Source organism: Myotis myotis, unplaced genomic scaffold (assembly GCF_014108235.1).
Source record: "Myotis myotis isolate mMyoMyo1 unplaced genomic scaffold, mMyoMyo1.p scaffold_m19_p_2, whole genome shotgun sequence".
NCBI lineage: Eukaryota > Metazoa > Chordata > Mammalia > Chiroptera > Vespertilionidae > Myotis > Myotis myotis.
Genome location: NW_023416324.1, coordinates 60,894,028 through 61,182,385, shown reverse-complemented (window position 1 = coordinate 61,182,385; position 288,358 = coordinate 60,894,028). Strand labels below are relative to the sequence as shown.

The 288,358-nt window shown below is 39.5% G+C and overlaps 1 pseudogene; it reads left to right on the top strand.

The window, feature by feature from the left end:
- The first annotated feature begins 100,153 nt into the window (after window positions 1–100,153).
- LOC118675540 lies at window positions 100,154–230,395 on the top strand (annotated as a pseudogene).
- The last annotated feature ends 57,963 nt before the right edge of the window (window positions 230,396–288,358 follow it).

Genomic DNA, 288,358 nt, shown 5'->3' with positions numbered 1-288,358 from the left:
TTTAAGCATAATCAAATAGTATTAAGTTTATACCAACAAATTTGATTTATAAGCATCTTTTCAAACAGGGATTTCCGAGCCTTTTATTGTCCTGGTGGAAAAAAGACAGGAGGCAGATGGCTGAGAACACACAAACCAATGTAGGGTGTTCAGGGCACACAAACTCAAAAGAGAAACAGACTATTTGTTAACATCCTGTAAGAGTGCTGGGAAATGATTGTGATTGTTTTCTGTAAATATAGAAGACCTTTTTCTCCCATTTATCTCCCTAAAATAATTTTGTACAAACCACTTTCTTCTTCAATCTGGCATACACTAAGCTTACTCTGGGAGTAATTCAACTGAGATTTTTAAAAAATAGTTGCTGGGTTGCTGTGCCTGAAAATTTGTGTAATGTCAGTGATGGCAACAACTTTTGTAGAAGGATTTCAGATGACAGAGGGACAATGAAAACTGCCTTTATGGGGCATGCACACTGTGCCAAGCTTGAGACTAGAAGATTTGAAAATATTATAGAATTCTGTCCCTGTTTGGTAGATGTACATACCTGCTAGCAATAATAAGTTTCTCCTAGTCCTCTCCTCCATTTTCAGCAGTGACTTCAGATCTTTTCTGCACTGCTCAGAATTCTGACCTTGTCATTTTCCCTACTCTTAAGAAATAACTGTGCCTTTTACACTACAAAGAAAACAGAAATAATAAAAGGAAATTGTCTCAGTTCCCTTACACTAAACTAATTTGGACACACCAAACTGTCCTTTTCCTTATTCTATTTATATTGACAGAAATGCTCTCCTATCTTTACTGATTCTAAAACATCAGTATTAAAACATGCTTGGGGGACTTTCCACTTTAAAACAACAAATGAGTAAGTAAATAGTCAAAAACTCCTATTTCTCATCTGGATCTTTTTACTTCCCTTGAGAGCCAAACTTTTCTACTCGTTGTCTCGAATTCTTCACCCTTCTTCTGTGGTCACAATGCTGCCTTCCCCAAGGTCTCACTCCTTTGACCTCTCAATTGCTAAGTCCAGTGGATTCTTTCCTGTCCTTATCGCCCTGTCCTCTCAGTGTTATTTGGCTCCTTACTTCTTTTTTAAAAATTTATATATTTAAATAATAATGTTTCTTAGATTCCACACATAAGTGAGATCATGTGATATTTGTATTTCTCTGAGGGGCTTATTTCACTTAGCATTATATATATTAACTTTATATATATTAACTAGAGGCTCAGTGCATGAAATCATGCGGGTAGGGTCCCTAGACCTAGCCTGCAATCAGGGTCATCTTCTGCTCGTTCGCCAGTCCCCAGGCTGAAGGCCACCTCCGCTGCCAGGGAGGGTAGGTTGCAGGCTCGCCCCGCAGCTTCCATCAGCGCCATAAGCCCCAGCAGCAGCGGCAGCAGCAGCAGTGGCAGCGGTGATGGTGGCATCCACGTAAGCACCCTGAGGGGGCAGCACGTTCCATCAGCGGCCAGCCCATCGCATGCGCATGGAGGTGAAGTTGCCAGTACCCACTTTCCCTCCAGCCTGAGCCCCCAATCAGCCATGCACACATGGAGGTGAAGTCGCCAGCACCCACTTTCCCGCCAGCCTGAGCCCCCAATCAGCCATGCACACATGGAGGTGAAGTCACCAGCGCTTGCTTTCCCACTGGCCTGAGCCCCGGTGCAGCTGGGGATGAGCTGGGGATCCCAATAGCCTGACAGCCAGCCTGGTCCTCTTGCCACCCACCCTGGATCCCCTGTTCACTATCACTGATCCATCAGAGGCGGTGGGCCAGAGGCAGGGACCAGGAGGTCAGCCGTTCAGCCCGCTGGCCAGTCCCCAGTCCTGCCCCGCCACTGCTCGCAGCCTCTCCCGCTGTGCTCATGGGCATCACAGGCCGGGGTGAGGGGAGGGACCTAGAGGTAGTCAATGCATCTCATGGCAACTGGTTGAGTGGTCATTCCGGTCATTCTGCTTATGGTCCCTGGCCTTTTATTATATAGTATGTTGACAGTATTACAGATTTCCCCCATTTCCCCTTACATTGCCCACCCCCCACCCAACCCCTACCCCCCACACCACACTACTTACCACACTATTGTCTGTGTCCATGGGCTATGCATATAAGTATATAAGTTTTTTGGTTTATCTCTTCCTGTTCCCCACCCCACCTTTGAGATATATTAGTCTGTTCATGCCTCAATGTCTCTGGACTTACTTTGTTGGTCAATTTATCTTGTTAATTAGATTCCACACATAATTGAGATCATGTGATATTTGTCTTTCTCTGACTGACTTATTTCACTAAGCATAAAGAGTTTTCTTGTGTTGACTTCTGTAACTATATGTTCTCCTGATTTTCCTATGGATAGCCCTTCTTATTCTCTTAGTGGAACTCTTTTTCTCTGCCCAGTTTGATGTTGTATTAATATTTCTTAGGGCTCTGGCCTACAGCTTCTCTTTTTACTCTATGTATTCCCTGGTAGTGTCACTTCAGCAATTGAATTTATAATATTGTTTTTAACCTTTTGCCTTTTGTTACACTACAAATTTATGTTCAGGGAGCTTGATTCTTCTATACATTTTGTAAGTGTTTTTGGATGCCTTTTTTGTAATATGTGGGATTAACATTCCTTTCTGATTATGAGAACAAAAGCAGCATTTTTTTTTTTTTTAGATGAGTCCTCTGGTTTGGAGGACTCTCCTCAATTTAAATCATTTTTCTTTAGTCTTATTTCAGCTTCAGGATTCACATCTCCTCTTTCCTTGGGGCAGGTTAAGCATCAATAATTTAGCACTTTATCTCTCTCTTGCACTCTGTGTCGAATACTACAGCAACAAGTAGGTTTCAGCCACAGATCTACCATGTAACATAGCAGACAACTTGTATTGATGAATTTTTAGAAGCATGAAATGAGTTTCTCTTTAAGGAAGATGTACTCAGATGTTCAACACAATAGACACGAGGATCCTGTTTGGTCAGAGGCGGTGGGATGGGAGTATTGAGAGTGGGTCTATAGTTTGAAATGAGTTGTAACTTAATCTGTAAACACAAATACATACACAGGTGTAAATCTTGAAAGATGAGTGAACTTTGTGGTGCAATTTTACCTGTGGATAATAGCTTTGTAATGCAAATACTAAATTGGCAAAATTTATTAGTGGATCTCAATATATCTACCTGGTGTGAAGAATTTCAATAGGTTTCACTAAGCAGAGAACTCACTCGAGTTTCCTTTTTTCAAAACATTGTCACAAGGGGCACCTTGATATGGATTAAAAAGCTATTGAAATAGAAATAAATGACCTTTTGAGCACATAATAAACACATGGGTCAGGTCTTCCATATACAGGCTTACATTTTCACACATTACCATATGTTTTTCACACATTGTACACCTCTTATTTAGAATCTTGGCCCCCACTCAGTTCCTCTCACACCTGCCTTAAACTACACAAATATATGCTTTATATTTTTTATGTACAGTGTATAAGTCAGGCAAGCCAATATCCCCCTTTTCAAAAGATTTATTCACATGGGGGAGGTCTACCTTCCATCCACTGTGCATGTATAACTCAAATGCAAGCTAAGGTAGACTATGTTTTCATGTCTTGGGAGGAATAAACTTCTTAAATGCTTTACAAGGCTTTTATTTTGGCACCGGGACAGGACCACCTTGTGTTCTCCAAGTCTCTAAAATATGAAATCGTTGATTCATTTTGGTTTCTGAGAGCAATTTTTTTTAAAGCAGCAGACAGAGGTAATCTCAGCATTCTGATGTACTACCTGCCACAGTATATTCAATGTAATGAGCATATTGGAAATAGAGGCCACTAGCAATAAGGAGATTCTTAAATTGAGAAGAATATGGCGAGTTCAGAGCCAAAAGCTGTCAACTTGTTAGGAACCAACACCATCTATTGTTTCAAAAAATATGTTCACAATGATAATCTGTGAGGGAAGTAGCTGAGTTTTGTGAAAGATGAGGTTTAAAGTGCCTCTCTTGTGCAGCGAGTGAACCTTAGATGAAAAGGCCCACTGGGCTGGAGAGAACAGTACGTTTTCCACATGGCTGTACATATTTTTAACAAATAAACTAAGATCATTTATTCTTCCTGCATTCCAGTAGTCACCTCTCTGTCACCTCACAGTTCAATTTGCAGAGGCTCTGTGTCCTGTTATTTTTATCTTCGTAGTGCAAACATATAGGAGCAAAAGGCAGCAACAGAAATGCAAAATCACAGCTGTTCTAATCCAGATACATGAAGTGAAAACGTGTCTGGGGCTTGCTATTATCAGAGCCACACTACATTTTCTGGCCAGCAAGCAGGAGGCATTACTGCGTCAGAGCCAGGAGTGACTGGAAGTCTGACTTAGAAGTCCCTTTCATCTGAGCCAAATAATTTCTCCCCTCCCCTCCTCTCCCTCTGGCATCATATTTGTCTGCACAAAGAGAGTAGAATGAGGCTCACACTAGAAGGTATATTAACTCCCCCTCTTAAAACACCTGCACAGAGAATAAACAGGTTCCAAGTTCTTTGTTAGTTTGAAACAGATATAAACCGGGTTTATAACATCAGTATAACCTTTAAATTGGTAGAACAAATCAATAGAGTAGAGGAATAAAAAGCAAAACAGACAGATAAAGAAAGGGGGGTTGAGTTTACCATCAATTCTTCATTTTCAACAACCAGAAGAATCAAATCTCAGCATCCAGTGATCTATGCAAACAGGTCCACTGCATCTTTAATATTGACCTGGAATCTGCCACTCTCAGGAGAAAGGGCTCATGTGACATTCTTATACATCAGCATAGTCCAACTCTATGTCACTCAGAGACAACCCTGTGTGGGCTGCATCATTCATGTCATCCTGCACAGATATCAAATAGCATTTTTCAGTGCACAAATTTCACTACAAGTCCAACTAAGTTAATCTTGTAAATGACACCATCTATGGCTGTGAAGCCCGTTTCTTATGGACTGCAGGAGGTGGGTATCCAGGGAAAATGAGGAGAAATTAGTTTATTTACTTACTGCAAAGATTGGAAAATACTCTTTTTTTTTTAAAAAAAATGATCTAAGTGTATGTGTGTCATGATTCCTGGCTACATGAACATTAAATTCCTTTATAAGTATGCTTTCTATGTAATCATGTTGGGGCATAGCTCAAAATATTTGGATTCATACATCATGTACAAAGAAGAACTTTCCATGTTTAAAAAAATTATCTAATTATATATGATGGCTGTCTCAGATAGGGGGCACGCACAGTGGTGAAAAGAAGCTATTGCTTGCTATCTCAAGATTTATTATTTCCATTGGTCTATTCTGTCATGAAACTTCATTGTGCCCAATTCATTAGGGTAAAGAAAAATGTCACATATTTCAGAACATGTATGCCAGCCAGTAAAAAGGCATCCTCCACCAGATAAATCTTAGATCAAAACTATCATGCAGTCCCTTGTGAAGGCTGGACTCCTAGTACTGTGCTTTTCATTTGGGCCAAAGGGTTTCTATTCCTCTAAATTAATGAGAGGGCCAATGAGGATGGATTCAGACTGCCAGGTTCCCATCTAGCACTTGGCTGTGTCATTTTTGTCTTCCTTTGGCTGACTTTGACCTCATGCTCAGCAAAGTACATTAGATTCAGACTTGCCCCTGCAAGGATTGGAGGACACATTTTGCTACTCTTATGCCTTTCTTTGGCCACACTCTGAAATACTATTTTTTGTCGTTGTTGCAGAAACTTGCCTATTCCAATCTTTTTTTTTTGTCTGATACTTTGATTACATAACAAATATTTACTAAGTGCCTATTATAAGCCAGGTATTAACTGCTGAGAGTATAATGATGGACAAGATACATTCTCTACTTTAATAAAAATGATTGTTCTACTGAGAATGTGAATATGTCTATATTTTTCTGTATGTCTACTAATTTTTACTTTATACATTTTGTGGCTAATTTATCAACCAAATACAATTTATGATTATAATACCTTTCTAGTGAATTCAAGCTTTCAATGTATGTTGTCATCTTCTTTTTCCTTAAAATGCTATTGTCTTAAAATCTATTTGTCTCACATTACTATAGCTATCCCATGAGCTTTCTTTTGTTCTTCATATACCTGATATATATATAAATATATAATATTTTTTAACTTTGTCTCTTTGTATCCTTACATATTAGGTATGTCTCTTGTTTATAGTTAATGGGTTGGTTATTTTTATTTTTAAAAATTAAAAATCCAAACTAATAATCTCTGTCCTTTAATTGTTGTTTGTTAAAAATATATATATATATTTTATTGATTTTTTTACAGAGGGGAAGGGAGAGGGATAAAGAGCCAGAGACATCGATGAGAGAGAAACATCGATCAGCTGCCTCCTGCACTCCCTACTGGGGATGTGCCCGCAACCAAGGCACATGCCCCCGATCAGAATCGAACCCAGGACCCCTGAGTCCACAGGCTGACGCTCCATCCACTAAGCCAAACTGGCCAGGGAGATTGTTATTTATTTTGAATTATTTCTACCAATTTAGTTCACACTTTTAATCTTCCGTCTTTTTGTATTTTTATTTTCTTGCTTTTTTTTATAGATAATATTTTTGTTTTTATTCTGTTATCTACTGACTTTGAAGTTGTCAATTCTCATTATTAATCACAGGCTTATTATTTGATAGCTAAACTTTGAAGTTTTAGCATGCACACCTAAAACATGACAAGATCTAAAGTCACTGACATAACATATCAACTTGAACATATAGAATTTATAATACTGTCATTTCAATCAACTCTCTCCTCACTTATATACTAAAAAGTCTCAATATTGTAAATATCTCATTTTTTTTCAATCCTACACACTAGACATTATTATAATTGTGTACAGATATGGATTTAAAAAAAAAGATTTCTTACATTTTTACCAAATTTTTTGCTTATGTCCTCCCTTATTTTAGACCTTTCTGGAATCACATTCCTTTCACTTGAAGTATTATTAAAGCTTAAAATTTCTTTTAATGGTTTTACTTTTTATAAACTCAATTTTTGTTCATCGAAAATGTCATTTTCATCTTTATTCTTGAAAGATAATTTTGTTGCACACAATTCTAAGTTGACAGTTATTTCTCTGCACCTTGAAAATGTTATTATGCTGACTTTTGCTTTCTATTATGAATTTTGAGATATTTGCCTATCACATTTTTTCCTTTTGTATAAATTTATCTTTTTCTCTTTGCCAGCTTTTAGGATCTTTTGGGTTTTGGTAGTGGTTTCACTAAGTTATGTTTAGCAGTATGTGTTTCTTTTTATGTATTTGGCTGCATCAGTGGGGCAATACAGATCTGGGTCTGTATTATCTTCCCTTACTAGTAATTGTCCGGGCTCAGTGGATGAGTTTCAGGTTCACTTCCCATTTTGAGGTGGTTTGCATTGTGTTAAGAATAATCCTGGGTTTCTCATTATTAATCACAGGCTGAGTTCAGTTCACTGTTCTTGAGATTTTGAAAAAGATACTTAATTCATTAAGTTTGTTTTGGAAATTTCCCTTTCTCAGAATTCTAGCAATGCATTAAGAAGCATGTTTGTTTTCATAGATCCATGATCTATTTTCTTGTATCAGGGGGATCTTCAAAGCACAGAGGTCACTGTGATTTGAAGCAGAGATCCTTATTAATTTGCTTTACAGCTTCTCTTTTTAGTGTTTTATTTTTTTCAGAACCATTCAATCCCTTTTTCTAAATGCACTTACTGACTATAAAGTAATCATAATCCTCTCACTCTGGCATGTCAGTGTTTCCTTCCTTTATGTCTAGCTCTTTCCATGCTTTCAGCTTATAAAGAAATAGAATATGTCTATATCTGTGTGTGTGAGTATGTGCTGTCACAAAAGTCTGTGCCATAGTTATAATCAACTTTATCTAAAAGGAAGATAACCTAACATTCTATGCCCCTAGTAAGATGCAATATGTAGCAAAGTTCTGCCTCCCATCACCCTTCCCAAAATATTCTGAATTTAATAAATCCTTTAATATAATTTTGATAGAAACTCAAGGAGCACAGAAAAAACTTTATGAATATCACCATAAAAATAGATCAGCCTATGGAAAATTTGTGATATTCTGCAGGTGAATTGGTTTCTTCAATAAGATAATGGAATAGGGAAATAAAAAAGAACTGAGGAAGGGGATGGTTTTGGATTAGAAGAGAGTTAAAAAAAGAAAATCAAGGGGCATAACAATAAAATATATTAAATAGAGACTTGGCTGGTGTGGCTCAGTTGGTTGGAGCATCATCTTATGCACCAGAAAGTCATGAGTTTTATCCCTGTCAGGGCACATATCTAAGTTGGAGGTTCTATCCTGGTTGCCTGATTGGGTGTGTACAGGAGGCAACTGATGGATGTGTCTCTCTCACATTCTTCTTTCTTTCTTTCTTTCTTTCTTTCTTTCTTTCTTTCTTTCTTTCTTTCTTTCTTTCTTTCTTTCTTTCTTTCTTCTTCCTCTAGAATCAATAACAAATAAATAATAAATAATATATATTATATATAAAATAGAAATTGTTTGTATCCTCATTTAAATGAACTAAAATAAAAAGACATTTTGAGATAATGGGGGAAATTTGGATATGGATTGGGCATTAAATATTAAGAAATATTAAATATTAAGAAATGATTGCTAATCAGTTAGGTATAATAATGACACTGGGGTTATAAAAGAAAGCACCCTTTGTTTGAAAATAGTTTTACTGAAGTATATCAGGGCAAAATGATATTATGTCTGAGATTTATTATAAAATAAATATCTTCAAGATAAAAAAAGATTATTTAAATGGGACAGTTCTGGCAAAATGACATTGGGTTTTGATGCTGAAGTACATAGTGGTTTATTGTGTACTTGCAAGTTTTCATTGAAAGTTAGAGATGTTAAATCCACTGACAAACATATATTTCAAATTATTTTGTGACAACAATTAAGCATAAATAATGCCCTAAAATATGCAGTGTTTAATAGCCTGCTTTGAGTCACCATTAGGAACTGCAAGGTTAAAAAGAGTTTTTATGCAACTACAGCTTTGAGAGTCCAGGGCTTTAACTAGACATTTTGTAAGTTGTCTGACCCTATTTGTTGTTGTTGTTGTTGCAGTTAGCAAGATATGTAAAAGATCATGCTTGTCTAGTACAAGCTCTAACTCTAGTTTCTGGTTCCTGGTTGCTTTAGTCACTGATTTTACTTTGACTTTATTTTTTGAATTGCTTGTCCTTCTATGTTTGGGAAGGCCTTTGCTTTAGATTTTTGCCACCAGTGAGTCACCACTTTACCAGAAGTAGACTAATAAGAGTCAAGAGCTCCGGCTTCTAGTGCTGCCAATGCTCAGCACGATGGTCTTAGGTCTAGATATGATTGTATTTTTTTTTTTATTACAGTTGTAACAAATTTCCACAAACTTAGCAGCTCAAAACAACACCAAGTATTACTTTATAGTTGAGTAAGTCGGAAGTCCAGCATGGGTCTCACTGAGCTGATATGAAGGAACGAACAGAGATGCATTTGTTTCAGGAGGCTCTCGTGGAGGATCCCACTCCAGGCCTATGTGGGCTTTTGGAAGAATCCAGTTTCTTCTGGTTGTAGAACTAAGAGTCCTGTTGTTGCTGGCTGTTAGCTAAGGGCTGGCCCAGCTTCTAGAGGTCATGTGCATTCCTTGGCTCATGTCTCTCTTTCCTCCATCTTCAGTACCAGCAGTAATGGGTCCAGTCCTTCCCATGTTTCCAATTTCCCCTCTTTTTTCTTCTGCTTTATCTCTCAAAAACCCTCCTTAGCTAAAAGAATCACTCTCCGCTTTTAAGGATTCACATGATTAAATTAGGCCCACTTGGAAAATCCAGAATAATTTCTCTGTCTTAAAGCCTGTAACCTTGATCACATCTGCAGAATCCCTTTTACCATGTAAGGTTTTGGGGCTTAAAGACTGGACATAATAGGGGTCATTATCCTGCCACCCACACACATTTTTACATCTCTGTCTTAGTTTCTTCATCTGTGCAGTGGGGCTAATAGCTCTCAGTTATATTGTTGAGGAGATCCACTCACTGGCTTGTAGTGAGGAGCAAATGACAAGGTGTATGTACTTTGTGTACTGAAAATAATATACAAACATGATAGAGGAATAAAATTATTAATAAGTAATATGCTTGATAGACTCTCTTATTAACTTTGAGTCTCCAGTGATTAGCAAAGGACTTAACACTCAATACATGTTTATGGAGTGACAGAATGAATAACTTACTATTATTATCTTTTAATAGAGGAGATCCTATTTTTGTGAGACTGTAATGTTATACAATCTGTAGGATCCTCTTTAAGAAACAGATCTAAAATTATACATGTACAATTAGGTACAGGAATTAGAAGGAGGGGCTTTGATTTCAATTTCATTAGTTTTCTCAAAAAATCTACCTCTGCCTCTATCTTTACTGTTTTTACCTTTTTCCATTCTTGCTGCATACTGCTCCCCTTGCCTTGTACCTATAGTTGATTCCTTAATTCCTGTCCTTTTGTTCGTTTGTTTGGTATTGCTTATCCCAGCTTGAAACCCCATTTCACTGATTTCCTATTGCCTCTTGTTCAGTGTGACAGTAGCTATGTACAAGAGGAGTACACAATGTAAAATATATATATATTACCCTCAATACGCCAGACATTGGGCACAGAGCTATGGACACTATGATGACACCATAGGTTGCATTTCACAAGCTGCCTGCTCTGACTGAACAAAAGATAAATCCTGAGGACAGACATTCCCATGCAGAGGATTTACTCAATGTAGCCTAAGGAAAACAAGCTGGAACAGAATCAGATCTGCTATAAGAAGTTATATCTCAAAAACCAACTGGCAGATGAATAAACAAAAATGGGAAAGAGGAGTGCATTTGAAAAACCAAGATAATTGGAAGCAAGACAGGCCTTGTGCATGTGAGGAGAGGGGAGAGGAGCCCAAGTCAGAATTCCACTGCTGAGTCCCCTGGGACCCCAGGTGAACTGAGGCCACATAGTGTATCGGGTGTGGTGCCTAAAGAACTTTGCAGGGCAACCTGCCAATTCTGAAGTTGCTCTTTATCAGTTCACCTTGAAATCCTAATTTGGCATCAAATTCTCTTTCCAGAGCTTTTCTTTTTTCATCAATCTTTTCTTTTCTCATGTCAAGACAAACTTAGGTTATTAATCTCTCATAGACATTGTGATGTTTGACACATATTGTATTACTGGGATAAATGGAATTATTAATAGAAATTCCAGGGAAACTGAAGACTCTTGGGAAACATTTAAAATGAAAGAGACAAGACTTTTTATTTTATTTTTTAGCAACCTTTTAACAGAGTCACAGGGAGCACCCACGATATAGCCTTGGTTATGTCTGATAGTGCCTAGGTTGTGCTTAGTTTATGTTGTGGGATTTTGCATATTTTTGGCACTTATAAAGCTCTCAGAGTGAGGGCGGTGGCTGGCCTTATTTTACTTGGAGTCTGTACTTACCCATAAGTGACTTCATCTCTAAACTCCTGATACTATATTGTTCCAGAAACTGTGCTGAGGATGCTGAGACAAGACATCCTCTAGCTCAGTGTGGGGAAAGACCAAATAGAGCAGTGATTTTCAACCTTCTTCATCGCATGGCATATATAAACTAATTACCAAAATTCTGTGGCCCATCAAAAAGTATATTTTTGTCAATATGACAAAAAGTAGATATAATTGCAATTCATTCACACCAGTCAGCTTATTGTGTCTATAGTCATTTTTTTTTAATTTGACAATCTAAGGAAAATCAGGGATTGCCAATTTTTAAAACTGTTGCAGCACACAAGTTGAAAATCACTGAAATAGAGGGATATTACATGACTGGTGAAACAGACCATAAATAAGAAAAAAGACACCCTGCTTAAAAAGTGAGGAGAAAACTTCCCAAAGGCTGATGTTTTCGATTTTTGTCCTAAAAGATGAGTGGGAATTTATTAGGCAGCTATAATTCATGAAAGGAAATAGTTATTAAGGTGAGGGGAAATGGGTTTGGGGAATGTGAAAGGGCAGAGAGATGAGGATTTTTAAGCAGTTCAGGTGTTTGGAAGGACCAGAAAGAGGTGCTGTTTAATAGGTGAGGTGATAAGGTTACAGAACCCAAGGCCTCGAGGTTTCATCAGCTCTATTGGCACTGGATTCAAGTCTTTTCTCTCCTGCCACTAGTCTGCTTCCCTCCTGGCTTCTTAGGCACATGCCCCTTGAGCCTCAGGGTCTGGCATATCATGGGCACTTAAATATTACTGTGGAAGGACAAGGAAGTAAGTGGATGATTACCATCTGCATCTTAACTGACCTGTAGTTTCTTTTTTTACTTTTGGGCACTGTGGACAGGTCCACTCTACTTCTCTGTCTAATTTTCTCTATTATTGCATTCTCTCTTTTCTACCCACTTTCATGCTCTCTCTTACACACACACACACACACACACACACACACACACACACACACACAAGTTACCCAATAGTGTCCACTATTCTGATTGACAAATCATTTACACTTCTCAAGTATAAGCACAGTCAGGAACTTAGAAGCTGGTTAGTCAACACCCTCATTATGAGCTTTGGATATGTGGAAAATTTAGAACAGGAAATCCCAGTTACAACTTCTAACAATTTCAAGCCATACATAAAAAAAAAAAAAAAAAAATGACTACACTTCAACAATCATCTCTTGTCTGATTCTTCTCAACTAAAGTAGAAATGGTGAGGAAGAAGCATAATACCTTTTCTTTGAATTCCACTTTTTAGAACTATTGTTCACGTGGCCAAAGAAAGAAAGAAATTCTATGAATTAGACATGATAGTCCCTTTGACTGCGTTGACTTTGATTAAAAGCAGGACATTTTTCTACTGTTTTTAAGAAAACATGAAATTACACTCTCTTTCCTTGTAATTTTTCTGGTTGTGACTCATTTAATGAAATATTTAATTGGCCAACTGGCTTTCCAGTAAGTTGTTTTAGCTGCCATGAGGAACAGCCAAGGTTTAAAGTCTATGCATCCTTTGTATAGAAAGAAGACACTCTGCCTATCATTTGAGAAAATATTTTGAGTGTAGATTTGAATAAGTTGTATGGCTCTTTTCTCCTGTCACCCTACTTTTTCTACTCTACTTTTTGATCTGCCTTTTCCAGATAGTGTCCCCCTTTTACAGATCTTTCTCTGCCTTCCTACAGTCATACTTTATTGTATTACATTCCACTCCCTCATATTTTTGCTTTCAGTGAAGCGATGAAATTCGATCTGTAAACCAAAGCATGTTATTGACTGGGATCATGTGTATGTGTTGGCTGTCCATCCGAAAACCCAGAGTCATGGCTTTCCTCGTGGGGATTTCAGGTACTACTTGGACAGAGAGGAGTACATTTTCTGTTCATCTGCAGAGGAAGTTCTTGTCTCCAGCTAATGCAGGAATGAAAAGAGGAGAAGTTGAATATGGCTATGGCTTCTGGTTTTAGAAACAGATGAGGATGCCTGGACCATTTTCATATTCTGGAGCTTAAAATGAAATGTTCTTCTTTTTACTCTACTGAGTGCAAATTTCTTTTCCTTTCTCTGGAAGACTCTTTAGACCTTAGAAAATACTCATGACCCTGAGAAATTGCCACATCTTTGATGACATTTTAGTTTTTACAGACAGTCTGAAAAGAGTCCTTTAAGATGATCTTTCCAGCTGCTTCAGCTGCACACATAAACATAGATAAGTCACTTTACTAACAAAGGTATTTCCTTAACAGCATGGAGTGAGTGGGAAGGGTGGTGGCAATGAAAAAAGAAACTTGATTGCTTCTGTTTGAAAGAGCTATCTGATTAGAACCATAGCAACAATAACAACACCAACAAAGAGGAAAATACCACCAAAACAAAACAAAACAAAACAAAAAAACCCCACAATGTTCACTTTGGATGGGCAATTTCCTTTGAAATAAAAAGAAAAAAAATGAGGCAGTTACACCATGGGAGTCCCTAGCACAAGATGAATCCAACCTATAACTTCTGATTACTCAGAAATTCACCGAAAGTAAATCCAGATAAGATTAAGAAAGCCCCCAGGGACTAACAAGTGGGAGAATATTTATTTTTTGTACCAAATAATTAACTGAATAACGAATAACTATTAGCTTATGTTGCAATAAACACAGTTATTTAACTGAGACCTAACAGTGTGCATTTTTTCCTTTTTCTCCTCAGCAGCCTCTGAACATCTGAACAACATCTTCAGAGCATCTCACAGAGGAAGACTATGACCTCTATATAATGGAATAGCAGCATTGTTTTTCAGCAATTTTCTGATCTTTCCTTTTGTTCTCCAAAGAGATGCTTGTTAGACTATAAGAACAGACACTCACAAAAATATATTCACCCGTTTGGACAAGGGTAAAGGTTTGCTTTATCTAGAAATATTTAAGTCTGTTATAACAAGGTGATGTTTTTAGAAACAGAAGACTAGGTTCTAATACACAATTATGGTTCTCAATCACTTGTTATCTTCACTATCCCCTCTACCCATGTCCTTTGGGAGTGAATTTATTAATATTAAGGTTTATCAAGTTATAGCAATTGAACACATTTTCATTTTTCCTTATTTGATACTTTTTGTGGATATTTCACTAGGAAATACATTTGTAGCCAGAAAATCAGTTGGACATTTAGGGAGAAGTTCCTCTTTAAAAGAGGGAGATAGTCTGGCCAGTGTTGTTCATTGGTTGAGCATCAACCTATGAGCCAGGAGGTCACAGTTTGATTCCTGGTCAGGGCATGTGCCTGGGTTGTGGGCTTGATCCCCAGTAGGGGGTGTACAGGGGGCGGCCAATCAATGATTTTCTCTCATCATTCATGTTTCTATTTCTTTCTCCTTCTCCCTTCCTGTCTGAAATTAATAAACATATATTTTAAAAGAGGGAGATATACAGGGCTTTCTAGTATCCTTAAAATATTTTATATATAGTACAAGGTAGGAGTACGACAAGAGGACCTATTTCAGAGGTGAAAAAAATGGAATATAAAGGGGATATTTATGCACAAGGGCTTAGTCAGTGGTTCTCAACCTTCTGGCCCTTTAAATACAGTTCCTCATTTTGTGACCCAACAATAAAATTATTTTTGTTGCTACTTCATAACTGTAATGTTGCTACTGCTATGAATCGTAATGTAAATATCTGATATGCAGGATGGTCTTAGGTGACCCCTGTGAAAGGGTCATTTGACCGCCAAAGGGGTCGTGACCCACAGGTGGAGAACTGCTGGCTTAGGTTATAGCTTTATGTAGAATAAGGACAATGCTTGTAGTTCCAATGTGATGAAGAGGTTGTAGTTATATCTTTATGTTTCCAGATGTATCTAGGGTAATAATTTGCAATATTTATCTGGATTCTTTCTCTCTCTAAATCACTCCTTCTATTCCTGCCAGGGAAGAGGTGTATAAAGGCAGAAAGTAGAAATATCTTGTTAATCTTTGGGGCTTTTTATTTGTTAGATTATTTGTTTGTTTTCCAGAAAAATCCCAGAGAAGAGAGAGAATTGGCCGGTTGGCTTGCAATAGCAGGTAGAGCTGGACTCAATCCCTTAAGACTAGAGAGATGTGTCTTAGCCTGGAAGGTGAAAACAAGATAGCATGTACAAGCCTGTGTGTGATAGGGACTGAGGCCTGGGCCATCAATAGCAATAGTGAGCAGTGGCAAAACTCTGAGAGGAAATGACTGTGTGGGGTGTTGGAGAAATAGGATCCAGGGGTGAACTCAGAGAAGAGTTCTCTGTACCAAGCGTTCCTGAAAGCTTGAGTGAGCCAGCAAGTTAGAATGGATCATACAGATGGAAGCTGAGTGTGTCTCAGCTGCTCTTGGTATGGATGAATGCTTGAACATCAGAGGTTCCACTACCAAATCCCAGATCACTCTCCAAGGCTCCACAAGGAGACAAATTATGAATGGGTTTGAGTTAAAGTTGCCTACCACTTCTGTGGGAAAGGTACATCTCAAAATAAAAACTGAGTTTTAAAAAGTAAAGGACTGTATATTTATTGCTCAATTGAAATTGTAGTCTGAGCTTTACACCTGTTAATAGAATTAAAAAGAACAAGCACTCTAATATTAAATTGATGATCCAGGAGGTAGGGTTGAGAAGGGAAAACAGAAAAGATCCTTATTCATGTTAGGTAGCAGGTACCTGAACCATCCTGTCCTGGTATTCTGGACTGCTGGCTTAGGTTATAGCAAACACACTGAGTTTAATGTTTAGAAGACCGTAAGGATAGAGCACCAATTGCTTCAATTAATACTGGAAGCCCAAGGGTAGCCCTGAGGGCAAAGATCAGTGGAATTTCTTGAAAGTCAGCTGGTTAGCATTTAGACCAGTGAGATCATCACAGAAAGAGACTACCTTGACTAGTGGATGGGGTAGGGCCTCTTTCCATTGTCCACTGTGCTGCTGCAGGATCCAATGAAGGCAATTATTTGAGACACTGAGTCTCTGCAGGTTTAGGTGTGGAAGTCTGTAATCCTCTTTTTAGTTTGTGTAAGCCACCATGAAAAATGAAGAGCACCTGGAGGGAGAAACTGGACTTCTTTTTTTTATAAGGGAGGTAACCCTTGAGCTATTGTTTGAAAATATAGATGTGTTCATATCTGCACTCAGATTTTGCGCAGCATTTCATATAGGAGTAATCCATATAAAGTGTGTGTGTGTGTGTGTGTGTGTGTGTGTGTGTGTACTTTTTTTCTCCTCCAATGAATCTGTTCCACACTGCACTACTGATTCTCTCAATGCCAGAAGATTTATTTCAGCCGGTTGGTGTTCTCAATAATTCAATATAGCAGAAACAAATTCAGTTTATGTGAAGGGTTTCTAAGCCAGGTAGAAAATTCTGGATTAAGGGTACCAGGTTGGAGTCTGGGCTCTCACTTTTAGGAGTCAGACCATCTTGGGCATGCCTTGTCTATTTCCTCATTAGTAAAATAGAGATGACAGCACTGTATGGTGATGCAGAGAACAGGCTGACATTCTGCTCTCCAATGAAGTATGATGAAAGTACAAGGAAAAAATCATTAATTATTCCTCAGGGATGGAATCAGAGTAAGTGACAATTAACTTTGAGATTAAAGGTCCACTAGAATTTCATCACACCTAACAGTTTAAGCATAGCCATAGAGGTAAAAGTGAAAATGTGTGCCATGTGCACTAAATTGGTGCCCACCCATTATGGCTTTGGCATTCACCATTCTGGCAACTTGCATTCTACTGGAAGCACCTGTAACCTCTGCTGGAGACTTCCTATCGCCCATGCACAGGGCAGGCTAAAAGTCTGAGGGAGTGAATGCACTCAGAGCAATTCTTGTCCAGTGGCAAATAGATTGGAGAATAAATATTCCTTGGAGGCAAGTGGGATTGGGGTTTGGATAACAGAGATGGGGTTTTCTTGCTGTCCCCCAGGATTTTCCAGTGACAATGAATCTAAATTTCTCTAGCTCTAAAACCTCCTTGATGATAAACACTTTATTGGTCTTTTTTCTTCCCTGTCTCCCTTTCCCAAATGTTTAAGGTACTTTTGGGGGACATCTCCCAAATTATAAAACCATTATATTCAAAGCCTTGTCTCTGCATCTGCTTCTGGGGAAACTAACTCAACACAGAGACATACAATATAGGGAATATGAAGAGGGTAGGCAGGTGTTGATGGGGGAACTGTTGTTAGGAGGCAGATAGTGAAATCTAATAGGACATGCTTAGTATTTGGATAATATAGGAAATAGGAAGACAATGAGAGTCTAAACAGAGGGAAAGCAGGGAAGGAAGCAGAAGCAATATTTCATAGCTACTTTTTTTAAAAGATGATTTTTCAAGAGCAGTTTTAATTTACAAAAAACATTAAGAGGAATGTATAGGGATTCCTGATATATGCTCTGCCCCCTCCTCTTATCAATATCATTCATCAGAATGGTTCATTTATTACTAAGGATGAAAATATATTGACACATCATAATCATGCAAAGTCCACAGATTACATTAGAGTTCATTCTTGATTTGTATACTATATACATTTGGACAAATGTAAAATAACATATCTTCATCATTATAATAGCATACAGAGTACTAAAAAGGCCTAAAGTTCTCTGTGTTCTGCATATTCATCCCTCTCCCCAAATCTTAGCCACCACTGATCTTTTTACTGTCTCTATAGTTTTGCATTTTTCTAGAACATTCTATAGTTCTAGAATTATACAGCATGGAGCCTTTTTGGATTGACATCATTCACTTAATAATATACATTTATATTTATATTTCTCCCATGTCTGTTCCATTTCTGTTGAAGTCTCCAATTATAATAGTGCAGTCATATGTATTTCCATGAAGTTCTATCAGTTTTTGTCTTATGTAGTTTGACACTCTGTTATTAGGTGCTCTTGTGTTAAGAGTTATATTGTGTTCTTGAAGAATTGACCCATTTATCATTGTGCAATGCCCTTCATCCTTGAAAACTTCCCTTACTTAATGTCTGCTCAATCTAAAATTAATATAGCTACTGATTTCTTTTCATTATTATTAGGGTGGTATACTTTCTCCATCTATTTACTTTTAAATAATATGTGTCTTTAGATTCAAGTAATTTTAAATAGGCAATAGTTTGGGGGCTTTTTTTCTTTTTGCTTTATTCTGACAATTTCTGGCTTTTAGTTGGTGCATTTCAACCATTGATGTTCAAATTGATTATTGATATAGCTTGATTAAAGTCTAAGATATTTGTTAGTTTCTGTTTTTTGACCTTGCTCTTTGTTCCTATTTTTGCCTTCCACTATTTTTCTGCCTTTTCTGGTTTTAACTGAGCATCTATTTTCTCTCCTTTCTTAGCATATCAAATATACTTCTTTTTCTACGTTTTAGAAAACAAATACTACCAACTTTATCACAAAATAGGTTGGAGAAAGCATTATACTAGGCAAAATACATGAGTCGAAATATTATTTTGGTAAGTAATAATGAAACCAAAATTTGTGTTCTAATAGTGAATTTGAAGAGAGTCTGTAGAACTTGGTAATTATTTGAATATGAAGTTTAAAAGAGGGAAAAATACATGGACTAATTTCTTTGAGTAGGCAACAGGGCTTTGTATCCAGTGCACGTGTGTTGGGATTGGCTCTAGAAAGACTGGAGGGAATTCATCTTTCAAAACAGCCAGGACTGCCGAGCGAGTACAGATGCCAGTGGGTGAGTGAGGAGATGTAGCAGTGGGAGTGTGAGCAAGTTCTCTTCTAATTGTTTTACTTTTCCTGGTGAAGGAGGAAGAGAGATGATCATGAGCTGAGAGTGAAGATGGGCAAGCAGGCATTGGAGGCTTAAAGGAAAATTAGGTGTGCGACAGTCACCTAGGAGAGTGGACTGGAAATGAATTATAACAGTGGTTCTCAAAGGGTAGTTCCCAGACCAACAGTATTAATATCACCTGGAAACTTGTTAGAAATGTAAATTCACAGTCCTTACCTCAGAACTATTGAATGAGGAACTGGAGGGTAGGGTTGGGGTGAACTCAGCAAGTCCTCCAGGGATTCTGATGCACAATGAAATTTGCAAGTCACTGGATGGATAGTTACTGTATGATTTTGGGGTCGCCTCAACTACCTTGAATGTCAAGAAAATGTAAAGTGAGACCAGTCAGTCAGTGCATTGTAGGTTTTTCTCCAATTGCAATCAGGTATAGTTTTTTATGGGATAGACTAAGAGTCAGATTTACAAGTTATGGTCATCTAATCTAATAATAGACAAAGATTGAAATTGACCGTACCTTTGCTACACCTCCCATTAGCTAATCAGCAAGATATGCAAATTAACTACCAACAAAGATGGCGACTAATTTGCATAATGTGGGCAGATCCCGCTGCGCCACCCAAGACGAGATCCTGGCCTGCCGTGTCTTGGGTGGGGCGGGCAGGGTGGGCGGCAGCACATCTGAGCGGCTGCTCACCCCAGCTCTGGATCCGGGCCTGCCTCATCTTGGGCGGGGTGGGTGCAGCGGGCGTAGTGGGTGGCAGGGTGCTCCAAGCTACTGTCCACCCCAGCACGGGATCTGGGCCTGCCATGTTCTGGGCGGGGTGGGTGGGGCGGGCAGGGCGAGCAGCAGTGTGATCCGTGAGAGGGCACAGGTTGGGCTGAGGGACCCCCTTTCCTGCCAGTGCACAAATTTTTGTGCATAGGCCTTCTAGTCCTATATAATAAAAGCCTATATGCTAAGTGTCCGGTCTTTCGTTCAACCAATCAAAGCATAATATGCTAATGATATGCTAAGGCCACTCAACCGCTTGCTATAATGTGCACTGACCACCGGGGGCAGACACTCCTGCCCGTAGGTTAGCTTGCTGCTGGGGGGCAGACATGCCCTGGAGCCCTCCCACGGTTTCTCTCTTGCTGGCCAACCTCCCGCGCCCCTCCCCGGCCCTGATCGTGCACTGGTGGGGCCCGTCAGCCTGGCCTGCACCCTCTCGCAATCTGTAACCCCTTGGGGGATGTCGGAGAGCCAGTTTCAGCCGATCCCACAGGCCAGGCCAAAGGACCCCACTGGTGCACGAATTCATGTACTGGGCCTCTAGTTGTTTTATAAAAGATGTAATGAGCGGACTGTAAAAATTATAATAATGAAGACTCTTATGGGTTTAGTTGTGTCCCTCCCAACATTCACATGTTAAAAGTCCTAACTCCAGTACCTCAGAAAGTGACTATATTTGAACATACAGCCTTCAAAAAGGAAATTAGGACTCAGAGACACAGGCAAGGAAGACATGTGAAAACACTGGGACTATGTGGCCATCTGTAAGTCAAAGAGAGGCCTCAAAAGAAACCCATCCTGCCAACACCTTGATCTTAGACTTCCAACCTCCAAAACTTGAGAAGAAAAAAAATTTGTTTTTGTTTAATCCACCAATTTGTGGAACTGTGTCAGGGCCTGATAAACTAATACAAAGAGACTAGGAAAATATTTTATTTTCTAAGCATTTAAGATAAAAAGGGATGACTTCACTTACTAGGTCAGTACTTGGGCTAACTGACTTGTATCGTTATTCCTTTCTGTCTAGGAGAATTATAATAGCATCTACCTCATAGGGCTAGTGTGGAGATTAAATGAGATAATTTATGTAAAGCCTTAGCTCAGTACCCAATCCACCAAGTCCTCAAAAATGTCAGTGTGAATAAAATGGCTCACCTCGAAAGAGCGAGTATGCCTTACCAGAACAGTTCTTCCTCTCGAACCCACAGTTAGAACTCTAATTGCCAAGTCCCCAAGGAATCAGGCTCTGCAGCTGGCAATTTGAGGTCTGTGCTCCCAAGCCTCTGGCACTGCCCTTTTCTTCCTCTGCTTACCGAAGCAGCCCTGAAGGCCACAAGCAGGGTTGGGATTCCTGGATTGATTTTCTATTTGACACAACGGGCACCCTGTCTGGTTTATAAATTGATCCTATGCTATTTCCAGGTCTCTAATAAAAATGAGCCAGAAAATTCTTTCTTACAGGATTGCTGGATTTTCTCTTGTGTCATTGAGTGGGTTTGTGGAAGCAGAGATAGGGGGCAGGGAAGTGACAGAGAGACATCCTTTTTCTCCTCCCAATTTGTGTGTACCTGTTTCAAAGTGTCATTACTCTGAGAAAATACTGTTTAATTGCAATGTGATAATTTCTTACAGAAGGCCCAGTCTAGGCTCAGGATGGCATTTACTCTGATTATCATTTCCAAGTGCGATGGATGCTTTGTTGTATTTTTCCTCCACGAGCAGTTATTTGTTTGTAATGGATTTCTGTAAGCCAAATTACATCCTTCCTTTAAGGACCATTTTGACAGTGTATCTACAACACCCCTTTCAGAAAGGGCTAATTATTATTGACAGGGGTGACAGAGAGACAGATTCTCAGAGCTCTGGGCAGTTAAATCACCTCTTGTACCAATTTACTTTGCACAGATCTGTTGTTGAACGGACATTCATGATTCGTGTTTAAACTACAATAAAAATAAATGTGGGATGTCTCAATTTATATAAAGACCAGCACTTCTATGATCTTAAAGCCCTTTTAAAATTCTGCTAGTAGATGTTTGTGGATTCCAGACTACTTTTAGGGTCACTGAGTATAAAGTAATCATTTTGCAAGTGCCTTATTTTCCCATTAAGTCTGAGAAACAAACTGGTGGCTTAGGGTTAAATCAGTCCTACATAGCTAAGATCTTTGTTCACTTACCAGAGTCAGAGTGTTTTTCTTTTGGTTTCATGTGACCTTGATTTAATAGGGATCTCAATCCAATATCTTATATAGTTGTTCAAAAATTTTCCAAGGTAGTATTGGACTTTAATTTTACTTATGGTGTTTTCTATGGTGAATAGTATAATGTTTTTATGTTCACAAACCTATTTATATTTTCTCTTTTGATGTAAAGTAAAAATGTGCATTATTTTTACCCCTTTCCCCTAACTCATTAATTATCCCCACACTTTTCTATTCTTCCCTGATTTTAAGTGCCTCTTTTGTGACACATTCTCATTTATAGTATACCAAGTAATCTATATAAGATATCTGCCTAGTTCCATGACTTGTAAGTCTAGTATCCATAGAATATATTTTCATGTATGGTAAAATTGGTCATCTATTACTCCTCTTTATCAAAGAATTTTATTTATTCTGACATTCTTGTCAATTCAAATATACTTTTAACATTGTAATTACATACATGAAACTATCAAGTGTGGAAGGATATCTGGTAAAATACAAAAATATCTCTTTGATTTTTCAATCCCACCCTAGAATTAAACACTTAATTTCATGAGTGTACTTCTGGATCTTTTTCTATACATTTGTATATTATGTGTTTTCAAAGTACTTTCAAACTTTGTTTTTACATAATTATAATAATATGCATATGCATAATATATATATATATTGAACATTCACAGATAGGCACTGGGATACATGTGACTAAGACAAGCAGAAATCAGTGGGGCTTGTGGAGCTTACAGCTTAGTGGAGAAAAGCAGACAATTCACAATAAACATAATTAAATCATTAACATCATAGACTATGATAAATTCTATAAGAAAGCAAAGTAGGATATGGGGGTGAGACGTTCTTATGTGTGTAGTGGGAACTGTCATATTTTTAAGTAGGGTGGTTAAGCATCCCCACTGAACAGGTAACATTTTAGACTTGTAGGAGATATCCCAAAACTTGGTTTTAACACTTAAACTATCTTCAAGTTCTTTTTTTGTGTGTGTGTGTGTCAACATATAAAGAGCCCTTTGTTCTTTCAATTCCTCTTTAATATTCTATAGCACTTTTGTTCTTCTTTCTTGGAAACCAACTAGTTTACTAAGAGTTTAAGAGATTGAAGAAACACAATAAATAACATTTATTTTCTAGACATAGAGGTATGTAATCTCAGTTAAGAATATACATTATTTTCTAACATTATTAAAATATATACAACAAAACTCACCATGCATTAGGCAATAATTACTGTCTCCATAGTGATATTAGAAACTATTAATAGCACTGTAAATATTATTAATCAATTCCTATGGGATACAATGAAAGAAATATTCAGAGTTATTATGGAAACCTTAAACATTTATTTGAAAATCACATAGTTTAAAATAAAATCTAGTTCTACAGTAACACAAAATGTTGAGTCGTTTGAAGCAATGACCGTAACCTCTAAAGTAAAGGGAATGTGATCTCTAAAGTTTTCACCCAGAAAATATCTCATTCAAGTATAAAAGGCAATTAAAACTACACCCATATACAATTTTTTGCCTATCAGATTAGCAAAGACCAAGAAGCTTAATAACACACTTTATATTTGCAAGAGTGTGGGAACACAAGGGTTCTCTTACACAGCAGGTGGGATGATCCAATGCTATAACTTCTATGGTCATTCCACTTCTAGTTTTTTTTTTCTTCAGAAATAATTGCACAAAAATATCAGGATATAACACAAGATTTTCATGTAATATATTTGTTATAGAAAATTATTGGAAGCAAACTACATAACCATCAATAGGGAAGTGTTAAAATATATTGTTATATAACAAAAAGAATAAACAAGGTAAGTAACTTTCTATTGTAAAAGGCCAGATGGCAACATATTTTATCAACGAAGGAGCCTTTCTAGCTGCTTACTCTACAGTCAAAATTCTATAAAGATTGTTTTAATAATTAGAAATACAGCTACCATAAGCATTCTCTTCACCTTATCCAATAACCTGTGGATACCTTCCCCTAAGTGCCCTCATATTTTCCCTACCTTTTGACTCATCAAGACACTATCTTAAGAAAACTATGATAATTTATTCTCTTTTTTATTGATAAGAGAATAAGAGAGAGAGAGAGAGAGAGAGAGAGAGAGAGAGAGAGAGAGAGAGAGATTGATTGCCTCACACACACACACCCTGACTGGAGATCCAACCCTCAACCTGGGTATGTGCCCTGACAGGTAATCGAACGCCACCTTCTGGTGAATGGGACGATGCTCTAATCAACTGAGCCACACCACCAGCCAGGAAACATCTTTTTTTTTTTTTTAATTTTTTTTATTGATTAAGTTATTACATATGTGTCCTTATTCCCACATTACCCCCTACCCCCACTCATGCCCTCACCCACCCCTGTTGTCTGTGTCCATTGGTTAGGCCTATATGCTAGCATATAAATCAGCAGTTCTCAACCTGTGGGTCACGACCCCTTTGGGGGTCGAACAACCCTTTCACATGGGTCGCCTAAGACCATCGAAAAACACATATATAATTACATATTGTTTTTGTGATTAATTGCTATGCTTTAATTATGTTCAATTTGTAACAATGAAAATACACCCTGCATATCAGATATTTACATTACGATTCATAACAGTAGCAAAATGACAGTTATGAAGTAGCAACGAAAATAATTTTATGGTTGGGGGTCACCACAACATGAGGAACTGTATTAAAGGGTCGCGGCATTAGGAAGGTTGAGAACCACTGATATAAGTCCTTTGGTTGATCTCTCCCCTTTACCCCCACCCTCCCCTACCTTCCCTCTGAGGTTTGACGGTCTGATTGATTCTTCTCTGACTCTGGATCTGTTTTTGTTCATCTTTTCTCTTTAAAGCATAAATGTCTCAGGAGATATACTGCCTAATTTGGGGGGGGGGGTGATTTGCTGTTTAAGAGAGCGCAACACTCTTTAGCCAAATGAATAAATACATTATTGTAGAGTCTCTGTGCCAGCTTGCCTGGTGATGAGCCCGGGGAGGTTGGTGATGGTGGGAATGTAACCATTCCATTGTTACTCAAATCTTATACTTGGCCTAGGTATAATCCTGGCCTTGTCCAGAAAATACATGTTTGCATGTACTGGTAGAAAAAGTTTTTCTATTTTTGATATTTTGTGAGCTTTTTATCATCTCCCTTGGGCACTTGCGTAGAGAGTTTGTTTATTTGTTTGTTTTATGTCCCTCTGTCACATTCACATGTCACACTGCATTCAACTAATGGCTGGGGAATGCGATATAAGATCTTTTCAAATTCAATATTTTATGTGCAAATAATGCATAAGCATTCTCCTGAGAATTATGAAGAACATTGGAGATTTTGCCTGAGCTGTTTCCTCAGTTTAAGATTCACTGAACCCCTCCCCTCCATATTCTCTCAAAATTTCTCTTTCGCTTTCTAGATGTCTGTTTTTGAATAGACCAGCTAAGTATTGCCTTAGCCACAAAGCCTTAATTACCTTTCCAAACCCAGAAATCTCTTTTCTGAACTCATGGCCCAGACTGAATAGATCTACAATGTGATAGTTTACCAGAAAGTAGCACTTCTGTTATCTCTCTCTCTGGCCTTGCTGGTGTGAATTTTCAGGGTTAACAGATTCAGGGACATGCTTCTTTGGTTACACTGTGTTGTATTCAGAAATATTTATTTCATTGAACTAAGCGATGTCTCTTCCAGTTACAATTTTTTTTTAAGCACTCTTGGTACAAAAATACATTAACATTCTTAATTAATTCATTTAGAAAATAGATAATTAGCAACCCACTCACTACTTGCTAATAGGAAACTACACTGCCTCATCATGTCAACATTGGGAAAGTACTGGCTGTGGGGGCGTTTATTAAGTTGTTAATAAATTTAAGATGGACCAAGGTGGGGAAATTTCACTTGTGCTTCCTTGCCATGGAAGCAACCATCACGGATTCCCAGATTAGAGTCAGTGCCATTTCTATCACGATTCCACAGTCGTTTCCCGTCTTCCTGGCTGTTGCCTTCAGCAGTAGATTGGCCTCATTCATTCACTTTCAAAATCAGGAATTCATGTTCAAAACACTCCCAGTTTATAAGAGATGGAATAGACCATATATTTTGCTTTTAGTGACCCCTTCTAGAGTGCCATTCCCTGGTTATGTATTCAGGGTTTACTATTTTTTCCTGGTGGTTCTCTAACCGGATCCTAAGCATTTCCATGCAGCTAACATTTCTTTGTATCCTTGGCCCCCTTACCCAAACCTACTGAACCTACAACAGAGATGTTGCTAGACCATTAGTATGTGTTACTGAGGGGATGAGACACAGCCCATGCTTTCAGGGAAGGGTAGGCAGGATGGCTTGTGTTCTGCTGCAGATAACAGGTGAGTTCCTGCTCTCTTCTGATTTTCCACTGTCCCACTACTGGGTTGTTAAAGTGATGTTGTCAAATGTCATAGCTGGTGGCTGGTCAGTTCATGGTGAACGTATCTCTCCTGCTATAACATAAGCATTTCTGAGGAGAAAATATACTGGTGGGCAGCCAGATTCTTCTCTCCTCTGCTCAGGTCTCTTTCAGGAGGGAACAGAGTTCTTATTCTGGAAAAGAAGGTGACACTAAATCTGTTTTTACAATATCCAGAACACTCACCAATCCAGGACCCTTACCACTTTCCTAAATCAAATTTGCTAATAAATCATTCTCTTCTGATATATCAATTAGGGTGATTTCCAAAATTCATATTAGGCATGTTTTATCAGATGGGTTCTATGTCATGAAAGAGCTAAGTAGATCTATATTTGGTAAAACAAATATGTAGAAATAGCATTTTTTGACCATACATTTTAAAATCATGGTTTCATCCTATAGATCAATAGGTCAAGCATGTTAAGTCAATAGTTACTTTGTAATAACACTCAAGTATTTTTACTAAAATTTAAACAAAATTATTTGTGGCCATCATCCAGGTTGCCCAAGATGTAGTGCCTTCAATATTTTTCTGAAGTAAGACTTTTTATTTTCTTGCTCTTGGATGATTTGATATAAAACATATATCCTATATAATAAAAGCCTAATATGCAAATTGTATGACTGGGAGTTCAACCGCTCGCTATGACATGTGCTGACCACAAGGGGCAGTGCGGAACATGGCAGGCATTGGCAGTTGGTGGCAGTGGAGGCATTGCTGGCCATGATGGGCCCAATGAGAGTGGGACGACGGCGGGATGGTGGAGCAGGTGAGTGGGTTGTACCAGGCCAAGGCAGGTGTGAACAGGGGCCCAATCACCCTGCTGATTGCCTCTCAGACAGTGACCAGCAGCGGCAGCAGGGGACAGGGTCACAGCCCGGCTCCCAGGTGCTGAGGGAGCTGGTCAGGGTATCAGGTGGGGCTGTGGGGCTGTGAGACTGAGGGTACTAGCTGGGGCTGCAAGGCTGGGGGCATGAGTTGGGGCCTGATTCCCGCAGGTGCAAATTTGTGCACCGGGCCTCTAGTCCTTTAATATGTATTTCCCAGGGAAAGTGAAATCTCATTGGATTTGAAATTTATGGCTGAGCCTTTTTTTCAGCTTATAGACAATTTGGTAAAATCAGATGAAAATAAGATACACAGGAATGAATTCTGAGCACAGTTCTCAAGCTTGTTTAATACTATATATATATATATATATATATATATATATATATATATATATACAGTTCTTATTCTCAGGGGCTAGCTTACATGTAAGGGAGACCTTCAAACCTCCTTTTAAAAGGTTACTATACCTGCCTTAGAATTGTATCCTCCTAGAGAAAGATTATGTATTGAAATAATTGTAAAAGTAGACTTTTTTCCCCAAGAAAGTTAGAAAATTTTTCTTTGTGTTTTATTCATAGTAGAGGCAGTCTGAGAAAAACGTCTCCATTGACCTAGATTTGCTGTTTTCCTGTATGCCAATAATTCAAAGAGCTCAGATTTATGCATTTGACACTATCTCGTCATAAGTAATGATGTTCCTGCATATATAGGTAGAAAGTGCTCTTTAAGAAGTGCAAATCATTTTTCACAAATTTTCTCATTAAACCTTCTATGCTATTAATCCCCAAATTTCAGGAATATGGAAATTAAGATCCAGAGAAGTGGTTATTTACCAAAAAATTTATACTATGCTAAGTAAAGAGTTTAGGAATGAATTCCCAGAGTTCTGTTCTTTCCCATAGCATCTTTGGAATGTGTTCCTGCATAAAGTACCACATACTTTGAAATAAACAGGGATATATATTTTAGGCCAATTAAATACTTTTCTAATTTATTTACAGTGGACACAATGTTTCATTTGGGAGATCAATACCTCACCAATACTAAGCCATGAAATATAAATTATTTTGCTTAAGAGAAAGTTGCCTCCCTTATCAATTTATGGAAGTTGGCTATTAGCATCATGACCCTCCTATCTTTCACATTGGCATAGGCTTTGAGAATTTATTTTGCTAAGGGCAAGATTTATACAGATGGACCATTTTTATTCCAATAATGAATGCATTAGCTTCCCTCAAATGTATAGTGAAAAATTAATCTGCAATCATTACTCTGGCTCAGTAGATGGGGCTAAGGATGAGGAAATAGTCCTGTGAAGACTTTTTAAAAAACTATCTTTAAGCCATCATTCTTCTACAGGTGTGCATCATGTATGTGCAAACCATTCTGAAGAGAAGTCTCATTCAATCTTTACTTCATGTCCACTTTTCCCTACTCTTTGAAGTGATTAAAAAGTTATAAAGTATACTTCCCAGACTCCTTTGCAGCTAGGTCTATCACTTAGATGGACTTGAATGAGATCCAGAAACCAGAAGTGAAGCAGGGGCCATTTAATTGCTGTTGCAGCAGTTGACAGATATTCTCTAAGAGTTGTGAGGGATCATAGTGGCTCAACATGACATAGTTGTAGAATAGTCATCAGTGACAGTGCCATCGATGTGAGGAGGCTGTGATCCTGAAGTGACAGAAATCAGTAGCAGTAGCTGTTGCTTGTCTCTAGGGTTTCATGTATACTGGTATGACCTTAAAACTGAAAGTTCAAGAGCAGACCACTGACATCCATCTCTCCAGCCCTTCCAAAGATTTGGTAAACACAACTTCCCTGAATAAAATAACTTTCTGCTTGTTATGTTTTCTGTGGTTTTGTAACCTAGTGAAGCTATAGCTGCTCTCCTACTTTTAAGTGCTGAGGAATACATAACTGAGGGTTGTGTCATCACAAAGTGGAAGATCAGCATATTTGGGTCCAAATCCTGGTTTTGACTATTAATAACTCTGAAATTTTGGTTCTATCTTTTCATCTTAAAAATGAGTCTAAAAGTACCAACTTTATTGGAGTTTATGTAAGTAATAATATGCATAAAGTGCTAAATCAATTAGGTGGACTTGGCTTTAGTAATAATATTTTTGAAAATACTCTTTTACTAAAACTGGTTTAAATAATAAGAAAATTTAGCATCTCAAATAATTGCCAGTTACAATGCAGGATAAACTCCAGGAATTATTTAACCTGTGGTGTCGGAAGCTGGTCGATCCTTGCTGCTTGACACAGTCGCTTCAGGGAAGAAACATCTGCACAGCATATGTTTCAAGGGACCTGGCATATATGGCATATTGTTCTTAATATGTTTGCTCATCTTCTTGGCACTATGTGTTTTAACCAAGGTCACCTCTTTGAGAAAGGTTGTTTCCCCAGGTAGGGATTTTCCCCTGAAGTTAAGGAGAAAATAAAACCCCTTAACTAAATGCCAGGTGGGTAGTTAATCACTTTAACTATGAACAATCACCCTTAAGCTAAATGATCTTTACTCCCTGGAATGGAGATAAGAAACGCCCTAGCCTTTGGAATAGAAATTGACAGGATTAAAATCAACTGGTATAAATACAGATGTAACAAGACAATAAAACACAGAACTTGGCTGGAGATCCTGGCTAGAGAACCTGGCTAGGCTGCTGATCAACTGAATGCTGTCTCTGTGTCATTCCTTCTTCGCCCACTCCATCCACACCTTTGGGAACCCCTGGACCTGCTGGGGTTGGACCTCAACACTGTGGCTCAACGATATCAAAATGGTTCAATGATATTAACTGGCCAATGGCTGTTTTTAAAAATGAAATTTTATTTAACTGGGTTATATCCTTCTGGTGACTTTTGCATTACAATGGTTAAGTTAAATAGTTACCACAGGAACCACAGACCATCATGTTAGCAAAGCTAAAGTATTTACTATCTGGCTCTTTGCAGTAAATTTGTTGACCCTTAATATAAATAGTGACACTACTGTCCTCAGCAATCTTATCCTAAGGATGGATCCCTCCATGCCCACAAAATGCTGCCAGCATCAATCAGAGGGAGAGAGAGAAGGAGGAAGGGATGGAGGGAGGGAAGCAGGGAGAGAAGGAGGAAGGGAGGGAGAGAGGATAAGAATAAGAACTATTTCCTCCAGGCATGGCACATTTTGTTTCCTTCAGCTTTATTGGACCAGATTATATCACACACTCACTCCTGGACAAATAACTGTTGTTAGGAGACCTGCTAAGCATACATTAGTTTAGAATTCTACTTTGGAGCTTATCATGGGCCACTTACCTGAAAAAATCGGGGGTTTTATAGGGCTGAAAAAATGCTCAGCAAAAAACATTATTTACCATAAGCACCTAACAGAGTGCTCAGAGCCTGATAGGTACTCAATAACTTTTCATTCCTTTGCCCAGCAATGATGGTCTCTACTTGGGTAGGTTAAAATAAGTACTGGGCTAGATGTTGAGTGACCTGGCATTTGATCTTGACTTAAGCTAAGAGTAGCTTGTGACCTTAGAAAAAAATCATTTAATTTTAATTTTTGCATTGAAATATAAAGGGTTATGGATTAGACCCTATCTAGAAACCATTCTGGTTATTAAATAAAAGTATTCATTAATGGACCCATATTTGTGTAGTGCCTTAGCATTTTCAAACTGATTTCCATATACATTACAGGGAATCTTGTTGGCAGTAGTCAAGGAGAAAATGTCTCTAAGGTGCAAGATCAGAGTGTATGTTTACTTCTTGATAGATTCAAATCCTCACTGGGGCTGAGTGTCAAGCAGAGGTGAGACATGACCAATGTGGCAGAACATGTTCATTCATTCATTTATTCGTTCAACACATATGATTCAGTGTCTGCTACGGGCCAGGCACTGAGCTAAATAGAAGAGGGGCCATGATCTCATAGAGTCTACATTCAAAGGGCAGTAGAAGAATAGTCAGAGACCTCACAAAAAACAACACACTTTTATATAGTGACAATGTTTATGATGATAACCAATGACTGTGGGGTTACATCATGTGACAGGGTCAGGATAGACTTCGGTGACAGGATCTTTCATCTATGAATGTGTAAATCTGGAGGAAGAACATCCCTTTCCTTTTAATATATTTTGCCTGAGTTTTAGGTTCCATTGATATAGCTATAATTTTCCATTTCTCTCCTAACGCTTTTCTCTGTTGAGAAGTTCTTACAAGTCTTCCCTTGGGAAAAAGATATGTGTTAGAAAAAGGAAGGTTTGGGAAGGGGAAATGTTTAAATAGTTTTTGAGTTATTTCAGAATGACAGAGTTTCAGCCATTATAAAAGTTAAGCTCATGTTTTCTAATTTTGGAAGCATATTTTAGGCAATAGAAACAAAAGTACCCAGAGATCTATAGCAATATCTTTATATGCCAATCAAATCACATGAAGAGGCACAGAAAAAGCACCCCAGATTGGCCCACTCCTGAGGAACGTGATTTCTTAAGCTTCAGAGAAAAGGAAAAACATACTTCAAGAGGTAGCAGTAGTATCTTTCTGCCTAGACTGAAAATGGATTCCTCACGTGCACAGGGTACAGCACTTACTGTATTGCAACCTCTCCACACAACAGTAATTGATGATGTTACTGCTAAGTTAATCCTTTTGCTATTGCAGCAAGCGTGTGATGTTACATTTAGTGAACCCTCATTCATGCTTCCTGCTCTTGAATCTCTAAAACCCTGTTTCTCCTTTTGAATGCATTTTTCAAAGCAGCTTATAAGCATTTATACATTTGAATATATTGTTAATGTGACACTTGCAGAGAAAAAAATTGTGTTAATCTGGGAAATACAAAAGCAGCTTGGAAAAGCATAAGCCTGCCTCCAGGCAAAATGGACCCAGTTAATGTTTGTAATGATTGGTTTGCAGGGTTTTTATAAAAGAAAGTTTGTCTTATCTGAGGCTGAGTCTACATAGTGCAGAAACAAAATATTAATGCAATTACTTTGGTGACTCCCTCCCCAGCCTCAGAAAAAAAATAAACCTATTTTGTATCATTGTCCCCATAGCAAAATTCTGAATATATCACTTCATTCATAGTATATGATTAAATTTTTTGAGATCATAACAGCCAAACTATTTTGAAGATAAAAATATAAAAAATGTAATTGTTTGGGAAATCATATAAATATAGCTATATATCCTATCTAATAAAAGATAAACATGGTAATTAGCTGTAAATCCGCTACCCTTCCCATTGGCTAATCAGGGCTATATGCAAATTAACTGCCAACCAAGATGGTGGCCAGCAGCCAGGCAGCTGAAGTGAACAGGAGGCTTGCTTGCTCCAGTGATGGAGGAAGCCAAGGTTCCCTGTCTGCCACTGCCGGCCTCTGAGCTGCACTCTAAGCAACTATGTTGCAATTATAGAAGCTAAACAATCCCCAGAAACCTGCTTTCAGTCAGCCGGGCCTCAGAGCTGGAGTTGCAATAGTGTTACAATTATAGAACCCAAACAAACCCAGATACCTGCTTTCAGCAGCCGAGGTCTCAGAGCTGGAGCCGAGCCTCAGAGCTAAAGCCAGCTCTTAGCTACAGTGACAGCCATAGAAGGTAAATAAAACCCAGAATAAAAAAAAAGAAAAGAAAAAAAGGAGATGTTGGGAGCTTCAGTCACCCACCCAGCCTGAAAATGGCCCTCAGCCCCTCACCCAGGCTGGCCAGGCACCCCAGTGGGGATGCCCACCCTGAAGGGGGTGTGACCAGCTGCAAACAGACATCATCCCCTCACCCAGGCTGGCCAGGCACCCAAGCGGGACCCCCACCCTGATCCAGAACACCCTTCAGGGCAAACCAGCGGGCCCCCAACCATGCACCAGGCCTCTATCCTATATAGTAAAAGGGTAATATGAAAACTGACCCTAACAGCAGAAAGACTGGGAATGACTGGTCACTATAACACACACTGACCACCAGGGGGCAGACTCTCAATGCAGGAGCTGCCCTCTGGTGGTAAGTGTGCTCCCACAGGGTGAGCTCTGCTCAGCCACAAGCCAGGCTGATGGCTGCCAGTATAGCAGTGGTGCTGGGAGCCCCTCCTGCCTCCTCAGCAGTGCTAAGGATGTCCAACTGCAGTTTAGGCCTGCTCCCCGCTGGCAAGTGGACATCCCCCAAGGGCTTCCGGGCTGCCAGAGGAATGTCTGATTGCCAGCGTAGGCCCAATCCCCCTGGGGAGTGGGCCTAAGCCAGCAGGTGGTCATCCCCTGAGGGGTCCCAGACTGCGAGAGGGCACAGGCCAGGCTGAGGGACCCTCCCTCACCCCGAGTGCACAAATATTTGTCCACTGGGCCTCTAGTATATATATAAAAGCCTAAGCAATCTTTACAACCGAATGACTGGTCGCTATGACATGCAATGACCACCAGGGGGCAGACACTCAATGCAGGAACTGCCCCCTGGTGGTCAGTGTGCTCCCACAGCCAACCTCCCCTGGCCGGCCAACCTCACATGGTTCCTCCCCCCAAGCAGCAGGCTCCGATTACCTGATAGGGGTTGGGACCTGGGCTGGGATGGGGAACCAGGGGTGGGTGGCGGTGGGGCTGGTGGCCAACTTCCCCCCAGCTGGCAGGCCCCAGTGATGGTGTGGCGGTGAGAGGAGGAGGAGGGGGTGAGGCGGGGAACCACATGGTGGCAGGGGTGCCAAAAGCGGTGTCGGTGTCTGGCATCCGTTCCTTCTGTGTCAGCCCAGTGACTGTTGCCTTTACTCCCAAGCCCACCAGGGCCTTCAGGCCCCAATCGGCCTTGCCCCAATCACCCTGGCCCCAATTGGCCCTGATCACTGGCCAGGCCTAGGGACCCCACCAGTGCATGAATTTTGTGCACCGGGACTCTAGTACATATATAAATAAGTGACAATGATCGCACTAAGATAGTTCATATGCTTACAATACATCAGACTCCACCTGATGCTGCAAAGCATCATTCAGGTAGATAGATTCTTTGGAAATTCTAAACCCAGACCCTAAATAGCACCCTCTTGCCTTGGTGGCTACAACAATGTCCAAGTTGGCCAGGATAAAGGAAAAGAGATATTGGATATATATACATGTAGAGAATGATCAGGATTGCCTCCATTTTAGAAGTCAGAAATCGAGGTTTAAATAAATTTTAAGTAATTCTCCCAAAGTCACATAATTCATGAAAGTTGGGTTTTAAGCTCAGGTCTTCATAATACTAAGTTCTCTCTACTACAGCAGGACACCTGCTCTAATACGTTCTTGCATTTACCATCATGCCCACTACATATGAAACCCGGGCAACAATTTGCTAATAGAATAAAATAATGGCAATACTCTACATGTTAAAAATAATTGAAATTATTAAAGTATCCTTCCAACTTCCAATGCTTATTTTTACTCAAAGAGTTCAATAGATTGTTGCAGGCAAACTTATTTTTAAAAGGGCCAGGTATTAAATATTTTAGGTTTTGCAGGCCATATAGTCTGTGTCATAATTCCTCAACCTTGTTCTTATAGTGCAAAGGGGGCCACAGATGATAGTAAGCAAATGAGCATAGTTGTGTTATAATAAAACTGTATTTATAAACACAGGGCCAGCTTTAGTTTACTGACCCCTGGTTTAGATAGTAAAGCTATTCCACTTTCTGTTAATAATGAGTATTTTATGATTTTACACCTGTGACTTATAGCATTTGCTTCCTGTATCCATGTAGACAGAGCTCAGTTTGACTTGCATTGCCCTTGTACATATCCTCTTTTTGGTATTTGTGACTGTCCCTCTCATAGCCTGTTAACTGAAATTATGAGCAGCTATAACAAATTACAAACTAGAAAGGATTTCAGGGCAATTTACTTTGTGTAATAGTCTTTTGAACAAAGCACAGACTGGGGCAGTGATGGCAAACCTTTTGAGTTCGGTGTGTCAGCATTTTGAAAAACCCTAACTTAACTCTGGTGCTGTGTCACATATAGAAATTTTTTGATATTTGCAACCATAGTAAAACAAAGACTTAGATTTTTGATATTTATTTTATATATTTAAATGCCATTTAACAAAGAAAAATCAACCAAAAAAAAATGAGTTTGTGTGTCACCTCTGACACGAGTGTCATAGGTTCCCCATCACTGGACTAGTGTAAGTCCTTCTCTTCGTTTTAAGATAATAGCCTTTGCCTGACTGGTGTGGCTCAGTGGTTGAATGTCAATTTATGAACCAGTAGGTCATGGTTTGATTCCCAGTCAGAGCACATGCCTTGGTTTGGGGCTCAATCCCTGGTAGGGGACATGCAGGAGATAGTCAATCAATGAATCCTTCTCTTCATTAATGTTTTCATCTCTCTCCCTCTCCCTTCAACTCTGAAATAAATAATATGTATAATGGACTTTTATTAACTACTTTTCCAAGCAGTTCTGAGTTCACTGATTCCTCTATAGTTTCTTCATAAGAATCTCCTCTGCTGCATTCAGCATCCTAGTTGGGATGGCTTTATTACTGTTATTTTTTAAAATATATACTTCTCTGTATGACTCCTTGAAAGCAATGCCCAGGTAAGTGTCACCCTGGCAACTGGTCCACTTAAATTACTTTCTCTCTTGCCCTGAGCCTGTCTTCAGAAGAAAGAATGCATGGCCAAAAACCTCATTTAAAACTTTCAGACAGAAAGCCAGGCATTTGAGGAATTGCTTTGGACTCTTTGGACAGTTTCAAACACAGTCAAAGATGAGAAAGTGATATGAATAGGAGGAAGAAAGGGAAGGTAACATATTGGTGGGCATACCTTGTTTTTGATAGCATTTTTATAGTCCATAAAACAATTTTAATGTCTTATTTCATTTGTCTCATACAGCTTCCTGAAGTTTGAGACCTTTGATATTTTGAAAACTCAGACTCAGATAAGAAAAGTGAGATGTCAGCATATTTGATAAACAGAATTTTTTCATATCAAAATCCATCGTGTTTTCTACATTTTTCCCATGGAAGTTTTATTTATTTTTTATTGATTTCAAAGAGGAAGGGAGAGGGAGATAGAATCATCAATGATGAGAGAGAATCACTGAGCAGCTGACTTCTTCATGCCCCAAACTGGGGATCAAACCCGCAACCCAGATATATTCCCTGACTGGTAATCAAACCATGACCTTCATAGGTAGATGCTCAACCACTGAGCCACACCAGCTGACTTCCCATGGGAGTTTTAATATTAAACCTGAAACCATCAAAAAGCTTATTACTAAAATTAAATATATTATAATTTAAATATAATAACATAATTATATATAATCCTAACTATAGTGCATTGTCTCCATATTTGTTGAACAAATATGTATACTTGTATATACTTATATACAATTGTCATGCACAATCTTATTTCTATAGAAAAATGGTTTTCATTTTCACTCTAGATACAAAATATGTTTTGCTATATCAGTGGTGGTAGCACCTTCCCTAGTGAAATTGGAACAGAACCTCCACAGGGCTATAGAGGGGTGCAGACAGCATAACCATGGCAAATCATAAGGACAGAACCTCTGTATTTCTGCATAACACAAAACATCTTTCAAATACTCTCTGTACCATGGTACTCAGTTTACATCATCTCCTTCTCTGCACATGGCAGGGATTATCATACCAGCTGCCTGCTGTGGGCAAAAAAGGAGAAGCTGGGACAGGAGTACCATTTTGCTCTTATAGATTTTAATAACAGAGAAGTTTTGGAGGAGTCATTTACCTAGTGGGCTGACAGTATTCTTTCTCATTTACCACAGAAGTCACCTCAGAATCTGTAACACAGCACTCTGGGCCTGCAAAGCCAATCAGTAGGATTTTGCACTAAAATCAAAAACTCTTGCTGTAGACATTCTGTATTGGATATTAAGGTCAATTGTCTCTTTTTTTGGATAGATTTTAGAAGTGATTCATTCTTGCAAACACATGAGTTGGGGCCTATCTCTATGGTGAAAAATGGTGTTATACAGAGATTTTGTTATATTGACCTTGAGTTAATATAGGAGCTATACTTAATACATTTTTACTTCATTTAACCATCTGTTTTTCATATTTCACTTCAGTCTTTTTGACCACATAGAAATAAAAATAACAATAATGAACTTCAGTCTAGTGTATTATGCTTGATGCGACATTTAAAGATAGAGTGAAAGTAAAATTTTTCTATTAATTTTATTAATAGTTCTTTCAAACTATTCTCTTATTTTTGCAACTGATTTAACTTTAAAGAAGTATTTCTGTTAAAATCATATTCTACATTTATTTTAGAATTATCAGGTACTTCTCAGGTATATTTTCTATTTATTTCATGTTTGGGACTTTGTTTTTACTTTCAAAGTATTCTATTTTGATATAGTCATTAGAGATAACAACTATGAAGAGTAGTGTAGCAAAAATAGAAAGTATCTTGATACTGAAATAAAATAATTTGGCCCTAGCTGGTTTGTCTCAGTGGATAGAGTGTTGGCCTGTGGATTGAAGTGTCCTGGGTTTGATTCCTGTCAAGGGCACATACCCAGGTTGCAGGCTTAATCCCTAGTAGGGGTTGTGCCGAGACAACTGATCAATGATTCTCTCTCATCATTGATGTTTCTATCTTGCTCTCTCTCTCTCTTCCTTCCTCTCTGAAATCAATAAAAATATATTTTAAAAAATTTGAAAACTAGACTTGAAATTTAATACTGTTAGTTATAAGTTCTAAACTTGGAAATTAGTTCTTTTCTTAAAATTTCCTAGTAAATCAGTTGTTCAACCACTATAGTTAGATTTCTAGACTAACTCCTAAAATCTAATTAAAACACAGTAGAGCTTAAGGTTTTAGATGTAATGAGTAAAAAGGTAAATAGATAGCAATATGAATAACACAACTGGATAAAATGATGTTTAATTTATTTTGAATATATATATATATATATAGTTTAATACAAAAATTTATTCACTTAAAGAAAAAGAAAGATATAGATGAGATATTTTATAAGACTTACAAAATAAAATTAAGGACATTTTTAGAAATGTTTGAGCAAGAAGGCATTGATATTTTTTAAATTGCATATAATTCTGAAAACGTTTTTTTATTTGCATTATTGTATTTTCTGCTCAAATTAGAAACATTTCTGGAATCTATAGAAAGAAAAGGAAATAGGACAAAAATTTCAGTCAGGTAAGGGGGGAATAATTGAAAGAGAGAAGAAAATATGAAAGATGGTTAAATATATTTGTGAGTTTGCCTCAGGTGAAATCAACAAAGTTTTAAATGATGAGAGTAAGAGAAAAAAGCAGAACATCTATGGGTTCTACCTTTTATTGGGTGGAGAGAGAATGTTGAGAGAAAGATACAGTCATGGTTGATAATGTTGGCCTAGGGCAGTGGTCAGCAGACTGCAGGTCAGCAAACCACGGCTCGCGAGCCACATGCGGCTCTTTGGTCCCTTGAGTGTGGCTATTCCACAAAATACCGGCTCTTCCACAAAATACCGACTTCTGCGCATGGGCTGTGAAGTTTCAATCGCACTGTACGTACGCACCCCCACGTGGTATTTTGTGGAAGAGCCACACTCAAGGGGCCAAAGAGCCACATGTGGCTCGCTAGTCGTGGTTTGCCGACCACAGGCCTAGGATAAGTTGCTGTATGTCTCCAGTGAGCAGTGAAGATGGCATAGATTCCACAGCCACTTTAGAAGAAAGTTTAGCAGGTTCTTATAAAACTGAACATGCTTTTGGCATATCATCCAGCAGTCACATTCCTTGGTATTTACCCAAAGGAGTTTAAAACTTTTGCCCACACAAAAACCTGTACACAAATATTTACAGTAGCTTTATTTATAATTGGCAAAATTTGGAAGCAACCAAATATCTTTCAGTAAGTGAATGGATAAATAAACTGTTGTATATTAAGAAAATGGAGTATTACTGAGTGAAAGAAAAAAGCCATCAAGCCACAAAAAGACCTGGAGTGACCTTAAATGTAATTTTCTAAGGGAAAGAAGTCAATCTGAAAAGGCTACATACTGCATGATTACAACTCTAGGATATTCTGGAAAAAGTAAAACTGTGCAGACAATAAAAAGACCAGTAGTTGTCAGAGTTTGGAGGAAGGAGATGGATGAATAGGTGGAGCAAAGAGGATTTTTATAGCAGTGAAAATAATCTGTATTATATCATAATAATGATACATGCCATTAAACATTTATTCAAAGCCATAGAATGAATAACACCAAAAGGGAACCTTAATGTAATCTATGGACTCTGGGCAATAATGATGTGACTATGTACATTTATCATCCTATATAATAAAAGCCCAGGGACCAAAATGGTAGAATGACCAGAACAACCAGAGGCCAGAATGACCATGGCCCCTCACCCTGGCCAGCACCCCCCCCCCCCCATTGAGAGGTTAGGGGTGATCAGGTAGGCAGGCGAGCAGTTAGGGGCGATCAGGGAGGCAGCAGAGTGATTAGGAATGATCAGGCAAGCAGAGGCGGTTAGGGGCAATCAGGCAGGCAAGTGCTTAGGAGCAATCAGGTGGGCAGGCAGAGGTGGTTAGGGGTAATCATACAGGTAGACAGGAGTATTTAGGGTTGATCAGGCAGGCAGGTGGGTAGTTAGGGGTGATCAGGCAGGCAGAGGCAGTTAGGGGTGATCAGGCAGGCAGGGACAGTTAGGGGTGATCAGGCAGGCAGAAGCAGTTAGGGGCAACCAGGCAGGCAGAGGCAGTTAGGGGCAACCAGGCAGGCAGAAGCAGTTAGGGGTGATCAGGTAGGCAGAGGTGGTTAGGGGCAATCAGGAAGGCAGAGGGGGGTTAGGGGTGCTCAGGCAGGCAGGCAAGCAGTTAGGGGCCAGCAGTCCTGGATTGTGAGAGGGATCCCGGATTTTGAGAGGGTGCAGGCCGAATTTCGTGCACCAGGTCTCTTGTTTCTAATAAAAGTACCACTCTGCTGAGTGCTGTTGGTAATGGGAGGGGCTACACATGTGTGCATACAGGGGAATATAGGAAATCTCTGTACATTTCCCTCAGTTTTGCCGTGAAACTTAAAGTACTTGAATTTTTATTTAAAGTTGGTATAGAGGCTAAGGGAAATGATTCATTTATTAGTTCTTCACAGCTAAGGGGTATCTAGTGGTTAAGTTTTCATAACCCCCTAACTGTATTTGTAACAAAAGATGCACACACACATAATTAATAGATTGGTCAGTACTTTTGTGTATGTGTGGAAGAGTTGGGGAATGGATCATTTTACCCCTTGTATGGCCTTACAATGGGAAGTTTGCTGGCATATAGAGAAATTCAATCAGTACAACACCCGCTTCCAGGTTAGTATGATTTACTGCAATGTTCTCTGCATTTCTGTCTTCTTATAAATATGTTACTCAACCACAATTTCCTTGGTAGTGAGCACTACCTCTCCGTAGTTTTCATCTTGTCCTACAGATTGAAAATCTCGATTTTGTTCATACATTTGTAATCCTTGGTCCAATGCAAACATACTGAGATGATCCCAAGTCGTCCCTATGTTTCTTTGGAGAACCAGAGTGGCTGCATCTTTCATGTGTGATTAGCAGGGACATCTCTTCTGAAATATCAGAGATTGTTACACATCCCCATTCTGAGATCAATTTTCATAGATTTCACTGCCAACACTGAGCTACTGTGAATAATCTGATCACTTGGATACACATATTATTAAATTGCTCTTGATTACATTCATTTTGCTTCATTTTCTCTGTTTCTGACAAAAATATGTAGAAAGAACCAGGAGTTAAGTGCAAGAGATTCTAAAGAAGATAGTAACTTATTTCTGAATTAATTTTTAAAAGAATTTAGACCTGCTATGTGGGCACGTAGGTCCCTTCTTGTAATATCTACTTCCTTTTTAGAGGAAAAAGAAAGTAACTAAAGTGATTTTATTCAAGTATAATTATTTTGAGCCTATTTTCTGGCTCTGAAGGCTCCATCGTGAAATATTTTTGACATGCAGAACATAGCTCCCATATAATATTTTATTTAAAAATTTTAGAGTAGTCAAAAACACCAAAGTCTGGAGATAGACTATTTCTTCCCCATTTTCTGAGCAGAGGCTTTCTTTAAAAAAATGACAGACACAGCTGTAACTAAAGAAACTTGAGGAACCATGCCTTCTTATATCAACTAAAAGTTGCTAATTTAGAGATGTGATTGTATTTTCAGTATATTATAAACAAATGTTCTAAAATAGTGTGGTAAAGGGGAAATTTTCCTGGACATAGCTGGAAGACATAGAAATTATTTCTCAGTTTTTAATGAAATAAATATTATTGGATTCAAGTAGAGTTTGCATGTGCAAACAAAAATATGGATTGACCTACTTCTCAAGCAGCAATGTCCTGGTGCTAACGACATGCTGCTGCTTCCAGATTTTCTGTGGATGGACAGGAGAATGTGTGTGCTGTGTGTGCCTGATGCTTACATCATAGCAACTGGTAGACTTCTCTTTGAATAACATTTGCACGGGAAAGGGTTCTAGAAGAGAGATGGCCGCATTGGGGGCAGCAGCCAGTGCTCAATCCTGAAGCATGTACAGCAGCAGGATAAGGCCACCAGTGAGATGAGGATTAGCATGCCTTCTCCTAATTCCTCTGGCTGACACATTGTCAGAGCTACAAAACAGAAGGGGGCTTGACAATGCCCCACGGGGTCTCAGCATTTGCTTGAAAACTTCTGAGATTCCCTTCCTTTTTATTTAGCAGAGAAGTGGGAAAAATTGAACATACCTTTCAAAATCACTTGGGAAAATTTGGTGTCACAGTCTTAAGGATACTGGCTAGTAAAGAAGATAGAGGGTCTATTGCAGCCATGGGCAAACTACTGCCCACGGGCTGGATCCGGCACGTTAGGCTGTTCTATCCGGCCCGCGGAGCCGAAAGAGCGGAGGGTTCTCTTGCTCTCCCCTCCGCTCCTTCACCAGCAGCAGTGTTAACATGTATTAGTTCACACAAACACTCCATCCATGCTTTTGTACCGGCCCTCCGGTCCAGTTTAAGAACCCATTGTGGCCCTCGAGTCAAAAAGTTTGCCCACCCCTGGTTGTCTTCATATTCTGTGTTTATTTAGAAACCCTAAGAACCATATTGCTATCACTGGGAATAATAATTTTAAAGCCTCATGACCCAAACCATATGTAGATGGAATGTCCTAGACAACAGCATAATGTCTTGGAGCTGCAACCCTCTCTGTGGCAATGTGAACGCCAGTGAGTGAGCAAGGAGTGCGAGACTTTGGAATACGTAGCCAACTACATCTTGTGACTTGGAAGATGCTGGAATGGTTTCTTGTTTAAAAATGTCTCCTATATCCTTTTCAACCAGGTACCATTTAAAATCCTATAAAAATTAAATATTTTTAGTTGAAAAAACTTTGCTTTAAATTTCCTCTTCTTGATTTTGTGGAGAAATAATTATTTTATTATATTTTTAATCTTCACCCTAGGAGGATATGTTTTTGTTAAGACAAAAAAAGAGGAGAGAGAGAGAGATTGTCTCCCATACATGCCAATGACCTGGGGATTAAACCAGAAACCTAGGTATGTACCCTGACCAAAAATCGAACCCACAACTTTTTGGTGTATGGGAGGATGCTCCAACAAACCAAGCCACCCAGCCAGGGCAAGAGATAATTGTTTTTATAAATTCTATATAATTATTATTGATAGAAGTAATAATAACTTAAAAAAACATTAAAATCACTTAGTGAGTGCTTGATATGTGTCAGTCGCTGGAAGAATGTTGCTAAAGGAAAATCAGACACTTAGCTTTTTATATAACTATAAAGAATGCACCCATGGAGGAAGTGTGCTTGTCCTCACTGCATAGCTGGTGATTTTATATAACAGAGTTAATCCCTTTAGTCCAGGTCACATTGTTAATGATTGAAGGCAGAACATTCACTCCCAGAACATGTTCTCTTGATCACCATAAACTTTGTTTATGACCTTGTGTACCCTTTTTTACATTGCTATAGATAATGTCATGTGACAGTATAAAAAGCTAAGAATATAAGACTGTTTCTGCATTGGCTTATGCAGTTTCCTCCCCCTGTGCTTTCTTTCACTTGAAATTCTTTATAATCCTTCTTCCAAATCAGGTCAAATGCTAAAGGGTCCAAGAAGTTTGTTTCAGTACCTCCCGTCCATTTTCATCCCATATGCTGGAATTATTTCTTCCTCTCTGCCCGAAAATCGTGTTCTCTGTGCCTAAATTATGGCAAATAACACTGGGATTATTTGATTATCTCTGACCCATCCTGAGATTGCAAATTTGCTCAAGTGCATGAACTGTGTTTGTCATATTTCAATTCCCCGTCCCTAGCTCTCTTACCCATTACAGGTACACAATAAACAACTTGTGTGGGTTTGAATTTATTCCACAATCCTGGGGGTAGAAATGGAATGCTTCTTCACTTTCTCTGAGTCATACTCGCTGATAAGTAGAAAATTAGTTCGGAGTGCATGGGAGAAAGAAAATCAGAAAAGGAAGCTGGCAACAAGTACACTGTATTCTGAATACTTTACATGTCTTCTAAGAGACAAACCAGAGAAAAACACCTGTTAGTCTTGTTCTAGAGACAAACAGCATATCAAAGAGACTAAATAACCAGATCTGGAGTGACTTTGGCCAGGAGACAGAATCTTTTTAAGTATAAATTCTCTTATTTGTTCTACTAGTTAGAATAACAAATACCTGATATTTAATAAGAGGTTTTAGCTGAAAAAGTCATTGGTATATTTTTACTGAACAAATGACTATAGACAACGTTCTTAGTTTGAGCCTGTTTCCTCATGTCTAACCACTTCTGGAAGATTCCAGTACTTAATATTTGGGGACACTAGATGTAACTGAAATACAATATTTATTTGATGAGGGATTTTTGCTTCCTTTTTCTATTGCCCCAAATGAATGTCCCTCAGAGACTATTCTGAACAGAGCTCAAACCAAATATCTTAGTAAAAAGCTGCCATTTTGAATAGGAATATTTTGCCTATACTAGATTGACAGGCCAACATTTGAGTTCTTATTTGTTAACATTTTCTCTGATTTTCAGTTTGTTTTTGTTTCTAAATGACAGCTAAACTAATTGTATTCAAGACAAAAGAGCTGTGTCTGTAGCACTGTTTCTATTGCCAAGGAATATATGAACCAATAAAACTTGAATAGTTTACACACTAAAATATGGGCCTTTCAGCCATAACATGCTCCCCACTCAAGCAGTCACAATTTCTAGCCTTTCCAGAAAAATTTAATTTTTTTTTTTAGCAACATTCTTCCAACTACTAAATAATAAGGTTCACAGATAATTGGTGAATGGAAGACACAATCCAATGTGATCATTTTCTTTAACAAATAATGGCAAAAACAAAAAAGAAACTATGAGTGTTCATCAGGTTCAAGCACGATTATTTGCCAATTGTGAAAGTCTTTGTGAACTTCTTTTTGGTGGTCCCTTTATTTGTGGAATTTAAGTAAAACACAGAACAAAGAAGATTTGGTGTTTGGCATAGAATAAAGATTATGAACAGGGTGGACATAGATTTGCTCACCAAGTCTCATGATATTTGAAAGTTTATATAAGCATATGGATTTCTAGCATGTTTGTAATGGGAACAGATGAAGATTGTGGTACATATCTGACTCTTTGAAGTTAACATGAAGATAAAGTCTGTCCTCCAACAAAACATAATCAATGGACACAAGACACTGGGGAGGTGGGGTGAGGGCATGTGCTGGGGTTAGGGGAGGCCAGAGGAAGGTCAATGGGGGGAAAAAAAAGAAGACATATGTACTACTATCTGTAATACTTTAAACAATAAAATAAAATTTTAAAAAAACAACAACAACATTCCAGACTGTCCCTGTCAAAGTAAAAAATGTACAGAGGAGCCCATTTGTGTCTGAAAAGAAATGCACACCTCTTTTCCTTAATAGAAATAAAATACTTTAAAAAATTAACAACAATTACAATGATTTGTTTTCAAATTTATCTCTTACATGCGTAATTTTTAATTCTTAAGCAGGGGCACTCAAAATTTGGATCATAGATGACTTTTAATGGAGGCTTGTTGAATGAATGGATAGATGAATTGAAGGGAACTTTAGAGATAGGAAAACAAGGTGATCTTGTGGGTTACCATGTAATATTCCTACTCATAAATTTTAACCAGTGACTGCAGCTCCAATTCGAACATTTGTAACTCCCATGTTCGTGCAAACTAGTATAAAAGTGTGAATAATGTCATTTGGATGGAAAGTTGGTGCTTCATGGCCTTTTGCTCTCATTACTTTTATTAATTTGTTTTATTCACAATTGCATTTATTTATTTCATTTACTTTATTGGCCATTGTCCTTATGTATGTTTTCTTCATTTGCCTTCTGACTGTCTCTATTGACTCCAGGTGTAGCCTACTGTGGCTTCACCAACCCTTCAGCTATTACGGTTGGTCTTGGTGCTGTGAGTAGGCTGCTGGTTGCAGCTGCTGGTGGAATGGGCCATCATCTAAGTCAGAGGCTATTTTCTATTTCAAATGAACACTATCTATATTTCACTGTCTTCTTATCTAAATAAAATGTTCAAACACCATAAAACTTGAGATTTTATGTTAAAATGTAAAAAAGAAAAGCTGTAGGATACATGATCTTAGATTTGGTGGTTACATATCATGCACCCAAATGTCTGCTTAATTATGAAGTAATTCAAAAGAACCAGTTGTGCCATTTCCCCTAAAAGAACATCTATCTATATATAAAACCTAATATTTTAAGTGTCTCCCAATGGTTTGATCTTTCGACCAGTCGCTATGATGTGCACTGACCACCAGGGGGAAGATGCTCTGACTGGTAGGTTAGCATGGGATCCAGCAGATTGGGACTGGGTGAGATGGGCAGAACATGACCTGGAGCCCTCCCACTTCCCTCCGCGGCCCTGATTTTGCACCAGGGGGGTCCCTTGGCCTAGCCTGCACCCTCTTGCAATCCAGGATCCCTCGGAGGATGTCGGAGAGCCAGTTTCGGCCTGATCCCCACAAGCCAGGCCGAGGGGCCCCATCAGTACATGAATCCGTGCACCAGACCCCTAGTTAGAAATAAATGTCAAAAGTCATCAATTATTGAATATAAATTCCATGTGTTATTCTTTTTAAGGAATAACATTCAAAAAAGAAATTCATCTTACATGCAGAGGGTTTAAAGGTCGGTGTTTGCTTTGTGTCTTTGGGGTTTATTCCCAAGTTTTCTTTGCTACATGTTCCTTTGCAGCATTATCATCAATCCAATCCAGACTCGGACCTGAGATCTATGTTTACAAAACACTAATGCTTTGATTTGGACTCTCAGTATTTCTTTCTGACCTTCATACCTACTGTTGCAGAAAGAGCCCAGCTCTTTAAACAATAGAGTCTGAGACAAACATCTGTCTCCTCTCAGAAGCATTTCTTCACAGGCTAGACAGCCAAGAAGACATTAAATACCAGAAGCAGGGTTTCAGGGCAGAATATGAAGCCAGAATAACAAATCTACAGTCTGTTCACGTTCTCAAACAAATAGGGTTACCTTTTTAGGAGAAGCTAGTGACCCCTTTTTTGGTTAAAAAGTAATTGCATCTATGAATAAAAAACCAGACTAGTCAACAAATAAATGTTGACCTTTTTCTTAGGCTCTAGGCAATCATTATTATAATGGACATTAAAAGACAAATACATCTATCAGCCTATTAAAATGAATATCATGCCCTGACCGGTTTGGCTCAGTGGATAGAGCATTGGCCTGTGGGCTGAGGGGTCCCAGGTTCTATTCGGGTCAAGGCCATGTACCTTGGTTGCAGGCACATTCCCAGTGGGGAGTGTGCAGGAGGCAGCTGATCAATTTTTCTCTCTCATTGATGTTTCTAACTCTCTATCCCTCTCCCTTCATCTCTGTAAAAAATCAATAAAATATATTTTAAAAATAAAATAAATATTATTATCTAAATGGATTTACAAACATTAAATACATCTTCCCATAAAATATAAATAATGCACCCTGGTTCTGACCTTTTTGGAAGTCTGTGTGAAGCAGAAGAAATGTTCTGGAAGAAATGGCTCATCCAGATCTGAGCCAAGAGAAGTTGGCTTCTTTATAAACAAAAGTTCTAATGACTTACCTTTGCAGGATCACACATTCCTACCATGAATCATTCTGTATTGTCTGATATATTTTCTAAATTTAGGATGCAATTAATTGTCTATATCCTTGAATATTTCAAGACTTTTACCCTTTTCTCTTCAATGTGTAAAAATAAAATAAAAATTCCCTAAATCCACAGCACAATTAACACAATAAAAAGCTCTTTGTTTTAGAAAATTACATGTCAGTACTGTGTAATCTATGGCACCAATTAACCAACAACAATAATTATAAGTTTTTTAAAGCCAGCAAATTTGTTGTGATATTTTAGAGATCATGTTGACTTTTTTCAAAAATTTTCCTCACCTCATTTTATAAGGCCCCACTTCTTGAGGGCACAGAGCTATTTATAACAATAGATGTTGTAGGAATTGGAAAACTGTGAAACCCTAGCTGGAATGGCAGAACAGCTCCTCAAGGAGAGAATGGACTTTATACTTAGGGAGTCCCAAATATCTATACTAATAATAGACAAACATGGTAATTGACCGTGCCTTTGCTATACCTGCCATTGGCTGATCAGAGAGATATGCAAATTAACCGCCAACAAAGATGGCGGCTAATTTGCATACTGCAGGCAGGGCGGGATAGTGCGAGCAGCCATCCAGGCCCCCGTGTGCGACCTAGGGGTGGGGGCTCAGGCGAAGCGATTGCTGATTGCTTCACCTGAGCCCCCGCCAGCCTGCTGGGGACGGGGCCCACTCCCGGGGGTGGGAAGGGGTTCAAGCGAAGGCAAGTGATGCCAATCGCCTTGCCTGAGCCCTTTCCCACGCGCCGGAGACACAGGGCCCACTCCTGTGTGTGACCCAGGGATGGACAGGGGCTCAGGTGAGGCATTTGGCATCACTTGCCTTTGCCTGAGCTCCCACCCGCCCGCCCACCAGGGACATGGGGCCCTCTCTGAGAGAGAGAAAGAGAAAGAGAGAGAGAGAGAGAGAGAGAGGCAGAATTTGGCATCCTGCATCCCTCCCTGATTGACCACTTGATTCCAAGCCAGTGAGGGCTGCCTTCAGGCCACAGCTCCAGGTCCCTCACCTCACCCTAGGCCAGAGAGTACAGTGCTGGGCAAGGGCACCCAGGGGTTCGGGAATGCAGTGTGAGGGGCCGGCACAACATGGGGGGGATGTGTTTATACCGCCAAGTTCCCCACTTCTGCCCTGACCCGCGCATCCCTCCTCCTTCCCCTCAGAGGCTCAGCTCCTGCCTACATGCTTGCTAGGCAGGCCCAACTGCACAGGGGAGTGAGCCATGGTGATCAGGATGGCCACTTCCTGGGATGGGACATCTGGACCACGGCGATTCATGAGGGCGATGAGGCCTGTGGGGCATGCGCAGCCCTTGGGCGGTGGGGGTGGCCAGCCAAGCCGAGTCTGACTTCAGTAGGGCCAGTGGGAGCCCGAGGCCACCTCAACCCCCACAGGTCCCAGGCAGACAGTGGCTCAGTGGAGAGAGGTGTCTCCATGCATGGTGCCCAGGGACGGCTGTGAGCTGCTGCAACCCCACCCCATGCTTCAGGGAGGGGGAGAAAGCTCGCAGACACCAGCACCCTAGGCTGCACCGCCTGCGCCTCAGCCTGCCAGGTTGGCAGGGTCCAGAGCAGGTGAGCTGCTCCCTTCCACCAGTGGTAGAACAGGGAGGAGAGCTCTGGGTGCAGGGAGGGGACCTCAGCTGGGATCCTCCTGGTGTGGGGAAGGGGTCCAGCCTGGGCCCGGTGGGGAGCTTATTCCTAAGCTAGTTCATACCAACTCTCACTCTGCCATCTTCCTCCAGCTCTTCAAGCTATTCCCCTTGCCCCACCTGTCTGGGGGAACGGGCTCTGGGTGACCTCCCTGAGCTCAAACCTCAAGGAAGAGTGCCTGGCAGGGCCTGGGCAGGGGCCAGTGCAGAACTACCAGGGCAGAGTTGCTTTGGTGTCTCGGTGAAGTTTGCAACTGACCCAAGGAGGAAACTCGAGAGGGAAAAGGCCGGGATGCATGAATTGCCAGCACTTTAGCCACTTGAAAACAGCTCCACTTGGAATGTGAGGCGGTTATATGTTCAGCTGAGAAGTGAGGGGGCTGAACTCCACCATCTCTGGGCTCCTGTCAGTCCAAGGCCCAAGAGTCCACCATGACAAGGAAAGAACAGAGCGAGGGGCCTGAAGGAAGGGAGGCCAATTGAAGAAAACCGTGTCTAGACTTTTCCTAGCCCTCTCCTTCTTTCTGCTGCCTACAAGAGCCCCAGGCCCGGCCACAGTTCTGTCTCCACCTTTTAGTCCCCTATTCTCCAACCACAGAGGAAAGAAATAAGGAAGGAGTCTGTGCTGCCTTCAGAAAGTATCTATATACCTGATCGGCCAGTTGCCTTCCATAGAGGGAGGACAGACTGTGGCTTACGCCTGCTCCCCACAGAGACATCAGTAGGACATCCTGTGAGGGCTCTCAGACTGTTAGAGGGGGCAGGCTGGGCTGAGGGATGCCCCCCAAGTGCACACATTTTTGTTCACCAGGCCTCTAGTATAAAAATAAAGGGCTCGCCAGTTGCCAGTGGGAAGTGAACATAATTATGACTTAACAACTGCTTCTAAAGAAAAAGACGAGAAAGAGAGAGGGAAAAAAAAGGAAGAGCAACACTTTTTCTTGTACTGCATCTAAAAAGAATATGCACAAAGGGAATATATTTATGCCAGATATAAGAAACCATAATCAAAGTAATACTGTAGGCCCAAACTGATGCCAAGAAATTCAGTAATCTTGACTTGGCAGACTACAAATCAAAGATATGCATCTACGTACTCTAGTAATTAGAGCAAACTATGGAAAATTGGGATCCTCAAATATGTTCCCACTAGCATGTTTCCCCTGACACTTGTAGAATGGTCTTTCAGCAAAATTCAATTTTCCAATTCCTACAACATCATTTACATTACTGGTTTGAAATATGCAAAGTGAGTCTGTGTAGGGAAGAATCAAAACTTGTGTCTGATTCCAAAGTGTGTGGTCTTAAGGAAGGACATTTGGAAAGTTTTGCTTGGGACCTTGGAAATTAAGCTTTATGATTTCAATGAGATAGTCAAGGTTACTATTCATACCTGCCAGGACTAGATTGTTTAATCTAGAAGAGTTGTTGCCAACTTTTTCAGTAAATGATTAGATTGTAAATATTTTAGATGTTGTAGGCCATAGTCTCTGTTCTAACTATTCAATTTTGAAAGCAGCTACAAATAATATGCAAATGAATGTGCAAGGAGGCTATATTCCAATAAAACTTTATTTACACAGACAGAAGTTGGATTTGGTCTTAGGGCCACAGTTTGCAGATCTCTCTGGTCTACAAAATTTCAGTTTAACACTGGAATTGCAATAGACAAATGACTATGTGAATCTTTATTAACACTGATGTTTACTTAATGCCATTAGTGTTTTATATGAATAATTTTAAGGTAGTGGTCATTTTTTAATACTTTTTTGTTCAGTTATTAGTGGAGAGATGTGTACTAGGAAAAAGGATTTCTTTATCAAAACACCATAAAAATACTTTGGTTATTTGCTTCCTTACAAAATCATTGTATCCAGAAATTGAATATAGGAACTTATATTGAACCCAAAAATTCAATATTTTTATCTTTATATTCTTGGCATCTGTAACAAATAGGAAGAAAAAAAATAAGCAGTCAATCTGATTTTAATATAGATATTTCAGGGCAGGGAGAAGGGAGATATTGGCTGAATCAGAGTTAATTGTGAATCCTCTTGAGAAAGCCTCATGAAAAAATAATCTTTTCAATCTGCTTCCTACTCTGCATTCTGAAGAAATGTCAAAATTCTGAGTGATAACTACAGGTGAGTTCAGGGTGATGTCTTTCCCTGGTTCTTCCGGTAATCTGCCATTGACCTCTATATGCCACTTAACATCTATTTGATCTACTTCCCAATTTATAAAATAAAGTTGAATAAAAAGATGTCTGAAAAGTGGTTTGAAAGGCCCTGTGAAACAGGATAGTTAAGCTTCAAAGAGTCAGGAGGACACTTTAACTATTGAGAATACATTTTAAATCATGTCAGCAGACACAGTGGTAATTGTGTGAATGTCATATTACTCAGCAGTATTCCAGAGGGTCAACTAGATAAGGATTGCATAAAAGTTTAATATATTCATGATATTTAACATTTTAATTAAAATAGATATAAGAAAAATATATAAAGGAATGAGTTTAAACTGAAAATTGTGATGTCAACATAGACATAAATTCACCTAGACCAGTGGTTCTCAACCTTTCTAATGCTGCAACCCTTTAATACAGAGTTCCTCATGTTATGGTGACCTCCAATTTCACTGTTACAAATTGAACATATTTAAAGCATAGTGATTAATCACAAAAATAATATGTAATTATATATGTGTTTTCCAATGGTTTTAGGCAACCCCTGTGAAAGGGTCGGTTGACCCCCAAAGGGGTCGTGACCACAGGTTGAGAACCGCTGAGCTAGACATTTTCAAAGGCATATATATATATATATATATATATACACACTAGAGGCCCAGTGCACAAATATTTGTGCACTCGGGGGGGTGGGGGGGAGGTCCCTCAGCCCGGCCTATGCCCTCTTGCAGTCTGGGACCCCTTGGGGGATGTCCACTTACTGGCTTAAGCCCGCTCCCCAGGGGATTGGGCCTAAGCTACAGTCGGACATCCTTAGCGCTGCTGAGGAGGCGGGAGAGGCTCCTGCCACCACCACTGTGCTGGCGGCCATCAGCCTGGCTTGTGGCTGAGCAGAGCTCCCCATGTGGGACCACACTGACCACCAGGAGGCAGCTTCTGCATTGAGCGTCTGCCCCCTGATGGTCGTCAGTGTGTGTCATAGTGACCAGTCATTCCCAGTCGTTCTTCTGTTAGGGTCAATTTTCATATTACCCTTTTATTATATAGGATAGAGGCCTGGTGCATGGGTGGGGGCCAGCTGGTTTGCCCTGAAGGGTGTTCCTGATCAGGTTGGGGGTCCCACTGGGGTGCCTGGCCAGCCTGGGTGAGGGGCTGATGGCTGTTTGCAGGCTGGCCACAGCCCCTTCAGGGTGGGGGTGTCCCCCTGGGGTGCCTGGCCAGTCTGGGTGAGGGGCTGAGGGCCATTTTCAGGCTGGCCATGCCTTCTGGTGGCCCAAGCTCCCAGTCTCTCCTTTTTTTCTTTTTTTTTTCTGGGATTTATTTATCTTCTATAATTGAAACTTTGTAGCCTTAAGCAGAGCCCAGGTCTGGCCAGGGCAAGCAGGAAGCTTGGCTTCCTCCATCGCCGGGAGCAACCCAAGCCTCCTGCTAGCTCCAGCTCTGTGGCCGCCACCACCTTAGTTGGGTTAATTTGTATACTCGCTCCTGATTGGCTGGTGGGCATGGCTGGTGGGCGTGGCTTGAGCATAGTGGAGGGACGGTTAATTTGCATGTTTTCTCTTTTATTATGTACCGTGTGTGTGTGTGTGTGTGTGTGTGTGTGTGTGTGTGTGTGTATGCACATTAGAGGCCCAGTGCACGAAATTCATGCACTCAGGGGGGTGTCCCTCAGCCTGGATTGTGAGAGAGCACAGGCCAGGCCCAGGAACCCCACCGATGGATCAGGGCCAGGGACTCGGGAGGGCTCTAGGCAGTGTCTGGCCTGTGTCGCTCAGTCCCGATCAGCGGGACCCCAGCAGCAAGCTCACCTACCCATTGGAGCATTTTCCCCCAGTGGTCAGTGCACATCATAGTGACTGGTCGACTGGTTGACTATCTGCCCCTTGGTGGTCAGTGTCAGTCATAGCAAGTGATTGAGTGGCCTTAGCATATCATTAGCATATTACACTTTGGTTGAATGGATGACTGGATGACCGGACACTTAGCATATTAGGCTTTTATTATATAGGATTCAGAATACTGATTAAGTGAGATACTCAGACTTGGTAATTTCTTTAATAGGAAAAAGAAAGGAAACAACTCATTTTACTTTTCTCAAAAAAAAAAAAATGTTGGCTTTGGGCATAAGGTTTTTATTGTCTTAATATTCTCATTGTAAAATATTTAACAACCCTTGTCCTCATCCAAAAATGCCAGTAGCACTCTGCCATGGTCATGGTGAAGATAACATACTTTCTAAAGGGTCAATACCAAATCTGGATGTTAATTTAAAACATCTGTGAATTCAAAAGGCATCAGATCATTTTGTCATTAAAGAAAGTTATAGGTACATTTGTGAATATACTGGCATATCTGAACTCCTCTCCTTAATGACCAGGCATCTTCTTAGAAGTAGGGCAGAGGTGAGAATGGCGAATTTTACATATTAAAATAATAAAAAATAACTGTGATGATGAAAAGGATGTGGCCCTGAGAGCATGTACACACACACACACGATTCAGTGAGGGAGCCTCAAAGGTAGAATGGCTCAAAGGTAGCATGGCTCAGGGCAGTTTAGAACAGACAGGACTGGTGAAAGGCCATCAGATAAGTTTCTACACATGTGAGTTATACATGGGAGGTTAGGGGGCAGAATCAAAAAGAAGTTCCTTTGCTCCATGCTTGAAGTGTGTTGTTTATAAAAGAAAGAGAGGAAGAGAGAAGCACACTTTAAAGATTATTTAAAGATATGATACTACTTTTGGAAAAGTACTAAATTTTTGTTCTCATTAAATATACGAAATAATAGAAAATGTGAAAAGGTCATTTTAGTGCTCATAACTGATTCAGGACAGACATAAGAGAAAGCTTAAAGAGTTTATGAATACTTTACTCCCTAATTATTTTTGTTTTATTCTGAATAAGATCAAAATTGCTTCTGAGAATTTATTCTAGCTGCCTTCAAACAGAAATGCAGAGTTAATAGTCTGGGGAAAATAATCCAGTTCTCTGTATTAATAACACCCATTCATTGGGGTCTTAGTGTGTGCAGTTATTGACCAAATAATTTTATATACTTAGTTCTTTTACTCTTCACAATATATCCATAAGGTTGGCACTAACAACGCTTTCCATTTTCAAATAAAAACATAAAACTTAGAAAGTCAAATTTCTTATTTGAAAGCAGATAGTCAGTAAGAGAAAGAATCTGGAATCAGAGCCAAGAATGCCTATCTCAGGGCTCACACTGACAGATGAAAATGCTGAGGCAGGAGTGAGGGATGGCAAGTCTGGGAAAAGCAGAGGGAAGTGATTACCAGATGGTGCCCACAGTACCTGTTAGGATGCTGGATGTATGGTTCTTAGAATGGGTAGATCCCAGACCCAGAAGAGATCTATTTAGTTTAATTAAACCCTCTCCCCCCCACCCCCACTGCCCCTAAAGAGAATGTGAGTCCTTTCCACCCACAAATCAGACCATGAGAGGATTATCTACGTGGCTCATCAAGGTACTGCTCCGCTCCCACTCTCTCATGCTCTGTCTGCAAGAAGAGACTTTCAAAGGAAGAATTCAAAGCATACAGTGTGGGCATGCATTTCCCCTTGACTCACAGAAAGGTAAAATAATGGACTCCTAGTCACCAGGAAACAGGAAGTCTCCTCCTTGGTCTTTTGATTTTTTTGTTGCTCTGAGGAGGCCCACATATCATTGCCTTTGCCATTTCAGGCCATTAAACCCATTTGCTCCTTTATATATCTGCTAAACATAGACACTGAAATGAAGAAATACAGCCTAAATAAAGACACCAATAACAGCTTGCAGGAAGCATTAAAAACAATTCTGCATGAGGTTAGGAGCCATGCCTTTTCCACTGTGAGCTTTAAAGGTGCTCTCTGTGATCAGCCGCAAGGTTAGGTCACAACAGGTATAAAGTCAGAAATGCTGAGGATTATTGAGCACTAAATTTTAACAATGGATCAACAAGAGGTTATCAAGCCCAGAGAACGCCGAAGCCACAATACACTGAGAAGGCAGAGGAAACTCATGAGTGTTCCTGCCTCCATGACCTGGCAGGCCACGTACAACTTCTTTTTATGTCTTCTCTGTCTCTTATTTCTGGGCTGTGCCTGAGTTCTGAAAGGAGGGGCCTACAGAATAGCTGTGAACTTGCAGGTTGACTGAGTCAAGTTTGCCAAACAGACCAGAACCACCGATGCAGGAAATTCTTTTCCAAAGGCAGGATGGACCCTGACATTACCAAATTACTCATTAATCAAAGTTTTAGGGAGTCAGTATTCGTGGTAGTTAAGCTCAAGAGTTTTGGAGATAAATAGAGATGGATTAAATTCCTGACTTTGCATGGGTTAATTATGTTGCTGTTGGAGAATCACTTCATCTCTGTATAAGGCACAGTCCTAGTTTGTAAACTGGAATTCATATTAGTACTTCCTACGCAGGATTACTATAAAGACCACATGTATTTTTTAGTTGATTTCAGAGTGAAGAAGGGAGAGGGAGAGAGGGATATAAATAACAATGAGAGAGAAGCATTGATTGGCTGCCTCTTGCATGGCCCACACCAGGGATAGAGCCTGCAACCAAGGCATGTGCCCTTACCAGGAACCACTGAGCAACACTGGCTGGGCAAGATCACATATTTAATGGACTGTCTATGTCAGGGGTGGGCAAACTTTTTGACTCGAGGGCCACAAGACCAGAGGGCCGGAACAAAAGCATGGATGGAGTGTTTGTGTGAACTAATATAAATTCTAAGTAAACATCATTACATAAAAGGGTACGGTCTTTTTTTTTTTTTTAATTTTATTCATTTCAAATGGGCCAGATCCGGCCCGCGGGCCGTACTTTGCCCACGGCTGGTCTAAGCCATAGCAAGTGCCTCATTCATAGAGGTTATAGCTACTGAGCAGCTGATAAACTTTTCAGAGCACTGGGTTAAATGAAGAAGTAAGAAGCATGTAGTTTGCTCTCTGAATACAGTCTATCTTGAGTGACAGAAAAAATACATATGCATAAAATTTAAATACTATAAAGTAGTATACAACAAAATTTTAATTGTTCAGGATTGATGATAAGTGTTTTATTCATTTATTAACTCATTCATAAAACACACACTAAATATTTCCTATGTTGAAGCACTGTGCTAAGCACAAAGAAGGGTAATGGGGTTTAATTTTCATAGTGCTCATTACACAGAAAGTACTAGTGTTATCTCTGTTAGAGACTTAGAGACAAAAAGAAAAATACTCAAGTTCTCACAGTTGCAAGGAAAGGAAGGGTATGAGTAAAATGGGTGAAGGTGACCTAAAGGTACAAACTTCCAGTTATTAAATAGTTCAGTCATGGGAATATAATGTACAGCATAGTGACTATGATTAACTAGAGGCCTGGTGCATGAAAATTCATGCACTGGAATGGGGGGTCCCTCAGCCCAGCCTGCCCCCTCTCATAGTTCGGGAGCCCTCAGAGGTGGGAGGCAACATGGTGATCAGGGGAAGGCGATGCCCCCTTCACACCTCTGTTGCTGCCACTGCCAACAGCATAAGCCTCAGCTAGTCCTGGTTACCTTAGCCTCAGGCAGCCTTGGGGGGCTGGGCAGCTGCCATCAGAGGTTTGCCTGTGCCTCGGGTTGGCCCTGGGTGGCTGGGGGGCTGAGGGGACTGGGGAACTCCAGAGGCAGGTGCCCCAGCGGAGCTGAGGGGACTGGGCACCACCATCTTTGAGGGCATGGCAGTCAATTAGCATATTCCCTCTTTATTGGCTGTGGCACCACCATCTTTGTGATGATGTGAGGGTCAATTAGCATATTCCCTCTTTATTAGATAGGATAATATTGTACTGTATATTTGAAAGTTCTTAGGAAAGCAGATCTTAAAAGTTCTCATCATGAGAAAGACAATATTTTCAACTATACATGGTGATGGATGTTAACTAGACTTATTCTGGTGACAATTTCACAATATATACTGTATATTGAATCATTATGTTGTATACCTGAAAGTAATATAATGTTATATGTCAGTTATATGTCAATAAAATATTTGTTTTGAACCCAGGCCTATGTGACCCCAAAGTTCATGATCTTATAGAGCTATTGTTAAAAGCATGGAGTCTAGAGCTAGAGAGACTGAGTTCAAATCTGGACTCTGCTACTCATGAGTATTGTGACATTGGGCAAGTCATCTCACTTCTATGGACCAGAGTTTCCTCATCTGTAAAGAGAAGATAAAATGTTACTATCTACTTCATGTGGTTTTATGAAAATTAAATGAGTTAAGACATTTAAAAAATTATCTCAGGGCCTTGCACACTATAAACTATGCATATATGCTCTATTATTTTTGAAATTGTGAACACTATAATTATTATCATAACTGAGTTATGGCATGTACATAGGACATTTCTTGGTAAATAGTAAGATAATAATAGCCACTAGCTGGCTATTATTATTATCATTATTATTATTATCTGATAAGTTATATTATATTTGAATAGTGTACCTGTATTCAATAAAGATTGTCATTCCCTTCCCCTAATCCTCCATACTACCTTAGCCTGTTAATGGTATCACAATACTCCATTACATTATTTTAAAAATTGATGTCTTTGTTGCCTTCAATAGATAATCACAGACATTCTGGGATCAAAATAGGCCTAGCTTTAATTATAAATCATAGTTTTTTATGAAAATTAATGCATGGTTATCTATAAACTACAATATCATATAGTACATACTTGTTGATTATTGTTAGAATGAGTTAATCTACTTTCATTTAACATATCGTAGTCAGTGAATCTTACAAATCTTTTGACCCTAGACTTTCCACTAGGTGTAACCCATTCTGCATATTGTTGTTGCCTTCAACACTTTTGCTAGATTCAAAACACCATCAGAGTTTACTACTTTTTAGTATGTCACACAATTCTACCTGGTGGCCAAGGTCTTCCTTAATTCAGATCTATTTTGTCTGACTCATTCTAGTCAAAATAGACTGGCCATTATCTTATCATAATTCCTATCTTATGTGGACTTTGCACTGAATTCATGTGATTTTCAGTTCCTCATCTGGGAGCTCTCCATCTCACTCTCTGCTGACTCAAGGCTGCCTACCCTTCAAGGCTCAGGTCATATACCACCTCTCACTTGAAGCCTGCCTTGATTGCACCCATCCTTATCAACCATTTCCTTCTCTGAAATCCTATAGCCTTGAATCCTCTTGCCTAATATAGTACATTATGCAGAGTGATATTACAAAGAGGTTAATTACATGACCTCTTAACACGTTATTTGAATTACAAACTTGACTCTACTTCATCCTATCTAGGGATCCTAGGCCTCAGATTATTCACCTGTAAAGTGAACACCACAACAATATCTATCTCAAAGTATAATTTTTGAGGCTTAAATGACATAGGCTATACGAGGCGCTTAGCATATATGTGTGGTAATTATTAAGTTATGATGTAGTTGTAATGGTAAAAAAAATACCACATGCTTGTTAAATTAAAGAAAAAACACACACCACAAACACTATTATTTTTATTTCTACCTAGCTTTAAAATGTCTGTGTTTAGACCAGATATTCAGATAATAGACAACATTCGATAATCCAATGAGGATGTATACTTATGTCTATTGCTAGAATGTTGTCGGAGTCCTCAATGTCATCATATGTGCATTTGGGTGGTTGAAAGGCTTTCTTTATCTTATTCTGGGTTTTCACTCTCCCATTTATCCTTGTTGCTGACCACCCCATACTCGATCAGTAGAGAATGAAAGAGGGTGATGGAAGGCTTTAGGTCACTGCAGATAAAATGCACACAGACCCAGGTTTCCCCATATTGAGTACAGAGAATGCTTTGGAGGAAACTTTTAAAGAAGGTTGAAGTTATTTTCCCTTTAAAAATCACAAAGCAGCCAGTGGTTTATAATCCAGAGGAATAATAGACAGAAAAGTTTCTCTACCTACCCATGAGAGCAATGGCTATCTCGTAAGGTTTTCTAATGTAGTCAGAGGTTAACAGCCCTTTCTCCTTAATGACCTGCTATGCTTTCTTCTAGAAGCACTTCTGCTCTTCTCTGATTCTTTTTTGGATTAAACAATTATTTTCCACCAACATTCTTATTTCTCCTCTCTAATACATCTTTCTCTCTAGTGGCCTGGCTTTGTTGCTGACCCGATGGACCCTCTCAAGGGCACTTAGCAGGGCTGTTGTCTCAGGCTCGGGCCTTCTCCCTGTCCTCTGACCAGTAATAGAACAAAGGACAAAAGGCCATCTCTCCAAGTAACAATATCTCTTTATTGAAGCTTTGTTCTGCTGCTTTGGGTCTTTTACTCTTTGATTCACTGGCCTCATATTTGAGCAACTTTCCCATTTCTCTTCTTTTTCTTACCCCAAAGTTCTGGAATGAGTAGGTTAGATGTATTGTTTCCTGTTTCTCACTTTCAATAAATCCTTCAACATAATTTACTAAAAATTTGGGGGAATATGGAAAGATGGAAAAATCAAACCAACATCAATCTTTATATCTAGGTCCCCTGCTTGGTGACCAGAGCTGAGGGTCCTGCACTTTCCCTCTTAAACCCCAAGATTGGCCAGACGTCTGAGCTTTTAGTGCTGAACTAGCTGGTGGGGAAACTGGAACTCCCTAAGGTCCTTTCTTCCTAAGAGTCCATTCCTAATGAGACATTGCCACAGTTTGGGAGGGCTACACAAATTCAAGGGCACATGGAATAGCATTTATGGGTTTCATTGTGGCTCCACCATTTTGTCCCTACTTCTTACTGCTTTGTTAGTCTTACAACAAGCCTAACCCTGTTGGAATATTCAAGCCCTTGTATATGTTATTACCCTTGCTCATCCAAGCTCCATTTCCCCCTAAAAATGAATTAATCCATCCAATTTTTTTCAGGACCCTTGTTTGTGCTGCTAGTATAGAAGTTGTCACATTGTGCCATTATCTTATTCAGTCTAAAATTCCTAGTACCTGGTACATATTACTTGTAAATAAATATTGATGAAAACATTATTACAGAGAAGAATAAACTATTTGGTAATTGATTTTGCATATCTTTTTTCTTTCTTGTGCTCCCTATGAGTTGTGGAAAATTGGTAGAAATTAATTAATATAACTATTCCATCCAGATATTTTTACCACAGTTGTTAAGAAGGCAGGTTTTGGAACCAACCTGCTTCAAATAGAAATTATATATGATGCTGATTCCTTTATTTAACTTCACTGTGTTTCAACATCTTTATCTATGAAGAATATGAGTTTCTAATTTATAGAATTATTGTGAAAATAATTTTTTTAAAAATCCTTACAGCATGTCTGATACAAATTATATGGTTAATATTTATTAGCTCTTACCTTTATAACTATTCTAACTATTATTCTTATTAGTCACATGTTTAATAGAATTATGTAATGTGTGTTTCTGAGGTTTAGTAAGTAACCTTGATTTTTTTTCTCACCAGAGAGTAAAACCAAAGACCAATATAATGATATGATAGACAAAATTAAACTTTTATTTCTGTTAAATTGTCAGAGAACATGGCTTAGGTGTTTGGCAAAAAGGGCTTCCCAATGCTTCAGCCCAAAACCAAACTTTTCTACCCAGTCCCTGACACAGCTGAGAACATGGCTTTTCTGCAGACATCTAGTTCCAAAGAAGAAAGCCACGTATGCCGACTTCCTTCCCAGCCCTTCAGTCAGATATGTCACTTCTCCCTCTGCTCTCAGCTCCCCTCTCTCCACTGACTCAAAGTATGAATGAGGGTGAAGAGCAAGGCCCAGGGAGCTGATCTACGTGGGAGTAATAGGAAAGTATCCCCCAATGTGTAACTGACCTCCTCATTCCATATGTTTTACATATATTATCTTTAATCTTCAAAACAAACCTGTGAGATAGGTCTAATTATCATCCTCATATTTAAGATGAAGAATCCATGGCCCTAAAAAGTCAATTAGTACCTAAAATAACCTCACGGTGAGTAGAAGAGGCATGAATAGAATCCAGAGTCCTCTATAATGGTATGTTACCTCTTCTCCCTCCAAAAACTAGCAATATTAAATTATCTCTTTATAGCTACACTAGTAGCCCTGCACATGAAATCGTGCTCCAGTAGCTCACTAGTACCTCACTGCTGGCCTCTTGTAGCTCCCCCACCCCCCTCATAGCTTACTGCCCTGCCCCCTCCTATAGCTCTCTGCTGCCCGCTTGTAGCTTGCTGCCCTACCCTCCTGCTGATCCGTGATCTTGTCATTACGCCGTCATAACGACCATTTGCATATTACATCTTTACTATATAGGATATGAAAGGATTTTATTTCTTTTACTTTTAAACTTTGGTTCTTTATAATGGCAACAAAAAGTATCACTTAAAAATGATTGCTCCTCACACCTTACACAGTATGTTAGTAGGTACATGCAAATGCATACAAAGATACACAATGGGCCACAGGTAATATCCAATGTAATTTTTAAAAAATACAATTGATTTTTAGAGAGAGAGGAAGGGAAAGGGAGAGAGAGAAACATCAATGTGAGAGGGAGCCTGTAACTCGGGCACGTGCCCTGACCAGGAATGGAACCAGCAACCTTTTGGTGCATGGGATGACGTCCAACCAACTGAGCCACACCGGCCAGGCCCACTGTGAATTTTTTAGCTTGCATGCCATCATAGCAAGTTGGGAAAACTGTATGTCTTTGTGGCTAAGGAAAATTTTCTCCTGAATCCTCTTTTATTATTCAGCTTGGTATTATAGATTGATCCTCACATGAATTTCAAAATATTCTCTATGCCATGGCAGTTCCTATTGGATCATTTCCTTACAGAACATTTTCTTTTCAGTTTTCATTTAAGAAGAAAATAACCATTTCTAGGTTTCTAGGCTTAGTTTTTCCTTTTTCAGATTCTAGTTGTCCTTGAGTTGATTAGCTATTGCTGCCTCATGGATAACTTTGGACCCCCTACCCTATGCTTTTGCACCCTAGTCCCCCAGTGTTTATTTTTGTTTTATTTTTTTCATTTTCTTTCTTGGATCAACTGTAAGTGAAATAGACATTAGACTTTTATCTGCCTTGTTTACTTCTATAACCCTTGTGCCTAAGTCAAGTGCATCACCTAAATTATTTATCAATAAGGATATGCTGAATGAGGATGAAATGATATTGATGATAATGAAATTATTTTTTAGCTTTTGGGTAATATAAGAATAACTTCCAGTCTGGAAAAAATCTTGTTGAAGCTATTAACATAACTGTCATTTTGTGTCACATGGTCAATTTTTTTCTCAGCTGTAATAGCCAAAAATTTTGCTTTTTAACTATTTTCCGACTCAATTATCTATGGGCTAGAGATACATTGTATATCATTATGCTCAATTATTGTTGGGGATGTAATATGTCATTGTCTCTCTCCAAACACTCCCAAAATTAAAGTGTTGAATTTATTTTACAATTCAGGTGAGACCCATGAGACAGAATTAAGATTATGGTGGCCTTTAAGTGAGGTGTTGGGTTTTGGTATAACAGCTGAAACTTGCTCCTTTCAACTGGGCTGTTCAGTAATTTCTCTTTAGTGATAGGAAATTAATAATAGCTACCCATATTATATTGTCTCACATCACTCTTGAAGATACTATACATATTCCAATAGAACACAATCTTTAAAAAAATGTTAAAGATATAATTTTTATTGATTTCAGAGAGAAAGGGACAGGGAGAGAGAGAGATAGAAACATAAATGATGAGAGAGAATCATTGGTCAGCTGCCTCTTGCACTGACAGGGAATTGAACTGTGACCTCCTGGTTCATAGGTTGATGCTCAATTACTGAGCCACATCAGATGGGCTAGAACATGTGTTCTTGACACGTGTTCTTATGTGATAGTGCTGCAAACGTTTATGGCTCCATCTGAGTGCCTGGTATAGAGTGGATTGCCAGGAAATGGTAAATCTATATAGTAATACAAATTATGAAAAGAATTTTATAACAGCAGTAGTAATGGTGACCCTCTTCCTGAATAGGTACATGTGCCTTCTGGGGCTCTGAATATAATTTATAAATATTACTGGAGAAATCTTTGGAAAAATTTTGCTTAACCATGTGTGAAATTCTAAAGATTAGATTTTTAAGAGAAAAAGTTGCATTCACATGGAAAGTAAGATGCAGAGTCTCATTTCGTCAGCACTTAGCATGGGCTCATTTAGGTTTTTCCCAAAGAAAGAAGAGGTGGCCAGTGAAAATTTGTTCTTACGGTTTCTTTCTCTCTCTTTCTCCTTTGATGTCCATTAGTTCCCATGGAAACTACACTGAAATGGCTTGAGAGAGTGACATCTACAAATGTAGTGTAAGGTCAGTTTTACCTAATGCTTTGAAATTTAAACCATGATTTGTGATATATAGTGAACTACGCTTAACATATTCTGAAGGACTATGAAAAGACAATATTTTGAATGCAAAAACTAGACACGTGACTGCATTATGCCAGTTCAACATTGTTCTATTCATAGACAATCAAAGGAGCCTTATTTCCCCTGTTTGCCTTCAGGAGATCCTGGTAAAGCAGCTGCCCTCCTTAACATCGAGTGGGGAGAAGCCCCTCCTTCTACCTCCTTCCTTATTAGTGCTGGGAGCTGGCGTGGCCACCAGGTAAGGGACACGTGTTCAAGGCTCTAATGATGCACTAAGTAACTGCATGTGCATGATAAAGCTGTAGGTGTTTTCTGTTTCTGCACAGTTTCTACCATGACCTTCTTAGGGCACTGGTGTGATTTCCTTTATTAATTTGCCAGTGCTTCTCCTATAAATCCCAGATGTATTTGAAGGGAGATATGTTTCTAAGGAGATAAATAGAGCCCTTGGATAAAAATGACTTGAGATTTAGTGGAATATGATTATTTTAGGCTTTTCAGGCACTTTTCAGGGAAGAAAAGTTGAGATGCCTAGTTAGGAGGTCTGGGTTCAAATCCTGCCCGATTCATGTCCTTTCTAGCTCTATGTCTTGAGCGAATCAAAACTTTTCTGAGCTTTGGCATCATGATCTGAAGAACTCGGTGACATTTTAAGTGGAGTAACCCTGAAAACAAGGTAATGTAAAAAAAAAAGATGTGTAGTTGTTAGTTACGTGTCAGGAACTCAATTTATTTGCATTGCATAAATGAATTAGTTATTCCATTAAACTATGTTTATACCTGTCTTTGTTCTCCTTACAGTCCTTTATGTAGAAATGACAGGTATCCCCTCCAGTCAGGCTACATCCGCCCCACCTAACTGTGGGGTTAGCCAGGGAGGTGTCAGCAGCAAGCATGTCCATCACTGGTGTGCACTATCTTGCGCATTAAAAAAATAGTTCAATAAATCTCATTGTTCAAAACTGACAATTGTCCTAAAAAAGAAAATTATAAAACAAGCACATTTCCAAGAAATGGCAAACACTGTGTTTCTGTGGACATTCTTGTTTGATCTGCTATTCTAACACCCCTAATTTTATCTACAAGGAGAAAAAGAACAATACATTCTTCATGGATATAGTCAGTCACATTGCTTTATGTCTCCTGCCCACAGACTTAAACTTTAGGAGGCGTATAAATAAGCAACTTAGCATATGTGACCTCCTGACCGTGAAGTGCTAAATTCCAGGAACTATATTACTCCACCGCTTTTATTTGTCTGTGAGAAATCACTTGATTTATGCCTGATCCCAGATACAATAAAACTGTGCAGGTATGCCAGCTAGCATGATTGGAGCTTGTCAAATAAAAATTTTAGTTGCCCTTAAAATCTACAAATAAAAGTAACCTTTGATTAAGGATAATGCAGTCTACTTCATACTTCTATCAGTATTCAGACACAAAGCATATCCAAACAATTTAATTTTAATACAGCACAATGCATCACGGCCTTCAGAGAGAAAGATCCTCTGCAGGATGAAAAGGAGAGTTTCTTCTTTGCAGAGGAATTACAACAGAAAAGAAGTTCGAGCCAGAAGGAGCTAAACCAGTATAGACAAGGCAGATTAACAGAAACATTCTGTGGAGCAAGGTCTGAAGTTTCTCAAGTTTGGCTTATTTACACTGACCATTCATTTGTCTTTTATAGGCTTCAGAATGTCAGATGGGGTCCAGCTAGGATTATAAACTAAAGTGCCCAAACAACCCACAAGATTCTTGGAAAGGAATTCCCAGCTATGCTTTTAGACTCTGGAGGTTGGGATCATTCCAAAATGATTCTCAGCTCTTAGACATTTTAGACAGGTCCACACTGAGGCAGAGCGAGACTCAAAAGCAACCTGGAGAATTTCCATCTCATCAGCACTTCATATATAGTGTACCTATGGCAAGCCTCAGCCTTGGAGTTCTGGAATTACCTTAGACATGAGGGAATTAAAATCGTAGTCAAGAGGAAGCTGAGTACAGATTCTGTTGTGCATAGCTGTAGTTAAAGCACGCTCACATCACCTTTGAACTCAGACCACTCTGAGTGCTCGGAGGATGAAATATTTCATTACAAATTTTATGCATTTATTATTTCTTTGTCAATTAAACATTATATATTTGTATCCTGCTTCATTTTTAAAATTGTCACTTTTTTAGATATAATTGACATATAATGTTATTTGAGTTTCAGTGTACAAAATAAAGATTCAATATATGTATACATTGAGAAATAATTGTAGTTAATACCCATTATCACACATAATAATTATTTTTTCTCTTGTGATGAAAACTTTTAAAATCTACTCTTTTTAAACATTTTTTTTTTTTATTGATTTCAGAGAAAAGGGAAGAGGGAAAGAGAGATAGAAACATCAATGATGAGAGAGAATCATTGATTGGCTGCCTTCTGCATGCACCACACTGGGGATCAAGCCTGCAACCCTGGCATATATATGACCTGACTGGGAATCTCCTGGTTCATAGGTTGATGCTCAACTACTGAGCTATGCTGACCAGGCAAGATCTACTCTCTTAACAACTTTCAAATATACAAAATAGTATTATTAACCATCATCACTATACTATATGTTACATCCCCATGACAATTATTTTATAACTAAAAGTTTGCATCTTTTGACCCTCTTCATCCATTTCACTCACCCTCACCCCCCACCTCTAGCAACTACCTATCTGTTTTCTGTATCTTTGAGTTCAGTATTCAATGTTTTATTATTTTTGGGGGGTATAGATTCCATATATAAGTGAGATCATATGATATTTGTTGTTTTCTGTTAGACTTATTTCACTTAGCATAATGCCCTCAAGGTCCATGCATGTTGTAGCAAATGTCAAGATATCATTCTTTTTCATGGCTGAATAATATTCTATTGTGTATGTGTGCATGTGTGCCTCATGCACACTTAGGCTGTTTACATATTTGACTGTTGTAAATAATGCTGCAATAAATATAGGGGTGCTGATATCATGATAGTGATTTCATTTCTTCTGGATATATAGCTCAACATTTAATTTATGGATCATATAGTAGTTCAACTTTTAATTTTTTGAAAAATGTTCATACTAATTTCCATAGTTATTGCATCAATTTTTTTTTAATATATTTTTTATTGATTAAGATATTACATATGTGTCCTTGTCCCCACGTTACCCTCTACCCCCCACCCCCCCACCCCCGCTCATGCCCTCACCCCCCCGTTGTCCATGTCCATTGGTTAGGCCTATATGCTTGCATATAAGTCCTTTGGTTGATCTTTCCCCCTTACCCCCACCCTCCCCTACCTTCCCTCCAAGTCCCGACAGTCCAATCAATGTCTCTCCGTCTCTGGATCAGTCCTTGTTCATCAGCTTATGTTGTTCATTATATTCCACAAATGAAGTGAGATCCTGTGGTATTTATCCGCTCTCAAGTTCCATCCATGCTGTGGCAAATGGTAAGAGTTCCTTTTTCTTCTTCCTCTTCTTAAAGAATACCTTTCAGCATTTCATATAATGCTGGTTTGGTGATGATGAACTCCTTTAGCTTTTTCTTATCCGTGAAGCTCTTTATCTGACCTTCTATTCTGAATGATAGCTTTGCTGGATAAAGTAATCTTGGTTGCAGGTTCTTGCTATTCATCACTTTGAATATTTCTTGCCAGTCTCTTCTGGCCTGCATGGTTTCTGTTGAGAAATCAGCTGACAGTCGTATGGGTACTCCCTTGTAGGTAACTGACTGTCTTTCTCTTGCTGCTTTTAAGATTCTCTCTTTATCTTTTGCTCTTGGCATTTTAATTATGATGTGTCTTGGTGTGGTCCTCCTTGGATTCCTTTTGTTTGGGGTTCTCTGCGCTTCCTGGACTTGTAAGTCCATTTCTTTCACCAGGTAGGGGAAGTTTTCTGTCATTATTTCTTCAAAAAGGTTTTCAATATCTTGCCCTCTCTCTCCTTCTGGTACCCCTATAATTCTGATGTTGGTACGCTTGAAGTTGTCCCAGAGGTTCCTTACACTATCTTCATATTTTTGGAATCTCTTTTCTTTTTTCTTTTTCGGTTGGGTATTTTTTGTTTCTTTGTATTTCAAATCTTTGACTTGATTCTTGGGATCCTCTTTTCTGCTGCTGGATCTCTGTAAATTATTCTTTATTTTAGTCAGTGTATGCTTAATTTCTAGTTGGTCCTTTTTCATGTCCTCCATGGTCTCCCTATACTTATTGAGGGATTCATTAAATTTATCGGCGGTTTCCATAAAATTCTTGAAAAACCTTATAACCGTGGCCTTAAACTCTATATCCAATCGTTTGCTTTCCTCCATTTCTGCCATTTGTGACCTGTTTCTTTGTCTCCGCATTTTGGCAGCTTCCCTGTGTTGATAGAGTGGCCCTGTGCGCCAGGTGTCCTGTAGGGCCCAGTAGCTCAGCCTCCCCAGTTACCTGGGGTGGACACTCTTGGTGCACTCTTGGTGCCTTGGTTGTTGTAGAATCACTGGGAGGAATTGACCTCCAGGCCAATTGGCTGTGAGAATCAGCTGTGTCTAAAGTGGGAGAACTTCTGTGCTGAAGACACCCTTCTGGGGCAAGACTTGCTTCAGTGGGGCTTTGGTGCTCACTGAGTCTGCTCCCTGAGTGTGTCCCTTATGGATCTGAGGAGTTGCAGTCTGGTACCCTCTGACCACTGGGTACAGTGGCTCCTGGATCTAAGGAGGTGCTAATTCAGCCTCTGCCTGAGGCCACACAGCAGGAGCCACGAAGAGGCTCAGCTGTGAAGCAATGCAAGCCGCTGCAGGGCCTTGGGCCTTCTCTTGGAAGTTCCGGGTCTGCCTGGCTGGGCTGCAGTTAGGTACATTCACATGCAAAAGCCTCTGCCGCAGCCTGGGTGGGGTGGGGTCTCAGGGAGTCAGAGGGCGGAGAAAGCGGCCATGGCCGATTCTCCGCCGGAGTCGCGCATCTCAGTGTTCCGGTAAAGGCTGCAAGCATCTCTGAGGGAAAGCCGCCCTCAAGTTCGCTCGCTGCCGGACAGACCAGCTTCTCCCTGTATGAGACCTGGGTCCCCAGAGACTTCCCGGAACCGGAGTTCAGAGCCGTTGGGAGTTTGTGATTCAAAAAGACAGCCGCGTCCTCAGGCGCCACCCCCTTTCCTCGCGCGCGCGCGCGCCGCACCTCTGCACTTCACCTCCGCAGCGCCTCTGGCTCTCAGCGTGTTTTTCTTTCCTTCTAGTTGTGGAATTTACACTCAGCCAGCCTTCCTGTTTTTCTGGATGATGTTTGCTCAGTCCTTTGCGGTAATTTTCAATTGTTGTATGAGGCGATAATTTCCCGGTGTTTTCCTATGCCGCCATCTTAGTTGCTCTCGCATCAATTTTTATTCCACCAACAGTGCAAAGGGTTCTCTTTTCCCCACATCTTTGCCAGCACTTGTTATTTCCTGTCTTTTTGATAATACCCATTTTAACAAGTATGAGGTCATATCTCACTGTCATTTTGATTTGCAGTTCCCTAATTATTACTTTTCATGTACCTGTTGACCATCTGTATGTCTTCTTTGGAAATATGTCTATTTAGATATTTATTGATTTTAGAGACAGGAAAAATGGAGGGAGAGAGAGAGGGAGAGAGAGAGAGAGAGAGAGAGAGAGAGAGAGAGGAAGAGAGGCATCAATGTAAGAGAGAAACATTGATCAGTTGCCTCTCATGCATGCTCCAGCCAGAGATCCAAGTATGTGTCCTGACCTTTTGGTGTATGGGACGATATTCCAACCAACTGAGCCTTTGAACTGGCCAGGTCCCCTCCTCCCATTTTTAATTGGATTTTTTCTATTTTGACTATTGAGTTGATGAGTTATTTATATATTTTGAATATTAACTTCTTATCAAATATGATTTGCAAATATTTTCTCTCATTTAGTTTGTAACATTTTCATTTTGTTGATTTTTTCTTTGCTATGCAAAGCTTTTTAGTTTGATTTACAAACTGGATTTTTTTATATGCACACAAATACTCATTTATTAAAACCCTTTTTGAGAGCAATCAACAGCTTTAGATTACCAACCCAAAAGTTAGTAAACATGAACTGGCTTGTTGTGGTGGTAGGACTGCAGAAGAGAGAGGGGAGAGAGGTTGGAGAGGAACCCAAGTGAGTTGATGAAAGAGGGACTGACTGTAAACTGGAAAAGTCAGGCAAATTAGCTAGAACTACATAAAGAAAGTAGGAAGAGAGCCCACGAAGAGTCCATGAATGCAGATATTACTTGATCTGCCAACCTACCTCACCAGGGTATTGTGAAGTCAAATGAAATTATTGATACAAAAGCCCTTTCTAAAAGAATAGGATAACATATAAATATTCAGGATAACCTCCTAAAACAAACTGGGGGATTCAATCTATTCTAGAGCTGAAAAGAAACTTTGGGGCAAAATCAAGACTCAAGGAAGACTCAGAAGTTGGCACATGTCACTCAGGTACTTAGCCTCAGAATAAGAGCTGGAATCCTGTTCTATGATTTCCTCCTCAAGTGATCATTTCATTATTCCATGCCAACTGGACTTTTGATGGTCAAAATTATTAAATCAAATCACTTGGGTTTTAGATCATTATACATTTTTTGAAACATGTACAACCCCACTCTGAAAGCACCCTATCAAATTAGGGCTGAAAAGAGTGCCACTGTGCAAACCTTGGCAGCTTAGAGTCTGTGCTTTCCTCACCTCTGTGCCTCCAGTGTTTCATGCAGTGCCCATCTAGTGCAGACGCAATGCAAACAGCACGTGACCACAAGAGCTTAATTTGCTTTGGAAGAACCAATATCATTACCAAAAAAGTATCAAATTCAAGAGCAGATGCAATGATAGAAACTAAAACTTGGAAGGAAGCTAACTCCTCCTTCCAAGTCCAAGCTCTTGTGGTCATGTGCTGTTTGCATTGGGCTTAAAAATTCCTCACCTTAATGTTTGAGGGTGAGGAAATGAATGAATGAATGAATAAATGAATGAGAATGAAATTGCATCCATAGTTTATTCCAGACAGATTTCATTCAACACTCCCCTGTGAATCCTAACAAGACCTTAGTCAAGCCACAGACCACATAAGATGGCACAATTAAATCATCACTGGGGCAGTGTCTGGTTGCAGGGCACTAGGACTCAGCCAGGGTCACTGTCCACATTATATCAGAAAGTGTTTTTAGGCAATTAATTGCCAGGTTGAAATTCTTGTTGTTTCAGGAGTGCATAGTTTGATCATAAGTTTCTAGTAACTTCCAATCATCTGTGATTCCAGGAGTGATCAGGCAATACAAAGTGGCAGGCACTTGCAAAATCATTTGTATTAGGTTTGCCATGTTATGCAGCAGATTCAATTGTGTCTCTCATAGGCCAAGACTAACATCAGTTATTCTCACTTTTTAAAAAAATATATATTTTATTGACTTTTTACACAGAGGAAGGGAGAGGGCCAGAGAGTTAGAAACATCGATGAGAGAGAAACATCGACCAGCCGCCTCCTGCACACCCCTCACTGGGGATGTGCCCGCAACCAAGGCACATGCCCCTGATTGGAATAGAACCGAGGACCCTTCAGTCCGCAGGCCGACGCTCCATCCACTGAGCCAAACCGGCCAGGGCTATTCTCACTTTTATAACACACACACTTTGACTAAAGCTTGCTTGATTTAAAAATAATGGATGAGAAGGATTCAAAGATCAAATGATTTTCATGCATAAAACACACGTATGCACATATTCATATGCTCATAATAGCAACACTCATATAATTCCATATTATATAATACTAGAGGCCCGGTGCACAAAAATTTGTGCACTCAGGGGGGAGGGGGCATCCCTCAGCCTGGCCTGTGCCCTCTCTCAGTCTGGGACCCCTCGGGAGATAACAACCTGCTGGCTTAGGCCTGCTCCCAGGTGGCAGAGGGCAGGCCCAATCCCTAGGTGCAGCCCCTGGTCGGGCTCAGAGCAGGGTCGATGGGGAGGTTGCGGCGCCACCCCCTGTCACGCACAGAGCAGGCCCAATCAGGGGGTTGGGGCGCTGCCCCCTGTTACGCACTGAGCAGGGCTGATCAGGGGGTTGGGGCACCGTACCTTGTCACACTCAAGGCAGGGTCAATGGGGAGGTTGCGGCGCCACTCCCTGTCACGCACAGAGCAGGGCCAATCAGGGGGTTGGGGTGCTGCCCCCTGTCACACACAGAGCAGGGCCCATCAGGGGATTGGGGTGCCGCCACTCTCACACTCAGGGCAGGGCCGATGGGGAGGTTATGGCTCTACCCCATTGAAAGGCGCACAGCCCGCCTCTCAGGGCGGTGCGGGAGGAGGAGTCTGGCCACTGGGCTCTGAAATCCCTCCGCGCCTGCCATAGGGCCTGGCCTCTCCGGAGCGGGTCCGAGTGTCCAGACCGGCTGCGTGGTGGCCGGCGTCGGGCCGAGGGGTGGGGCCGGGCGGCGACCGACCACGGGGGAGGTCATGGGAGCGGAAGGCCTCACCGCCTGGCTCTTTCCTCCCTTCCCCCGTGGTCAGCTCCCCGCTTGCCTGCGCTGCGGCCGGGGGTCCATGAGGCCCTTGGGGCACGGTTGGGGGGACCGGGGCCTGCGTGGGCCGACCGCCGGGCCCCATGGGGGGGGGGCATTGGCTCCCCGGCCCACGGCGGGAGCCCAACGTGGGCTGCCACCCGCCCGCTGCCCCCCAGACCGGGCCCAGTGCAGCAGCGGCGGCAGCGGAGTGGGGCGCGTGCCCTAGCTCAGGGAGGCCACCATGCTGCAGTGCACTGGCCCCATGGGCCGGGCCTGCTCCGAGCGGATGCCGCTCCTCCAGAGCTGGGCCACTCCACCGGCCGCACCCCGTTTGCTGGGCCTGTGCCGCCCAGACGCGCTGGAGTCCCAGTCTGCCCGCAGGCCAGCTGCGGGTGCTGTGCGGGGGGGCCATCCTGCCTTGTGGCGAGTTCAAGTGGCAGCAGCAGGAGCCGGACAAGGACTGCGCCCTCCATCTTGCCTTGGGTTCTCCATCTTGGGACAGAGCCATGTGCTTCCTCACGGGAAGAAGCCGCTGCTAGCCACACCCAGGATTTCTCTGGACTAACCAATAATAATCAAGGGAAGTGCACGCCATCACTATGACCACATCCTGTACCGACTCGCGCCTGGCCAATCGGCGGGGCCCACAGTCCCCTCTCCTGCTCTCACTCCACCCTCCTTTAAAACCCCCTGTCCCATCAGGCCTCTCTCTCTCTCGGCCACTGGAGCTTACCGTTGCATCGGTGAGTGTGGCAGGGGGGGCCAAACTTAGGTTTGAAATGAATGACTCTTTGTTTTTGCATCGGACTCACTGGCTCCCTGTGGGTTCTTGCGAATCATGAAATCTGGGCACAACACCATCACACACAGAGCAGGGCCTGTGGGGGGTGGGGGGGCTTTGGGGAGCTCCCCCCTATCAGGCACAGAGCAGGGCTGCTCAGGGGGTTGGGGCCCCACCCCCTGTCACACACAGAGCCGCAGGGCGATCAGGGGGTTTGGGCGCTGCCCCCTGTCACGCTGATCCCGGTGCCAGGAGGCATATTACCCTTTTACTATATAGGGTAGAGGCCTGGTGCATGGGTGGGGCTGGCTGGTTTGCCCTGAAGGGTGTCCTGGATCAGGGTGGGGGTCCCCACTGGGGTGCCTGGCCAGTCTGGGTGAGGGGCTGAGGGCTGTTTTCAGGCTGTGGGTGACTGAAGTTCCCATCTGCTCCTTTTTTCTTTTTTTTTTTATTCTGGGCCAGCTTTACCTTGAGGCTTGGCTCCAGCTCTTAGGCCGCTGAAAGTAGGTTTCTGGCCTTTGCATACAATGTTGCGAATCTGCTGGCTGAAGTCCGGCGGTATTTGTTACAATGTTTCTTAAACTCCCTGCTCAGAGGCCTGCAGCCACAGGCGGGGAACGTTGGTTTCCTCCGTCACTGAGGCAAGCAAGCCTCATGTTAGTTTCAAGCTGCCTGGCTGCTGGCCGCCATCTTGGCTGACAGTTAATTTGCATATCTTGCTGATTAGCCAATGAAAAGGGTAGCGGTCGTATGCCAATTACCATGTTTCTCTTTTATTAGTGTAGATATATTCTATAATATACACATATTGCATCTCTCTCTCTCTCTCTCTCTCTCTATATATATATATATATGTATATTTGCACATATAAAAATGAATCTTTCCCAGTCCCTGCCTTCGTGAAAATCACAATTTACTAAGGAAAAGAGACTCACACACGCATAAATGCAGTTTAGTGTGAAATATAGGTAAATTATTAACTGCTTAAGGAAAATATGTTTCAAGCATCACCAATGCCTTTTACTTGTCACCTGCAGTTCTTTTCTCTTTTATCTAATCCTATCAATCTTCTAAGTAATGAGTTTTCAGATAATTTTTACCTTAATAAAACCTGAAAATGGTTGCAAGTGTTGGTGGGAAAGTTTTTATTTATGCCTCAAAAAGCTATAATGCCTTTTGCTTTTACCGGCAACACATGACATTTTGTTGCTTGAATTTTAGAGAGTATTCTTCCCTTTTGAATTTTTTCCCTTTTATCATATTGCAATCTGTGAAATAGAATAATTTATAATGGTTTTCTTGGTTTGTTTTTAAACTTATCACATTTATAATTATCGTTGCAGTATTCAGAGGGTGTATGAGTTCTATATACATTGGAAGTAAATATACACAGAAACATTTGCATGTTCAGATGATAAAAATTATAGCACAGCTGTCTGTATCATGATCTATGAGTGCACATATGACTGTAGAATCTGAAATATTCTGAATATTCTGTCTCAGGGTTTTCATCTGTTACATAGGATTGTCATGAATGTCAAATAAGATAACATGAGTAAAATAGACTATACAGATAGTACACAAATGCCAGGATGTGAAGACCATTTGGTCACATGTCAGACTTTCACAGGTTTTTAAGTTACATGAACGGCAGCTATAGTTGACCACAAGAGAGCACAGGTATATATTTCATAGTCATCATTCTCTACCAAATTACTTTTCCAACCTCTTTCAAAAGCCTAAATCTGTTCCCTTTCTCAAATTGTTGTATCTCTTTTAGTTTCTATCATTGCTTCTGCTCTTGAATTTGATACTTTTTTGGTAACAATATTGGTTCTTCCAAAGCAACTAGTAGAGAGGAAATCCGATTGGGTTGCTCATGCTAGCAAACCGATCTAGGTTGCCTCTCCATCACCTTCCCCAATTTGATGCAGAATCCTTCTGCCTGGAAGTTAATGCCTCCTTCCAAGTCCAAGCTCTTGTGGTCACGTGCTGTTTGCATTGGGCTTGCCCCAGAGTTCTTAAAGGTACCAGATGGTACACATTTTAGAGTGACCCAATGCGATTTAATAAAGGCAGACATGCTGAACATTTATTTTACAAAATGGCTCAGGCCTCTGAAGAAGGGTAGGGATTTCCTAGGCATACTCAGTTTAAAAATATATTTAAAAATAAAACACAAAAAAACTTTAGACTCATGTGGGGTAGAAGCCTTGATGACTCTGCAGATAATTATGTAGCATTATTTCCTGTTCTCCATTACAATAAAAGGGAAATATTTGGTCTCACCGAAATCATATAGACAGCTAAAATATGGTCTTTTGGTCAAATGATCCTACAGTGTATATTTTAGTATAATGCTTAATATAATAGACTTTTATTTCATAAAAACTTGAGTTGGGTGTTTGGCCATGATATTTAATAGATTTATGATATTGGGCAAGTTACTTGGCTCCCCAAGGCTCAGTTTTCTCATATAAAATGAATCTGATTGGCTACTTTTTTGCTTAGAATGTAGAAAGATGCAAGAGAATGTCACTCCACCATAACAATAAGATTTTTAAAAAATCTATGAAAGCATTGTTTTTCTTTTTTTTTTTTTTTTTAAATATATTTTATTGATTTTTGACAGAGAGGAAGGGAGGGAGAGAGATAGAGAGTTAGAAACATTGATGAGAGAGAAACATCGATCAGCTGCCTCCTGCACATCCCCCACTGGGGATATGCCCACAACCTAGGCACATGCCCCTGACCGGAATCGAACCCGGGACCCTTCAGTCCGCAGGCCGACGCTCTATCCACTGAGCCAAACCGGTTTCGGCAAAGCATTGTTTTTCTTAAGAGCATTAGAGAAATGAGACTTCCACTCACATGAACTAGTTTCCAAAGCCTGGGAAACCCACTCCAAAGAGAAATGAAGCAAATAAACGGTTTCACCCTTGGAAGAACATGGAAGAAAGAGTGACTGCCAATAACAGCAGGTAAGGAGAAAATAACCAAAATTTTAACACATTTTTAAAGGCCAAGTACAAGTTAGTGTGACAGTAAAATCCCCAGGAGTTCCAGATACAAGTGGAGTCTGTACTTTCTCAAAAGTATTTTCCCAGGCTCCCACTGGTACTCACAAAAAAATATTCAGGGAAGGTAGAAGAACTAAGTGAACTCTCCTCAATGGGGCATCTTTTCGTTTCTCTAAAATAGAGTAAAAGTCATAAGCTCCCTGTGAAAGGACAGTTTACACTTCTTACCCCCCTTCCTTCAAAACCACAAAATGCTTAGGGATGTATCTAACAATATAACTGGAAAATGTGTATGATGTGTATGCTAAAAATGACAAAATGTTGCTGAGAGAAATTAAAGACCCAAATAAATAAGGATACATAATATGTTCATGGTTCAGAAGTCTCCATATTTTTAAAATATTAATTTTCCCCAAACTCAATGATAAAATCAATGCAACCCAATCAAAGTCCCAGAAGGCTTTTTATGAGAACATGTCAGGCTAATTTAAATGTTTATATGGAAAAGCCAAGGTTCAAGGCTAGCCAAACAATTTTGAAAAAGGAGTACAAAGTTGGACTTATACAACTTGATTGCAAGGTTTTATTTACTAAAAGGGTAAATAAATTATACTTTAATAAATCTGACTTTAAAAAATGGACATAATAAAGTTCTTACTTCAAAGACTTGTTTCACAAATTGAATGAGGTGGCAGTACCCACACAGGGAAGCGCTCAATAAACTGTAACCGTTAACATCGGCATTTGTTATTTGTTAGAGAGTCATAAAGAATAATTCCTATTTCCCTCCTGCCTCCCCTCCCATGCCATGTTCTGGCATCAAAATGGGTCTTTTTATGTGGGACATTAAGAGATATTTATTGGCCTGGGTATAGATTCAAATCATTACTAAGTCTTGGATATGTATTCTGATGTATCAGCCTCAAAACTGGGCACCCTTGATTATGCCCAGTGAGGCATACACCTGCAGTGTATACAATTGCATTATGATTTTATAATATTTTAAAGGGAACTGTGTAAAATAGAACTTATCAGAATTCTTTTAGGCATAAACCTGGAGCAGTATGAAAAAGGCTGGGTACACCAGATGAGTGATTTCCACTATATCTGATCATATTGAGCGTATCTGACATACCTCACCTTAACAGAGCCTCACAGTCCCTAAAAAAACAATGTGCAAAATTTCCACACACGTTGATGCAGCCTGAAGACACAAGTGTCCCAGTGACAAAGCATCTACACACATTAACCAGCAATTCCATGTAGGTAGTATATAAAAGCAATTTGATTACATAGTTCTCTAGCTAAATGCAATATAGAAGACATTTCAAAATGCATTTGAATTTCTCTTATGTATGCCATGATACCAATTTATTTACATATTTTCAAAATTATTGGTCATATTACTAAGCAATTTAAAGATTAAAGATAATGTATGTATACTGTACAGACTGATCTGGGCACATAATTCTTCATCAAAGCACCTAGCAATTATTATTTCAGTGCTGTAAGTTTGGTGAAATATTGGGTCATTAATATATAACGACTGCTTATTCTAGATAGTGCTGTCCAGTTGATTACTAAAGACGCCTTTGGGGAGTTCCAGTGGGAGGTGGAACACACTGACAAGGGCCTTTGAGCAGTAGACATTTGTTTCAGTGGAAAACTTTCATGGCGGTACCTTCTCAGACTTGTCTTGCTCCAAGTTTAGTCCAAAAACCATCCCTTCTGTCTTACTGATGCAGGTCAATCTACTTGCTCTTATCAAATCCTAAGAGAATTTTCAATTTCTTAGACATCTGCAAGAGTGTTGTTTATTACTTATTTGAAAAATAAAAGTAATGCCAGGTGCCAGTCATTAGTGAAAAGAAACACAAGAACAGACTCTCCCTCCCTGTTCTCCTTTGCTGGCAAGATACTAAGTCAGCAAATGAGTAATACTTAATTGTGCAGTCGTAGAAGTCTAGATATTTAGGCATAACAACATAATATAATTATTGTGGAATTAAATAGCTACTGGATGTATTATAATAAATGAAAATATTTCATATTCAATAACTGTTCAATTTCCTTTTTAGCTTGACTTTGAAATATCTGAACTTAGTACTTCCTACCCTCCACATGTCCTCTCCTGTAAATAAATACTTTGTTAAAGCACACCAGTTGTATAGATAGTGATGAAGATATTAATGTGTAATTTATTTTATATCTGTGTTGTGGCACTTCACATAGAGTAATTCTGAATTTGGCTACATGCAGCCATGTAGAAAACTTTACAATGAAATATGTGGGGGGTTATTTTCATCAACAAGAGATCAGAAGGATGTGCAAGGATCATATAGTAATGGCATTAGTGACTCAGGCTCCTATAAGCTTTCCATTCAACTATCCTAAACGTGTGGCTTTATCCTCATAGTCACCTCAGATTCAAAAGAAGGCTGCTTCACAACATCCCATTGTAAGGGGAAATACAAGGTACAGCTTTCTAGCTGCAAGGGAGGCTGAAAGTGGACTTCTATGTTTGTAGGTAGGTATGTATGCATGCATGTATGCTTATATTTTTAGGGAAAACACATACCTAAAACTAATTATAATTGAATGAAAGGGAGATTAGCTCTTGAGAAGGAAATAGGTAAGTTCTTCTATACATAGTAGTTTCACAAAAGTCTAGGGCAGTGGTTCTCAACCTTCCTAATGCCACGACCCTTTAATACAGTTCCTCATGTTGTGGTGACCCCCAATTTCACTGTTACAAATTGAACATAATTAAAGCATAGTGATTAAGCACAAAAACAATATGTAATTATATATGTGTTTTCCGATGGTCTTAGGCAACCCCTGTGAAAGGGTCGTTTGACCCCCAAAGGGGTCACGACACACAGGTTGAGAACCGCTGGTCTAGGGGATGGGTGTTATTCCTATGAAGAATAATAAAAAAGTTAAACAACCTTTCAAGTAAGTTGCAAGAATTAAGTTTGCATCCAAAAAGTCTCATTTGGTGGGTAATTATTACAAATAATTTGTCATTAATATGCTTAAAGAAATATAGGAGGATCATAAGGGTCTTCCACAGGCTTAAAACTGTCTGTGCTTCACAATTTTCTCCAATATATGAGCACTTTTTCACTTCCATCCTACGAGTCTCCTCTGGATTGCTTTAACACTCCTTGGGGCTCTGTTCTTATTGTCTCCTCTTTTGAAACCTTTTCATCTGGTGTCTAGGCTGTCCGGATTCTCCTTTTCCTTCATGTTTCAGCTGAAATGCCATCTGCTCAGAAAGGCCTTCCATGAGCTCCCCATCTGGTGTTGCCTGTCCCCAAGTCACATTCTATCACATCATCCTGGGGTTTCTTTCTCAACTTATTCCTACCCAAAGTTATCTTGCTCATTTACTTATTTACCTCTGCATTCGTCCCCACCAGAATGTCAGTTCATTGGAAGCATTCATTTTTGTCTTTCTTCTTATTTACCAACCTTGCCTGGTATCATCGCCAGAGCCTGATAAATGGTAGACTCTGAAGATTTGTTTAATTTCTGAGTGTAACTCTAATGGGAAGGGTAAGGTAGGGGAAAGAGAGGAGGTGACAAGCGTGTTTCTTCTAGGCTCTGGTCAGTATCTGTGCTCCTGTGGGAGCACGTGTGTGGGCAAGTGACGGGATTTGGCCCCAGATAGATGGTTCCACTGAGCACAATAAAGGCAGAGAGTGAGTGCAAACAATTAGCAGACTAAAGTCAAGCCATCAGAGCCTTTGGCATAAAAGAGGTCTGGTTATTAATGGTGTTTACATGGAATGGTGGGAAGAGAAAGCACAGAATGTGCTGTGTCTCTTTGAACTTTCCAAGTGCTTATTGCATAGACATCCGGTATGTCTGGGGGAAAATGCACAGCTGAGCAGAAGGCACCAGTTCTTAAGACATGTGGGTGACATGAAGTGTAATTCTGAGTAGGACCTAATTCAACCCAGAAAGCTCAGGAATGAACTCTTCAGAAATATTTAATTCCACGGATATGAAGCATTTACTTGAGTTGAATAATAACTAAAGGGTTTTCTCCTTGCATAAGAAAGGGAACACCCTTTATGTTCTTAGCAGCTTTTTCTTGCCTTGTTATGAATTGTGACCCAGCACCTTACATTTGCCTGTGGATGTTATTAGGAACAGCAGAAACCAGTGTGAAGCTCCTGAGCCAATTTAAAAAGTTAACGTTTTGAGTTAAGAATCAAGTTGGCAAAATGTTCTTTTGTCACTGATAAATATTTTATTTTCCACAAGTTTTTTTTTTCCAAAGTACTATTGAAAAACTGTCTCTTTGCTCTTAAATGATAGGAGACTATTTCAATGACATTATATGATATTTTATTGTCTAGAGTGAGGATTTTAGAAGGCAAAACCACCTGCTACTTTCCTCTGGCTGTGTTGACAGTAATCTCAAGGTAATTCTTTGAAATAAAAACCTATAAAAAAATGCTGTGACAGGACAAAGAGATAACATGTGTGGCAGAGGAAATAAAACTAAAGTGTTTATTTTTCTGATAAAATAGAAGTGCCTCTTCTTTCCCAGTTGTAACACAGTGACTCAGTTCAGTGAACTACATAATCTTCTCTGGAGCTTAATTAGAGACCTTGTAAACTGAGTGCAAGAGGCCAGAATATATGTTGGATGAACACACAAAAAAGGTTTTTGATAAAAACAGGAACTCCCCCTGAGTTATCTTACAATTGTGTCTAATGACTTTGTAATTGAATCACCCAATTTGGGTTCATAAAAGGGGTTCTTCTGTGCCTACAGGGTGATGCGAAATGTGGACTTCACAAGCTTATAACAAACACATTCTTGCATTGCTCCCAAATTTCAGAGGTATAAAATACATTGACCTCAATTCTCCTAGTTGCTGACTTGTAGGCTGTGAACTAAAGCATTGCAGTGATTTCCTAAATGGTACCTTAATGAGCTAGAAGGGTTAATGCTGGTTCTCCCAGGGTATAGAGAGACCCTGGTTCAATTAAAACAACAAGAAGAAAGAAAAATAAAGGGATATCAGGAAGGAATCTAAACTCACTGTTTCTTTGAGTAATTCCATGCTGTCTCCCCTCCATTGGGGGCGTTAAAAGGTGGGGGGCTCTCTTCAAAGGGGTCAGTTGATTTCCCATCTCTTGGAAAGATAGAATCCATTATTCTGCACTCAGATGATGAACTGTGGGTCCCTTCTAAATATCTTTTGCCATTTCCTTTTCTTTGCCCTTACATTTTGCTTTTCCCCTGTTTGCCGTGTCCCAATGTGAACTTTTACCACTTTCACTGTTAGTTTATAAGTTTCCATTTCGAAGGTTATTAAGATTTGATGAAGGCTGGTCTCCGTTTTGAAACTCAGTTTGATTTATTTTAAAAACCTATTTTTTTGGGAGTCAACTTTTGTTGAGCAAAACAGCCGTGTTCTTTGCCCTGGAGTTTATAGCCTAGTGTACCTAATGGAATTATTGAAGGACTGGGATGTCGGTTTTATAATTTCGGAGGTCCTAAGTACCAATAATGTGAAATTATTCTCTAAAGTGTATTTTGTTATTCTTTGTTTTTTTAATCAGTTATATCCAAAAGTTTATGTTCAACTTATATTAAATGAATAATAGTAAATAAATGGATGCATGCTTTTAAAGTGGCAGTTTGTGACCATAAAAACACAAAGGACTGATAATTAATCAAATTCCTTCAGTAAACTCATCTGTTCAACTCAGCACAACTCTCATCTTCTGAAATATGCTGGAAGATACATTTATTCAAACAAATGCACTTGGTAATTATTTTTCTACTTTTGAACTTTTTACAAAATCACATGATGATATGCAGATAATGCTATATGTTTTTCAGTGCTGGTTTGGTGCCGGAAGCCGGTCCATCCTTGCTGCTTGACACAGTCGCTGTAGGAAAGAAACATCTGCACAGCATATGTTTCAAGGGACCTGGCGTATATAGCATACTGTTCTTAATATGTTTGCTCCCCTTAGCGCTGTGTGTTTTAACCAAGGTCACCTCTCCAGGAAAGGTTGTTTCCCCAGGTAGGAATTTTTCCCTGAAGTCAGGGAGGGGATGAAACTCCTTAACTAAGTGCCAGGCGGGTAGTTAATCACTACAAACAATCATGCTTAAGCTACATAATCTTTACTCCCTGGAATGGAGATAAGAAACGCCCTAACCTTTGTAATAGAAATTGACAGGATTAAAATCAACTGGTATAAATACGGATGTAACAAGACAATAAACAGCAGAACTTCGCTGGAGATCCAGACCAGAACTTGGCTGGAGATCCTGGCTGGAGATCCTGGCTAGGCTGCTGATCAACTGAACACTGTCTCCGTGCCATTCCTTCTTCGCCGACTCCGTCTACGCCTTTGGGAACCCCTGGACCTGCTGGGGTTGGACCCCGGCAGTTTGGTGTTTTGGGTTGTATTTTAGGGTAATTAATTAGCATTTTTTCTCTAATACCTTCTTATAAAGGTGCTATACAAGAGATGAAGACATAATTCCTACCCTTAATTAAACAATAATTGAGGCAAAGTGAAAGGTGAGCTGTGGCCTGATGTGCAGGGCCTTATGTGATAGGGGAGAAATTTGACTTAATTTGGTTGATGATAGGAAGTCACTGAGGGTTTCAAAGTAAAGTGAATCGTACTATGACTTGTGCTTTAGAGAAATGTCCTGAAAACTGCTTGAAGAGATAACAGAGAAAAGGCCAGAAAGGTGATGTAGGTTAGTTGTATGAAAATACTAAAAATACTAATAATTATAATCTTTGCCATTTTTTAAAAATCTTTATTGTTGAAAGTATTACATATGCCCTTCCCCTCCCCCACTTGAGCCTTCCAGCCCACCCCCAGCCCCCTGCCCCAAGCCTTCACCACTCTATTGTCTGCATCCATGGGTTATGCATATATGCATACAAGTTCTTTGATTGATCTGTTCCCCGCTACACCTTCCCACTGAGAGTCCACAATTTGTTCCATGCTTCTGTGTCTCTGGATCTCTCTCTCTTTCTTTCTTTTATTTTTACCATTTCATTTAGTGACTATTTTAGATCTGAGTGTTTACATATGTAATGTCTAATTCTCTTAACCATCTTAGAAGATAGGTATACCCATTTATAATGATTAAGGATTTGAAGCTCAGTGCCTTACTCATAGCCTAGTTAAGCAGTATACTAGTATACCTTGACTTATACAAGGCATAGCATAAGTAGGGTATACAATGTTTAATACTACATTTCTCTGACCTCAGGATCCACAACAGAAAGTAGGACCACACTGTTCTTTTTTTTAAAAATATATTTTATTGATTTTTTTTTTTTTTTTACAGAGGGGAAGGGAGAGGGATAGAGAGTCAGAAAAATTGATGAGAAACATCAGTCAGCTGCCTCTTGTACACCCCTTACTGAGGATGTGCCCACAACCAAGGTACATGCCCTTGACTGGAATCTTACCCGGGACCCTTCAGTCCGCAGGCCTACGCTTTATCCACTGAACCAAACTGGTTAGGGCAACCACACTGTTCTTAATGAAATGTGTGACTTTGAATAGGTCCCTCAAGTTTCCCAGGACTCAATTTCTCCATATGAGGAGACAAATCAAACTTTTAAATTTTACAATCTATCTATACTCATACATCCAATTCTCATATGACCAATGCTATGCATTTTTATCCCACATGACAAGGGAATCAAATAGAATCTAATATGAGATTTTATCAGAACTTACTTGCTAGCTAACTCTTCAGGCTGAACTGTAATGAATTTGAGTAATTTCTAATAATACAATTTTTACAACTAAAATGTTATTATGGGGAATTTATGTTTACAAGTCATGCAAATTCTGCTGGAGTAAGATAATTTTAACCATGATTTTAAAAGATCTGCTCAATAATATTTTGCTTGCAGATATTCTGAGTTTAAAAAGACAAAGCTTGAGGAAACATATAAAGGCACTAAACCCCTTTTTACTTCAGGTCAGTGGGAATCAAGAGCAGGGTTCGTCAAAGAAATAATTGAAGACACCCTGGGATGAGGGGATGGAGGCTTTGCAGTTTATCATAAATCATTCAATGCCTTTGGCAAAGCCTTGTTGGAAATTACGAAGCTGAATATTGTAATGACATTTAAGTGCTCATTAAGGACTTAATTTTTATTCTGATGGAAATTTTACCCAAGAAAGGACTGCAGAACTGAATTCTAAGAGACAGATTCTGTTGATCATGGTAATGTTTTGCCTTTAGCAAGAAGGTGAGTCGCTGTTTTGAACACGAATGAGAAGCTTATTTTAGAAGCACTGCCTCTATTCCTTTTATACTGAGCAGGAGTAAATCAAGGAGAGGATGTGAAATCTATTCCTCTTCTAGAAAAAGAATAAATGAGAGCACCTTTATTTGTATAGGACTGAACTTAGAAAATGTCTCTGAAATCTGTATCAAGTGTGTCTAAATGGTATAGGCGTGTGCATCAGTGATGGCTCAGTAGATCTGAACCCGTCTGAAAATCAGAGCAATTGGAAAATGTTTGTGCTCACTCACGTGCTGACAAAGGAAACAATAACTAACACAGTAGGAAGCTACAGCTATCTCTGACACATTATGTTTTCAGCCCCAAATGTCACCTGAAGTCGATGAATGGAGATGAATGAAACACAGCAAGGGTCCTGAAACACGCAAAAGGAGAAAAAGGCCCAGCTACAAAAAAGGCCGAGGTTCTTCAAAGCCCAATAAGCTGTTGACTCAGACCTTTGCAGAGTCAAGAGCTTGTGTTCTCCAGTGAGGGGAAGGGTCTTATCATTGGCCAGGCAGGAAAACATATAATCACTAATTTGAGGTATTACTACAATAGGTGAATTCTTTGCAAAAAGCCCTTAGAGAGAAGAGCTACAGTAAAACTTAGAATAATTTGCCACTTCTCTATCATTTGAAAATGTAAAGAAAAAAGACTCCAAGCATATAATGTTTAAAGAAAAAGGGACCCAGAAGTTTCCAGAATTCAATTTTACCAGAGCTGATTTTATAAATTTTTGCATAAAGTATCATATGACAGTAACAAAAGAAGCCTTTCTAACTGGTGAATAAAATAGAATCAGAGGCATGGAAATGGAGCAGATTGACAATTCTCAGTGGAAAGGGGAGTAGTGGGGGGAAATATTAAACAAAGATCTTATATGCATATATGCATTACCTATGGTCACAGACTATAGAATGGCTAAGGCCTGGGGCGCTGTGGGAACTGGGTAGAGGAAGGCAATGGGGGGAAAAAAGAGGGACATTTGGAATACTCTCAATAATAAAGATTATTTTAAGAAAGAATCCTTTCTAACTTGTGAGAGTTGAAGATAGCTGATCACCGAAGATGTTATTAACTTAATAGTCGCATCCTCTCAGAGTGTTCCCAGATCACTATTTTTTGGAGTGACTAAGAACTTGTGAAAGCACAAACATTTCTTAATTAGATGAAGTTAGAAATGCACGCACATTTGGAACAGAAGGGGACCATAAGAAAATGGGAGTTATCCTTCAAAACTTCAAAAATTTATTTAGTTATTTGAGTCAACAGCACCTTTTGGGACCCCACTGAACAAAGTTACTTTGATTAGGCTAAGAAGTAGAATTGAGTTTAATGTGTGTGCTGGACCCCAGCATATCTCCATTCTTCCTAGTTTTCTGTCTTCATTGGTTATGTGCTTTGACGTAGTCTGGATTAGAAACTTGGCTATCTTTCGAATAGGTGAACAGAATAACACTAGTGTCATGCAAGAGCCAAGACAAATTAATCTTAATATTTTCATGAGATCAGTATGACCCTGAGTTCATCTAAAGCACCAAGTTTTGTAACTGTTTTTCTGTTTCAGAAAGGGAGTGTTAGTGCCTTAAATGATTATTTAATTAGTTATTACTATTTTTAAAATTATCCTTTAAATAATATTAATAGAATCATAGTCAAACTCAAGTCACATTTTGAAAATTGTGCAGATAGCTTCATTAACTGGGAAGACAGCACTCTAGTTAGATAACTGGTTTCAAATGAGACAAATTGGCAGGAGAGAAGGGAGGGCTTCACATTACCTACTTGGACTCCCCATGCTGCTCATTTGAAAGAAAGTAGAAAAAATGAAAACAAGTTTGGAATTTCTTATATTTGTGATAGATGTATTTTAGGAGAGGCTATTTTTATATTTGTATATGAAACTTAGATCTTTCTCTTCCAAGGATCTAAGATATCATAAAAAATTTTTTCAACCCCATAGAGTTTGGATGCTGGTGAAATAGCACAGAGACTAATAATATATGTCCACACTTAAGCTAAAATTAAGCTTTGACACTAGGGTAGGTAAATAGGTTCTATTGTTTTTCATCACCAATTTATAATTCATAAATAGACAAAAATGCTTCTTCTCTGATTTTTTTCAACACTTAGCTCAATAGCTGACCCATCTATATATATAAAAGCCTAAGCGACCTTATGACTGAATGACTGGAATGACCAGATGACTGGTTGACCAGTCACTATGATGCGCACTGACCACCAGGTGGCAGACGTTCAATGCAGGAGCTGCCCCCTGGTGGTCAGTGTGCTCCCACAGCCAACCTCTCACAGCTGGCTAACCCATGGCCCCTCACCCTGGTCAGCCAACCTCCCGTGGCCCTTTCCCCCAACAGTCCAGCCAATCTCCTGAGACCCCTCCCCCTAGCTGGCCTGCTCCCCAATAGGCCTTGATCACTGGCCAGGCCAAGGAACCCCACCTGTGCATGAATTTGTGCACCAGGCCTCTAGTAATCCTGTATAATAAAACTCAAATATGCAAATCGACCGAACGGCAGAACAACCAGTTGCTATGATGCACACTGACCACCAGGGGGTAGATGCTCAATGTAGGAGCTGCCCCCTGGTGGTCAATGTGATCCCACAGGAGGAGCGCTGCTCATCTAGAAGCCAGGCTCATGGCTGGCGAGCGCAGTGGCAGTGGCAGGAGCCTCTTCTGCTTCCGTGGCAGCACTAAGGATGTGGGGAGCAGGCCTAAAGTGGCAGTCGGACATCCCTCAAGGGGTCCTGGACTGTGAGAGGGCGCAAGCTGGGCTGAGGCACTCCCGCCCCCCCAGTGCACAAATGTCGTGTACCAGGCCTCTAGTTAATAATAAAGGGATTTCCTCAAAAATGAGATTATAATAACTTTATTTTCTCAAGCACTTGAAATCTCTCTGGGAGGAAACCCAATAAAACAAATCATGTGTTAAACTAAAATTAGTATAAAACATTACACATATTCAGCTTCTCCTTTAATTTTACAAAACTCCATTTTAGTTGTATAGGTATTATTATCTGATGTTTTAGCAGTAGTAGGCAAAATACAGGGGTGAGCAAAAGTAGTTTTATAGTTGTGAGTATGTGAAATAGAGTTTATTCTTATATTTTTTAAATTAATTATTATATTAATTATTTGTATTACAATTGTAAACCTACTTTTCCCCACCCATGTATATTATTGGATAAATATGCTACAAAAGTGCACAGCGCAAGGTTTAGGGCTATTAAATTATGTTAACAGCTTTCTCTAGCTTTACTTAAAAAATTGATACAATAAATGTAACTTTAAATATTTTATCATACATTTAATCTGGTAGAGTAAGGCTCTGGCAATTTATTCTTTAACGTAATGCTTCTTAATAAGGTTTTCATAAATGAAATTTATTAGTATTGAGGAAAAAGAAAAATAAGTGAATCTGTACTTCTATGTTGTTGTGTTTATGATTTGTCGGTATATAAATTAAATAAATATGGCATTTACACTAATAAGTTAATTGTACATATATTATAAAAGTGTGACATTTAATTTTTCAAATTTGATTTTTAACAGCATTTGTCCTAATTTTATGTATATATAATATATTATGTCCTATATAATAAAAGCCCAGCAACCAAATGGCAGAACAAACAGAATGACTGGTCGACCAGTCTCTATGATGCACACTGACCATTAGGGGGCAGGTGCTCAATGCAGGAGCTATCCCCTGGTGTCAGTGTACTACCACAGTGGGAATGCCGCTCAGCTGACCAGGATGAGCGGCTGCTCTGGCTGTGAACCCTGGGCCAATGGGCAGGAACCTGGGCTGCGATCGTCGCCTCCTCACCCCAGGCTCCTCCTCCTCCTCACTCCCCTTTGCCTCCTTTGGACTCTCCTAGGCCACGCAGCACTGCTGCCAGGTTGGCAGAGCTGACCCCAGAGGTTGGAAGGTGGGTGCATGGCCGCTGTGAGACTGAGGCCTACTCTGCCGCCTCTCAGTGCTATTATCCCTGGGCCAGGCCCAACTAGGTCCCCTGGAGAGGTGAGTGCTCCGGCTTCATGGAAGATGCTGGACCAGGAAGCAGCCTCTCAAAGGGCGGGTCCACAGCCACTTGCTGACTGGCCTGAGTGGCGCTCCCAAAGCGGGCTGATCCCCACAGGCTATGCCACCTACTAGTGCACAAATCTCATGCAGTGGGCCTCTAATATATATATTCATTCCTCATAATTTCATCATATGAAGCACCAGTTTATAATTATTTCAACCTCTTTGTTTTGTGATTTTGAATGTTCCCAGAGATTGATTGATTGATTGATTCATTCATTCATTCACTCATTTATTCAGAGATATATATTACATGCCTGATATGAGCCAGTTACTGATTTATGTTCTGGAAGTACAGTGGTGAAAGGCACAGATTTTACCCTTCAACAGTCTGGCTGCCTCAGAGAATGATGGAAAGGCATATTAAAAGCTTAGCTAATGCCTAATTTCAGGGACAACACCTTAGAGCAGTGGTCCTCAACCTTCCTAATGCCGTGACCCTTTAATGCAGTTCCTCATGTTGTGGTGACTCCCAACCATAAAATTATTTTCGTTGCTACTTCATAACTGTAATTTTGCTACTGTTATGAATTGTAATGTAAATATCTGATATGCAGGATGTATTTTCATTGTTACAAATTGAACATAATTAAAGCATAGGGATTAATCACAAAAACAATATGTAATTATATATGTGTTTTCCGATGGTCTTAGGCGACCCCTGTGAAAGGGTCATTCGACCCCCAAAGGGGTCGCGACCCACAGGTTGAGAACCACTGCCCTGGAGGATTGGAATGTAGTCCTACCAGATGTGTATATAAACCAAATTAATGATCAGTGTAGGGTACTGTGACCCCAAAAGCCAGAACACATGAGTCCAGGAACCAAGAAGTAGAATGGCCCTTTGTTATCCTGCACTCAGAGTGACTCAGGTGTGGAGTTTGTGCTTCCCATGTCAACAATCTGGGCTCTGCTATTCAGAAACCCGATTACCACAGGAGCAGAAAGACCCTTCATACAACCCTGAAACTATGACTACTGGTTGGTCATCCTGGGCTTTTTATGTAAGTGGCCCCAACGGCAGAGAAGAAATTCACTATGTTGGTGAGGATAATTGAACCTGATAACCATGAGCAGCTCTGATTGCTGCTGCATAATGTTGCCGTGGGAGGTCATATTTAGAACCCAGGCACTTCACTGGAGCCTTCCTAGTAGTAACAGAAAGTGGACCATTGTAAAGACAATGGCCTGACCAGGGTATAGTAATTAAGCACCCTAACCGCTTGGGGTGAAAATCTGGATCATCTCACCAGCCAAATGAATTTAAACCAACTGGAGTGGTAAGAATGGGGGAAACATTGAATGGGGATGAGTGGGTTCTGTCAGAAACCTCTATGCCCCTCCCATTTTCTCATTCAAACTTTTTAATACATCCACTGATGCAGGTGAACCAGCTAACACCTAGTCCCAACTTTTGCCCCAGGGCTATTTTGTGTGGACCACTTATGGGACTAGTTAATCACACTCAAATAAGAGCCTATATATCACTCAGGTAGACAATTCTGAACGATATTTACAAGGCTTTCCAGAGGATTTCTAATGATATTAAGCTTTAATTACCCACACTAGTCACCAAGTTGATAATGCATTAGTATACATTAGCTTTCCTTTCTTTCCCATGTTACTCTTCTCATTTTCCTACATCTGGTTCTTGCTTAACTTCCCAAAATAAGTTATCTACATGCAAGTTCCAGTCTTGAGCTCTTTTTTTTTTTTCCCCTGGGGGAGAGAGGTGATTGGAAATGATGTTTAAAAGACTTTTAAAGGAAAGTGTAGCAGGGAATGGTGTATAGGAGTATCAAGAAGAGAGGAATTGATGACACTTGAGGAGAGACATAAGAAAAAGGAATAGCCATGTGGATTTCAATGGCAGAACATTAAAGGCAGTGGAACTATAAGTGCAAAGACCCTGTGGAAGTTTGCCTGACACATTTGAGGAACAGCAGGGTGGCCAGTGTAGCTGGAGCAGAATGAATGAGGAAGCACATAATAGGAAGTAATTTTATAGAGGCAATTGGGCCAGATGGAATAGAGGCTTTTAGTGTATAATGTCAGCATATTTAGAATCTCTGGGCTCTCATTTATAAATGGGGATAATAATGCTGACATCCTGTGGTCTTAGGAAGAATTCAAGATAATATAATATCTGGAAGAAATTACCCTGCTTATCTATTTATCATCTATCTATTATCTATCTATCTACCTATCTATCTATCTATCTATCTATCTATCTATCTATCTATCTATCATTTATCATCATCTATCACCTATCCATCTAATTGATCTACATTTCACTTCTTAATTCTCTCATTCTCTTCCAGCTCCCCCTCTATCTAGTACAGAACCCATAGATAAGCCTATTATGGACTTTGGCTACACGGACAGCAATGGAAAGGCACTGAGAGCTGAGAGCCTCCAGGGAATGGAATTCTCATACCTACGTATAGGTCACATTACACCATTTGCCTCCTTTTCTTATTGTGTCTCCCCTGAGCCTCAAGAGCTCTGTCATCTCTTAGCCTAAAATTTTTTACTGCAAGGAAAACTGACATCCTGAACACTTAGAGGGCCAAAACCTTTCGGATGCACTTTCTTGAAAAGAGCCTATAAAACTTGAGGGGACCTTGACCCTATTATGTATTATTAATATCAGGAAGGTTCTTACTTTGTTGAATCTTGTTTCCTATTATTCTTTTCACTCTGGCGATGAATAAGATGTGAGTCACCATTATTGATAAAAGGTAAAGGTGAGTAAGTTGACTCTTGTCAGAACATGTGTAAATGATTTGACATTTTCTAGAGCAACTGACTATAATCTCTCTTGAAGCTACTTCCTGTTCCACACTTTGCCTACTCAAATATCTGTTCACTTTCCATCTAGTGATGTCACTTCTGCCGAGTACTGTGAAATCTACTGCTTATAGACTATAGGAGATCCATTCACTAATTTATTAATTTTGTAGGGTTGGAAAACTGTTATGATTGTGATTTGGGAAGTATTTATACCTGTCACTCTTCTCCACAAAATTTTACCTGATGCTTTCCACGGAGGTAGCTTGGGCTTCTCTTTCTTTCCTTTACCAAGTATTTGAGTGTGCCTGGTGTGGTATCAGGCACTGATGATATAATAGCATATAAGACTTGAGCTTTCATGGAGCTTGGAGTCTTGGGCAAGGCTATTAAAAGTAGTTGAGGAAAGGAGAAGTACACAGGTCAGAGGATCTAATAACAGAAGGACTGACTGGGCATAGTGATTCTGGAAGTCTCAGTTGTACTATGTTCCTCATTTGTCCACTTATCTTGCCATTTCAGGTCTGCTACCAATAATTGGAATTAGATAGTGACTCGAGCTGGAGGAAGATATGCCCTTAAGGACCTGGAGAGGAAGCTCAACAGAGGACTTCTGTAATGGGAGAAGCACCTTAAAGAACGGCTGCTCAGAGGCTCAACTTGGGTTCTAAATTATGCAGTTGATTTTAATCTGGAATTAAACTAATAGGAAAGTTGCCAAATTATTTCCTCCTACTTTATCTTCCTACTCACGTCAATGTCCTCAGTAAAACCAAAACCAGATTAAATATAAATGCTCTCTTAGATAAAATTGGCTCCAATTTGGTGGTATTTTGAGTTACAATGGTACTGATACAACTCCAAAATAGATGCATAGAATTATAGGCAGTAATAAAGCCAAAATTACAAAGTGTTTCTTGTGGCCTAAATATTGCAAAGCCCAGGCTCCCATAAACCATATCAGGAGTAGGAATTCCAAAGACGAGACCTTCAGCATGAGGGAATCTAAACCAAAAACAAACAAAAATCAAATAATTGACAAGAATAATAAAGATGAAAGGAATTTGAAAATAGAGTTTTGGAATCTTAACAAAATTGGGACAAACTTTTGAATGCTCATGACACTATTCTAAAGAGATTTCACTATTTCACTATAAGTTTTTGAATGTTTTAATTAGTGATTATACAAATAAGATGTTTTATTTTCCAAAGTGTATTTTCTGTTTAAATACATTTAACTATATTCACTGATATGTTAAAAAGCCACATTTAGGGGAATAAGTGAATGATTTTTTTAAAAAATAATAAATGCATGCCTTTAATCATCTCCTTTCTTTTTCTTCTTCTTGTAGATACTTCACTCTCCTGAATTATTTTCTTCCTAACTAACAACTTCTTCTCCGTCCCCTTTGTTGGATTCTCCTTATCTCCTTGAACTCTAATTGGTTAGTGCCCAAGAACTCAGTCTTTGGACTTCTCTGTCTGCATTCATGACCTCAGAGTTGCAAGCCTTAAGATATCTCTAGTGAGTACCCGCCTGACCACAGGCTCCTATATACAATTGCTTGCTCAACCCCTACTCCTAGGTGCCTAACATCCAAACTCCTGCCCAATCTGCCCCATCAAAACCTACTTCTCCCATTTTTTTTCTCCATTTAGTAAATGGCAACTCTCTCCTTTCATTTGCTCTGGTTAAAAACTTGGAATCATCTTTGACGTTCTCTCACATTATTTTAAATCCAGTTTATCAACAAATGCTCAAACTTCTGAATCTACTCAGAATCAGACTTCTTCATTCTACTTCTAGGAATGATACAGCCTGCATTATCTCTTACCTGGATTATTTCTAAAGCTTTTTAACTAGTGTCTTAACTCCCATTCTTACTCCCAATAGTCTACTCTCAAGTAGTTTGGGTGAACCTTTCTGAGTCATTATGGAGATCATGTCACTTTCCTACTTAAAATCATTTGGCAGCTCCCCATATAAATCAGGATAAAAGCCGTTCAATGGACCCCCACCTCTTTTACCCTACACACACACACACACACACACACACACACACACACACACACACGCTATTATCACCCCTACTATCACCATATATCTGACCTCATCAACTGCAGCCCTCCCTTCCTTTCTAATTCTACCTCAGGCACATTGACCTCTCCACTGTTCTTCAAACACTCCAAGGTGGCTCCTGTCTGGACCTTTTGCATTGGCTTTTCTCTCTGCCTAGAACATTCTCTCCCAACAACCAGCTGCATAGCTTGCTTTCTTACTCCTCCAGCTTTCTCACATGCTCACCAACCAGTCCCTCTTTTCTACTTTGCTTTGCTTCATAACACTTATCATCAACCAACATACTACGTGTTGACAAGTTGTATTGTATGGCCCTGCCACAATGTCAACTCCCCGGGGAGAGGTATTTGGTCAGTGTTGGTCACTGCTGTTTCTCCATAGTGAAATGGTGGTCTTATAGAAAAATTATGACTATGCACACACTAAGGAAGTATGCATATTACACACTCAATAGCTAACTGAGCCTGTGGCATGGTGAGGGCTCCATGTGGACTTGGCTCTGAAGCAAATTGTGTACAGTTAAGATTCCAAAAGTGCCTTCAAGAATAAGATTTCTACTTAGATAAAGTTTTTAAAGAACTTAAAGCATGATGTTTAAACAATCGTGAAAAAAGTCACAAATGTTACTTTAAAAATATCATTTACGTTTAATGTTTGCTATTTATGTTAACGTGATTATCAGCAGAATTCAAATGTGTTAATAAATCATCAAAAATAACCAAGTAGTGAAAGAACTTCCAGAGCCAAATCTGGTCTATGATAATCAGATAACTGACTATCACAGAACTCAAATCTATAATCCACAGTATGAGACAATTTCTCACAACCCTTAGAAATCTCTATAGGTCCCAAGGGACTCCAAATTGAAGCAAGCCAGACATGATGGCATCCATGCAAAATTAGGTGTGACAATTCATTAAAAGTATCTTTGAGGGAAACGGACGTTTCTCTTAAATTTGTGGCTGCAAAAAAAGAGATGATGTCCTAATATCATATTTAACTGACTGACATCTTTTCTTTTTTAATAATAAAAGGATTTTCAGTGTCACAATGCCATATTCATTGCCAAACATAAGAAGGGTGTGTGTGAATAGGAAATAAATGGCTATGAACACGGTGTGCACGATCATCCATGTGGATATCCTGAAGTTGTGCATATTTATAAATTCTCTTGGTCCTGCACTTTGCATTTCTGATATTAACAATCAGTGGGATATTAGACTGTTTGTTTACAATTGAGGAATATAGTGTTTCATTTTTCCTGATACTAATAGGACTTATTCATAATGGCATCATCTTATTGTGAGTACAAACATTTCTCAATAAATTCACAGCTTGGTGCTTTGGCAAAAAGGAAATGCCATTTAAAGGACAGAGCTTGCAAACTGAAATATGATGCAGAGAAACAGCCGTGAGGAAATTATTGAAAATGAAACTCATCTCCCCACTAGTTTAACAGCTTTATTGAGCCAATCACGATTGCAATTTGGGGGCTAATTTCACCTGCTAACAAGTAAGTCATTCACAACTGCTCGCGTCTTGAATTCAGCTTTTGTATGTTTTACAGACTTAACGCAGAGATTTGACTGCTTTTCCCTGTCCTAATCTGCGCCCTTCACCTTGTGAGGAAGGCTGGCTACAGTCTTAATCATTTTAATTCTCCATTCCAAGATAAAGTCAAAATGGTCATGGAGTGATAGTTGCTCAGAAATTGAAGGATGGGCAGCTCTGTCCAGACCGTGTATCCTCGCACAAACATTTCCAAAAGAGTATTGAAACTTAGCGAAGCACAAAGATTGTGGCTGTGGACGTCTTAGGAGTTCAACTCCAATAAAAGGGAATGGGACCTGCTTAAAAGTCGTCCTGCCCGCACACACTGCAGCCTGAATAGTCACTGACAGTCCCCGCCAAGTCAGTGTGAAGCGCCCCTTCAAGCAGGAATGCACGTGGCTCACAAGCCTGTACATTTGGATGATTTGCGGCCCAGGATCAGAAATCGCTTCCACTTGTTTGAAAGAAAAGAGCAACATATTAAAACAAAGCAAAACACAAAATCCCATGTGATGTTGATTCTTGGAAACACCTATTTTCCTTGTAAATGTACAACATAGAGGAGTGCATCTTGCATTATTTATTCCTGGCCTGGGGGTGTATGCCAGAGTGGAAGGGCTTTTTCTGTGCTGGCATACCGGGTTGGAATGAGACAAGCAGAGCAACACACATATTCCATTGTTTGCCTCTGTAGATGGAGGGGCTGGAGACAAAGGCGCTAGAATGCTGGAGAAGCACTTTTGTGGAAATGCTGATGCGAACCCCCAAATGCTATCTTCCCCTTCTGTCTAGCATGCTTTCATTTTTCTAGAGCTGAAACGAGATAATTTTAAAAACACAACTAATAATAATAATAATAATAATAATGATAATAGAAAGGTGATGTGCCAAGTCGCAGTTACGAATGAGCAGAGCAATCTTATAACATTTATAAAAAATGAAAACCTACTCAGAGCCCCCCTCATCGCCATGCATACACCCTCAATTAAAACAATGCCCCTGATAGCAGCCAGTATAATCTGCATTTTATTTCACTCATGAGCAAAATAACAAGTTACTCAGGCCTGCGGCACTCATGAGTGATATGGGGCGTGTAATATCCTTTCCATTGAGTTTCCTATTATTAAGCTTGAAATAAAGAGTTCAGAATTAACTGTGACAATGATTTTATCTAGTGTTGGCATCACCATTAGCTTTTGCAGTTTACTGCTAATAAAACTTTAAATTTGCTATTACTTCTAATAACCTTCTTGCCACCTTCGCTGTAGAAATTAGACAAAGAACCCTGCTGACATGTGGCTAGTGACATTTTCTGGAAGCTTAGAAAACTCCGATGACAACAGTGACTGTTATTTACCAAAGTACAATAAAGCCAGGTCCTGCTGGCCTTCGGCAGCCTAATTTAAAGCACCTGTTCCTGGGGCTTGATGAGGCCTGTAACAGAACAAAGCATAAAATGTTGGTTTCTGTTATTGTTTCAAGCATCAGATTTTTCTTTCATAGCAATCCAGTAGATTCTATAGTAGGAAAAATAACTGGTGACTAAGCCTACATGAGTGGAATGAAATATTAAAACAAGTCATTATCTGCTTAATTCAGAAACCAAAATGTATTCACCTGAAACATTAAAAACCAATGGAGTAATAGACACATCTGTGAGTTTGATCGCTTTTTATCAAATCTCTAATCTCATTCAGCCCTTCCTCTTTGTTGTTGGACATTATTCTTATTCAATAATTAGAGTTATGAGTGTCCTGATGTTTTCATACTGTCAGTAGAATTAACATCTATTTGGATGTTATGAGTTTGGTTATAGCTCATACCTATCTGGTAACCCTCTCCCAATGGAAGTCCTCTAAATATATAAATAAAATATAAATGAGGCAATGGGACTTGAGCATATAGAGAAAAACAGTTATGAATGTTATAAAATATTTTAAGGTAACCGCTTTTAATCACAGAGAAAAGAATTAGTCAGTCATTCACCAGACCTTTATTTGGGAATCTGTGTTACACCCAGTTTGGGTAAAAGCCTGGCATGTAACTTTCTTCTCTCACACATTTTCATCTCAGAGCATGCTGTGATATTGGAAAGTTTACTGTTTACCCTCATTGGGCAGTGTGGCTATTTTATGAGAAAATCTGCATTCTAGAAAATTGGGGGATCAAAGTGAAGCTTGTTGGTGAGTTAAAAACATGTTTTTGTGATGATTCCTTTCAGTGGTTCTCAACCTTCTGGCTCTTTAAATACAGCTCCTCATGTTGTGACCCAACCATAAAATTATTTTCGTTGCTACTTCATAACTGTAATGTTGTTACTGTTATGAATTGTAATGTAAATATCTGATATGCAGGATGGTCTTAGGCGACCCCTATGAAAGGGTCGTTCGACCCCCGGTTGATTAGGCCTTCTTAGTCAACTGTTTTCTCATTTTTAAATCATTGGATTTTATCGAGAAATGATAAAATGTTGTTTTCTGTTAAGTTTTTCTCTTAAGACACCCCATTGAGGATGTTCTTTTAGCCAGTAAGTGAGAAGTCAGCAGGTCAGTGATGCTCTGAGCAACACCAGCTGTAAGTGGCAATAGAGCAGCTAGCAAGCTCTTGAGATTTCCTGTGCTGGGAAGGAGTTGTTTATAATTGGAGAAACAAGCCCAGACCATTCTCAGCCGTTACAAAATTGATGATGGCTGCAGCATATGGTGGCACTTTCTTCCTCAAGTAACTTCTGGGTTAATCTCCTCCCCCCTTGAGGACCGTAACCAAGTCCTGAGAAGGTTAAGTGTGCACGCATTTTGCGTTCCGCCTAATCCTTAATCTCTCTTAGTCCAACACTCCTAGAAGATGTAGAGTTTCCAATACTGCTTTTTCTGTGCCAGCCTTTGTGAGGCCAACAGGAGGTCTAACTAAGTCTCGAAACAGATGATGCAGGAGATGACTAAGAGGAGGGTTTAAAACTGGGAAGGATATTAAATTGTATTCTCTTGTTATGACTTTTCCGATGACCCAGGAAGTTTCCTATGGCTTTTCTTAAAGTTCTAAATTCCCTCTCAATTCTAGAAAACACTATCTTGGCATTCTGAGTCAGGAAGGAACTGTATCTTTCTCTTAATGAGCCAGGACTTCATTCTCTGTGAATGTGAACTATTCTTTTCACATCTGGGACTCATCTGTTCAACCACAAAATGTCGGTTCAGAAAGAAAGAATTTAGTAAGAAAGTGTTATTCAAGGCCAACCTATTCTGTCTGAGTTGGCTGGGAATTTGGTTATAAGAGATCGAAAATGACTGAGAATCAGGTGAAAACTACTGATAGCTACAGAGTGAAAATGGAAGCACACAGCTCCCGACCTTCATTGCTAACCCCTCAACTTAATTTGATTCCTTCTCGTTTCAGAGCCCCACCCGAGGATCTTGTATTAATCTAAGCACTCTGCCCTTAGAAATTCCATTTTGTTTCTCTAAGTTACAGACCCAAGGCTCGGGGAAGAAGAAGAGAAGAGGATGTTCTCAGGGATGATGGCAAACTCCCAAAGTATCCTTGTTTGAAAATTGTGTTCAAACTCCAGTCAGAGCTTTTAGAAATTAAATTGTCACTATGTGTGACATTATTCATATGAAGTAATGCATTTTGGGTTTTCAAAGTACTTTCTTTCATCAGAGCTTTGAAAAAAATACAAATTGATTCCTAAATTGCTTTTGTAAAAATCTGCTGGTTGTGCTAATTTATCTAGATTGCTTTGGATTTTATTACCTATTGACAGTTATGAGTAATATGTGTTTGCTGAATTTTTTTCTTATTATTCAATTGGTAAAAAAACAACAATACCCAGACAAACAACAACAACAAAAAAAACTTAGGTAAACTCATTATTTTTCTCATAAAACATCACTGAACTTGTACATACTTGTACTCAAATTGGTTTTTCTTCTAAGTAGCAACTATACACTTAGACTATTCATTTCAGCAGCTAAACCCCCCAAATAGGTATCTATTGTTACATACAAACAGTTTGAATCTACTAATGAGGGCAAATTAGAGGATAATCGAACTTTCCTCTCCCTGTGTCTTTCTGTCTTTAAATTGTAGGCTGATGGTATTTTGCAGACTAATAGAATGGGCAGCCTTCCTGAGCCTCATACTCTTTTTATTATGCTACTGCTACTGTCCATTTTCTTGTCCATGTTGGGATTTAGAAACTCAAGGAGTGGAACAGAGCTTGTTTCACATGCTAAGAGAGGCTAATTTAACATGACTAGGTAGAGCTTGGATGGTTCTGAAGAAAATATTCAACATGGAGTGGGAGAAGGAGACTTGGCTAGGTAACCCTTAGAATTTGTGTATTCTCTCTGTTAAAGATAGATTTCTCCCTAAAAGTAAAGGTGCTAGACTTTTCTATTACTATGTTCCATATTATGTTCTGACATATTTTTCCTCCTTTCTTTTATGAACCCTGTGGAGTATATAGTTTGCTTTACCTCATTTCTTTGAGAAACGGAGGCCTGGAAAATTTCCTTAAGGGGGAAAATGGCATAAAAGAAAAATCATGGTCTTTGGAGTCAGATAGCCTATCATTCAATTTCTGCTGCACCTTTTCTAATTCTTACTTTGCCATGTTATGGGAAATACTGGAGTTTTACTTTACCTCGCTTATTTATGGAGTGATAGTAACCAAAGAGTTAAACTGATTGAGTTCAGGATTCACTCATTCACCGAACTCTCATTGAAATTCTACAATGTGCTGCATGTTATTAAGATGTTGAACATACAAAGCTAAATAAGATGATGCCCTTGTTCTCCAAGGGGTTTTGATCCAATGGAGAAGACAGGAAAGGCAACAGAAAATCACAAGACAATGGAATAAGGACTGTGGTATGTAAGGCGATGACAGGAGTTCAGGAAGAGATCCTGGAACTAGTGGAAATTAAGCTGAGTCTTGAAAGAAAGGCCATGTTAATTAAATCAAATGACAGGTGAGGTTAGGGCAACAATATTTAGGGAACAAATGAGTAATGATAGATGATCATAAAGGGAACTCAGGGAATTATAAACATACATTATGGATGAGAGCACAGAATTTGGGGGCGTGGCTAGAGAGATAGTGGGTGGAGTAAGGGGTAGGAGAGGTTTAAGGGGCTGATTCAGCATCTGAATGTAGATTTTCTGATTTCAAATCTTTTTTATCAAAATCCCCTCCAAGATCAGCACATATGTGTGTGTTTGCGTGTGTCTGTTTGTTTGCTTGTGTGTGTATAGTCATATGTTGAAATGAGTCCTTCACATTTACTACTCTAGAGATGGGCTTTTCTTTACAGCTCACATGTGGGTACACATTATTATACTGCTCTAATGGAACCAAAATGTCAACATACTTTGAGAGAAGCCTTTAGCTATATTTTTACTTATTATTATCTTTACAAAAAAAGAACAATTCAAGCCATTAAAAGCTGTTTATAAAATATCCAAGCTTTAAAAAGTCGTCTTTGATGAGATAGAGTACACGCAAAGAATGAAAGCAAAGCAAACTTGAGCAGCATATACTTATCATTTGATCTGAAGTGAGAACCAACCATCCTAATGGACTTAAAAACTATAAATATTTCTCCAGAGAATGGCAATATGTAGAGAGAATTCTGCAAATAGGCTATTTTTGCATTCAATTTTTATAAATTTAGATTCCTAGATAGGTGGATAATGGATAAATAGATAATTTATCTACATAGGGAAATAGCTATTACATTTTTCTTTTAAAACACAACCAATATGTGTAAACATAAGACCTGGATTCTGTGTAAAATGTAAATTTTCTGGCCCAGAATGTCACTCTCTTAATGAAAATAGATAACATTGTGTATTTGAAGTGAGATACTGTTTTTCTAATCTTCCAACCCCAGCCATTTGATTGCAGAAGGCACAATGAAAACATTTAAAAATGAAAAAAAATACACAAAACAAAAATAACCTAGCCCATAACTAAGAGCTAACAGATTCAAATATTTATAATAAATTATAAGAGTGTGATTTGGAAAAAATAGCCTAGAGTTCATATACATTTTAACCTTGTTCTGGCAAACATATGACACTGATATCTCTCTTTTAATGGCTACAATACATTTTTATAAAATATGGTTTATGATTAAATGTTTTTAAAGCAAAATTCTGTTTCCTGTTGCTTGTCTTGTAAACTAGGGGAATATTTCCATAGTCTGAATTAAAAGTATTTTATAAAAATATATTTTATTGATTTTTTACAGTGAGGAGGGAGAAGGGGAGTGATAGAGAGTTAGAAACCTCAATCAGCTGCCTCCTACACACCTCCTACTGGGGATGTGCCCGCAGCCAAGGTACATGCCCTTGACCAGAATCAAACCTGGGACCTTTCAGTCCACAGGTCGATGCTCTATCCACTGAGCCAAATCGGTTAGGGCTAAAAGTATTTTTAATGGGGATACTGGAGGAGATAAGAAAGAGGTCAGTCATTCCCATGGCTCCTGGAAACGTTATCACAGTATTTTTACTTGCCATAATGTTGTATTTGCTAAGAAGTAGAAGGTAGAGGTTAATGGACTCCTCTTTTGTACTGCTTTGTTTAGTTTTGTTTAACTTTTATTCCTCAAGATCTTAACAGTTTCTCCCATGCTTATATATATTATTTTGCACTCATAACTCTGGAAGCCACAGAGCCCTCTTAACTTGGTTGTAAGGAATGGTATAGGAGCTGCACTTTCCATGTCTAACGCAGCTGAAGAACTGCCAATTATATGGACAATTCTATGGCCTAGAATATATATCTAAAATAAAATATGACTCTATATTCCCCTCCAGGTCATTCTCCAGGTTTGTCTCCTTTTTCTATGTCCCAGGAGGCTGATGTGAAGGGACTGTGAAACTAAGTCTCTTTTCCTCTGGCTTTTCAGTGAGGCTCAGCCAGTGGTAGACCCCAGTAGGGAACCAGAGGACAGGAACAAAGAAAAAATAGAGTACTTGTTCACTTGATTCTCACTCCCATTGGTTCATTGATTGGCAGTGTCTGGGTTCCTCTCTTAATGGCCAGTTTATTCATTCAGGACAACCTTCCATACAGGTCTCACCCTACTTCCTAACATTCCCCTTTCTTGTCATTTCAATCCTGATGATGATAGGAGGCTCAGGAATGCCTGCTTCACCCTCTTCGATTGGTTTCTCTAAACCCTGCCCACCCTTCATGTCTTCATTAAACCTCTCTTAAATCACATCTTTTGCATGTGCCATCTATTTCTTGCCAGAATTCTGACCAACACAACTTCCTATGGCCAAAAATAAAGAACACAGTCGGGAAACTATCAAATTTTGGCATTGAATAAGCTGAAATTTGTTTCCCTGCATCACATTATACTGCATAGAACAAACACATCCTATATAATAAAAAGCCAATATGCAAATCGACTGAACAGAAGAAAGACTGGTCTCTATGATGTGCACTGACCACCAGGGGGCAGACACTAAATGCAGGAGCTTCCCCCTGGTGGTTAGTGTGCTCCCACAGGGGGAGCACTGCTCAGCCAGAAGCCCTGAGCAGGGCTCATGGCTGGCAAGAGCAGAAGCAGTGGCGGAAGCCTTGCCCGCCTATGCTGCAGGTGGATGGTAAGGAGCGAGGGGTCCAGGACTGCCAGACCCCCGGACTGTGAGAGCGATGTCTGACCGCCAGCTGAGGCCTGATCCTGCCTAAGCCAGCAGGTGGACATCTCCCAAGGGGTCCCAGACTGCGAGAGGGCACAGGCTTGGCGGAGGAATCTCGTGCACTGGGCCTCTAGTGTGAATATAAAATGCATGATTTCTGAAAAAAAAAAAAAAAAAAAAGAGGTCCAGTTAGAAATTTTAAAGTTTTAGTATTTAACTATGTTTAGCTTTTGCAATACATTAATAACATGTAAATGGTACCAATTTGTACTGAAAAGTGTACTGGTTTTCCTTTGTCCTAGAAAGCCAGCTTTCTATTCTTAATATGCTAATGTTTTCATGCAAAGAGATATACAAAATATGGAAGCCAACACCAGATGACTCCAAAGCCACAGTATTGATCATTTTAGAGGCTCTTCAATCTCTCCTTCAGAATACTCTGATTATGGGAAAACCCTGCCCTCCCATCAATGGGCCTGTACTTAAAAGGTAAGCTTCACTTACCACGAACTCCATTAATGCAATTTGGGGGGTTTGTTTTGTTTCATTTCATGGCTCATTTCCTGCTCCATACTGCCTCGGTCTCCAGTGCTGCTTTCTACCCTGAGTTAGAAATGAATTTTTAAAAATAAGCACTTGTACTTTGAACCATAAAACAAAATCTGAGGCTGAAATCAAAGAAGGAAGGTGAATTACTTTTAGTGCTCTGCAAAGAAACTTTCACTTGGCCATTTCCTGTTGTTTTGAAACTCTGAAAATCAATACGGAAACATATCAAATTCTGAAGGCAGGTCATCTGTGCACAAGGTGTTTTTAACAGTTGGCTTTGAAGGGGATACTTATGCCCCCTTGACATGAATCTACAGTTCTTTGCACTAAGTGTCCCCATGAAACTACACTTTTGCTTGGGCTATCCATCTCAATGGTTATTACTTTTTACTGTTCCAGGCTCCCATCTTCTATTATAGATTCACTGATAGATCAATATAACAGAGGCAAGATGATAAAAGTCAGTTAGCTGCACATGTCTATTATGAACGTGAAAATTCACACACATTTCTCCTGACAGAAGCCAGGCGCGTAACTGAGTCGTTACATGTCTGGGTGGTTTTCTAGTCTTTTCTCTACAAACTCACATTTCTGAACATCTTTCTTAATTTTGAGGTGCTCGTGGCCTGTCAGAGACTTAGGAGTGAGTGGTTCCCTAGGGGAGAGAGTGATTTTAAAATACAATCTTTATTTTTGAAAGGAGAGAACAAAACACATTTGCTGCTACAGAGGCAGTAAAAGGGAGTGCTGACATGCTCGGTTTCTAAACCACAGGCAAGTGGACTGTAAAACGAAGTGATGGCTCAAAGTCAGGGGAAAACCTTTGTAGTCCTCTAGTGGGTCGTGAGAATGAGGAAACTGGCCTCGGGTTGGTTGGGAACCTCGAGTTCTTTCTGGGGTTGATTACTTCAGCTATTAATCATCAAACATTGTGAGAAAGAAGTAGAAATCTTCCCAACATTTAAGCCACTGTCCACAAGATGATTTATAATACCAACTAGCATTAGTAGGGAGAGAGTGCTGAAGTCACACCGTGAAGAATGGAGAAATGGGCAGCAAAAGAGGCTGAGATCCAAATGGCTTCATATTTTACAATTTTAACTCTTCTTGTGAGTTATCAATAGGTTATTGACAAGAGATATGAAACTTGAAAAGTCCACCAAGGGTCACTAGAAATTCAATTTAAATGTAGGCCTTTTACATCACCAATTTATTTATTCAATACATGGGTTGAATAAACACATATTGCGTTCTTACTGTACATCAGACACTTTGCAAAGTGTCAGATTTGACAGTGGTTGTTTTCCAGCCATCAATTAAGTTATGATTCAGTGGCAGAGACAGACAGGTATGAAAAAGACACACAGACATGCCCATACATTATTTTCATAAAGACTTTTCTAAAATCAAGAATCCATAGACTTTTATGGATCCAGAGAGCATATTACAACAGATATCTATGGGGAGAGAAAGTGGCTGGAAAGCATGGTGACAAGGAAATGAATGAGTGGATGAATGAATGAATGAATGACAGTTTAAAAAGGCGTTGTGTGGGCTAGTAATACTTTGCTATAAACTGAGTTTGGGAAAAAAAGTAGAAATTATAATGCTGCGTTGTGTGTGCACACATCGCTTCTAGAAACACAGAAGGGGATGTTCAGCTGAGAGGTGGTTAGGAAAGTCCTCCTGCAGAGGTAGTGCTAAAGGAATTTCCAGAGGATGAGCAGGGGCTTATGAGGTGAAGAGAGGTCAATGAAGATATATCTGCACCTATATAAATATTGATATGTATATATCTATTTTTTATTGTGGTAAAACATGCATGAGATCTACCTTCTTAATACATTTTAAAGTGTGCAATTCAGTCCTGTCAATATAAACAGCAGATCACTTGGACTTTTCATCTTGCATGACCGAACTTTTATACCCATTGAACACCAACTCCCCATCCCCACCGGATATATTTGTGGATTGCCATTTTTTATTTCTGCCCCTCTACCACTCACAAGAACTAGGGAGCACGTATTGAAAGGCATGAGAGAGAGAGCAGCAAGTAGGTTACCACAACAAAGAGGAGAGCTAGCAATATTTCACGTGATTGTCAGATCATAAAGGACTTTTACAAATTACATTAAGATTTGATTTTCTCAGCAGCAAAAGGAAGCCAATGATATTTGTTGGGGGTGGGTGGGGCAGAGGGTGTTGATGGTCAAGATATCCACTTCACAACCATCACTCCTGAGTCAGTTAGGAGGGTGGACAAGAGGAGTGAAAAACCAGAAACCATTGAACCACTTTGGAGAAAGGGATAAATGGGACAAATGAAGGTCTGAGTAAAGGTAGTTATCTCTGTGGGTTTGAGGGAGGAGGCCATATGAAAGGCTGCCAGGGGAGAAGGAATGCCCAGGGCACAGGACATGTGACAGGTTGTAGACTGTCTATTTTCTCAGTTTCATGAGACAAAATGTGCTAAACCTCAAACCTGCTGCTGGAGGAGGGGGAGTGACCATTAATTCAGGAGCAGCTCTGGACCTGCCAACCTGGTGGCAGTTTACTCAGGACAGTTGGCCTCCATGTGCAAAGCCTAAGAAATGATGAGCCATACATATCCTTTCCTTTTCACAGATCAGTTTTAAGAGCAAGTGAAGCATGAGTATCACAGAACATGAGATATAAGGAAAGGCAGAGCTAAAGCTCTGTGAAAATTGGCATCTAGTACTGAATGTGGAAATGTCTCTATTACTTCATTTTTAAAAGATGTCAAATATGTAAATAAGCATGTACTTCTAAAGAAACAATATGAAAAGTTTATTTGAGAGGGATAGAAAAAGAGGCTAAAATAGAAAGCAAGCTATGCTTTGGTCAGAGGTGAGATAGTGTTTATAAATTTTTTAAACAGTTTTATTAAGATACTAGAGGCTCAGTGCAAGAATTCTCGGCCTGGCCTGCAGGGATTGGGCAAAAACTGGCTCTCTGACAACCCCTGAGGGGTCCAGGGGACAGTTCTCAGGTGATGCACCCCAGAATCTGGCTCCCTCCTCTCTGGTTCCCAGTGCATCATCTGAGAACCGCAGCTGCCAAGTCACCACAGCTCGGTAGCTCCTTCATTGAGTGTCTGCCCCCTGGTGGTCAGTGTGCATCATAGCTACCAGTCGACCAGTTGCTTAGGCTTTTATATATATTGATAATTCACATACAACAAAAATCAGCCATTTAAAGTTTACAATCAAATGGGTTTTAGTATATTCATAGAATTACGTGCAAACAATGCCACAACCTAATTTTACATTTTTATTGCCCCTGAAGAAACCTCTATTTCTCATTAGCATTACGTCCCATGCCTCCCCCCCAAAAAAAAAAAAAAAATCCCTCCCACCACACCTACCCCAGATCTAAGTACCCTCTAGATTTGCCCATTGTGGGCATTTTTATAAATGGAATTGTACAATATGTGGTCTCTTGTGACTGACTTCTTTTCCTTAGTATAATGTTTACAAGACTCATGTTGTCACATATATCAGTACTGAATTCCTATTGATGGTTAAATAATATTCCATTGTATGGATATGCCAAATTTTGTTTTTCAGTTATTAGTTGATATCCATTTGAATTGTGTCCATTTTTTGGTCATTTGTGTGCTTCTCTTATAAACATTTGAGTACTTTTGAAAACTGAACCTAGGTTTTCATTTCTTTTAGTAATATAACAAGAAGTGGAATTGCTATCATTTAAATTTCAGTGAACTACTCAATTGTTTTCCAAAGTGGCTGCATCATTTTACATACCTATTGGCAATGTATAAGGGCTCCAATTTGTCTACATCCTCTCTGTTGCTTATGTTTGATTATAGTCATCCTAGTGGGTTTAAAGTGGTATCTGATTGTTTTGTTGTGCATATTCCTATATGTTTATACTTTAAATCTGGAGAGTCAATAATCTCTTTTCTATTATTTATCCAATATAATAAAAGCCTAATATGCTAAGTATCTGGTCATCCGCTCGTCTGTTCAACCAATCAAAGCGTAATATGCTAATGATATGCAAAGGCCGCTCAACTGCTTGCTATGATGTGCACTGACCACCAGGGGGAAAACACTCCGACCAGTAGGTTAGCTTACTGCTGGGGTCTGGCCAATCAGGACTGAGTGAGATGGGCCAGACACTCCCTGGAGCCTTCCTGCAGTCCCTCCCCAGTTGGCTAACCTCCTATGTCCCTCCCCAGCTCCGATCATGCTCCAGTGGTGTCCCTTGGCCTGGCCTGTGCTTTCTCGCAATATGGGATCCCTCAGGAGATGTTGGAGAGCTGGTTTCAACCCAATCCTGTAGGCCAGGCTGAGGGACCCCACTGGTGCACAAATTTGTGCACTAGGCTTCTAGTCTAGTATATTTCTCTTGCATATATTTAATCTTGTAGAACTTTGAGAAAACTCACGTCATATATCAATGCAATGACACTGCTTAACAAATAGAAAAATATATAAATAAATCAGGGACTTGAAACTTTAAGCATCTATTAGTCTGTGAATCTGTGATTATGTTGGGCTCAGCTAGGTGGCTCTGGTCTGAGCTTACTCAACTGTCTGTGGTTGGCTGATTGTTGGCTGATCTAGGCTGGCCTTCACAGGACAACTTTTCCATGTTTCTCCTTCCCTCCAGCAAGCAAGACCAGATATGCTTTTTCCAGACAGAGGCTGAATAGCATAAGCAGATGTGTCAAAGTGCTTTTCTGTGCCTCTGCCAGAAGCTAATTCCAGCATGTCAGCAGGGCTGAGTCATCTGGGAATGGCTGAGGGAGGGCATTTCCCCAAAACCTGAAAAGGATGCATAAAATGATTGCTTGCTGCCAGATAGGTCAGGGCATTTCAATCTACATGTTATTGCCTCCTACTGGCCAAACACCTGAACAGCCGTAGGCAAATTCTTCCAATCTGACAATGGATTCTGTAACTACCCCTACCCTTTGATGTGTATATCTCCACCTTGCCTTAGGACAAATCGTGTTAATAAATAGCAAGGGCCCTAGCTGGCTTGGCTCAGTGGATAGAGCGTCAGCTTGCGGACTGAAGGGTCCCAGGTTCGATTCCAGCCAAGGGCACATGCCTGGGTTGTGGGCTCAATCTCCAGTGGGGTGCATGCAGGAGGCAGCCAATCAATTATTCTCTCTCACCATTGATGTTTCTATCTCTCTCTCCTTCTCCCTTCCTCTCTGAAACCAATAAAGAAATAAAATAAATAAATAAATAAATAAATAAATAAATAAATAAATAATAAATAGCAAGGGGTCCTGAGATGAAAGAACTTAGTTCCTTTAGCTAAGTCTTCTCTGACTCCCCATAATGCCTTTCAAAATTATGTTTCGTCTCTGGACTCTTGATTAATTTGCACACAGTGCTTCTCCAGATTTCTGAACTCTTCCAGATGTCGGATTAAGAACCTGGGATGATGCCTCTGCTTCTGGTACATCTGCTTGAATCTCATTGGCCAAAGCAAGTCACATGGCTAAACTCAGAACTGGTAGCAAGAAAATATGCTCACTTATTAATGAGAAGGACTGCACAGTCTCATCATGGATACCAAGATGGTGAAGAATCTAGGCCATTTATTGTATCAGACCACCACATATGTGATGTTGCCCTTCAGAAAAGATATGGATTAAATTGGTAGATCAGCAACCATTGCTCTACACCAGGGCCACATTTACTCTAGGTTTACCTCTGTGAACAACAGACCCATTATCTACTCTCTGGAGTTAAATATTCTCCTGGTCATAGTGATTCTGTTTTTGTTGTTGTTGTTTTTTTAAATAGGAAAAGTGTATATGTGACAAATGAACATTGTATTATTTGACAACATCTCTAGTACCATAATGAGAGCTCAGGACAACGTGGATCAAACAGCAGCAGGTCCTGTGAAATATTCTGGGAAGTATTTAAACAGTAATAGATGACATTATTTAAGTATTTATAAATGTCATATCATCTATGTTAGGAAAAGCTAGTAGAATGTCTTACATCTCAGATCCCCCACACCCCAAATTGCTTCTGTAATCTATTTCTACAGAATCGGCAAATATGGAACCAGACTTATTATGGGTCAATACCAGTGAAAGGACTCTCTGAACAGATATAGGATTCACAGCCCATTAAGCTTCAGGTCTTCCCTGATGTGGATCCCTCTGATGTATTATGATTATATCCTATTTTTGTTGACTCAGTTACTCTGTCAGCAAAACCAAACATTTTGGCTTGTGGCCCAGCCTCAAGCTGTCTATGGAGGATATGTTTTTTTGCCTTTACCACCATGACAGTAATGAGCAACTGGCATTAGTTTGATTTGCATAATTGTGTGCTTCCAACTTAGACTCTGTGTCAGTAGGAGACAACTTATTGTGATGATACCCACAGCATATTATCTGTTTTGGGCAATCAGCATTTCTTTATGTAAATTCCATCATTACAAGGGGTCATTTTCCAACCTTCTACCACGAAATCACATTCTGTGCCAATAAGTGAGAAGAAAATGTCATAGGAGAAGAGCTGGGCTTACTTTGTAATTCACAGTTGGGAAGGAGTCAGAAGCAGTATTTTGGTGGTTGCTTGCTTGTTTGTTTGTTTTTTAGGCTAGTTTGCTTTAAGGACTGTCAGATGACAATGACAATCTGAATGTCTGTCTATAACCATTCTGAACTAATGCCACCAAGCAGACACATTCTCTTGCTCTCTCATGTACACACACACATATACAACACAGAAAGTGGTCAACTCATCTAAGATTTTCTTTAAGAATAATTTATGGTCTAAAAAATATTTTGTGTTCCCTGAGTTGAGTGTTTCCAATTGATAAGAAGCAGAACTCTGTAATTTATTCATGAAAAAGATAAAAAGATTGAATAACTAACTAGGATACTCCACTTGGAAAAGTACCTGAAAGAATGAATAGGAACCATGTGGGACCTGAGATTTCATAAACCAAACTTCAGAACTCTTCATAAAAAAATAGTCAAGGTCAAGGGTGCATTTTGTCATTAGAGGTAGATGTGTCCCCTAAGCGACGGTGTAACTGGGACTGTAATTTATACATTTCTTTGATAGTTATTCCTAGTTAAGCACAAAGGGATGTCAGCACTTAACCCGACTTCAAGGAATGACAATGTAAGAAAAAAAAGGGGGAAAGAAAAAAATAATCATCAGCCAGCCATTTTAAATCTAGCTGACACCTGTCAAAAGAAAGCTGGATTAAAAGGAGGATAGTTAGAATATTGCTTTATTGTGAGCAAGCCGTTGGCTGCCAGGTCTGCATCATGCTTCAGGCTGGTCAGAGAAGAGAAAGAAGAGGGAAAACAATAAAAGTGAAAAAAAATCCACCTGAAATCACATCTCGCACTGCAGCAACCTTATATTTAACAGTTATTTTTGCAGAGGGCCTTCATGGGAACCCAGCTGATCATTCAGCTCAAAATAAATCTAGAAATTATTTTTTAAGCAGTGCAACATAAAAACCACATTTGAAAAGTTTATAAAGAAGAATAGATGGGATTTCTCTAAATACCTTTCCAAGCCTTAGTACTTAATTCAGAAACAACAGATACTTTGCCAGCCCCAAACTTCTTAGTATGATAATATTTTGGAAGAGTATCCTGTTAGTTGTGTGTGTGTGTGTGTTTTCACTTAACTTTTGACACTTTGGCAAGTAGGAGGGCACTGATCCACAGGTACACCATACCCAATAACATGGAACATTCTTTCCTTCAACTCATAACTAAAATACGTTTCTTATGACATTTCCCTTAATCTCTCCATTGCAATTGCCTTGCTCAATAATTCTGTTCTTTATTTTATGTTTTATGGGTGACATTTTTTCATATAAAACACGTAGAACCCCCTGGCACTTTGACTTCTATTTTGAAAACCTCTATCAAATGAAACTGGGTGCAGAACACAGTGATCAAATGACAGACACCATGATGCACTGCACAGGTACATGATGAGGAGTGACGAGGCAGAGTTTCATTCTCTGCCATTTGTACTATGTATGTAACATTTGTCAGCCTTTAAATATGTTGGCTTCTCCGTTTCCTCATTTGTAAAATAGAGTGGAGAGCTGTAAGGTTCTTTTTACTGTGATCTTTGAAACAGCACCAGGATTTATGTTATCATTTGCTCCACTTTGCATTTGGAATAGAACTAGGAATGAAAATGTTAGGTCTCTTGATGTTATTTTTCATGTGGACAAGTTCTCAAAGGGAGAAGAAAAGGTGCTCAAAGAAACACAAAGCCAGGCAAACAGAGCATACATTCTGTTAGGAATGTCCTCTTAAAAAGAGTTCAAATAAGTGACCAAGGAGAAAGGCAAAGCTGGTCATGGAAGAAAAGCTTGGAGAAGCAAAGGTCTGGCCACTGATTCATCTACAGCAGGGGAGCTATTCCCCACACATGTTAAAGGGAGAAAGCAGCCTTTCTGAAGAGCCCACCTTCTACTTAGGGACGTGTAAGTTGAAAGGCAGCATGAAATGTTACCTAAAGCCAGAGGGGCAGAGCAGTAAGACTGGGAAAAATAATACCAACCCCAAAATGGGACAAGACAACTGATAGATGTAGTTTAAGGAGCTGAGGGAGGGCCAGGTGGGGTGGTTGAGCAGGAAAGACTGAAGAAAATGACAGTAGCAGTAAGAAAAAACTTAATAAGTTTAGCCACAGGGATTGACAGAGGCATCTGGAAACAATGAAAGGCAGAATTTATTTTTTTTCTTTACAAGTTTTCTTTGTAAATAACTCTCCAGTGGAACAAAACCCATAATTACAATATCCTTAACATTTCACTTTTTGAAAACAGATCTAAGAAACAAACACAAAATTTTGGCTTTTTTAATTATGTGGATTATGATTTACAGAACGATCCCTTGTAACCTTTCTAATTTTATGAGGTTTTATTCCACTTAGGAGAATCTGGGGCCATCAGAAGAGAACCTAATGAGTACTTTTTTGGACATATGGAAACGTAACTGAAGGAAAGAACAAAGACTCAATGATGTCTTTTCTTGGCTAATGATAAAGGAAAAAACCCATGCATATCATTTATAATTTTAATATACTCATATCAAAGATAACATAATCAGAGGAGAATGGGTTACAAACTGCCCAATTGACTCAGCAGGTATCACCAAAATATTTGCAGGTTGCTTGGTAACCCAATTAAAAGTCTCTATTTAAATCCCAGATCATTAGTGACTGAAAATCACTATCATTTGATGGCTCATCTCAGTCCAGTTCTTAGGGGAGATTTTCTTACATTAAAAAAAAACACACACCAATGTATTTGGCACTAATTGGCTCCCTAGGTGGCAATCTCAGCCTATAGGCCAAGAATTGAATGGACATGGGAGGCTAATCTCTTCCCGTAGCTGAGAGTTGGTGCCTCTCAGCACAGGATGAAGGACATTTGTGGGTTAATATGAGATTTTTATACAGATACTATTTCTCTTTGGATAAATTGAGATGTTCTATATTTAAGGATATCATACTGGTGCCAAGTTCTTTTTTTAAATTAAGTTCTATTTGGAACTTTCTTATTAATATATATATCTTCTCTTCTTTCTCCAAATCTACAATAATTAACAGGAAGAATATTAAATTTTATCATCTCAAAATGAGAACCTGCTTTATAGACATTGATTGCTACCCAAAAGAAGGGCCTATCTTGAGGATACTAACTAGAGGATACTAGATTCACTACTAGAAATGATATTGTAACTACATATGTCTATCTTGGACATTTGACTGTGAAGAAAAGCAGATATTGTGAGATGATTTCATCACATTTATGGTACAATATTTGACATACACACCAAATATGATGAGCACCATGGATAATAGAACAAAGTAATGAAAATAAAATCTAATACAGAGAAGCAGACTAAGATCACGGATGGCTCCAGTGACATCAATGCTGCCTCCTTGGTCCTAATTCTCTTTCCTTGTGAAGCTGGAAATAAGGATAAGCAAGAACCTTTTTTAATCTCAGCAATTGTGAGATTCCTTCTTTAGAGAGAGTCCTCTACCATTTTCTTTCTACTGATGTCTGCTTTGGAGTACTGGGATATAAAAGGTCAGTTATATTTTCTCTTCAGGATTTTTAACGAAATTGTAAGATGACAACACCTGCTGAATTTATTGGACTATAGCATTTTCTAAAATGAATCTCTGGGGATTCACCATCAGAAATGTTTAACCAAATCTATGGATAGTTTAGAATCGTTTGGTCACCGTGTTATTTAGGAGAACGGACTTGTTGAGTGATCATAAATGAAACAGTGGGAGAAACCTTTAACATTTTGTAACAATGAATTTCCTTAACAGAGAAGTCAATATCACAAAGATGCAGTAAATGAACTGATAAAGTGCACTAGCTTCCAACCACTTACAAATCAGAAAGATTGAGATTTTTTTTCTCTCAATTATTGGCTGAGATTAGTGGATCACAATTTTTTATTTTCTACCTTTATTGTTAACAACTTCGGTTAAATTTGAAACTAGCCTTTCACAATTTATTTTGCACAGGTGGTCTTTCATTCAGTTTCTTGTAGCTTAGGCGTTGAGGAGGCAAGGTTCCAAGCACTGTTCTTCAACTGATTTCTATGAGAACATGTATAATCCAGCTGAGTCCCATAAGCATTTGAATAGACAGCTCTCATTTTCTACAGCTGCTGTGTATGTATACAGCTCACATTGGTAAAGATGGTCCAGTCTAGGAGTGCTCGAATGTGCCAGGAAGTTATGGAAGACACTGCAGTAGGTGGTAATTTCAAACTGCACTTTAGGGCATGAATTTTCTATCAAACACAGCAGTTTAGCAAGCAAGGTTAGAAAACACTAGTCCCAAGAGTGACTCAATGGAATAAAAAGCTTACTGTTCAATTAATTTAGGGAATGTAGCAGGATATACCCTTTCATTAGAGAGTCACAGGCCATGATAAAGCCTTTGAGAAATCCCAAAGTATTTGCTCAATTTAATTTTTCCTACAAAATATTCCCCCCCGCCCTTGAATTCTTATTTACTTGTATTCTGAAAAATAAAGTCTCCAATAAAGCAGATAGGCACCCTCTGTACAAAAACCCAGATATTTTTAAGAAAATGTGATTTTATTAGTAAGTTCTTTCTTTCTTTCTTTCTTTCTTTCTTTTCTTTCATTTTCTTTCTGGTTCGAGGGAGTCGGAAAGGCCTTACTTACGGCCAATGCCTTTATGCTTCCGTTCTTTCTTTCTTTCATTTTCTTTCTTCTTCTTATTCCTTCCTTCCTTCTTCTCTTCCCCTCCCTCCCTCCCTCCCTCCCTTTCTTTCTTTCTTTCTTTCTTTCTTTCTTTCTTTCTTTCTTTCTTTCTTTCTTTCTCTCTCTCTCTCTCTCTCTCTCTCTCTCTCTCTCTTTCTTTCTTTCTTTCTTTCTTTCTTTCTTTCTTTCTTTCTTTCTTCTTTCTTCTTTTTTATCTTCACCTGATGATACATTTATTGATTTTAGAAAGAGAAGAAGGGAGGGAGAAAAACATCAATGTGAGAGAGAAACATTCATCAGATGCCTCCCATATGTGCTCCAACAAGGGATAAAACCATATCCTAGGTATGTGCCCTGATTGGAAATTGAATTGGTAATGCGTGTGTGTGTGTGTGTGTGTGTGTGTGTGTGTGTGTGTGTGTGTGTGTGTGTATGGGACTCCATTCCAACCAATTGAGCCATCTGAACAGGATAGTAAGTTACTTCTTTTATTGAACCGAAATGCTTCCTTGGTGCTTTCACCTATTATTTGTTACTATGTATTGTAAAACACACACAGTGAATATTGATCTGTGGCAATATTCCAAATATTTTAAGTCAAAAAACAATCTTGTCTCTATGACTTCTCTCCTTCATGTTATACAGCCTCATTTGTTTACTCATTCATTCTATGCCACACTTTCAAAAACATTCCTCTTCTCTGAATATGCATCAGTTTGCTGCTACCACTTTTAAGGGCGGCACTGGAGTTGGATATAATATCCCAAGGGGCTAGAACAGAGCAGAGCAGAAGGAGACTGTTACCTCCTGTACAAAGAAGTCAGTAATTTATCATAGCCTCTGGATTTTTTTTTCTAAAAATGACTCCAACAGTTGGTTAGTGTGGTGGACAGAATTCTAAGATGGCCCCAGGACTTTCTGACTCTTCATGTTCATTCCATGAATAGTCCCTGGAACTATGAAGATGATGGATTTTATTCTCATAATTAGATGACCTATGACCCAGTTGACCTTAAGAAAGGGCAGGCCTGACATAATCACACAAGCTCTTAAAAAGTAGAGTTTTCTCTGACTGCTCCCAGACCAGCAAGTCAGAGATTCAAAGCAGGAGAAGAATTCAAAGAGCTGTTGCTGACTTGAAGCTGGAGGGGGGCCAGGTGGCATGAGATGTAGGTGACATTTTGAAATTGAGAACCTCATTGGCTGATAGCTAGCAATGAAACAGGACGTCAGTCCTAAAACCACAAGCTCCTAAATTTGGTCAGAAACATGAACGATCTTGGGAGTAGATCCTTTTTAAGTATCTTGAGATAAAAACTCAGACTAATACCTTGAATTTAGCATTGTAGAATCCTGAACAGAGAACAGAGTAACACTATGTCAGATTTCTTACTTACAGAAATACATGGATCCTTTTAAGCTACTAAGTTTGTAGTAATTCATTACATAGCAACAGAACACTAATAAGTCCAGATAGCTAAAGTTCAGCATCCTTACCATATTTTGCTTTTATATATGTTTTGTCATATGTCAATAATGCATTTTCTGTTTTCTCTGGCTTAATGGCTTTAAGTATCCTACACAAATAAATATTATTTGCATCTCTGCTTTTCTTTGCTTCCAATAAGATGCTTTCAGCTTTCAGTCATTCTCTGATTCATAGATTTCCCCACAAGTTTATATTTTATGGACATAAAAATCTATCTTGCTTTTTATACTTTCTGTGGACTTTTTCATTAAGATAGGCACTTCCAATTCTAGAGTCTAAGCAAGAGACATATGACATAACTGATTAAATATTTATAATAACTATTTACCTTTTTCTACTAAGATTGTAAGTTTACTCTGATGATTACCCCAACCTTAGTATAATTATACTAATTGATCTCAAGTATTGATTATGACCTTTTTTCCCATTTTCTTTCTTCTTATGAATTACCAAGTATCTTCTTCACTATTATCATTCTGACTCACATTATTTGTCTTTTATAATGACTAGATTTAAATATTTCTTCGCCTACATTTTATTTTCAGTTTAAACAGCTCTGTACCACTAATTCTTTGGCCAGCTATCTTAGTCTATCATTCTAATATCTTGAACAAAAGTCTTAAGACACACCTACCTGTTCTATGGTACCCTTTCATACAGAAGCTCTTTACTGCCCATAACCTCACTTCTCTTCCAGAATCCCACTCTTAACATAAATGAAATGGTGAAGTTGGTACCTGAGGCCCCATACCCTTTGGTATTAATTATATCTCTAAAGGAATTTGTTAACCCTCTTTTGTTGTTGTTTTTCTTATCCTGCCTGAGTAGGGAATTATAGATAATACAGAGTCTGGTAAGAGACATACACTATTGCACAAACCCTCTTCAAGAAATACCAAACCCATGAGTGGACAAGTCATTAGAGAGGGCTACTGACCCTCCTTCTCTTTTGAGTCTCTGTACCCACATCTCAGTGGGCTCAGTTTAAAATTTAGACTTAAATGTGAAGTGAAGGACAGTATACTTTGGATCCCATGTATCCAGGATTACTACTCACTGACTAACAGTAGCCCTAGAAAATATTCCCTTCCCATTTATATTTTTAATGGAAATTAAGGAGTTACACTTTGAAAACTATTTTAACTATGTGATTTGAAAATTTCTAGAGACTATGCTACTAAATTTCAAAGATTAATAACAGTTACAGGCTGAATGTTTGTGTCTCCTGCCCAAAATTTAAATGTTAAAACCTGATCCAAGGTATTTGGAAGTGGGAATTTGGGGAGGTGTTTAGGTCACGAAGCCCTCATTAGTGGATAAAGCCCTTATAAAAGAGACCCCAAAGAGCTCCCTCACACCTTTCCACCATGTGAGGATACAGCAAGAAGATGGCTGTCTATAAACTAGGAAGTCCATCCTCGCCAGACACCAAAGCTGCTGGCACCTTGATCTTGGCCTTCCTAGTCTACAGAGTTGTGAGAAATAAATCTGTTGTTTAATCCACCAAATCATGTAATTTCTGTTATAGCAGCCAGAAGGGGCTAAGACTATATTTAATGACATTTGCCATACATTGCAACGTGGTTCTCAGAAAAGCAAAAGGTTTCTCTGGTTATTCAGATAACAAACTTCAAGGGAAGGTCTATCTTTGGTCTTGATATCCCAAAGAGTGATTATTGAGTTCAAGCACCTCAATTAACCTTTGGTCTACTCCAATAATATTCTCTTTTGTCACTATTATTTATTTTTATTGTCTAGCTACTTTAGTTCTAAAAACTTGAGTAATGTGGCTATTTGGGTGTAGGGATGTGCATATGTATATAGGGGGTGATTTGTTTCGTTATCATATTTTTCAAGTATTTTTCTATGCTTTCCTCTTTAACCATTCATTTTGAAAGTCACACATATTATTTTGCTTTCCCATTCCCCTATAAATGTAAATACATCTGAATTTTGTTCCAGAAATTTCTCAGTTAATCAGCATCTTCCTAATTAAATTTAACATTTTTATGAATATTTACTTTCAATAACTACATTGTCCTTCAATTTTAATTCCAAACCCACAAATATAAAAAAAATACTTTTTTTTATTTTTTATTGAATTAAAAATATTTCTTTAACTGAACAAATTTGGCCACTCATCAGAAGAAATTCTCTTCCACACTTTTTATTCCATAACAATAAGTAAAATTTGTTTGAATGTATTTATACTACTTGCAAAGCATTTTTCCCTTTCTTATATGTTCCTTAACAATAACACAATGTTGTCTTCTGTTACATACTTTAATCTTATAGCAAAATGACAAATTAAATATGTTAAGCTCTAAAGACATTGAGAAGAAAATTATATATATATATATATATATATATATATATATATATATATATATAGTCATTAACATGAGAGAACATATTTGTCAATCTTATCTCTGATAAGGGTTTAATCTCCAAACACAGGGAACTCATACAACTTAACAAAAGGAAGATAAACAATCCAATCAAAAAATGGGCAAAGGACTTAAATAGACCCTTCTTGAAAGAGGTCATACAGAAGGCCAAGAGACATATGAAAACATGCTCAAAGTCACTAATCATCAGAGAGATGCACATCAAAATGACAATGCGGTAGTATCTCACACCTGTCAGACTGGCTATCATCAACAAATCAACAAAGGACAAGTGCTGGTGAGGATGCAGACTGATGCAGCCACTGTGGAAAATCGTATGGCGTTTCCTCAAAAAACTAAAACTTGAACTCCCATTTGACCCAGTGATCCCACTTCTAGGAATATATCCCAAGAAACTAGAAACACCAGTCAGAAAGGATATATGCACCCCTATGTTCATAGCAGCAAAATTTACCATAGCTAAGATTTGGAAACAGCCTAAGTGTTCATCAGCAGATGAGTGGATTAAAAAACAGTGGTACATCTACACAATGGAATCCTATGCTGCTGTAAAAAGGAAGGAACTTCTACCATTTGCAACAGTGTGGATGGACCTGGAGAGCATTATGCTAAGTGAAATAAGTCAGTCAGAGAAAGATAAATATCATGATCTCTCTCGTTTGTGGAATATATAATGAACAATGTAAACTGATAGACAAAAACAGATCCAGAGACAGAGAAGCATCAATCAAACTTTCAAACTTCAGAGGGAAGGAGGGTGGGGGGAAGGGGGAGAGATCAACCAAAGAACTTGGATGCATGCATATAAGCATAACCAATGGATACAGACACTAGGGGATGAGGGCACAAGCTGGGGGGTGAGGTGAAATGGAGGATAAGGACACATATGTAATACCTGAATCAATAAAGAATAAAATAAAATAAAAAGGAAGAAAAAAAAAACACATTAAATAAATAAATAAATAATAAAAGGCTGGTGTTGCTCAATTGATTGAGCATCTTTCCATGCACTGAAAAGTTGGTGGTAGGATTTCCAGTCGGGGCACATAGTCAGGTTGACGGTTTGATCCCCATTGGAGTGCCTACAGGAGGCAACAGATCAGTGTTTCTCTCTCACATCAATGTTTCTCTCTCCTCCCTTCCTAACTCTCTAAAATCAATGTAAAAATTTGATTTGGGACAGCCGGTCCAGGTTTCCAAGGTATTGTTAACACTCCATAAGCCAAATACAGCAATTTTTATCCCACTTGTAAGAAACAGGAAATTTCTTGCTGTGGTTCTGAATCATGCATGCCCACTCTCAAAGAGGTCTAATGTTTTATCAAGAGCTTTTGAACTGTAAGCCAGATGAGGGGCTTGCTTTTTTTTTTTTAGTTACTGGAAGTAAAATGTTGTTGATATAAACAACATAGAAGCACCTCAGACTATTGGATTAAAAACAAAACTGAATCCCTAAGTTTATACTAACAATGACGTGTCATAAATGTAGTAAAACATTTTAATGTTTATACTTTTGATTGCTTAAAATTAACATCATAAACACAAGTGTGTTTTTTCCCCTTAGTACTTACAGCAGTGTGTGTGTGTGTGTGTGTGTGTGTGTGTGTGTGTGTCTGAAGCTTTTATTTCCTCTCGATAATACATTGGTAGAGTATCTACTTTTTAAATACCAATATTTCTGAGAACTTTTTATGTAAGTCAGCATTGTATGTAAGTCCATGACTGAAGCTGTACTTGAATACACAATGCCACTGATTTCATGCAAAGTTAAATATGTTCATTTTTAAATCATAGAGAGTCTGGTAGTTCAGAATCATTAGCAATGAACTTCCTAATTCCCTTAAAATAGTTGAGATTGTGGAGGAAACAAAAATTGGTTGGACTTTAGTGAACTAAATAAATAAATCCCATCTGTATAGACTGACTTCCTGATGTCACAAGTCAATTTAGAAATTATGCACAAGAAAAATCGCTTTCTCGCACTGCACCAATGTATTTAGCTTAATCATGAGCATCAGTGGAGACAGAGATTGAAAAATAAATTGTTCACTGTCTCCAAGACAAACCCCAAATAGGAAACTTGATACTCTGCATAAACTCTATCTCTGAAATATGCTTTTGAAAGGCCTGGTATAATTATATGTAGCATTATAAAGACTCTTGTGTTTATAAATATTTTCAAAAGCCTTTGAAATTGTTTGTAAATCCAAAGTTTACAAATGACTTATGAAATCCACAAATTTGCTAAATATGTTTCTGCGTTTTTGTATTATGCTCTGTGATTTTTCTTTCTATGTGGTGTAAGTCAAAGAAAATGATATACAATATGGCTAGATGGAACTAAAATTTCCAAACAAAGAAGCATCTGTTTTTCTAATTTAGTTTTTGAATTATGTTGGTTTCACAATTGGTTATACTGAAAACAATGTGGTTCAAATGACAATGACATTGATTACAATTCTACTTTGCACTAAGAGCAATTTTTATTCGTGATTGTCAACTCTCTTAACTAGCAATAACTGAGCCTTTCACCACCTCTGTACCTTGGGTATTGTTTTACCCAATCTGAAGCATATTGAACTGTAACTTTGCAGTTGGCTGACACAGTTTTTATGAAGCCAAAGATGGGTAGAATTTTAAAGACTGGGTTGAAATAACTTATCTTTGGATGTGCATTTTAAAATTTTGAAGTAAGTTAGTTCATCTTCCCAGTACTTTGAAATGATTCCTAGCTCAGGGACCATTGTCCAAGTAAAGTTTGCCTCACCATTAATTCCTGCTTTCTTTATGTTTCTATGCAGTGTGTTCCTACTTCCTCTCTGAGCCAGTGGAACAGGCTATATTATAAGTAGATAACAAGCCTTCTGAGTATTATCCTGCCATACTGGTCTTTGATTCATGGGAGTTTCCAACAGTTGTTTTAGTCCAAAATTTCATTGTGCTGATCACCTAAGTATTTATATCTACACATTAATTTCTTACAAATCTTTTTATGTTGATGCTGTGTCTAAATAGACTATGAGTCCTTCAGAGTAGGGAGAAATTTGCATTCCCTGTATCTTTACCCATTTGTTCATTCAGCAAATACTTATGAGTAATGACTATGTTTCAAAACATATATAGTCAGGGCTGGCTCATAAGAACAACTGAACACAGCCTCCTGGTTAAAAATGCTTTTTGTTTCAACTGGTGGCCCAGTGCATGGATTCGTGCACATTGAAAGGAAATTAATTAGAAGAAATATTTTAATATCGCTATTCGCCCTTTTCTATAATAGAAGTATGAGAGATGAAAGAAAATTAGTAAGTAAAATGTATATGAAAATAATATATAAATTGATTAATAAATAAACAATAACAACATGATATAACAACAAATACATGATACAAAAACATGATATAAAAACAACATTGATAAAAACAATGACTGATAAATTGATTAAACATATTCTAATATCTCCCTGGATAGCACATTAAGAGTAAAAACCCTCCCAGAGTGCTTGACTAATTTCCCTTGTGATGAAGTATTTACAACTTTAGCTTTAATGTCACATGTTCTTCGAACTTGAAAGAAAGCAACATATAACTGACCATGTCCAAAAATGGGTTCAGGTAGGAATATTTCTACTCTGTCTAGAGTTTGTCCTTGTGATTTATTAGTAGTCATTGCAAATAGTCATCATAAAACTGTCTTTGAATTAATTTAAATGGGAGGCCGGTATCAGACAGGGACAAATATTGTGCATGTGCTAGTCAATATTTATTTTTAAATTGCCAGTGCACATTATATGTACTGGCCGATAGGTTGGTTGGATGGTCGGATGGACTTATGGTTGGTCACTTAGCCTTTTATATATATAGATAAGGTGAAAAATATAAGAAAAACACCATTAGAGATTGAGTTGACCAGTGTGCTCTACTGAAATACTTCCACATTGTAAAAGGTGACTGTACTATCAGAGCATTTACACTGTATAATTACTGTAGTTACAACATATTTATTCCTGGTGACTACTATTTTGTACTTTCTCTGTTAAGTGGCAATCTTCCTGCTCTATGAACTAGACATGGAAAACTATGAATCATCTCCCAAAGGTTTTGCTTTTACTATGATGCCTCCAGTGATTTTATTAGTTTTTAGTTGTATATTAACATACCACTTTTGCCTTATCCTATATAATAATAGCCTAATATGCTAAGTGTCAGGTTGTCCAGTTGGCCGTTCAACCAATCAAAGTGTAATATGCAAATGATATGCTAAGGCCACTCAACCACTAGCTATGATGTGCACTGACCACCAGGGTGCAGTTGACCGGCCGAACAGCTGCTATGACCAGTATGTTAGCTTGCTGCTGAGATCCAACCGATTGGGACTGAATGGATTGAGCAAGATGGGCTGGGCATGCCCTGGGGCCCTCCCTCAGTCCCTCTCTGGCTGGCCAACTTCCTGTGTCCCTCCCAGGCCCCAATCGTGCACCAGTGGGGTCCCTCGGCCTGGCCTGCACTCTCTTGCAATCCAGGACCCCTTGGGGGATGTTGGAAAGCCTATTTTGGCCCAACATGGAACGACCAGTCACTATGACACTCATTGACCACCATGGGGCAGACGCTCAATGTAGGAGCTTCCTCCTGGTGGTCAGTGCATTCCCACAGGGGGAGTGCTGCTCAGCCAGAAGCCGGGCTCATGGCAGGCGAGTGCAGCAGCGGTGGCAAGAGCCTCTCCCACTTCCACAGCAGCACTAAGGACATCCGACTGACAGCTTAAGCCTACTCCCTGTGGGCTCCCAGACTGCTAGAGGGTGCAGGTTGGGCTGAGGGGACCTTCCTTCCACTCCCCCAAGTGCATGATTTTTGTGCACCGAGCCCCTAGTAAGTAAGATAAATGTAATGGCCGTTTTTTAAAATGACAAGAACAAGATGTTATAATAAGGTTTTAAATGGAGATCATTTCTTGACAATGAAACCATGCTGGTTTTAATGTATGCTTTAACAAATTGTATTATGTAACTACAGCAAAAATAAGTTGTCAGCTAAACTGCTTAATTACTACCTGAGAAAGCTACAAATGGCCTATTACCTGGTTCCTTTTCATGCCATTTTGACATTACCCAGACATGTAAGCCTTAGTAGAATGTCCTTATAATACAATGGATAAGCAATTCAATTCTGGAATCAGGCAAACTTGGGTATAAAACCTGCTCTTGCCTCTCATGAACTGTACAATGAGATAATTTTGTCCTATGTAAAACTCAGTTTATCCATATTGGAAATGGAATAACAAAAAATAATATTTTCATGAGTTAATGCCTGGGATACTTAGGAGTCTAGCACAAAAGCAATTACTCAAAAAATGTTAGCTGGTGATAATATAATGAGTTTCAAATAAATCAAATTTGTGCAAAATGTATTGGAACAGATGAATCAAGTTATACAAGATCACAGATAAATTAATAAAATATTAACTGATTAGCAAACAACAGATACTTTTGGTGATTCTCAACCTAGTATTATTATTATACAGAGCCTCAGTATGTAGTGTTATTGAAGAGACCATGGAATCACTTAGTAACTATAAGAGATAGTCATCATATCATCATGACATCACTATGGCATAGGTTGTGTGGTATCCATTTTATAAGGGAGGAAACTGAGGGTAAGGATCAGAAAGTGATTTTTTAGGGTAAAACAAATGTGATAGGAGTAGGCTTTGACTCTATGAGCATAACTTCCATATGTTGTATGCTTTCCAATAGCCTGCCATTCTAATTAGCATTTCTTAAATATAATTAGCAGTTACTTTTGTCAAAAGAGTCAAATCATCACTCCTGATCTAATAATTAAATGTGTATTGCTTGCTAAATACTATGCAACATGCTTTATTACATATTTTATAACATAACTAGAGGCCCAGTTCACAAATTTGTGCACAGGTGGGGTTGGCCGGCCCCATCCCTGACTGGGGCCTGATCAGGTCTGGCTGGCGGGGAAGGGGGGGGGGGGCTCCAGCAGTTGGCTGGCCAGCCCTACCCCCGATCAGGTCGGAGTGGGTGGGCCTATCAGGGTTGGGGCCGGCCAGGCGGATGGGCCATGGGTGGTTGGCCAGCCGGTTCTGCCCCTGATCAGGGTGGAGGTGGTCAATCGAGGCCACAGTGCTTGTCAAAGCAATCGGTTGTTCCAGTTGTTCTGGTGTTAGGTTGCTTGGCTTTTATATACTAGTATATATATGCTTTAGTTATTAGCTATACTTGTTGGGCATCAGTTCTGCTGCTAAACAACTTACCAGGGCCATTCCAAAGAAGATATATATATTCCTCACTCTAATGAGCTTACAATTTTGTAAAGGAAAGGAACAAATAATCAGAAATTTATACAGCGCTGTAATGCATCACTAAAATGGATTTTTATCCTAGCATGCCCATCTTAAAGATAAAAAGACAAAGGTTTAGCAAACGTAAGAAACTGTCAGACAATGATTAATATGTGGAATAGCCTGCTTTTAAACTCAAATTTTTCTACTGATTATCCTTTAAAAATGTTCCTTATAGGATGCCCATAATCCTTAGCAGCAACAGATTTTTGATGCTTGGATACCCAACCCTTTTGGGTAGCTGCATCTTGATTGGTGTGGTTATAGACTTGTCTGGCTCTGACCTTAGAAACTGTTTTATAACATACTAGAGGCCTGGTGCATAAAATTCGTGCACAGGGGGAGGGGTTCCCTCAGCCCAGCCTGCACCCTCTCCAATTAGGGTCCCCTTGGGGGATGTCCGACTGTCAGTTTAGGCCCCATCCTGCCTGCCTGCCTGATCGATCCTAACTGTTTCTGCCTGCCAGCCTGATCACCCCTAACTGCCCTTCCCTGCCAGCCTGGTTGCTCCCTACTGCCCTCCTCTGCTGGCCAATTTGGTTCTGGTTGTTCGGTTTCTATGCTAGCATCAAAAGTTCCGCCTCCTAGGCAGCCATTGGTTCCCCACAGCATCCACATTTGGTTTTGATTGGCTGGTTCCTATGCCAGTCAGCATCTTTGGGTCTATCTCTGGGCCTGATCAGAGAGGTGGGGCTAAACAGCAGCCTCCCCCCATTCTCTGTCCCCCCCCCTCCCCCCCCGCCCCGCCACCCAGGCAGGAGAGAAAGAAAAGCCAGGCTGCTGGCGAAGCTCAGAAAGAAAGAGGAAGAGAAAGAGAGAGGCAAGTACTGCTAAACAGCTGGCACTGAGGCTGTGGATCAGACCCTGCCTCTCTCTGGGTCTCAGCCCCCTGGACAGTCAGTGCTGGGTCACCACGGCAACCAAGCACTGACTCAAGGACTTCAATGTCAGTCAGCCTTGGGTAGTGATCCCTCGTTACAACCCTGGCCTTTTATATATTAGGATAATGATTGTAAAATATGGAAGATACTGTTGTTTAGGATACTAACCACAATTTCCCACCTTTTCCTTTATTATAAATATCAAATTTGGATTTTTGGACTCTCCCTAACTCCAAAAAGTAAATCATAATTAGTTAAAAGAACCAGGGCAAACCCATTCTCCTTGACAGTATAAGCTTAGTCCTATCATACAGTTTTGGCAAGTAGATTGAGAAGAGACATCTGCTGGGAGCCATCTGGATAAAGTCCATTAAAGAGTTACACAGAAGGAAAGACTCCATTTTTATTTTATTTTTGGGAAAGACTCCATTTTATGCTCCTCTGCACTTTGCAGCTTTCTTGGGTCCATAAAATGCAAACCAACTTACTGAGAATGACAAATCATAGAGAGAAAGTTAGGTCATTGATTATGTCAGTATATTACAGAATTATTGAATTCTTAAACTACTTGATCTCCAGACTTCTAATTATGTGAAATAATGAATTTTTGTTTATTGTTTAAGTAAGTTTGTGTTGGATTTATGAATTTTGTAGAAAAGAAATGTAAAAATATATATTTGTAGCATTCCTCACATAAGGTCTTTAAAAATCTTTTCCTTTTTATCTTGTTTGAATTTTTCTCATGTTCCTCCTCCCTTCTTTTTCTTTTTTAATCCTCACCCGAGTACATTTTTCCATTGATTTTAGAGAGAGTGGAAGAGACAGGGAAAGACAAAGAGAAACATCAGTGTGAGAGAAACACATTGATTGGTTGCCTCCTGCACACACTCTGACCAAGGCCCGGGCCTGGAAGGACCCTGCAACCAAAGTATATGCTCTTGACCAGAATCAAACCCCGGGCCCTTCATTCTGCAGACCAATGCTCTAGCCCCTGAGCCAAACTGGCTAGGGCTCTCTTCCCTTCTAATATGCATTTTAATCACATGTACATATTACAGTCATATTGAAGGACCTAAGATAAAGTTTAAATTTTCTGATTGGGCCCAACTTCAGATATCTGATGTTGATTTGTGAAAAAGGCTATGGTTATGAGGCACTTAAGAGACACTTGAAGATACTTATGGATTATGTGGCTTCAAAAACAGTATGTCTGATAATTGGCTCAAAGATGGTGCTGAAGAAAGAGCTATGGCTGAAGAGAAAAGGGAAGTAGCCAGCTTGAGATAAAAATTATTGAAATTAAATCAAAAGATTGCAATGCTGCAAGAACCTGTATTGTAAAACTAATGCCAGGAAGACCCAACACACAAATGCCTGGATGGCACCTTTGGCCCATTGTCTGTGAGTGGCGGAGAGTGCTGCCCTTCATTGAAAGACCCACCCACGAGACCTCTTTCTGCTAAGCAGCTCAATCAAAGAGATGTGTCCAGAAGTGTGTTTAATCCAGAATCTGGTGCAGTTCCCATAATAAACAGCAGCCCAAGAAGCTCTTCCCTTTCTAAAATGATGGATGAGGGCAAGGTGAATAGACTTCAGAAGGGCCCTCTCTTTCTCCCACGAGCACTCCCCCTTTGGAGACCCTATACCACTACCCATTTGATGTGAACCACCTGCTCAACTCTGCAGACTATGGCCATTTCCTCCACCATTTAGTCCTGGTTTGTGGCCACCTCTCTCTTGAGCCAAGAGGATATGCCCCAGGCATTCCACCTGGAAAATGGGATGTGCCTTTAAATAGTCGAGAATTTGTACCAGGACATGTATTTTAGAAGGTTAATCTCTCTTGATCCTCAAAAACCATGTTTTTAAATGTCTAACCCAATTTTTGAATTAAAATAAACCTGGAATGCTTGACAAACTATATTTTACACTAAAATCATGTTTATTCATAATGCAATGGCATTTAATCTCTTTCATTGATTAAATTTGAAAATTTTAAGCAACAAAAAGTAAATCCACAATGTGTCTGAATTTCTAAAAGTAGATTAGAAGCAGGGCAATAAAACTATTTGCAATATATAGCTTTAGATTGCAAATAAATAGAAAAATGATTCTTGCTTACTAATTTTGTTGCAGGAATAAAAGGCAGATGTAATAGGATAAAAGAAAAATCCAAGAGAAATGAGTATTTTACTATGCAAATGTGCTAAGCTGTATTATTCTACTTTCAATCAAGGCATAGCAGTACTGCAGGTAAGCTTACAGAAAATAAATGTATTTGCTATCATTTTTTTTTTTTTTGCTTGACTGTATAGTAGATATTTATATACAAAAAAAAAGAGGGAGACAACATTAGCTTTGCCTACAGAGTGGCTACCACATGGAGATGGCAATTGGTGGACAGGTAACTGAACAGTTACAATTTATTGCCACAAGTGCTAAATGCAGAAGTGCCAAGCAGTACTTCCAGGGATGCCTAACTGTCTGAGAATTGATGGTGGAGGATTTCCAGTGGGTTAGAGAAAAGACATTCCACAGAGAAGGAAGCACTTCATCTGAATCTTAAAGAATATACCCAAGAGGCTATAAATAGTAGAGAGTAGTTAGAATGCATCCTTCATGTGGAAGTGTGGCAGGAAATTAAGCTGGAAAGGTAGGGAGAAACCAGATTGTAAACAGGGAAAAAATTGTGAGGAACTACATTAAGGTAGTGAGAAGTAACCTAGTCAGCTGACGAGGCTCAATGGTTGAGCATCAACTTACAAATCAGAAGGTCACTGATTTGATTCTGGTCAGGGCACATGCTCAGGTTGCGGGCTCTATCCTCAGTGTGAGACTGGTAGGAGGCAGCCAATCAATGATTCTCTCTCATTAATGATGTTTCTATCTCTATCTCTTCCTTCCTCTCTGAAATCAATAAAAGTATATTTTAAAAAAACATAGTGAGAAGTGAACAGTTGAATTAGTTAATTGGTAAGATGGCTATTTAACTTATTAAATGTGACCTCTAAACTAGAATGGTTTTTGAGTGAAAAGGGGCACAATTTATAATCATGATAGATAACAGATATAAATGGGGACTGTTTGGGGTAAACTAGGTTACATGGGCAGCCTTGTCAAACTGGAATATATTCAAGAGCTCTTCGACAGAATTAATGTACATAATGGCCAATTTCTTCCGAAGGTGGTGAGTGAAGACAAAGAGCATGGGATCACCTTCAGGCTTTTGATGAAGGCAAGGCTGATGGTAATTACTTTCAGTGTGGTAAGAAATAGGGGAAAAAGGATCAGGATTTCAGGGAAGGAAATATGTTGAGTTTGAGATACTTGTAGGAAATTTGCATAGTCATGTCTATAGGAACCTGAAATCAAGATTAGAAAATCAACAGAGAAATGTTCAGTTCTAAGATAAAAATTTGAAGAATTATTAAAATCAGATGGGATTTGAAGCTGTAATGAGAGTTACTTTTGTCTTCTTATCTCACTATATAGACTGAGGAAAGATAACCAAAGAATTCTCATTAAAAAAAAAAAAGTGTCGCCAAAACCGGTTTGGCTCAGTGGATAGAGCGTCGGCTTGCAGACTGAAAGGTCCCAGGTTCGATTCCGGTCAAGGGCATGTACCTGGGTTGCGGGCACATCCCCAGTAGGAGATGTGCAGGAGGCGGCTGATCGATGTTCCTCTCTCATCGATGTTTCTAGCTCTCTATCTCTCTCCCTTTCTCTCTGTAAAAAATCAATAAAATATATTAAAAAAAAAAAGTGTCATTAAAAAGCAGAGAAACCAGTGGAGGAAACTGAAAAAAGTAACTAAAGGGACTGGAAGAAAATAAAGATAGTGTAATGGAAGAAAAGATGAGAGTTATTTCAGGAAGAATGCTTATGTGCTGATTATTTTATCTGAAAACAGATCTCCCTTATCTGTGAAAACCCCATCTCCTGTAGTCCCTGTCCCCTAACACATACCTCCCCACCCACCCCACCTCCACGCTGCCCCCCCCCCCCCTACCACACACACACACACTTTAGCACCAAGGTTGATTATTTGATGCCTGTTATTATGGCCTATCCTTCTTGGGTAATGATGACTGATTCAAGGATAGTCACATTATTTAAATCTATTTCTCCCAAGTATTTTTATCTTGATTGAATTGGCACTTGGAGACATGGTGGTGCGAAGTGAAGCATTCCAATACCAGTTCAGAAGATACTGTCCATGAGATCCTGATTGAAATCTATGACTTAGCCCTGATTCCTGTACTTCATAAACCCTGGTTAGTATGTCTTTCCTTAGATTCTGTGAATCAAAATAAACTTTCCAAATGTTGTCTAGAATTGGTTTCTGTGGCTTGCAATGAAAGAACTCCAAATGATGCTCAAATTGGTAACCGGAGTATAGTGTTACATGTAATGTTATCTGACAAGTTGTTGGTTGAGTGGATGTGGGTGGAGGACAATTAAGTTCCTTTCCCGAAGACATTGGCAGACTCCTTAAAATACAGCAAAGCCTCCAATTAATCTACTATCTGTTGTGTTTTATGAACCAAACCATGTGTTAATGAAGTTGGGGTGTTTGCACATGATACAAAACATGTTGTCTTCAACATGGTTCTATGAAAAGACAATACTTTACCTGAGCTGTTTCATGGGGAAGTAAAGAAGTAAGGCTATTCAGCCTGCCAGAGGTCATTTCTGATTTTTGCTAGCAGTTAAATGCATGAGTTAGATTCTCTTCTCTTACTAAAATTAATGTGAAATTAAGCAGGAGCAATGAGGTGTGGTGGTAGATTAATTTGAAACAAATCAGACCCACAGAAGGTGAGGAAACAAATTGACACCCAGTCTTCTACCACACATCTCCTGATCTACATCTTCTGCTTGATAAATAAAAATTATTATTACTAATGTAAAATAAGAAATTAACTCCTGTATGGTAGTGGCAAGTGGGGATACTAGGTTAATAGTGCTATATAATTGCTGCCTTTTGCTTAGTATTTCCCCCCACCCCCTGAGGCAAATACAAGACATGACTTAGGTTCATAGATCTTGACTTATCAAAAATTCTGTTTGGTTACTAACTCAAACTAGTCACAGGTACAAACAACCCAGCAGTTGTCTAAAATCATAAGGAAGTTGTATAACCAAGAGATCCCCAAACCTCACAAAGGGAGGCTCATTGTTTGCTTAAGGCCTATATGGTCTCCTGGTTTCCAAACCCCAGCCACCAGATATTGATCTGCAAAAACAGAAAAGTCTCCCCACAAAACATAGAACTTCTACATTTTGCCTCTTTTACATGGCGATAGAGGGTAATGGATTTGCCTCTTTTACATGGCAATCAATAGAGGTCTCCTGCCCTAACTGGTTTGGCTCAGTGGATGGAGTGTCGGCCTGTGGACTGAAGGGTCCCAGGTTCGATTCCAGTCAAGGGCATGTACCTTGGTTGCGGGCACATCCCCAGTAGGAGGTGTGCAGGAGGCAGCTGATCGATGTTTCTCTCTCATTGATGTTTCTAACTCTCTGTCCCTCTCCCTTCCTCTCTGTAAAAAATCAATAAAATATATTTTAAAAAAATAGAGGTCTCCTGTGGAGCCAAACCACAGCCAGGTCAGTTGACCAAGGTGCTCATTCCTCTGCCATGCAGAGAGGCCTTGCTATCCTTGACTTTCATGGCATGCTCTATGTCCCTCACTCACTTTCTCTAATACCATACATCACAATCTCTTTTGCATCGATGCCTTTGTGTATTACATTCCTTTCCTTTTTCACATCTCATGTTCACTTTATTTTCCAAGACAATCCTATGTATTCTTCAAATCCCAGCATATGAATGAACATCCTAAAACCCAACTCGCCCTAATCCCCATCGCCTATCCGAATCTGATGCCCAACTCCATGCTCCTTCTGCAGCTAGTGCTTTTCTGTATTTCCATTAATTTTTTTTGCTATATGGTTCTTCTCTTCATTATGAAACTATGCATTGCTTTAAGTCAGAGTCGGTTTCATTGCCCTTTGTTTTTACAATGCTTAGCTTGGTCCAACATCTGCTTTCAAAATTACAAATTACAAATATTATTAAGTGCCCAACAAATTCTCTTTGAATGCATAAAGAAATCAATCAGTATAGACTATTCACTCAAGAAGATCTGCTGTGAAAGAATTTGCTGTGTAGATTAAGAACTCAATAATTAATGTGAGCATTAATTGAGTTCTTACCATGTCCCAGGTTTTCTTTTATGGGCTTTCTATTTTATAACTTATTGAATCTTCAAAATAATCTTTTTTAAAGTAGCTACAAATTATTACCCCAGTTTACTGATGAAGAAATAAAAAATAGAGAAGGTAAATAATTTACCCTAAATTATACAATGAATGGTGTCAGAGAAGAATTTTGTCCCAGATATTTTGCCTTGTTACTGACCTCTATTAACTATTACTTTATTCCAGGGGTCCTCAAACTTTTTAAACAGGGGTCCAGTTCACTGTCCCTCAGACGGTTGGAGGGCCGGACTATAGTTTTAAAAAAAACTATGAACAAATTCCTATGCACACTGCACATATCTTATTTTGAGATAAAAAACAAAACGGGAACAAATACAATATTTGTATTTACATGTGGCCCGCGGGCCATAGTTTGAGGACCCCTGCTTTATACTATCCTTCTTGAACATGAAGAAACTAGGTGGAAAGGCCATTTGTTTGATTTTTTTAAATTTAATGTTTACATGCTGCATCTACAAAAATCAAACGAGCAGGATAATTGAGTTTATCTGTTTGTTTGTTTTTGTTTTTTGTGTGTTATCGAGACAGAGTATTTGTAATACCCCAGTGATTATCTGTATATATAAAGAGCCAGAGGCCATCACATCCGCAACAACTGAATGGACGACTGAACAAGCTGAGTGGGGCGACCAGGCCAGCAGGGGGGTTAGTGAGGGATGACCAAACGACTGAGCAGCAGGCTGTGTGGGGCGACCAGGTGGCAGGAGGAGGGCAGTGAAGGGCGACCAAATGACCAAACAGCAGGCTGCATGGGGCGACTAGGCCGGCAGGGGGGTTAGTGAGGGACGGCCAAATGACTGAACAGCAGGCTGTGTGGGGTGAACAGGCCGGCAGAGGGGGGCAATGAGGGGTGACCAGGCCAGCAGGGGGAGCAGTTGGTGGCAACCAGGCCGGCAGGGGGGGCAGTGAGGGGCAATCATGTTGGCAGAGGGGGGCAGTGAGGGGTTACCAGGCCAGCAGGGGGGCAATTGGGGGCAACCAAGTTGGCAGGGGGGCAGTTGTGGGCAACCAGGCCTGTGAAGGGTGGGCAGTTGGGGGTGACTAAGCCAGCAGGGGAGCCAGTGAGGGGTGGCCAGGCTGGCAGGGAGGGCAGTTGGGGGCAATCAGACTGGGGGGGGGCAGTTAGGGGCAACCAGGCCAGCAGAGGGAGGCTGTTGTGGGCAACCAGGCTGGAGGGGGGGGGGGGGGCAGTAAGGGGCAATCATGCTGGCGGGGGGGGGGGGCAGTTAAGGGTGACCTGGCCAGCAGGGGGTTCAGTTGGATGCAATCAGGTCGGCGGGCAGAGGTGGTTAGGGGCGATCAGGCAGGCAGGCAGGCAGGTGAGCAGTTAGGAATCAGCAGTCCTGGGGATTGGGCCTAAACCGGCAGTCGGACATCCCCTGAGGGGGTCCCAGATTGGAGAGGGTGCAGGCTGGGCTGAGGGGACCCCTAACCCCATGCATGAATTTCTTGCACCGGGCCTCTAGTAGTCTATAAGACTAAACATGTCTTTTGTATTCTTTCTGACATATAAGAAAATGTCAAAATAAATCAGATTATAGGTCAGGCAAATATTGTTATAACACTTGTAAAAAGTTAATGATTTTGAACATGTCATAGAAATATTTCAAGTGGTCACATAGACATTTTTTCATGATTGTGCCACCAGTTGTTCTTTAGAATTAAGTAAACTTGGCTGTGTTAACTGGTTATTGGTTCTTTTGACTAAATTTTTTATTAAATAATAGAAAACCCTGAGTTTATATATTTTGAAAGTAAACCAAGTTAATTACTTCTAAATTAATTTGAATTTACTGGCTGGATTAAACTGGCCAGTAAATTACTATCATTTACTTTCTGACTTTATAATCCTCCAAAACTTATTTTCTATACTTTATTTTTTATTCATTTATGGTGTGTTTTTCATATTGATTTATGTATTTTTCTCATTGATATATGTAGTATTCATTAATTTTGTGATCACTATTTTTATGAATTATTATTTAATGTTATGTACATATTTAGGATTTCTTTTAATTGCTCTGTGCTAAATGTTTTGACTATTATGATATTTAATGAGATAGAGCCCCAGAGTTATGTTACTAAAATTGCATCAATAATACGCCCAAAGTTTAAACGTTGGCAAATAAATGAACAGCTGACTGAATTTTTCATTTTTATTATTAGTAATATCAGTTTCTAAGCCTCCATTTTAATATTTAGAATATAAGTGTTTGGAATGATTAAACATTTATAATGAAAGATACTGAGCAATAGTGCACTTCTCTAATTTTTGTATTGCAAACATTCTGCTGAGTACAGAGATGAAATAAGTCTGGCCTCCAGTTTTCTGCTCTAATCATTGGCTTTATTCAAGTAAAATTCTATGCAATTAAAAAGCTGTCAGTTGTGAGATCCCATATAGCCAAGTCCTGTGGCTCTGATTTATTTGCTGTTCACTAAAGGGTGTGATTTTGCTCTCAAAAAGCTTTACACTTGGCAGAACATTTGCAGATCTCTAATTTTCAATATATAGAAATTAGACTTTCAAATGTACAAAACATAGGTGTTCTTGAATATTAAAGAGAATTAAGTTTGGTTACATAAGCTATTAAAATTTTATTCTAAATTTGGCAATAATTTAATTAGTCCCTTATAGAGAGAATTTAATAAAGTAAATGACAAAACTAAATACATTATAATCTAACTAAAATATTACTTAACTTACCCCAAATTCATATTTGTTGTTCTTACATGTTATTTATCTTTATATGTTATATATATCCTGTCATTTTACAATTGAAATTTAAGACTTTAACCTGGTCTAATTTGAGGGCAAGGTATTTTTTACTAATTGCTCATTTTCAGTGTGTACAGGGATATTTGAATCCAAATATTATATTGTCCTTATCATCTCATTTTTCAGTTAGATTCATGTTACAACAATCTAGTATGGCTGTTTGAAGGGGAATATTGGAAGAAACTGTTAATAAGGCTTATGAATACTCTCAAATGTTTTTCACTGGAATATTAATTTAATGTAACCTAACATAACAGTAATACACTGTGGAATATGAGTTTAGGCCACACAAAATAATACTTTATGTCCTAACAATACAAATAATTTTCACACAGAATTTATAAGCACATAGTATTTATGAACTTATCATAACAAAATATTTTCCTGCAATTATATTTAGAACCAAATAAGCATAATCTCTAAAGCAAGAGAAATGCTCAAAGCATGTGCATTGCTGTGCCCAATATGCAGTTGGTGAACCAATAAATTACACAGTAATGTTATAAATGTTTCTGGAAAGTTTGGGCTACATTTGTTAGTAATGAACATTTCAGAGATGATGACAATAAGCTTGATCACTTCAAATATATTTTTCTTAACTAATCTGGCTGGCTGGGCAGGTACCTCCCTTGTCCTCACACCTTCATGAGCATTCCCAAAGCTGCACACTTGAAGGAAGCCAATGACCTTTTCTTATTCAGTAGAGTTGGTCTTCCTCTGAGCTTCATCCTCCCCATGACAGAGACCACCACTAGTATAGTCCAAGGTCTTAGTAGCTCTCACCTAGATTATTGCAGTAGCTTTCTAAATGGTCACTTATTTCCGGTCTCATTTTTAATAGCCACTAGATTTATTTATTTAAAGCACTAACTAACCCAGCCCCAACAACCCCATAATTTAAACTCTCCAGGAAGAGTTTGAACCATCATACATTGGTGGGAATTTAAAATAGAGTAGATATTTTGGAAAATGGCTTGGGAGTTTCTTTCTTTTTTTTTTCTATTATGATCACCAGATTATTTATTCACTTGATTCTTAGATTCACTTGTTGATAGATGCATGTTTGTTGTTCATAATTTGTATCTTTACCTTTTTCTTCTTCTTCCTCTTCTTAAAGGATACCTTTCAGTATTTCATATAATACTGGTTTGGTGGTGATGAACTCCTTTAGCTTTTCCTTATCTGTGAAGCTCTTTATCTGACCTTCACTTCTGAATGATAGCTTTGCTGGGTAAAGTAATCTTGGTTGTAGGTTCTTGGTATTCATCATTTTGAATATTTCTTGCCATCCCCTTCTGGCCTGCAAAGTTTCTGTTGAGAAATCAGCTGACAGTCGTATGGGTACTCCCTTGTAGGTAACTGAGTTTCTTTCTCTTCCTGCTCTTAAGAGTCTCTCTTTGTCGTTTGCTCTTGGCATTTTAATTATGATGTGTCTTGGTGTGGTCCTCTTTGGATTCCTTTTGTTTGGGGTTCTCCGTGCTTCCTGGACTTGTAAGTCTATTTCTTTCACCAGGTGGGGGAAGTTTTCTGTCATTATTTCTTCAAATAGGTTTTCAATATCTTGCTCTCTCTCATCTTCTGGCACCCCTATAATTCTGATGTTGGTGCGCTTGAAGCTGTCCCAGAGGCTCCTTACACTGTCTTCGTATTTTCGGATTCTTTTTTCATTTTGCTTTTCCGGTTGGGTGTTTTTAGCTTCTTCGCATTTCAAATCTTTGCCTTGATTCTTGCGGTCCTCTGGTCTGCTGTTGGGAGTCTGTATAATATTCGTTATTTCAGTCAATGTATGTTTAATTTCTAGTTGGTTCTTTATCATAACATCGAGGGTCTCATTAGATTTGTTGAGGATCTCATTAAGTTTATCAGTGGCTTCTAGACAGTTCTTGAGAGACCTTAAAAGTGTGGTTCTGAACTGAATATCCTCCATTGACAGTTTTGTCCTGTTTCTTTGTCTCCGCATTTTTTATGCTTTCTTGGTGCACCACCTAGTGGTTTTTGTGTGCAGTCCTCCTGTAGTTAAGCCTTGATTGTTGTAGTTAATACTAGGGGGATTTGACCTCCAGGCCAGCCGGCTGTGAGAATCAGCTGTGTCTGCAGTGGGAAAACTTCTGTCCTCTAGGGCGGTGCTAATCTAGCCTTTGCCTGAGGCTATCTGGCAAATGGCTCTGCGCAGGGCTTGGGCGGGGCGGGTGGGTCGCTTGGGCTCAGGATCAACAGGGTGGGCCAGAGAAAGCAGTTATGGCAGCTCTCAGTTCCGTCCCTAGGGGCTCTGCCTCACAGAGTCCCAGCAACCGCTGCAAACCTCGGAGAGAAAGCTGCCTTCGAGTTCCGACTGAAGCCAGACAGTACGGCTTCTCCCTTTTGAGTCTGGGTCCCTAGAGACTCGCCCGGATCTGGAGCTCAGAATCTGAGACTCCCTCCCGATTGAAAGCACCAACCGCGCCCTCCGCCGCCAGCCCGCTCTGCGCGCACTCCGTACCTGAGTGTTTCACTTCAGCACTGTGTCTCCTCTGAGTCTGGGTATGATATTCTCTTTCCTCCTAGTTGTAGAATTTCCACTCAGCCAGCCTTCCTGTGGTTCTGGATGATGTCCGTTCCGTCTTTTAGGTGTGTTTTGATTTGGTTGTTCAAGGCAGCAATCTCCGGCATTAACCTATGCCGCCATCTTGGTTCTCTCTCTGCCAGAGCCTGTGTGGGAGTTTCTTAAAAAGCTAAATATAAATCTACCATATGACCCAGGAAGTCTACCCTCAAGTATCTACCCAAGAGAAATGAAAACATTTGTGTGATCAAAGACTTGGATGTGAATGTTTATAGTAACATTATTCAAAATAAACAAAAAATGGTAACAATCCAAATGTTCATCTATGGTGAATAGATAAACAAATTATGGTATATCCATACTATGGAATACTATTTGACAATACAAAGGAGGAAACTACCAACACATGTTACAACAAGGGTAAACATAAAAAACCTTACGTAAAATGAAAGAAGCCAAATGCAAATGACTACATATTGTTTGATTCCATTTATGTGAAGGATTCATAAATAGAAACTCTATCAATACAGCGAGAAGATTAGTGTTTTCCTGGGCCTGGGTGCAGGAATGGGGAGTGACTACAAATGGGTATGAGGGGTATATTGGAATAATGAAAACATTCTAAAAGTAAAATTGTGTTGATAATTGTACAACTCTATAAATTTAATAAAAATCATTAAATAGTACAAGTGCATTTTTATCTATGTGAGTTATACCTTAATAAAACTATAAAAAACAAGGGGAAAGCTTGTGTGGGGATAGAGGACATATGAAAATTTTCTGTATCTTCCCTTCAATTTTGTTCTAAACCCAAACTGCTCTTAAAAATAGTCTTAATTTAAATTACAAAAATAAAATAAAAAGGAATATGGCAAAAAAATTTTTAAAAGACAGTAAAATCAGAGATTACTAGAGATAAATTAAAAATTGGAAAACTGCCTAAAAGAAACAAAATTCAGCAACAATAACAGCAAACTCTTCAGAAGCTCATGAACCCAAGATCCAGTTGGGTTCCTATATATTGTTCACAGGATGCTCCCCATTTTTGTCTCTTGCCTACCTCTCCATTCACATCTCATTGTCCGGTATCACTAAGTAAACTCTTGTAGTATTACTGGTAATTCCTTGCACATTCTGGGCTGTTTCTTGAGTCTATGAATTTGCTCATTAACCTGTACATGAAATGTTACTCCCATTATCCATCTACCCCAATTCTTTTACCAAGCATGTTTCTTACTTACCCTTTAAACTTCAGCTCATGCCATATCTCCAAAGAAACTTACCTTGGTCTTCATGTTACCCTGCCAACCACCAAACCTCAGAATGAAGTCCTCTCCCAAGTGCTTTCATAATACCTCCAAATACGAAACAATATATGTTTGTCTAGCTGTTTATTTCTGCACTAGAGGCCTGGTGCACGAAATTCGTGCACTCGGGGATGGGGTTCCCTCAGCCCAGCCTGCCCTTCTCACAGTCCGGGAGCCCTCAGTGGATGTCCTACTGATGGCCACAGTCTGGCAGCAGAGGCTCGGAGCAGGCATCCTGTGTGTGTGTGTGTGTCTGCTGGGGGCCTGCCACCAGCCACGTCATGGATGCTTAGAGCAGGCCCCCCTCCGTATTGATCTCTCAGGCTCCTGGCCTCCACTGCATGTTTTTCTCTCCCTTGAGCTGTGGCCAGGGTGAGGTGCTGCCTGCAGGCTGTGCTTTCCTGCTCATGGATCACCAGATCACTTCAGAGACTGGGGGCAGGCCCTGTTGGGTGCTGCCTGTGGGGAACTTTCCTGCTCTGGGATCGCCATGGCAATCCCAGGAGCAGGCCCACCTAGGGGCGGGCAGCCCTCCGCACTTGCTGCTCTGGGATCACCATCCCAGCAGCAGGCCCACCTGGAGGCCGTCCACCCTCTGCACTTGCCTGCTCTGGGATCACCATGGCATCCCAGGAGGAGGCCCACCCGGGGGCAGCCCGCCCTCCACACTTGCCTGTTCTGGGATCACAATGGGGTCCCAGCTGGCAGTGGGGCTTAGGCGGCACTCGGGGGTCCCGGCTGGGGGGGGGGGGGGCTTAGGTGATGCGATCGCACCGCCTAAGCCCACTGCCCAGGGCCGCACCCGGCCGGATGGCATCTGGCGCTGGCCAGCCCTGTCTGCAGTATGCAAATTAGCTGCCATCTTGGATGGCGGTTAATTTGCATATGGCGCTGATTAGCCAATGGGAAGCGTAGGAGAGGTATAGTTAATTACCCTTTTTGTCTTTTATTAGATAGGATTTGCCTCCTTATTTAGACTCTGAGTTTATCATTATTATGATATTTAGTTATTTTTAGAACCTAGCACAGTGCCTGGCACAAAATAGACACAAAAATGTAAACCTACTTTTGCCACATCCTGATATGTTTGTGTGTATGTGCATATATATATAAATCTGCTAGAGATTCAGAATCAGTATTTATGGAGCAGTCTCACCCAGCCTGATATGAATTATTTCTTCAACCTTTTTTTTGGCAGCTGAATTCTAGAAGAGATGACATAACGACATCTACATGAGAACACAGGTTAAAATCTTTCATTATGAACTCACATCCATTTCTGTTTTCGAAAATGTGAAATGGCAGTCTTTTGACCAAATCCATCACTTGCATACAGGATGGATCAAGTGTGTGTGTGTATATTGTGACTGGTGACTCACAATGATGACAGATCACACTGCCTCACAGGCTGTCATTTCCGGACATGATTTACAGTTCACAGTAGACACCACAAGGAGAGATGGAGGGCCACTTGGGGACCACCTGGTATAGGTGAGGGATGTAGTATCATTTCAGCTGTTATGAAATCACCTCATCAGGAGGGTTTGAGAGCTAGTCGATAGGCAGTAGGTAAACAGATAAGCCAGGCAAACCAAATACCACCAAATGATGGATTTCAGTCCTGGGAGCACTGATACATCTAGGGGTCTCACACTGCTTCATTTAGTAATTCTGTAACTACGTAGGGGATTGTGGCATTACTAAATTCAGCTGTACACTGAAATGAAGCCACAAACATGAACACTATTTCCTAGAGCAGTGTTAGCAAGCGGATATTCAATACAGTATAAGCGATTTGCTAGTTTCAAGGCCATAGGGATCATCATTGAAACCAAAATGCATAGCAAATGTTCTAGTACAAACTCTGAGGAGAAACATGTTATTTATTTATAACCATGAAAGAAAATATGATAAAAATCCCTTAGAAAAGGGTAGGAAGAGCAATGTGCAGGCCTGTGAATCACTGGTGTTGACTCACAGGTTGTTGAGCAGAATTCTACGCACCCCGCAGGGCTATCAGCTTTAGACTTGCAGAGAGGGCAGTGATGTCTTCCTAAAAGTGCATGGAACTTCCGAAAAAGGCAGAGGCTGTCTGGCTACACAATCAGCTACAGCTTTAGTGACAGCAGCATGGAAGTTTCATTGTCCTTGCTATGCTTTTAACTTTAAAATGTATTAAAGAATACAGGGGACAGTTAAGATGGTAGAGGAAAGACGTTTCTGCCCTGTTCTTTGAAACTGAACTTAAAACCAAATCACAGAAAAAAGAAGCAGAAAAGAAAACTTGGAGTCTGCAAAATGTTGTGAAATTTATCTGTAGGTGAAATGAGAAACGCAGCAAGAGGTGTGCCTTCATGTATGCAGGAGGCAGGCAGAATTATCCAAGGGTAAGTTTCACTTTCAGAAAGGTCAAGTTAGTGACCCCTTCGAACAGCAAGGGCTCAGTTGCTTTGTGGGATGTTGGGCCATCACTAACTCTGTTGGGCAGAAAAGACTGACAGGGAAGGTAGAGCTAAATGAAAAGAGAGAGAGAGAGAGAGAGAGAGAGAGAGAGAGAGAGAGAGAGAGAGAGAGAGCCTTCAGCCTGGTGGGTAGAAGAAAAAAGGTGGTAGCAAGCAATCTTTTAATTAATTATTTGGTCCACAAAATTAATATAAACTCCAAATCACTACTCAAAAGCTGGTGGCATACTTTACTGTGAAATATGGAAAGTATATGTAACCCAGAAAAAAAATCAAAACCCTAGGAGAGGCTTTCTTTGGGAGGTATTTCAAAACAAGGTATCTGAATTTAACCTCCTTGAATATACATCTGGCTACAGTGATGCTCTTTTTTTAACATTATCCCCTAATGCATAGTTGGCCTTGGGGAAAAAAAAATCAACAAGGATAAACAGAAAAGAAGCACGTGAGAGCTGCATAAAAATTCTGAAATAGAAAAAAGGTAAGAACATGTCAAAAATATCCTGTCATAAAAGACATGAAAATTATGAGAAAGCTCTTCCATCACAATTCAAAAATAACTTTATATATATATATATATATAGTCTATGAAATATATAGTCAAGGTAATTCCAAGAAAATCTAAAAACAGGGAACATGCTTACCAAATGACAAGATTAAAACATACACATACAAGAAACATAGACATATAGCAAAAATAAAATAAAATAAAACAAATAAATAACATTAAACTATGCAAAGTATAACATAAAAATAAAATGCCAGAGCTAATTATTATATGAGTAAATATTAGTGGGATAAAGTCATTTATTAAAAGTAAAAGACCCTCACCTATGATAAAAAAGTAATGCAGATGTTATATATGTTGCCTAAAACTAAAATAAGGGCTGGATATAAAATAGAGGATAACAAATTCAAACTAGAAATATCTAAGGGTTATTTTATTAAAATAATTCAAGGTTTAATTTTAGGGAAAACACCTTAAATTATCAAATAAAATTCACTTAATAAGAAAAATATCAAAACCTACAATTAAGATTTCATAAACTATATGCCATACCATCAACATTCAAAAGTTTTAAAATTTGGCAAATATAAGCAGTAGGCAGAAATATGATGATAGGACATGCAATTAGTCTCTCTCAGCCCTTGATAGGTATATTACACAAATGTTATATAATGTTTAAAGGAACTCAATAACATAATTAAAATAATTAATGTTAATAAACAACAAAATGTATACCTACAATTAGAATTCATCCTTTTTCCAATTTCCATTGAAAATGTGTGGGTTGGTCATGTTTCATGCCACAAACAAAACCTCAATAAATTTCACTAAGTAGGTATTATGCACACCACATTTTAAATCATAATAAAATAGTATCAGAAACCAGTTACAAAAATAAAAAACAAACCTCAAACCACATAAAAATTAAAATACATATGAAAGCAATACTTGGGTCAAGAAACCAAAATTCATGTTGCAGAATAAGTAGGAATATTAATTATAAAACTTTATAAGAGCTTATAAAACAGGTATAGTCCCAGTGCTTAAATTAGTAAAACATATTGCAATAAGTACTCATATTACTAAATTAACATGAGTAAATAAATGAGTTTTAATTTTAGTATAAGTACAATATACTAGTTCTATGAAAGTACTTAATAAGCAGAAGGGATAAGTAGATGAAGCTATATAGGTTATTGCCAAAAAAATATAATAAAATGTACATAAACTAAGAGCTGTGTCTTTGGTATGAAAACCTCATTTTAACAAAAAGTTATATACTAGATAAATTAATTATGAAAAAAAGGTGAAAGACAGGTAAAATACAAACTAAAAATGGGTATATAGTCACACATACAGAATTTTAAAATGGTAAATTTCTAAACTCTCTATAAATAATTTTAAAAACCTGAATGAAATAAATGAACTTCTGAGGAAATATAAATTACTAAATCTGATAACAGAGGATTTAGAATATATAAGACTTATTATTCCCTGAAAGAGACAAAACCTGAATGAAATAAATGAACTTCTGAGAAAATATAAATTACTAAATCTGATAACAGAGGATTTAGAATATATAAGACTTATTATTCCCTGAAAGAGACCCAAACCAGACAGCCTCACAGGCAATTTTTAGAAAAGCATCAAAGAGAAGGAAAATTATCAGAGGAGTCAGCGAGGATAAGACTGACAGCAAGAGCAAGAGGGAGCAAAAAACAAAGAGAAGTTTCCAAATTTCTTCTCTGAAACCACCATAACCTTGATGCTAAGGCCTGGCAACCAAAGTGTGTAAGCGCGCGCGCACACACACACACACACACAAACAAATAGCACATAAGAATAATGCCTCAAAAATCCTAAAAACAAATTGGCAAAGAGAATCCAAAAGCACTTTAGAAGAATAATATATTATGAAATACTTCTCCCAAAGAATGCAAAAAGATTCAATAATGGGAAATATTTATGTATAATTGAGGGATGATACCTGATTAGTAGTCTATAGAGTCGGAAAATATATATAATACAATCTATTCTCTATTAAAAGTTAATTTAAAAAAGAAACACACTATAATGCATGGAAATTTTCTTAACACCCAGACATGTATACACCCACAAAAACACAAGCCAGCATCATCCTTACTGATGAAACACTAGAAACATTCCCATTAAACTTAAGGTAAAGACAAAACCCAGAATCATGAAAAAACAGGTTAATAAGTACAAGTATTCAAATGCTATCTGATCATATCAAATGCTATCTGATCATATCAATTTATGTCATATTTGACAAAATGAAACACCCATTCATAATAAAAACTCAACAAGTTAGGAATTGAAGTGAATTATCTTGACTTGATAAAGAGCATCTACAAAATCCTTACAACTATTATAATTAGTAGTAAAAGACTGAGTGCTTGCCCTTATGATTAGAAGAATTAGATAAGGTTACTCACTCCCATCTTACTGCTCTTATTCAACACAGCACTGGAAGTTCTAACCAGCGCAATAAGGCAAGGAAAATAATCAAAAGGCATACAGACAGGAAAGTAAACTCTAAAACTATCCTTATTTGCATGATTATCTATGTGGAAGACCATAAGGAATCTATTTAAAAAATCTAAATATTTCTAGAACTAAAGTGAGTCCAGCAAGGCCTCAGGATACATGGCCAACATACAAAAATTAATGTTATTTTTATATATTAACAATACATTTATGTATGAAAAATTAAAAACATAATACTATTTACCCCAAATACCATAAGACCCCAAACATAATAAAATAATTATAAACTTAAGAAAACATCCTATATCTCTATTAATAAAAGGGTAATATGCTAATTAGACTGGACATCTTCTGGATGTCCTTCCGGACAAAGCCACAGTGGCGAGGGCCAAGGCAGAGGCTATTAGGGTCAATCAGGCTGGCAAGGGAGGGCAGTTAGGGGCGATCAGGCAGGCAGGGGAGGACAGTTAGGGGGTTATCAGGCTGGCAGGAGAGGGCAAGTAGGAGGCGATCAGACCGGCAGGGGAGCAGTTAGGGGCATCAGGCCAGCAGGCAGAGGAGGTTAGGGGTGACCAGGCAGGCAGGCAGGTGAGTGGTTAAGAGCCAGCAGTCCCAGATTGTGAGAGGGATGTCTAACTGCAGGGATCGGGCCTAAACCGGCAGTCAGACAACCCCAAGGAATCTCAGATTGAAGAGGGTGCAGGGTGGGCTGAGGGACCCCTCACCCCTATGTACAAATTTCATGCACTGGGCCTCTAGTACTAGTAATAAAAGCCTAATATGCAAATTGACCAAATGGTGGAACAACCACCAGAATGACCAATCACTATGATGTGTACTGACCACCAGGGGTCAGATGCTCAACACAGGAGCTGTCCCCTGGGGGTCAGTGCACTCCCACAGGTGAAACGCCGCTCACCCAGAAGCTGGGCTCACGGCTGGTGAGCACAGTGGCAGTGGCGGGAGCCTCTCCGGCCTCCATGGCAGAGGCAGCACTAAGGAGTAGCTTGCCGAGCTGTAAGGAGCAGTGAACAGGCGGGTGGTAAGGAGCAAGAAGTCCTGGATTATGAGAGGGCACAGGCTGGGCTGAGGGACTGCCCCCTCCCCAGTGTACAAATTTCATGCACCAGGCCTCTAGTGTACAGAATATGTATTCTGAAAAAAAATAAAATATTAATGAAAAAAATCTGAGGATATAGGGAGATATAATGTGTGGAAGGAAGGGAAAGCAGCATATTACAGATATCATTTCTCCCCAAAGTTATCTACAGTTTCGACTTAGAAAATCCCAGCAATGTTTTATAGATGGTGACCAGATCATTCTAAAATTTGTATGGAAATGCAAAGAAACTAAAATAGCCAAAACTGTTTTGAAAAAGAATACCATTAGAGAATTCAGTCTTAATGTGTAACTATGGTAATTAAGATGGTGTGCTATTGGCAGAGAGACAGATACATAGGTCAGTGGACTGAATAGATACCCACAATGGGAACATACATATATACCCAACTGATTTGTGACGAAGTTGCAAAAACAATTAAATGGAAGGAGGATAACTTTCTAATGGAGCAATTGGGCCTCTATAGGCAAAAATTAAACCTAGACCTCACACCTTATACAAAATTTAACTCAAAATGAATCAGAAACTTAAATGTATAACATAAAACCAATAAAACCTCCAATGCAGTGGATATGGCTAAGTGGTTGAGTGTTGACCATGAACCAGGAGGTCACAGTTTGATCTAAGTCAGAACACATGCCTGGGTGGCAGGCTGGATCACCAATAGGAGGCGTGCAGGAGGCAGCTGAATGATGGTGATTCTCGCTCCTTATTGATGTTCTTATGCTTCTCTTCCTCTCCCTTCATCCCTCTGAAATCAATGAAAACATTTAAAAAGTTTAACTTCCAGAAAGATTATAGAAGAAAAATTTTCAGCATTTATGGCTTGAAAAAGTGTTCTTAGATTTGATTCCAAAAGCATGATTTATAAAATAAAATTAGATAAATTGAATCAAAATTATAATTATTTGTTCTCTGAAAGTCCATGTGAAGAGTATGAAAAGACAGCTACTCATTGAAAGAAAATATTTCACTATCACATATTCAACAGAGTAGTATTTAGAACATAAAAAAAAAACCACTCAAAATGCCTCAAATAAAACAAATGAAAACATGCTCAAAAGTTATGAAGAAAATTTTACTGAAGAGGATATAGAAATGGCAATAAGCACATGAAAAGATGTTCAAGGTTGTTGGGTACTAGAGAGATGCAAATTAAAACCACAATGAGATATTACTAGAAACTTATTATGGAGCTAAAATAAAAATGTAACACCAAATGCTGGCAGGTATGCCAAGAAGTTGTACCAGGCATATGTTGCTGATAGGAATGAAAAATGGTGCAGCCACTCTGGAAAAGCATATGGTAGTTTCTTAGAAAACTGAACATGTGCTTACCATATGACTCAGCAATTTGCACTGTTGAGCATTTATCCTAGAAAAAAAAATGGAGGATTATGTTTGGGAAAAACCTGGACACAGATGCTCATATCAGCTTTATTTGTAATAGCTCCAAACTAAAAACAACCCGCATGTCCTTCAATGTTTAAAGAAAGCAACTTTCAAAGATCCATTCCATGGAATATTACTCAGCAATACAAAGTAATGAACTATTTAAACACACTTTAAAGGATCTCAAGAGAATTACACTGAGTGAGAAAAGAGGCATTCTTGAAAGTTTTCATACTTTATGGTTCCATTTATATAACATTTTGGAAATGGAGAACAGATTTGTGGTTTTCAGGGGTTAGAGAAGGGCAGAAGGAGAAAGGTGGCTATTAATAAAAAAGGTTAGCAGAAGAATCCTTGAGATAGAACTGTATTGTACTGTGCCTTGTCTAGTTGTGTTCACACAAATCTACATGTGATAAAATTATACAGAACTAAACACACACACACACACACACACACACACACACACACAGGTAAAACTGGTGAAATCTGAAAAAGGTTGATTAATTATATTAGTGTCAATTTCTTAGTTATTGTACTAAATTATGGACTATTCTAATAAGTTATGGAAAATGTTATCAGTGTGCTAAGTTATGGAAAACGTTACCAGAATTTAGTTAATGTACTAAGTTATGGAAAGTGTTACCAGTGAGGAAAACTGGGTGAAGGACATATGGGACATCTCTGTATTTTTTATATAACTGAATATGATCCTATAATATTCGCAAAATAAAAAGTTTTAAAAAATGTCACCATGGTTAATAAAACCAAAAATAAAAATTGAAAGAAAAATAAACTGAAAAATAAAAACGTGATAAGACATGTGACAATGGGCTCATCACTTCCAACATATGAATTTCTAAAACAGAAAATCAGGTTAAGATTATGGACAGATAATTCAGAGAAAGGAAGACACAAAAACCTTTTAAATATATGGGAATATACTCATAGTTGCTAATCAGAAGACCATTGCAAATCAAACTAGAATGAAATATATTTTTTGCTATTAGACTTGACAGTATCACAAAGTTTGATAATAAATGGCATTGGCAGGAGGTATGAGGATGAAAGCACTTCCTGCATTTTTGGTCAGAATATAAATGGAAATATCATTTTGAAAGCTATTTACATGTACTCAATTGTGTAAGATTAAAAATATGCATATATAGCCTGGCTGGCATGGCTCAGTGGTTGAGTGTTGACCTATGAACCAGAAGATCATGGCTCAATTCCTGGTCAGTGCACATGCCCAGGTTGAAGGCTTGATCCCCAGTGTGGGGTGTCCAAGAGGGAGCCAATCAATGATTCTCTCATCATTGATGATTCTATCTCTCTCTCTCCCTCTCCTTTACTCTCTGAAATCAATGCAAATATATATTTAAAATGATATACATATATGGATATGGGTATATATACATACCAGTATATGTGTAAATATATATTACATACACATACACACATATGCATAAACATACACATGTACCTCTGGAGAGTTCACAAGTTACTCAATGGTGGCTGTCTCCAGGAAGAAGAGGGTCTCAGTTTGGACAGCTGCAAACATTCTCCTTTAAGCCCATTGTCTGGTTTAAAATGGATAATGTTTATGTCAGTTTTCATTATTGATGTGTCCCCTCAAAGCCTAATATTTGCTTAGTATATTATAGTGACTAAATGGACCAGTATTTCTATGTTATTCACCCCGGAGAATGTAAGTCAACATTTGCAACATTGCACTTTTCATGAAACATTTGTAGTACATAATATTATTTGATCCTCAAATGTTTTTCAAATGATACAAATTATTTGTAAGTTTTATCTATGTGCATATTTCAATTCCATCCTGCAATTAAGTCATTTGTACCTCTACAACCATTACATTCTTTGTATAAACTCTGTATTCCCATTGTATTGTTTTTCCTATTTGCCTGACAGTTATCTCTTCTATAAAGTGTTTTTCATGCTTATGGCCAGTTTTTCTCTTTACTCTAACACTTTCATGACCTACCATACTCTTTCGTACCACATTAATAATTTATTATTCTTTTTTCTGCTTTCTTTTTATGTGCAAAACACTCATTTTTTACAAAAAAAGAAACTTAGCTAGTTCTCTTTGTGTCATTCAAGTATTCTTTTGAAATCTATTTGGAAACTGTATTTCGGTTTCTCCTTGCCATCCCCACATCCACTCAGTTTCATAGAGCAACAATTCCTTCTCCAGCTCACGAATTATTGGCTCCGGCCAGCAGTTTGTCATAAAATATTCTACATGACATCTATGCTTTGTCCTAGCTCTTCTATTTCCTGCAGACTCTTAAAGATCTTTTTTTAATATCCTTATTCTCAAATCCATCAATTTCCATGTTATATGGAGAAAAGGCCTTTGCAATTACTCTGTGTAATACTATTCTGACTTCTTTTTAAAGGACCTCATCCAATATTCCTCTCTGCTGCATTTAATGTGTTATTTTTTTAAAAAAATTAGCCTTTTCTGTTTTGCCCCATCTAATTTACTCCTTACATGTCTGTTTCCATTTTCTGGACCTTTTGTCTTTCTCCTAATTCTTTAAAAACTTGGGTGCCCCACACCTCAAAAATATGATCACATTGTGTTCATTTCCAGGGCAATTTATTTATTGCTTTTGACCTGTTTTATTATGGACATTAACAACTTTATACTTTTATCTTTTTAATTTCTTACTTTTGACATAGTTCCATTTAAAAGATCCCACAACAAAACCAAAAAGCTCTTTGATCATTTATGACTTCTTTTTAGATATCATCTTCATCTGACTGTTCATTTTTATTTCTTAGGTTCACTGTTCCAGTTATCCTGATCACTCCGGATAACTGACCACTTCTTCTCTCAGTTGTTCTTTGGGTTTTCAAGAGTTTGTTTACAGTGTACTCATTGTTTATTTTCTGTTTCTGTTGTCAACCTGTCTGTTAACAATGTAAAAATTTTCTCTTTTGAGCTGTAGCAGTTAGGATAGGTCTGGCTGCCTTACTGGCCATGGCACTGCATAACACACCACTTTGAAATGGAATGGCTTATAAAAATAAGCAATTATTTTTCTCAGTCATATGCCTGGAGGTCAGTGGGGACATTTCTGCTCTAGGCTGAGTGCTGGCTGGCCTTGGGCCCAACCTTGGGGATTGGCTTTGGGTCTGTTCCACATTCCTCATTCTCCTTGCACTGGTGTTCATCATATTTTTCTCATGTTGAGGTACAAAGGCTTCTGTAAGCATGTTCAAGCCTCCGCTCATGTACTGGCCTCTTGCTTTCTACTGGCCAAGGCAAATCACCGGGATGCTCTGTTTCTTCTGCTTCATTGCCAAGCAGAGAGTGAAGAATTGAGAACGAGTATGCAATCTACCACAGCTTTATACAGTTTGCTCCTTGGACACCCTACGTCTATGCACCCCTTCTCCCTCCTTAAGCAGAAAACCCCGATGTCTCCCCTGTAGTCACCATATCCTGCTCATAGTTCATCTCTCTGAATCATCTGCAGGCTGCTTCTTAGGGTCTTGATTGGGCTCTCCCTGGTTCTGTTAACTTTTATTAATATAAAGACATGAATAATCTCTCAGATGCACAACACTCATCGCTTGCTGAGCGGAAATGCTGATGGCTCTCTGTTCTGGCTGTGGAATGAGCTCATTACTAGTAGTTTGTCCATCAGGTAGCTCCAGGTTCTGCTTTTCAGCAAGAACTCCTTTGTCCATTTTATTTGGTGGTTTCTGACTTTGACCTTTGGCAGTTTCCTCCTTCTCCATTAACTTGTGGCCACATCTGAGGTAGACATTCAGGAGCATGTCTTCCCTAAGAATCACACATCTAGAGCAAATCACCTCCTGTTAGTATGGGTTCAGGATCCAATAGGTTGTTTTTGGACAGTAAATTACCCTAAAACATGAATTACTTTCAGCATAGTTGCTTTTTGGTCATTTCCGAGTGTGAGTAACCGCAGCCAGAGATCTTAGATAAAAGGAATTTTTAAGCTTGAGGACTATGGTCTTTTATTTATAGAGCCCTGTGCTCTGCTCATCCAAATAGCTCTCAGCTTGCTGTCTGCTACATTGGAGACAGGAAATAATGCACTGTCTTTGCCAGCGGGCTCGCAACTTTTGTATGGTGGGGCACCAGCCACATTTATTGCTAACACTGGACTTTGCAGGCAGTTCTTTTAACTGCTTCAGTTTGGGGTATAAGCAGTTGGCTTTTTTAAACCTGGAAGTTTTCAAATTACCAGACTCTCAGTCAATTGAGATTTCAGGTTATAGGCAGGGTGCCTCTTAGCAAAGATTCATGTCTTTCTATCTCAACTCACAGACTGGCCAACTAGTTCCATCTTGAATTCATCATTCTTTTAGGATTTTGCTGACAACCCATACCAACCTTCTGCACATATTGTACTGTTTCTCCTAATACTATATATAGCTGTTGTCAGCATATGGTTAGCCTTTCAATGTATGGGAGGTGATGATTTGACTAAATACTTCGTCAGAGTATAATAATGGTCCTGAGGTATTCAGCTTTCATTAGCACCTACCCAGCCCTGTCTCCAATCCAGTGCCACATTTTCATTTCTATTACTTGAAACATGTCACTTTCAGGTACTAAATCAACTAGACTAAGTTTTTAATGCATATAAGTGGAAAAAGAAGTAACAGTGGACATGACAGGGGTGTAATCTCTCATGTAAAAGAGAAATTGATAATAAATCATCTAAGGCTGCTTTGGTGGCCCCAAGACGTTACCAGGGACTAGTCTATTTTCTTTCTGCTACCCTGTTTATAGAATGGGGCTTCCTTCTTTGAGGTCAACTCATAGTCTAAAATGGCTGCTATACGAAAAAAAAGAGAATAAAATATGGACAAAGACGACAGTGTGGTGGTTGCCAAGGGGAGGGAAAGTCGTGGGGTGAGATGGAGGAGAGTATAAGGGAGATAAAGTGGTGAAAGAAGGAGACTTGACTTGGGATGGTGAACACCCAATACAGTGGGCATTTGATGTGTGGTGGAATTGTACACCCAAAACCTATATAATTTGTTAACCAGTGTTATTCCAATAAATTAAACAAAGAAAAATAAACAACCATGAAAATACATAAATAAACAAAATAAGATGGTTGCTGTAGCTCTAGCAGAAAGAGATAGAGAGGGATAAAGGAGTATTTCTCCATCTTGAATAGCTACCTTTAAGAAACTTTCTCAGAAGACCATCATAAAATCATAAGCTTATATCATACTAGAGGCCCAATGCACGAAATTCATGCAAGAAATTCCTTCCCCCAGCTGCCAGCATCAGCTTCCTTCTGGCACCTGGGACCTGGGCTTCCCTCTAGCCACCAGCAGGCACCCAGGACAAAGGCTTCCCTCCAGTCCTGGCTTTGTCCAGAAGGATATTCAGAATGATGTCGGGAATGACATCTGGTCTAATTAGCATATTGCCCTTTTATTATTATAGATTAGCAAAGACTTAGACACATAATCTCATCTTGCTACCAGGGATGATTGGAAGTATAATATTCTATTTTTTTTATCAAATGCAATTGAGATTTGGTTATTAAAAAAGAAGAGGATCTTGGCTATTGCAATTTTGAAATTAATAGTCTGTACCAGAGATTTTGCCTTGAAACTTTTATTTTTACTTTCTTAAACAGTTTTAGTTAAGCATTGACATCTTGAAAAGGCAGAAAATATTCCCTATATTTTTATCATCCTCGTATCATATTTGAAGTCATCCCTATTATAACACCAATTTACTTATCCACAATATATACATATGTCACATTTCCAAATTTTGTAAAATTAATTTCAGTCATTACTCTAGTCCAGGGATTTCCAACCCCTATGCCACAGAATTTATAAAACATGCAATACCTGACTATTTAGTCAGTTCACTGACCTCTTGTCCCTTAGATTGTCAAATCAAAAAATGACAACAGCCAACACAACAATAGCCATCAGGTGCAAATGCCCTGTCTTGAACAAAAAATATATAGGTCATATAATAGAGTTGTAACTGATTGGTTAATTCTTGGTATTAGAAATCCTTATATATAAGCATAAGCACCTGACTTTTTAAAAAGTCACTTTGGAGCAAAAAGAGTAAGAAATCACTATTATTTTTAAGCCAATCAAAATTTACCTATTTTTTGTCATATTGGCAAAAATATAGTATATTTTTGGTTGTGCCCCATAATTCCAGTGATTAGTTTAAGTGTGCCATGAGAATTAAAAAAGCTGAAAATCACTACTCTAGTCTTATTTAAAAAGTCAGAAAATTTCTTTTCTATATAGCACAAAAGTAATTCTCTTAGGTAGATCTTGTCAACCTGACTGGTCTGTTTCCTTTTCTTTTAAATACATTCTAGACTGCTACTCCATTTATCTAAAAATATTTTTTTTAGAGATCACCTAATGTTATCTTCTTTTATGCAGATGAGGACTCTGAGGCCTGGAATAAAAGCCCTGAACCAAATTCCTGTCTATACAAAGCAAATTGCCCTCTTGGTCCCTCTAAAATGAATCGCATTCATTTTATTTGTGATTAACATGTCCAGAATACCTTTGACATGCAGGAACCTATGAATTGGAGTGGAAGCATGCAGCACAAATAATGTGAAAACACATATTTTGCTCAAAACCCAGGAAGTTTCCTTTCAACTCCCAGCTCTCTTTCCTACTGTGATTTTCCTCTCCTGCTTCCTTCTATTGCCAGAACACAGCAGGCAGTAAGCAGCCATACTCATTGTGCTGAACCTGAGGCTCTGCTATGGCACTGTCCCTTTCTTTTTATCCGGAGCATCTCATTTGTAGCAGATAAACAACTTGCAGTGATTACTTGGTTGGGAGGGACAAGGGAATTTGGCTTGTGTGCATCACAGGGTGAAGTCAATACTTAACATGTAAACAGTTAGAGATTATTCTTTTGGTACTGTTGCTATTGCAATTTTTAAAAATTATTTATTGCTTAAAGCAGGGGTCCTCAAACTACGGCCCCACGGGCCACATGCGGCCTGCCAAAAACATTTATCCAGCCCGCTGGGTGTTTTTGCGGCCGCTGCCTGTTATTTAGCAGCCGACTAGTTTTTTTTTAAACTATAGTCCGGCCCTCCAACGGTCTGAGGGACAGTGAACTGGCCTCCTGTTTAAAAAGTTTGAGGACCCCTGGCTTAAAGTATTACATATGGTATTACATATGTCTCCTTTTTCCTCCACTGACCTCTCCCCAGACACCCCCACCCCTCCAGCATATGCCCTCCCCTACCCCGTGTCTGTATCCATTGGTTATGCTTATATGCATGCATGCAAGTCATTTGGTTGATCTCTTACCCGCCCACCCACCCCCCTCTGCCTTCCCTCTGAACTTTGAAGGTCTGTTCAGTGCTTCTCTGTCTCTGGATCTATTTTTGTTCATCAGTTTATGTTGTTCATTATATTCCACAAATGAGTGAGATCATGTGATATTTATCTTTCTCTGGCTTATTTTGCTTAGCATAATGCTCTCCATGTCCATCCATGCTGTTGTGAATGGTAAGAGTTCTTTCTTTTTTACAGCAGTGTAGTATTCCAATTTTGATTTTTTTAAATAATAAATTCCACTTGAACTTCTTTACACCATACTTTCACCTCTTCATCCATCTCTTGGAGGATATGCTTGGCCTTGAACCTCCCCTGCTGTGTTTACTTTCCTAATTCTTTCCCAAGCCCACACCACTCCCTCCCTATCCCTGATAGTAGCATTGAATTCCTTCCACACTGTGCTGTTGCTTTCCACAACAGAGATTATTATCAATATAGGGTGGGGCAAAATAGGTTTACAGTTGTATGTATTATTACTTATTAATTATTGTATTATTTTCCATATAAAAAACTGTAAACCTACTTTGCCTAACCCTGTGTAGATCGTGATATGATGGCCAACACTCAACAAATAGAAGTTGTACTTATCTTTATTAAGTGATCTTCACAGAATTTTTGCATGGTAGTCAGAACTGGCATGGAATGAGCTAACCAAAGTACAGTGGGGCCTTGACTTACGAGTTTAATTCGTTCCGAGACCGAGCTCATTAAGGAGCTCATTAAGGAGCTCATTAACTCAAATTACTCTGTCAACTCAATGCAAAAAATCGGCCGAGAGACAGCTGGTATCTCAAAAACCTCGTTATTCGGGACACTCATAAGTCAAGGCCCCACTGTATAAGATATTGATATGGCTAGTCAAACACTATACAGCAAATTATTATTAGACCCAATGGAAAAATAGATTTGAAACCACCCTCATTGACTTATACTAAACAAATGACTTTATTCTTGCAAATTACTCTCAGTTCACAAAACTCTATTCCTCTTTAATTTTCAGTTAATATGAGACAGAATAAGAGGCAAGGAGTTTGCATCAAGACACAATGTAATTTAAGATTAAGCTCTATCAGTAACCATTATGTGAAATTGGCAAGTTAGTTGAACTCTTTAGAGCTCAGTTTAATTTGGGTGTGAATTGGGGAATATAATATCTACCTTATTAGAATGATGTGAGTAAAATCCACATCCAACTTGCCTGGTGCATGGTAAAAGTACCACAAAAGTTAGCTCTCCTGTTTAATGGCAGTTATTGGATACTAAACCAGTGGCATTTACTGGATACTATTCTTAAGGTTTTTATATGTGCCTTCATTTTATTCTTTTCCATCTGCATCCATAAAAATCTTATTATTTTTCAATTATTTTTTAAGAGTCTATAAATGGAAGTATATTCTTTCCCATTAAAAAGACATCAAGGAAATAGAAGATAAACCAGAAATTTGGATAAAAATATATATTTTAGCCCAGATTAAACCTATTTCTGGGCATTCCTGTTTCCTTGAACATCTGAAGTAAATAGATACACTTCCCAGTGGTAAAGAATTGATATGATTTTATTTTGAATAAGCTTTGGGGGAGGAAAGATATATTTTTTCAGGATTTTCTCATCTTATCTATATACAACGGCAACTGATTTAGGCAAAAGCTCTTCAGGAGCTGGTCTTGTAAACTTAGCTCTAATAAGTTAAATGTCAATGGGATAAAAAATCCTTACTAAAGGAAAAATATACTTCATACCATTTTTATAAAATGTGCCCTGTTGCAGCTCTGAGAGGCTTTTTGATATAGTCTTGGATCCATTCACTTACTTTTCACACAGCACGAAATTCCAGGGAGAGGTTGAGTGAAATAGCCATAGTAATTCTCTCAGTATGTGATAGCAGTGAGGCACAAGGAAGTATATGTTGATTTTTCTCCTTCTCCTTCTCCTTCTCCTTCTCCTTCTCCTTCTCCTTCTCCTTCTCCTTCTCCTTCTCCTTCTCCTTCTCCTTCTCCTTCTCCTTCTTTCTCCTTCTTCTTCTAGATCCAGCTTGCACAAATCTGAGGAAGAATGGCTCCTGCTCATGACCTTTGGAGGTGATGAGAATTCAGGATCTACTTTTAACAAAGGGAGAACAATGGCCTAATTCCAATAAAATGATATTTTACTGAGAATATTGTAGGGTCATTTACTTAAATGTCAAAAAGTAACTGTACAGATACAGGATAGTTAAGATTTGTCTTAAAAGTAGAAAATACCAGGATAAAATACTTTTTTAAAATTTTGTCACTGTTCCAGTTCTTTCTCGAACCCTTCCATTGTTTAGCACAGCTGCTGACCTCTTCGCTAACTTGACTTGCCATTTTGTCCTCCATTTAGCTGTCACCATTCCAACTCCCATAACTTTCAACTTTCTTAGCTCCTGGAATACTTCCTGTGCTCACATTAGAAGTGGATCTTTATATATTATTTTCTCTTTCTGGAACTTTCTTCATCTTCCTTTTTGCATGGGTAAACTCTTCCTTATCCTTAGTCAGAGTTTCAGATTAAATGCCAGAGAACACTATCAGGCTTCCACACCCCACTGGATTATGTGCTTACTGAATATACCCAACTTCAGCTACTAGCAGGTCTGGCTACAGCATTTGCAGGTCCCAGGGCAAAATGGAAATCCAGGGCCTTAGTTTAGCAGGATAAATCAATCTCCCCCTACTCACAGGCCACCATCTAGAGTAGACACATGGTGGACAGCTAACCCAAACAAAAGTAACCTCTGTCCTGGGACCCTCTGGAGGGATGGTAGATGTGAGGCACCTATCAAGCCTCCAGCTACACCTGCTATGGCACTGTTAGCTAAAGGCAGAGACTCCTATTACTTACACACACACACACACACACACACACACACACACACACACACGCTTCTCCTGCCTAAAGGACCCTAGGGATGCATCAACTATCAATTCAATTCTTCTTTGGCTCACACACACAGGCACCCCCTGGAGGCAATAATGAACACAGGCCTTCATAGGCCATTGAGCCCTAGGTACTACCCAGATGCAGGGTAGCACTGATTGGAGCACCAGGGGGCAAGAAGCAGCGAGCTAAGAGCCCGTCTGTGGAGCTGGCATGAGCTGACATAATCTTCATTGTCCCATTGAATTTTATTTACAAAGCACAAATGCAAGCATAAAGTGTTAAACATTTGAAGACAGCCATTGGCAGGACTTTAAACTATAAGAGGTTGGGCCTCTTAAGCATATGACCTTGTGTGACTATACTGGCTGCATGCCTGTGAAGCTGGCTCTGTTTATAACTGATCCTACTTTATTGTTATTCTTATTAAATAGTACCCCCACTAAAATGCTAGCTGAATAAGAATAGGGACCATATCTATATTAAGTTCAATACATATTTGTTAAATGAGTATATGAATGGATTAATAAAGTTCTTCCATTATTTGGCGAGTGTTTCTAATCTATGCAGAAGGTTCATGTAGCATCTTAAATCTCTTGCTCTCCTCTTTGTTTATGCCAGTTACCTTTATGTCTGTCCCCCTTCAAGATGTCAATTCCCTTGTTCAGGTGTTCACAATTTTCTTCAGGACAACTGGAAAATACTTATAATTCCTTAGCCTGTTGGTGACTGCTGCTCTAAAGGTTTCCTTAAACCAGCAGTCGCCAGTCAGACCTCACGGCCACCAATTGGCGACCACTCTACAGATATGATTATGCAACATCACTGCTTAGAAATTTTCTGGCCACCATTGTTTAAAGGCTAACGTCCTGACCTCTTGTGATGTCCAAAACTTTTCATAATATGGTCTAAAGGTGAACTAATCTCTTACTACTTCTGCTTTATATGGAAGCATACTTATGTTTTCAATTCCAGATGAAATAACTGATGACCTGGCACTTCTTATGTAAAATTTTTTAGATCCTACCATCAGTTTTGGAGAGTCATGTCTCCCTCTCCTTTGCACATCAAGAACCTTAGCATTGACTGAATAAATGATCAAGTTGAACTGTACCCTGTTTTACTCTAGAATTCCTATGATAAATATCAACTTTGCGGATGCTACTTGATAGTGTTAAGGATTTTTATGTACCAAGATCCATGATCCGTGTCAAATTTCAGGGAAACAAACAAACAAAAGGGATTGAATTGTCATGAATATACTCCCCAGAAGTGCATAATCTAATATAAAAAATAGATAAGTAATCATAAAATCGAATGCAATATTATAAGAACTAGACATAAGAAAAAAGGTATCTTTGACAGTTAATGTACTTCCAGAGTTAGAAAAAATCTTAATGATGAGGAGACTAGGAACTAAAAACTGAGTATTTTGGAAAGAATTAGTTTCTACAAAACAGACAAGACTATGAAGTAACTTGAAGGTCATTCAGTTGAACAGAAATATATTTGGCATATTTTTGGAGAACAGAAATTGAAAAATAAGTTGAAATTATAAAGAAGTGGAGGTCACGGTTCCATTACTGGTCAGGGCACATGCCTGGGCCATAGGCTCGATCCCCAGTGGGGGGAATGCAAGCGGAAGCCAATCAGTGATTCTCTCTCATCATTCATGTTTCTATCGTTCTCTCCCTCTCCCTTCCTCTCTGAAATCAATAAAAATATATTTAAAAGAAAAAGAAATCAAATGAAATAAATACTCTGGAATACCACACAACTAGATGAAATTATAAATGATATAATTTTGGTGTTACTTATTATTCCCCATTACTTCAATGACTGACTGAAACATATCTCTGGTCTTGTCCTGTTTATCTACTACCTTGGTTCTGTAAGTTCTCTTATTTAAATGTTCTAGCTCTTGATCCCATCCCAAGGTGGCAATGTAATGAACCAATCATTTCTTTGTGACAATGGAGATATGGTCTCCACAGGATGTTCTCAGTCATGATTCAATGCTCAATCATATAAATACAGATGTGTTATGCCTAAACTAGTCACAATTTCATGTGTACTCCTAATTGCAGTTACATATATGTTTCAAAAGAGGAAATTTAGGAGATATGTTTCTCTTTGTTCTCTATAAAAACCCAATGTTCTTTGTGAAAATGTTTCTGGGTCTTCAATGACTATCACTTAAATGCTCTTTCTTCTTCTTCTTTTTTTGTTTGTTTGTTTTTGTTCTTTCCCCCCTCCCCATTTCTTTTCACCAATAGCTCCTCCACAACCTTCATTTACAGAATTTGGAATTAAAAGCTGTTTTGCTGCAACAAAATATTTTCTCAGTAGGAGATTGTTGTTTAACTGTTTTAACACCAACACACATGAGTTACACTTTTATGTTTAATCTTATAAGTATATACCAGAAAAAATGAGCAAGTATTTGTATACAACCAACCCTTTGAAAAAATGATGCCTTTGAATTTCTTTTCCTGTTAAAAGCTCATAATTTACTAGCTAAATAGTTTGTGAATATTTTTGTATTCATGCAGCAAAATGTACAATTTTAAAGGACTTTTGCATTTTTTTAAATAATGGAGTTTTTATGTCTACTGTCTGTGCTTGTATGCAGTAGCATAAGAAGTAGGTCAGTAATGAAGCTTTAGCTCCACCTATGATTAAAAAATCTCATTAACCTGAGAAAATGCCTCTTCCCAGGAAATCACATCAGGGTCCTTCATTCCTTTTATGTCTATTATGTATTTTAATATTATATAGTTTATAATGGAATTTATAAATCCATTGAAAAAGGAAATATACAGATATTTCTTAGCAATGAATCTAGTCATTGGCTTTGACTTTAGAGTATAAAAGAGGGGGGAAATCTTCTATTTCAATTAAACTGGAAGAAAATGAATGAAAATGGCACCAATTGCAAGGTCATTTCCCTTTTCTTTTCTGAAAGCATCTGGACATGCAGGAAAAGGCCCACTTCTCCCTCCAGGCGGCAGTGCTGTACACACCACGGTTTTTATTTTCATGCTTGGGGTCTATTCCAAGCACCATCCACTTATATTCCATTATAATTGATTGAATATTATACATCAAAAAGTGGAGAGAAAATGCTTAAGATTTTATGAATGGCAAGAGAAATGATTAGATCACACAAAAGCTTTGAATTCTGTGCTTGGCTTCTATCTTGCCCTTACATAAGCATCTTTGATCTTCTCTTCACCCAGATTTTTAGAAGACTTTTATGTGGTCTTATGATTGTTTTATTATTTTGAGAGAATTAGACACATCAATTTTTTCTATTCTGATAGAAGTTAATTTCAAAAAAGTTTGCATTCTATTACAAGTATGGGGATTTTGTAAACCAGATGGAATTAGTATTTACTCTTCTGTGTGTCACAAGGAATAAAGGTTGGAAGAGCTAGTGTCTAATCTTGGGTATTTCATAAAATAAAATTTTGGCCTTTGGCAAATCATTCATCTGATCTGCATAATTTTTTTTTTTCTCTTTTCGCAATGATCTTTGTTAAATTTTCCAGGATTAATGGAGCAAGTCAGTTTGGAAGAGAATTGAAACTTCTTTACAAATATAAGGCATCCTATCTAATAAAAGAGAAACATGGTAATTGGTGTACGACCGCTACCCTTCCCAATGGCTAAACAGCGAGATATGCAAATTGACTGCCAGCCAAGATGGTGGCCGGCAGCCAGGCAGCTTAAAGCAAACATGAATGAGGCTTGTTTGCTTCAGTGACAGCAGACTCCAACGTTCCCCGCCTGCCTTGCCAGCCTCTGAGCTGGCAGTTTGAAACATTGTAAAAAATATAGAAGCTAAACAAAACCCCAGAAACCTGCTTTCAGTGAGCCGGGATCTCAGAGTTGGAGTTGATACAGAGTTTCAATTATAGAACACAAACAAACCAGATATCTGCTTTCAGCAGCAGAGGCCTCAGAGCTGGAGCCAGAGCTAAAGTTGGCCCAGAATAAAAAGAAAAAAAGGAGCAGTTGGGAGCTTCAGTTACCTGACAGCCTGAAAACAGCCCTCAGCCCCTCACCCAGGCTGGCCAGGCACCCCACTGGGGACCCCCACCCTGATCCAGGACACCCTTCAGGGCAAACCAGCCGGCCCCCACCCGTGCACCAGGCCTCTATGCTATATAGTAAAAGGGTAATATGCCTCCCAACACTAGGATCAGCTGAGCCGCGAGGCCTCCTGGCACTGGATCAGCATGACAGGGGGCAGCGCTCAAACCCCCTGATCGGCCCTGCTCTGTGTGTGATGGGGTAGAGCCATAACCTCCCCATCGGCCCTGCACTGAGTATGAGAGTGGTGGCACCCCAACCCCCTGATTGGCCCTACTCTGTGGGTGATAGAGGGCGGCACCCCAAACCCCTGATCCGCCCTGCTCTGTGTGTGACAGGGGGCAGTGCCCCAACTCCCCTATCGGCCCTACTCTCTGAGTGACAAGGGGGAGCTCCTCAACCCCCTGATGGGCCCTGATCTGTGCGTGACAGGGGGGAGCTCCCCAACCCCTGATGGGCCCTGCTCTGTGCATGACAGGGTATGGAGCCCCAACCCCCCTGATGGGCCCTGCTCTGTGCGTGACAGGGGGTGGCGGTGCAACCTCCCCATCGACCCTGCCTTGAGTGTGACAGGGGGCGATACCCCAACCCCCAAATTGGCCCTACCCTGAGTGTGACTGAGGGTGGCATCGCAACTTCCTGATCCGCCCTGCTCTGTGCATGACAGGGGACGGTGCCCCAACTCCCCAATCAGCCCTGCTCTGAGCCCGACCAGGGGCTGCACCTAGGGATTGGGCCTGCCCTCTGCCACCCGGGAGCAGTCCTAAGCCAGTAGGTCGTTACCTCCCGAGGGCTCCCAGACTGCGAGAGGGCACAGGCCGGGCTGAGGGACCCGCCCTTCCCCCCCGAGTGCACCAATTTTTGTGCACCAGGCCTCCAGTCCTATATAATAAAAGGCTAATAAGCAAATTGACCAAATGGCGGAACAACCAGTCACTATGATGCACACTGACCACCATGGGGCAGACATTCAACCCAGGAGCTGCCCCCTGGTAGTCAGTAAGCTCCCACATGGGGAGTGCCGCTCAGCCAAAAGCTGGGCTCAGAGCTGGAGAGCACAGTGGCAGTGGCGGGAGCCTCTCCCACCTCTGGAAGCACTAAGAATGTCCAACTAAGGGCTTAGGCCCACTCCCGGCTGTCAGTCAGACATCCCCTGATGTCTCCTGGACTGCGAGAGGGCACTGGCTGGGCTGAGGGACCTCCCCCCTTTGAGTGCACAAATTTTGTGCACCAGGCCTCTAGTTATTAATATAAGTATTATGGTTAAGTTTATAATAAACATTCTTTAATAAGCAAGAAGACACTGCACAAAGGACAGTCAGCCTCCTTTCAAATTGTATTGTTTTCCCATTAATAATCACCCTCAGACTGTGCCTTCATGCGCAATTGCAGGTTGCTAAGGCTATGCAAAGTTTTCCTGTGGGGAACCCCTTACATGTAATCTCTTAGAATAGAGACAGGAGTAGGAAACACCTGGCCATCTTGGTTTCTGCATGTGGGCCAACCATTGGAAAGTCTCCAAATGATAAATTTTACTTATGATGGTTCTACTACCACTGGTTTACTATTTGTCTGTTTGATAAATAATTGTTCAGCATTTTCTCTGTGACAAACGCCATTTTATACACTGGAAATGCAATAGCAAACAAGAGACCAGTACCTTCTTCTACTTTGAAAGGATCATAGAAACCAAGAGGCATTTTAAAAGCAAGTTAGGATTTCCCAGAAAGTCAGAAATAGGCTCTATTTGCAACGCAGAAGAATGTTGTTCCTGCGGCACCCCCGAGCTAAGTTTTTTTTTAATATATTTTATTGATTTTTTTACAGAGAGGAATGGAGAGGGATAGAGAGTTAGAAACATCGATGAGAGAGAAGCATCGATCAGCTGCCTCCTGCACACCCTCTACTGGGGATGTGCCTGCAACCAAGGTACATGCCCTTGACCGGAATCGAACCTGGGACTCTTCAGTCCCCAGGCTGATGCGCTATCCAGTGAGCCAAACCAGCCAGGGCCCAAGCTAAGTTTTTATTTCATTGCAGCTTTTCAGTATTCCTGACTTGAGTGATGCATTCAGTCTCCAAATATGGCATTCCTTGCACATCTCCTGTTTTGTCACTTATATTTTCTGGCTCTGATAGTGCATTTAAGGTAGGTTTTCCCTAAAGTATTTGCCATGAAAACAAGTACATTAAGGCTCTGACAAGTCCTAGAGGGTAGACCTCTCTTTAATTTCATTTAACAAAGGATTTCCCAAACTTACTTTGACTACATACTATGCTACACCCCACTACTTCCCTAATACTATGCCTTGGTACTTATCTGAGTATCACATTCTAGGAACTGCTAATTAGGCAATCTTTAATACACCTGACAATGTCTTTTCTAATATTCTCTCTCAAAGGCTAGCTCTTAGTTAAAAGGTTGAAACAAGACCAATTTTTCCTCCCTGGGGAACCAATTTTCAAATTAAAATAATACATATAGAAAAATATAACCATTAGATTGTTTGAATTACTGAAATAATAAGAAATAGAACGAATATTTTTTCTTTTAAGATTGGCACATTTATTCAAAAATAAATTGAAAATAGAATTAAACAGATCAGTGATCACTATCTACACTAATAAAAGAGAAACATGGTAATTGGCGTACGACCGCTACCCTTTTCATTGGCTAATCAGCGAGATATGCAAATTAACTGTCAGCCAAGATGGCTGCCAGCAGCCAGGCAGCTTGAAACTAACATGAGGCTTGCTTGCCTCAGTGACCGAGGATCGTTGAAGGAAACCAACGTTCCCCGCCTGCGGCTACAGGCCTCTGAGCAGGCAGTTTAAGAAACATTGTAACAAATACCGCAGGACTTCAGCCAGCAGATTTGCAACATTGTAAGCAAAGGCCAGAAACCTAATTTCAGCCGCGGAGGCCTAAGAGCTGGAGCCAAGCCTCAAGATAAAGCTGGCCCAGAATAAAAAAAAAAAGAAAGACAGAAAGAAAAAAAGGAGCAGTTGGGAACTTCAGTCACTCCCAGCCTGAAAACAGCCCTCAGCCCCTCACCCAGACTGGCCAGGCACCCCAGTGGGGACCCCCACCCTGATCCAGGACACCCTTCTGGGCAAACCAGCCAGCCCCACCCAGGCACCAGGCCTCTACCCTATATAGTAAAAGGGTAATATGCCTCCCGGCACCGGGATCAGCGTGACAGGGGGCAGCGCCCAAACCCCCTGATCGCCCTGCGGCTCTGTGTGTGACAGGGGGCGGGTCCCCAACCCCCTGAGCATCCCTGCTCTGTGCCTGATAGGGGGGAGCTCCCCAACCCCCCCCCCCACGGGCCCTGCTCTGTGTGTGATGGGGTAGAGCCATAACCTCCCCATCGGCCCTGCCCTGAGTGTGAGAGTGGCGGCACCCCAACCCCCTGATCGGCCCTGCTCTGTGGGTGATAGAGGGCGGTGCCCCAACACCCTGATGGGCCCTGCTCTGTGTGTGATGGGGGCAGCGCCCCAACCCCCTGATTGGTCCTGCTCTGTGCGTGACAGGGGGTGGCTCCACAACCTCCCCATCGACCCTGCCTTGAGTGTGACAGGGGACGGTGCCCCAACCCCCCAATTGGCCCTACCCTGAGCGTGACTGAGGGTGGCATCACAATCTCCCAATCTGCCCTGCTCTGTGCATGACGGGGCTGTGCCCCAACTCCCCAATCGGCCCTACTCTGAGCCCGACCAGGGGCTGCACCTAGGGATTGGGCCTGCCCTCTGCACCCGGGAGCAGGCCTAAGCCAGCAGGTCGTTATCTCCTGAGGGGTCCCAGGCTGCGAGAGGGCACAGGCCGGGCTGAGGCGCCCCCCCCCCCCCGAGTGCACAAATTTTTGTGCACCCGGCCTCTAGTCTATATATATATATAAAAGGCTAAATGACCTTCCGACCAGTAGCTATGACACACGCTGACCACCAGGGGACAGACGCTCAAAGCAGAAGCTGCCAAGCTGCAGTGACTTGGCAGCAGTGGTTCTCGGTGATGCTCCCTGAAACCAGAGAGAAGGGAGCCCAATTCTGGGGTGTGTCACCCGAGAACTGCCCTCTCACAATCTGGGACCCCTTGGGGGATGTCAGAGAGCCAGTTCTGGCCCAATCCCCGTGGGCCAAGCCGAGGGACCCCTCCTGCCAGAAGGATGCCGCTAACTCTGCAGACACCCTTCAAGCCGTGGCACGGCCCCAGGTATGGCCAGCTAGGGAGGGACCATGGGAGGTTGTTTTCAGGGCATGCCCGGTCCATTTTGCCCAGTCCTGCCCCTCTGGCCACCTTCTAATTAATTTCCTGCCAATGTGCACAAATCCATGCACCAGAGTACTAGTATTACTACAATATGTGATAGTTTAAAAAAAAGTTTTATTGTATGAGAAAAGTGCTAAAATGATAACAGCTATAGAATTAAAAAGCTAAGTAAATATAATAATATTTCTGAAATGTTGAAAATACCACCTTCAGATAAAATATCACTGTTTAACACATAAACTAAGCTCTTATGGGGCATATGGATATGTGTTGAGGCATGGAATTTTAAATTTTATTTTACTTTCTTAAAAAATTTGAGAAATTATTGAAAATATAAGCATGTATATGTAAAATGTACAAAGTGATTATTTGATATACAAATACTAGTACATTGTGAAATAATTACCAAGATCAAGATAATTAACACATCTTTCACCCCACATACTTATCTCTCTCTTTTTGTGTGTGTGTTATGAATCCTTAAGGTCTACTTTCAAGTATACAATACTGTATTATGAATTACTAGAGGCCTGATGCACAAAATTCATGCAAGAGTGGGCCTTCCTTCCCCAGCTGCCAGCACTGGCTTCCCTCTGGCACCCAGGACCCGGGCTTCCCTCCTCTGGCTTCTGGCAGGCACCTGGGACCCGGGCTTCACTCCGGTCCCCACTTTGTCTGGAATGATGTCCAGTCTAATGAGCATAGTACCCTTTTATTATTATAGATATAGTTACTATGGTGTACATTAGATTATTGGAATTTACTATTATAACTGAAAATTTGTTCCCTTTGATCTAATCACTGATTATACCCCCTTATCCCTCAGTCTCTGATATTAGCTTTTAGTTTTTTTTAGTTCACATGCAGATGATACTATAAAGTATTTGCCTTTCTTTTTCTCACTTAACATATTGTCCTCAACACCCATTCATTTTGTCACAAATATCAGGATTTCCTTCTTTCTCTTGGCTGAATAATACTCCTGTGTGTGTGTGTGTGTGTGTGTGTGTGTGTGTGTGTGTGTGTAATATATGTCACATTTTCTTTATCCATTTACCATGAAGAATATTTTTTTTCATTCATCTATTCTTTTATCATTTGTTTTAATAAAATACTTGCAATTTTTAAAATTGAAATGCCAATTCAGTAATTTTTCTTAAGAGTATTGTGAAGAGATTTTATTCAAGTGTTTTCTGGCATGTGGTTCTGTTATGAAGCTGCTTGAAAGGATGTGATGATTTATAAAGTATGACTTCTCAATAGTAGATGAGGATGCCCTCTACCAGGATGGCATCTACATCTGTATTCATCCCTTCCTGTCCCTTAATTCTGCTCTTCCCCTAACTTCTGCCTTCCTTGGGCACTTTCCCTTTTCACTCAAGTTTCCCTTTTCACTCTGACATTCTCCATTCTCCCCGGGGGCAATCCAGCTTTCTATTGTTTCAAATGGTATCTATAAACATTTGAGATATATATATATATCTCAAATAGAATTAAACAGATCAGTGATCACTATCTACGTATATATAAAAGGCTAAATGACCTTTTATATATGCAAAATGCTTTTCCTGAGCTCAAGGTCTAAATATCCACCTGGGCATGACCCTTCCATGTGCCACATCAACTTAGTCACAACATGTTGAAACTCAACCCTTCATCTTTTACCTCAACCCACCCTGATACCAAGCAGATAATATAGACCAGGCATTATTTATATGCATAGCACTTCATCATTATAGACCTCTAGCCCAGCATCTGCAGTCTTTTCTTCTTATCTCTTCAATGACAATTTTCCCTTATTATATTCTAACCTCTCAAGAGCAGCACATTTTAAAAATACATTTATTATTATTTTTTATCCTTATGTATATATTTTATCCTCAGAGCATAGTATAAGGCCAGGCACATAGAAAGTTCTTGATGCCTGTTTGCATTGAGTGGATGAGACCAAGGAAAAAGATGAAACCAAGTGATGTGTTGTAGGGAGGGTATAGCACTGTGGTCTGGGGAGGTATATTATCCTGAGGAGATTCACCTCCAAATACCGGATAAGTCCCAGGAGAAACCAACAGGATCTGTGTTGTAGATCCTATAGTATAAGACTGAGTGAGAGTGAGGTTGATGGCTCGTTACTGAACATAAGCTCGTTCAGAAGCTAGTCCTGCCTTAAACAAGAACAACAAAGCAACAGCTTTGCTACAAAGCTGTAGCAAAAAGTGCCAGAGGGCTTTGGTTCTACTGACCTTGGCTAAGAGTATATGAATATTGTGTGTTGCCTTTTTCTCTTACCAGATGGGACTTCATAAAGAGTAGAAACCCTAGCACAGGCATTTTTGTGTCCATGGTCCTTAGCTTACTGCCTAGAGTATGGTAAATGCTCGGCAGATACTATAAGATAAATAAATGATCTAGTTACTAAAACTTTTTGAATCTCAGCTTTCTGATATGTAACAGAGAGATAATAACTACTTTAATGATTATTTTAATGATTAAATTAAAAGATGTCACTTTCCTCATATGTTTACTATTCTTAAGACCAGGATTGTTTCCAAAGTTTGGAAAAAGAAAAAAGGAAGAAAAAAAGAATGTGCTTTTACATATTTATTTCAGGGCCTCTTCTCCCCAGCACTATGAGGGAGGTAGGCCATTTTTCCAAGCAAGTGACCAGCCCAATCAAATACTTAAAAGTACCTGTGATGGGCTTGAAAACGATAGCTTTTGAATCTGACTCATGAGCATTTTTCCCTGGAAGGGTAGGAAATAAATACATTTCCTCAGTGGTAGTGGGTGGGTGGTTCGGACATGAGAGTCAGAGAGGAAGTTAATGTTTGGTTTTATGTAAGATGTACTGTTATGATAATTGTGCAAAGAGGCTGTTATAACCATAGCCAAGAATTTTAAAGAAACTAATTTTAATTAATACTTAACAAATGTCTTCTTCACAAATCACAAATTATCCTTAAATGTTCCTAAACTTACAAGAACCTCTCTGGGCTTTAAAACATATATATCTTTCTAATATTCAGTGGAAGGAAAGCTTGGCATTGGAAGTAGTTTCTTTTTTTTCTTTTTTTAAATATATTTTATTGATTTTTTACAGAGAGGAAGGGAGAGAGATAGAGAGTTAGAAACATCGATGAGAGAGAAACATCTATCAGCCGCCTCCTGCACATCTCCTACTGGGGATGTGCCCGCAACCCAGGTACATGCCCTTGACCGGAATCGAACCTGGGACCTTTCAGTCTGCAGGCCAACGCTCTATCCACTGAGCCAAACCGGTTTCGGCTGGAAGTAGTTTCATTATGTAGCAATCCCTCTTCTCTTGAGATCTAGCTTGATGTCTAGCATATTTTTTTTTTCCAATTTAAGGAGCATCTTTATTCTATTTCTTTGTACATGAGTCTCATCCACTCATTCCTTTGTCTCATCCACTCAATGCAAACAGGCATCAAGAACTTTCTATGTGCCAGGCCTTATACTATGCTCTGAGGATAAAATATATACATAAAGATAAATAATAATGACAATATACCTGTCTTTTCTTCTCCATGTCAGACTTTCTCTCAGGTCTTTTAAGTTTTTCTCCTTGACTTTAATCTTCTACATTATCAGATTTGGGAGCAGCTTTGAATCCCCTGGGAGCAGAAAACCAACATATTTAAATGTTTACTGCAACTGGGGAAATTAGAGTTACATCCTCTCTCAAGGCTGACAGGGATGTCATATTCAAAATGTCTGATGGGAAGCTTAATGGGTTTTAATGCATTGCCTTTCTTCACTCAGGTCCAAAAGACTTACACCTACATGATATCCTAGGTTAAATTGCATGATGGACTAGTCCTGCTAGCATAAGAAATAGAGTCATATTTGATATTTTACAGTCTATGCGCTCATCCTGTCACACATGGGGTTTTTCCAAATAATTTTATGGTTAATAATTTAGTCATGCATTATGTGGACCCAGGAAAGAATCTCCTCCTAACTGATGCTTAGAGGAAAATTAGGTCTTTGTGTGGTAAAAACTACTTCAAATGATGAAATATGAATAATGAAATATGAATGTTTTGGTAATTAAAATCTTAAATAACACATATCTCATTCTCCTAAAGTATAAACTTAGTAATGAATGATCTTAAGTTCCTTATAAATACTTCTTGTGGCATATGTTCTTTATTTTAATGTTATTTAAAAATCAAAAATGGTTTTGGGGAGAGTTCATGTAAAATTATATTGAATATGCAATCAATAAGAAGTCATCAACAGTAACAAAAATATTGATGAATGCATGACATGATATAGTCATGGTTTCCACTATATTGAAAAGTGGGAGAGGATACTCTTATTGCTGGGCTTTAAGAGAAAATGACAAACTGAAAGTGCATAAAAGCAAAATAATTTTTTCATCATCTCCTTCAATTTATAGCCCCACAATAACTCGGGGTTTTGGATAATGCCTAAAGCCCCAGCTGTGAGAGCCTTATGGTCAATTTAAAACCAGGCTCTTCCATTTAATGGCAGCATGACCTTGGAGAAGTCACTTAGCCTTCTTGTGCCTTGATTTCCTTGTCAGTAATTTTGGCAGACTAGTAAGTACCTACTTCATATGCAGTTTGAAGGAGGCAACACATCATGAATGCTTGTAATAGTGCTTAGCACATAGTAAGACCTATACAAATGCTCTTTAGTATTGTCAGTGTTCCTATTGTTGTTATTACAATGGTCATTTGGATTATTGAAATAATGTTTTAGAATTAACTGATGACAAATAATGTTGAGAAATAACGAATATAGTCCAAATTTTATTTCTTGTTTATTTTTTTATTATCTTCAAATAAAAAAAATAAAACAAACAAAAAGCTTTCATTATGATGTTGGGTAAGAGAGTGTTTATTGTTCTCTTGTTCACAACTATTCTGGTGAAGGGAGAAACACTGTCACTCTCTGTCCCATCCCAGCTCTACTCCAGCTTGAACCGGTGGGAGATGAGGCTGACAGCCCACCAGTAGCCTTCTCCCCATTGCTGTATAGAGACTGAAGTGTAAAATGAATGGATCCTCCTGCCTCTTTACAAAATCTGATCTTTTTTTTTTTTTTAAAAAAAAAAAAAAAGAAAAACCTGCCTGCTGTTTTCTTCCTCCTGTTGTCTGTATGTCTTAGACATTTCATCCATTAAGGTGCTTTCTGCGGTAAAAATAAATAAATAAATAAATAAATAAATAAATAAATAAATAAAGTAAGTAAGTAAGTAAGTAAGTAAGTAAGTAAGTAAGTCAAACTTAAACTGGCTAAATCTACAGAGATACTTATTGCATCCTAACTGGGAGTCTAAAGATGGTGTGATTCAGGGTTGGCCTCTGATGATGAGTTTTCTCTTCCCTTTAATTCCCTTGGCTCTGCCCTCCTTGGAATGCTGGCTTTACCCTAAGGTGGTAGGAGTTTCTAACCTCACATCTGCACACTGCAAAATCCAGAAGAAAAGCATTATCTCTTTTTAGGTTCCTCATTTACTAATCAGGAAACCTTTACCAGGATTCCCCAAAATTTCCACTTGCATTTGATTGGCCTGAATAAGGTAGCATGCTCTTGCTTTTAGCCAATCCCTATCGTGTAGATGTGAGAGCTTGAGGAAAGACCATTACTGGTTAGGCAAATGAGTATCTTCCATTGGAGCTGGACTCAACTCCAACTGCTGGACTGTGAGGACTGGGTATTGGTGAGTCCAGAACAGCATTCACCACAAACATTTTGAATTCCTCCATCGCCTTGGCACTTTCATGAACTTAAAACAGATCCCCATCTGGAGAGGGGAGACTTTTTCTATTCATGGTATTTCCTCAAAAGCATTCCCAGAGCCTCTCCCTAATTCTGATCTACCTTGATCTAAATTGAATGTACATCTTGGATTTAACAACCTGATTAAACTGATTTTGAACAGGATTGTTGGCATTATTTCAAAAGTTGTGTTTTATGTCCATCCTGAAACACTTAGTTTGATGTCCCAATATAGTAAAATATGCCCAAACCTAATTTTTCTGATTCCTGGGGTTTGATTTTCTGTGAATTGCTATATCTCCTTTATTTTCAGTTTAGTCCCCAGAGTTGCCCATATAACAGTTATTTCTTTTCTTTTCTACTTTCTCTCTCTGCTTTGATTTCCTCTTACTCTCAAATTACTCTATAATTTTTACCAGATATCCTAACTTAGCCTGTGACCTAACACTGGCTTATCATTCATACTCTGTATAGATTACCAGAGCTAGAACAACAGTTGGCCTATTCTTTTTTAATGATTTTGGAGGTAGGATCTATAAAATTTTTTTCCAGGTAAATTGTTAAGCACTAGTTTATTAACTAAACATGTGTGATTATTAAAATACAAACTCACACATGACACACAAACAAACAAAAAATCTAGATATGGACCCCACTCCTCATGTAGGTCACATTTCAGAAGCTAGTCCTGCCTTAAACAAGAACAACCGAACAACTGAACAACTGGTTACTATGACATGGGCTGACCACCAGGGGGTGTGAGCAGAATATGGTGGGCATCAGCAACAGGCGACAGAGTGCGGAACATGGCGGGTGTCAGCCGCGGGGGGGGGGGGGGGGTAGTGGAACAGGTGAGTGGGGGCGCCAGACCAAGGTGGGGGGTGTCAGTTGCTGTCATCAGGGCGAGCCTCTGGTGGTTACTGAAAATTCTTTGCTCCTGCATGCCACAGTCCCACCTGGCGCTTGCACCCACTGCTGACACTGGCCCCTCTGGCACCCACTGCTGGTGCCAGAGCTGCTGCTTGCACCCACTGCCGGTGCCTGGTACTGGCCTCGATCACTCGGCACCATCAGTGGGTGCAAGTGGTAGCTGCTGGCCCCTATCACCCCTGAGGGCTTCTCCACCTCCCCATGCTCCCGAGGGGCCATGGGGAGAGAAGCCACCACTTGCACCCACTGAGGGGACCAGCCCCACTCACACCCACTGTTGGCATACTCCCCAATCGCTCTGCACCATCAGCGGGTGTGAGCAGGGCCAGCGCCCTCATCATGTGTGAGTGGAGGCGGCGGGAGAGGGGCTGCCAGCAAACAGGGGATGGGGGCCACAATGGTAGGGTCCAGGTGGGGGTGCAGAGGATGGACTGAGACCCGCCCCTGTGCCCACCACAGCCTCTTGGCTCACAGTTCCTTTCAAGGTGCACAAATTCATGCACTGGGACCCTAGTACTGTGATAATTTCTATAGAGGAAAAGAATACAATAATGTGATGTAGACTAGATGGGCCTAGATGATAATCTAATTTAGATTGGATTGTCAGAAAAGGCCTCGCTGGAAAACTAACATTTGAAGAAGGTACCTGGAAGATGAGGAAAAGCCTGGATGTGAATAGTTGAATTAAGACAATTGTAGGTGGAAGAAATAGCATGTGTGAAGGTTAGAAAAAGGGTGTACTGGTGCTGAGTGTGAACCAAAAAATAAAAATAGAGAAGTCAGCCCTGTCCAGTGTGGCTCAGATGGTTGGAGTGTCATCCATGACCAGAAAGCATGGGTTCCATTCCCAGTCAGGGAATGTACAGGAGGCAACCAATTGATGTATCTCTCTCTCTCTCTCTCTCTCTCTCTCTCTCTCTAGATCAATGAAAAACAAAATGAGGGCCAGATTGCACAGGAACTTGGAGGCAAGTTAAGGAGAGTGCATTTTAATCCATATGCAATAGGAAATCTCTAAAGGATTATAAATCAGACAAGGACATTCTCAGGGCTTAATATTTAAAAACTTATTTGAATGCTTTCTAGAAAACAAAATATAACGGGTTTAGAATAAAAGGGACAACTTTAAAATTGCTGTCATATTTCAGGTCAGAGAAGATAGTACGCAGACTAGAGTGGTAACAGTGACTAATGAAAAAAAAAGTGAATTAATGATGTACATGGAGATGAAAGTGACCTACTATTGAAGCATTTCATATAGGGACTGAAGGAAAGTAAATCAAGAGAAATCCTACGCTTAGGATGTGCACAATTGTGGGGCAATGATTCTCCCAACATGAGAAAACCAAGTACGACAAAGGTGGTTAGGGTTGTTTGAGTTTGGTTTTAGTCAAGTTAAATCCAAGCAGAGCTGTTAAGAAATCAGTCCAATATAAAGTCTGGCGTTCAAAAAGAAGAATCTTAGCTAGAGCTAAAACTTTGAAAATTGTAAACAAATAACTGGTATTTAAAGCCATGAAGCTGAATAAGATGAATTAGAGCTAAGAGTATCTACAGAAGAAATGAGAGGTTAAAGCTCTGGGAAATACACGCATTTACAGGTCAGGTAGTGGCAATTCACTGCGGAAAGAGAATGAGAAGGTGTCCTTAGGGGTGGGTGGAATCCAAGAGAGTGTGAAGTCATGGGCGCCCTGTGATATTTTATGAAAAAAGTAGTGAATAGTCCTTTGAGACTTGAATGCCACTGACAAGTCTGGTCAAAGGAGAACTGAAGAATACTCTTCAGCCTGTTAAGTGAAGTCATTTGTGTTTTGCCAAAAACAGTTGTATCTGAGTAGTAAGGGAAGAGGCCAAATGGAGTTGGTCAGTGTTGACAGGTAAAAGAGACTTGGAGACATTGGTTGCAGACAACGTTTGTATTTGTGGAAATCGGTCGTATTTTTTAAGAAAATGTTTAATAGTAATGTGATGAGAACCACGCTGAAGAAAGCATTTATTCACCCATACACTCCTATGATTCCTGTTCTAAATCCTTTTTTACATTAGAGACTCTCATCTCTCTGGTTGTCTCGTATTTTCCCTCCAACAAAAAAGATATATATCAGAATTGCCATATGCTGAGAAGAAGCAGACAGATAGAAAGATGTTTATAAAAACAAAATAAAACCCTAGAGAGACAATGTAAGCCAAAAGAAGAGGGGCAGATGGATAAGCTTACCCAAAAGAATTAGCCCTTAGCCTCTGCACAATCAATAAATGTTGGCTGGCTATTGACAAGAGAGGGGACAGGAGAGCAAGAGAAGCACATTGTGGGGATAGGCATTTCTTCATAACAGCTGCTGTTGCCACCACGGAACAGCTGTTCAGGTCCACAGCTCAGAACTTTCTGCTCCCCTTACAACTCTCCTCGGGGGCCCAAACCCACACCCTGATGCTGCAGTCTTAGAAGAAATGTCATATGTGATTTATATTGTATAGAGCCAGAAATTGTTAAATCACTGAATAGGCCAGGAGCAAACTTTGCCTATGCAATGAATGAAAGAAGTTTGCATGACTCTTTCCACATCCTGGGCTTTGGTGATCCTCAAAGCTGAATGGTGATAGCCTTTCCAACTATACTGAGAAAACCATGTTTTAGAGATTTAGAAGGGGAACATTCTCTCAGCTCCTCAGTGGGAATAGGGTTAGGATGCTGAAGATAATACTAGTTTTAGGTTATTGTACCCTAATTCATGCATTCATGTCTATTACAAACTAGAGGCCCGGTGCCTGAAAATTTGTGTACTTGGGGAGAGGGGGGCAGTGTCCCTCTGCCAAGCCTATGCCCTCTCGCAGTCCGAGACCCCTGGGGGGATGTCCACCTGTCAGCCTAGGCTTGCTCCCCCAGGGAGAAGCCGTCAGACATCCCTCTGGTAGCCCAGGAGCCCTCAGGGGATGTCCTACTGCTACTTGGGCCCACGGGGAGCAGGCCTAAGCTACAGTCAGACATTCTTAGTGCTACTGAGGAGGCAGGAGAGGCTTTGGCCACCACCGCTGCATTCACAACTGTCAGCAAGGCTTGTGGCTGAGCAGAGCTTCCCCTGTGGGAGCACACTGACCATCAGGGGGCAGCTCCTACGTTGAGCATCTGCCCCCTGGTGATCAGTGCATGTCATAGTGACCAGTTGTTCCCAGCCATTCTGCTGTTAGGGTCAATTTGCATATTAGCCTTTTATTATATAGGATAATGTTCTTTTGTATGCACAGTCTTAGAGTATCTTCCTAATGCTTTTCTGTGTCCCATATGAAGAAGCCCCTGTATTGCCTGTTTATATAGTTCATGTGATAAAAATTGTTCCTTTCATATTAAACAAATTCCCTGCATTTTAAAAATAAGAATATTAAATTATTAACTTCTTAGAGATGTCTGGGATCAGGGCAAGAACATTTCCATAACTATGAAATCATATAGCTCAAAATCAAGTATCTCATCAACTGCATTAGCAAATATGGATATGGTGGGCTGCTTCTTTCTGGTTGTGAGAAAGAATGAGCCACAACTCAACTGCAAAATAGATATAATAATGATAACAATGACTGTCATTTGGGCAGGGTTCTCTGTTTCAATAACAGAGAAAAATAACCACGCTAAATATTTTAATTTTTATGCAATACCAAAATATCACTACCAATATTGGTATTTTGTCACAAACATGTTCAGAATTTATAACATTTTTAAAAGCAGTGGAAACAAATGTGTATTACACTTTCACACAACCATTCTGCCACATTAACCTGGCATTATTTGGTGGAGGAGAGGCAAAGGGAGATGGCCGCACATCAACTGCTTATAGGAGGTGAGTGAGAAAGAGAGGCTGGAAGAGGACCCGCTGAGCATACAGCCTTGTGCGGGGATGATTGGAAGACAGAGAAGGAGAAGGATGAGAACATAGAGGAGAGAGCCAAAAAACAGTGAACAAAACCACTGGTGAATGTCTGAAACCATAGTATTACACATGCAAAAATACTTCCAGTTCAATTATGAAAAGCAGCACAGAGTATCAGAAGGGCAGTGTTATATTTAATAAAGAAGTCAAGAGAAATACTGACAAACATTGGCTTTTTGCTTCCCATTCTTCAAGATTTACAGAAGACCACCCAGAAAACTCCTTTTTATTCACAGTCTATAATTACTAGGTTTCATCTTTACTTATTGCTTCTGACAAATAAAAACATATGTGAACATGCTCTAGTCTCAGTATCAGTCTTTGGCACTAATTATTTAATTACCATGGCATAAAATCTATGTACACATTTATTCTATTCATTTCCTGCATTAAGTAAATCTTCCATGACCCAGGTTTATTTGGAAAGTGACAGTGAAGTGTAGGAAACTAATCCAAAACATTGAATGTTTCATCTGGGAGAATCGGACCATGCATAAAACAAAAGCTGAAAGAGATGGGATTAATTTTCTCTGTGTATATTTATTGATTACTATACTAAACACTACCAAAGCAAACATAAATAAGTGCCATTAAAGAACTTACCCTTCAGTAAGGGGTAAGGAGGAGTGACTATCCTAAATAATTAAATCAAGTGTGACAGGTGTTAAGAAAAGGGTGAGAACAAGGTGCTATGGAAGCATTTCGAAGGGCTTTTATTCCAGACAAGAAGGGAGGAAGAAGGGAGAAGCCACAGAAGGGGCAGAAGGAATGAGTCCCAAGCTGAGGCTTGGACAATACGGAAGTGTGTTAATATTCCAGGCAGAGAGCCATGAGCAATGGCCTGAAGTTGAAGGTTCAGAGAAGCATTAGTTGTTCATGTGTCAAGGTCAGGCATGTAATCTATATCAGGAGAAAGCAGTTAGGAGTGAATGGAAAGGAGAGGAAGAGCTAAACCATTTAAAAGATGCTTTTGAGTTTGAACTTTGAAAAACCATGCAGAATCACTAGAAAAATTAAGAAGGGAGGGACATAAACATATTTTCACTCTAAAAAAATGTCTCTGACAATATTAAGGTTAATAGATCAGATGAAGTGAGGCCAGAGGAAATTGGGAGGCCATTACATACTATAACAAATAAATAAATAAAGTGAAACTAAGAAGTTAGAGTAAAAATAACTTGGTGTTGGGGGGAAGAAAGTAGACTCAGGCTTCTAGTATGCCAAGTGCTTGGGAGGTAGTTATTCCTTCAGCTAATACTTATTGATTCCTTTAATGAGTCAGAATTCACTCAGTGCCAACAATGTGCCAAGCACTATTCTGAGTGCTAGAGACAGAGCAATAATAATATGGACAAGGTCATTTTTCTCATGGACCTTTAGCTCTAGTGGTAAGAATAATTTCAAATTTGAGGTCAGGGAGAAAATTGATGAGTTTCCTCTTGGACACAATAAATATGAAGTATGTGGAAGAACAGTCAGATAAGATGTAGTAGGAAGGTGAAGATTGTGGCTGGAGATATTGACATAGAGTAAACAGCATGTAAGTGGTTCTTGAAAAAGTGAGAGTGAACTTGAACACTTGGGAGAACCATTTGTTAGTTTTCCTGGCATATGCTTGGCTTTTAACAGAATTGAAAAGTAATTATAAACCAATGGTTTAGAATTAGAAGAGAAAATGAGTTTAAGGACGGGAATTTCAGCCATAAAATCAAAGAGATAAGTATAGAGGGAGGGAAGCCAAATAGGAAACTGAGGAAGGTAGCAAGAGAATTATTAGAGTAAATATAATTACTTCATCAACTAGTCCAATGAGCAGAGTCTCAAGAAGGAGAAAATTGATTGATAATTCCAAATGGTGCAGAAGTCAAGAAAGATAAAGAATGAAATAGCTGGATTTCAGAGACCACTGATGGCCTTGGCAACAACAGTTTCATGGAGAGATGGACAAATGCTGCATCAGTGAGCTGAAGATAAATGGGAGCTAAGAAAATGGATAACTTATCTGCTTTAGAATAGGATAAGAGGTCAACCAAAGGACTTGTAAGCATGCATATAAGTATAACCAATGGACACAGACAGTAGGGAGGTGAAGGCCTGTGCTGGGGGGGTGGAAGTGGCCAAGAGAGGTCAATGGGGGGGAAAGGATACATTTAACAATAAAGAATTTAAATTAAAAAAGAAAAGAAATCTCAAGGTTACAATTTGCAGAGTGGGGAGAGATCTAGATATGCAGGTTTGAAAAAAAGAAGCTCAGCCTAGTATGGGAGTTATACTCATGGATAAGAATGGGTGGCTGGAGGAATTTGATTTTGGCTGTGAAAAAAGATGACAGGGATGTGAAACATCTCAGGGTCTCTATTGACTCTTATGTGGTACACAGATGGAAGCTAGAAAACTCCTTGTAATTTCCTGCTTTCTTAATTGCCTTTCTTGACTCATTTCTAGGTTTGTTTTTATAAGTTTTATTTTTAATGTATGTTTTTAGTTTCAAGATTTATCATAATAAGGCAAACACATTTTTTTAAAATAAAAATCTGAAATCTAGTGAAAAATTTTTATTCTAGTTTTCTAAATAGGGATAGTGGTAGGTTTTAAAAATTAAATGTAGTGGCCTTTAACCAAAATCCAAACACTTTCAAGGTAGCTACTATACACTAAGGAACTAAAAGGAAACGAAGTTCCTTCAAGTATTATATATATCAAAATACCTGACAGGTTTTTAAAGCCTCTTATTTTAAACAGCACAATTGGTTTTAATAATTGAATTGCTTTAAAAGTTTATGGGAAAATGTTTTGTAGGCTTCCAGGTAATGGTTATGGTATGGACTGAAATCCAATTTATAATGACAAGCAGTATTGAAATAAAGAACAGTTGGCATGTGCTCTGGAAACTAAAGAAGGGTGCCTTTCTTATGGCCCACACTTCATCTACTAAGTGTATGCAGATGGGGTCAACTGAATGCTATAGTGAAGGTCTGACACATGATACCTTCCATTCTAAGGCACCTGCTTCACCAAAAGTTAAGTGATCCTATCAGTATATGCCACATGTTCATCTTTTGTATTTACTTAACCAGGAATATTTGTCCATACTTATAGAGTGAATATATATATATATATATATATATATATATATATATATATATACACATATAAATAAACTAGTGGCCCAGTGCATGAAATCCATGAACATGAAAAGGGAATTAATTAGAGGAAATATTTTAATATTGCTATGTGCCCTTTCTCTATAATAGAGGTGTCAGAGATGAAAGAAAATTAGTAAAATGTATATGAAAATCTTCCTCCTGTCAGAGTCTGGGGTGCAACACAGGACCCAGAGTCAAGTCCCCACCCACCCATGTGCACCTCGAAATCACATGAGACCCAGACCCGGCTGGCCCCACCCCATTGGGCTAGATCCAAACCTAGCCTGTCCTACCCTTGTCAAGCCCCGCCAGGCAGGGGGCACAGCCTGAGGTCCCCTGGTCTGTCACCAGGGTGGGGGCCTTGCCTGAGGTCCCTCGGCCTGGCACCAGGGTGGGAGGCACAGCCTGAGGTCCCCTGTCAAGCCCCACGTGTGTGGGGGGGGTGCACATCCTCAGGTCCCTGCTGATTGCTCGTTAAGGCTCTTTATGGGAACTCGGCCTCCTCTGTGGGTTCCACATCTTTGTGATGGAGTGATGGTCAATTTGCATATCCCCTCTTTATTATATAGGAGAATATATAAATACCAATTAAAAGTCATTGTTAGTTCATATGGTTGGAATGAAGCTGACAGTATTTGTATTTAAAAAGACTGGATTTAATTGTGAATGAAAACCCAAGATAACAGTTAAAACAAGGTTGAAATTTATTTTTCATGTAAATTAAGACTAAAAACAGACCAGAACTGGCAATGTCTTTTGGTGATACAGATCTAAGATACACTATTTTTGTTGCTCTACTATCCTGTTCCTTTAAGCTCCCTTCCCTGAAGTGGCACATGCCACTTTTCACTCACTGTTGATCAGATCCCAGCCACAAGTACACACCTGGCTAGGAAGGATGGGAAATGATGCTATGATGCCAACAAAAATCCAGGGTAATGTCTTTATAAGGGATAACAGGGGAAAAGGATTTTCAGTGAAAGTAGCAAACTCTGCCACAACACTCTTAGTTCTAGAGTGGGCAGTCAGAACATTGCCTCCCCTTGGCTGCTATGATTTTTTCAGAGATAGGTTCATGTCCAAAGACTGTGAACTACAAAGTGTGTCAGAGATTGTAACAGAAATGGCAAATCTACTAAGATAGGCAGACACGACTCAATTCTGGGAAAACCATTTTTCCCCCAGACTTATTGTGGATCATTGTATGTCTGCAGCAGCTGGAGACTAGCATGAGAGGAAAGCCAAGGAAGAAAACTGATCCAAGAGATAGAGAGGTTGAAGACTGGCCACATCCAAGCCTAGAACAGAGCATGCTTGACCATTGGCTAGCCCTGGGTATTTCAATTAAGTGAGTCAATAACTTTACATTGGACTTTTAATTCATAGGATGAAAGGCTTACTGATGAAGACAGGGGTCTGGAGGTAAGGAAAGTACTCAGGGAACATACCACTTGGATGTTATTTTACTATCATGGATCAGCTCCATTTAAAAGTGTAGTATAGGTTAATACACTTCCATTCACAAAAATAAAAGAATGAAAGAACAAGTAAGCCCACATCCAGGCACATTCTTGTAAAGTTTTAGAACAAGGAAAACTAAAGTATGTTAAATTCTTTTTCACAAAGAAATAATAATTATCCACAAAGAGATAAAAATTAGACACATCAGAATTCTCACCAGTAACACTGAATGCTAGAAGATAACAGAGAAATGCATACAGCATTGCAGGAAAATAAATTCCAGCCTTGAATTCTATACTCACAAAATGTGTTAACCAAGTATGACAGAATTGGGATATTTGAAAATGATTAAGAGCCTAGAAACTTTACCTATATTTTAAATATATATTTGTATTTAGCAGCCAGCAACTGAAATCAGAAATAACAGTTGTTCAAATGAAATGTTTCTCTCTCCCTTGTAAAATATATTTGTATCCAGCAGCCATATCTATCTATATAAAGACCCAGGGTCTGTAACCTACAAAATGACTGAAGGCTCTAATGAATGCCAGGCTGCACGCGCAGCAGGCTCGAGTGGGCATAGACTGGCAAGCAGGCTGAACTGCTGACCTCTCGGAGAGAGAGAGAGGCTCGGCTGCTGGCAAGACTCGGAGAGCGAAGCACTCTCGCCAGTAGCCTGGGGCGGCTACTGATCAGCCCCACCTCTCTGATCAGGCCCGGAAATAGGCCCAGAGCTACAGATTGGCATAGAAACTGACCAATCAGAACCAAACCTGGGTGAACTGTGAGAAGCCAATGGCTACCTAGGAGGTGGAGTTTTTGACGCTGATTGGCATAGAAACTGACCAATCAGAACCTCATCTGGGTGAACTGAGAGGAGCCAATGGCTGCCTAGACGGCAGAGCTTTTGATGCTGACTGGCATAGAAACTGACCAATCAGAACCAAATCTGGGTGAAGTGCGAAGGTAGAACCTAAGGTGGGGGCTGAGAAGGGGTTTTAAGGGCAACAGCTGTTTGGCGTAAGTTGTAAGAAAGGGTTCAATTTTTTAATGACTGGTTTGGCAGTATAGTGCATATGGCTGGCTATCAGTCCAGATATAGGGATTCTGTGTTTTTGTCTGCTGAAAAAGGCTCCCCCTCCCCCCAATTTAAACAATCCTATTCTATATAATCTATCTATACTAATAAAAGGGTAAAATGCTAATTAGACCGGGTTGACCGGCCATCTTCCGGATGTCCAACTTCTTCCAGACAAAGCCATGGTGGTGGGGGCCAAGGCAGAGGCAGTTAGGGGTGATCAGGCCAGCAGGGGAGGGCAGTTGGGGACAAGATCAGGCCGGCAGGGGAGGGCAGGTAGGGGCAATCAGGCAGGCAGGCAGAGAGGTTAGGAGTAATCAGGCAGGTAGGCAGGTGAGCAGTTAGGAGCCAGTAGTCCCAGATTGGGAGAGGGATGCCCGACTGCCAGTTTAGGCCCGATCCCACCAGCAGTTGGACATCCCCCAAGGGGTCCCTGATTGGAGAGGGTGCAGGCTGGGCTGAGGGGATCCCCCCCATTTCATGCACTGGGCCACTAGTTTGTACATAATATTTAACAATGTAATTATGTGATAATATGTAAGCAGTTCTATAACATGAACAAAAACTCAGGATTCCCTGTATCTTTTTGTTTTCTTTTCTTTAGTGTCTTAGTTTTGTTCTCAAGATTACCACAGGTTTTCAATGGCTGCCAGAGCTCCTCCCATCGCATCTGCATTTCAGTTAGAAGTAGTTTTTAACCCGTGGAGTACTTAACAGCTATTTTCACCAATCTAAGGAGTGTTTTCTGAAATTGCACCCAGCAATGTTTTCTTAAATCACTAGATCTGCATAGTTGCAAGATGAGATGTTTGATCTGGGCACTTGGCAACCTGGGGGAAAACATGGGACTCTGTTTCTAAGTAAGAATATAATGGATATTGAAGAGGCAACTAGGTCCTTCACCATCTAGTAAGCAACCTCCCAAATCTCATTTTGTAAAGTTAGTTGAGTTTGTACTCTCACAAAATAAGAAATAAAAAGACATACAAACAGGAAAACGGAGCAATGGAGGAAAAGCTCAGGATGACAATGGCCGATCAGGCTAACGACAACAGTTCTGGAGCACCGTAGGGGAATGGTGGGCTCCAGAGGGAGTCTCTGAAGATAAAAGATTACCTGCATAGTATTGTCTGGTTAACAGAATGGACTAACTTTGAGGCACAACAAAACTTGCTATTCAAGATAAAAGAAAAGTTAATATGAAATCTCCCCAGCAATTGCATATAAACAATTAACTCAAGTAATTATTTGAATATAAGAACATTCATCTTCTCTCAATGCTCCTAATATTCTCTTCTAAGTGTCTCAGAAATTATGATATTGTTGACTAAAGAAAAGGAAGGTAATCTTAGCACTTATTAATAGTAATGTAATGTTTAAATGGTTTTCAACTTTAGTCAACCCGTGGATAAATTGGGTAAGTCTTACTTGTGGATACAGAATGAATTTAAGTATTAACAAAAAAAACCCAGTATAAACTTAAAATACTAGCACACAAACAATGGGAAATGGAAGGGTAGAGGAACTGTGGAAAGAAATATAGAGACATAAATATTTCAAACACTAAATATAATGTAACTAGAGGCCCAATGCATGAAATTCATGCAAGAGTAGGCCTTCCTTCTCCCAGCTGCCAGTACTGGCTCCCTCTGGCACCCAGGACCTGGGTTTCCCTCTGGCTGCAGGCCCCAGCTTCATCCAGAAGGTCATCCAGTCTAATTAGCATATTATGCTTTTATTATTATAGATAGCAAATGAAAGAATCAAAATAAGCATTGAGAAGTGAATGAGGTTAAAAGTTTACTAAGCAAAACCTTTTATTTTTAATTTTAGGAAATCAATCAATACTATTTGGAATGTTGAAAGAAGAGACATAGGATGTATTATTTAGCTTTTGAAGATAACTGAACGTAAAACAGTTTCTGGTAGTGAGACTATGGTTTTGAATGGGTATGGGTAGGGCAGTATAGAAATCAAATAATAAGGTATAAGCTAACCTTATTATTTGATTTATTCACATGTTCATGCATTATTTTAATAACAATAAATATTACAACAATCAAAATAGCAATAAAGGAAAGCTTCAAGCTTTCTTGGCAGTTTTACAAAACACAAATATTAGTAGGGAAGCCAGGGCTTGTTACTAGTATAATATGGGCTTCTCTCTGATGCAGTGGGCACCAGGTAGGACTAAGCACTGATGCAGCATGAACCTACTCTACCCAAACAGGAACTGGATACTGAACTGTGACCTCTAGTGAAGTAGTTTTACTAAATACTGAAGGAAGGGAGCATAGAAAATGTTCTTCTGCTGGACCACACTCTGCTGGGCCTCTTTCCTCTCAGATGGTTGCATAACTTAATTTTTTATGTAAATTTAGATCAACCAGCTCTTTTAGCATGTTTGAAAATTCTAACTATAACCAGGTTTTCAGTAAAGGGAGGCAAGAACATTTCATATTTAAGGATATATATGTATTTTAGATAAATATCACATGGAGCACATAAAAAGATTCATGATATAAGAAAATAGATAATAGTAACTATTATAAATAAACATACTGTGTTTTAGAAGAATTATGACAGTAAACAGTAAAGTGTACCCATTACTTACTGAGATATTAAATATACAAAAGATTGTATGATATATTAGCCAGGGAAGGCAAGGTATTACTGAAGTAACTAAACATTCAAATCCTCCATCACTTAAAATAGGAAGATGTTATTTCTTGCTTATACCATATCTAAAATGAGTTGACAGCAAGTTCTGTTCAAAGTTGTCTTCATTCCAGGACCCAGGATGATGAACAAGCCATGATCAGGAGGGTTGCTGATCACAGAGGCATAGAGATTATGGAGAAGATTATTGCAAATGTTGCATGACTCTTAAAGTCACGTAAGCATGTAAGTTCTACATTTGTCTTTCATTCACATTTCATGGGTCAAACCAAGTCACATGGCCATGACTGATTTTAAGGCGAAAAGTACAACAAATTCTGTGACCTGAAACCCACCCCCCCATATTAATATGTGTGAATATCCTTAATGACAATCACATCAGGTAGTTGAAAAGCAATTTCAGAATTAAAATCACAAGTAGAAATTCACAAGTGAATTGATGGTTTATTAAAAAAATCCAATGATCAATTAAAAAGACAAATAGCAATGATTCCCAAAGTGCAGAAGAAACATTTCAATACATAAAGAAAATAAGAATGAATACAGTGGATATTGAAAACCAGAGACAGTAGATCCAATGAACCATGCAATATTTCTTATTAAAAATAGAGGAAAAACAATAAAGAAGCTTTTCTGACCTAAGAAAGGCCTAAGTGTTCAGACTAAAATGCTCACTGAACAGTAGAAAAAGTTAATAAAAATATAAAAGTGCCTAAATATATCCTGCTTTAATTTTTAAACCTCAAGAATAATGAAAGAACCGAGGTATCCAAAAATGATTTTTTTTTCTGAAAGTTAAACATAACCTACATAAAGAAAAGTAGGTTGCAATTGAAGAGATCAATACATTATTCCTATGAGAATACAATTGTGTGACCACTACTCAGGCCAAGAAATGGAACATTCCCTGTACTATAAAGATATTTCTATCCATTCTCCCCCGCAAAATATACACTATTCTAATTTCTAAATCTCTATCAGTTTTGCCTACTCCAATATTGAAATAAATGGAATCACATAATATGGGTTCTCATATTTGACATTCTTCTCTTATTATATCATTGAGATTCCAACATTTGCTTTGTTGCAATTATATCAGACTTCAATTCATTCTTGTGTATAATTCTATTGTGCGAATATACTAAAATTTGTATTTATTCTAAGTGCTGAAACAATTGATAAAATTGTTTCAAGTTTTTTACCATTTTTTATTTTCTTTATTGATTAAGGTATTACATATGTGTCCTTATCCCCCCCATTACCTCCTCCATCTCCCCCACTCATGCCCTCACCACCCTGGTGTCTGTGTCCATTGGTTATGATGATATGCATGCATACAAGTCCTTTGATTGATCTCTCCCCTTACCCCCACCCTCCCCCACCTTCCCTCTAAGGTTTGAAGGTCTGCTTGATGCTTCTCTGTCTCTGGATCTGTTTTTGTTCATCAGTTTATGTTGTTCATTATATTCCACAAATGAGTGAGATCATGTGATATTTGTCTTTCTCTGACTGACTGATTTCGCTTAGCATAATGCTCTCCAGGTCCACCCATGCTGTTGCAAATGGTAGGAGTTCCTTCCTTTTTACAGCAGCGTAGGATTCCATTTGGAAACAGCCTAAGTGCCCATCAAGTTGTGTACTCTTACAAATAATAATGGTATAAACATTCTCGTACATATTCTTGCTGTATATGCTCATATTTCTATTGGGTGTGAAATTTAATACTCCTCTGTTACCTTTTTGGAAGCCACCTTTAAACATGGCTACCGGGTATAAAATCCCAGGGCTCCTTTCTCTTAGAATTCACATTCCCATCTCTTCTTTGTTGTCTCCATACACTCAGTCCCCTCTGTGTTCTACTCATTTACTGTATTTATTGTCTATAGTTTGCTCATTGAATTATAAGCTCTATTAAGGATAACATTTGTGTTTAGTTTGGTAATGGTTATTTTCTCAACGTATAGAAGAGGTCCTCAAAAACTTTTGCTGAATAAATGTATTATGTTATATAGTTATCAGTAAGGCTCAACATCCCTTCATATGTCATTACACATTTGTATTTCCTTTCAGTACATAGACTATTTGTAGCTCACGCTACAAAATTCCTTCAGAATTGTACATGTGAATTTTGAAAATTAAGAAAATTTGCTGTTTAACTGTTACTAGTATATGTATAACAAAATTGTTTTCATTTTGCTGTTGGCCTTTTGCCATTGTTTATGGTAAGTTTTTAATATGTTTCATTTTCATGTAGTCAATGTTAACTATTTCTTTTCTTTAAGGCTTTATGTCCAATTAAAAAAAGGCCTTTCTTATTTCAATATTATAAATAAATTCTCAGCGATTTCTTCATAGATCTTTTATGTTTACTTTAAATATTTCATCCATCAAAATGTATTTTGTTTTAAGGAATGAGGTGAGGACCCAACTTTCCTTTTACCTGACATGATTTATGGAATCATCACTGTCTTTCTCACCAATTTGTGATGACATCATTACCATAAAGTAAAGGCAATCCTGTTTGAATCTATTTTCCTTTTACTCTATTTCATTGTTTTGGTCTATCTTAGCTCTAGTGCTGTTATGAACATTTATTAATCTCTGGTGCCAAAGTTTCAAAATTATTTTGTATTTGTAATATACTCTATTTTAAACTTGTATGACTTTCCACCCTTACTATTAATTTTTTTTCTAGTTTTATCTATTCTTAGAAAATTTCCTCGCTATCCTTACAGATTTATTGCTTAAAATGGACTTATATGGTATAACTTTGTTTAAATTCATACAGGCATACAAAAAAATTCAAGGCCCAAACTGAAAACTACAATGAAAAATATATGCAAACAACCACAAAATATTCTTAGTATGTTAATTAAGATTGTGTTAAATGTATAAATTAGTTTAGTGAGACATTATAAACCATGTGATTGTATTTTTCTATCCCAAAGTATTTTTAACAATAAAGCATTTTTAACTAAGGTACGTGCATTATTTTTAGATATAATGCTATTGTACACAATAGATTACAGTATAGTATAAATATAACTTTTATATGCACTGGGAAGCCAACAATTTTGTGTGACTCACTTTATTGTAATATTCACTTAATTGCCATGGTCTAGAACCAAACCTATAATATTGCCAAGGTATGCCTGTGGAGGAATAATTGAGGGCTATTAGGCCCTTTTTGTTCCTCCTTTAGGGCCCTTCCCTGGCCCTTGTCCTGAGAAGGTGCCCCCAAACCAGAAACCCAGACATGAAGTTACCTACCTGCTGTAGCCTTAAAGGCCCCTGGTCTAAAGTCTGGGACCTAAGTTCATCCCACCCAGAGCCTGCAATCAAGATTCCGGAGTCTAGCCAGTTCCAGAGCTGGGGTCCAGAGCTCAGATCTAGCCTGTTTGGAGCTGAATCTAGCAGCTCAGAGTTTACCCAGGATGGCTCCATGAGGAGTTCTGTTGGCTCTAAGTAGACAGGCCCAGACTTGGGGTTCTTGAGGTGGTGCTAGGACCTGGGTCCTCGGGACTCTTACACACTCTCACATTCTGTCTGTAAGCCATTGGTTTCTAAATACATCACTTCGGTTCACCATATTTCTTTAACCATAGGAGATACATAACAAGTTCTCCAAGTGGTAACATAACTTCAAAGTGGAGGATCACATGGCATTGAGGCCGAAGGTGGACATGGGACTCTCTTCAAGGTAACCTTCAGATTCAGTGCTTAATACTCCAACTGCTCATCTAAAATTGCGTGTTTTATTTCATATCTCATTACACAACAAAAACTAACACTTAAGTTTTTACTACATATCAAACACTACTCTATGAGATTCACCCATGTTAATTCATCTTTGTAATTGTCAAGACAATTTTATCTTCACATCACTCCAGTTTTACAGATTAGAAAATTTACTCGGAAGGTGGTTAAATAAATTGCTTAAGGTCACACAGCCTGTAAGTGACGGTATCTTTTAGTCTGACTCGAGGGCTCGCACTGTCAACAAATGTGCTATGGCTATGATTACAATTATAACCCTTATGATAAAGGTGTCATTTTAAATCAGGATAAAAAAGTTTTAGTTGAAAGAGTTAGGGTAATGAAAATATTATTCAAGAAGATTTAATGTTGTTACTTTTTTTCTTCATAGTATATGTCAAATGAACTAAAGCTTTGGATATAAAATGTAATTCTTTAAAAGTAGAAAACATATTTTTTAAAAAAATTGAAACAGTATTTTCAATAGGGGAGATGGATTCTTATACATGAACTTACAAACTGAAAATAAACAATCTAGCAGATTTGACCACAACCACTTAGAAAATCCTATGACACAAAATATCACAAGCAAATGAAAAGACAGACATAAAACAGAGAGAATTGTATTATAGATTAACAGAAAAACCAAATGCATGATACAATAGGAAAATAGGAAGTAGCAACAAATACCTCACAGAGGCATCTATATAGAGTCAGGGACCATTGCAACCAAATGGACGACCGAACAAATGACCAAACAGGCTGAGTGGGGTGACAAGGTCGGTAGGGGGGTTAGTGAGGGACAGCCAAATGACTGAGCAGCAGGCTGTTTGGGGCAACCAGGCTGGCAGGGGGGTTAGTGAGGGACGACTGAACAGCAGGCTGCATGGGGCGACCAGGCCAGCAGGGTGTTAATGAGGGACGACCAAATGACTGAACAGCAGGCTGTGGCAGGTGACCTGGCTGGCAGGGGGGGCAGTGAGGGGCGACCAAACAACCGACCAGCAGGCTGGGTGGGGTGACCAGGCCGGCACGGGGGGCAGTGAGGGGCAACCAGGCCAGCAGTGGGGGCAGTTAGGGTGACCAGGTTGGCAGGCAAAGGCAGTTAGGGGTGATCAGGCTGGAAGGAGGCCCAGTAGGGGCAATCAGGCAGGAAGGCAGATGAGCAGTTAGGAGCCAGCGATCCCAGATTGTGAGAGGGATGTCCAGCTGCCTGTTTAGGCCCGATCCTGAGGACTGGGCCTAAACCGGCAGTCAGACATCCTCCGAGGGGTCTGGATTGAAGAGGGTGCAGGCTAGGCTGAGGGGACCCCCCACCCCGTGCATGAATTTTGTGTACCGGGCCTCTAGTATATAATATCAAAATCACCATACTAGTACATATATAAATTAAAACAACATTTTTTTTTTACCACTCAAGTTAGTGATTCTATTTTTTAATGATAATTCCTAGTGTGGGTGTGGATATGAGAAATTTGATATCTCTGCATTGCTGAGTTGGTGGGTGTATGATTGGTAAAACCTCTCTGGAGAACAATTTTGTAATAGATATTTTGCCTTAAAAATTCTTACTTTGTCTTGCAAACATTGTTACCTTTTACCCTAGCATTTCTACACTAAGAAAGTTATTCTAATGAAATATTAGCATGCCTGCACATTTATTTTGTAAGGATAGTTGCTCGAGTAATTATAGCGATGTACAAATTGGCAGCAATCTAAATATGCCTTCTGAGAGGATGGCTATAGTGAGTTGGAACAATTAACTTTGTTACTTTATCCTCAAACACACAATACTTCATTGTAGGATCTAAAGTTGCTTTCAGAAGTAGGGTCCCTACACTTCCAAGTCAAGGCTTGACTTGAGAGCATAGATGGGAGATCATTCAGAGGCTTATAAAACCATTGAAGATGGACTCCTGGGTCTGTCTGTGAATCTTATAGCCTTGCCATAATGTGACCCTATAATGGCACATCACATAACTACAACTCTGACACACACTGATTTAGTTTGCATTACACTGGATAGAGTAAAACCCCTTTTTATGTCTATCAGAACATCCCCATGATGGATTCCCTTCTCTTGATAGAGCACTATCATCACCATCATCATCATCATCATCGTCATCATCATCATCATCCGGATGATTTGTACTGTGTCAGTTTGTTTAAGCTTGGATCTAGTTTCCAGAACTCCCTTCTCTAAATAGTTCTGGGTTACAGTTGCTTAAAGGAGATACTTGCGTAAGATTTGAAGGATGGAAATAAAGCAGCAGCCTTTATCTTTTGAAGGCTGTTTTAGTCATATATAGTGATGAACAGATGTAGGGGTGATTCCTCTTTTTTTCTTTCTGCTGCTCCACTTTTAGTTCTTCTTATCAATTTCTGATTATATTGACCAAAACAGCTCCAGGAAAATGCTGGTCTGAGGATCTACAGTGGTGAGACCTACACGGAAAAGGTATCTTCTTGTAGACTTCCTAAGAACTTTGCCTTAATAGTTCGGGGTTTCCAAATAAAATACAAGACCCTCATTTAAATTTGAATTTCAGATAAACAACAAATACGTTTTATATAAATATGTCCCCAAAACTGCAAGAGCTAATCATAGCAAGGGAATATTGGTAATAGTCTAATTGCCCATAATAGTCCTGAATAGGTTGAAGGATTCATCTTGACACTTTATCCTCAAACCCATAGTCCTTTACTGCAGGGGCATACTCATAAAAAATTATTTGTTGTTCATTTGAAATTTTGATTTAATTGGGGATTCTGCAGTTTTTACTTGCTGGATCTGACCTTCTAGTTTTGGTGGATTGATATGCTTGGTTTTAGATTAACTATCTCCTGACCCCTTCTCCAAGCCTCCAGCTCCTTTTCCAGACATTACCTCCTCCAGCATCTTCTACAGTTGTGTAAGGTCTACTTCCTAGAATAAGTTGCATCCCCTACAATACTCACACTAACTCTGTCCCTCTGATTTTCAATTTTTGCTATAGTAATAATGATAACAATAGTAAACAACAGTAAATTCTAAGGTTTATTGAGTAGAACTCTATGCCAAACCCTATATTAAGCACTTTGCAATACTCTGTATTGGTTACTGTTATTTACTCCCATTTAAATCTAATACATTTTAGAATTTAAGTAAGACATGCCATTTATATAACAATTTCCATTGATCTCAGATATTTCTATGCTCTTTTTCCCTCCTTATTTTTCCTTGAAGCAAATGTGAAGTGAGTTAAATTCTATGCTCTTCTTTTTTCCTTCTCTATTCTTTCTTAAAGCAAATGTGAAGTGAGTTAATTATTTCAGACATCTGTATCTGATAAGAAAAGAAACTGAGTCACCAAATGATTTAGAGGAGCTTTAAAAGTCATATATTGAGTTAATGGAACACTTGGGAGTAGAATTTACCATCTCTGAGATTCCAAGCTGCTGTTTTGACTTTTGTGCTGAGCAACACTATATATCTTTAGAAGAGAGAAAAAAAAATCAGTGTCCATTAAGTTTCTATATCCTGTGCAGAGACATTTATTCTTAGATCAAAATGTCCAAGTGAAACTTACACCATACATTTTAAAACTTATTTTTAATCCAATAAGTTTTCATGTTCCTTTGTGTTCTTATGAAATCAAATTTTAAATTCCTTATCAAGCATGTGTTTGAGCTCAACTTCTATGCATAAGCATAGTTTTCATGTAAGTGCTCCATAAGGCTTGAACAATGGGTTTCATATGTAAACAAAATTGTATATTTTAAATAATCTCTGGAATTTCTTGCTATTTTAGAAGCTCTTTCTTTAAGATGGAATTTAGACAAGAAACATTTAGAACAAAAACCAAATAAAAAAGCAAAGGCAAATATTTTAGGAAATGAGGTGAACTGATTGATATGAAAGATTTCAAAGAAAAGGTAATACTAACCACTTATCCTTAACAAGTCAAAGCCCTGGAAACATTCATGGAGAAAAACATGATTTCAATGTAATTCCAAGATTGCTATAAAATCTCTAAGCACGGTAAAAGTATTTTTAATCTGTTCTATTATTTATTTAATACAGAATTTCCAATACAGATGTTCACTTGCCTCTCCTTTTATTTTGGGGGGGATATTTGGCAAATGCAAGTCATTTTCTTCTAGAGGTCCAACTCCCATGTACCTCGTCTTACTGTCTACTTGTTATAAAATATTTATTTAGAGGAAGAACTAGTGTTCTGGTGGTGCCCTATCTGCTGTCCGGAATTTGGAATACTAGGAGAAGAAAGAGGGAAAACTTGCCTAGATCAGGAGGATTGATATGAAGTACCTAGTTTTAGTTTCATGAATTATTGTTTATTTTCATAGTATTCATAAGCACTTTTCTTAGCTTAAATTAGATGTAATAATTTAGAAAACTTACCTTCTAATTCTGATAGCAAGGCTATTTTACAAATTGCCCACAATATTCAAACAAAATAATCAATTACAACTATATAGTGTAGTGGCTTGGAGCAAAACTTCTTGAAATATCTGTGGTGAAAGACAGGTTGTTTTTTCTGATCCATTGAAAATCAATATTTTGGAAAAGACAATAAAAAAAACTAGTGTAAAAATTGGTTGTTGAGGTAATATAACTATAAAAGTTTTCAAATATTTATGCTTGATTTCTGCACTTTTCTTGTTACAAACATGCACCAGTTGATGGGACACCCTTTTAATGGCATTGCTTTAGAGTTAGACTATAGTCTTTGGTATTCATTAGCTTGGGTTCCAATTCTGTCTCTGCTATATTCCACTTGCCTTGCAATCATGTTTAAGTTACTTAAGTAAATATGAAAATAATAGTAGTACCTTCTTTAAAGTTTGCTGTGAGGATTTAATGAGATACAGTTGCCTCTTGAACAATGCAGAGCCTGGGACATAGGGGTGCTAAACCTCTGTGCAGTCAAAATCCATGCATAACTTTAGGCTCCCCAAAAACTTAGCCTTGCCAACAACATAGTTAACACATATGTTGTATGTTACATGTGTTATATACTGTATTCTTACAATAAAGTAAGCTAGAGAAGAGAAAATGTGATTAGGAAAATTATAAGGAAAATACATTTACAGTATTTATTGAAAAAAATCTACATGTAAGTGGACCTGTGCAGTTCAAACTCATGCTGTTCAGGGGTGAATTGAACTATATGTGAAGCACTGGGAAGAATGTCTAGCACATACTTCAGAATCAATCAGGTTAAGTCATTGTAATTGTTGCATGCAGTTTTATAATATACAAAGTGCTTTTCCATAAGTCATTACACTTATTTCTCACAAAATCTCTGTGTGAGTTGGTTACAGAAGTTGTGATTATTCTCCATTGTACAGTTGAGAAAACCAAGGGTCAAGTGTTTAAATGGTTATTTAAGTGTTTAAATGGTTGCACAGCTGGTAAATGATAAAACCAGGAGTTAAATTTGACGTTAGTTCTCCCTTATTCCATCCTCCCCTTCAAGGCATGTCAAAAGCTATGCAAGTAGTTTTCTTCATACAGAACAAACTCTTCCTGCTGTTTCCTTGGTCTGAGCCTCTTGGTCTCACGGCATAGCTTGACAAAGAACAGGAGCATCTAGAAGTACTACGATCTCCTGCTTTCTTCTCCTTTAGTAGACTTCTTTTTTAGGAGAGGTTCTTGTTAACCCTGTATTTCCCTTTTCTTTTCACAGCTACTGAAGAGCAAGTTGTGTACAATTTATGCTTTCAGCACAGAGTGCAATATATCTGGTTAATGTGATGGTGGCTATACTAGTATTTTAGATGTTGGAAACTTCAATTCAAAAGCAATTCCCAGCACTAAGATGAGAGAAACAGCCATCTCTTTTCATGTGTTAGTGAATGGTCTGGCTTACCTTGCCTATTTGAATGTGTCTAGATGATATAAAGGTTTCTTTTGTCGAAGTTTGGATAGTTTTTACTTTTACAAGTCCAAAGAAATGTCCACTTCTTCATGTGGTTAAATCATGCTTATGAATTCTCAGAGAATAAGGCGCATAAGAAATTCATATGGGACATTAAATGTTCTAGTAATTATGATCTCTATTTGGTTCAGAGTCAGAAGAAAAAGAAAAAGAACCAAACCCAAGATGTGTTAAAAGCATAAAATTTCCTTGTGTTAGTAAATTAAAAAGGGAGTTACAAAAAGCAAATACTGCAGATGCATTTTCTCCAATAATGCCTTCAGGGGAACTTACATTTAGAAAAGAAAACTATTCAATTATACAGCAGCACAAAATGAGCTTGGTGTAAACAAACCATTGTCCACTACTCTAAATTAGGTAATGAACTTCCCATTAGCTAATTTAAAAACTAAACGATAAAATGAGTTTCAAAACTGTGTTGAGTAAAGAAACATGGGTGAAGGTAAACAGAAAGCATTCGGGAGTCTAAGTGCTAACCTGTGTATATCCAACCTCTAGGAATGAATCCTTTAGGATGAAACATTGTCTTCTGTCAAAGGTGTCAAATAAAATAACTCAGCCACACTTGCTTAGGAGCAGCACTGTGCTCTCAAAATTCTGAGTTGAGGTCAGGGGTGCTATAGCAATTATGATAAAATGTAAGACTCCACTATGTCCTGGACTTTTTGTTTATTGCACATAAAGGACTTCACATTGGAAAAATATAGAGAATTCCAGGCATTTCACTGTTAGTGGCCCAAGAGCAAATGACCTTTGCTTGGAAAGTAAAGCTGTCCCAGACCTAATAGAGTTTGAGAGCCGACTGCAGTAGACATGGTAGAAACTCTATTTTATTAAAGGTGAAGGGAGATTACCATGGTGGACACAATATTGCCTACAATCTGCTTAAATATTCTCTTTTTTATAGATTCTTCACAGGTGACCTAAAATTTTGATGCCAGAATAAAAGCATGGACATATATGAGAAATAAGAATTCTAGTTAAAAAGAAGTCCAAGATTAATTTGAGTTCCCTCAGAAGGAAACCCTGAGGCTATGATTTGAAAAATAGTTGCTTATTTGGCAGGTGATCTCAGAGAAAATTGTTAGAAGAGGGAAGAAGTGAGGCAGGAAAGGGAAAGGAGAAAGTAAAGGCTGCATTTTCAAGCCAGTCACCATTAGAGCAAACTGAAAAGTAATCTTAAATCGGAACGCTGGGGTGCCTACAGAGCAAGTACCTCAGAGTTAGCTAAACCCAAGAGCCGAAGAGCTAGGGAATTTGTACACAAAAACCTATCCTTGGTTGGGAAGGGGAGGAGATTACATTTTAAAAATAGTGATCAGATAGTACCTCCAGGTAACTGGATGGATGCCCATTAGGGTCTAAAAATGGTGAGGTCTCGGGAAATATAGTTGGGGTACCTGCTACAATTTGTGAAAACAGATTTCTTTTGGATTTTAAAGCAATTGGTGCTGTATCCTTAGGAATTTTCACACACATTTGTCTTAGGGATTATCTTTAGTTGCTTTTAAACATAGAAGAGTGATGGGCACAAAGGCAGAAAACTCCAGCAGACTGATGCAGAAGATGGTAAAGTGGAAAGAATAAATGTTTTGGAGTTAGATGGACCAAGATTTGAATCCTAACCTTATCAGCCAAGTGAATTTGAGCAAGTGATTTAATGTGCTTCATTTTCCTTTATTGGCAAAATGAGTAAATAATATGCATTTTGCAGAGTTGTCATAATATTGTTCAAGCTCCCAGTCAGATTCTTGGAATATAGTAGTATGTCGATGAGAATTAGTTGTGATCAGCAACATCTTAACCAGTACTATCACTACCACCATAATCAGTAGCAGTAACATCATCACCATCATCACCATCTACATCATCATCTTCATCATTCTTTCTTGCTCAACATGCTTGGATGTTTTTCTTTCGATATAATGGGAAGAAAATCAGAACAATATTCAATCTTTAAAAATATGTGAGAAGGTTTCAGGATTCCTCTGAAATGAAATGTTTCATACTTTCATTGCATTTGACATTAGTAGTACACTGCTTATATTAGGACACTTGGACAAATACTAACAGGCATGAACAGCTTCAACGGAGAAGAATCATGTAAATACTTATTTTGAAAATATTTAAAGTAGTCATTACAGGAATTCTCCAAGTTACCACATATTTCATGACAATCTATTTTCTAAAATGAATTAATAGGATTAAGCCATTCCATTAAAATGACATTTAGTAGCATCTCTATACAACCAGGTGCACCATTATATGGCCCCAGACACAGATTTAACACAGTAATTTCTTTCCCTCTCTTCTGAAAATTATAGCAATAAAGAAAATACTAGTGATATAAAGTAACTATACCACCTGGTTATCACTGACTGAGTTTACATAATTGAAGAATTTGGATAATTTAGGTTCCCAAAGGCATAACGACCTAAATATAATGTGAACTGAGGCTGCTACTCTTTGTATGATAGTTCAGTGATTCAGATGCTAAAAACCCAGAAGTAGTTCTACCTTAACTGAACAATCCAATGAACCTGATAATGATAACTCAACTCTTCCTTGTATTGACTTATCCAGCTCCATGATTTTAAACTCCCAATATTTTCATTAGTCCTGTTTGGTTACTTTATATGTTTATCTTTACTTTTGAAAGTATTACAGCTATCTCATTTATTTTAATGTCTTCCCTCAACCCACCCTCTGCCTCAATATCTTTACTGGGATGATTAATAGGTATTTTAATACTATGTAAACTAAAACAGTGAAGTTTATTTCACCTATTCTATACCAATGTGCTCCTCATCCAAGCAAACCTTTGTGAGTCATCTTTGATTCTTTACTTTCTCTCTCCCCTCATTTCCAGTCCATCAGTTCTAACGGTTTTGCCTCCAACATATTTTCTGACCCTATCTATTCTCACTGCTCCCATCAATTTTAAACCATCATCGTTTGTTGCCAGAGCTACTTCAAGATCTATTCATTGAACTTCTTTTTCCAAACTCTAAATCCATTTATCAACCAATCTAAAAAGGCATCTTAAAAAACACACCAAAAAACTTGAATCAGATCCTATCACTTTTATTCTTGAAAGTTTCCAGTAGTTTCAGAGCATACTCCAAAATGTTTTAAATGCTTAGCAAATGTATCTCACGTGATCTTTTGCCCCTTGGAACTCTTATTTTGAACACACTCCCTCTTACTTTCCAGGCATAGTAGCTTTGTCTTTCAGGGACATACCAAGTTTCTTCCTGACCATGGACTTGCTTTCTTGTCATCTGGAGGATTCTTTTTCACACATCTTTTTATGGTTAGCTCTTTATAACTCGGTTCTGAGCTCAAATATCATCCTTTCAAGGAGCTTGCTTTAGCAGCCCCATTTAATATCACCTCCATATCTTCTTCAGTCACTCTAGCTATAATAATTTTTTTCCTTATATAATTCACAACTTTTGAAATAGTCTTATCTATTCCTCTCTCAATTTCCCACTGATCGGGGAGCTCTGAACTCAAACATTTTACTTCCCAGCCCAATAAAATTGCTGCTTTCTGTTGGAGCTCTATCTCTTCATGGGCCACAAAAACCAGCAGGGTCTTGAGAGAAAAAGATCAAAACTGTGTGTGAAGCTCACCCAGAGTGCTTTGTTCTTTTAAGAGTAAGTTCTCTACTCTAGGTTTTCTAGGTTCTCTTGCTTTTATATAAAGATCTTAAAAAAAATAGCTCACGTGATTATGGAGGCTGAGTAGTCCCAAGATCTGCATTTGGCCAGTTGGAGACTTATGGGAGCTGATGGTGCAGTTTCAGTCCAAGTCCTAAGACCTGTAGATCAAGAGAGACAGTGACGTAAGTTCTAGTCTGAAAACCAGCAAGCTCAAGATCCAAGAAGAGCAGGTGTTTTAGTTTGAGTCTGAAGGTAGCAAAAGACCGATGTCCCAGCTCAGGGAAGTTAGGCAGAAGGAATACCCTCTTACTCAGGTTTTTTGTTCTATTCAGGTGTTCAGTTGATTGGATGAGGATAATTCACATTGCAGGGCTACTTGCTTTAGTCAGTCTGTCAATTCAAATGTTAATCTTATATAGAAACACTTTTACAGAAGCACCCACAATAATAATATTTGCCCAAATGTCTGGGCATCTGATAATTAACACATAAAATTAACTATCACATTCCGAGTAGGTTTGAGTCCAGGGAAAGAAGAAAATTTCCTCAAATGCCTACTTTCTTTTTTTTTCTTTTCTTTTTTTTTTATTAATTAAATATTTATTGTTCAGATTATTACATTTCTTCCTCTTTTTTCCCCCCATAACTCCCCTCCTCCCAGTTCCCGCCCCACCCTCCGCCCTCACTTCCCACCCACTGTCCTCATCCATAGGTGCACGATTTTTGTCCAGTCTCTTCCCACATCTCCCACACCCCTTTCCCCCCCAAGAATAGTCAGTCCATTCCCTTTCTATGTCCCTGATTCTATTATGATCACCAGATTATTTATTCACTTGATTCTTAGATTCACTTGTTGATAGATGCATGTTAGTTGTTCATAATTTGTATCTTTACCTTTTTCTTCTTCTTCCTCTTCTTAAAGGATACCTTTCAGGATTTCATATAATACTGGTTTGGTGGTGATGAACTCCTTTAGCTTTTTCTTATCTGTGAAGCTCTTTATCTGACCTTCAGTTCTGAATGATAGCTTTGCTGGATAAAGTAATCTTGGTTGTAGGTTCTTGGTATTCATCACTTTGAATATTTCTTGCCATTCCCTTCTGGCCTGCAAAGTTTCTGTTGAGAAATCAGCTGACAATCGTATGGGTATTCCCTTGTAGGTAACTGAGTTTCTTTCTCTTGCTGCTTTTAAGATTCTCTCTTTGTCTTTTGCTCTTGGCATTTTAATTATGATGTGCCTTGGTGTGGTCCTCTTTGGATTTCTTTTGTTTGGGGTTCTCTGTGCTCCCTGGACCTGTAAGTCTATTTCTTTCACCAGGTAGGGGAAGTTTTCTGTCATTATTTCTTCAAATAGGTTTTCAATATCTTGCTCTCTCTCATCTTCTGGCACCCCTATAATTCTGATGTTGGTACGCTTGAAGCTGTCCCAGAGGCTCCTTACACTATCTTCGTATTTTCGGATTCTTTTTTCATTTTGCTTTTCCAGTTGGGTGTTTTTTGCTTCTTCGCATTTCGAATCTTTGACTTGATTCTTGCACTCCTCTGGTCTGCTGTTGGGTGTCTGTATAGTATTCTTTATTTCAGTCAATGTATGCTTAATTTCTAGTTGGTTCTTTCTCACAACATCGAGGGTCTCATTAGATTTCTTGAGGATCTCACTTCATTTATCGGCGGTCTCACCAGTCTTTTCGAGGGCCTTACTGAGTTTATCGGCAGCTTCTAGACAGTTCTTGAGAGACCTTAAAAGTGTGGTTTTGAGCTCTATATCTTCCATTTCTGACATTTGCATCTTGTTTCTTTGTCTCTGCATTTTTTTATCTTTTCTTGGTGCACCCCCTAGTGGTCTTTGTGCACAGTCTTGTTGTAGTTAAGCCTTGATTGTTGTCGGCAATACCGGGGGTGATTTGACCTCCAGGCTAACTGGCTATGAGAGTCAGCTGTGTCTGCAATGGGAGAGCTTCTGTGCTGGATCACTAGGGCAGTGCTAATCTAGTGTTTGCCTGAGGCTATCCGGCAAATGGCTCTGAGCAGGGCTTGGGTGGGGAGGGTCCCCGGGGATCTACAGGGCGGGCAGTTATGGCTGCTCTCAGTTCCATCCCTAGGGGCTCTGCCTCACAGAGTCCCAGCAACCACTGCAAACCTCTGAGAGAAAGCTGCCTTCGAGTTCCGACCGAAGCCAGACAGTCCCGCTTCTCCCGTTTGAGTCTGGGTCCCTAGAGACTCGCCCGGAACTGGAGCTCAGAGTCTGAAACTCCCTCCAGATTGAAAACAACAACCGTGCCCTCCGTCGCCAGCCCTCTCGGTGCACACTCCGCACCTTAGTATTTCACTTCAGCACTGCGCCTCCTCTGAGTCTGAGTATGATATTCTCTTTCCTCCTAGTTGTAGAATTTCCACTCAGCCAGCCTTCCTGTGGTTCTGGATGATGGCCGTTCCGTCTTTTAGTTGTATATTTGATTGGTTGTTCGAGGCAGCAATCTCAGGTGTGAACCTATGCCACCATCTTGGTTTCTTTCCTCAAATGCCTACTTTCTTATGTCACCTTTAAAAGGCTCAATATATTATTATGTGAAAAATTATGGGTGGATTTCAGCAGGGAAGGAGTATACAAACTTTTTGAGAGTCTTAAAGAGATTGGGCTAGGTATTATGTTATTTGTTTATCCTATATAATAAAAGGCTAATATGCAAATCAACCAAAAGGTGGAACAACAGTTTGCTATGATGCACACTGACTACCAGGGGGCAAATGATCAATACAGGAACTGCCCCCTGGTGGTCAGTGTGCTCCCACAGTGGGAGCACTGCTAAGCTAGAAGCCGGGCTCATGGATGGCAACCGCAGTGGTGGTTGCAGGAGCCTCTCCTGCCTCTGTGACATTCCAACACCCCCAGGGGCTCTCAGCCTGCAAGAGGGCACAGGCCAGGCTGAGCCCCCCTGCCCCTCCACCGAGTGCATGAATTTTGTGCACTGGGCCTCTAGTATTTTATAATTTAAATAACATGAAAATGAAAATAATATTGACTTACATTTATAGAGAAATAAGAAGGTATGGTGGGTTTCAGATGTACTTTATTCAGAGCTGTGTTACTACAGCTCTATGACTCTCTTGGTTCTGTTATACAGAGTGTGTCAGCATTGTCCTCAAGGTAGTTTAATTTATAGGCTCACAATGGTTAAAGAAATTCCAGGCTTCATTTATACTATTAGGAAGAGTAGACATTAGTTACTCAGGATTCTTTTTTTTAAAATTATTATTATTCTTTTAAAAAATATATTTCTTGCCCTAGCTGGTTTGGTTCAGTGGATAGAGCATTGGCCTGCGGACTGAAGGATCCTGGTTTGATTCCAGTCAAGGTCACATGCCTGGTTGTGGGCTGTATTCCCAGTAGGTGGTGTGCAGAAGGCAGACATTCAATGACTCTCTCTCATCATTTATATTTCTATCTCTTTCTCCCTCTCCCTTCCTCTCTGAAATCAATACAAATATACTAAAATTATAATAATAAAAATATATTAAATATATATGTATATCTTATTGATTTCAAAGTGTAAGGGAGAGGGAAAGAGAGGTAGAAACATCAATGATGAGAGAGGATCATTGACCATCCATCCTGCACGCCCCCTACCGGGGCTCGACCCCACAACCTGGAATGTGCCCTGCTGTGTGGGGGGCAGGCAGAATCCAGCGCTGACCTCCTGGTTCATAGGTCTATGCTCAACCACTGAGCAACACTGGCTGGGAGTTCATCAGAATTCTTCCATGAAGTCTTTATAAGTGTGCTAATTGAGTTTTCCTTAGTTAATTTTTTAAATAAGTGCATTTCATTTACTTATTTTAGTACCTAATACAATATTAACAAATGTTATCAGTTAGTTGCACTGTTTGTTTTCCCTTCTAACCACTTCTACATTTCAAGTCACACTTGTTAGCCCATTATCCCAAAACAGGTAATCTTTGATCTCCTCTGTCCTGTACCTGACATTTTAGTGTAACTGAAATTTACCTATTTTCTGTGCCAGAAGTAATGTGTTGGGAATGGAGCCAATTGATAGTAATGGCGGTGATGATAATGACAATCACTCTCATTTGTTGAATGAATGCTAGCTTACCAAGGGCTTTCCTATATTGATTTTATGTAACACCTATACAATTATGATAAAATTAATCTCTCAGTGAAATAGAAGGTACTTTGGAAACTGCTTGTTTATGGAAATTAAAATATTGCATTGTACCTCTATGATCAGATGTAGGCAATTTCTTATTCTGCATGTCTATAATAATAACCCTGCTTGAGAGTCCAGTTAACATTAGGATTCCAGACGCTATTCCAAAGGCCTGTGATTGCCTCACAATCACCTCACTCTCTCAGTAAATGCTCTGGATTAAATTTTGTCCAAGAATATTATGGATTTTCCTGATTTCTATCTGAAAATCCCACCCTGAACTATCTTCCAAATTCAAAGTGAATTACAATTCAATCATTTGGTCTTAGGTAGAAGCTAGTATAAGCTCATACTTTTGGATATACAAATAAAAAAGTACCTTTATTTATCTCAGTTAAATAAAGCACATTCACATACTATTTTACTTGGTCTTTATAACCCTGTCAGACAGGAGGAGGATGTGGAATAAATATTGGGTAACTACAGAGTATGTGCCAGACCCTAGACACTAAAAAAAAGAAATATAAATAACTTGATAACTCTCACATAGTCCTCATTCCAAATGTGTGTTGCATGACTTCTTTATCTGGAGTCCAGAGATTAGGAAGTTAAAGCTTAGAGATGTCAAGTGCCTTGTCCAATGGCATGCAGCACAGTGAAGCTAGAATTCAACCTGGGTCTTCTGACTCAAACTCCTGTGGATTTTGCATTATCACAATTGCTGCCTCTGCCACAAATGATACACAGTAGAAATAAATTTTCTCAGCTTTTTCTTTTGGTTGGCATTTAAAATCGACTCAGAGAACAATTTAGTGTCTCGTGTGTGTGTGTGTGTGTGTGTGTGTGTGTGTGTAAAACCTTTCTCCATTTGCATGTGCTTCTATTTACAGATTCAGAGTCTAAACCGCCAAAGCTACAAGTATTCACTGGTGGGCCAGTATGATGATGTTTGCTCTTTCTCAGCAATACCATACATGGGTGTAAGGTTTGATCGCTCTAAGTTACAGGAAAATATTTTTATAGGTATAGCAGGCACCCATGTCTTTGTAATTAAGCTTGCCTGAAATAAGGCCAAATGCATCAACCTATTTATGCTTTGCATTGTGTAGCCTCTTTCCATCCTATTTTATTAACATAAAGGGTACCTTTAATTATGCAGAGCTACAAAATGTATTGTTGATATTCTATAAGCATTACAATATCCCACTCTTGTGGGGAAGCATGGGAGTTGATCGGAATATCTGTACGAATTCTCTGAAATGTCAGGGGCCTCTGAGGGGACCTTGCCAAAGATGGCAGCCTCTACCTTGACTTTCGCAAACAAGTCCGATCCCCCTGGAGTGTTTTGTTAGAATCTCCATGTTTAGTCTTTAAAACCCCGACCTTGTAGAAGCATATACTTTCTCAAGGATACTTACCCTGCTGACTGTATCTAGAGGTTAATTTGAGTTCAAGCTGTTGTTACAATAAAAAGCCAAGGAGGCAGGTGAACAGGACTGCTTTTACTACTGAAGTAAAAGAGTTCCTTAGCCTCTCTTTCACAGAAACCTGTGTCGGAGTCATCTGTTCATCCGTTGCTCAGGGTCTGCTGGTCAACCCCGGCACACTCTAATGAAGCTGAAAGGCGCGCCGCCCGCTTCTCCGGGCGGTGCGGGAGGAGGAGTCTGGCCGCTGGGCTCTGGGATCCCTCCGCGGCCGCCGGCCTCCCCGGAGTGGGTCCGAGTGTCCGGACCGGCTGCGTGGTGGCCGGCGGCGGCGGGCCGAGGGGTGGGGCCGGGCGGCGACCGACCGCAGGGGAGGTCATGGGAGCGGAAGGCCTCACCGCCTGGCTCTTCCCTCCCTTCCCCCGTGGTCGGCTCCCCGCTTGCCCGCGCTGGGGCCGGGGGTCCATGCGGCCCTTGGGGCCCGGTCGGGGGGGCCTGGGCCTGCGTGGGCCGGCCGCTGGGCCCCATGGGGGGGGCATTGGCTCCCCAGCCCACGGCGGGAGCCCGCCGTGGGCTGCCACCCGCCCGCTGCCCCCCGGACCGGGCCCAGTGCAGCAGCGGCGGCAGCGCAGTGGTGCACGTGCCCTGGCTTGGGGAGGCCGCCATGCTGCAGTGCACCGGCCCCATGGCCGGGCCTGCTCCGAGCGGATGCCGCTCCTCCAGAGCTGGGCCGCTCCACCGGCCGCACCCCGTTTGCTGGGCCTGTGCCGCCCAGACGCGCTGGAGTCCCAGTCTGCCCGCAGGCCAGCTGCGGGTGCTGTGCGGGAGGGCCATCCTGCCTTGTGGTGGGTTCGAGCGGCAGCGGCAGGAGCCGGACAAGGACTGCGCCCTCCATCTTGCCTTGGGTCCTCCATCTTGGGACAGAGCCATGCGCGCCCTCCATCTTGCCTTGGGTCCTCCATTTTGGGACGGTACCATGTGCTTCCTCACGGGAAGAAGCCGCTACTAGCCACACCCAGGATTTCTCTGGACTAACCAATAATAATCAAGGGAAGTGCACGCCATCACTATGACCGACTTGCGCCTGGCCAATCAGCGGGGCCCACAGTCCCCTCTCCTGCCCTCACTCCACCCCCCTTTAAAACCCCCTGTCCCATCAGGTCTCTCTCTCTCTCGGCCACTGGAGCTTACCGTTGCATCGGTGAGTGTGGCAGGGGAGCCAAACCTAGGTTTGAAATAAATGACTCTTTGCTTTTGCATCGGACTGACTGGCTCCCTGGGGGGTCTTGGGAACTTTGAATTCTGGGCACAACAAAGCAAAAACAAAATGCACTCTCTTTTATTTTTTTAAAGATTTTTATAAAAAAATTCTGTGTTCTAAAGTAAAAGTAGTTGAGACATTATCCTCCTTGAGTTGTTAAAATGTATGGATATGGATATAGTCATTTACCTGATTGGGATTTCCCATCTCCATACCTTTTGTTCAAATGTTTCTGAACTGTAATAACATTTTAAAAAATTATATGGAAAAAATTTATGATCGGTCTCTACTTGGTACACTTTTATTTTTTAGCCTATCTTATTCCATGTAGTTCACTGGTAGATTTATGAGAATATCTCAAAAGTGTTGACTTCCATGTTGCATTGATTTTGACCTCTGATATCTGTCTGTCAGGTTAAATTCTTAATGGACTTGAAGTAGGTAACTTTCAAGATAAGGTACGCTAAATGACTTTTCACTCATATTTGTATTGCTTTGTGTGGCCAGTTGAGTTCAGTTTGAGAGAGAGAAAGCAAGGAAAAGAGAGACAGAGAAAAGGAGGCAGGGAGAAAGGAAGGGGCTAGCAAAGGAGGGAAGGAGAAAGAGAATGAGAATAACTGCCTAATTGTAGTTGTGTGGCCTTAACCTTGAGTCTATTTTAGATGAGTCACATGGGATTTATTACCATTAGAAAAAAATGTGGAAGTTTATGAAAAGTGAACCATAAAAATAATGACTGCTATTTTCCAAGCTTGAGGAAATTATACAAATCAAGAAATCAAGAGACTTTGTGCTGCTTCCCTCTTGCTTTATCTATAGCACTTCTAGCCAAAAGCCCTCCTTCCATATTAGGATCGACCATGAAAAATTAAAAATAGCTTTCGTAAAATGATTTCCAATATTATATAGCTCTGGTAGTGAAAGATATATATGTCATTGGAACTATATTTATATTCTGAGCTTGGTTCAAAACTTTACTACAAGTGTATTTAGGAGCATTTTTTATGTCATTTCTCTAACAAAACCAGTGGTACTTAGGTGGTCTGATCTTTTATTCATTCCCTCACTCAACAAATGCATAATAGGGATTTTTTTCCCCCCCTCTGGATGAAGAAGAAAACCAGACAGTCATGATCTCTGCATTTCTAAAGTTCATTATTAACTTGGGTAAAAAAATATATAGAGAGAAACTAGCAAAAATAATTACAGATGCTGTGATTAACAGATGAGAAATTTAAAATAACTATTAAAAATATTTTAAAAACTACAGGAAAAATATATGTGATGGATGAGGAGAAAAGAAATTCTGAAGCATATGGGAAGTTAAAAAAAAAAGAACCAAATGTAAATTATAGAAATGAAAACTACAATATGTGAAATAAAAGTAATTCATTCAAGGAGATTAAAAGTAGAATGGACACTGCAGAAAAAAAGGATTAATAAGCTTAAAAATGCATCAATAGGTAATCAACTGATACATAAATATTAGAAAGATATAAAATACATAATGAGCAGAATGTCAATTATTGATAAGTATATCAATCCATTTAACATACATGCAATTGGGGTCCCAGGTAGAGAGGAGAGAAATAATGGGGCAGAGAAAAATATATAAAGAAAAATAATGGCTGAAATCTTTCTAAATTTATTTTAAGGATTTAAAACATAGATACAGGAGATTTAAAAACAAAACAACAACAACAACAACAACAAAAAAAAAACAGGAAGAAAAATGCAAAGAAAAACACACCTTTGCCCATTGTAGTAAAAGTGCTGAAAACCAGCAGTGTCCACTCAGCACTAAGAATGATATTAGCCAAATAAGAGGAGGAAGGAGCAAAATGTTACTGGGAATGCTTATTTGTTCAACTCAGATATAATTCTAATATTACTTCCCCCAAAAAACACATTAAAAAAATGACACTAATAACTATCCTTACTAATAAAAGGCTAAGTAGTCCTCATGCCCTCATGCATGATGCCCTAACTCCATCAGAAGATGGCTGAATGCACAGTGGAGGTGGGTTTCCCAAGGCTCCGTTCAGCTTCCACCAGGCTTCCTGCAGCCCCACACGCCTGCCACAGAGGTAGGACCCCCGGCTCCAGCCTACCTCTTTGGTGCAATCCATCGAGGAACCCTAGATGGGTGGGCGGGGCCTACCTCTTTGGGGTGATCAATCGCGGGGCTCCCACACTGTGAGAGGGCACAGGTCAGGCTGGGGGACCCCCCCATGAGTGTACAAATTTTGTGCACCAGGCTTTATATCCTGTACTAGAGGCCCGGTGCAGAAAAATTTGTGCACTCAGAGCGGGGAGGGGAGGTCCCTCAGCCCGGCCTGTGACCTCTCGCAGTCTGGGACCCCTCGGGAGATAACGACCTCTTGGCTTAGGCCTGCTCCCGGGTGGCAGAGGGCAGGCCCAATCCCTAGGTGCAGCCCCTGGTTGGGCTCAGAGCAGGGCTGATTGGGGAGTTGGGGCGCCATCCTCTGTCATGCACAGAGCAGGGCGGACTGGGAGGTTGCGATGCTACCCTCAGTCATGCTCAGGGTAGGGCCGATTTGGGTGTTGGGGCACCGCCCCCTTTCACATTCAAGGCACGGTTGATGGGGAAGGTTGCAGCGTGACCCCCTATCACTCACAGAGCAGGGCCCATCAGGGGGGTTGGGGCTCCGTACTCTGTCAAGCACAGAGCAGGGTCGATCAGGGGGTTGGGGAGCTCCCCCCTGTCACACTCAGGGCAAGGCCGAAGGTGAGGTTATGGTTCTACCCCGTCTCACACAGAGCAGGGCCCATGAGGGCGGGGGGTTGGGACACCGCACCCTGTCACACACAGAGCAGGGCCGATCAGGGGGTTGGAGCGCCGCACCCTGTCACACACAGAGCCGCAGGCTGATCAGGGGTTTGGGGAGCTCCCCCCTATCAGGCACAGAGTTGGGCTGATCAGGGGGTTGGGGCGCCTTTCCCTGTCAAGAACAGAGCAGGGTGGATAGGGAGGTTGTGGCCCCGCCCCCTGTCATACATAGAGCCACAGGGCGATCACGGGTTTGGGCGCTGCCCCTTGTCACACTGATCCTGGTGCCGGGAGGCCTCGCGGCTCCACTGATCCCGGTGCTGAGAGGCATATTACCCTTTTACTATATAGGATAGAGACCTGGTGCACGGGTGGGGGCCGGCTGGTTTGCCCTGAAGGGTGTCCTGGATCAGGGTGCGGGTCCCTACTGGGGTGGCTGGCCAACCTGGGTGAGGGGCTGATGGCTGTTTGCAACTGGTCACACCCCCTTCAGGGTGGGGCTCCCCACTGGGGTGCCTGGCCAGTCTGGGTGAGTGGCTGAGGGCTGTTTTCAGGCTGGCGGGTGACTGAAGTTCCCAACCGCTCCTTTTTTTCTTTTTTCTTTTTTTTATTCTGGGCCAGCTTTAGCTCTGAGGCTTGGCTCCAGCTCTGAGGCCTCTGCTGCTGAAAGCAGGTATCTGGTTTGTTTGGGTTCTATAATCAAAACACTCTTTCAACTCCAGCTCTGAGATTCCGGCTGGCTGAAAGCAGGTTTCTGGGGTTTTGTTTAGCTTCTATATTTGTAACAATGTTTCAAATTGCAAGCTCAGAGGCTGGCAGTGGCAGGCAGGGAACATTGGAGTCCTCCATCACTGAAGCAAGCAAGCCTCATGTTTGCTTCAAGCTGCCTGGCTGCCGGTCGCCATCTTGGCTGGCAGTTAATTTGCATATCACCCTGATTAGCCAATGGGAAGGGTAGCGGACATATGGCTAATTACCATGTTTCTCTTTTATTAGATAGGATAATAAAGAGCTAATATGCAAATGGTCATCATGTCCTCGTAGCTCAGACACTCAAAATTGGGGAGAGAGGAATGGGAACCAGCCAGGCACAAATGAGCTCGGGAGAGAAGAATGGGGACCAGCCAGGCTGTGGCCCAGGAGAGGGACAAGCTACCCGTCACATGGTCCTGGGCCCCAGTGCCTGTAGCTGTGGCCCATGAGAGGGACAAGCCACCCACCCCGTGGTAACAGGTGCCTGCAGCTGCAGCTGGGTGAAGCTGCCCATCCACGGTCTCCTGCAGCTGCAGCTGGCCCAGGTGAAGCCTGTCCGGGTCCTGGGTGCCTGCAGCTGTCCAGAGGGAAGGAAGACCAGGTCCCATGTGCCTGCGACCCGCCAGAAGAGTGAATCCTGGGTCCTGGTTGTGGGGGGAGTCAGAGGCGGTTAGGGGTGATCAGGCCAGCAAGGGAGCAGTTAGGGGTGATCAGGCAAGCAGGCAGAGGTGGTTAGGGGCGATTAGGAGGCAGGCAGGCAAGAGGTTAGGAGCTAGTGGTCCCGGATTGTGAGAGGTAGTCGGGACATCCCCTGACGGGATCCTAATTGGAGAGGGTGCAGGCTGGGCTGAGGGACCCCCCCCCACATGAATTTCATGCACTGGGCCTCTAATTATATATATATATATATATATATATATATATATATATATATATATATAATCTAAGGAAACTTATTTTATAACTTTTGATGGCTTTATAAAGGAAGCAGAGCCCTGACTGGCATGGCTCAGTTGGTTGGGTGTTGTCCTGTGCACTGAAGGATTGCTAGTTTGATACCCCATCAAGGCATATGCCAGGTAGGGGGTGTTCAGAAGGCAGCAGATTGATCTTTCACTCTTACATCAGTGCTTCTCTCTTTCCTCTCTCTCTCTCTCTCTCTCTCTAAAAATCAATACAAACATTTTTTTTAAAAAAAAAAACACAAAGAAAGCAAAATGTTTCTTCCCTCCTGGTTTTGACCATTTTCTCCAACCCCATTTTCTTAAAATGTTGCAAGTTATCTTTATGCAACACATATCTAATTATGCTACTCTTTTTCATAAAAAATCTTTTATAGTGCAGTACAAAGAGCATGAGCTCTGGGTTTAAATAGACCCCTGTTTTAATCCTAGTCATGTGATATGTAAGCAGGATAACCTTGTATGTGTTTTGTAACTTCTGTAAGCCTCAATTCCCTCAACTGCAAATGAGTAATAGTTCCAATCACAAAGCTTGACATGAAGAGTAAACTAGGTTCTTTATTCAAAGATGATGGATATGGGTGTTCAAGACTGTTACACTCCTTTCACCCTTTAACACTCCCTCCCCCACACGCTGCATTGTGTAATTTAAACTATTGATCAATTCATGCTGGCATGTGGAGACCACATAATTTGGTTCTACTATTTCTGTAAACTAAAGTTATATCATTCCTCGCTCTCTTCTATTTAGCCAAAGTTCTAGCTTTATTCTGCTATAGATACCACATCAGTTGTTTTGATGGTGACTTTGCCTATGCTATTGATTCTGCTAGGAATATTCTTCCTTATCTTACTACAAGATAAATCACTCAAATTCTTTAAAATCAGACTTGGTCCTAAGGCCAAGCAAGTTTCCTCCTTCTTTCATTCTTCCACATCTGAGACATCTCTAGAACATATATTGTTTTATAATTTAGCTTGGTTTCAACACATAAATCATTAGCAACATTCTAAGTTCAGGAAAGTAGAGGCTGAGTGTTTCATATCATTGACTTTCAGAGTTTCCTATGATATTGACACATAACATGTGCCCAACAAATATTCTCCGAACACATGAATAAATGGATGAATGGATAATGTTGGAGAGGTATTGGACAAGTGAAGGGATCAATTTTAATTTCAGTACAAAAGAACTAATTTAAATCTGAGATTTGCACATTTCTAGCTGTGCCTTCACCAAGGCACTTTATCTCTGTAGTATTTGTTTCCTCAAATGGAGAAAGGATATTTTCTTACTGCTTAAATTTTAGAATTAAATGACACTAGTTACTTGGAAGTAGTTTGTAAACTTTAAAATATTGTGTATGATTACATTATATTACTTCTTTTATTGAGGATTAATGACATCAAATATTTGAAAGATAATTTAAAATGATTTTCCAAAGCAGGTAATGTCCATTATATAACCCAGCCATCATTTGTCATGATTCTTGTCATATAGCATGAATATACATATAACACACTTTGTCCATAGATTCTACTCTTGGGATGATAAATAAGTGGATTAGGAATAGTCTTGAAAGGAAGATAGTTTTGATAGTTCTATGAAAACATCTTTAATAAAGTGAATAAAGGTTTTAGAGGGAAAAAGACCAAAAAACAAAAATGTTAAAGATGAGGAAAACTTGTTTTGTTTTGCTTTGCTTTGCTTTGTTTTCGTGGCAAAGACTTTATTAGCACTGGTTTACAAATATATTTCAGTTTGAATTATGTGCTACACACACACACACACACACACACACACACACACACATACACTTTCACATGCATTGTTTGTTTATTCTTAGGTAAAAAAAACTTTGGGTTACATATTCTTATTTTTATTTTTTCTAAATCTCAGTCCTGTGTTCTCCTCTCTGAAATAAGAGAAATACCATCAATCTCATGGCACTTTGTGTGTATGAAACAAAATAATACATAAGAGTGCCTAGCACATGGTAAAGGCTGCAGCAAATATTTTGTTTTATTATTTCAGAAAAAAGAAACATTTTAAAATATTCAATCTACTTATGAAGTACAGTTTTCTCTGCATCAAGACTAAATGTAATCTCTCATTCTCAGTCATCTTTGTTGCTCTCACTGGGAACAAGAAATAAAACTTCAGGGAGAAAACAATTCCAAAGTTTCTGTATATAAGAAAGCAAGGCTTTGAAATTATCCCCCGGGACTCCAGAGATCTGAAATGAAAGTGGAATAAACAAAGAAAGCTCAGAAAGAATGAGAAACAAAGCTATGGAGAAAGGACAATAGTGACAGACCATGGAAATCAGAGGAAAAGAGAGACAGAATTTATGATTGAGGCACACCGAATAATTCTGGTTTTGTTTTTGCCCTGAGGCTACAGATAGTTTGTCCTAAAGGAATAATGGATGACTTTCCTTGCTCAAATAGTTAAGAATCATTTGGGTGACAGAGAAATAAATTATTAGTTGAAGTAGAGACTTCATACCTTCCCAAGTAGGTTCTGGGTGTGCAATGCTTTCAGAGAAGTAATATGGTTACAGAAATGCTTCAATATGACGTTTTTTTTTAATATTAAAACAGCCTATTATAGGAAGCTATCACATGTTTGTTTGTTTGTTTGTTTTTTTAATTTCTTAGGTCTTTTTAAGGCAGGAGCAGTTACAAATGACCAAAAACATACAATAAATTATTTTATCTTATTAGTTATCAAATAATACCAATTTAAATGCTTTTTAACTGATTTCCCACTTATCAGGATGACAAAGTTATAACAAATGATACTGCCTGATGTAAGTGAAGAACAGGGAAATTAGCACTTTTAAACGCTGTTGTTGAGAGTATGCATAGGAATCGAGGAAAGAAACATCAAAACCTGGATGGAGTGAGGTAGATTTGGCAATGTCTGCCCAGGCATATTCTATTTTAGGAATTTATCTTAAGGAAATACATTAACTCATAACTACACAATAAAACTATAAAGATGCATAAAAACAGTATTGCATGAGAATATCTAATGAATGGAGAAATGTTTATAATATAATTCCATGTTTAGAAAAGTTTCTTTATATTACACAGTACCTTTATGTACATCCATCCCGTGTTAATATAACTCTGGATATAGATAGCAATGAACCAAATGATAGGGCTTATTTTTGAATAGTGGAATTACTGACGATTTTTCTTAATATTGCTGCCTTCTTTCACTTGCTAAAGTTTTCTTCTGTAAAAATGAGTATCTTTTATAATTACAAAAGAACTGTATTTTTCATAATGGAAGTCTGTATCTTTTCTCTTTTAACCCAGTCTTTACATTCTACTTGTAAATAGGCTTTTATTGTTTTTATTTTAACACTAGAGGCTCGGTGCATGAAATTCGCCTGGCCTGTGTTCTCTCACAGTCTGGAAGGCCTGGGGGGATGTCCGAGTCATGGCTTAGTGGGCCTAAGCCATTAGTCGGACATCCTTAGCGTTGCCACAGAGGCAGGAGAGGCTCCCACCACTGCCACTGTGCTCGCCAGCCATGAGCCCAGCTTCTGCCTGTGGGAGCACACTGACCACCAGGGGGCAGCTCCTGCATTGTCTGCCCCTGGTGGTCAGCACGCATCATACTGATCAGTCATTCCACCATTTGGTCATTTGCATATTAGCCTTTTATTATATAGGATACACTGTAGATGAGGCCCCCTAGAATCATAAGAAATGCAAAAAATTCACTGTTAACTCATTTTCAAATTGCCCCCACTTAAAATCACCCCCCCCCCCGCCCCCCATGGGGCATGTGCTGCACCTTGGGAACCTCTGGGCTTGCACTTTTCCTCTCTGAGCTTCATTTCTGAATACATACGCTTATACCCTGGGAATTGTAATCTCTCCTCTGCATACCTCACTGGGTTGTCGTGAGGAGGTTCTGAGCTAATAAACCTAGAAATGTTTCATCAAGTAAGTGATGTCTAAATGGGAAGGGATTGTTATTTTTAAGCTCACAGGTACCTTCGCAGGTAGCAGGTGCTGATTAAAGGAGAAGGGCATGATTGTTCACTGGGACTGTAGCTATGGAAGCTTTGCAGAAGGTTATGCAGGCCTCAGAGGGGCGGACTCTGGCCAGCAGCCCTGTAGTGGTGGTTGTCCCTGGAGGTGCTAGGGGGCAAGGCATTAGGGGGGTCACTAGGGAGGTGGTGAGGCCCAAGGGGGAGTAACTGTCAAACCTTCCCACTTGGTGCCATTCTTTAAATTGTATGTGGCTGCTTTGCAGCTGTACCTGTTCAGGGCAGGGCTCCAATCTCCTGGAGCGGGGTGGGGGCTGGGCCAGGGTGGTGCCAGGCAGGCTGGGAGGGTGGGTTTAGCCGCACTCCCAGTGAGGTTTAGCATTCTTCCACTGCGGAGACGGCGCTGTTGCTATAGGGGGTAAGGGTCTGACCCTAGGGGGCCCTCAGGCCTGCCTCTACCCAGGTCTGGAGTTGTAGGGAGGATAGGCCTGCCTAGCCCCAGTGGAGGGAGCCCAGCAGCAGCCCCGGGTGCCTCAGGGGCGCTGATGGGTGGTCGCCAGTGTGCTATTATTGTGGCACCCCTGGCGGGGGTGGAGGGGGAAGAGATCAGAAGTCGGAGGTGCAGGATGCAGCTACCCCCAAAGCTAGGTCTTCTCCCCATCTGGTCAGCCTTGCTGTCCCCCTGGGGGCTTGGGTAGGGTGTCTGTCGTCCCCCCGGGAATGTGGGGGCTGAGGTAGGGTGTCCGTGCATAGGGATTAGAAGAGCTCCCCATAGCCACTTCTACTTCCTTCTTTGGTCCAAGCTCCTGTCAGGTACTCTCCTCAGACCCCCCAGGAACTTGGCTCCAGCAGCCTGCCCCCTGCTGGTCTGTCAATATGCAAATTGGTTATTACTGGGATACCATAACAGACAATTAGCATATTACCTATTTATATATATAGACTAGAGGCCTGGTGCATGAAATTCATGCATGGGGGGTGGTTATCCCTCAGCCCAGCCTGCACCCTCTCCAATCTGGGACCCTTGTGGGATCAGGCCTAAACCAGCAGTCAGACATCCCTCTCACAATCCGGGACTGCTGGCTCCCAACCGCTCACCTGCCTGCCTGCCTGATTGCCCCCTAACCACTCCCCTGACAGCCTGATCGACGCCTAACTGCTCCCTTGCCGGCCCAATCACCCCCAACTGCCCTCCCCTGCTAGCCTGGTCACCCCTAATTGCCCTCCCCTGCTGGCCTGGTCACCCCTAACTGCCCTCCCTGATGGCCATCTTGTGGCTGTGGGGGCAGCCATCTGTGAGGACATGGCAGTCAATTAGCATATTCCCTCCTTATTGGCTGTGGATGCCACCATCTTTGAGGGTGTGACAGTCAATTAACATATTCCCTCCTTATTGGCTGTGGCTGCCACCATCTTTGCAGCTTGCTGCTGAGTCGTTTGGTCATCCCTTACTAACCCCCCTGCCTGCCTGGTCACCCCACGCAGACTGTTCGGTTGTCCGTTTGGTTGTGATGGTCGCTTAAGCTTTTATATCTATACATGTTTCATCACTTCTGAAGATTTGAATCCCTATTCACATTTGGAAACAGAGGGCTGCTGGTGATTTGGATGGGTTCAGAGCATCCCAAGTAAAATTTTTCCCATAAACAGAACCAAAGGCTTTTATTGGAATTATTCAAATAAGGAAGTGATTGTTCATTGAAAAGAACAATGCTATCAATTCTTGAAGAAGTTGTTGGTTCCTGGAGCCTTTAATGGGGACCGTGGAAAGAAGCATAAAAAAGTGGAACAAGAGCCTGCAGCGTGTCAATGAAATGCCAAGGGATGCAAAGCGACAACATAATGAAATGTGACTTGTCTCTGCACTGGCATGTCAGGCCTGCACAATTCAAAGCCCGGAGTTTGACTAAAACCTTGGCAAAGGCATGGTTCCAGTTAGTTACATGTAAGGGACCCTCAACATTTTTTTTAATGTTTATTAACAAAATGTTCCCACTATGGGGAAATCTTCTTGTGACATATATTAACAGTGGGAAAGAATGGTTTGAATTGCAATTCCATAAATGAAACAGACCCCCTACCCCCGCTGCGAACTGCATTCCAATAAGGAAGCTTCAAAGTACAAGAAGACAACGTTATTTTTTGTCTTTTCAGTGCCTTCATTCAAATGTTCTTTCAGCTCGATAACTACATCTGTTTACCATCCTATCTGTTTTACTTTTAGCACAAGAAATCTTGGAAGCTTTGCTTTTCTGATTATTTAACCTTACATCACACTGTTTTTAAACTGAACACTATTTTTTTCTTTATTGATTAAGGTATTTCAGATGTGTCCTTATCCCCCCCATTGCCCCGCACCTCCCCCCCAACCATGACCTCACTCCCCCAGTGTCTGTGTCCATTGGTTAGGCTAATAAGCATGCATACAAGTCCTTTGGATGATCTCTCCCCCTTACTCCCACCCTCCCCTACCTTCCCTCTGAGGTTTGACGGTCTGATCAATGCCTCTGGATCTGTTTTTGTTCATCAGTTTATATTGTTCATTATATTCCACAAATGAGTGAGATCATATGGATTATTTCACTTAGCATAATGCTTTCCAGTTCCATCCATGCTGTTGCAAATGGTAAGAATTCCTTCTTTTTTACCACAACATAGTATTCCACTGTGTAGATGTACATCAAAATAAAAAGCTTCTGTACAGCAAAAGAAACCATCAACAAAACAACAAGAAAGCCCACTGCATGGGAGAACATATTTGCCAATATTATCACCGATAAAGGTTTAATCTCCAACATTTACAGGGAACTCATACAACTTAACAAAAGGAAGATAAACAATCCAATCAAAAAATGGGCAATGGGCCTAAATAGATACTTTTCAAAAGAGGACATAAGGAAGACCAAGAGACATATGAAAACATGCTCAAAGTCACTAATCATACCAGAGATGCAAATCAAAACAACAATGAGATACCATCTCACATCTGTCAGAATGGCTATCATCAACAAATCAACAAATGACAAGTGTTGATGAGGATGCGGAGAAAAAGGAAACCTTCTGCACTGCTGGTGGGAATGTAGACTGATGCAGCCTGTAGACTGTGGAGAACAGTATGAAGTTTCCTCAAAAAAACTAAAAATGGAACTCCCATTTGACCCAGTGATCCCACTTCTAGAAATATATCCCAAGAAACTAGAAACACCAATCAGAAAGGACATATGCACCCCTATGTTCATAGAGGCACAGTTCACCATAGCTAATATTTGGAAACAGCCTGGGTGCCCATCAGCAGATGAGTGGATTAAACTAATGCTAATTTCAGCATTAGTCTCTAGGGTTTCTTTGGATTTTGCACTAACATAAAGAAAACACAACTATATGTGAAATTGATGCTATGCCTTCTGTTTTCATTTGCACACTCACATTAAGGCTTCATTTACAGTGGTTTTATAAGGAAATTACAGGACACTATCAAATGATAAATAGATACACATTTGTCCCATTCTCCTTACTATCTACATTCATGGGAGTTCATTTCATTGTATCATTTCCCAAAATGTAACACTTTACTGAAACTGTTAAAGTTTGTGACTTTTTCATTCACTTTCAGTTTTCTACAGACAATTTATACTATGGTCTCTGGTTCTTAAAGCAAATACTGCACATTTTCAAAAACCCCGTATGAGAATTGCCCGTGTTAAGTTTTTGGAAACATCTTTTCCACTTCTGATTCTTTTAATGTGGTCTTAAAAATATATATAACAGACCTCAAGGAGCATGTTTCTTAAGAGTACCCACATTAAATTCTCAGAAGTGAGTAGGTAATGCTATGCAGATGTTGTCATGGTAAATACCCATGATAACATACTTGAAATTGGCCAGAACTCAAGTTCAGATCTACCCCAGTCAGACTTAAATTACTGGCTGTTATTTTTCAAAACATTTTCCTTTATTTTAGACTTAATGAATAAACGTTTTCAGATCTGATACACTAATGTTTGAATTTTGTTGAAACCACAATTTTCTTTTTTTCCACACCCACCACCAATGGTATGAAGACAGACCTAAGAGGTTGAACTTCTCCTGAGGTCTCCCTTTAGTACATGGACATGGTTTAGGTTTATTTTCCTCAGTTTCAAGTTGTTCTGCTAGAGAGATCTCATAAAAGTAGTCTGTAACTGTTTCCTTAAAGAGAAGGTAGTTTCTCTTTAAATGATTTTGCACCCAGTTATTTATTGGAAACAATAGAATTGAATACTAACTAAATGAAGAGTTGCATATAATTCAGGATAGTCCTTCTCTTGTTCAGAAAAACATATTTTAAAAAATTACTTGACAGGGAAGCTAGTGAGTTTTTATCTTCCTGAATCTATTATAGATGAAATGGAGTCCATAGATTTGTGCTCTGTCCTTTACTAATGCTATCAGGTGAAAGGCAGTGAAAAAGAATCTCATGATGTCTATTGCTTAGAAAGTATTGCTAGCTTAAAACTCATATTTGGAGTTATCAGCTAAAAGGTCCTCTGAAGATCTTAAAGGCAGATAATAGTAGTCCCAGAAGAATAAAAGCGGAAGGCTAGTGTCCACGTTCTAAGGTTATCTGTTGGATTGACGATCTCAAAACTGAATTCGTTCCTTAGCTTGCCATTACACAGAAGATAGACTAAACAGCCTTGTTCAGCATTCTTACAGACTTGGATCCTTGATACAACCTCTTACTTGGCAACGACCTCAGTTGTTTTGACTCTTAAATGGGATTCATATTTCCCCATACATTGCAAGGCATATAGTAGATTTACTGCCTTGAATTACTTGCTGTTTTATATAGCCTATGAAATCCTATCTAATAAAAGACAAAAGGGTAATTGACCATACCTTCGCTACGCTTCCCATTGGCTAATCAGGGGGATATGCAAATTAACCTTCAACAAAGATGGTGGCCGGCAGCCACGCAGCTGAAGTGAGCAGGAGGCTTGCTTGCTCCAGTGATGGAGGAAGCCAAGGTTCCCCGCCTGCCACGGCCCGGCTCTGAGCTTTGAAAGCAACAAAGTTTCAAATATGGAAGCTAAACAAACCCCAGATACCTGCTTTCAGCAGGCCGTGGCCTCAGAGCTGGAGCGAGCAAGAGCCAGCTCTCAGCTCCAGTGACAGCAACAAAGTTTCAATTATAGAAGGTAAATAAGTCCCAGAAATAAATAAATAAATAAATAAATAAATAAATAAAGGAGAGGCTGGGAGCTTCAGTCACCCGCCAGCCTGAAAACGGCCCTCAGCCCCTCACCCAGACTGTCCAGGGACCCCAGTGGGGTCCCCCACCCTAAAGCGGGTATGGCCAGCCTGAAAACAGCCATCAGCCCCTCATCCAGGCTGGCCAGGCACCCCAGTGGGGACCCCCACCCTGAAGGGGGTGTGGCCAGCTGCAAACAGCCATCAGCCCCTCACCCAGGCTGGCCAGGCACCCAAGCGGGACCCCCACCCTGATCCAGGACACCCTTCAGGACAAAACAGCCGGCCCCCACCTGTGCACCAGGCCTCTATCCTATATAGTAAAAGGGTAATATGTAAACTGACCCTAACAGCAGAAAGACTGGGAATGACTGGTCACTATGACACACACTAACCACCAGGGGGCAGATGCTCAATGCAGGAGCTGTCCTCTGGTGGTCAGTGCACTCCCACATGGGGGAGCTCTGCTCAGCCACAAGCCAGGCTGATGGCTGACAGTACAGCGGTGGTGGTGGGAGCCTCTCCCGCATCCTCATCAGCACTAAAGATGACCAACTGCAGCTTAGGTCTGCTCACTGCTGGCAAGTGGACATCCCCCGAGGGCTGCCAGGCTGCCAGAGGGATGTCTGATTGCCAGCTTAGGCCCAATCCCCTGGGGAGCAGGCCTAAGCCAGCAGGTGGCCATCCCCCGAGGGGTCCCAGACTGCAAGAGGGCACAGGCCGAGCTGAGGGATTCTCTCCCCCCGAGTGCACAAGTTTTTGTGCACTGGGCCTCTAGTATAATATAATAGGATAGGAATAGTTAATAGAATACATAATATCATTTCTTCTTAGACTATGATAAAGTACTGAGCACATAGTAGGTATCTAGCAAAACCTTGCTATTTTTGATGATGTTCTATAGCTTACTTTTACAGTAATTTCAGATAGCAGTGTTAGAGCTGACATGCATTAACCTGACTTATCTAAAACGAATGCTTTATTTTGCCTTTAGTGATAGCATGCTGTTAACAGCATGCTCTGTTACCTAATATAATATGTGAAGTTTAATCACCAAATGTAGCTACTTTAGAATAGACCAAGAGGAATGACCTGACTAATGGGGCTTATTCCCAAAGCAGACACTATGCCTTCAACAAATTCTAAAATATAAAACATGAGTTTACATGAGCAACAAGAATCAGAATATACATCCTCATTCTGTTATTCATTTTGTTCAATCACCTGTGAAAATAGCCTCAATCGGTGATTGTTTATGACAAAACACATTATAATATGTTTGTGCCCTTCAACTCATGTAGCAGTAAGTCACTTTGTCTTGGGCAATCACTGCTTGTGAAAGGAGCTGAAATATTTCCTTTCACATAAATGCAAAAGTCCTTCCAAAGAATCCCCTGTGGGAATGTGCATAATAATATCAGGACATGGGCTAGCTTGAAGTCACAAATGTTGACAGTTCCTGCCTTTGGGGACAAAGAGACAGTGGAGACTTCCTGACAACAGCTTTACTTGACTTACTCCCTCCTTATCTGTTCACAGAACAAGTGTCACCCAAGGGATTGCAAAGTCAATGGCGATTTCCCTATTTAAATACTCTAGGTGTTAGACTGAGCTCCAAGATGGGAAGAACCAGTCATCTACTAATTCTTCATGACCCGGCAGGCCCAAAGCAACTCAGCCTTATAGTTACAAGTAGTAGACAGCACAAAGGCATTGTTATTTTTTTACACAAAATAAAACTGATGTATTTAGAAAATACCAAGCAACCAAGATTACTAAATCAACCTAGGAAGAAGACATTTCTACAGTAATGCTAATTAGTGATAATTTTAGAGTATGTTTTAGGAACTTGCTTGGTTTGGTTTGGTTTTCTATAGAAAAACAAAAACAAACATGGTAAAGTAGAATGCCTGACTCAAGAGACTCCTCTCATTAACAAACTTGGTGTCCCAGACATCCAGAATAGTCCATGTCTTTCTCCTGGTCCATTGCTAGTAAAGATGCATGCTTGACTGAAGAAACATATATAAGGATGGGAAATTGTGTTGTTGACAGAAAGCCAAAAAATATCATGGTTTTGTTAAAGAACCAAATTTAACTGAGCAAATTTGGAGATGCAATTGCCTTTACTGAGCAGTTTATGAATCAGGCAGCAACCCATCTACCAATTATGCTTGGAGGGCTTGTACAGTATGGAAAGTTTTTTTGTTTGTTTGTTTTTTTAATACGAAGAAGGGTGAGGCAAGAGAGCTAGAAGCAAAAGAAAAGAGGATTATTTTTAGGCCAGGACATCTTCCTCTGGGGGTGGGTAGGGAGGAGAATGACAAGGGTTTTTATCATGCAGATTGCCTCTTCTTTCTCAGGAATAAGGGATGATAGAGAGGGCCCATGTGACAGATGGCCTCATTGTGTTGACCAGAAAATTACAGACAGATTAAGATTATATTTCTGAAAGAGGTTGAAATAGCAATTAGGTCAGGCACTAAATCTAGGCTTGTTATCATGGGCTTTAGCACAAGTGACACCATTTGGGGCCAGTGGTTTTATCTTGAACAGTTTCTTTGATTGTCTGCAATTGCACAAGCTTTCAAACATTGCGGGGATAAAAACTCTTCTTTTTAATGAAACTCATCCATTCTGTAAAACTTATATTCTACAAATTTCCCTGAGAAAAATTAGATGGAAGTATGGTAACTTACACTTCCTCCCCAAGTATATTGGGAACTGCACCAGATTTAGAAACCAAGGAAATACTTACCATATGTTGGGGGGGAGGGATTAAATGAAATTGGATGTGTTTTTTTTCATATGTAAATATACTTTGCTTGAGTTCATGAAAAAACATGGAAGAGCCAGTACATTTGTACATTTCATTTAAAATACATTTTTGTTTTACAGAAACCTGCCCTTAAACTTGTACTGAGCAGCTGTATACATTTTCACATTTTACATAATACAAGACCAATGTGTATAAAAATCCCTCTATAAGAATGAACACCTGAAACATAGCACAGATGTGCCTGGCCTTCCAATACATGTTACTTATTAGAATCAAACAATTAATGATTTCAGATATTTTGTTTTTTGAAAAGATGGGTGTAATGCAAAATCAAAGCACTCTAGGCAGAAGATTGCTATATTCCCACCATTTCTTTGATTTTTGCCCATGTGGGGCCCCCTGCAGAGGTAAAGGTCTTGCTAATATGAATGCCCACATAGCTAATTTACAGAACCTTGGTGTGGAACTCCCTAATTCAAGAATCCCAAGGAAATGCTGGCTTCCCTGGTGAAAAAGTCATAAAATGACTGTTTAGTTAAATGAGTTAATCTCCAGCTCTTTAAAAGTATCTATGGGATTCTCATTGTGGAGACGAAGACGATGCCTCCTTAAAGGTAGTGGCTCTTTCGCAAAACAAAAATTATCTAGTTTTGAATTCTGTGCCTAATAGTTCCAGAGCATTACACTTTTAATTACCTTTATTTAAATAACAAGCAGTTTTATTTGTTAAAGGCACAGCTTCTCAAGTGCTTTCCCATTTCTAAACCTTTCATTATTCCAATGAATTGGCTGCAGAGATATAGCATGGATGAAAATATTTCAATCTGTATACTCCTTACTAATGGTTAAACACACTGCCCATTTGATGCCTAGCTTGACACTCAGATAAGACATTATCTGACTTCATTACCACTAAGCTCACCTATTTTATCAGATGAGTTGAGCTTCAGTAATTCAGACAATAATTAGATGAAGAGCAAAATAGCCCCCAGCAATTAAGAAGCATATTTAAAGCACTTTAGACCAAATGTACCCCTTGCAGGATTTTTTTATTCATTCTCTTAGAGCATTTTCCAGACTCAGTCTTATAATTGAAAGAAAATTTAATCCCACATTTAAGCATATAATCATTTTGCAAACTAGGTACTGGAACTCCTCATTATTGAAGTGGGTTAGTCCAGAATTTGTGAATTAATGATTTCAGACCCTATTTAAAATCTTGTAGACTTAGCATACCTCACAAAGTCTCTATTTTCATTCTTAGCAAATCACTGGAATACTAATTCTTTCATGTCACATTTTTCTTCCAAAAGCTCAAAGGGTTATAAGAAGTTGAGCAAAAGAGAGTGAAAACTATATTGTAAGGAAAAGGGAATATATTCCTGCTTCCTATTCAACAATTAGATATTATATCTAATCCATAGATAACAAGCAGGCTTCTTGACCATAAACTAATCAAGTAAATTCTCCTAAAGCAGCAAGGATAAGAATGCAAAAAATTAGGTGCTTTTACTTAAGATGATATTTATTTAAATAATGACAAAAAACGTATTTTATTCTTTAAAGTACTTTTCTATATTTTTTGTTGCAAAGTGAATAAAAATAATAGTTGTGGTAACATATTTGAATAGTAATTTGCATTTTAAAAATATCTTTGCATGCTTTACCTCATTACAATTTTCTAATAAATTCTTAAGTTATTATGTTTTGCTTAATTGATGTTTAAATTAATTGATGTTTTGTGTATTTAGTGATAAAAATCCAAGGAAAATTATTATCCTAAGGGCAGGGGGGAGAATCTATTGACTCATGAAACAAACAAAAATACTGGTTTCAAGCATTTGAATTTAAGAATTCAAAACAAAGTCCCTTCTCTTTCTTTAACTCTGTTCCCCTCCACTTACCTTCTCTCTCTAAATGGCTCACTTCAAGCAGTGATCAGATGTCCACTGGGAAACTAACGTCATCTTTTTACCTTTGCTTGCAATCTCAGAATAAAAGCTGTTTCTTCCTGGTTAGCTCCAGCAAGTGTCCTAAGAGGAGATTAATTAGTCTAGGCTGTTTCATATGCCTATTCCTATACCAATTGCTGGTGCCAATCATTGATTGGCCAGCCAAGTCAGGTACCTAGCTTAACATAATTAGATCACCTTGAACTAAAGAGTTTTCTGCGCAGTAGGTAATGCAGAGGGGACAGGCTTTGGCTCTCCTTTTTTAAGGGCTCCAATGCTGGTATGTTTATATCCACTGCTGATATTTTATGATTTTCTATTACAGATAATGGATCTGAGAGAAAAAAAAAAAAAATCAGGTCCCTTGATTTGTGTTTTCAGTAAAATCAGATCTAATAATTTAAAACTGTGAGTTCCATTCTTAAAAAAGCACACAATTGCTTCATTTTACCAATGAAAAAACTAAGGCCTTTTAAGTAAAGGTGAAGTTTAAAAGTCATGGAGCCAAAGCAAGACGATAGGTTTTTTTTGGTGTACAGCTGAGTCCTCTTTCTGTCATTTGAGACTGTTAATTATATTTCTGTTTTTGAGAAGTAGTAATCCACAATTATATATGTGCTGGCTCCATATTTGTCAGAATATGTTATTAGATAGCAGTATAGTGTCTACCATTATTGTGACAAGTATAGTTTAATACTTTATAAAGAATAAAAAATTGGCCCAAAAGTATAAGATTGCTTTTTCCTAAGGTGATGTTTTGAGTACAAATAATTTTTTTTTCATGATCAGTTATTGAAAAGCAAGAGTCATAAAAAACTTCTGCACAGCAAAAGAAACCATCAACAAAACAACAAGAAAGCCACTGCATGGGAGAACATATTTGCCAATGTTATCTCTGATAAGGGTTTAATCTCCAACATTTATAGGGAACTCATACAACTTAACAAAAGGAAGAAAAACAATCCACTCAAAAAATGGACAAAGGACATAAATAAAAAGCTTTCGAAAGAGGACATACAGAAGGCCCAGAGACATATGAAAACATGCTCAAAGTCACTAATCATCCGAGAGATGCAAATCAAAACAATGAGATACCATCTCACATCTGTCAGAATGGCTATCCTCAACAAATCAACAAACGACAAGTGCTGGAGAGGATGCGGAGAAAAAGGAACCCTCGTGCACTGCTGGTGGGAATGCAGACTGGTGCAGCCACTGGGGATAACAGTATGGAGTTTCCTCAAAAAATTAAAAATGGAACTTCCATTTGACCCAGAAACACCAATCAGAAAAGATATATGCACCCCTATGTTCATATCATCACAATTTACAATAGCTAAGATTTAGAAACAGCCTAAGTGCCCATCAGCAGATGAGTGGACTAGAAAACTGTGGTACATCGACACAATGGAATACTATGCTGCAGTAAAAAAGGAGGAATTCTTACCATTGCAACTGCATGGATGGACCTGGAGAGCATTATGTTAAGCGAAATAAGCCAGTCAGAGAAAGATAAATACCACATGATCTCACTAATTTGTGGAATATAATGAACAACATAAACTGATGAACAAAAACAGAACCAATGGACACAGACTGGGGTGGGGGGGTGAGGGCATGTGCTGGGTGTTGGGGAGGCCAGGAAGAGGGCAATGGGGTAAAAAGGAGACTTATGTAATACATTAAACAATAAAGAACATAAATTTTTTTTTAAAAGGCAACCAAAAAAAATGAAAGCATAAAATAAAGAAAGAAAAGTAAGACCCATAAGTGATGAATTACCAGTAACAGTTTTAACTGTTTGTTTGTTTGTTGTTTGTTTGCTTTGAAATATTTGATATCTACAACAGAAGTGAATTACATTGGAAGAGAAATTGAAGCATTTTTGTTTTGCAGCAGAAAGCATCTAATAGCAAGTATCTACTGACATTGTGAGATTTTTTCCAGAGTTCTTCTTTCTCTGGACCAAGCACTAATGCTGAAATCCTGCCATCCACCAGGAATCTGTCTATAACAAGAAGGCACTTAACACAAGAACTATGCCCTCTCCTGTGATTTACAGCTTAATGCTTGTTCTCTATTTCTGACCAGAAGATCATTCTGCTCCTAAAACCATTCATTTGTACCTGTCTTCTGTCCCAGATCATGGCCTTACTTATGTGTAAAGGCCCTGCTATTTTCTATTTGAGAAAGACTGGCTAGAACCTAAGCTCCATTCAGAGTTCAGAGCTGTAATGATTCAAAAAGAAGCTTCTAGCCATAGTTGGGAGTACTATTTTGTAGGTGCAGTATCCTAACTATATCTCGTTGATAACTAAGCCGAATTTCTGACAAAGTGGAAAAGATAAGGACAACTGTTTAATGTGAAAACATTTTATTTTTGCAGCTGGAAGAGGAATCCTGGTGGGAGATTATCTGTTTGTTGGGAAAACTCATGGGTGTGTCTTTGGGAGCAGAAAGGTAAGAAAGGTAAGAGAAGAAATGGAATGTTGTATATAACTATTTATACAAGGGAGAATTCATGTTCCCTTTCTGTGATTCCCCCCAAATAATCTAGGAAATTAGCATTATAGAATGCTCTGTGATTTAAAAAAAATGTTTTTGATGATTTTTAGAGAGGGATAGAGAGATAGAAACATCTTTGAGAGAGAAAAACATCTATTGGCTGCCTCCTGCATGACCCCTGGGGATCAAGGCCAAAACTGGGGCATGTGCCCTGACTGGGAATCCAACCAGTGACCTCTTGTCTGATGAGTTAACACTCAACCACTGAGCAACACCAGCCAGGCACTCTGTGAAGTTGTGTGTGTGTGTGTGTGTGTGTGTGTGTGTGTGTGTGTGTGTGTGTATGTGTGTATGTGTGTGACTGCTGTACACAGAGAGGTGGATGGGCTGTGATTGATAATGGCACCTGCAGAATCAGGAAGAAGAATATAGGAACAAAATTTTGGAGGAAGTAAACACCAAGAAAACTGCAGAAATGTTTGGCGAAGACCTAGGATTCTCACAGGTGACAGAGCTGGAACTCTTACCAGGTGTAGCCAGCTCTCTGAGGAGAAGATTCTATCTTTCCTACTTCATAATTCTCTGACTGTCCAAAGGGCCTGCTTTTTTGGCACAAGTGTTATTTTGGCCCATTTGCTTACTGTCTGAACACCTGCATCCTTCCACCCCACAAGGTACTAGCCTTATTGGAAAGAAAATGTGTAAAGTTCTTGAATCTGTTGCACTGTCTCTCATAAGTAACAAAATCGGAAACAAAGACATTCAAAGAATAGGTCATTTGCTAGCTCCAAAAAGAGGAAATCAGGTGGGCAGGTTCTGTGTTGGTTGATCGAGACACTCAGTTGCCTTCTCACTAGCTTCATCCTGACTCTTATTTCTCTAAGACTTAAGACAGATGCCAAAAGAAATAGGGGCTACTTGTTTCTTCATTTACAACCAGGAGGTGGGGAGGAGGGGGTAGAAAGGATTTTCCATTCATTCTAAAGGGCAAGAAAGAAAGAATGTTTTTAAGGGCCTCTCATAAACCTCACTGCATGGCTTATTGGCCAGAATTGGTCATGTACTTTACTAGAGCAATCTCTAGTAAGTGAGTTGGGATAACTAAGGCCAATTAAACTCATCTCTGGGTCGGGGTTCAATTTCCTCAATTGTAGTTTTGCTATTTGAGGGGAACATTAATATAGTCACATTGTATGAACTACTGTATATTATGCTAGAGCACAGAGAAAACTGTGGTACCCACTGATTTCTACTTAAGGAATTTCCAAATAACTATGGGACAAGGATTTCAATTGAAATATAGATAAGGAAAGCTGATCATAAACCTGATTATGTTTTTCATTCCAAATACTCTAAAAAGTCCTACTCACAGTGAATAGGACTGTAAAAAGTTATTCTGAAATATTGTTACATATACTTTATGAATTAATATTTTTTGATTCTATGAAGATATTTTTTTGGTATGTCAGATTACTTTATTTCTTTGTACCTTGATAAAATAAAGGGCTTTTCTGAATTGTTCACTTATAAAAATGACAGAGCTCAAACTTGAAACCTTGACAATAAACAAGGAAATTAGGAATGGCCTTGCACTTCCTACAGAACAGTGATCTTTAATGTAAAGGGAAATCAAGATGAACATTATCCCCCTCCCTCATTCAGATTGGCTCTGCTTTTGAAAGAGAAGCATCAGGAAGGATTATGTAAATTATGCTGATTATTTTCACAGACCAAAGAGGGCATCTACACAAAGAAAGTGCTGGGTAATGGTTTGATCTCCAACAGAGAACACCTTCTCTGATGGCTGTTGGCCGCACCCACAAGTCAGGCGTTTGTTTATTTTTTAATTGCTCCACAGTTGTGAGAAGTCGAGTTCTAGTGAGCTGGCATTGCTAGTTTTAATTTATGCAGGACTATGTACATTGCTTTTCTCCTGCAGTTCTCAGAGAACTTTATGGGCTATTATTGAGTGACTAAAATGGGTGCAGATTTTGCAAGCCTCTGCCAGACGATGTTTATTACTGTCATCATTCTTGGGAAAATCATGTTCCAGCAGGATCAGGCGGTGTGCAAACCGTGGCACATGTGTGAATCGGCCATTTCACACTGCTTTCACAATATTGTCACCAATAATAAAACCAAGGAAGGACCGTAGGGAGGGAGATAAGCTACATAATATTTTGGTCATGAAGCTTTGATATTGATCTTTGTTAGACCCAGAGATTCAAAGTGCAGTTTGTTTTGTAAAACTTCTCAGCCAGGTCTGAGTGAGTCAGTAGCATTATTTTAAAGGTTCCTAGACCTGAAAGAAGAAATAGACATATCCACAATTATAGTTGCAGAATTCAATAATCTTGTTTCAATAATTGATAACATAAGTAGACACTCCCCCCCCCCAAAAAAAAAAGAAAAGAAAAGAAATCAGTAAAGATAAACTTGGCTTGAAAAGTACTGTCAACCAAACCTATTGCAACTAATAGGTCTATATAATATACTTTACCAAAGAACAGGAGAACACACATTCTCTTTAGTTAACATAGAACATTCTTTTTTTTTTTAATATATTTTATTGATTTTTTACAGAGAGGAAGGGAGAGAGATAGAGAGTTAGAAACATCGATGAGAGAGAAACATCGATCAGCTGCCTCCTGCACATCTCCCACTGGGGATGTGCCCGCAACCCAGGTACATGCCCCTGACCGGAATCGAACCTGGGACCTTTCAGTCTGCAGGCCGACGCTCTATCCACTGAGCCAAACCAGTTTCGGCAGAACATTCTTTAAGTAGATCATAGACTTCAAAAAAAGTCAAGGAACTTAAATAGATTTAAATAATACAAAACCTGTCCTGAATACATTAGAAATAATAAAAAAATACTTAGAAAATAGAAACAAATAAAAATGTGTAGGATACAGATAAAACTTAATATTTCCTTAGAGAAATATGTGTTGCTTAAAATGAATACATTAGAAATGAAAAAAAAATATCTAAAATTAATGCAAAAATAGTCAAAACAATGATTTAAAAAAAAAAAAAAAAGGATTACATGCCCTGGATGGGTAGCTCAGTTGGTTAGAGCATCATTGGATATGCCAAGGTTGCAGATTCCATATACAGTCAGGGCAAAATCAAGATCAACCAATGAGCTGGCCTGTGTGGCTCGGTGGTTGAGCATAAACCTATGAACCAGAAGGTCATGGTTTGATTCCCAGTCAGGGCACATGCCCGAGTTGTGGGCTCAATTGTCAGTGGGGGGCGTGCAGGAGGCAGTGCATCAATAATTTTCTTTCATCATTCATGTTCCTATCTCTCTCTCTTCCTCTCCTTTCCTCTCTGAAATCAATAAAAAATATATTTTAAAAAATAATCAACCAATGAATGCATAAATAAGTGGAACAACAAATGGATGTCTCTCTATCTCTCTCTTCCCTCCCCTTTCCTCTCTCTCTAAAATCAATATATATTTTAAAGGGTTACACTGCCTGATTCAATACTTACTGCTTCCACGAAGCTGCTTCCACTCTGCCTTCCTGCTGCTCCCTCAAGTGAGTGTCACCTGCTACCTGGCCTGCCGCATCACTGCTTCTATACCAAGGGCCTGGCCGGCTGGCCCTGTGCCCTCTCCATGCTGCTGTGCACCCCATGGGCCCAGGCGCTGGCCCTGGCCTCGGCCTTCTGGTCTTCTCTCTGGGGCAGCCCTAATGACGATGAGGATGCGCCTTGTGCCTTGGCTCACCGGAGCGCTCAGCACCTCTCTCCCTCCACCTGGTCTTCTTCATCCACCACCTCCGCAAGATGAGGCTGGTGCACCTCGTGCCCCAGGTCAGCCAGGACGGGACTTCCCACCGCCAACTGGATGGCTGGCTTCGGACTTAGCCCCACAGCACCCTTGCTCCTGGGCATCTGGCCGCCTAATCGCGCTCGAGGAGTTAAAGACGGAGAAGAGGCTGTGCAAGATGATTTCTATGTCATCCTTCTGCTCTTCTTGCTGCGCTGGGGGCTTGCTGCGTGGCGGCTAGTTGCTTGCGAGTGTTGGTGAGGCCCCGCACTGACCCCCAGGCCTACCTGATGGCCTCCGTGTGGCTGACGTTTTCCAGGTGCTTCCTTTTCGACACGGAGCTGAGGGACTGCTTACGGGCCCAGCTCCCACACTGCGCCCAGGTAACACTCCTCTGTGACTTGACAGGCCACAGCCAGGTACACCCTAATCCAGCCTTTCCCTTTAGCTTGGACACTGACGTCATTTTCCCCCTCTGCCACCTTTAAATTGTTTAAACTGCCTTTTAAATGACCCAAAGGGGTTCTGCCAGTGTTGCTCAGTGGTTGGGCATCCACTCATAACCAGGAGGTCAGGGTTCAATTCCTGGTCAGGGCACATGCCCAGGCTTCAGGCTAAATCCCCAATAGGGTTATGCAGGAGGCAGCCAATCAATGATTCTCATCATTGATGTTTTTCTCTCTTCCTCTCCCTTCCTCTCTCTGAAATCAATAAAAATATATTTTTAAAAAAATGACCCAAAGTGGATTAGCATTTTTTGGGGGGAGGGAGGGGTTTCCATTTCCAGACCCACCCCAGCTCTGTTCATGTCCTCCTAAATATATTTTCATCCTGAAAACAGGCCCTCATGTTTTTACACTGGTCCCGATGTCTTTTATTCCATGCCATTACTCTTGAAAATAAAGGCTAAACTCATTTTCTTTGTGTAACTTTTCCTAAAGACAATGGCCAGTTTTCTACAGAAGCTATTTTTGACAACTGCAAGTGGCATTACATTTGCAGTGAAGTAGAGGAAGCTGGGGGACTTCACAAGTTCGATTTCTTGAGGGTCTTCTGTTGGAAGCAGGAGAAGGAGAGAGGGGGTTGTCCTGCGTTCCCTCTGAATTGCCAGTCGTGGGGTGGGTCAGTTGTGCTGCTCTGGTTCTTTGAAAGTGTTGAAATTTTATTCGGTTTTGAGATTGAATTTAAAGAGCAGCAATGGAAATGACTAACAGGGCAGTTGTTTTTTAAGCAGTAACAAGTAAGATTCATTTCCTATGTTACTTTATGCTACTAGAAAATACAGGTCAGTGACAACTGCTCTCTGCATTCTGCCAATCTTGACTGGAAACTTTTCTGTAAAACTGTAACTTTTTAAAAGTTAAAAGGTATTTTGGTTGGTAGGTAACAATGTTGAGGAAACACAGCATTGCTTTTTTTGTATATGCTGATTGGCTCTGAGAAGCTGAGTTCTAAATCAAAATTGTTTAGCTATTTTTGCCAATAAAAATTAAAATAATTTTATGGAATCAGCTTGTACTTTGAGGAGTCCAGTTTTATTGTGGCTTATGAAACTAATTTCCACTTTGAAAATTGTTCTTTTTTTCTTGGTATACATGAATAGTATATCATGATACTCTACTTCCAGGAGACAAAGTGTTTACTAGGTTAAGCTGTGCTGTTTTAGTGATGGTTACTTTAAATCAAAATGAGAACTATAATTTTAAATAACATTTCTTTGTTAAACACATTGTAATGTTACATTGAAAGATTAAATTCTGCAAGTACTATATAATTTTTGCTTATGATACTACATTTTTATTAATGTACCTTCTGTTTTGAGAACATATACTTGTATTTCTCTTTGCATTATGCAAATATATAGTATTTTCACTCTGGAAAAAAATATTACAGTATTGGTGTAAGGAGAAACATATTGATCAATGGAACTGAATAGAGAGTACAAGAAAAGGACAAATGCACAAATAATCAGTACAATTAAAAAAAAAACTATTTAAAAAAGTGAACAAATATTGCAGTTATTTAATGGAAAGAAGAATGTTTTCAAATCTTAAAAATTTCTCCCAAAGGGGAAAACTTGATATTGAAGACAGATATCCCTATAGAAAAAAATGAACTATAACCCTTACCTCATATCATAAACAACTAAAAACGACCCCAGAAACATAAATTTTAAACTTTAAAATTTCCAGAAGAAAAAATAAGGTACAATTTCTGTAACTTTATTTAGGCAAATATTTCTTAGATAGAATTTAAAAAGAACTGATAAATTTGACTTTACCAAAACTAGCACTTCTGTTCTATGAAGATCTCCATACAAAATTTAAAAGGCAGCCCAAAGATTAAGTGAATATATTTGCATTATATATATCTGACAAAGGGTTAATATTCAGAATATAAAAATCACTTTTACAACTCAAAAAGAAAATTATAATCCATGTTTTTAAAAAGTGGCCAAGAGATTTGAACAAATATTTCACCAAAATAGATGTAATTGGTCAACAAACACAAGAAAAATGGTCAATACTATTAGGCCTCAAGGAAATGAAAAGTAAAACCATGAAATATTACATCTGCTGGAATGCCTAACATTAATAATACTGAAAATACCAGATTTGACAAAGATATAGAGCAACTGGAAGTTTTAGACATTACTGGTAGAAATATAAAATTGAATAACAACTTTGGCAATCAGTTTGGCAATTTCTTAACATACAGCTCAATAATTATACTCCTAAGTATTTAGCTAAGTGTTATGAAATGCCTTGTACATGAATGCTCATAGAAGCTTTATTTTCAATGGGAAAAAAAAAAAACCCTGTAAAAAGGAAGGAACTCTTACCATTTGCAATGGCATGGATGGAACTGGAGAGCATTATGCTAAGTGAAATAAGCCAGTCAATGAAGGAAAAATACCACATGATCTCACTCATTCATGGATAATAGAAACCATTATAAACTTTTGAACAATAATAGATACAGAGGCAGAGCTGCCTCAAACAGATTGTCAAACTGCAGCGGGAAGGCCGGGGAGGGTTGGGGGGCAGGAGGGAGGCGGGTAAGAGATCAACCGAAGGACTTGTATACATGCATATAAGCATAACCAATGGACATAAGACACTGGGGGGTAGGGGAGGCTAGGGGACTGTCAAGGGCCGGGGGAAAAAAAGGACACATATGTAATACCCTTTGTAATACTTTAAGCAATAAAAAAAAGAAAAATAAATAAATAAATAATCAAAGTAAGTGGAAAAACAAAGTATAATATACCCATATGATAAAATTACGTTCAGGAATTTAAAAAAAAAAAGAATGCACTATGGTAGCCCAAGTACATGGGTGAATGTAAGAAGCATTAGAAGCTAAAGAAGTTGTGCACTGTTTGATTTTTATATACAGAAAATTCTAGATCAGGCAAAATTAATCTATAGTAACAAAGCCTGTCAGTGATGTGTGGAGTTAGTAAGAGAGATTGAATGACAGCAAAGGGGTGCAAAGGAAATTTGGGGGTTATGGAAATATTCTGTATCTTGATTGTGATGTTTATACCAGTATAGTCAAAGTCTAAGTAAATTATTCAAAAATTATATCTCCAAAACCTAATCAAAGAATCATATACCACCTAAATTAATACAAAAAGAACTTTGTGATTGAGGCTAGACATTTCTCTCTATAGTTCTTCATCTCATCTGTGTTATATGAAAAAGAGTTGAACTAGAAAAACTTTAGGACTCATCCCATTATGCATTTCTAAGGAAAATCTAGGTAGGGGAGGGTGAGGGGAAGGGGGAGAGATCAACCAAAGGACTTGTATGCATGCAAATAAGCCTAACCAATGGACACAGACACGGGGGCGGGGGGGAGGTTTGAGGAGATGAGGGGGGGCAATGGGCGATAAGGACACATATGTAATACATTAATCAATAAAGAAGAAAATTTTATCCAAAAGGATAAAACTTGATATCGAAAACTTGATATCCATAAGATGTTCTTGGATACAGGCAAACAAGGATAAATATTGGAATTCTCACATTTATTGATTAGCTGGGAGAAAATTAAACCTCTCATTGTTTTATTTTTGCATCAACAAAATTAGGATACACATCTACTAGTATACTTTATAGACAGGTTGTGGAAAACCAAATGATTCCAAACCTTATGAATATCTTGACCCACACTCACAGCTGAATAGATGTGAATTGTCCTCGCCTTTCACCAGAGAAGATTTCAAGACTCAAACCTAAAAATGAAGTGAAATAGAATTCTTCCAGAGATCAAATATGTATCGTTATCAACTGAATCCTCCAGAGAGAACATTTGAGTTTCTCTAAAAGATCCCGTCTTCTACTAACTGCCTTTGCAGATGCTCTGAGCACAGCACCTGTCATGCTGTTGAGGGTGAGAAGACAAGCATTAAGGAATGGCACAACCGTGGGAATAAGATAGGCCATCCTTGGGGAGCCTTCACTCTGCACTGGTTTCTCATGCTGAATACCCTTAGACAGCTGAAACACATGAATCTTTTCTTGCTCTCTGACTCAACTGAAAGACTCCCAAGTGAGCTATAAACATTATTTAGTGCATTTTCTTGGGTATCTCCCATGTATACTTGAATGTGGGGCAGTTCAGGAAATTGACATTTTAAAAAATCCTTCTTTGATTTTTCTTTCTAAATTAAAATACATATATATATATCCCTAACTACTTGTGTCTGTTGAAGCCCTGAAGCCACAGGTAGAATGATTTAGTGTGTTGAGCACCTGTATTACTCAGCCTTGTGGGAAGCAAAAGGTTACATTTCCTTAAACCTACAATAATATTTGCTTTATGGGGTAAAAGACTTAAGTTTTTACCAGACACAGGGTGGCAAAAAAGTTTGAATGAAACTACAATGACATACTAAACTAGATCAGAAAAATGTAGATACGTTTAAGCTCAACCACCACCTACAGACATAGAACATTTCACAACCTATGTATCAACCAACCACAGCCAACGGGGTAGTTTAAATAACTCCTATAAGGCCAATTTAAAAGGGTAAATGGAGATAAGCTTTTATTAATGCTTCCCTTCATCACAAAAGCAATTTCCCACTGTCGTTTGAGCTTTTTACGATGGCCCACTACCAGCACAAGCCACTGTAGTTTACCTCTGACTGTGCACCAAGCAGAAAAGAAAACAAATCAAATAATTAAAATGATTTAAAAAATGTTCCATTTCAAAATGACTCAATTCTTTACAATATTTATAAGAGCCCCCCTTTTTTTTTCCAAAGAGGGCAAAATGTAAAGAAGAAACAGAACAATGGCTTCTTCCTCTCAAAATGAGCCAGGGCACCCTAGATATTTTCTTTTCTAAGAATGGTACAGGGTCTGCTGATCTGGCACTCAACCAGCTGTTGCCTATCTTCATCTTTCCAACTCTAGATAATGTCTCTAGTTATAATCCCATGTCCCAGAGATTTTAGGACCACAATATTCTTTGACTGATTAAAAAATTCATACTGGCTGATCATGCTGAGAAGCGACAATTATCCACATTCAGGCAGAAGAGGGCTCTGACAGAAATAGGGTTAAATTTTTCCCCCCTGCGCCAATAGCTTCCACACCTGTCAACCATCAAGGTCAGGCTTGCCAGGAACCTAGGAGTGAATGGGCATGGGCGCAGCTGTAGCAAATTAGTGCATCCTGAGGAGGTCCAGCATAAAAGATGTGAACTCTTGCCTATGTCTCTACGGGGTTTTGACTGATCCAAAAACTATGCTGCTATGGGGAATTAAGAGTGGTAGGTGCCTCGGAGACTTCTACCACCACTTTCCTTAATAACATGTCATATGTAAAATTGTGTGTGTGTGTATTTTTGTGTATATCTACATTTTTCATAAGGACCTTTGGGATTATAGTAGGGCAGTAACATTTATTTATAATTTTTTAAACCACAAGAGAGGATTTAGAAAAGAATATAATGATGGATATGATCTTCCAGCTATCTCCACCACCAGCATAGAAACCACATGATTATTGGTGAACCAATATTTAATGATTTTCATCAATGCCCTTTCTCAAAAGTGCATATGTTTCACAATACAACAATCATATTATGTGGATGTTTTCAAGAAAGTGACTAAAAATGAATTACTTGGAAAAATGATACTTGGCTCCATTGTGACAAAACCTCAATATCTGTAAATGCCAATTTCCTTGTTATCTGAACTCTAAATTCTGACTTGGGTTTGTTTGCTTTATTTTTTTTATGTGAAAAATATCTGAGTAATTATGTCATAATGGAGCCTCTGGCATTCTCGAAGGAGTATAAAATGTTCTAGGCCTTTGAGCCCTGCCCATTTTCAGCTTTGTGAATAACATAAAAGGAGTGGAATTGTAGGAAGGGTAAAAAGGTTGTACAGTGGGAAAGAAATAAAAGAGGAAGGGAATATAGAGAGATGCTTAAATAGTACTTTATTCATTCAATTGGACTCATTCAATTTCTCTAGTAGAAAGTGAGGCCAATATTTCAAGCAATAATAGAATAAAAACATGGCAGAATGCTGTGCATTCTCTTTGCATTGAGCAGGAACTAAAGGAAAGTGGGAGCAAAGGAATACAACTTAGTGATTCCACAAAGCCAGCACATATTTGCTGTAGAGGAGCAAATTAAGCAAGTATGTCTAATCGCTTGTGAAAGTTAAGCCCAGTGACTATAGCTTAATCACAGTCTACCACCAAATCCTACATTGGTATATTTTTTTAAAAAGTACAACCCTAAAGAATAAAATAAAATGACATTTTGGCTGAGCAAAAGTCCCAGAATCCTACAGGGTCACGATTTAATGTTTCACACCCTATAAGCATCATTAATAGCAAAGACATAATGAAATCAATTTTGAAAGAGATTGTCTCCCAGGGCTCTCTATTTAGATGTGAAGTTTTTGAAGGGGAAGAGGGCAATTAGTGGAGTAAGCATCAGATTTGGCCCAGCACCGTCACTCAAAGCAGATTAAAAAACAAAAGAAACTGTTTAAATTGCTATTTAAAAATTTAGGGAACTTGCAGAGGTAATTGATTTAGAGACTTCTCAATTTATCAAAATACCCCAAGCATCTTAAGAAAAAGAGTTGTTTTAATTACAGTGGCTATTATTGGACATTGCAGAACCTATTTCTTTAGGACCTGCAGACTCTGCAGAGAAGGGCTCTGCAGATCTCATTTCTGCAATGGAGATGGCTGGCCGGGACCTAAAGGACTCAGCAAGACAAAACTAACCTGCAGAATAGAAAGTCCATGCCCTCCCTTTTTGCCCTTTCCATCTACACTGACCCATGATTGCCCCTCATCTCTGCCCTCAACTTTTCTTGAAGAATGGAGGACGTGCTTCAGAAATGTGGGACAAATCTCTTCTTCACCCAGACTGCCAACACAGGTCTTAGCACATGCACACTGCTATATTGTGTGATATTTTCAGTCATCTCAGGAGGTTCATCAGGGGAGCAAGTTATTTCACAAGTGCTTGTGAGAAGGCAGTGAGTTGGAAGGATTTTTTTTTCCCATCATTACCAGTTGAGTTCAATATAAACCATTGGCCTACTTATGCTTTACTTATATTATTTTTTTCCTTGGAGAGCATTCCTCATTTTAGTACTATGAAACCATATTGAATGGAGAAAATAGATATCCAAATTGGAATTTTGATTTCAGAAATTATTTAATTCCTAAATTGTTTAAAGGTAAAAATTGTTCATACTAATCTTATTTGGTTGCTTACTAATGATCCTAAACAAATAACCAAAGGATATTTGTGATCATCTTCTATAAAACAAAACAGATGTTGACATATGTCAACAATTTAATTATATAAAGGTTACCGTGCTGCAACATAACGGAAGTGTAGATGCGGTCACTCTCTTTCTAGCAGTCATCTTAAATGTAATATTTCTCCTTCTGGTTGTAGGTATAAAGTCCATAGTAATAAATCAGGCTCTTGTTGCTCTGCTCAGTGCTGGCATTAGTTAGAATTTTGGTTTTAAGTAAGAGACTAGTGATTTGTAGTGTAAGATCCGTGGCTAAACTTGACATATGTTGAACTCATATATGGGGAAAAATTAACATTTTTTTTATCAACAACTATTTTCATATTTTTCTCAAGCTTAGATTCTCTTTAATGGTAACAAGAGGAGCTAGGGTGAGTGGGATTTAAAATGTGTAATTTAAAGGTAACATGTCTTTCATTTTAAAATCCTTTGGTGTTAGTTCTGCCCATTTTTCTTTCTCCTAGCCAAGATGCTACCTGGACATAGCACGAGGCATCAGAGAAGTCTTAAATTTGAGTAGTGGCCTTTCCTAGGATGTCCCTGCCCCATTGGTATTGTTCATCACGCCAACATCTACTTTTGGTATCTGTGACTGACAAGTTATGTTGTTTTATTTTATTTTCTCCACTCAGTCATTGCCTAGATGGCCCTTTCCTTCCACAAACAGACTCTAATGCTGTGATGATATGGCCTGGCCATAGCCTTTCCTGCCACCACTGCTCTGCTGATTCTCAGCCATAATGTTAATTTACCCCCATTAGCCCCCTTAAGAACTGTTCCTTAATGAACCAATGATCCCTCTGTTTTCCACTCGGGGAGCACATGATGATGTTGAAACATTTCCCTCATTGGGGTGAGAGTAGGGTCAGATGTATTCTGTGGCTATTTAGCTGCTGTGACAACTTGGCTGCCTGTGCCCAGTGTTGGTGTGGAACATTCAGCCAAGTGGCATCCTGCTTATATACAGCAGGTGGTGGGATCCCAGGCTCCATTTCTTTTATCTTATCACCACCTCCTTCCACACATACACACATGTACCTCTGGGTTTCCTATCATAACCCAATCTTCATCTTGAGACTTATTCTAAAATGAAGGACATTGGGGTAGAAAAGAGTATTATTAAAGACACAGGCATCTGATTTTTTGCATCTCTCTCTCTCTCTCTCTCTCTCTCTCTCTCCCTCCATTTTAAAGATTCAGATGTGAGTTCTCTCTGTAATATCCCATGATTGCTTTCTTTCTATCTATATCCTACATAGTAAAACAATAGCTTTTGGTCTACAAAATTAGTTTTGAATATGTAAGAAAAATTGGAGTTTATGAATTATTTTGTATTTTATTTAAGCCTAAATTTCAAAATTACTGTTTTATTGGTACACCAAATAAATTTACCATAAATACTTAACACCATCATTCCATTTTATATTAGAACTAGAGGCCAGTGCACGGATTCATGCATGGGTGGGGTCCTTCAGCCTGGCCTGTGCCTTCTCCCAATCGGGGACGCCTCAGGGGATGTCAGACTGCCAGGTTTCGGCCGGATTCCTGCAGGCCAGCCCTGCGGGGATCCATCCAAAACCCAGCAGTCCAACATCCCCCTGAGGGAGGTAGCAGTGCCGAACTGGCGGGCGGCCAGAGAGGAGCCCCAGCTAGGGCCGGGTGCAGCTCTGCTGCTGCTCATCACTTCCCCACTGTGCCTGCCGCAGCCACCACTCAGTAGCACTGCTGCGGAGGCAGGAGAGGCGCCTGCCACTGTAGCTGTGCTTGCTAGCCCTGAGCCCGGCTTCTGGCTGAGCAGTGCTCCCGCTGTGGGAGCGCACTGACCACCAGGGGGCAGCTCCTGCGCTGAGCGTCTGCCCCTTGATGGTCAGTGCGTGTCAAAGCGACCAGTCTACCGGTCGTTCCAGTTGCTTGGTCATAATGGTCGCTTAGGCTTTTATATATACAGATTTCCCCTGAATCATCAAACTACTTTGATTTATTGGATGGGAATTCAAGGAGATTATAATGTAAAGGAAATAAAAAGGAAATAATTTGACTTTTTAAAAATAATACATCCATTTTCTAGCTAACAAATAATGAATGATCGAATATTAGGATTCTGCACTTTTCTCACAAGGAAAGGAGAAATTGCATGTGAGCCTAGTATTCCCTGGCAGCAGGGCTCAACATACTATGAGAAACTTTATCTACATTTTCTTACTCTCCATGTCCGTTTATGGCTTTTATCTTCTTATGTCTTTTATCAGTTTTTATTTTAGTCTTCTCTACATCCTATAAAATGAAAAATGAAAAATATGAGAGCTGTGTTAAGCTCTCTAGGTTTTACATCTCTTCTTCAGGAATCCAGCTTTAACTGGGGCTGGAGCACCATTGCCCTTTTTCAATTTACTAAACAAAAAACTGGGATCCTGAGCCCGTCTTTCATTTATCCTTTGGTTGAGGGTACAAACTGGTATGGCTTAAGCATGGATTCATTTTTCATCCGCGTCAAGATTGGGAGTGAGACTTATTTGCCATTTCTTTTTTTCTTAAAGGAAAGAGAGTAAGGCACAGATCTATAAATGTCCAATATAGTATTCCTCCTAGCATTTCTACTAACTTATAATTTCTATTTGCTTAAGAAATAAATCTAACACTTACTTGAAGAGTTATTAAGTATACATGATGGAATATTATTTTCTGTAGAATTTACCTTTTTAAACTTGAGGGCTTTAAACTTTTTATACTCATTTTTTCCTAAAATTTCTTAAGATAATGTCTCAAGACATTTTCATGAAATAAAATTTTAAAAAAGCCCTTTAGAGTTATTAATTTTTTTCCAGTTAAAGGTCACATTTTCCAGGATTTCTTTTTTATTTCTCTCTGTTCTCCGAGATTTTGATATTTTTCATAATCAGTGACTTATCCAGTATATTTTTCTTAGTGCACAGCATTTTAATCAGTCCACCTTGCATCTGTCTGGTGTCATTTTGAGATCTTTAATTTAACCTATATCTTATTTACAATATTATATATGTACATATTAGTTTAACTTGTTGACATGATGAATGAAAATAGGTTCCTAAAATCCAACCATCTTATTATCCAGTCACCTCAAAATATTTAATAAAATATCTAAATAAAATAAATGTATCCTGTAATTAATAATTATATTTAATGTTTAAACTATGTTACTTTTGCCCTAAAAAATGTTCTCTGAATCAGTGCTGGATTCTAACAATGAAGGAGTATGATACCTTTTTAAACATAACAAAACCAAAAACATCCTTGCATTCTAGTTACAAACCTTTTATGGGTGATGCCTATTTTAAAAATACTGGTAGATTATAATTCTTAATTAAGATCTAATTTTATTTTGGATTATGCATTAACATTCAAAAATTAACTTGAGGTTTTCTTCGTTATCAATGTTATCTACTTTCGAATATGTTGGCATCAGTGTTCACATGATTTCATAAAAGATGTTGCAAACTTATTTTCTTAGTTCTCTGAAATAGAATTTAGATAGAAAATAGAATTAGCAATACTGATTGTTGAGGTTTTGAAATAATTTGAACTTAATCCTTCTTTACCTTCACTTTGAAGGATTCTTTTTATCTATTTTCCTATTTGTTCTACAAGAATTTAATTTTTATTTAGGTTTTAATGTATTCTTAATTTTTGACAATCAATTTTTTTCTAGAAAAACAGATACTTAATTTAAGCTGTCATATTTATATAAAGTTTCACAAATTTTCTCATTTAAAAATGCCTTTAGTTTTTAGTTTGATAAAATTATAATAAAAAATAGAATAATGATACTTATTGATGTAAAAAATATTAAAGACACTATATGCAAATGTAATTCAATAATTAATGAAAGCATAAACTTTCACAGGATAAAAAATTTGGTTCAATAAATTCTTATGGACTTATTTTAAAGTTTAGTTTTTTACTTACTAGTTGTCAAATCTGAGACAATTTATTTAACTTTTCTGAGATTTACCTTTAAAAAAAATTGAGGAAAGAATGCCGACCTTAAAATATTTTGACAAAATCATTGAAATAATCAGTAGAATTGACTAGTATAGTGTTAACACAGAGTTAATTAAAATAAAAATTTTATTTTCATTTAAGAAAGTTTTTATCACTAGATAGGGCTTATGTTATAAATCTAAGGATGAATCAATATTTTGAGTTTAAATAAAATTAAATAAGGAAAGTCACGTGATGTTCACAATGAATGATTATGTCAATGACAACACAAACTAACAAAAAAGCATAAATATTACAAAGATCAATATTAAATTTCTTTAACAATATGTCTCTAAAAGGTTAGTGATACAAAATTAAGTCACATAATTTTAAATTATTAGATAATAATTAGATAAAATTTAATCATGTGTAATTGAATGCAGCAATTAAATCAAATTATTTAATTATATTGAAATTAATTATAACAAAATTTAATTGAACGATTATAATCGTTCTTTCTATCACTTTTTTTGCAATGATCATTTTCTCTGAGGTTTGATTCTGAGTTAAATCAGAACCTCAGGTTCTCTATTCCATCCAAAAGACTTTTTTAAAAATGCCATTTTTTAGAAGAGAAAAGAAAATCTGGTCAGAACTTTAAAAAAAGTCCTATTATTCTGTTCCATTGCTTTTCTCATAGCTGCATGTATGGCTGCTAAAACCTAAAAAAATAAAGATTTTCAATTCAAGCTTCAGTTTTGTTCTTTTTAATGCCCCAACTAACCACAGTATGACAAAAAGCCACCCAGCTGAAATAGTGCAATTGTCTAATGCAGTAACCAGGTTGTGGTAGTACATGTGGTGATAGACAAAGACCAATAGCATTGCTTATAAAATAGTAATACATCATATTTCAAGTTCTGGGAGTTTTGCATTATACCTAATCAAAGAAGTTGGACTGACTGTTTCATACGTTTTTTCTTGATATACATATCTCTTATAAATTTTCACAGACATACATGTAAACACACAGACACACATACACACACATATATGTACTATTTTATTAAATTCACATTCATGTTGCTATAGTGACTGGACAGATGCTAGCTTCATACTGTCACTTGGACTCTACTATCGATGCCAGATCCTTTGCCCAGTCTCTGCTCTCCTCCATGGTAAATTGTCCTTGGCAGGGTATGGGTGATACATTTACCTCACCTACTGACTGACCTCAGTCAGAGTTATTTCATTACATCAGACACGTTTCAATAATGTTTATCTCTGAGGGAAGGAGTGTGGATTTTAGAATTTTGGTTCCAGAGGAAGCTGGATCATTAATTAATTTTGTTCACATTTCCAAGGTAATTTTTGGCAACATACCATACACACCAACGTATTTATATGTGAACTAGAGGCCCGGTGCATGAATTTGTGCACGGGTGGGGTCTCTCAGCCAGGCGAGGGGTGGGACCATGAGGGGTTGGCCCTAGCAGCAAGCTAACCAACAGTCGATTCCATGAGGAATTGGGCTCCCTTCTCCCTCCTGTCTGTGTCTGGGGTGTGGGTGAACCAGATTGGGGGCTGTCAGGGCCCCAGCAGCATGGTCTGGATCAGTGCGCGTCATAGCTATTGACCTGTCGTCTGGTTGTTCCACTCAGTCTCAACAGTTGCTTGGGCTTTTATATATATAGACTAGAGGCCCGGTGCACAAAAATTTGTGCACTCAGTGGGGGGGTGGGGGGGGCGTCGCTCCGCCCGGCCTGTGCCCTCTCGCAGTCTGGGACCCCTCGGGAGATAACGACCTGCTGGCTTAGGCCTGCTTCTGGGTGGCAGAGGGCAGGTCCAATCCCTAGGTGCAGCCCCTGGTCGGGCTCAGAGCAGGGCCGATTGGGGAGTTGGGGCACCGCCCCCTGTCATGCACAGAGCAGGGCGGATTGGGAGGTTGCGATGCCACCCTCAGTCACACTCAGGGTAGGGCCGATTGGGGGGTTGGGGCACCGACCCCTGTCATGCTGATCCCGGTGCTGGTAAGCATATTACCCTTTAACTATATAGGATAGAGACCTGGTGCACGGGTGGGGGCCGGCTGGTTTTCCCTGAAGGGTGTCCTGGATCAGGGTGGGGGTCCCGCGTGGGTGCCTGGCCAGTCTGGGTGAGTGGCTGAGGGCTGTTTTCAGGCTGGCGGGTGACTGAAGCTCCCAACCGCTCCTTTTTTTCTTTTTTCTTTTTTTATTCTGGGCCAGCTTTAGCTCTGAGGTTTGGCTCCAGCTCTGAGGCCTCTGCTGCTGAAAGCAGGTATCTGGTTTGTTTGGGTTCTATAATCGAAACACTGTTTCAACTCCAGCTCTGAGATGCCAGCTGGCTGAAAGCAGGTTTCTTGGGTTTTGTTTAGCTTCTATATTTGTAACAATGTTTCAAACTGCAAGCTCAGAGGCCAGCAGCGGCAGGCGGGGAACGTTAGCTTCCTCCGTCACTGAAGCAAGCAAGCCTCATGTTCGCTTCAAGCTGCCTGGCTGCCGGTCGCCATCTTGGCTGGCAGTTAATTTGCATATAGCCCTGATTAGCCAATGGGAAGGGTAGTGGAGGTACAGCTAATTACTATGCTTCTCTTTTATTAGATAGGACTAGAGGCCCGGGGCACTAAATTTGTGCCCTTGGCGGGGGGGGGGGGGGGGGGGAGGGCGGGTGAGTCCCTCAGCCCGGCCTGCGCCCATTTGCAGTCCAGGACCCCTTGGGGGATATCTACCCATTGACTTAGGCCCACTCCCTGGGGGATCAGGCTTAAGCTTCCAGCCAGACTTCCTTCTGGCAGCCAGGGAGCCCTCAGGGTATGTCTGACTAAAGGCTTAGGCCCCCAAGGGTTGGGCCTAAACTGTTAGTTGGACATTATTAGTGCTGCCAGGGAGGTGGGAGAAGTTCCTGCCACCATCACTGCTCTGGCCAGCCATGAGCCAGCTACTGGCTGAGTGGCACTACTCTTCGGTCTGACCTAAACCCTAGAGATTAGTACTTCATTTTACAACTTTTTCTCGGTTTATAGGCAGCAGCAAACTCAGACCACACAGTTGGGTGTGCAAGAAATGTTGCTTTCTTTATTGTTTAGTAACCAAACCTAACTTCAACTTCAGCCCCCATTCTGCCAAGTGAAAAAACAAAAACAAAATATTATTTAACTTAGGTTCCCCACCCCCTTCTCTGAAGTTGTACTTCCATGTCAGACAGTTTATATCTCAGGCAGAGGTGCCAAAGAACCGAGCAGGGTCAAGGACATCTGGACCTCAGTCTTCTGTCTGTGCTGGCCCCCACCCAGCTGCCCTTGACCCTCACCTCAGAGCTCAAGTCCATGCTGATCCCTGGTATATTCTCCTCATCTGGGCCTTGAGGCCTCTTGAGTCCAATTTGCTCTCTCCCTTCCTCCCTCCCACCTTCTCTCTCTCACACAAAGAGGTATTGGGTTTTCTGGGGTGAGGTCCTCTGGCACCTCCTTAGCCCCGTTGCATGGACACCATCTTGGTGCCCTGGTCACGGCCACAAAGCTGTGTGGCTGCTCTCAGACCCTCCGTCTCCTGCTGCCTTAGGGAGTGACTCACTGGGAGGGGAGGGTCACAGTCCTTTTTACATGGCCTCCAACAAACCCTCAGTGTTCCTTCCCTCTAGTTCTCCTCCTCCTCACCCCAGTCCAGGCACATCTATGTGCAGGGCAGGGGAGGGTGGGAGGCAGGGGTGTCTCTGACCCAGCACGCAGGCTTCCAGATCCACTGCTCCCCCAGGAGGTCTTCCAAGCTCTGGACCTCGACACCCAGAACCTGCCCCCTCTCAGCTGCAGGTCTTTGCCCGCAGCTGTCAAGTCTGTTTAGAGCAGTGGTTCTCAACCTTGGCTGCACATTAGAATCACCTGGGAAACTTTTCAAAATCCTGATTTCTGGGCCTCATCCTCTGGAAATTCTGTTTCTTTGTTATGGGGTGAGGCCACAACATTACTAACAAAGAAACAGAATTTCCGGAGGATGAGGCCCAGAAATCAGGATTTTGAAAAGATTCCCAGGTGATTCTAATGTGCAGCCAAGGTTGAGAACCACTGGTTTAGAGGCTTGAAGTCAAGAAGTGCCTCTTTGTTCTCTGCTTTCTGGAGGCAGTCAGCGTGGAACATTCCTGCCTGGACTGGGGAGGGGTCTCTGAGTGTTAAGAATACCAGGAGGGAGAGCACAGACACCTCCTAGAGCTCTGAGATGGGAAAGGCAGCACCCCCTCACCTCTAACCCCAGGACGTTTCTTTAGAAGCAGAAGCCTCATCCTGTGCAGGGGCCTGTGTTGGCTGCCTCAGTTTCTCAGGGACAATGAATTTGATGAATGTCTTTTCCCCACTGCAGTAGCTGCTTCATTTGTTCGTTCTCCCATTTTTCATTAGCTGCTAAATCGCCCCTGTGGCTGCAAACCTGATGTGCCTGACTCAGCCAGTGGGGAGCTATGGGAGCTGTGCAGGGACAGGGGAAGGGGGAGGGGGGTCTGGCCTGCAGAGAGGGTCAGTGGTGCCTGCCCGGCTGTCTCAGAGGATGTGGCTTAGGTTAGGTCCTGTCCTTTGGCGACTTTAGGAGGGGAGGCCGTGTCCTCTGCTCCCCACTTTGACTCAGGGGTGGAGGTTCTCCTTGCTCTCTGGCCTCATAACTCAGTGGATCATAGTGGGATGCGGCAGGCAGGCAGCTTCTGCTGCTGCACACAGGCACGGGCTGGTGGCTTCTGCAGCCGCACATGGGCGCGGGCCTGCAACCAGGGACTGGATCAGGTCACAGGCGGCGGCAGGCGGCTTTTGTGGCTGTACACAGGCGTGAGCAGGCGGCTTCTGTGGCTGCACATGCTGTGGGCAGGCGGCTTCCAAGGCTGCACACGGGCTCAGGCTGTCGGCTTCTGCTTCCACACTCAGGCGGGGCAGGCGGTTTCTGTGGCTGCACAGGGGCGTAGGCAGGCGCCTTCTGGGGGGTCGGGGTTGCCGCCTGGCCTGCTCCCGGGCCCTCCTGCCCTCCGATCACCATGGCGATCTGGGGCGCAGGCCAGCCGCCAGCCATGGGAGTTTAGGGTTGCCCCCTGGCCTGCGCCTGGCGGGGCGCAGGCCCTCCCGCCCTCCGATCGCCATGGCAATCGCTCCACTCAGGCAAGCCGGCAACCCCAACCGGCTTTCCGATGGCGATCACCCACTGAAGGCGGCCTTTGCCCACACCTCAGCTCTCGCCTGCCGCCTGGGTTGCTGATCACCATTCTTCAGTCCTTCCCCTTTCACCTCCCAGCATTGCGGCTACGCATGCAAATTAACCGCCATCTTTGTTGGTGGTTAACCTCCATCTTGGCTGGCAGTTAATTTGCATATCGCCCTGATTAGCCATTGGGAAGGGTAGCGGATGTACGGCTAATTACCATGTTTCTCTTTTATTAGATAGGATAAGTGAGAAAGTCACCAAACATGCAGATATAAAATATTTTTACTGGCCCAATCAAAATGATTTGATTCCCATTAAATTTCCATTCTGATTATTTAACCTAAACACAGAAACATTTGTGGCTAGTTGCCTCTACTGCTTAATATTTAAGTGGAATTTTCCCCTCACTAGTACATATATAAATATATTCACTTAGAAACACACACACACACACACACACACACGAACACTGATTTGTTTAAATTACATCATAATATACTACAAGTCCATGGGGACAATTTTGTACAATACTGCATTCAACATCTAACACAGTTTCTACTGCATTGCATATATTCAGTAAGTGTTTGTTAAATTAATAAACTAAATATGTATATGATAAATGATATCCAAAATACTCTACATAAGAATTCATAATAATTCAGCACTCACATAAAATTTTATAACACAGGCTTGCCCATTCATTAACATATTATCTACGTTTGCTTTCTCACTACAATGGCAGATTTGAGCTCCTGAAACAGACAGGAGAGCCTGCAAAGCCTAATAAATCTATTATCCAGTCCCTCACAGAAAATTTTTGCTAACCTAATTCTTACAGGCATAATCCTTACATTTATATAAATAAACACATTAAATGAATATATTCATTAAATATATTGAAGACTATTTTGTACTCTGCACAGTGCAACACCAGAAACAACTAAAAATAAATGAAAGAAGAATGCAGAGCAAGACAAAGTTATGAGAATATATGACTATTTGAAAGAAAAACAAAAATTAAGTTTAAAATTGTTATAATTTAAAAAAGTTTTATGATGATGATCAAATTAATTAATTCATTTGAAATATAGTTTTTGCATGCATCCTCTTCACCAGACATTGTACTCAGTAGCACAGTTGTGTATGTTTTAAAGTTTATAAAATATATCACAGTTTGTCTTTTCCTCTTCTTTCCATTATGTTCCTTAGCCTAGACTACTGCAACTGCTCTTCAGTTTGCTCTGATTTTGTCCTTTTCCAGAGTATTCACCATGCTGCTAATCTGGTTAGAGATTTGGCAGAGAGCTCACCACACTCATTGAGCTTCACAAAGCACTTCATGAGACAGCCTCAGTCCAAGACCCTCTGGAGGTCTCTGGTCCAGTGGTGAGAGCCATGGGCTCCGGAGTCACCCAGTTTGAGTTTGAATCTTGATTCTACCGCTAACATATTGTGAGAACTTGAATAAATTACTTGTATCTTCTATGCCTTTGTTTCCTCATCTATATAAGGGGAATAGTTACTATAGCTATGTAATAGGTTGATGAAAAGTAAATAAGACAAGTTATGAAAAGTTAAGAGAAAAGTGCTTGGAGCATAGTGGGCACACAGTAAATTAGGCTATGATCACCTATTTAATTTGGGGTCAATCCAGTTAAAATTCACCACCCCAAGTTTGCTTCTGCAATACTGAGTAAACCATATGTATGAATCCAATGGCCCTGCCTTTGCAATGCTCTCTTTGACATCCCCACTTCCGTCCTGCGGTGGTGTGGCTATATCCTATGCTGACTTTATGTCCCAGTTAAGAATTGTGAAGGATCTGAGATTTTACTATATTTCAAGTTAGCCTACCACAGTTTCATGCAAGCCAATCAATGACATGATATTCCTGGGTTAGGGACAATAAGCTTTATTATTCATGGCAATAGCTGGAGCAGAGTTTCTGTATTTGCCCTGGCTATCTGAGCCCATCTCCCTCAGGGTGATGCCAAGAGAGTCAGGTGACACTTGAACATGCAGTGGGTGGCCTTACAGAAGAGCAACCCTGAGCTTAGAGAAGCCAGCTTTTATAATGGGCTGTGAGCATATCTGCCTTTTGCTGCCAAGGGGACACTATCTTTTTCAAGATTGTATGCAAACCTGCCCTTTGCTTTGAATAGAAACATTCTATCTTCCAAGGCTATCCACTGTATAAACACTGGTGAAAAGACAGTTGAGAAGAAAGGCAGCCAGTGCCTCTGCTAGCAAGAGGTTTAAAAAAGCAAGAGTGCCATAGACACAATGGTATCCTAACAGTTTCAAGTAGGATTCTTCCATTCTGTTCTTCAAGACAGGCTATCAACCCATCTAGACTAAAAGCTTCTTGAAGACAGAGTCTCTGTATTTCTCACCACTTATTCCAATGCCTAGCATTGTTCCTTGCACTCACAGTAGGCACTCAAAAAAGGTTTTTAATAAATTAGAGAGTCTAGTCTAAGTGACGTTATTTTATTCCTACCATTACTACAATAACCAGTTCAAGAATAAAATAAAAAAAATACATCTCATTCACATAAATATGTCAGCATTGTGCATACTTCATGAAAATTGTGCACAGAGTATATTAAGAATTATACAAAATAATTTGACTGAAATAAAGATTTTGATATAAACAACTACATGCATAAAGATGGGAGCAGCACAGACTTTGAATTACAATGAGAAAGCATGGCTTTTATTTTCATCTTTGCAACTTAATAAGCTCATGCTCTTAGAAAAGAGTGAAAGTCTTCATGTTTATGAATTTACTCAACAATGACTTACTGATATCCTAATGGGTGCCAAGTCCTTTTTATTAGTAATTATCTCTATTAAAGAACTCCCATTATTAAGAGTGTCTCCTCACATCAAACCTGTAACTGATACGATAAAAGCAATTGCTATTTCTAAGCTCAATGACCATATAGGAAAAGTATATGTATCTTTATAATAATATATTTATACATAATAATATATATTATATATTGTATGTTATAAACTATAATATATATAGCATATATTCCTATAACTAAATATCATTTCACTCTTATAAAAAAGAAAAATTTTACAATATAAAATTCTGTATTTTTTTTCAAAGCTAATCAAAGCAGGTAGTTAGAAAATTCAAGAATAGTATAAGTTTGAATTATTTCAATAAAGGTTATACTATTTTCCCCCACTGTGAATACAGCCTCCTAAAAAATGTGGCTAATAATTTTATACCACACAACTAAATGATAAAGTTCAGTATTGGTGTAGTAAATAACAAGACCTCTGGACAAGACAGTCTCATTATCACTCCCAATAAAATAGCATTTTAGTATTCTGCAAGACTGCTATTGCTGTCAAGGATGGCTGGGTGGTGTTTACAAATAGTTAACCAGCCTTCCACACAGCTGTTCAAAATTGAGGGCTCATGAACACTTATACAAGCAGAGTGGTATCTGATAAGCACAGATGAGCAGGAAGAGCAGTGGTACACCAAATGCATAACAAATAAGAATTTTAATTTATAGCATCATGAAAACAATATGAAATGAAGAGAGAGAACAGAGGCCTTGGATGGCTAGAATTAGAGATTTAACTCAGATCAACAGTGCCTGTCAGACTTAATGAAGATTGTTTATAAACACAAATTTGGCATATTTTTGAGCTGGATGTAAGAAACAACTACTCAAGTTCTATTCTAGTTGTATGGCTAATGGTTTAATTTAATCATTGCTTTGACCATGGGGCATCTAGGCCCTGAGGCATTTAGATACTTGCATAGTTAAAGTTTCTCTGAGATATTCCTCATGCCATGTTTTAAATGTTTAATATTCTCCTAAGATTTTATTACTTAATTATTATTTGCGTGTAAAATACATAGACCAAAATCATTAGGTAATAGTATTTTTCTCTTTAATCTATTTTAAAAGGAACTAAGTGGTCAACTCCCAAATATTATTTTGTGATTTTAGAATTATATCCAATCTTCTCACTTCAGAGGAAGCTTACATAGAGAGAAGGTAAAAGACTTACCCAAACACCTTAATGTGGTAAGTGACAGCTCAGCTCTCCTGCACCTAGTCTGGAGTTATACCTCCATTCATCACTTTTTGAGAGTGAGGTCATCCTATAAGTAAGAATCTATATGTAAGATTCTAGGTAATCAAATGAATCAATGGACATGGCACAAACATACTCAGCTTTGATATGCTGCTTCTGAAAAGCAATGGACCTTGACCTTTCAGAACTCCTATTTCCTTTTCATACTCTCATTTTTAATGACAGTGACACATTATTTGAGGAAGATTTAGCTGAATGAGGTAGGACACTAGACTCTCATCTTGGTCTTTGTTTTCAGACATGTGATTTAGAATTTAAATCTCTGCCTATTAAGTAAATTTAGATTTGCTTCAAAATAAAAAATTGTAGTTTTCATTTCTTTTCCTGATTTAATGTATATTATTTAGTGACTTACAGTATCTATATTAATAAAAGGGTGATATGCTAATTAGACCAGGAGACCTTCCAGATGTCCTTCCAGACAAAGCCATGGTAGTGGGACCAAGGCAGAGGTGGTTAGGGGTGATCTGGCCAGGAGGGGTGGGCAGTTGGGGGCAAGCAGGCCGGCGGGGGAGGGGGGCAGTTGGGGGTGAGCAGGCCAGCAGGGAGGGCAGTTGGGGGTGAGCAGGCCAGCAGGCAGAGTGGTTAGGGGTGATCAGGCAGGCAGGCAGGTGAGCAGTTAGGAGCCAGAAGTCCCAGATTGTGAGAGGGATGTCTGACTGCCAGTTTAGGCCCAATCCCACAGGGGTTGGACATCCTCCAAAGGGTCCCAGATTGGAGTGGGTGCAGGCTGGGCTGAGGGTCACCGCCCCCCCATGCACAAATTTCATGCACCGGGCCACTAGTCTATATATATAAAAGCCTAAGCAACCTTTACGACTGAATGACCAGAATGACTGGTCGACCGGTCGCTTGATGTGCACTGACCACCACAGGGCAGATGCTCAATGCAGGAGCTGCCTCCTGGTGGTCAGTGCACTCCCACAGCAGGAGCGCTGCTCAGCCAGAAACTGGTTCACGGCTGGCAAGCGCAGCTATGGCAGTGGGAGCCCCTCTTGCTCCTCGGCAGCACTACTGAGCAGCAGCAGCAGTGGTGGTGGTAGGCGCAGCGGGGCTGGGATGAGCAGCACTGGAGCTGTGCCTGACCCCAGCTGGGCCTCCCCCCCACCTGCCTGCCACTTCAGCACTGCTACATCCCCCGAGGAGTCCCAGACTGTGAGAGGGTGCAGGCCAGGCTGAGGGACCCCACCTGTGTACAAATCTGTGCACCGGGCCACTAGTAGTGATATAAAATCATAATTTGTGGGAGTTTCAAGTAAGCATATTGTTATTAAATATTAGCTTTATTTAGAAGGATTTTTTCTCATTTACGGCACTTATTTCTCTAATTCCACTGGTGATAAATGATAAGAATTAACAGAATATTTTTATTATTAATTTTATTAATTTTCATTATCCATAAAAAATTCAGTGAACCTCTCTCTGATCTCAGGTAAGTCTTAAAAGCATTTTTTTTAAAACATATTTTATTGATTTTTTACAGAGAAGAAGGGAGAGGGATAGAGAGTTAGAAACATCCATGAGAGAGAAACATCAATTCAGCTGCCTCCTGCACACCTCCCACTGGGGATGTGCCCACAACCAAGGTACATGCCCTTGACCGGAATCGAACCTGGGACCCTTGAGTCCGCAGGCCGACGCTCTATCCACTGAGCCAAACCGGTTAGGGCATCTTAAAAGCATTTAAACTACAATATCATTATTCTGTATTATTTTTATAGTATACTAGAGGCCCAGTGCATGAAATTCGTGCACTAGTATGGTCCCTAGTGGCTGCCAGCTGCAGACCAGGTACTACCTCCCTTCCCCAGGCAGCCTGCCACCTCCACTGCTGGCCGAGGCCTCCCTTTCTTCCCCCAGCGGCCCTGCCCCCTGTTCAGACTCCTGGATAACTCCTGGTCGAAGGGACAATTTGTATACTACACTTTTATTATATAGGATACTGATTGCAAAGTTAACTCTAACCTCTTCAATGCACTCAATTTGTATAGTACCATCTAACTGTGTCCCTCTTTAATACCTTATATATTGCCACTATATTAATACTATAAGAGCCTGGTATCATAAAGATACTACTTGACTTCATTCTTCCTGTAGAACAAAGTCAAAATTCATTCATAAGAAATCTTTTAAGAATGTTCATGCTTTTACTTCTAATATTATAGTCTTGCTGTTCTCCAGCATATACATTCTGTTCCTTACAGGCAAATTGCTTTACTAACTCCTTACTAAGTTCATTTGGATTAAATAATTCATTTGAATTAAAAGGTTCAATATTATTAAGATGTCAAATATTTTCAACTTGATCTTTAGATCCAAACCATCCTATTCATATTCCAGCAAGATATTAACAAGCTGATACTAAAATTTATTTGAAAATCAAAAGTCCTAGAATAGCATACACAATAATGAAGAACAAAGTTGAGGAACTATTATGACCCAATTTCAAGATTGGCTATTAAGTTACAATAATTAGGACAAAGTGAAAGAATGTGAAAGAATACCCACATAGGGAGCTCAGATATAGATTCACACAAAGATAACTGAATTTTGACAAAGCTGCAAAGGCAAATCAATGTAGAGAGAATCATATTTTCAGTATGTGTATATGGAACAATTTGTCATACATATAAGAAGAGGAAAAAGAAAGAGGAGGAGGAGGAGGAGGAAGAGGAGGAGAAGAATCTAAACAGAGATTTTACACCTTCCCATAAATGAATGCTAAATTAATCATAGACCTAAATGTAAAACTTAAGAAGAAAACAGGAGAAAATCTATGTCATCTAGGTTTTGGTTATGAGTTTTTAAATACTCATTACCAAAGCATGATTCATGGAAGGGGGGGGGGGGGTGTTAGAAAATGGCCTTTATTTTTTTAAAAAATGTTATTAAGAGAATGTAAATACAAGCCATAGAATTGGAAAAATATTTGAAATTTATATTTAATAAAAGACTTTTATCCAAAATATTCAAAGAACTCTTAAAAATCTGCCATAAGAAAACTAACCACCAGTTTAGAAATGAGGAAAAGGTCTAAACATACAGTTCACCAAAGAAAACATCAGGTGGACAATAAGCATATAAAAAGAGGCTCAACTTTATTTGGCATTAGAAGGACAGGGTGGAATATACAGTATGAAGCATAGATGATTTTATGGTGGTGAAACTATTCTGTATAATGCTGTAATGATGAATAAAAAACATAAAGCATTTGTCAAAACTCACAGAACTGTATTGATTAAAACATACAGCTTAACTCAGTGTATGCATATATATATATATATATATATGGTTGAATGGTCCAAGATGGAATGTGTACTGAGAAAAATATAAATGTATGCAAATGATTAAAATAACCTCACTGAATGGAGTGGGAGAATAAAAATTGCTAACCTAAGTAATTTTAGAAATAAGTCCAGCCTGTAAGCCTAAAGTCAAAAGGAAATATAATCTAGTTGATGAATGAAATTGTTTCATGCAGGAGTTTTGGTTAACAATTCTGAAACCACTATACATGTATACTGGAACTTAAAGTAAGTGATGAGGAATAATGGGAGATAAATTTCTCACTGTTGGAATGAAAGGTTACAAATAAGCAAAGGGAAATTTTTGGAATGATTTATGTGGTAATGAATTAGAATAGGAGATAGCAGTACAAACATATACTTAACTTGATATGGGTACAAATAGTTACATATGGAAATATATATTGACAAGTGTATATGCATGAGTTAGTATGCACACATATATTTCCTAGCTCTGTCAAATGAGAGAATATGGAAACAACAACAGCTCATTAATAGCAAGCATACGAAGTACCCAGAACTTGATTTCTAATACCATTCTCAATAACTGAAACCAGATATTCTTGGAGAAAGGGCTATTTTAGGACTGGGGCAGAAAATACACAAAAATCATCTGTAGTGTCATATAGTGCCTGATAATAAGAAAATGCTAAAACACACACACACACACACACACACACACACACACACACACACACATACATTAATGGGGACATAAAAGTCAACTAAATGAGCTCCCAATGATCAAAACTGAAAGAAAAAAGTATCAAAAGAAAGTAATGCTGGATTATAATCAAAGCATAAAATAAATGTCCATGAGTACTGTTTTCTGTTCCCAAAATTCATATGTCGAAGCCTTCACCCCAATGTAATGGTATTTAGAGATGGGACACTGAAGGGTTAGATAAGGTCATGAGGGTGGGGCCCTAGTAGATGAAATTGGTGTCCTCATAAGATGAGACTCCAAGAGCTCTGTCTCTCTCCCTGTGTGTACACAGAGAGGTCATGAGAGACACAGTGAGACGGTGGCCACCTTGAATAAGTATATATTAATTAAAATAAATGCTTGAAAAAATAAATAGAAATATAGACAAATTTCCCTTGCATAAGAATTATAAATACTTTATGGAAATCCTCCCCTTCAAGGAGGTAGAGCATAATTTTCTACTCCTTAAAAATAGACTCTGTATATTGACTTTCTTACAAAGTATGGGCTAGGGGAATACAGTTCATTTACATAAAAACCTAAAATATACTACCTCAGCCAGGTGTTCAAGACTAACATCAATAGTTCTTATTGATGGTATGTACTCTTGATACCATGTGATGTCAATGACAATTTACCTCTTAGTTCTTCCTCCAAAAAACCCAAACTTCAGTCTAATCATTAAAAAATAATCAGAGGAATCCTAGTTGAGAGACATTCTACCAAATATCTGAACAGTACTCCTCAAAACTGTCAAAATCTTCAAAAATAAGTGAATTCTAAGAAACTGTCACAGACAAAAGAGCCTAAGAAAAAATGACAACTAAATGTAATTTGATAACCTGGTGGAATCCTAGAACAGTAAAAGGACATTAGGTGAAAACTATGGAAATCTGAATAAAATATGGTCTTTAATTAATAATAATGCATTAATATTGATTCACTAATTGTGGTAAATAAACTATGCTAATGTAAGATATTAATAATGTAAATCTACAAGTACTCTAAAGTTAAAAGTTTGCTTAAAAATAATTGCCTACTATGGGAAATAGAATTGGCCAGTTTACTAACAAGGATAAATGACATAACTTATTTTCATTTCTACCAGTAAAATTTAACATTAGGATATTTTAATGACAGAGACCAGTTAAAAGTCTGCTTCGTGGCACAGATACGAGGGAGTGGGAGGAGCTAAAACCTGTTGTCAAAGCTCAAAATTGGTTAATGTGGCCCCTAATAAACCCCTTAATTTGGATAAAATATCTCAGGGAAAAGAGACCCAGAGTGAGACATTTTCATGGAATCTTGCCAAGTTTAAAATGTTGCCAGGTAAATCTAGTGAGAAATGCATCTTGGAAGTGGTTGGGGGAGAGTGGATTTTGTCCATAGACACTGGAAACTGACTGAAATTAAATAGATGAAAATCTTGTCATTTTTAAGAGCATTGCACCAGCACCCTAAATTAAATAATCTTAATTGTATTTGAGATTTTAAATTCCTGTTGTGTACTAGCATTTCCAGTTAGTAAATAAAAATACAAGATATCTAGTCAAATTTGGATTTCAGATAAACAACAAATAATTTTTTAGTATAGCAATGTCCTCCACAATATTTGGGACATGCTTATGCTAAAATACTTGTGATTTATCAAAATTCAAGTCAATTTTTTTGATATTTAACTGGTAAACCCATTTGGAGAGCAAACCTTCTAGAGGCAGAAAACAGAATGAAAAATAATTCTGAGCACCCAGGAAGGGCATATTCTTTAACATCTTCAGATATTTCCAAGAAGAAAAATTTAAAAAGTATGTTCCCACAGAAGCAAAACCCAAGAGCCATCACAAATAAGGGGCGGAGGAGTTACTCTCAGAAAACTACATCCCATCAAGAAATGTCTGGTCTCACCATTTTCAGGTGATCTGCAGCAGTAGTCTTGTGAGGTGTTAGGCCTCCACCTCACTGAGGCAGGTTTGGCCATGTGACTGGCTTAGGCCAGTGTCATGCTAATGAAAGTAACTTGTGACATTGCCCAGAAGCAACTTATTCGTAATCACATGGTTCTGCCTTTCCCTTTGCAACCAGATCAGCAATGTCCCTTCAAGGAGCTTGTTCTGTGGCCTGGATTTCATAATGAAGAAAACCCGTAGAGCAGACCAACAGTTACCTGCAGCTAACATGTAATGTAATCAGGAAATCACTATTTCAGGGGTGCGGGGAGGAAACAAGTCAATAGACTTTGCCTTTAGTGTTGTTTAACATCATGTTTTCATTCATTCATTCATTCATTCATTCATTCATTCATTCATTTATTCCAGTCACACTGCAGTTTATTACAGCAATAATAGAAGTTTACAATGGAATCCAAATTAAATAGTTTGCACAAGATCATACAGTAAGACAAAATGTGGGTTTAGTTGTTTGTCTCTTAGTATGGGCTTATTGCTGTTCAAGACACTGGGAAGTATAAGTAAGTAAAACAACTTCTGACTTCAAAAATCTAATCGCTTAACAAGGAATATATGTTTTATGTATGTATGTGCACATACGTACATGTGTGTGCACACATGCACACAGACACACTGCATGTTGCTTGAATCTCTGACCTTGAAATCCTTCCCACCATCAGTTTATTACCCCTGCCTCCCACTCCCTCAAGTCACTGCCTTGCAGTCGCCCTTTCCAGCAGGCCATGGACGCCTCTCCTTTCACACTTAAGCACCATCAGTGTATTCTCTCTTCTCCAAGAGAAACTCTGCCACCTGTTTTATAGCACATGTTTGTCATTTCTAATACAAAATAATGGGTTATAAGTTTATAAATATAACTTGGGTCTGATATACTAAGGTTTTTGCCAAGATGGATAAATTTATCCAATAAAAACAAAACAAAAAATAAAGTGTTTTAATCAAATCATTTAGGTTGTAAAGAATAAACATCCATTTAACAGATTCCAACAAAAATAAGCATGGGAAGTTTTTAAAAGGATTTGGAAGAAGTGAATGTGGACTCATGAGAAATAACATCTTAAAATAGCTACATTAGGCTCACATCTTTCTGATCCAAAAAGCCTCTTGTTTCTTGGCATTAGTTCCAATTTTCCCTGCTCACCCTTTCTGTTTATACATAGCTTTGGAGGTGGCTTCAATTTACGAATTGGCCAAAAATTTTGTATAACTTGTTCAATCCAGAGCCCTTTGCTCTCTGAACACAGTTTCCATTTCTTATTTCAGATTATTGAGGAGGAATCTGATTGAATATTGACTGGATCTTCTTGGATGAGATGTCTATTCCACTCTAGTTACCTAGAACCATTGAGGTGGGATTGCCTGGCATGTTGGATATTTCTTCTAAGGGTTTGAAAAAAATAAGTTATGAAAAAATTAGATATGGCAGGCAGATTAAACTGACATGTCCAACACAAAGACATAGCCTCCAAAAGCAACACACACACACACACACACACACACACACTCACATGTCAGGAGTCTTGACAGCAATAGAGGTACTTACTACTTTTGCTTTGATCTAAATTGTTGATAATTTTAAAATCTTAATTTCTGAGTGAATTATAGGGACAGTTTTCTTTGAGTTTATTTTTTTGTATAATAAGGATAAAGTAATCAGTTTACTTTTTGTTGTTTAATTGAGTTAATAATATTAGCTGAAAATAAAATCCTATTAGCTAATTTAAGGTAATATCTACACTTAACTTTCTTATTAAGACTGATTAAATAATAGCAAATTTTGTCATAGGCCTCTTATTTTCTGAATTTTAATATAGAATATTACCAATGAATACAAAAATACATTGAAAAGAATTTTCATTTATTATGAAAACCTCAAATATTTAATGAATACATTTAAATTAATGGTAAACATAAAAAAATAAAAATTAAATTCATAACATTTTAAGAGATATTTTGTGAATGAATAAGATGCACCTAAAAATATAAATTTTATAATTATTTTAACCATAGCTCCTATTTTAAAAAGATTATATATATATATATATATATATATATATATATATATACACACACACACACACACTAGAGGCCCAAATCATAAAATTTGTGCAAGAGTAGGCCTTCCTTCCCCCAGCTGTCTGCACCGGCTTCCCTCTGGCACTTGGGACCCAGGCTTCCCTCCGACCACTGGCAGGCACCCAGGACTCGGGTTTCCCTTGTAGCCTGGGCTTGGTCCTGAAGGTTGTCTGGTCTAATTAGCATATTATGCTTTTATTATATATATGCTAGAGTCCCAGTGCATGAATTCATACATGGGTGGGGTCCATCCGGCCCACCCTGATGGGGGCCAATTGGGCTGGGCAGACTGGGAGGAGGGACTGTGGGAGGTTGACTGGCTGGCCCCACCCCCTGGTTGAACTCCCAGTTGGATTCCCAGTTGAAATCCCAGTCAAGGGGACAATTTTCATATTAGCCTTTTATTATATAGGATATGACTAGAGGCCCACTGCACATAATTGTGCAACAGTGGGGTCACTTCAGCCTTGGCCTGCATTCCCTCGCAATCCGGGACCCCTCAGGGGATTTCAGATTGCCGGTTTCTGCCCTGGCCTGCAGAGATCAGGCAGAAACCTGCAGTACCCAAGGAACATAATAGTGCAGGAAGCAGCAGGGGAAAGGGGAGGAGCATGAGCCTGGGCCAGGCACTGCAATACTCCTGCTCATCTTGGTCCTGCTGCACCTGCTGCCATTGTTGCTTGGTAGTGCTGCTGCAGAGGTGGGAGACTAGCACTGTTGTAGCTGCATTCACCAGCCATGAGCCTGGCATCTGGTCTGGCGCCTGTTGGTCAGCTAAGCATCAGTTCCCACTGTGGGAATGCACTGACCACCAGGGGACAGCTCCTGTGTTGAGTGTCTGCCCCCTGGTGGTCAGTGCATGTCATAGTGACCAGTCAAAGGGTCGACCGATCTAACGGTCAACTGGTCACTTAGGATTTTATATATAGATAGGCACTTTTACATTTCTGTTATCTATTTTGTTGAACATATTATATACATAAAACATAATGAGAAAATGTAGGTCATGCATTAAGCAGAGTGCCTGGCAAATAATAAGAACTCAAAAAATATCTTTTCGTATTATGATCATCATAAATATCTTAATTTAATCTTTAGGCTGCTCTCTGAATATGCAGCAACACAAGAAGCCAATTCAAAGTAATATATATGTTTTGCATTATTTCAATATTGGTTACCAAAATATTAATTTTTTTAAAATTATAGTTTCTAAAAGATTCTATTAGTAATCTTACAAGTAAGTTCAATTTTTAACATATTTATCTTACATACAATATGCACCCAATTCCAAAAAATTTCCTTAGGTTTGACACAGTCAATTTTACTGTGCTCTCTATTTATGTTTCTTTATGTCTACAAACATAATGAAGCATTTTGGAAAAATCAGTATTTTGGAAAACATTAAGTTTGAGAAGTTTAATAGCAGATACAAAGATTATAAATGACAATTTATTACCAAAGGTTTATTACTATAGAACCATATATTTTGATCACTTTCTGGTTCTGCTTGATGAGAAATATTTTCTATTTGTGACTGAATTTTATATAAACAAACTAGAGGGCCAGTGCACAAAATTTTGTGCACTCTGGGGGTCCCTCAGCCGTGCCTATGCCCTCTTGCAATGTGGGACCCCCCAGGGGGACCCTCACCCCATGGAGGTTTGACCAGCCTGGGTAAGGGGCTTATGGCTGTTTTCAGGCTGGCCACACCCTCTTTAGGGTGGGGGGGTTCCCACTGGGGTGCCTGGCCAGTCTGGGTGAGGGGCTGAGGGCCGTTTTCAGGCTGGCTAAGCACCTGGCGACGTAAGTTCCCAGCCTCTCCATTTTTTCTTTTTTCTTTTTAATTCTGGGATTTATTTACCTTCTATAATTGAAACTTTGTTGCCTTTAGTGGAGGCCTGCGGAAAGCTTGGCTTCCTCCATCGCAGGGGCAACCCACTCCTGCGCCCTCCAGCTCCGTGGCCACGGCCGGCTAAAAGCAGGTATCTGGGGTTTGTTTAACTTCTATAATTGAAACTTTGTTGCTTTCAGTGGAGCTCAGAGCTGGGCCGCGGCAGGCAGGGAAGCTTGGCTTCCTCCATCACTGGAGAAAGCAAGCCTCCTTCTCGCTCCAGCTCTGTGGCTGCCGGCCGCCATCTTGGTTGGGTTAATTTGCATATAGTTGCTCTGATTGGCTGGTGGGCGTGGCATAAGGCATAACAAAAGTATGGTCAATTTGCATGTTTGTCTTTTATTAGTATAGGATATGCTTTTCCTATGGGTAGTTTGATGACATTCAAATTATCTTGATTTTTTCTCAGTAATCTGGTCTTATCAATGATACATATACATACACTATTCCAATTTATCAGGAAACATACAAACCTGGAAAGAGCAACCATTTGAGAAATCAGATCAAAGTGAAATGCAGTGACATATAAATAAGATCTCTGCAACTCCTGAAGAAAAAGAACTTATAAAAATGAACTTTACTAAGTTATAAAATATTCAGAATTTTTATTATCACAACTAAAAATAACCATTCCAAATTTATTTAAAAATGTCAAAGATCCAACCTGTAAAAGTACAAATTGGGGAAGAATATCTTTTGTAACCAAGTTGAGCTAAACAATTATCTATCCTTTAGAAATAAAAGGCTAATATGCAAATCGACCAAAAGGCAAAACGAGTGGTTGCTATAATACGCACTGACCACCAGGCGGCAGATGCTCAATGCAGGAGCTGCCCCCTGGTGGTCAGTGCACCAGAAGCCAGGCTCATGGCTGGTGAGTGCAGCTGCAGTGGCGGGAGCCTCTCCCATTGGGAGTGGGCCTAAGCCATGAGTAGGACATTCCCCTAGGGCTCCCGGACTGTGAGAGGGTGCAGGCTAGGCTAAGGGACCACCGCCCCTACCTGAATTTCATGCACCAGGCCTCTAGTCCTATCTAGTAAAAGAGAAACATGGTAATTAGCTGTACCTCCGCTACCCTTCCCATTGGCTAATCAGGGCAATATGCAAAATAACTGCCAGCCAAGATGGCAGACGGCAGCCAGGCAGCTTGAAGAGAACATGAGGCTTGCTTGCTTCAGTGACGGAGGAAGCTAACGTTCCCTGCCTGCCTTGCTGGCCTCTGAGCTTGCAGTTTGAAACATTGTTACAAATATAGAAGCTAAACAAAACCCCAGAAACCTGCTTTCAGCCAGCCAGGATCTCAGAGCTGGAGTTGAAACAGTGTTTTGATTATAGAACCCAAACAAACCAGATACCTGCTTTCAGCAGCAGAGGCCTCAGAGCTGGAGCCAAGCCTCAGAACTAAAGCTGGCCCAGAATAAAAAAAAGAAAACAGAAAAAAAGGAGCAGTTGGGAGCTTCAGTCACCCGCCAGCCTGAAAACAGCCCTCAGCCCCTCACCCAGACTGGCCAGGTACCCCAGTGGGGACCCCCACCCTGAAGGGGTTGTGACCAGCTGCAAACAGCCATCATCCTCTCATCCAGGCTGGCCAAGCACCCCAGTGGGGACCCACACCCTAATCTAGGACACCCTTCAGGGCAAACCAGCCGGCCCCCACCCATGCACCACGCCTCTATCCTATATAATGAAAAGGTAATATGCCTCCCAGCACCAGGATCAGCCTGACAGGGGGCTGCACCCAAACCCACTGATCACCCTGCGGCTCTGTGTGTGACAGGGGGCGGGGCCACAACCTCCATATCCACCCTGCTCTGTTCGTGACAGGGGAAGGCACCCAACCCCCTGATCAGCCCTGCTCTGTGCCTGATAGGGGGGAGCTCCCCAACCCCCTGATCGCCCTGAGGCTCTGTGTGACAGGGTGCGGCGCCCCAACCCCCTGTTCGTCCCTGCTCTGTGTGTGATGGGGTAGAGCCATAACTTCCCTATCGGCCCTGCCCTGAGTTTGATAGGGTGCGGCACCCCAACCCCCTGATCTGCCCTGCTCTGTGTGTGACAGGGGGCAGTTCCCCAACTCCCCTATCGGCCCTACTCTGTGAGTGACAGGGGGAAGCTCCCCAACCCCCTGATGGGCCCTGCTCTGTGCGTGACAGGGTTCGGAGCCCCAAACCCCTGATTGGCCCTGCTCTGTGCATGACAGGGTGCAGCGCCCCAACCCACTGATTGGCCCTGCTCTGTGCATGACAGGGGGTGGCGCCGCAACTTCCCCATCGACCCTGCCTTGAGTGTGACAGGGGGCGGTGCCCCAACCCCCCAATCGGCCCTACCCTGAGCATGACTGAGGGTGGCATTGCAACCTCCTGATCTTCCCTGCTCTGTGCATGACAAGGGGTGGTGCCCCAACTCCCCAATCAGCCCTGCTCTGAGCCCGACCAGGGGCTGCACCTAGGGATTGGGCCTGCCCTCAGCCACCTGGGAGCAGGCCTCAGCCAGCAGGTTGTTATCTCCCGAGGGGTCCCAGACTGCGAGAGGGCACAGGCTGGGCTGAGGAAACCCCCTCCCCCCCGAGTGCCCAAATTTTTGTGCACTGGGCCTCTAGTAGATATATAAAGAGCCAGGGGCCATCACAACCAAACAGATGACTGACCAGATGGCTGAATAGGCTGAGTGGGCAACAAGGCCAACAGGGGAGTTAGTGAGAGATGAACAAATGACTGAGCAGCAGGCTGTGTGGGGCAACCAGGCCAGCAGGGGGGTCAGTGAGGGACAACCATATGACTAAACACCAGGCTGCTTGGGGAAACCAGGCTGGTGGAGGGGCAGTTGGAGGTGACCAGATTGGCAAGGGGATGCAGTTGGAGGTGACCAGGCCGGCAGGGGGGGCAGTTAGGGGCAATCAGGTCAGCAGGCAGAGGCGGTTAGGGATGATCAGACTGGCAGGAGGGCCAGTTTGGGGTGATGAGGCAGGCAGGCAGGTGAGCAGTTAGGAGCCAGTGGTCCTATATTGTGAGAGGGATGTCACCAAGATCGGGCCTAAACCAGTAGTCAGACATCCCCTGAGGGGTCCAGATTGGAGAGGGTGCAGGCTGAGCTGAGGGAACCTCTCCATGCATGAATTTTGTGCACTGGGCCTCGAGTCTAATCTAATAAAAGAGAAACATGCAAATTGACCATATCTCCGCTACACCCACAAGCCACACCCACAAGCCACGCCCACCAGCCAATCAGGAGAAAATATGCAAATTAACCCAACTAAGATGGCAGTGGCCATGGAGCTGGATTGTGCCCCAGGCAATGGAAGAAGCCAAGCTTCCCACCTGCCCTGCCGGCCCTTAGCTCCGCTCAAGGCTACAAAGTTTCAATTATAGAAGATAAATAAATCCCAGATACCTGCTTCCAGCCTCCGTGGCCTCCGCTCAAGGCGGGGCTGAAAGCCTCGGTTGCCAGGGGCAACCCAAGCTTCCAGGACCTGGGCTCTGCTCAGGCTACAAAGTTTCAATTATAGAAGTTAAATAAATCCTAGATACCTGCTTCTAACCCGTGGCCATGGCTAGCCTGATAACGGCCATCAGCCCCTCACCCAGGCTGGCCACACCCCCATGGGGTGAGGGTCCCCACTGGGGGGCTTGGCCAGCCTGCAAACAGCCATCAGCCCCTCACCCAGGCTGGCCAGGCACCCCAGTAGGGCCCCCCACCCTGAAGGAGCTGTGGCCAGCCTGCAAACAGCTGTCAGACCCTCACCTAGGCAGACTAGGCACCCCAGTGGGACCCCCACCCTAATCCATAACACCCTTCAGGGAAAACCAACCAGCCCCCACCCATGCACTAGGCCTCTATCCTATATAGTAAAAGGGTAATATGCAAACTGACCCTCACAGCAGAAAGACTGGGAATGACTGGTCACTATGATACCCACTGACCACCAGGGGGCAGACACTCAATGTAGGAACTGCCCCCTGGTGGTCAGTGCGCTCCCACAGCGGGAGCTCTGCTCAGCCACAAGCCAGGCTGCCAGCTGCCAGCACAGTGGTGGTGGTGGGAACCTCTCCCGCCTCCTCATCAGCGCTAAGGATGTCCAACTGCACCTTAGGCCTGCTCCCGGCTGGCAAGCAGACATCCCCTGAGGGCTCCTGGGTTGCCAGAGGTATGTCTGGTGCCAGCTTAGGCCCAATTCCCCTGGGAGTAGGCTTAAGCAAGCAGATGAACATCCCCCGAGGGGTCCCAGACTGCGAGAGGGCACAGGTCAGGCTGAGGGACCGCTCCCACCACGAGTGCACACATTTTTGTGCACCAGGCCTCTAATCTATATAATAAAAGCCTAAGTGACCATTATGGCAGAACAACTGGAATGACCAGTACTATGATGCACACTGACCATCAGGGGCAGATGCTCACTGCAGGAGCTTCCCCATGGTGGTCAGTGTGCTCACACAGGGGGAGTGGATGCTCAGCCAGAAGCCAGGGTCATGGCTGGTGAGTGCAGTGGTGGTGGCAGGAGCCTCTCTGGCCTCCATGGCAGTGCTAAGGAGCAGCGAGTCGAGTGGTAAAGATCCTTCCACTAAGTAGCAGTGAGTCAAGTGGTAAGGAGTGAACAGGTGGGCGGTAAGGAGCGAGGGATCCCAGATTGTGAGAGAGATGTCCGACTCCTGGCTTAGGGGGGTTTGGGCTAAGCTAGCAGGCAAACATCTCCCAAGGAGTCCTGGACTGTGAGAGGGCGCAGGCGGGGCTGATGGACCATCCCCCCAGTGCACAAATTATGTGCACCAGGCCTCTAGTAAGCTTATAATGGCAAATTTCTGGCAAAGGATATCATGATATATCGACAACTTCATTTCAATCAGAGAATTAGTCTTCAAGAATTTTGGAATGCCAGAAGATGATGTTCAAAGTAAATGTAATGAGAATTATCTAAGAGAAAGAAGTCAGATTGTATATTGATTATCAACACTAAACATGTAAATATCTATATAATAATAGAGGGCACAATTCACCTTTAAATCAATAATTTAAAATTAATGCTAGGCAATTAGAATTAATACACTTAATTTTAATTTCTGCAGAAATTTAAAGCTATTCAAAGAAATTATCTTTCAGAGGTGGGAGCCAAACAAAAGACTAAACTGTAGTCACACAAATCCATTCAAGGGAAACAGTATTCAAAACCACTATTAATTGCATAACTTCTTCATTTGTTTAAGTCATCAACTCTTTCATTATTTTAACACAGGTGTTAAAAAGAATTCTCAATTACTGTCAAACTACCAGACCAAAAGGCTAGAATGATAAAGTTTCTGAGAAACTTGGAAATAGTGATTCTTTTATGAAGAAAAATTCTTGAGGACTTTGTTTTTTATTTTCTTTCTTATGAATCACTAAGATTTTCATTGAAATTTATATCATGTCAAAAGTAAAAAAAACAAAATGGCACAGTATTTTTTTGCACATCATAACTTTCATGGATTAAACATCTATCTTTCTTGCTAAAGGAAGGGAAGAAAATAGACACTACCTTCATAATTCTTAACTTTTTATTCATGAGATTGTATTGAAAAGACTATAGAGAAGTCTGCAGAGATGGATGATAATATGAAAGGATAAGGGCTTCAAATATTTTGATTTATGATAAAAGTAATCATTTAGTCAAGTTTCACCACCCAATTCTTGGTAAACACAAAGTATTTTCAGGCATAGCTCTAATAAATTTTAGTTGAAAGAGTCTTCCTTGATTTGCTAAGTTTTCCATCTTGTTCCAAATGACTGAAAACCATACAAAGAACTTATTCTCTTTCTTAGTCACAGATCTGGAGAAAAAGTATAATAGAAAGTATTTGGATCTGGATGTTGGTATGTGTGACTAGTATAAACTAGAGGCCTGATGCACAAAATGCATGCAAGGGGCTCGGCCCTCACAACCCCAGCTGCCTTGGCCCTCACAGCCCCAGCTTTGTCCAGAAGGTTGTCTGGAAGGTCATTTGGCTATCTGGTTTAATTGGCATATTACTCTTTTTTTATTAAGTGTGTAAATAACACTATTTAAATGAAAAGAATATTCCATCAGCCAATGGGTTTGAATTATTTAAATACATTACACCCCCTGGCTTGTGTACTCAGTGGTTGAGCATCGACCCATGAACCAAGAGGTGACCAGATTGATTCCTGGTCAGTGCATATGCCCAGGTTGCAGGCTTGATCCCAAGTATGGGGCGTGCAGGAGACAGCCAATTGTTTCTATCTTTCTTTCCCTCTCCCTTCTTCTCTAAAATATAATATATATTTATTTAAAATATAAAATATATATTTAAATGCATTACACTGTGTCAGCCTCTTGGTAATTATATCAATTAGATTAGGGAATCATTTATCAGGGTCCAATTAAGTGAATTTTACATTTCCTGGGACTTTAAAAAAAAGTTTAATTTAGACAAACCAAACAACTTCTATGTTTATGGGTACTTTAGTTGACTCTTGATCTTGCAACATGACAATGTAATCAAGTGTTTCTTACTCCATGTATTAGAAATATAGCTAGCTAGGGACATACTTTATTCATTCAGTTTGCTCTGCTATTTGAATTTTAAACTAAAAAACTTTAACCAAAATATTGGCTTGGAATCGGACTTTTAATTTTGTTAAAAAACTAATTTTAATGAACATTTTCCATTTAGCAGATACAAGAATTTAAAGGTTAATTAATTTAATGATTCTTGGGTTAGTAGACATGTAATTATAGTTTATTAGAAATGTATGATTTTTTTTCTAGTGACACATTTTTTAGAAAATTAGGAACATTGAGTTAAGAATTAACTGATATTTAATAATAGTGGAAATTCAAATTCTTTTAATAAAAGTATTGCTAAAATCATTTTAGTCATAAAAGTCTCTGACACTGTTTTTTAAATTATAAAATTGAAAATAATGAGAGAATGTTTCTAAAATGGTTTTCTAATATCAATAAAAAGGGGAGATGTTAATTAAACAACTATTTTAATTAGCTTATGAAGAGAAGGTAAGAAATTCTACCTATCTACTCTGAGTGACTCTATCTAGTCAACCATTCAACATTGTGCAAAGATGCTGTAGAGTACATAGCCTTTAACAACACATCTTCCCATTTATTTTTGTTTAACTGACATTTACAGCATTATAATTATATAGTAATAGAAATAAGAACCATGAACAGTTCTGAGACAGAACAATTTTGCTGAAAATTTTTCAAGTCATTCTCCCATGGCAAGTATCTATACACACGAATGTTTTCACTGAGTCACTTGAAATGTTGAAGTTGGTCAAAGTAATTTCTCAGATTGTTTTAAGTAAAAATGTGCCTGATAAGTAGTTGCTTGAGTGATTGCTTTATACTCCAAACTAGAGGCCCGGTGCACTAAATTCATGCACAGGGGTGTGCGGGGGGGGGGGGGGGGTGGCCCTCAGCCCGGCCTGCACCCTCTCTCAATCTGGGACCCTTCAGGGGATGTCTGACTGCCAGTTTAGGCCTGATTGGGCCTAAACTGGCAGCCAAACATCCCTCTCACAATCCAGAACCACTGGCTCCTAACCGCTGGCCTCCTGATCACCCGTAACCACTCGCCTGCCTGCCTGATCACCCCTAACTGCTCTTCTGCCTGCCTGATCGCCCCTAACCCCTCTGCCTGCCTGCCTGATCACCCCTAACTGCTTGCCTGCCTGCCTGATTGCCCCTAACTGCTCTTCTGCCTGGCTGATCGCCCCTAACCGCCTCTGCCTTGGCCCCCGCCACCAAGGCTTTGCCTGGAAGGATATCCGGGATGATGTCCAGAAGGTCATTCTTCTGTCCAGTCTAATTAGCATATTATGCTTTTATTATTATAGATATCAGTTTTTACAATTATGCAAATTAACACTAATTAATGTAATGGTTTTACTGAGAGTACAATATATTGCCAAAATATATTCTGATAGTGTAGAGGAGTTTTATGCATTTGTCCAATCCAATAAGGTAATATTCACAGGTTTGAAAGAAGTGAGAAAAATAATTGAAATCTCACCCAGCCAGTGTTGCTCATAAACCAGGAGGTCAAGTTTCCATTCCTGGTCAGGGCACATGCCCAGGTTTCAGGCTCAATCCCCAGTAGGGGGCATGCAGGAGGTAACCAATCAATGATGCTCTCTCATCATTGATGTTTTTATCTTTCCCTCCCCCTTTCTCTCCCTGAAATCAATAAAAACATATTTTTTTTAAAAAAATAATCGAAATCTTGATTGAATTAGAAGAGAAATACATGTTGAGCAGATATGAGAGGTGACTAGATATGAGATCTTTGACTAGATGAGTGGTACCCTAATTGAAAATATATGTTTTATGAATTGAGTTGGAAGAGCTTAACATGCATCATATTAACTGATGAAATATTAAAAAAATAACTGTAGTACAAGAACCAAAATAATCAAATAAGTAATTTCAGATCTGGAAGTTAAGCAGCCAATTAATCAATTCTAAATTGTATACAGGCAAATTAGTTTGTTTGCAACAGTTAGAATGAACATATTATGTTTAATTACAGTCCTTATAAACATTTCTTCCTGTAACTGTTTATTTTTATGAGCTATACTCCCAAGAATACCCTTAGAAATCAATATATTTAATATCCAAAGGAGAAAAGACTTGTTAGTTTTTATTTATTTATTTAATTTTTAAAAAATATATTTTATTGATTTTTTTTTTTACAGAAAGGAAGGGAGAGGGATAGAGAGTTAGAAACATCGATGAGAGAGAAACATCGATCAGCTGCCTCCTGCACACTCTCTACTGGGGATGTGCCTGCAACCAAGGTACATGCCCTTGACCGGAATCGAACCTGAGAGCCTTCAGTCCTCAGGCCGACACTCTATCCACTGAGCCAAACCGGTTAAGGCAAGACTTGTTAGTTTTTAATCAATTTAATGCAGTTTAACATATACTTGAGGATCTCCTATGTACAAAATTTTGTCCTAAAGACTTGAGAAAGTATAAATATGAGCATGAAGTACTTCCTACTCACAGCAGTTTAAAACCCAATAACTTGGATAGAAAAAGTTCACATGTGAATGAATTATATTATGGAATAAGATGAGTAGTGCCAAACTACAAAATTTTGAAAAATGATGAGTAAAGAGCATATGGGCCAGACTTGTTGATGTGTAGTGCAAGTGGTGGAAAGAGGTGGAAATAAGGCAGAAAGTTGTGGGTCTAAATACCATGTCACTTTTTCTGGCTAGTGCTTCTCAACATGGTATTTATTTCCATATATATCTCTCTCCATGTATTAATATATATAATAGTATATATATATTATGGATATATATAATAATAAAAGCATAATATGGTAATTAGACCAGATGTCCTTCCAGACGACCTTCCAGACAAAGCCGCGGCTGTGGGGGGCCGAGCCCCTTACACAAATTTTGTGCATTGGGCCTCTAGTATCCTATATAATAAAAGGCTAATATGCAAATAGATCAAACGGCAGAACAACCAAACAACCGGTTGTTACGACATGCTCTGATCACTAGAGGATGCGTGCGGAACATGGCAGGTGTCGGAACATGTGGGTCTTAGGTGTGGCAGGATGGTGGAGCAGGTGAGCAGGGGCACCAGACCAAGGTCGGTTGCTGTCATCAGGTGAGCCTCTGGTGGTTACTGAAAATTCTTTGCCCCCACACACTGTGGTTCTGCCTGGCACTCACACCTGCTGCTGCCCCTGGCTCCGCTCGCATCTGCTGCTGGCTTCAGAGCTGCCACTTACACCTGCTGCCAGTGCCCGGTACCAGTCCCAATCGCTTGGTGCCATCAGCAGGTGGGAGCTGCATTGCTGGCCCTGATTGCCCCTGAGGGTTTCTCCACCTCCCCCTGCTTCTGAGGGACAATTGGGGCAGCAGTCGTGGCTCACACACACTGATGGTGCTGGCCCCACTGGTACATGCTGCTGGTGCTGGACCCAATCGCTCTGCACCATCAGCAGGTGCAAGCAGGGCTGGTGCCGTCAGTGTGTGGGAGCAGCAGCGGCAGGAGTGGGGCTGCCTGCAGACAGGGGACCTGGGGCCATGGCAGGAGAGGATGGGCAGGGGCATGGAGGATGGGCCAAGACCTGCCCCTGTGTCCACTGCAGCCTCGCTGCCCACAGTTCCTTTTAAGGTGCACGAATTCGGGTACTGGGCCCCTACTATATGTATACCAGGTGTACCGGTTAATAGTGCATATTTTTTTTCAATAGATGGAATTACACATATGTTGATATATATGCGATTTGATATATATGTTATTTTGTTGTATTGACAGCAAGCTTCAAAACGTCGTATGTCAAATTTGCAGAAGGTATTAACATCATAGATATTTTTATGCTTAAAAATGTTGAATTTAGTGCCAAAAAAAGAGCATTTGTGGGAAGTTTTAATTCATTACTTTATTTTGAAGAAAAAGTTACCGTATACTTCAGGAAGCTTATGGTGAACATGCTCCATCTCAAGATACTTGTGAACGCTGGTTTAAATGCTTTAAAAGTGATGATTTCAATGTGTAAGACAAAGAACGTCCAGGTCAACTGAAAAAGTTTGAAGACAACAATTACAAGCATTATTGAATGAAGATGCATGTCAAACTCAAAAACAACTTGCAGAAAGATTAAACGTTGCTCAGCAAACAATTTCCAATTATTTACAAGCAATGGGAATATTTTAAAGAAACTGAAACTGTTAATACTGATCACTACCAACAACAAATAACCAATTTGAACTACGCTTTGATCTGGAAATGACCAGAATGTGTGAGAAGACATGGCAAAGTAATTTTGCTTCATGATAATGCACCATTACACACTTCAAAATCAGTTAAAGACACGTTAAAAGATCTTGCCTGGGAAGTATTTACCCACCCACTGTATTCACCAGACCTTGCTCCTTCAGATTACCACTTGTTCGGATCGGTGGCACACACACTTTCTGAGCAGCACTTCAAAGCATACGAAGAAGTGGAAAATTGGGTCTCTGAATGGTTTGCTTCAAAACAAGAAAAGTTCTTTTGGGACGGTATCCACAAACTACCTGAAAGATGGGGGAAATATATAGCTAGTGATGGACATCACTTTGAATAAAGCACTTTTGATGTTTCTTTTGAAATTATCGTGTTTTCTTTTATTACAAAATCCACCATTATTAACCGGTACACCTAGTATATATATATATGGTACTCTTAGAGTAGCCAAATTTCTTACATGGCAGCTAAAGATTGCCATAGCAAGTGTTATAAAAGAAACCAAAGTCGCATGGCCTTTTCTAACCTAAACTCAGAAGTCACAAAGTTTCACTTCCACTAAGATGTATTTGTAGAGGGAGTCACAATGTTCCTCATAAGCTGAAGGGGACAGGTATATACTACTCCACATGATTATGGAGATAGTAGGTAGGGTCAAAGCTTGTACAGATGTGCTTTAAAACTACTGCTGTCTGCCCTCCTGCTAAAAATTACTGAGAATTTTCTTACATGCAAAACACACTCACCCTTTCCTGGGAACCTTATAAAAGTCCTATCTATTATTCCATCAGTTTCGTGTCACCTAATAGGACCATTACATATTTAGTAAATTTAATTAAATTTTTAATAAAAATTGATGTTTATGCTAATCAAGGATTTGAAATTCTTTTCACCTCATAGGTACAAAATTGAATTAGGTTGAGTATATCATCAATGTTAATTGCTCCATATTTTTGGCAGTACAATTCTTTGAAAATTGATATTTCACTGTAGTAGACTGCCAAATATAAAATCTTGGCTATTCAATATAGATCACTACTATGTTTAGATTGTTACATTTGAGGGAGTTGAGTAATATAATATTTTCTTTTCAGGTATACATATAGCAAAATTGAGAGTTGTGAGGTTGAGCAGTTACCATTTTTCATAAGCTCTTTATAAATTATTTTAGTTTCAGCAACAAAGAAATAACTATAGGAAAAATTTATTTTTCCATCATAAACAATATACAGGGTGCTGAATAAATATTTAGAGGGTAAATATTTTTGTGACAAGAAATTATCATTTTAAAATGAATTATTGTTGGGACTAGATTAAATGGATTTTTAAATTGGGAAATAAAACGCAGTAATAAAGCTCTTTACATTTTTTAAAAGTGTGATTTGACTATCACCTAAGTAACTGCGATTTATATACCTGTTTGCTACTACTAATTACTTTATAAAGTTCAATTACTATAATGGCTAAAGATCGCAGTCATTGTGTAACTCAGCTGAAAACTCTGGTAGCTGTGATGGGAACACATTTGTGAGGAAGCTTATTTGCATTTGCAAATCTCAACAACTGCTTGAGTATCTGCTTTCTAGCAATTAGGCAGCTGCTACTTAAAATCAACAGTGGTAAACTCTGGTTGTGTTTGGTTTGGAAACGGAGTGCCTGCCTTCTTGTGCAGCTTCCTGCTACTTTGCAGTGTATTAATGAAGCCACTTTGCTTCATGATGCTGTATCACCTCTACTTGGCATCTTTTCCTCCTCAGCTGGCTAGCGCATGACTTCATCTATTTGCTTTTCATCCTTTGTCCTATTCACAGACTGTGGCTTTGAATAGTTTCAAATTTCCCTTGTCAAGAGTTAATTTGTGGTCTTTGAAATGTACAGCTATGGGGTCTGGCCTGGGTGAAATATGTTGGGTAATTTATTACCAAAAGTAATGTGTGAAATATTTAGAGGTTCTGTTTGAATTTCCTCAACACTTGGGGAATTCCGTTTCATGAACGGTATGAGCTCTCTATGGTGAAAACCTGCCGGCAAGTGGAAATTAAGGAGCTGAAAAGATAACTGCAGTTATACTGCTTCTAAACAAGTAAAACAATCATGTTTGAGTGATGAGTTGTATCTTACCATGTGCTAATAGCTGAGATATGTATAAAACACTTATATCAAATCTCCTGTATGTATTACATTTGGGACTTTACGGTTCATACTTAATTCCATTTTTGCTTTGTTTTGGTATTACGTGAGATTTATTAGCCTAAAATTGTGTTTTAGAGATATAGTAGGAAAATTGGCTGAAAATAAATAGAAATGAATGCAATTGGAATAATGCTTTAAAGTTTTCAAAGGTGCCATGCTGTTTCATACCAGTATACTTTTGCACATGTCAATTTGTCTAAAATTTACTCATCTAAAATTTACTCCTTTCTACCCAGACTGTCATCCACCCTAGGAAATTCTGCATTTCCTTCTTTCTGCACAAACTTCACCTGAATCTCCCAGGCAAAGTGAAAGAGTTCCTCCTTCCTCCTTGATCCCATTGTATTTTGCCCATGGGAGGCAGGATTGTACATGCCATGGAATTACTTAGGTTCAAGGGCTTCAGTAGCATGATACATTTTCAACTTCACAACTTTCTAACTTTGTTAAGTATATATCTGAAGAGACAATATTGTGTTTTCTCACCAATTCTCACATATTTACATAATTAGGCTAAGTACACAAATATTTCTAAATACATTGCCTTGCAGATATGTTTCACAATATCTCCTAATTCAATATATATATTTTATTGATTTCAGAGAAGAAGGGAGAGGGAGCGATACAAACATCAATGATGAGAGAGAATCATTGATTGGCTGCCTCCTGCACCTCCCCCCCCCCCCCCCCCCCCCCACTGGGGATCTAGTCCGAAACTCCAGCATGTGCCCTGAACAGGAATCCAACCGTGAACTCCTGATTCATAGGTCAGTGCTCAACCACTGAGCCACACAGGCCTGGCAATTCATTGCACTTTAATTTAGGATGTGATATTATTACTGTGTTGCTCTACAGCCTTTCAGTTATATCTTCTGAAATATTTTTGTACCTCTATTTCTCTATCACCTAAAGTCTTATCACTTCTTCTAGATCTTCACCCTCTTTCCCTAAAGCTGCCATATAAGCTTCCTTAAAAATAGTGAGAGCTGCACTGAGAGGCAGACAATTTCTTTTCTGCTATAAACCCTGGAAGTAGTTATCATTGGAATAGTTTGGGTTTGCTCTATTACAAAACTACAGTCTTATTCCCAACCCAGCAAAATGAGATGCTATTTACTGAAAAAAAAACCTTTAAAAATATAGAGAGACATGGAAGCATACAGCAGACTGATGAATCTCAGAGGGAAGGAGGGGGGCAACAGGAAGAAATTAACTGAAAAACTTATATGTAGCCTGGCAGCGTGGCTCAGTGTCAACTTATGAATTAGGAGGTCTCGGTGCAATTTCTGGTCAGGGAACATGCTGGGCTGCATACTTGATCCCCAGCGTGGGTGTGCAGGAGGCAGCCAATCAATGGTTCTCTCTCATCACTGATGTTTCTATCTCTTCCTCTCTTTCCCTTCCTTTCTGAAATCAATAAAAGTATATTCTAAAAAAAAAAAAAAAATCCTACGTAATAAAGAGGCAATATGCAAATTGACCCTCACACCCTCGCACAAGATGGCCGCCCCTTGTGGTCAAAATTGGCTGCCCCCATGTGGCCACAAGATGGCTGGCAGGGGAGGACAGTTGTGGGTGATCAGGCCAGCAAGGGAGGGCAATTAGGGGCAACCAGGCCAGCGGGGGAGGGCAGTTGGGGGCAACCGGGCCAGCAGGAGAGGGCAGTTGGGATGGCAGCGGAGCAGTTAGGCGTCAATCAGGCTGTCAGGGGAGTGGTTAGGTGGTGATCAGGCTGGCAGGCAGGTGGGCGGTTGGGAGCCAGCAGTCTCGGGTTGTGAGAGGAATGTCTGACTGCCAGTTTAGGCCCAATCACCACAGAGATCAGGTTTAAATTGGCAGTCATACATCCCCCGAGGGGTCTCAGATTGGAGAGGGTGCAGGCTGGGCTGAGGGACACCCCCCACCCAGTGCATGAATTTCGTGCACCAGGCCTCTAGTATGTATATATGCACCACCCATGGACATAGACCGTAGTGCAATGAGCCTGCAGGGGATAGGTATAGGGTGGAGGGGGTTAATGGGGAATAAAAGGGAACATAGTAATAGTTTCAACAATAAATATAAATTTTTTTAAAATATGAAATGTACAGACTCATCCTACATATTTGATTATATCAATGTCTATAGTTATTCTCCTAGTACAAAGTCAATAAAACTTTAAGAATTTTTTAAAATGATATATGTTTGTTTCTCATTGTGCAGACATTATATCACAGTGGCTATTGTAAAAGTAAATACTACTTTTCAGATTCTTAGAATTGCCTTAGGTTTGGTGACTTTGATGGTTTGCAGACATGGCTATTCAAAGTATGTTAATTCTCCACATTTTTTTAGGGGTAGAGATGTATGCTTATCTTGGAACAATGTCCATAGTCACTGTAAAATTATTCACTCCAAATATTCTTCTACTATTGCTCAAGCTAGAGATTGGTGCAATATTTAGACTTGAATAATTGAAAAGTATTGTATAGTGTGCTTTAAAGGTCAATAAACTTGATTTGGAAGAGGTTTTCTGAGTTCAAAGATTAAAATCCTTCCACTAATAATCCCATGATAATTAAACCATAACATTTACATTCGGCATATAAGTAATTCAATTCAACTAGAAAATCATAAAAAATGAGAAAGTAACTTTTAGGTATTTCTTAACCAAATTGTCTCTACTTCCTATATTTACCAATAGCTGCAATTTGAAAAGTATCTAATTTAGAAATATGTCTAATTTATTTTAATCAATTATGATTTAATCGTTTAAGCCATGATTTTAAAAAAAAAAAAAAGAGAGAAGACTGGGACTGATTGGCTAATGACTTTGTGTTGGCCATCATTTATGCTAATGTGAAATTAACTGAAGTTGAGATAAGCACCAGAAACAAAACAATGACCCTCATTAACAGATAATTTAGAGCATTCAGGAACAGGGGAAATGGTCTTGGATAGTTAGAAAAGCAAAGCAAAAAGCCAAAATTATCACTCCAACTGGAGTCACAACCAGCCTTTCTATAAGTTTTAAAAAATCTGACTTTTCTCAAAAGTTTAAAATATCCTTATAGCATGAAGCATTAACCTTTACGTGTTTTTGTGTGTGTGCATACGTGTGTAAATCTGATCTTTCATTGGAATGCTGGTGGGTGTTTGGCTCCACTGTTTCCACTTACTTAACCCTGGTACCTGCCACATTAACTCACCTGCATGGTCTCCATCCTTCACAGCATCTGGAAGAGGAAAGAACTCATGGAAGCTTTACCTAATCTGGTGTTTATAGGAGTAACCACAGCAGATTGCTATAGTAAAAGCGTTGGGAGATATAGAAATAGGTAACATTGTGCGGCTAAGTATGTGCACAGCTCACAGAAGTGTTTTAATTAACCACAGTGCTATACCTCCAAGTAGGAGTGTTTTGGTTTATCCTGATACATAAGGCTCTTTCAGCAGTTAAGATACCTCCCTCATGTTTCTTCATCTTCTATGTGTTTTTGAACTATTGAAAGTGACTGGAGAATAGACATGCCAAGTTGTCTGTATGATAGATAAGCAAAGTCTTGGTGCACGAGTACCATCTTTCTGCACAAACTGCAAGTGGCATGCTGTTGATGTAACGGTAGACAGGGCCAAAAGGAACAGCCAGTATGGACGTAAGAACAAAAATTACACATTGGCACCCTGGCAAGTGTTGCTCAAAGGTTAGAGTGTCATCCTGAGCACCAAAGGGTCATGAGTTCGATTCCCAGTCAAGGGCACGTACCTGAGTTGCAGGTTTGCTCCCAGCCTCTCTGTCTGGGTGTGTGCTGGGAGGCAACCAGTCAATGTGTCACTCTCACATCGATGTTTTCCTCTCTCTCTCCATGCCTCCCTCCTTCCACTCTCTCTGAAAAAGCAATGGAAAAAATATCCTCTGTTGAAGATTAACCACAGAAATCAGACATTGGCTTGGTTTCCGCCATTAGTAAGGCTCCCATCCAATGACCTCACACAGCCTCTGTACTGGCACCAAAAGCATCCCTGAGCTCTTTCAGTTCTGACCTCTCATTGCCGTCAGCCACAACTCATTTCCTTTCCCCTGGAGTATCAATATTCTAGCAGCCTCCTCCTCCTCATTCTTCCACACTGTCCTCAGCCTTGGTGATATTCTGTTTCTTATTCCTCCTGGAATGGGGGGGTGAATGTCAGTGTAAACCCCTCAGGTTTCCCAAATTTATTTTTAATTCTTAATTATTGATTATTTTCATTAACTGTTTCAGCCTTACTACAGAGGCAAGGGTAAATTACTTAGCAGGCTGAAGAAAAGCATAATTATTAATATAAAATATACTAGTATTATATAGTTATCCTAGGACCTGGGACACCTTTTATTCTGAGGATAATGATATGCCATTAAAGTATTTTTAAAAGGGAGGAAAGAAAAACAACAATAAATTGATTCTTAGAAAGTTCCCTTTGCCTAAATTATAAAGGGTGAGTGGTGGTCAAGGCAGATGAAAGAAGAGGAAATGTTGCTCGAACAAGAAGAGAAGAGAAGGTCCACTATGAAGGCAATAATAAAAAGGATGGAGAGGTATATTACACTATAACATTTCTTCTCTATTAACTCTCCTACACTACAGAGATTTTAAGGAATCCTTAAGGCTACTCTCTTTGGAAACAAAGAAAACAATAAGAATAGCAAACAAGAATTAAGATGATGTACTAGTGTTTCAGATATAAGCATCAGAGCGGCAGTATCATTGTTAGATAGAAAATAAAAGGGGGGAAAGTAGCCTATTTGACGAAAATTGTTATAAGCTCAATTTTGGAAAAATTGAGCTTGTGCAGGTGAAGATTATATAGTTCAGCAGAGGACCTGGACTATAAATTCATCCTTGGACATCACATACATTCGTATAATAGTTGGTGCTCTGGATGACAATGATATGAGCATGGGAAAGCTTATTGATCAAACAGAAAGCCAGTGACAGAACATTTCTTCTCTCTTACCGTCTGAACAAAATTATGAGTGTCATTGATTAAATTAACCTTCTCTACATTCCTCAGTCTACTCCATTGGGAATTAGGAAGGAAGACCTTTTCTTGATCCACTGCTGTCTGTGAGGGATTCTTTACAACAATAATTGCGAGAACTAGTCAGATGGATTAAAAGGAGAAATGTGATCAAATGAAATGTGGGGCTTTACCTGAGTTCAAACTTTCATAGGTCTATTGATGTGGTCAAATATAAATTGACAATGTGGACAGTGGGGCTTTTATCAAAGTGTAATAAAAAAATGTGAATGAATCATGTGTAGTGTACATTTGAAGTTATCAGATAGAGAATTAAAGCATAATTGAAAATTTGGATAAATATGTCATACTTTAGATAAAAGAGATGCATATTTGTTTAAAGATTTTTATTCCCAATTATTGCATTCACTTAATACAATTTTATTCCAAATAAAAAATAAGATACTTTTTAAGAAAGTTGAAATTATAATTTAAAAATTATGTTAAACATGTCAGGAAAGTTATTTTTAAACATAAAATGAAGAGTTAGCCAAGACCTATCAGGCATTATATATGTTACAAAGCCATAATATTTAAATAGTATAACACAATGAGATAAATATAGATAAATAACACAGAATAAACCGATGGGGATTAGATCTTATCTGCCACGAGAAGTTCATGTCATAGAGACATCACAAACCAAGGAACAAGGAAAGGGCTATTTAATAAAACTGTTTTGGTAATCAGTTTTCTACTTAGAAGATAATGAACTCACCATATATATTATACCAAAATAACATATGAAATGCAAACAAGTAAACATGAATTTGGGATGAAATAAAAAGAGTAATTCATTAAATCCATTGAGCTAACAATATTTTTATAAACCTAAATATGATACAATATGTATCATATGTTTGAGGTACAATTAGAAACTTATACAATTAGAAACCTATTCAAGAAAATATGAGATTAATAATACAATTAAAAGGGTTACAGTAAGAGAGTATTAATATTAATAATATATAAAAATTCTACATAATTAGTTTAAGAATTCAAGTAATCTTACTAAATAAGCAACCAAAGCATATGTCTAGATGTTTAAAGAAAGAGAACATACAAATGGTTAATAAACATATGGGGAAATTCTGATCAGTATTCAAAAAGCAAATGCATTCAAATATAAATTTTAATTCTACCTAAATTAAATATGTAAAACTATAGTGCAGAATTAAAAAATTATGTTCAAACATAATGTAATAAAATTATTTCAGAAACAATTTGCAACAATTAGGAAAATTTAAAATACTTATGCAATATAATTTGATAACTATTGAGCCAATTTCTTATACTACATCTATCTATCTATCTATCTATCTATCTATCTATCTATCTATCATCTATCTATCATCATCATCTATTGCCTTCTCTTTCTCTGGAGAACCTTGACTAATACACAAGCTGATTGTTTATGATAAGAGCCTGATTGAGTAATGTGCAATATATAAATTTAGTGAGATCCTATGAAGCTATTAAATATTGTTTAAGAAGTGTTACCTCCTGGAAAAAGTACTCTTCATTTTCATAAGTAAAATGGAAAGGTTTAGGGTTGTAAATTCACTCTTAAAGTAAATTATATAAATATAGCAAACTGAGAGGTGAGTTTATAAAAAAACAACACTTGATTTACTATCAGCTATTGAAAATATGGGTGGTATTTTAAAACTTAAAATATGTTTCCAGACTTTTCAGAAATAAGTATATATTAATTTTAAAATTTAAAAAAATCACTTTATCTTTAAACAGAGAGGGTTTATTAACCAGCTAAAACGATTAAGTAAACTTGACAAAATGTATGTCTTTTTATGCCCTGAATAGAACACAGAAATCCTCAATGGGGACTCACACATCAGTACACACACATGCCTTCTACTATCCAGATACGCTCATTGATAAATAGAAAGCATTGGCCCATTTGACTGCTAATGCTTTCACAGGTTCTGGTGTACTAAAACTTCATTTAAATACCATCACTTAAGCACGATGGGGGCACATTAAAGGCTAAAATGTCAAGAAATCACTTCTCTTGGCATAAAGCAGCTCCTAGGCAAGAAACACCCCAAAAGGCGGTGGGATGGCTCATTATACACATTTTTTTTTTACTAGAATGTGTCCCAATTTGCTCCTTTAGTGTACAATATGTGACATCCTTGCACACAGATGCTCACACTCACATCATTTTTTTTCTCTAGCAAAGAGAAGCATGAAATATCACTAAGAAAAATTTTAAAGAGAATAAGGGTTATAGTATATTAGGATAAAAATAAGTTCAAAGTTGAAAAGCTATGTGTACTGTTTGAGTACCACTCTGATCTAGAAATAAGACCAATATACAGGATTCATTTATGAAACTTGTATTACAAAATTAATGCTCATCTTTCCAGGAAATGTCAATAATTTGTCTTTATTGCACAATTCTTTCAAGTGATCTCTATTGACTAAAATGGAATCCCTTCTCAAAGACATAATATGATAATATGATTTTAATATACTGATATGTGTTTAAGTTTTATAAGTGTTAAATTTATATGACATTTTGTCTAATAATCATAGATAATTAAATAATGCAAAATACAAACCTGTTTGCCATTCCAGCTTGGCTACATTTTGGTGGCTACATATACTTTTCCTCTAAGTTTAATGCTGGCACAGGCTTGTCCTATATCAAAATCCTATAATCTCATTGACTGTAGGCAACCCAACTCCAGAACAATCTCTCCTCCAATGACCATGACATAGGATGTAGTGCCATCCTCACCAGCCCACTGCATATTGGTTTGCTAAATCAACAATCTTTTGGCTCTCTTTGGGGAAAAGGTCAGACAAACAATATATTCATTTTACCACGCTAACCTCCCTAAACATTTTGACTCCTTTTACAATGTTCTGCCAAGGGAGTTTCTGCATCTCCATCTATTAATGGAAGCCAACATTTTTCAAAACTTTAGGCAGCTATTTGAGTAGCAAGTTAGGAAAAGCTGTAAGTGTTTTTGCAAGTATTTTGAATGTGAAGTCACTAGGTTGTAGTCCATATTTACAAACTCTTCCTTTTATATTCTTATATTCTGTATATACCAAACAACTCCCTGCATTCGTGGAGCACTCTCCGAATCTACTTTTGGTGTTCTGGCAGTACATATTTACAACATATTATAGCTTGTGTAGAGGAGTAATCTCTTTTCTCTTTGAGGCGGTACAGTTGCTTATTAAACTTTATACTAACTATTAATCTAGAAGTGATAAGAAATGGTGGAGGGAAATCTTAAAGAAGGCCAATATCATCTTAGGAAACATTCATTTCAGTAGAGGCTTCTGCAAGGTCTCTAGGTAAAAGAAGGGTGCTATCCTCTACAAAGGGGCCTGGTTCACTCCGCAGCCTTGGAGAGTTCAAGGGACTCTGGGGATTCAAGATTCTCAAGTATATCAATGCAGGTATGCTCAAAGCAGGTCTCTGGAGATGGTTCCTGTTTTGCCTAGGCCTTTTCTTAAGCAAAGAGAGGTATTGGACTAGAATCAGGCCTTTCTTTGTAATTCAGCTACTCTCACAATTAAATACCGGTTCTGCTTTGGGCCTGATTTGTCCTCCAGTTGCAGAAAATGTGGGTATCTTTAAATACTATCAAAAATATCATTTGGCTTTCCCTCTGTGCAAAAGTTATCTATTGGCTGATGTAAGTCTGGCATTTTTATTTAGTATATGAATAGAATTTTTAAAATAACTAAATAATTTTTCAGTCTTTGTAATTACCATTATAAACCTGACAGCATTGATGATGGGAAGTTTGGTAGGCATTCAGAGAAGACAGAAGTGTTCCAAAGGGATCTGGGCAGAGAACTGACAATGATAAAAATTGTTTGATGTATGTTTTTGCTTTTTATTTAAATATTGATGAATTAAACATAGTCTCAGATTTCTGGGTAAAATATGCATTTTTAATAAATAAAGAAACTAGACAATTTTGTGTTTTCTTCAAATATCAGTAATAGACATTGCAACCACTATACATCCTAATATAGCAAATGGGAAGACAATGTGGCAAAAAAGGAACATAGCAATTTTTTCAAGAATTTATTTTAAAAATATGTATTAGTGCATTTGGAAAGGTCAAGGATGCACAGGTGCACAAGTGCAGTCTCAATTACCAAATATATAATAGGTGATCAATTGCTGCAAACATATTATTTTATTAATGTCAATAAAATATTTAATATTAAACTATTCTAGAGAAATTTTTAGAGGTTAGTGATTTTTAAGGATTAATACTTAACCAATAATAATTAAACCAGTAACAATGTTTAAATATAAAAACTGGATAAACTTTTGTTTGGAATGTCTCCAAGAACTGATCCACAATTCAGTAAAACCCCATCTATGATAGCAATGCTGCTAGTGATTTTTAACCAATACAAAAACATCTGTATTCATTCTTTCAATCATTTAATGTTCAGTAAAGTATTTACTGAGTACATACTGTGTGATAGGCATCAATTTTCCCACTGAGTATACAACAGTTAATGAAATAGACAAAAATTCTTGCCTTATTGAAGTTTACACAAACTGTATTTGTAGCTATAGCTTCATGATGATTATACCTAAGGGTTCGAGTCTCTCATTATTTCATATGCCTTCTGATGTCGCTCCGTCTAAGCATTTATATATAGGCATAAAAATGTTATTATACTTTGGCTTTATACCTCCTTTATCCAAAATTTAAGGCAATGTGTGTGTGTGTGTGTATGCGCACACGCGTGCATGTGTGCACACACGGTAATTATGTTTGTAGGTATTACTTTTCAGTTTAATTTCAGGATGGTAAAGGTAGCATTTCACAATATTTATTATAAAAAGAGGAATTAAGTTGATTGAGTTGATAACAACTCTATTAAAGTACACACATTATTACAGTTATGAAATTGACAAGGTCCTTGGGAACTGATATATGACTGGCAGTCTGAGAGCTTTTGGATATTCTAGAGTGAGTAAGTGTTCTTATATCCAAGAAAATTAATGTACACTTAAAATATTCTTTACTTTTAAAGTTATTTTATCAGCAGAGAGAAAAATACAGTATAAACATCTATGAAGTTTCTCACCTAGAAAATATTTATTTATTTTCTCGGTTACACTTCTGAAATATCAACTCTCTTTAGCTCCATAGTGGGAAAGTGTCCAAGATTGCATTACCAGTTCTCCTGTTCTCCTTCAGTTACTAGGGAGTCTCACAATTCCCAACTCTCTCTCTCTCTATAGCCAAGTTCTTTTACTTAAGTCAGAATCTTCACATTCATTTCTCACCTGGAGTTCTCAATTTACATATTCTGCAGCCATCCAAAATCCTAAACTCATTACCAATTGCTATTCTCAAATTCATTCTCTCTCTCTATCTTTTCTCTCTCTGTGAATGACAAGAGTTTATCCAGTTGAACAGTGATAAACTGAATAATCCTTTTAGATATCTTCCTGTCACGCATACCCAAAACACCTATCTTCCCATCTGCTCTGGAATTCTCCTCAGACTATTTCCATTGACACTAACATATTCTAGAGAAACATAATTTCTGACCTAGATAGTTAGAAAAGCTTCATAAATTGTGTACCTGTCTTAGTATCACCTGGTTTTATCTATTTCCAGTCCATTTTCTTCTCTAAAACATTCTGAGTAATTATTCTAGAAAGAAAATTTAGAAGTGCTCTGACTTTCCCCTGGGGGGATAGGTGGTTAAGAGCTGTGTATTTGTTTGCAGTAGGCTCTTTGAACCTATTAACACAAGCCCTGATGGCTGTCAGAGCAAGAATATAAAGAGGTGCATCCTCTCAATGGCAGCCACAAAAGCCAGGCAACCAGATGCCTACACAAACTATTTCCAGGGAGATACTAGCAAACTGGAGAGGGGCAATGGGAGAATGTGAAGATGATGTAGCTGGCCTCTCTGGTTTCCAGAAAGGATTGCAGTAGGCTCCCAGATTTGTGTTATATTAGAAGTCCTTAACTGCTTGCCTATCTGCCTAATCACCCCTAACTGTTTGCCTACCTGCTTGATAACCCTTAACCATATGCCTGCCTGCCTGATCGCCCCTAACCACCTCTGCCTTGGCCTCTGCCGCAGCAGCTGTTGTCCAGCAGGACATCCGGAATGACGTCCGGAAGGTTGTTTGGCTGTCCGGTCTAATTAGCATCTTATGCTTTTATTATTATAAATAGGAAAGAAGCAAAGGGGAAAGCCAGACATTATGGTATACCATTTGCAGTCACTCCCCAGGGAGCCACTGGCCTATTCCCTGAAAAATGCTAGGGGAAGGGATTCAACAGAAGGAAGTTAGATCCATGCCCAATAAAGCTGATGTGACATAAGGAAGGTACTTTCCTGTCAGCCACACCTGGGGACAAAGAGAATTGGCCAGAATGGGCATGACCACTGCAAGCACACCAAAATTGAGAATACATGATCCCCTAAACAAAGGAATTTGCTCTCTTATTGCTCTTGGCTCACTCTTGGCTTCCTTGCATTGACCCCTGTTTCTGACATAGCCATGTGCACCTGTGAACCCCACATCCAATGGACTGATGGGCTGCAGCAGGAAAAGCCAAATTTAACTACCACGATGCTGCATTGGGCAGTGCAGACATGGAACAAAAATTCTGGGCACTGGCTCTGATTTTAGCTATACTGAAGCCCCAGCTATATTTCTTCTATGATTAGGCAAAGAGAAATGAGACTTTGGAAACTTGGAGATTTAATTCCACAGAAATAAAGCTTCCTATGATATCTCCTCCCATGCAAGTCTCAGAAAATTATTTTTTGGGGGGGATATCACAAGAAATCCACCCCCACTAGCAACTGGGGGAGATGACGCCCTGTCCACTCAGTTAACAATTACATACTAACAATCTAGACAAGCTAGAAAAAAATGGATACATTCCTAAAAACATGCAACTTACCAAGACTGAATCATGAAGAAATAGAAAATCTAAACAGACTGATTACTAGAAAATAGATTGAATCAATAGTCAAAAAAATCTTCAATAAGGAACAGTGAATTCACTGGTGAATTCTAACAATAATTTCAAGAAGAATTAATATAAATCATTCTCAAGCTCTTACAAAAACATAGGTGAGGAAGGAATACTTTTAAACTCATTTTACAAGGTAGTCCTGGTACTAAAATCAGACAAGGACACTACACAAAAAAGAAAAGTATAGGCCTATATCCTTGATGAACACAGATGGCAAAATCCTCAACAAAATATTAACAAAGTAAATTCAATAGTACTTTAAGAGAATCATACAACATGATCAAGTAAGATTTATTCCAGGGACAGAAGAACAGTTCAACATCAGCAAATCAATCAATGTGATACACCACATTAACAAAGCAAATAATAAAAATCATATGATCATTTCCATATGGAAAAAAAAAAGCAAGCAAAGGTTAAACTGTCTCTATTTGTGGATGATATAATATTACATATAGAAAACCTTAAAGGCTCCATCAGAAAACTGTTAGATTCATAAACAAATTCAGTAAAGTTTTAGGGCACAAAATCAATACACAAAAATGACCTGCATTTCTATATATTAACAACAAACTATCAAAAACAAACATTTAAAAAGTCTCAATTACAATTGCATTAAAGAGAATAAGATATTTAGTAATACATTTAGCCAGAAAGGTAAAAAAAATCTCTACACTCAAAACTATAAGACACTGATTAAAGAATTAAAGTAGACAAAATAAATGAAAACATACTTTGTACTCCTGAACTGGAAGCATTAATTTTGTTAAGATGTCCATGCTACCAAAAGTGGCCTACAGATTTAATGCAATCCCTATCAAACTTCTAATAGAACTTTTCACTGAAATTGAAAAAAAACCTAAAATTTGCAAAACACTTAAAATACCTCAACTAGGCAAAGCAATCTTTTTTTTTTTATATATATATTTTATTGATTTTTTACAGAGAGGAAGGGAGAGAGATAGAGAGTTAGAAACATCGATGAGAGAGAAACATTGATCAGCTGCCTCCTGCACATCTCCCACTGGGGATATGCCCGCAACCCAGGTACATGCCCTTGACCGGAATCGAACCCGGGACCCCTCAGTCCGCAGGCCGACGCTCTATCCACTGAGCCAAACCGGTTTCGGCCAAAGCAATCTTGAGAAAGAGTAAGGGCGCTAAAGATACCACACTTCCTGATTTTAAACAATATTACAAAGCTACAGCAATCAAAACAGTACAGGTATACCTCAGAGATACTGCATGTTTGGTTCCAAACCACCACAATAAAGCAAATATTGCAATAAAGTGTGTCAGAACATTTTTTTGGTTTCCGAGTACATAAAAGTTGTTTACACTATACTATAGTCTATCAAGTGGGCAATAGCATTATGTCTAATAATCAAAGTACATATCTTAATTTAAAAAGATCAGCATGTTGTAATTTTTTTAAATTTTTTTTTGGTGAACGGTCTTGCTTTGATGTTGATGAAAATGCGATATCTGTGAAGTGCAGAAAAGTGAAGTGCGATTAAATGAGGTATGCATATTAGCACAAAAACAGACACATGGATCAAGGGTACAGAACAGAGGGCTCAGAAATAAACACATTCATATATGGTCAACAAATTTTAATTAAAGGAGCCCAGAGCATACAATGGAAAAAATCAGTTTTTTCAATGAATGATGGTGAGAAAGCTGGACTGCCACATGCCAAAAAAAAACAACAACAACAACAACAACAACCAAAAATAAAAGAAAAAACGAACAAACAAAACAAGACAAAATACAAAACAGAACCTCTATTTTACAACTTATACAAAAAGCAGCTCAAGATAGATTAAACAGTTAAATGTAGACCTGAAAACCATAAAACTCCTAGAAGAAAGCATAATTAGCAAGCTCCTTGGCATTAGTCTTGGCAATGATTTTTTGGATTTGATACCAAAGTATAAACAACAAAAACAAAAATAAACAAGTAGGGCGACATCACACTAAAAACTCCTGCACAGCCAAGGGAAACCATCAACAAGTTGAAAAGGCAATTGGAAAAAATATTTGTAAATTATTTATTTAATGAGGTGTCAGTATATACAAAAGTTCTATAAAAATAACTTATACCACTCAATAGCAAGAAAATAAACAATCAGTAAAAATGTACAGAGGAACTGAATATATATTATTTAAAAGAAGACCTACGAATGGCCACTGGGTATATAAAAAGGTGCTCAACAGCACTAATCATCAAGGAAATGCAAATTATTATCAAAAGATGTTAGCGCCTCACACCTGTTAGAATAGCTATTATCAAAAAACAAGAGCTAACAAGTGCAGGCAGGCATGAGGACAACAGGAAACCCTTGTGCACTATTATGAATACAAATGGGTGCAGACACTAAGAAAAACAGTATGGAAGCTCCTCAAAAAATTAAAAATTGAGCCACCATATTATCTATCAATTTTACTTCTGGTATACATCCAAAGGAAAGGAAAACACTAACTCAAATAGATATCTACACCCCCGTTATTGGGTTATTGCAACATCACTTAAAATAGCCAAGACATTAAAAAAAGTGTCCATTGCCAGATAATGGCTAAATAAGATATAATACAAATACCCACCCACACATGTAATGGAATATTATTGAGCCACATACACAAAAAGAAACTCCTGCCTTTTGCCACAACATAAATGTACTTTTAGGACATTGTGCTTAGTGAAATAAATTAGAAAGAGAAAGACAAATATTGTATGATATCAATTACATGTAGAATAAAAAAAAATCTCTGAGAAACAGAGATGGATTGGTGGTTTCCAGAAGCAGAGATAATGTATGGAAGAAATGGGTGAAAGTGATTAAAAGGTACAAAATTCCACTTATAAATAAGTGGTGGAGATGTACAGCATGATGACTATAAATAAAACAGGCAAATAATATGTTACTGAA